This window comes from Molossus molossus, unplaced genomic scaffold, assembly GCF_014108415.1.
Source record: "Molossus molossus isolate mMolMol1 unplaced genomic scaffold, mMolMol1.p scaffold_m16_p_6, whole genome shotgun sequence".
NCBI lineage: Eukaryota > Metazoa > Chordata > Mammalia > Chiroptera > Molossidae > Molossus > Molossus molossus.
This window is the reverse complement of record NW_023425399.1, coordinates 27,579,243-27,867,600: the sequence shown is the minus strand read 5'-3', so window position 1 is coordinate 27,867,600 and position 288,358 is coordinate 27,579,243. Positions and strand designations below refer to the sequence as shown.

Genomic DNA, 288,358 nt, shown 5'->3' with positions numbered 1-288,358 from the left:
ACTTACTCTGGGGTTTTCTTTTTGTTTGCTTTCTAGTTCTTTAAGTTGTGAGGTTAGTCTATTAGAAATTTGTCCTGTTTCTTGAGGTAGGCCTGTAGTGCTATGAACTTCCCTCTCAGAACTGCTTTTGCTGCAGCCCATAGATTTTGTGTTGTTGTGTGTTCATTTTCATTGGTTTCCAGGAAGTTTTTAATTTCTTCCTTGACCTCCTTGGTAACCCATTCATTGTTTAATAACATGCTATTTAGCCACCATGTATTCAAATGTTTTTGCATGTTCTTGTTGCAGTTGATTTCTAGATGCATGCCATTGTGATCTGAGAAGATGCTTGATATGATTTAAATCTTCTTGTACTTGTAGAGATTTAGTTTGTGTCCTAACATGTGGTCTATCTTTGAGAATGTCCCATGTGCACTTGAGAAGAATGTGAATTCTGTAGTTTTGGGGTGTAGTTCTCTGTAGATATCTATTAAATCTATTTGGTCTAGTGCTTCATTTAGAGTTTCTGTTTCTTTGCTAATTATTTGTCTAGAAGATCTATCCAGTGATGTCAACGGGGTGTTGAAGTCCCCTGCTATAATTGTATTGCTGTTGATTTCTCCTCAGAAGTCCTCCAGAAGATTTTTAATATATTTTGGTGATACTATATTGGGTGCATATATGTTTGACAAGATTATATCTTCCTGTTGGATAGATCTTTTCAATGTTATGTAGTGGCCTTCTTTGTCTCTAGTCATGACCTTCATTTTGAAATCTATTTTATCATATATGAGTATTGCTACCTCAGCTGTTTTTTGCTTTCTGTTTGCTTGAAAGATTTTTTTCCATCCCTTTACTTTCAACCTATGTGAGTCTTTTGTTGTGAGGTGGGTCTCTTGTAAGCAACATATAGATGATTCATGCTATCTTATCCAATCAGCTACTCTGTGTCTTTTATGGGAGCATTCCATCCATTTACATTTAAGGTTATTATTGATATGTACTTATTTATTGCCATTTTTTTTTAGTGTGGTTGTATTTTTATTTCTATTTCTTCTACTAATTATAGCAGTCCTTTTAACATTTCTTGCAGTGCTGGTTTGGTCCTAATGTATTTCCTTAGCCTTTTTTTGTCTGGAAAGCTATTTATTTGACCTTCTATTTTGAATGACAGCCTTGCTGGGTAGAGTAGTCTTGGATTCAGATCCTTGTTTTTCATGACCTTGATTACTTCATGCCATTCCCTTCTGGCCTATAGCGTTTCTGTTGAGAAGTCAGCTGAGAGCCTTATGGGGGTTCCTTTGTAGGTAACCTGTTGTTTATCTCTTGTTGCTTTTAAGATTCTCTCTTTGTCTTTAATTTTTGGCATTTTAATTACTATGTGTTGTGGTGTGGTCCTGTCTGGGTTCTTTTTACTTGGGGCTCTCTGTGCTTCTTGATCTTGAATGCCTTCTTCCTTCACCAAATTATGGAAGTTTTCTGTCACTATTTCTTCATATATATTCTCTAACTCTTACTTATTTTCTTCTTCTTCGGGGACTCCTATAATGCGAATATTATTATATTTCCAGTTGTCCCACAGTTCTCTTAAGCTGTCTTTCTGTTTTTTTATTGTTTTTTCCTTTTGGTTTTCTGATTGGTTGATTTTTTCTACCCTGTCTTCTAATTCACTGATCTGGTCCTCAGCTTCCTCTATTCTGCTGTTTAGACCTTCCAATGTTTTCCTTATTTTTGATATATCATTTTTTATTTCTTCTTGGTGGTTTTTAATTTCCAATTCGTTGATTTTCAACATTTCTATGTCTTTACTCATAGTGTTGATGTCCTTACTCATGCTGTTGAGCTTTCTCAAGATCATGGCTTTGAATTCCATTTCTGTTAACTTGCTTAACTGCTCCTCATTTATCTCATCTTCAGTAGAGGTCTCTTGTTCTTTCATTTGAAATTTGTTTGTCTGTTTCACTATTTTCGCTATCACAGTGGGCTTTGGAGCCTGTGAAATTTTCCCTGTGGGTGTTGGAATTCTGCTATTTGTGGCTCCCTCTCCTGGGTTTGGATGAGTCAGGGAAGACCCACATTAAACACCACTGTCAAGTTTCTCTTGGGCTGAGTTGCAAGCCCAGGAAAGTTCAGTTATCCTCTTGATTTTTGCCTGAAGGCTATTAATCGGGGTTACTTGAGGAGTCTTGGCTTCTCAGTTGAATGAAAAACTCCCTCAGGTATTTAGAGTAAGGGGATTTCCCGAGGGTAGGGCAGATGCTAGTTGTTAATGAGCCTCAATTTGCATTTCAATGGCCCACACGGTGTGGTTGAATCTTCAAGGGAGGTACTGAAGCCTCTCCCCAGAGCCCTGGGATGGAGTAAGATGGCCACCGCCCTGAGTGGCTGCAACTCAACAAAAGCTATGAGTGCCCTCCAAATCCCGAGTGTCCCCACACATTTCCAGTCCAGTTGCCCTCCCTCTGTTGGAGCCCAAGGTGAGCGGTTTTGGCTATTTCAGTCTGTCCCAGCTCTGGGCTGTGGAGCCGCTTGGGACTTTAACCCTGAGGGTGCTGCTCACAGTTCAGACCTTGCTGTCCATGGGCTCCCAGCCCCCCTCTCGTGCCTCCGCAATCCTGCCATGGTCAAATCAGTGTCCCTGTTTATATGGTCCTCTCAAGCTGCTTTTCTGTTGCTTTTTCCCGATGATTTGTCTTTATTTTAGTTGTAATTCCAGTTTGGTCCTAGGAGATGGTCTGTGTAGCTTCCGTTCACTCTGCCGCCATTTTGGAATCTCTCTACATATATTCTTTCTGATTGGTGTTTCAAGCTTCTTAGGATTCTAGAAGTGGGATCACTGGGTCAAATGCCAATTTAATTTTTAATTTTTGAGGAAATACCATATTGTTTTCCATAGTGGCACAACCAGTCTGCATTCCCACCAACAGTGTACTAGAGTCTCCTTTTCTCCACACCATCACCAACATTTGTTGTCTGATAATTTGTTGATGGCAGCCATTCTGGCAGGTGTGAGGTGATACCTCCTAGTCATTTTAATTTACATCTCTCTGATGATTAGAGAAGCATTTTTTTTTCATATTTCTTGGCCACTTGTATGTCCTGTTTGGAGAGGTGTCTGTTTAGGTCCTCTGCCCGTTTTTTAATTGGATTGTTTGTCTTCCTTTTGTTGAGTTGTATTAGTACTCTATATATTTTGGAAATTAACCCCTTATCTGATTTATCATTGGCAATTATGTTCTCCCATATAGTGGGTTCTCTTTCCATTTTGATGGTTGTTTCTTTTGCTGTGCAGAAGCTTTTTAGTTTGATGTAGTTTCATGTATTAATTTTTTCCTTTGTTTCTCTTGTCTAAGCATTGTATCAGTGAAAATTCTGCTGCGTGTGATGTCTGAGATTTTGCTGCATACATTTTCTTCTAGGATTTTTATGGATTTATGAGTCACATTTAAGGCTTTTATCTATTTTCAGTTTATTTTTATGTATAGTGTAAGTTGGTGGTCTAGTTTCATTTTTTTGCATGTAGCTGTCCAGTTTTCCCAACACCATTTATTAAAGAGACTGTCTTTCTTCCATTATATGCTCCTGCCACCTTTGTCAAATATTAATTGAGCATAATGTCTTGGGTCAATTTCTGGGTTCTCTGTTCTGTTCCATTGATCTATATGCCTGTTCTTGTGCCAGTACCAGGCTGTTTTGATTACAGTGGTTTTGTAGTACAGCCTGATATCTGGTATTATGATCCCTCCTACTGTGTTCTTCTTTTTCAAGATTGCTGTGGCTTCGGGGTTGTGAAAATACTTTCAATAGCTGTATATTATTTCATTGTATGAATTTGCCATAATTTATTCTTCCTGTACTCTGTCACTGGACTTTTATATTTTGAGGAAAAAAAATTTTTTAATCCTCACCTGAGGACATTTTTTAGATATTTTGTTCAGATAGAGTGGGAGGGAGAGAGAGAGAGAGAGAGAAACATCGACATGAAAGGGACACATCGAATGGCTGCCACCCACATGACCCAACCAGGGCCAGGGACAAACTGCAACCGAGGCACGTGCCCTTAGCAGGAACCGAACCCGGGTCTCTCCAGATCACAGGCCAGCACTCTAACCGCTGAGCCAAACCAGCCAGGGCTATATTTTGAAATTTTTATATAATAAATAACACTGTGCTGTATACGTGAAACTAATATAAAATAATATTGAATATCAACTGATATTAAAATATTAACTATGGGGTGAGGCAAAACTTGGTTTATAGTTGTTCATATGGAAAATAATACAATAATTAATAAACAATAATAGAAGAATAAACTTTGTTTTGCATACTCACAAATATAAACATAATTTGCACCCTCAAATACATATATAACACTGTGATGAACATCTTTTTAGGTTTATCTTTCTATGTACTTCTGAATCCTTATCATAGATTCTAAATCATGAAGTTATTGGGGTGAAAGATACAAACATTTTAAGACTCTTAGCATTTATTGTCAGGTTGTTTCAGTAATAAAAGTTTTGACCATCTTACCTCTCAACTGCAGGGTTAGAGAGGGCCTCTTCCCCTGTCCCCACCATCAATGAAGTGTTCTAAATTCTCCCAATTTTAATGGAACAAAATAACATTGTTTCATTGTAACTTTGGTATAACAAAGAATATATCTGGTCTTTATCTTTGGTTTCTAGCACAGAGCTTCAAAAACCCTAGGGATTTTCTAAGTGACATTGGTGTCTTCGTTATGCTAATGAGGAAACTCAGGGTGGTATCTGGAAAGGGGCTGGTCACCAGAAAAACCAACCACATGATTAGAGGGTTGGAACTCTGAGTCTGCTGAACCTCAGGTAAGGTTGGGGATGGAGACTGAGTTTCATGAAATAGTCAATCATTTAATCAATTGAGCCTACATACTGAAAACCCAGAAAAAAAACTTACTGCAATATACCTAGTTGTAGGTGAAACATAACAAAAATTTTTCATAAATAAAAATGTTTTTTATGGTTACACTCAGTAGATAGTTATTGCACACATTGTATGTCCCAGGAAATGTACTAGATGCTGGTAGTTCCATTAGGAGCAAAATTGGAGCCAATCCTCACCTGTGTCTGGTGGTGGGTGGAGACATTAATCAAATAATTACCTGTCACGTAAAATTGTACAAAAGGGAGGTGTAGGTGTTATGAGATCATTCCATAGGAAGAGAAGTCAGGAAAGGCTTTCTTGAGGAAGTGATCTAACTGCCTTTGAAGAAAGAGAAAGACTTAACTAGGAGAAGAGAGGTGAGTGGGCATGTGAGGAGCACTGCAGGTGGAGACACCACTCCTGGTGGAGAGAGCAGCCTGTGCAAAGGCCAGAGTGCTGGGAGGAGGGAACATAGTGAGTGATAGACCTGCTGGGCTAGGAGTACAGGGCACAAGGGATGATTGAAAGTGATTAAGGGAAAGGTTCTGTCTATTTTAAGGAATTAATTAAAGGAGTTCTTTATATACATATTTTGCCATTCAGTAGATTGCCTTTTTGTTTTGTTGATGGTTTCCTTTGTAATGAAAAAGCTTTTTTCAATGTGATATAGTCCCATTTATTTATTTTTGCTTTTGTTGTCTTTGCCCTAGGAGACATATCTACACCCCCCCCCCAAAATTGCTAAAGATGAATGTCAAAAGGTTTTTCGTGTATGTTTTCTTCTAGAAGTCAACTGTAATTGAAAGATACATTTAAAGGAAAAGAAAAGAAAGGAGACAGTGGTGAGAGAAAAGGTTATAGACCATTCATAGGATATGAGGCACTGGGCCAGCTACTCAAAGAGATGGTGCATCTGACACCCCCAGATCCCAAAGCAAACAGTGCTACCAACAAAGAATAAAACCCCAGAGTTCAAAGACTGTCAAGGCTCCTGTTGGTGGTTAAAATTGTATCCTCTCTTCGATACTTCTTCCAGTTGGCTATTTACAAGATAAAGAGTGTGTGTGTTTAAAAACAAAACAATGACTACGATAAGCATGTGTAGCTGATCTCAAAGCCCATTCCTCACCTTTGGGGTACTGCTATGTCCAGTGCATCTGACAGCAGCTACCCAATGCGTATTTCCTCATGGGGAGTTAGTTTACTTTCACAGGGCTAGCCTACTCTTCTCTTTAGTCTTGGGAAATGTGTGTTGTGATAAGATGTTGGGATTGTAACAGTTGGTTTTCAGGAAGGTAGCTCCATTTCTCCCTCTACCATAAAAAATGCTGGATTTTATTAGAGACTTTTAAAAATTGGGAAGTTTTTTTTTATTAATTTAAAGAAAGTAAGGCTTATTAAACACTTTTAGGAAAGAATATTTGTTCTGATGTTTAAAATTAGAGAACTTGTACATTTGAGAAGCTTTTTTTTTTTTTTTTTTTAATTTAAAGGAAATCAGGTTCACCAAACATTCTTAGAAAGAAGATATTTGTTCTGATGTTTGAAATCCAAGAACCTCTGAAAAGGGAAAATAAGTTGCTTTGTCTGCATTCATAGGTACTCCCCACTGATATGAAAGAAAAAACAGCTGGTGGGGTCCATATTATTAGGATGACTCAAGAGAGCACCTAACACAGGACCTGTCAGGCATTGAGTAGGTACTCAGTGAATAAATACTAATACTGTAAGTCCTCACTTAACATTATTGATAGGTTCTTGGAACTTCAATGGAAAGACATATCCCAAAACCAATTTTACCAGAGGCTAATTGACATAAATAGGAATTAAGTTCCTATAGCATCTCATCAACGTTATAACACAAAACCATCTTGAAGGTAACTATGTTATTCAAGGACCTGCTGTAATTGACTGAGTGTGAAAATTAGTTCTTGTTCTACTGGGATTTCTCATCGAAGTTAGCATCCAATCAGGTCAGGGCTATGACATTTACAAAATTGATCCAGGAAATAAAAATTTTCATCAATATTTTGTAATATAAGATGAAGGTAAGATTAAGTTGAGGCGTTAAGAAAGGACGAAACTCCTGTGGTTTAAAGCAGAGATGGCAATGGCACTTCCCACCCATGGTACTTCCTGCCCAGATGGAAGCAGGCTCAGAATCTTTCTCAACACCAAGCTCTGGAACAACCATTATCCATTAGCTGAACAGGGTTGGCATGTCAGGTGAAGGTACTTGTAATCTCTTCCACACAGTATTTAGATCATCCAGTTAACATGGCAACAAACAAAGTGTCAATGAATAAATAATAATTGTTTTTGTAAGCAAATAAGGAATTCATCACTGCAGGCTCCTAAGTTACTGGATATCTACATTAATATGCAATCCTTAGAAATAGCTATAGTTTTTGTTTTTTGCTTTAAGGAGCTAAGTAATTGCATATGAGTAGAAATGAATGGAGACTCACTTAGTAGAGTCTGACTATGAGTGTTCTATCCTTTCTCTGAGTGGCATGGCGAGCTCAGACTCAGACACATGGTAACATCAAGATCAAGATTGGTAGAGATAATACAGTGAGGGCATGAGAGAGACAAAAAGGAGATCAGGGCCTGAAGTTATCCTAGAAGAGGCTACAGGGTCAGAAATGATGCCCACATGGTTACCTAAGACTTCAGAAAGCAGTCGGCCACAAGAGTTATTAGCATTAACAACTGTCATTTGTGAAGCAACCTGTCATGAGCCAGGATCTCACTTAACTGTCATCGCCATTGTGTAGGGTAGGTTTTATTCTCCTCCTTCTCCTGTAAACAAAGTGAGGCTCAGAGAACTGAGCAGCATGCCTAGGATTACACAGTCCATAAGTGAACTTGACCCAGTGACAGCGGCTCTAAAGAAACTTCTGCAAATAATCACACTAGACTGCTTAGATGTAGCAGGCATGTGGCCCTAAAGAGGTAAGGTGAGGATTAAATGAAGAGATAAACATTCTAAGAAAGGCCAGAGATTGGACCACTGAGGGGATGAGATGTTCAATAATCCTGCCACTTAAGTTTGGCTCTTTTATTTACCTAATACTATTTTTTAAAAGTATTTTTCTTCATTGATTTTTTTTTTTATTCTCACCCAAGGACAGTGTTGCATTTATCTTCAAATAGGGTGGAAGGGAGAGAGTGAGGAAGAGAGAGAGAGAAACATCAATGCGAGAGAGACACATTGAGTGGTTACCACGCACACGACCCCAACCAGGGCCGTGGACAAACTGCAACCAAGGTACATGCCCTTAATGGGAACCAAACCCGGGACTCTCTGGTCCATGGGCCAACACTCTAATCACTGAGCCAAACCTGGCCAGGGCTCTTTATTGATTTTTAGAGAGAGAGGAAGGGAGAAAGAGAGAGTTAGAAACATTGATGAGAGAGAACATGGATTGGCCGCCTCCTGCATGCCCCCCACTGGGGATTTAGCCCACAACCTGGGCATGTGCCCTGACCGGGAATTGAACCAGCGACCTCTCGGTGCGTGGGTCAACGCTCATCCAGTGAGCCATACTGTCCAGATTACCTAATACTATTAAAGTAACAGTATGCATTAGTTAATTGCTTTATTTAGAGCTGGCTAAACACAGAGATACAAGAACTAATGGTGTAAAATCTGAATATAGTGTGGCACCTACTCTTCTACCTTCCGCATGTCTCTGTGTGAGCCACAGCTTCACTGCTCAGAGTGTCTCAGGATGGCAGCACTGCTCCCCCTCCCGCACTCATCAGAAATGCAGAGGCTCAGGCCCAGCCCAGACCTGCTGGACCAGAATCTGCTCTCTGACAGGATCCTGAGATGATCCTCGAGAACATCAAGGTTGGAGATGCTGGGGGTACAAACCAGATCCAGCTATACTCAGAAGAGAAAAATGTGGGTGTTTTTTTTTCTTTCTCAGAACAAAAAATGGCAATTTAAAGTTTAGCTCAGGGATGTAATTTTTTTCCTGGTAAAATTATAAGCAGAATCTCATATTTTTGAAATAGGATAAAAAGGACTGAAGACCTATGAGAGTTGTTGGTGGGTACAAAATCGGAATGACCTGAATAGCAGTTCCCTCCCTTCGTTCATGAGCAAGGCTCAGTGGCTTCAGGGTCGTTTTCTTCCTTTGTGACAACCCAAGGAAATGCATGTTAAGGACAAAAACCATATGGTTTCACTCATATGTGGAATATAAAACAAAAAAGTAACAAATGAATCACCAAAACAAAAACAAACTCACAGATACAGACATCAGCGTGGTTACCAGATGGGAAGGGGGAGAGAATAGGGCAGCATGGGTCAAATACAGGGTGACTGAAGGAAACTAGACTTTGGGTGGTGAGCACACAATAGAGTATACAGATAATGAATTATAGTCCTGTACACATGAAATTTATATAATGATATTAACCAATCTTACCTCAATAAAACTAATTTTTAAAAAAAAACTTTGAAGTCTAAAAATAAATTATGAAATGATGTCTTGAGGATGGGGGTGGGAGAGTTGTAGGGATGGGGCGGAGGGGAGAGAGCACCTGGCCCGGGCCAGAGAACCGAGGGAAACGCCTAGAATGGGGAGCAGTTCAGGGAGCTGACTCTAGCTACAGACCTCGGGCGTTTCTGTTGTCACGGTGCCCAGTTACATTATATTTCAACAATCCATAAACACAACTCTCAGAGATAAAAATAAAGAATAATTTGGTTGGCCAGGAAGTCACCATCTATTTTTTTCAAGATGGAAATAGCCCTTGTTGTGTTCTTTCCTGATTATGAAAGTAATACTCATTGCAAAGAAATAAAGTGCAGAAAAAACGTGAAATAGGAAATGAAAATCACTTCAAACCCTAGACAGAGAGAACTACATTGATGTTACACATACACACACACGTGCACACACATGTGCATGCAGATACACACTATCACATGCATGTTCTTTTATGTACCTGGTATCACATAGAACACTTTCTCCAGTGCTGGGCTCGGAGAAAGTAGTGCTTTGTGCTCCTAAAACCCAGGGGATGGTTGAGATGGTCCTTTCTGGTTTGAGGTTGAGGTGAACTAAGCACAGGTAATTAATATTCATCTTTAAAACATTTTTAAAGACTTTTAATTAAAATTCTTGGTCCTGAAACATCAATATTCCTCCTGTGAAATGCATCTAGAGTAAGATAAACTTACACAGTTAAAAAAACAAAAAAACAAAAAAATCCCCAACAAACTGGCAAGTCTTGTTTAACTAGAATCTATAACCATATTTTATTTGCCCTAATCCTGCCAACTCTGAGAAAAGCAGGGATTGGGAGGGAGGGTCATGGGAGTGACCTTGCCAGCATGGCCTCAGGGAAACTTCTCTCAGGTTTGTGTCCCCCGTGGTCTCCTGTGGCCACAGCACTGAGCTGGGGAGCAGCAAAGGCTTTGGTTGGATGCTTCTGGTACATTCCAGGGTGACAGGCTAGTCCACTTAAGCTGACCCTCAGGGGACCTCTGGGGCCTCCTCAGAAGTCCCCTCCCCTCTTGCCTTTGGAACGTGGCTGGGCACCCTGCCTCACAGCCAGTGGACACACAGACTGAAGTAGAATGAATACCTGCTTTGAGCCCGACTTGGTGCCAAATGTGGACAAAGAGGCTATGGCATTGGTCAGGTACCCAGCTTCTCTTCCTGGTCTGGCCCTGAGGCCTTCCCCACTCAGAGCCCCTGCCTTGGGGTTTCTCTCTCTTCCTCTGAAGCTGAACCCAAGACTGGCTTGGCCTGGCCTGGTGCTTGCAGTTCCATCCTTCTTCAGGTCTGATGCTCATGCTTCTGACCCTGCTCTGGTGTTTGCTTTGTGCTTACACTGCTTTCTTTGCGTAAGGTTTGGCATCAGTGCCCTGGCCCCAGCCGTGCCAAGGTCAGGTGTCCAGTGGCTCTGAGAGCTTTCAGCACGAGGGTCCCTGACAGCCCCTCCTTCCTCTGCAGCCTCAGTTTTTCAGGTTAAGTTTCCTTGGGTCAAGGCTTTGGCACCCTCTCCCCCTTTTAAGTTGCAAAACCGACTCATCTGCATCGCACCTGGGAAGGTGGTCATTCAAGGGTTTGAGAGAACAGTGAGGTGTTCCTGACACCCAGAGGCTGTCAAATTCCTCCCTGTGGAACACATACAGCCCACCCTGCCATTATGAAAATGGATGAGGAGTTGGTATTTGCTCAGCAGAAGATAAAGTCAGTGGGGAACAAGCTACCTTGGGCGTCATTTCCCGTGCTGGGAGAATGAGACTTGAAGTACCCCTTTAGGAAAAAATTGTAAAGAGAGTTGTTGGTCACTTTCCCAGATTCTTTTTAAAAAACAAACAAAATCTAACCCAAAGGCGCATGTGCGTGTGTGTGCACGCGCGCGCACACACACACACCTACACATCTTAATTTGAGCGGATTCTAACCAACTCTGACACCTTGGGGCCTGAGTGAGAACATAGATTCCACCTGCCTCTTCTTCAGCAAACAATGATCAAACTGAATGTCACAGGTGAGGACTGGCAAGTGGTGGCCAACTTGCAGGGCCCACCGGCAGAAGAGAAACTGGCAAACCAAGAAGGGAAAAGACGATTGAGCTCTGGGTGTTCTAGGTGTCGGTACTGGCTTGCCATGGACTCCAAATAAGCAGTCGGTTGAAAATTCAAAGGAGCCACTTTGTGTTAAGTTGTCACAAGAAGCCCTGGGTATGAGTGGATATTTACCTCTTCTTTTGGCTGATTTGGTGATTCACACAGTCATCGCTTGTTCCTTCTGTGGAGATACAGCTCTGAAAGTCAACCTGAACTCATTCTCACCTTCTACTTGTGGCTTTGGCAATGCCTTGAACCTCGACTCGGCTTGCTCTTCAGAGTGGTCCTTTGAGGAATCCGATCGGAAAGATGGTGATGTGGGAGATGAGGTGAGGTTCCCAAAGTCACTAGGAGGGGGTGGAGGAGCTGAAACTGCCTCCAGGTTGTGCTCTTCCTACCAACACAGGCCTTGTTGGCCTTGCTGTACAGACATGCTGTGCCTCCATTGGTTGCCTCCCGGTAACAGCTGACGCATGAGTAACTGACTACGCATCCTGCCTGGAAGGCTGGGGTTGTGCTGTGCAGAGCAGCTTTGACTGTCGATGGATCATCTTCATTTCTTGTATCACATAGTTTTGTTCTTAGCATTCTGTGGTTAAGCTTAACTGCTGGAACTTGTGCTTTGGGTAAACTAACATTGATCATTCATTCAACAAACTTTTTTTTGTTACAGATGTTTCTCCTTTTATACCCCATTGACACCCTCCTCCCCATTCCCCCTCACCCCGTCCCTGACTTTGTTGTTCATGTCCATTGGTTATGCGTACATGCATATAAGTTCTGTGGTTTATCTCTTCCCACCCCCACCATCCCCTCTTCTGAGGGTTGTCAGTCTGTACCATACTTCCGTGTATCTGGGTATACCCTATTCCTCAGACTGTTATGTTCATTATATTCCATATATAAGTGAGATCATGTGCTATTTGTCTTTTTCTACTTGGCTTGTTTCACTTAGGATAATACTTTCCAGGTCCCTCCATGTCTTCTCAAAGGATAAGAGATCTTTCTTTCTTACAGCTGCATAGTACTCCATTGTGTATATGTACCACTGCTTTTTTATCCATTCGTCTACTGATGGACACTTGGGCTGGTTCCAGATCTTAGCTATTGTAAATAGTGCTGCTATGAACATGGGGGTACATATATTCTTTCTGATTGGTGTTTCAGGCTTCTTAGGGTATATTCCTAGAAGTGGGATCATTGGATCAAATAGAAGTTCAATTTTTAATTTTTTGAAAATACCATAGTGTTTTCCATAGTGGCTGCACCAGTCTGCATTCCCACCAGCAGTGTATTAGAGTCCCCTTTTCTTCACACCCTCACCAACACTTGTTGTTTGATGATTTGTTGATGGCGGCCATTCTGACAGGTGTGAGGTGATACCTCGTTGTTGTTTTAATTTGCATCTCTCTGATGATTAGTGATGTTGAGCATTTCTTCATATGCCTCTTGGCCATCTGTATGTCCTGTTTGGAGAGGTGTCTATTCAGCTCCTCTGCCCATTTTTTAATTGGGTTCTTTGTCTTCCTTTTGTTGAGTTGTATGAGTACTCTATATATTTTGGAAATTAACCCCTTATCTGATGTATCATTGGCCATAATGCTTTCCCATACAGTGGGTTGCCTTTCCACTTTGATGGTTGTTTTATTTTTTGCTGTGTAGAAGCTTTTTAGTTTGATGTAGTCCCTTGTGTTCATTTTTTCCTTTGTTTCTGTATCAGTAAAAATTCTGCTGCGTATGATGTCCAAAATTTTGTTGCCTACAGTTTTTTCTAGAATTTTTATGGATTCATGAGTCACATTTAAGTCTTTTATCCATTTTGAGTTGATTCTTGTGTATGGTGTAAGTTGATGGTCTAGTTTCATTTTTTTGCATGTAACTGTCCAATTCTCCCAACACCATTTATTAAAGAGGCTGTCTTTACTCCATTGTATGCTCTTGCTACCTTTGTCAAATATTAATTGAGCATAATGTCTTGGGTCCATTTATGGGTTCTCTGGTCTGTTCCACTGGTCTATATGTTTGTTCTTGTGCCAGTACCAGGCTGTTTTAATTACAGTTGCTTTGTAGTATAACCTGAAATCTGGTATTGTGATCCCACCTGCTTTGTGCTTCTTTTTCAAGATCGCTGTGGCTATTTGGGGTCTTTTTTGGTTCCATACGAACTTTTGAAGTATTTGGTCTAGTTCTGTGAAATATGTCATTGGTATTTTGATGGGGATTGCATTGAATCTATTGATTGCTTTGGGTAATATGGACATTTTAATGATGTTAATTCTTCCAATCCATGAACAAGGTACGTGCTTCCACTTTTTTATATCTTCCTCTATTTCTTTTTTTCAATGTCCTGTAGTTTTCTGCAAATAGGTCCTTTACTTCTTTAGTTAAGTTTATTCCTAGGTATCTTAATTTTTTTTGCTGTGATGGTAAATGGGATTGTTTTTTCAGTTTCTCTTTCTGTGAGTTCATCATTGGTGTATGAGAATGCCGTCGATTTCTTGTCATTAGTTTTGTATCCTGCTACTTTGCCAAATTCATTTAGTCTAGTAGATTTTTTATGGAGTCTTTAGGGTTTTCTATGTATAATATCATGTCATCTGCAAATTATGACAGTTTCACTTCCTCCTTTCCAATTTGGATCCCTTTTATTTTTTCTTCATGTCTGATTGCTGTGGCTAAGACTTTCACTACAATGTTAAATAAGAGTGGCGAAAGTGGACATCCCTGTCTTGTTCCTGTTCTTAAGGGAAATGTTTTTAGTTTCTGCCCATTGACTATGATGTTGGCTGTAGGTCTTTCATATATGGCATTTATTATGTCAAAATATGATCCCTCTATTCCCACATTGCTGAAAGTTTTTATCAGATGCTGGATTTTGTTGAATGCTTTTTCAGTGTCTATTGATATGATCATGTGATTTTTATTCTTCATTTTATTCATGTGGTGTATCACATTTATTGATTTGTAAATATTGTACCAGCTTTGCATCCGTGGGATGAATCCCACTTGGTCATGGTGAATAATTTTTTTGATGTATTGCTGGATTCGATTTGCTAGTTTTTGTTCAGGATTTTGATGTCTATGTTCATCAGGGATATTGGCCTGTAGTTTTCTTTCTTTGTAGTGTCTTTTTCTGGTTTTGGAATTAGAATTATGCTGGCCTCATAAAACGAGTTTGGAAGTCTTCCTTCTTCTTGAATTTTTTGAAATAGTTTTGGAGAATGGGTGTTAGTTCTTTTTTGAATGTTCGGTAAAACTCCCCCGTGAAGCCATGTGGGCCTGGGCTTTTGTTTGCTGGGAGAGTCTTGATTACCTCTTCAATTTCCTTAGTTGTTATTGGTCTGTTCCAGTTTTCTATCTCTTCCCAGTCCAGTTTTGGGAGACTGTGTGTTTCTAGAAATTTGTCCATTTCGCCTAGATTGTCGAATTTGTTGCCATATAATTGTTCATAGTAGGTGTTAACGATCTTTTGTATTTCTGTGGTGTCAGTTATTATTTCTCCTCTTTCATTTCTGATTTTGTGTATTTGGGTTCTCTCTCTTTGTTTCTTGGTGAGTCTAGCTAAGGGTCCATCAATCTTGTTTATCTTTTCAAAAAACCAGCTCTTTGTTTTACTGATCCTTTGAATTGTTTTTTTGTTTGTTTTTTTGTGGTTTTTTTTTTTTTTTTGGTCTCTATGTCATTTATTTCTGCTGTGATCTTTACTATTTCCTTCCTTCTACTTGCTCTGGGGTTTTCTTTTTGTTTGCTTTCTAATTCTTTAAGTTGTGAGGTTAGACAGTCAATTAGAAAATTTTCTTGTTTCTTGAGGTAGGCCTGTGGTGCTATGAACTTTCCTCTCAGAACTGCTTTTGCTGCAGCCCATAGATTTTGTGTTGTTGTGTGTTCATTTTCATTGGTTTCCAGGAAGTTTTTAACTTTTTCCTTGATCTCCTCGGCAACCCATTTATTGTTTAATAACATACTATTTAGCCTCCATGTGTTCAAATGTTTCTGCATGTTTTTTTGGCAATTGATTTCTAGTTTAATGCCATTGTGATCTGAGAAGATGCTTGATATGATTTCAATTTTCTTGTACTTATAGAGATTTAGTTTGTGTCCTATCATGTGGTCTATCTTTGAGAATGTCCCATGTGCACTTGAGAAGAATGTGAATTCTCTAGTTTTGGGGTGTAATTCTCTGTAGATATCTATTAAATCCATTTGGTCTAGTGCTTCATTTCGAGTCTCTGTTTCCTTGCTAATTTTTTGTCTAGAGGATCTATCCAGTGGTGTCAACGGGGTGTTGAAGTCCCCTGCTATGATTGTATGCTGGTGATTTCTTCTCTGAAGTCCTCCAGAAGATTTTTAATATATTTTGGTGCTCCTATATTGGGTACATATATGTTTATCAAGGTTATATCTTCCTGTTGGATAAATCCTTTCAATATTATGTAGTGCCCTTCTTTGTCTCTAGTTATGGCCTTCATTTTGAAATCTATTTTATGATATGAGTATTGCTACCCCAGCTGTTTTTTGCTTTCCGTTTGCTTGGAAAAAATTTTTTCCATCCCTTCACTTTCAACCTATGTGAGTCTTTTGTTGTGAGGTGGGTCTCTTGTAAATAACATAAATGATTCATGCTCTGTGTCTTTTTATCAGAGCATTCAGTCGATTTACATTTAAGATGATTATTGATATGTACTTATTTATTGCCATTTTGTTTAGTGTGGTTATATTTTTTTCTTATTTCTTCTACTAATTATAGCAGTCCTTTTAACATTTCTTGCAGTGCTGGTTTGGTGCTAATGTATTCCCTTAGCCCTTTTTTGTCTGGAAAGCTCTTTATTTGACTCTCTCTTTTGAATGACAGCCTTGCTGGGCAGAGTAGTCTTGGATTCAGATCCTTGTTTTTCATTACCTTGATGATTTGATGCCATTCTCTTCTGGCCTATAGTGTTTCTTGTGAGAAGTCAGCTGAGAGCCTTATGGGGTTTCCTTTGTAGGTAACCTGTTGCTTATCTCTCACTGCTTTTAGGATTCTCTCTTTGTCTTTAATTTTTGGCATTTTAATTACTACATGTCTTGGTGTGGGTCTGTTTGGGTTCTTCTTACTTGGGGCTCTCTGTGCTTCTTGAACTTGAATGCCTCCTTCCTTCACCAAATTAGGGAAGTTTTCTGTCACTATTTCTTTGAATATATTCTCTAACCCTTGCTTATTTTCTTCTTATTTAAGGACTCCTATAATGCGAATATTATTACATTTCCGATTGTCCCACAATTCTCTTAAGCTGTCTTCCTGTTTTTTAATTGTTTTTTCCTTTTGGTGTTCTGATTGGTTGATTTTTTCTACCCTGTCTTCTAATTCACTGATCCAGTCCTCAGCTTCCTCTACTCTGCTATTTAGACCTTCCAATGTGTTCTTTATTTCTGATATGTCACTCTTGATCTCTTCTTGGTGGTTTTTAATTTCCAGTTGGTTTATTTTCAGCATCTCTATGTCCTTACTTATGCTGTTGAGCTTCCTCAAGATCATGGCTTTGAATGCTAGCTCTGTTAACTTGCCTAACTGCTCCACATTGATATCATCTTCAGTGGAGGTTTCTTGTTCTTTCATTTGGCTTTTGTTTCTGTGTTTCACCATTTTGGCTATCACAGTGGGCTTTGGAGCCTGCCAAGTTTTCTTTGTGGGTATTGGTGTTCTACTGTTTGTGGCTCCCTCTTCTGGGTTTAGATGAGCGAGAGAGCACCCACTTTAAACACCACTGTGAAGTCTTACTTTCCTGGTTAGAGTTGCTAGCCTAGGAACTCTAGCTTTTTGCCTGGAGGCTAGCAGTCCAGATTACTTGAAGAGTTTTGGGTTGTTTGAAAAACTCCCTAAGGGGATTTCCCAAGGGTGGAGCAGATACTGGTTGTTAGTAATCCTCAATTAGCACTTCAATGGCCCACAGAGGGGGGTTGGATTTCTGAGGGAGGGGCTGCTGCCTCTCCCCAGAGCCCTGGGAAGGAGCAAGATGGCCACCATCTTGTGTGGCTGCAACTCAGCAAAAACTCTGAGCGCCCTCCAAATCGTGAGTGTCCCCACACAGTTCCAGCCCAGTCTGCCCTCCCTCTGCCGGAGCCCAAGGTGAGTGGCTGTGGCTATTTTAGCCTCTGTTCTGGCTCTGTGCTGTGGAGCCACTTGGGAGTTTAACCCGAGGGCACTGCTCCCAGCTAAGACCACTACCGAGCTGCCAACAATGGGCTCTCAGCCCCCGTCTCGCGCCTTCGCAATCCTACCAGGATTGAGTCAGTGTCCCTGGTTATAGGGTCCTCGCAGGCTGCTTTTCTGTTGCTTTTTCCCATAGATTTGTCTGTGTTTTAGTTGCAATTCCAGTTTGGTCCTGGGAGATGGTCTGTGTAGCTTCTGTTCACTCCAGCGCCATTTTGGAATCCCATTCAAAACATTTATGGGGAACTAGTAACATCAACTGAAAAACAGAGACTGTGCCAGGCACTGGGGATCTGAAAGTGTTCACAATCTCTTTCCCAGCTGCCACTGAGAGTCATTAGAAAAACTGACATGAAGTGAGACATCAGAGAAGTCTGGAATTATAAGCAGGTCTTATAAGATGGGCACTGTGGGGGGAAGAAAAGGGGTGCTATGAGGGCACGTGATAACACACTGGCATGGTCTACCCAGAGTCAGGAAGACTTCCCAGATGGCTGACATGTGAGCTGAGATCTCAAGGATGAGAAGGGGTTAAGCAGACAGGGTAGGGATGGCAGGACACACATCTGGGCAGAGCCCCTAGGGCACAGGCCAGCATGGCGGGTGGTAAAGGCTGGACTGGGTCACCCCTGAGATCTTTTCCAGTGTCATGACAAAGACAAGCCTCTGTTATATCAGGGGCTCAGCTGAGCTAGGAGAGAGCAAGCTGAGTGGCCAGGTCTCAGAGGAGTCTATCAAAGCACCAAGCTGAGAATGAATGGGCGACCATGTGGCGTAAGCAAGAGGAAGTGTCGACTCTCCTGTTTTATGTTCCCTCCTGGGATGGTGCGCTGGCTGAGTGGCAGGTGGATGAGCACACAGGTGGGGGTTCTTCTCACTGTTGAGGGAGCCCAGACAAAAGGCTCAGCAAAAGCCTCTTATGGACCCTGAGGTGGGAGGGGAGGGTGAAGGGGAAAAGCCAGGAGAAGAAAAGCACTGGGGACTGAGAGTGGGGAAAGTGTCTTCAAGGCTCCCTCCTCCTCCCCACAAGGAGGCTCAGCAGAGGCCTGAAGATGACTTCTCCCCAGGCCTCAGACAGAGACCTAGGAATGAAGGTGGCTGAAGTAGGGATGCAGATGTGTGAAAACAGGTGGCCAACCAGGGGTTCTTGAGACCTTGGCTGCAGCTCCTCCACCGGGCTGGGGTGGGGAGACCTGCCTGTTACGCCTTTGTAATGACCTGAGATCCGTTTGGGAAGATCACACATAGGTTTTTAACCAGGAGCCAGACTCCTCAAGTTATATGTCCCTTATTATCAGGAATTCTACCCTATTCTAGAAGAAAGATGTAAGCTTAGAGAAGGTGACAGCAAAAGAGAAGGCAAGCTTTCTAGTCCACTATGGGCTAAGTGTCTACTATGAGCTGTTACAGTGCTAAGTGTGGCTCAGAGCAGGGCTGAAAGCCAGGCATGTCCTGCCTGCAGAGTTTCCAGGCAAAGGAACACACACACACACACACAAACTCACACACACACACACACGCATTTAAAACTGGACGTGATTGCTATACTTTTAGAATATAGGGTGTTATGGGGAAAAAATAAGAGAGGAGCTTAATTTAGATTCAGGAGAATGGTGGTAGAGGGCGTTTTTTTCTTTCAGAGAAAATGAGTTTTTGGGTTAAGGACCTTCCGAGAAAATGATAGAGTAGGAATTAGCCCAGGAAGATTAGAAGGCGTGATGTTTCAGGCAGCAGGAACAGCAAGTACCGAGACCGGGTGAGGGGTTTATGTTTTATCCTAAGAGCAGGACTTGATCAAATGTGAAAGGTGTGAAGGGGAAGGAGAGGAAGAGAAGAGGAATAGGAAAAAGGGTAGTGAGAAAGGGAGAGGAGAAAGGCATGTGGCAGGAAGGAAATGAGAGAAAACACTTGAGAAGTTTTGAGAGCTGGGTGTCATCACTGAAGGCCTCGAATGACATTGAAGGGGACTGGGAGGTTTGGGGATGAGAGAGCAGCATCCTGCAAGGACAGCCCTGTGGGGGAGTCCCACATTCCCAGAGCTGGTTGGAGGCTGGGATTCTGGACAGGGATGGGGAGAGCCATGGACCAGCCCCTGAGAAACTTGCTCATCTCCTGAGCTGGAAGTCAGGACAACAATTTGGGCTCCATGCCCGGAGCTCCAGGCAGCTCAAAGTTCAGAGACAGTGAGAGAGGTCCCTGTGGCTCAGCCAAACAGAGACCTCATGCCCCTACCCTGAGGGAGTCTGAGACCGGATGCCTGCAGCACGCACCACTTCCCGCCAGGCCCTGGGTCTACACCAAACAAGAGCCCACTCTCTTAGGGTCGGAGCTCAGAGGCTGGCTAGTTCACTGTCATTTAGTGTAATTAGTACCAGAACTATAGATTTCTTTTTACAATTATTAGAATTCCCTATTTTACAAATAAGGACCAGAGTAACAGCTGTTATGAAAAATTAGCCAAAATTTGAAAATTAAACAAAGGAATGACTGCATGTCCTCTCAGAGTCACAGTGGAGACTTACCTAGCAGGCTCTCCCAAGGTCTGTTTAGGGGGCTGCACCTTTGCTGGACTTGTGTTGACTGTGGTGGTTGGCCGACTGAAGGACCACTGACGTTCTCTAAAGAATTTTTGTCCTTTTATATTAGGATGTGTTTCTGTTCCAATGCTTGATGTCAACGCTAATTATTGTTTGGACTACTTAGGTACAAGAGTCTGTTTCTTGCCCAAAAGGTAATTATGAGGATGAAATCAATCTCCAAAGACATATTTTTACTTGAATATCTTTATTAGGCCACCAGAGGGATGCAAGGAGAAGAACGATATCTCTTTTTGCAAGCAAAAGGAAAAGTGAAAAAACACAAGGAAACACGCCCTACCAACTTCACAGCTCTCCTCAGAGGATCTGTCCAAGCACATTCATCTGAAGCAGCCACAGAGAGAGGATAAGACAGGAAGAGTGCAATAATTTCCCTAGGCACAGGAGGGAATGGGAGGTGAAATTTAATTTGAGTGAGCTTTACTCTCATCAAATTGATTGATTTGGGGAATGAATTGAGCAAATTGGCCATTGGCTTGGGGGTTCTGGAGATAAACCTCATTTCTGACTATGCTTCCAAAACTTCTGGCGGCAAATCAATGCGGTGAATTCTGTCCAAAATCCAGCCAGCTAGCCTCCTGAATGTGTTGGTGGTATTGATGGGATTTGACTGCATCGTTGACTGAATGCAGAGAACCTTTTGGTGTCGAATACCAATGTTGCTCATTGAAAATGACAATGTTTAGCCCTCAGGAATTGAACTGACAAGATTTTGGGGTGTGAGATGGCCAAATCTACAGCCACGGTCATACCCTCTCTGGGTCTAGTTTCTTCACTGATAAACTGGGAATAAAAATATCCACCATGCTTCCCTCGCGTGGTATTGACAGATCACAGGAGAAAAGGATGGCACTTTACACGACACAACGATGTAACAAGAACTCATTAACTACTGTGAGAGCGCCTATTTGATGGAGGAGAAAGGGAACATTCAGTAGCTACCGGCCCACAGTGGGGTGGGACCCTTCCAAGCAGGCCTTGTGGAGGTGCTGGGACCTTCTTACCAGCTGCTTTTCCCCGAGGCCCCATCGGCAGTGGGCACTGGGAAGGATGCAGTTCTTGGGGAGACCATAACTTTCAGAGAACTTACCCCCCTCTTGCAAGTTTGAGGCTTCAGTGTAGCTTTATAGTCTCATCCTTTTAAGTCTGAGTTCATTGTTTCTCCAACAATTCCTTCGAGATGTGGTAGACGCCTCTGCAATTGCCTTCCAGTTGGTTCCATGTGCCAGAAATACCACCCTATAGTCTTTCCCAAACATATTCCTCAACTCTGCTTTCTTTCTTTGCTCCCAAACTTATATGTCTCTTTTTCTCAGTCTCGTAGGCCTATATAGAGACCAGCAGAAGCAATGGGTCTGAGTGGGTGACATTCTCAGTCTGACCTTTGCCACAGGTCTAATCTCCTTTGGTTTACTGGAAAGTTCCAATGAAATTGTGCTGTTCAAAGCTTTTTGAGGGGGGCTTATCTCTTATAATTTAGGGTCCAGAAGCAATAGATCTTTCTAATACCCTAAGGCCCTGAGTCTCTGAACTTTCTCTATTCCTTTCACTCTGTCTGTAAACCAGACAAACTGACTCGAGCTCATCTCTTTCTTGTACTACTGTAACACCTGCTAAACCCTGCAATGGCCCGTGCACACTGTCACCCTGGAGTATTGCCACAACTTCTTTAGAGCCACAGATTCAACAGGCATGTGGGCTTCCTTCTAGGTCTTTGCAGGTTTCATTTTCACAAGTGTCTTGCCACCACATAACTTGAGTCACCACCTTCCTCCACTGCCGGTGTTACCTCCCTACCGCTGCCTGATTCCATTGGTGCTGCACAATTTTAGTCTTGAACAAGGCAGTATTCCACTTTACGGGGCAGACTTTTGTGCTTGGTTGGTTAGGGCAGACTGCGGTAACAGACTCGAACATGTGATGGCTCTATGCCTGGACAGTAATTCTCACTCACAGAATAGTTCAGGGAGATCCCAGGTATCAGGGAGGTGGTATGTGTGTGGGTGTGTGTATATGTGTGTGTGAAAGAGACATGGTGACAGTAACTGCAGAAGAGGCTGGGACATGTAGTCTGGCTGTGTGCCCAAGAAGAAGCAGAATTTGCTTTTTGTAAATTGCGAGCAGTGTCTGCCACAGTCCCCCTTTCTGAGACACCTCACCTGGAACATGTGAAGGAGTGCAGACCTCACAGGTCTACAGCGAGCAGAAGGGGAGACAACGTGTGGGACAGACCTTGAAACATCTTGGGGGTAGCATAGTAAAACATCAGGTAAAATATACCTGAACAGAGAAACTGTATCCACGTGGACAACGTTAGTTATTTTCTTCCCTTGCTTGACCATTCCCTTATGGAACAGGGTGCCTCTCCATCATCGGAAAGGACCTCGGACATAGGTTTATATGCATCCATGCATTCCACATCTAGCATCTAATGTTCTGCTGTCTTCCATACATTGTCATTGAAGAAGAATGTGTAGCCATTTACACAAGAACTTTGACAATAATGTGATGTCTAAACCATTTCCAGATACTTTGTCTACAGTTAAAAAAAAAAAAAAATGAGCTGTCACTTTGGCTGCATGGTTGTGTATGCACAGCCCACATCTCTGCCAGCTTGGGCCATGTCTCTTAAAAACAGGTGTGGTGGTGAAATCCCTGCAGGGACAGGTTTTCAGAGTGGATATTGGGGAGCTTGTGCATTCCAGTGCCCTTTGATCCCAGGAAGGATCTAGGGGGATGCAGAGACAGGGAAGACTTTGGGTGGCTTTCCAGGATCAGAGAAGGAGGCAACTCATCTTTGGAAACACCTGAGGAGTTAGAAAAATGAGTGATGATGGAGAGGTTTTCTGGGAAGAAAACCTAAGTAGTTAAATGGCAGATGCGTAAGCATTTAATTAAAGCTCTGCACTCGAAAGATAAGAAGGAACTTTGTGACATGCAAGGTCATATGTAAAAGATAGATCTCATTTTATCCTTTTGATTACAAAACAGTGTTTTTCCTAAGAGCCCTCCCCATCTTCTTGGGCCATATTAATACAAGAACTGAAAGGCTTTAGTTACCTTCCGAGAACAAAATGAGGTGTGTGTGTGTGTGTGTGTGTGTGTGTGTGTGTGATTCTAAATCATCTGAGATTTTTGTTTTTCTTCAAAGTCATCCAGGAGTACAGACAAATTGTGACTTTTTCGATTCTTTATTTTTTAAGTAAAAGTATGTAACCTTAGTCTCACACTATGTTTCTTTGTCTTAATATGTGCATAGTGTCTATGTGTGTGAGAAGTAATTAACCTGCAATAAAAAATGTAAATAGATCAGATCAGTATTCAAAGGATCGTGATTGCTTGTGTTAGTACTAATGTTTTTGATAACAGTGTTAGTGTTATTATCACTATTAATTGCTGTAAGTATTAATGTTAGACAGTTGGAATAAACAACCTCCAGGAGTAGGCCAACCTAAGATGTATGATTTTGTATTATTCATATTGAATTACCCCATAGTATAACATATCACATCTCAAAGCACTTTGTTTACATTTATGCTCATTCATCCCCACTTTTACCCAGATTTAGAAGAGGTACTAGCATTTTAGGTGGAAGGGACAGCTCATGCAAAGGCCTGGAGGTAGATAATAGTCTGTGATGGACAGGGCACTCCTGTGGGCTTGGTTCTGCCAGTCATTTGCTCACCTGAGGTCCTTGGCTGAGACCAGGATTGGGAAGCAGTCCAACAGTGCCCTGTGTGGGCCTTTTTTGAGGCCCTCGTATGGAGATGGTTCAGTCAATGTAGGAATCTGTATGAGAAGGTGGAGTGTCGTTTGAGTCAAACCCATGGCTACATAGGGGCGTGCCCAGAGGTCTGCAGCCTTCTGGCACATGAACATTTTGCCTTCTTTATAAACATTCAGTAAGGCAGCTTTACCTTGGTGAACACAATTCATGCTGTCAGCGAATCTATGTAACACCTTTATCAAAACTCAGCCATTTCACGAGCAGCTCAGAATCTGGCTCCAAAAAGTGCTAGAAAACCAAATAGGAATTCCAGCTGCTGCCTTTTGGAGCTTAAAGTCTGGTTCTAAGTTTCTATACAATGTTCCAAACCTGTGTTTCTAGGTACAGAATTTCCTGGTTCTGTGCATGTGCACATTTCTCCACTATGATGAGGGTTCTCTGGTTTTCATAATATTCTCAAAGGGGCCATGGTCCTAGAACATTAAGGAACACTGGTTTGGTAGAGGTTGTGCATAAACAAACACTGGTTATGTCATGCTTGTCTCTCACCCTTCTGCTCCGTCCCTGCTCTCTTTGAAAGGGCCCAGACCTTGTCCTCCACGCTGGCTAAGACTGTAGCACACCCCTTCTTCCTTTTCTCCCTTCTTCTCCAAGCTCAAAAGTCCTCATGCCAGCTCTCTCCCTTGATTCACCAGCATGGCCAAAGTTTCAAAGCTACATTCACAGGGACCAAATCAACCCTTCCCAGTACATTAGTCTGCTTCCATCACTGTATCACTGAAACTATGTGCTCTGTCAATAAAATACTAGCATTTCATGCTCTCCTGGGATTCAGTAGATACCAAGCCTGGCTCATTTCCACATACCCTGCAGTGATAGCCCAGCAACACTTATACAAATATCTCCTTCCCCGTTACCATTAATAAACAGCATTTGTAATTATAACCATAATACCCTGTGCTATAAAATGCAGTTTTGTTTCTACAAATAATTCCAGATATTCTCTCTCCTTTGAGCCTTACAACATTGTTAGAAACAGGCAAGAATGTGCTCCCTATTTTTTTTTAGCGATGAAACAACAGAGCACAGCCCACAGAGTTAGGTGACTGGCCCACAGTCCTGGGTAAGTTAGAGCACAACCAAGAATAGAATAAAGATCTAAATTTCCCTTTCTGCTTCCTGCCACACTATACCTTTCTGTACATATTTTGATGAGGAATCAGATTTTATTTTGAGCCACTTCAAGGCCCTTGGCTAGCATCTTGTTCTAATTATGCCGCTTGCTCGCTGAATTTATTATGGTTGCCTTGGGGCAATTTGACTACTTAAGTAGCTCTGGAGGAAAACGCTGGAATGGACTTTTAATTGGATTGGCTAATGTTAAATCAAACATAACCACGTGTGACTGTTTGAAATGTTTCTATTAGGCAGTTAGAGCTGACTTTGACCCCTGCCCATTGTAATTACTCATCATCTCCTATTCCCGATACTTTTTTATATTCTTCCTTTTTCTTTTTGTTTGCCTCCTCCTCTGCTGGGAGGTCAGCGCTTCGTGAAGTAGAAACTTGGATTTTGGCACTGATCTTATTATGCAAAAATGCTGGATTCTCTTTCCTTAGCACACAGGAGCAGAGTCTCTGCATCCTCTCCACTTTCCTACCTCCTGCACGCGGAACCAAGCTGGGACAGAAGGCAGAGCTTTCATGGTCTGGAATGTGGATTTAGCGATGTGTGAGTGACACAGCACTGACCCGGAGGGAGGATAAGAAATAACTCCCATCACTGAATCCAAACTCTGAAATGTCCACGACTCTATGGAACACTTGGACTGATGGAGAGGACAAAGCCCCTTTCTCAATGCCGTCACTGTCAAACAACCCTTGCTATTGGATCACGTTCTGCTGGTTATAAGTCTCCCCAGGCTAAGGTCAAGCAGGAGCTAAAAAGAAAGTAGAGAATTGGTAATAGTGTAGACAGTCCTATGGATAATTAACACCAAATAACTATGGGCCAACAAGAGTTCGCAGTTGGCAAATTGGTGCTTTCACATGCGTGGGATGATGTCATTTGCTGTGCAGGAAAGTTGGTGGGGTGAGGAGTGAGATGAAGGATGTGGAATCCTGTTCACCCCAGAAACCGTTTCATTTTAAAAGATCCCCATTCCGGAGCAGATATGGCTTGGGGGGTAATACTGTAAAAAGAAGAGGGATTCCATTAAAGGGAACCAGCCCTGTGGGAAGAGAGTAGCAGAGGCTAGAACCCTGGTTTGGGCTGCTAGACCTGAGTCCTATGGATAGATAGGGCAGCTCAGAGCCAAGGGGACGCATCCTTAGCCCTGGAATTTGCCATAGGAATCACACTTGAATTAACCCAGGCTAAAATAGTCTGGGCATTGCTAATTGCAATATTTCCAGCCGGCTAAGTGTAGATTGGTCACACTTCTGCATCTCTGATGTCTCTATTAACAATGGCCCCATTGCCTCTGTGCAAACCAACCGGGCCATTACCTGTGACTGGGCCATTTATAGCCTTTCTGATGTAAGCAGGAAAACTTCCAAGAGTCACAGGTGATCTTTTGGTACTACTGGAAAGGAAAGCTCTAGGCAAGTATGAGTCAGGTTATTTCTTTATTATATGGGAGACCTACACAGGAATTTCTCAAAAACTCAAACAACAAGAAATATTCTGTCAAGCCAGGTTAGAAGCGCAAACGCATAGCTGATGCTGTTTCTTAGGGTATAATTTGCCTCCAGATCTTTAATGAGCAAATATGCTCTTCACTCTTTAAGTCAACTTGAGATATTTCTCAGCATCCTACTTCGTACAGAGCATGGCGTTCCTTCTGTGAAAAGAATTTCAACAAAATTCTGCAGTGGGAAGTGTAGGGGAGAGGCAGCCCAAACACGGCATTGGCATCTTTTCCTTTGTGGTTGTTCCTTCTAGCTTGTCAAATCAAGGAGAGGCTGGAATCTGACACTTAAAAATGAAGACATGTTGAAACCTACCATGACATTCTCTGCAGTCCCTGTCTCCTAAAATGCTGTAGCCTTGGTGGAACAAATTACACTCCAACTCAGCTTCTCTTGGTTCCTAAGATACTTCTTGACTATTAACCACATTTGGAAGATCCATTTATGTCTTTAGTAGCCCAAAAGATTGCATACTGGTGGAAATACTCAACAGGATTAAGCTTAGATAGTAGAAAAATTCAATATTGTGATGTTTTCCATTCAGCAAATGGACATTGAATAGACCAAAGATTTACTTTATGATAAAAAGAGAATTCATCTGCTAGGTAATTTCAGCAATATGGAAGCATATCCAGCATTTCTCAGTAGTGGCTGTCCCCTCACAAAATTATCAAGTTGATGAAGTTTGCCTTTAGGGACTTCAGCCCCGTCCTCTGCTCCACCCCTTACTTCCAGGAGCCCTGCTTTCGGGTCAACAGCACACTGCCCTTGGAGACCTGTCTGTCAAAAGCTGCTCTTGAATCTGATGTAAGTCTTCTGTGACACATTGTAGCCAGTTGCTCCTAGTACTTTTCTCCACTTTCCACTCCAAATCTAACCAGTGGCCGAATATTTTTGTTTTCTAGCTTAATTCCCCTGTGCTAAGAAGTTTAGAGAAAATGCTCTTGAAAATATTGGTGCTTTGAATTTTGTTGAAAATTCTTTATATCCCAGCAGATAGTCAACTTTGACAAGTGTCCCGTGGGCACTTGAAAAGAACTGCATTCTGCAGTTATTGAATGCAGTGCTAAAATCTCCTGTAATTACGGACTTGCCTAGGTCTCCCTTTAGTGCTCTCAATATTACTTTAGATATTTTGAAGCTATGTTATTGTGTACACAGAAATTTAGAATTGACCCTTTATCACTATGAAATATTTCTCTCTATTTCTAGTAATTCTATTGTCTTAAAAATCTACCTTGCAGGGCAACTATATACCCACATCCTCTAGCTTTTTTTTGTAAAGTAAACCCTTTATTTATTTTTTTTTCTTTATTGATTTTAGAGAGAGAGGAAGGAAGAGGGAGAGAGAGATAGAAATATCAATGAGAGAGAACATCGATTGGCCACATCCTGCATGCCCCCACTGGGGATTTAACCTCCAACCTGGGCATGTGCCCTGACCAGGAATCAAACTGGCCACCTCTTGGTGCATGGGTCAATGCTCAACCACTGAGCCACACTGGCTGGGCCCTCTAACTTTTATTTAAGTTATACATCATTATATTTAATATACTCTTACTTTCAGTCTTTCTGCATCTTGATATTTAAGGTGTGATTCTTTTTTTTTTTTTTTTTTTTTTATCCTCACCCGAGGACATTCCTCCATTTTTTGTTCAAGTAAAGTCGGGGGAGAGAGAGGAACAGAGAGAGAGAGAGAGAGAAACATCGACTTGAAAGGGACACATCGAGTGGCTGCCACCCACACAACCGACCAGGGCCGGGGACAAACTGCAACCGAGGTACATGCCCTTAGCGGGAACCGAACCCGGGTCTCTCAGGACCGCAGGCCGTCGCTCCAACCGCTGAGCCAAACAGCCAGGGCTAAGGTGTGATTCTTATAAGCAATAAATACCTTTGGTTTTTTAAATTTTAGCCTCATAGTCTTTGTCTTTTCATTGGAATGTTACCTACATATTTATATTTAACATTATAGTTGAGTTAAAATGTGCTATCCTACAATTTATTTTCTATTTAGCTCACCTCTATTTGTTCCTTTTTCTACCTTTCTTGCCATTCTCTGATTACACTGAAATATTAATATTATCATTATTTTATTATAATAGTATTTTTATTATTCCATTTTCTTCCTTTCCTTGTTACTTATGCCATCTTTGACTTTTTTAGTTGTTATCCTCAAAATCACACCATTTGTTCTTGACTTAGAATCTAATATACATCAGTGTTTTATCACTCTCTGGACAGTTCAAGGACCTTAGAACACTTTAATCCACTTACCCCTTCTGTATTCTGTTTTCTCTACTGGGTTTTCAAGATCATTTAAACTAATTTTTTAAATTTGTATTACTAATCTTTTTAGCACATCAAATTCTTTTATGTGCTTATACTTGCTTTATCTTTCTGTTATTTGGCATATAACTTAAAGTAATTTTTTCAAGAATTTCTGAATGGTATATTTTCTGAGCCTCTTCAATGTATAAAGTTGACTGTTTCTTGCCTTCCCACATAAACAATAAATTCTCTAAATATAAAATGTGGCATTTATTAATTTTAATCCTTAATAATAATATGATTTTGTTTTTAGTCATGAGACTTAAAAGAGTTTTTCCTAATTATAGTTTATATATTTGTCAATTTTTTATATAGGTGGGGGTTTCTTCTCTGTGTTTTTACCTGTTAGAATTCTTTATTTATTTGTTTGTGCCTTTTAAAAATATATTTTTTATTGATTTTTTTAGAGAGAGAGGAAGGGAAAAAAGAGATAGAAACATTGGTGAGAGAGAAATATTAATCGGCTGCCTCCTGGCCACTCCCCACTGGGGAGTGAGCCAGCAACCCAGGCATGGGCCCTGATGGAAAATCAAACCAGCGATCTCTCAGTCCATGGGACAATGCTCAATCCACTGAGCCACACTGGCTGGGTTGTTTATGCCTTCTAAGTGACAAGCTCTGTGCCAAGGATACAACAGTGGAAGATAAAATTACTGCTTTAAAGGAGTATTATACTTGGGGGATAGATAAATAAAATACTCATTGCAATTTAGTGGGTTAAGGAGCAGGGTATAGGGAAGATAGGGAAGTGTGAGGTCCCAGAAGATGGGGCGTCAGGTAATGTTTCCTGGAGGAAATATGAGACATTTTTCTAAACCATAATAATTTATGGACATTATCATTATTATTATTATTATTACTGATAAATCTAGCCTCTGTCTTTCTGACAGGAACCATGATCATAATTGTGACAAACACACCTTTGTGCCCATGGCTGGCACCCAACGAATTAACCTGAGAGAGCCTGTCTTCTCAATCATTAGCCCAGGTGGAGAATCTCCGGGTTTTACCTGCAGGAGGAGTTGTAATTTAATATGATTTGTGGCAGTTAGTGACTGGGAGATTATTTTATGGTCTCAGTACCTCCAGCTGACGGTAGTGTCAGGGCTTTGGAACAGTGGAGTACCACTTGCATGCTCCAAAGATTTGCTGAAACACATGTCTGTGGCTTGATCAAGCAAAGTATGATAAATGACTTGTATAACATCTTCAAATACTCTTGGAGCCATCCAAGCATGACTTCTTAGCTTGCACATTTCCCCCTCTTCTCCCCAGCACTTTTTGTTTACAAAGACTGATGAGGCTAAAACAAATCATAAAAATATTGTTTGTCTTAATCTGGGTTTTCCCAGAAGGATATAAGGTTTCAAGTGCAGATGGTGAATTCAGAAGGTATAAAGAACACCAGCAAGGGAATGGGGTAGTGAGACAGGGAAGGACAGCAGCCAATATAGGGGGCTTATTGGACAGCTACCTCAGTGGGCCCCTGGAGCTTCACCCCAAAGAAGAACTCTGATGGCAAGTGTGGGACACATGCCTGAGTTCTCTCACCACGGATCATGAGATCTGGGGTATGTATACAGTCATCAGTTGAAGGGTGCCTCTAAGAGGGGTTGCACTTGCAGCTGGCCTGCAATAGGGTATGCAGAGGAGCCCCAGGGGACCTGGAGAATACCCTCACACAGAGGGATACAGATACTGGCAGCTGGCAGTAGGCTGGGGTTCTCTGAAGTAGAGAGCCTGAGGTATATGGACCAGGTTAGTGTCACCTCTGGTTCTTTACACTCTTTTCCCAATATACACCAGTCTTCACAGAATAAATTTAAAAAATAAAAATAAAAAAACCACCCCACTTTGGGGATCCTTGAGTAAAAAACATGTTCGAATTGCTCAAGTTACGTCATCTCTGCCCTCTCCCTGAACCTAACAGAAACTCAGGAGTAATTCAAGATGGTCCCTGGGGCCATCTTTTCTTAGCCAGTCTGCTTCTGTCCCTGAGCTAACTAATTTTACTGCATTTGGCACGGCCCATTTCCAACCACACAGTCTAGGGGAAAAATTCATTCTTTTCATGGAGGAAAACAATTATTGAGCAGCTCCTCGATGCCAGACACTGAATATTGCTCCCAGCAGGGCAGTCAAACCCAGTACAGTTACATCGCTCTGTGTTCTTTCACCATTTACAAATGGCCTCCTCGTTCCTGCAGATTCCTGTTGCAACAAATCCATGGTCATGGGCACTCATGCCATTACTGTTATGCCTAACTGTGGGTTCTACCCCTGGAATTTCCCAGCAACAATTCCTCAGACTGTTATATTTGCCTTCATGAAATATGGCATTGTGGCGCAAATAATTAGAACAATAAAACGAGTAGAGTATTATATAACTTTATTTGTATTATAGTTATCATTTGTCTCATAAACTATATTGTATTTGCATTATAAAATGTGCTTTCTTCGGAATGACCACAGAGTTTTTTGAAAAGTTAAAAATCTAAAATATCCACAAGAAAATAACAAAAGTCGTAAGTCAGAAAGATGAGTATATGCAACCCATGTTCTCAAACAAAAGTATAACATAACTAGAAACTAATAACAAAAGATAAAATAAATTTTATGCATACTCTTTTGAATAATTTTTGGATAAGGAGAAAATCAAGGAAATGAAGACAGTCAATTGAAAAATAGTGAGAATCAGAATAATTCATATTAAAAATTATCAGATATTCATAAAGTTGTTCTCAAGTAATGTGTAGTAGTGAACATATTATATATTTAAAGTTAAAGCAAGAAAACACTTCTTTCAATTTAATAAAATAAAGAAAAGAAATAAGTAGCCAAAGAAGCATAAAGAAATAAGTTAAAATCATAAAAGCAAAAAATAAATCAACCAAAGCAAAAAAGTGATGGCATGACTAGATAATAAATCCCAGGAAAGTGTCTTTAAAAGGAATCAGTAAAATAGACCAGCTACTGGAAAATCTAATTTTAAAAATCTCATAATCAAACTAAAAAATAAAATAAAATAAATAAAATGTATATAGAAGTTTTAAATGTTGTAATATAATAAAATGCATATTTGATTTTTAATAAATGTGAAAACTATTAAAATAGAAATTTTATTAAGAATTCTAGATGGCCAGAATTAATTAACTCAATAAGAATTATCTGGTTAAATCACTTAAAAAAGAAATTAAGAAAGTTGTTAAAGAATTATCTCCTCCATCTCGTCAAAGTGGCAGAGTAGGTAAAAAATGTGCTAGCCTCCTCCCATGACCACATCAAAATTACAGTTTTTGTTATAGAACAATCAGCCCGGAGAATCATCTGAACACTAGCCGAACATAAGTCCTATAACTAAGGATATAAAGAAGTCACGTGGAGATATTTATCCTGGACTTCTGGTCAAGATGGCAGCGTAGGTAAACACGGTATCGCGTCCTCCCACAACCACATCAAAGTTACAACTAAACTACAGAAGAACCATCATTCAAAACCACCTGAAATCAAATCAAAGTCCTACAACTACAAAATTAAAGCAGCAGCCACATCAAGACTGGTAGGAGGGGCAGAGGCGGACGGGCTGGTCCCACACCCACATGTGGCGGATAAAAATCAGGAGGATCGGCTGGGAAGGTCCTCCCTGAGGACTGAGGGGTCCCCGTCCCACACCAGGTGCCCCTCCAGTGCCAGGAAGAGAAGTCCCCATGACTTCGGGCTGGAAAAACCAGCGGGGACTGAGGCTCAGGAAAGCTGATGCGGCTGGAGCCCCAGGCAGCTCCTTAAAGGGCCCGAGCACGAACTTATCGGACTCACTCCCTCTAAGCTTGGAGTGGAGGCAGCCCGAGGGGCACCAGAGACATACAGGGAAGAACTGAGCTGTTTGGCACTGGAGTGAGGGCTGGAGAGGGGGCTTTCTCTGGGACAAACGTGCTGTCAGAGGCCTTTGTTCCTTAGTGAGCCCTTCCCTGGGTCAGCAGACAGTGGCCATATCTGGGACTCTAGCAACCTGGCTCACACTGGTAGCCCCACCCTGGTTATTCCCTGAGGCCCTGCCCCACTCAATTTTCAGGCCCACCCAAGCTGTTGCCAGTTGCTTTACCATAGGATGGGCCTGTCTTGGATCCTGCTTCAGGTTTTCCTAAATTCTTTCAAACAAGCAGCATCTGGTCTTAGATAGCCCCATACCTCTCATTAAGTAATACACAGAAACAAACACAGAGAGGCAGCCAAAATGAGGAGACAAAGAAACAGGTCCCAAATGAAAGAAAAGAACAAAACTCCAGGAAAAGAACTAAGTGAAATGGAGATAAGCAACCTAACAGATGCTGAGTTCAAAACACTGCTTATAAGGATGCTCAATGAACTTAGTGAGGGCCTCAAGAGCACAAAAAAGAACCAGTCACAAATGATGGATGCACAGTCAGAAATGAAGGAGGTATTAACTAAAATAAAGAATAATTTACACAGATTCAATAGTAGAGTACGTAAATCCAAGAAGCAAACCATTGAACAGCAAAAAGAAAAAAGAATCCAAAAAAATGAGGATAGTGTAAGGAGCCTCTGGGACAACTTCAAGCGTGCCAACATTCGCATCTTGGGGGTGCCAGAAGGAGAAGAAAGAGAACAAGAAATTGAAAACCTGTTTGAAACAATAATGGCAGAAAACTTCCCTAACTTGGTAAAGGAAACAGACATACAAGTCCAGGAAGCACAGAGAGTCCCAAACAAGATGAACCCCAAGAGGCCCACACCAAGACACATCATCATCAAAATGCAAAAGGTTCAAGACAAAGAGAGAAACTTAAAAGCAGCAAGAGAAAAGCAGTTAGTTACCTACAAGGGAGTTCCTATAAGGTTGTCAGCTGATTTCTCAAAAGAAACTTTGCAGGCCAGAAGGGAGTGGCAAGAAATATTCAGAATGATGAAAAGCAAGAGCCTACGACAAAGATTACTCTATCCTGCAAAGCTGTCATTTAGAATCGATGGCCATATAAAGAGTTTCCCAGACAAGAAAAAGTTAAAGGAGTTCATCAGCACCAAACCATTATTATATGAAATGATGAAGGATCTTTTTGAAGAAAAGGATAAAATATATGAAGAAACAAAATGGCAATGAATACATATATATTGACAATGGAATCTACAAACAAAATGAACAGGCAGAACAGAAACAATCTCATAGATACAGAGAACATTTTGTTGGTTGCCAGATGGGAGGGGGGTTGCGGGAATGGGTGAAAAAGGTGAAGGGATTAAGAAGTACAAATTCACTGCTAGACTGACAAACCTCAAAGGGAAAGGGGTTGGGCGTGGGAAGAAATAAACCAAAGAACTTACATGCATATCCAAAGGACACAGACAATAGTGTGGGAAAAGGTGGGAGGGGAGCAGGAGTGGGGAGGAGTGGGTCAATGGGGGGAAAATGAGGAACATCTGTAATACATTTAACAATAAAGATTTAAAAATATAAAAAAAGAAGTCATGTGGAGATTGATAGGAGCTGCAGAGATGCAAAATGGGCTGGCCCCATACCCACTGTGGTGGTTGAGAATGGGGAAGAATATCTCAGGTGCAGAGGTGCCCCCTTAGAAGCGAAGGGTCCCAGTTCCACATCAGGCTCTGCAGTCCACAATCCGAGGAGTCCCCACAACATCGGGTTGTAAAAATCAGCAGACTTTCCATTTGACTGGGTAAGATGGAAGGCTGCTGGAAACATAAGCATCCCTTTAAAGGGCTCCTATACAGACTCATTTGCCTATAGGCAATTACCCTGGGCTCTGGTGGAGAGACAGCTGCTAAGGGTGGGGTTGAGACAGGGTGCCTGAGACATACAGGGAGAAACCGAGTTGTATGGGTTTGGGGCAAGAGCTGGAGGGACAGCTGCCATTGTCCCTGTGTTGAGCCCTCTTCCCACACAGCCAAATCTGAACCTGCATTAAGCTGGTAAACACCACTCACTCCACCCTGGTGACTACCTGAGACCTTGTCTCACCCAACTCACTTACCCTTGAGGCTCTTTCTGTGGCTGAGATTTACAGGCAATTGACAGTCAATAGCAGGCCTCAGGATGCCTTTTTGCTGAATGGTTCCAGGCCCATACTGGGAGCAGCTGGCCTCAATTTGCAGTATAGTCTCTCCAAAACACCTCCAGGCCCAGCCCAGGCAGCTACCAACCATGGATCACTTTGTAGGTCCTACAAGGTAGCACTAGGCTCATCACAGATAATGGTTGACCTTGGCCTCCACTAGAGACCCTTCCGAAAAGCCCCAGACCCAGCACACCTGGTGGATGGCTTCTGATCACAACAGAGCATCACCCAATTAACTCCACAAGTGATACACCCAAAGGGTTATCTTGGTAGCAATGGAGTCTGCTAAAGCAAATCCTGCTCCATGGGGTCAGCCCCAACATGGCACCTTGTATGCTGTGGTTGTAACCAGTAGTCAAAACCAGTCAGCCTGAGGAGTCAACCCCCCCCACTGATGTGCCAACAGTAATTAAGGAAGGCTCAATTACAATAGAAGGTCACACAAAACCCACACAAGGGACACTCAAGGAGCTCCAAGCTCAGGTGATCAGGGAGACTGTGCCACTGTGCCCCACCAGGACACCTACTACATAAAGCTACTTTGCCAAAATTGGGAGACATAACAGATCTACCTAATACATAGAAACAAGCAAACACAGAGAGGCAGCCAAAATGAGAAGACAAAGAAATATATTCCAAATGAAAGGATAGGTGAAAACTGCAAAAAAAAAAAAAAAAAAAGGAGGCAAGCAATCTACCAGATACAGAGTTCAAAACACTGGTTATAAGGATGCTCAAGGAACTTGGTGAGTATTTCAACAAAGAGATAATAAAAGCATTTAAAAAATGACATAGAAATCATAAAATACAACCAGTCAGAAATTAAGAATAGAGTAACTGAAAGGAAGAATACACTAGAAGAAATCAACAGCAGATTAGATAAAGCACAAAATCAAATCAATGATTGCACACAATCAACAGCAAAAAAGAAAAAAGAATTAAAAAATGAGGATAGTTTAAAGAACCTCTGGGACAACATCACACATAACACCATCCACATCATAGGGATACCAGAAGGAGAAAAGAGAGCAAGAGATCGAGAAAATATTTGAAGATAATGACTGAAAATTCCCTAACTTGGCAAGGTAAATAGACATACAAGTCCAGGAAGCACAGAGAGTCCCAAACAAGATAAACCCAAAAGGTTCACACCAAAACACATCATAATTAAAACAGCAAAAGTTAAACACAATGAGAAAATCTTAAAAGCATCAAGAGAAAAGCAGTTAGTTAGCTAAAGAGAGCTCCCATAAGACTGTCAGCTGACTTCTCAATAGAAACTTTACAAGTCAAAAGGGATTGTCATGAAATATTCAAAGCAATGAAAAGCAAGAACCTACAACCAAGACTGCTCTACTGAGCAAGGCTATCTTTTAAAATTGAAGGAGAGATAAAGAGCTTACCAAACAAGAAAAAGCTAGAGTTCATCACTAATAAGCCAGTATTACAAGAAATATGAAAGGGTTTTCTTTAAGAAGAAGGGGAGGAAAGGAACATAAATATGAATAATAAAATGGCAATAACTACCTACCTATCGATAATCACTTTAAATCTAAATGGATTTAATACTCTAACCAAAAGGCATAGGGTAGTTGAATGGATAAGAAAACAAGACCCTTATATACACTGTCTACAAGAGACCCACTTCATATTGAAAGACAAATATGGACTGAAAGTAAAAAGAAGAAAAATGTATTTCATGTAAATGAAAAAAATTTTAAAGCTGGAGTAGCAATACTTGTATAAGACAAAATAGACTTTAAAACAAAGGCTATAATAAGAGACAAAACAGGAGATTTCATAATGACCAAGGGATCAATCCACCAGGAGGATATAACTCTTGTAAACATGTATACAACCAACCTAGAATCACTTAAATATATTAAAGCAAATACTGACAGACATAAATGGAGAGATCAACAGTAATATAGTCATAGTAGAGGACTTTAACATCACATTGTCATTAATGTATAGATATTCCAGAAAGAAAATCAACAAGGAAATGGTGGCCTTAAATGACACATTAGACCAGGTAGATCAAATTGATAGTTTTAGAGCATTCCAAAGCAGCAGAATGTACATTCTTTTCAACTGCTCATAAAAACAGCATTATATAGCCAAGACATGGAAGCAACCTAAGTGACCATTCATGGACATTGGATAAAGAAGATATGACAATGGAATATTACTCAAGCCATAAAAAAGAATGAAATCTTACCATTTGGGACAACATGGATGAACCTAGAGGGTATTATGTCAAATGAAATAAGACAGAGAAAGAGAAATACCATATGATTTCAATGATATGTGAAACCTAAAGAACAAAACAAATGAAATGGAAACAGACTTATATATATTTTTTCTTTATTGATATTAGAGAGAGAGGAAGGGAGAGGGAGAGTGAGGTAGAAACATCGATGAGAGAAAACATCGATTGGCCACCTCCTGCATGCCCCCCACAACCAACCTGGGGATTGGGCCCACAACCTGGGCATGTGTCCTGACTGGGAATCAAACTGGCAACCTCTCGATGCATGGGTCAATGTTCAACCATGGAGCCACACCAGCCAGGCAAAATAGACTTACAGATACAGAGAACAAACTGATGGTTGCCATATGAGGGGTTGGGTGACTAGGTGCAAAAGTGAAGAGATTAAGAAGTACAAATTAGAAATGACAAAATATTAAGTATAGCATAGGGAAAATAGTCAATAATATTGTAATGACTATGTATAGTGCCAAGTGGTTGCTAGACTTATTGGGGGGAGCACTTCATAAATTATATAAAAGTCTAACCGCTATGAAACTAATATAAAATAATATTGAATGTCAACTGTAGTTGAAAAATATAAAATAAAAATTTAAGTTATCTCCTCAATCCCACATAAGCTCACTATATATTAAACCATTATAAAGCAAGAGTAATTAAAAACAATTTGATTCAGGGGAAGGAATATAATAAGGAATATAATAGTAATTAAAATGATTTGGTTCAGATTGTCCCAGCAAGAATGCTTTGCCAGCAAGTAGCAGGAACACTTGCTTTAAATCAACTAAAACATTAAGGAAATGTACTGCCTTATATAACCGAAAGTCCACAGGTGGTGGCTCCAAGCAGAGTATAACCATTGCCTCAAGTGTCAGCAAGAAGCCTGGTTCTTCCCAGGTCTCCCCTTGGCATCCTGGCTGTGATGGCTTTGCACTTAGCCTGGCCCTGGTGTGGTCACAAAGCAATGTCAGCAGGTTCAAGCATCCAGACATGACAAGATCTAGGGAAAAGAAGAGGCTATATCTTCCTTTGACCTCCTTTTAAGAGTGAGAAAGTTTTACCCATACCAACAGATATTGTCTCACATCGTAATGGCCAGCACTGGGGTCACATGTCCATCCCCAAAATCACCAGTATGAGAGTGCATTGACCATGATTAGACATCACAAACAGTGGGTAGTCAATTATTCAATCCAATAGATAGATTCTTAGAATAGAGAGTGCATGTCTATGCTGCATGTTCCATGAGCATTTTAAACATTTTTTTCATATGAGTTTTACCTATTTCTTGTTAAATTTATATTTAGATGTTTATATTTTGTTTCTACTACAAAATCATGTCTGTCATCATATTTTCTAATTCATTGCTGTTATATATGAAACCTATAAATTTCTACATATTTATTTTATTGCCATTTCATTACTGCAGTTTCTTTTTGTTCAGAGAGGTTTTAGCTGATTTTGATTTTCCAAGTTAAAGTCATACCATCTACAAAGAGCAATAATTTATCCTCCTCTATTCTAATGTTTCTACCTGAAGTATCTTTCTTTTGTCTGATAGAAGTGGCTAATACCTCCACTACAATATTAAATAAAAGTGGGCATCCTTACTGTGTTCCTAATTTTAATATTTATTAATTTTTTAAGTCTTTTAAATAAGTGAGTTAAATGCCTTTTTAGCATTAATATGTTAAAAATTTTCTCTTTAAATCTATTAATCTATTAAAATATTAAACCATCCTGGCATTTCTGGAATGAATCCTTTTTGGTTATGCTACTCTTCTCTTATTGAACTGCTTAGTTCTAATTGCTGTTGTTATATTTAAAACTTTAATATGTATATTTACAAGTGAGATTAATGTGTAGTTTTTCTTGTACAATATATTCTAGGTTTTGCTGTCAATGTTATATTCATTTTATAAGAAGAATTTGGGCCCTGGCCGGTTTGGCTCAGCGGTTAGAGCGTCGGCCTGCGGTCCTGAGAGACCCGGGTTCGGTTCCCGCTAAGGGCATGTACCTCGGTTGCAGTTTGTCCCCGGCCCTGGTCGGTTGTGCGGGTGGCAGCCACTCGATGTGTCCCTTTCACATCAATGTTTCTCTCTCTCTCTCTCTGTTCCTCTCTCTCCCTCCCACTCTACCTGAACAAAAAATGGAAAAATGTCCTCGGGTGAGGATAAAAAAAAAAGAAGAATTTGGAATTTCTTCCTATTCTTTTATGTCCTAGATAGGTTCAAAGAGCATTATAATGATCAATTCTTACAGGATTGGTAGAATTCTTTTTTTTTTTTTTTTTTATCCTTACCCCAGGACACCCTTCCATTTTTTGTTCAGATAGAGTGGGAGGGAGAGAGAGGAAGAAAGAGAGAGAGAGAAATATCGACGTGAAAGGTTCACATCGAGTGGCTGCCACCCACACGACCCAACCAGGGACAGAGACAAACTGCAACCGAGATATGCGCCCTTAGCGGGAACTGAACCTGGGTCTCTCTGGACCGCAGGCCAATGCTCTAAACACTGAGCCAAACTGGCCAGGCCTGGTAGAATTCTTATGTGAAACTATCTGGGCCAGTGTGTATGTTCTATAAGTTGATGGAGGCTTATTCTTTAAAATTTTTCTCTATTTCTTTAATAAAAATTGATTCATATGTTATGGTCTATATGGTCTGCGTTTTTTGAGATAGTTTTTAGTAAATTATCTCTCCCACAAAATTATTTATTTTATCCAGGTTTTAAAATTTCATTTGCATTTGCATATTTAAATCTACTTGCCTAGAATTGTGCAAATAGTCTGATTTTGAAAAAAAATGTTCTCTGTTGCTGAGGTTATTTCTCTTTTGTCCTTTCTTAGTTTGTGCTTGTGTTTCCTCCCTTTTTATCTGATTAAATTCTCTACTTGTCAATCTATTTTACTGAGTTTTCTTTTAAGAGAAATAGACTTTACTTCGTTAATTCTACTGTTTTTCTAACTTATTAATTTCTGCTTTTATCATTATGAAGTTTTCTCTCACTTTATTTTGTTTTCCCTTAATTTTTTGAGTTGAATATTTAGTGCACTGATATTTTTGTTTTCACTTCTTAATATAAACATTTAAGGCTAACATTTTTTTCTCTGTTCTGCCCTGTTTTTTACCCATAGTTCTAGTGTTTATTTTAATTATCACTATTTTCTGGAAATAATTAGTGTCTTAGCTCAAGCTGCTATAACAAAATATCATAAACTAAGTGGCTTATCAACAACAGAACTATATTTCTTACAGTTCTGGAGTCTGGAAATCTGGGGCCAGGGTACCAGCATGGCTGAGTTTGCAGATGGCTGACTTCTCCTTGTGTCCTCGCACGGCAGAAAGAGGGAGAGCTAGCTCTCTGGCTTCTTCTTTTAAGGGCACTGATCTCATTCATGAGAGATCTACCCTCATGACAAAACTACCTCTCAAAGGCCCCACCTTCAAATACCATAATATTGAGGTTTAGATTTTAACATCTGAATTTTGAAAGGATGCAAACATTCAGTCTGTTGCAATAGATAAACATGAAATCCCCTGGGTATTTTGTAAAAGGCAGACTCTGACTTACCAGGTCTGGTGCATCTGAGATTATACATTTCTAATGAGCCCATTGAGGTGCAGGTGCTTTTGTCTACAGACTACTGTTTGAATAGCAAGAGTTTAAAATAAGATGTTTTGCTTTTTAAAAAAATTTTCAGGCTTTTTCTGATGTTATTGATTTCTAGCTTTACTACAATGTGATTAGAAAATGCTACCTGTATTGTTTCTGCTTCTTGGAGTTTATTAAGTTTTTCTTATAAAATGGGGTCAATTATCATGAATGGTTTTGTGTATTTGTCAAGAACATGTACTCACTTTTATTAGGATACAGAGTTTCATCTATATCTACCTTATTGATTATTTTATGTTTTTACACCCTTAATTTTTTTCCATTTAATCTGTATTGAACCAAGAACATTAGATTAAAATCTTTTATTGTTTGTATGCTTCTCTTAATATATTATCACTATTTTGGGTTTAATATTATTGTATTTTCACATTGTTATATTTATACAAATATTAATCACAACTGAGCATTGCATATTACTACAATGATGCTTTTCTTCTTACATTTTTTTCTGAAGTTAATAATTGCTTTACTTTAATTTGCTTAGACTTTTCTTACCTTTTGCTAACTCTCCCCACATCTTGTAATAGCTTCTCAAAATGATTTTCCAAAAGATCAATCACATCAAGTAACCTATAGTTTCTATTATTTTCTTGGAGACACACCCTCTTAGAACTTCCATTCTCCTTTTCTTTGAGTTGGTAACACATTAGGCCTGATGAGCAGCTGTAATACTGAGACTTCTCATTATGATCATTTTGAAATTCCCTTTGCCTTTCTCCTGGGTTCAACTCTCTGTTTCTTAAATTCATCTCTTCCTCTGTTTTCATTTTATTCTCTCAGTTTGATGGAGCACAGGGTGGAGTCTTGATCAAGAGGACAAGTATAGAATCTGGCTTCTGGTGCTTGGGAACTTGGCCTGTGGGCTATGGACAAATAAAACAACATTGTTATACTGCAGTAATAAAGAGCTTATCTATAAGAGGAAGAGAGCATGATGTGTAAGGTTATTTGAATCAAGTTATTCAGAAAGGCAAAAATATCTGGGAGAATATATTGTCCTCATAGATAGCTTTCATTTAGGGCTTTTTCCCCCTCCAGAGTCAGCTCTGTCTATCAACTTTTGGTGTGTTTAGTCCAAGCACTAAGCACCTTACAGTCACAGTTGGACTGTTTGGGTTGTGTGTAGCTTGTCAGAGCCCTGAGCTATAGAGGCTTTTGCAGGACTCTGTGACTGTTTGATTAGTATCATACCTGAGTAGAGACAGCCTTGCTCTTCTGTTAAATTCCTTGTCTTTTGAGTGCTCCTGCAGGCAGGCAGACAGCCTTCTTCTCTTTGGAAACTTCCAAGAGGCATGGATGTTTTCATCAGTTGACACTGAAATTCCACACCCCCTTCCCAAGCAAAATTCCTGGCAATTATTTAGACATTTATTTGAGCTTCTGATATTGTCCCCAGATTTAAAAGAAGTTGAGTCATCATACTTAAAGAGTTGATTTATTCCTTAAATCCAAGTTGGACACACTGGGCCCCCAGAAAGAAAGTGTCAATGTGCATGAAATGAAGACAGGTCAGGATGGGACAAACACTGCACCAGTGTGAAACACAAGATGAAAATAACGAGAGCCTGAAACGTCCGTAAAATATCAAGGAGTTGCTTAACAGGCCAAAGTCAGAGACACTTTGCAATAAATACTGTTAAAATAAAGTGTGAGCTGCTCCTGCGCTCTGAAATGCCCATGGAATGCGGAGTGGCTTGACCCTGCTAAAAGAATTCACACACAGGCATTTGGAATGTAACCCACTGACTGTAGGATCAGGGGCTAAAGGGCATAGTTCCTCCCCTTCAAGAATTAACACACTAGAAGGAAAAACAGACAAGTTAGCACATGAGATTGAATGAAACCAGTGCTACAAGAAAGAAAAGAAATTCCTTTTGACTGGGAAATCAAGGAAGACTTCACAGCAGAGGTGGCATCTCAATTGAACCTTGAGGGAAGATGAAGAATTAGTGAGAAAATGGGGCAAGAGGCATTCACAGCTGAAGAAAACATTAGCCCAAGAACTGAAGTGTGAAAGGGCCTATCCCATTTGGTGAATTGCTAATGGCCTGATGTACCTGGAGTTAGGAAGGCAGGAAATGAGGCCATGGAAAAAAAATTGAGACAAGGTAAAGAGGCCAATCCTTCAAGAATCCTGAATTTCACTTTCAGGGCCTTTGATTTTAGTACACTGGAGTTTTTGATTGTTTATTGAGGGACTCATGGCATTATCAGATCTGTGCTTTGGAAAGAGCATGCTATAAAAAGTTTGAAGAAAGAAAAGAGTAAGTGGCAAGATGTCTACTTAGGAAGGCAAGGCCATGGAACATGTACATTCCCAACAAGCTCCTAAGAGATGTTGAGGCCTCGGGTCCTTAGACTGTACTTTGAGTAGCATCGAGCTGTAGGTTTTAATCACATGGTTGAGGATAACTGAAAAGATGACTAAGGAGAAAGGCAGAGGGGCAAGTAACTGTGAAATTGTAAACTAAGTAAAATGCCTCTCTCAAAGAAACATAAAAGGACAAAGGACAAGGCCAGGGGCTCTCAAACTTGGCTGAACAAATTTGGAGTCACCTGAGGTTCTCTAAATACTACTGGTGACTGGGCTTCATCCCAAGATATTCTGATGTAACTGGTCTTGGATGTCACCAGGGCATCAGGATGTGTGCAAGGTTTCCAAGTGATCCTAATGTACAGCTAGGGGTTGAGAACCATGAGTTACTTCTTATCGGGTATGAATTACTGATCGTTGTTCATTAAGTATTTTGAAATTATATTGAAATTATGTTTCCCCAATAATTCTCAGAGTTAAGCATATAAATTGGTACCATTTTATTCTCTCAACCATAGATAAGACCTTCATTTTCTTTTTCTTTCTTTGTTAATATAATCTGGGGTTTGGTATGTAAATTATAGTTACTACACTATTTTTAATATCAGGGCACTTTTGTTTCAAGAATATTTTTGTCATTTCATTCAATTCTAGAAACAGATGAACAGTTTTCAGGTTCTTATTTTTACTGATTTCTGTGTCACTAATATTCTTTTTACCACAGTTTTCTCAATTGTATATCTTGCATCTAGAAAATACCTTTAAGCCATTTGTTTTAAAGAAAGCTGACATATTTTGTAAATCTTTGTGTGATAGTTCTGTTTTTTTGCTTTTTTTTTTACAGATGTTCCTTATTTTCCCCCCATTGACCCCCACCTCCCCACTCCTGCCCCCCTCCTGCCTTTTCCCACTGTTGTCTGTGTCCATTGGTTATGCATATAAGTTCTTTAGTTTATTTCCTCCCACCCCCCAACCCCCTTCTCTTTGAGGTTTGTCAGTCTAGCAACAAATTTGTTCTCCTTAATCCCTTCACCTATTTCCCCCCAACCCCCTCCCATCTGGAAACCAACAAAATGTTCTCTGTATCTATGAGATTGTTTCTGTTCTGCCTGTTCATTTTGTTTGTAGATTCCATTGTCGATAGATATGTATTCATTGCCATTTTGTTTCTTCATATATTTTATCTTTTTATTCAAAAAGACCCTTCAACATTTCATATAATAATGGTTTGGTGCTGATGAACTCCTTTAACTTTTTCTTGTCTGGGAAACTCTTTATATGACCATTGATTCTAAATGACAGCATTGCAGGATAGAGTAATTTTGGTTGTAGTTCTTGCTTTTCATCATTCTGAATATTTCTTGCCACTCCCTTCTGGCCTGCAAAGTTTCTTTTGAGAAATCAGCTGACAGTCTTATGGGAATTCCCTTGTAGGTAATTATCTGCTTTTCTCTTGCTGCTTTTAAGATTCTCTCTTTGTCTTGAACCTTTTGCATTTTGATGATGATGTGTCTTGGTGTGGGCCTCTTGGGGTTCATTTTGTTTGGGACTCTCTGTGCTTCCTGGACTTGTATGTCTGTTTCCTTTACGAAGTTAGGGAAGTTTTCTGCCATTATTGTTTCAAACAGGTTTTCGATTTCTTGTTCTCTCTCTCTTCTCCTCTGGCACCCCCAAGATGCGAATGTTGGCACGCTTGAAGTTGTCCCAGAAGCTCCTTACACTATCCTTGTTTTTGGATTCTTTTCTCTTTTTGCTGTTCTGATTGGGTGTTTTTTGTTTCCTTATATTCCAAATCGATTGTTTGCTTCTTGGCTTTAACCTTCTCTACTATTGAATCTGTGTAAATTATTCTTTATTTCAGTTAGTGCCTCCTTCATTTCTGACTGTGCTTCCTTCATTTTTATGCTCTTGAGGTCCTCACTAAGTTCATTGAGCATCCTTATAAGCAGTATTTTGAACTCAGCATCTGTTAGGTTGCTTATCTCTATTTCACTTAGTTCTTTATTTGGGGTTTTGTTCTGTTCTTTCATTTGGGACCTGTTTCTTTGTCTCCTCATTTTGGCTGCCTCCCTGTGTTTGTTTCTATGTATTACTTAACGAGAAGTATGGGGCTAGCTGAGATCAGATGCTGCTTGTTTGAAAGAATTTAGGAAAACATGAAGCAGGATCCAGGCCAATCCTATGGTAAAGCAACTGGCAACAGCTTGGGTGGGGCTGAAAGTTGGGTAGGGCGGGGCCTCAGGGAGTCACCAGGGCGGGGCAACCAGTGTGAGCCAGGTTGCTGGAGTCCCAGATATGGCTGCTGTCTGCTGCCCCAGGGAAGGGCTCACCAAAGAAACAAAGGCCTCTGACAGCATGTTTGTCCAGGAGAAAGCACCCTCTTCAGCCCTTGCTCCAGTGCCAAACAGCTCAGTTCTTCCCTGTATGTCTCTGGCGCCCCTTGAGCTGCCTCCCCTCCAAGCTTAGAGGAAGTGAGTCTGATAAGCTATGCGCAGGCCCTTTCAGAGGAGCTGCCTGGGGCTCCAGCAGCATCAGCCTCCCTGAGCCTCAGTTCCCGCTGGTTTTTCCAGCCATAAGTGATGGGGATGTTCTTCCTGGCACTGGAACCCTGAGCTGGGCACCTGGTGTGGGATGGGGACCCCTCAGTCCTCAAAGAGGACCTTCCCAGCTGAGGTGTCCTCCTGATTTTTATGCGCCACACATGGGTGTGAGACCAGCCCTCTGCCTCCGCCCCTCCTACCAGTCTCGATGTGGCTGCTTCTTTAATTCCATAGTTGTAGGACTTCCATTCAGCTTGATTTCAGGTGGTTTTGAATGATAGTTGTTCTGTAGTTTAGCTGCTACTTTGATGTAGTTGTGGGAGGACGCAATACCGGGTTTACCTACGCCGCCATCTTGACCGGAAGTCTGTGTGATAGTTAATGTTATGTGTCAAGTTAACTAAGATGTGATGCCCAGTTGTTTGATCAAATAGTAGTATAGATGTTGCTATGAAGATATTTTCTAGATGTGATCAAGATTTACAATCAGCAGATGTTAAAGCAGATGACTCACCATCACATGAGTGGGCCTCATCCAATGAGCTGAAGGCCTTAAAAGCTAAAACTGAGGTTTCTCTAAGAAGCAGGAATTCTGCCTCAAGACTGTAACACAGAAATCCTACCAGAGTCCAGCTTGTCAGCCTGCCCTACAGATTTCCAGGGCCCATAATCTCATGCACATGTTCCTTAAAATAAACCCTAAGTGATATACCTTGCATTCCCCAGCAATGTCTTTTCATAGCTATTAAATATGAACAACTTGACTGAGTAAACAATACCTGGGCCACAACTTGGAGGGCAGTAGTTCTGCAGCCTGGCATGTGCTCTTTCGTGGGTAATCTGATAATTAGGTCTGGAGGCTTATAGAATATTTTTCTCTAAAAGATAAAAGTTTTTGGCAAGAAATTTTTAATTTTTGATATTTTCCATTCCTATTCCTTGTAAATCAATTGAGCCTTTTCAATCAGCAATTCTTGGATCTGTCTTTAGTTAAGGAACATTTTTCCCATTAACCTATTTCCTTGACTTTAAGACGATGTCAGTTGAAAAGATACATCACTGACTAGTTTGGGGTGGGGAGAATGGCAGGCAAATTATAAGATATAAAATGCATCTTGATTTCAGAAAGATTGAACATGGGGGAAACATTAGAACTAAGGAAATGTCAAGATTTGATTTTAGCTCCATTTGGTTTGGTCTTTCCTTTAGGATTTCCCTTGCTTGGTTTTTCCATTCTCCATCCTGTTTCTACTTTCTCTGTTTTGTTATTTTTACCTCATTGTCTTTTTCTGTTTTCTTAGATTTTTACATTGTATCACTTATTCATGTATATTATTAAGTAAGCTCTTTACTATCTTCAAACATAATTTTAAGTTCAGCATTTGTAGAATTAAATCCTTTTCAATCTTATAAATTTGTACTGTTCTCATCTGGGTGTCTTTGCATAATTGCCTGTAATCTCTCCATTAATTTGTCCCAATACTCAGAAGCCCTGTCTTTATGCATGCTTCAGAGAATACCTCACAGTTTCCAGAATTTTCTTCAGAATACTGCCAGTGATCATTTTCAGAATTAGGTTTGTCCTCTGCCTCTTCTGGGTATGCTGCTCCCTTTTCTCAGTTCCTCTGTATATTCTTCTCATAGGCCCTCTCCTTCCCATTTTTCTGACTGCTTGATCCCATCTTTGTCCACAAGCAGTCTGCATGTTTCTCAAACTATTTCTTTCTTTGCTAGTTCAGTCTCATCTCAGAGCCACAGCTGGGGAGAGGTTAGGATGCAGGCTCCTGGTCAAATGCTCCATTTCCAGTAGCCCCCCCCCCATGCCTCTCTCCCTCAGCTTCTCACCCTCCTACGTCCATTGTCTGGTCTCTGGACACCTGAGGCAATACCTGCAAGCAACCCACCTGCCTCAGAATGCGCTGCTCTCAGGGCGCTTCCTCATTTTGCCAGAAGGGCCCCTACCAGTGGACTCAAAGTGATTCCCCAGAAAGTAAAAATGGCCCCCAAAGCTGGCAGCCAGCAGTTAACAGCGAGGCTAAAGCAAAGTGTTCCCAAATGAACATAAACAACATTCACAGAATATAAACAAAAATCAGACAAGGCCACTCTGAGACCATGTCTGAAATAAGGCAGAGACAAGGCTATATACCACAATCACAAAAAGAAATGTTTTTCTCTTTCTTTTCTTGCTGATAGGAGTCCCTGCTGTTTCTTTACCAATGACAGCTTTCTAACATGATTTCAATCCTGCCACCTACTAGACAAAAATTACCAAGACACCCAGTCACCAAACTGCCAGCACTTTCTGATGGCACGGGCTCTGGGAGGGCTCTCTGCTTCCTGACACACCCCATCCAAACCTGACTCCCAGCTTCCTTCAACCTTCCTAAGAATCACTCAGTTCTAATCCCAGAACTATAATAAAGGCCTCTTAACAGGAGCTCCAGGGATCCATTGTGTGCTTTCTTCCTCGCTGCAACAGCTAAATAAAACTAACTTGGTTTGACCACAGGGATGTTCCTGAAGGTCTTTGACTGGTGAGCTTCAACATCCTGAAAGACAGTCACTTCTTCAGTTATTATAAGAAAACTGATGTGCAATTTTGAATATTTTGTGGTAATAAGAGTTAACCAGTAATCAACCTCCTAGTAATTGGGTGTGTTACAAGAGTATTCTGAAGATCCAAAGGTGGGGTTCTTCCTGAAATATGGCTCACACGTTGATAATTGCGGGGTTCTGCCTGTGTGTGCTGCGGAGCAGTCGTTGTTGTCTGTGCAGCATCAGTACTGGGAGTGACCAGAGCGAGGTGGCGCTACTTCAGTCCGCTGGGCTGCCTGTTGGCTGGGACGCCTCAACTCCCCTTCACCTCCCCCGTCCTCCTCTAGGCTACCAGGCTTGTTCTCACTTATTCTCTGTTCTATTGGCCAAAGCAGGTACACAACTAGCCCAGTATTCCAAATGGCTTGAGACTACAAACGTACAGAGCAAAGGCCACGAATACAGGGTGACCATTAATTAAAGCCATCAATGCTATTGTTTGACCTCGAAGTGTCTTGCCTGTAAAATAGAGAAAATAATACCTGTCTCAGGGTTTTGTCATAAGTTAATATATGTAAAAAATGAGTTCATATATACAAAATGTTGAGACTAGTGCTCAGTACCCAGAGGGCACTTTATAAATATTTGATTGTTATTGAGTTGGTTGCAGTTTCCTATTAAGGGACTTCTTGCTTTATAGTTATATTTTTTCCTTGGCTTTATTTAATTATCTATTTATTATTGTGATTGTTTGGTTACCCCTACAGTAGATAGTGATGTATATTTTCATCAATAATGTTTTAGCCGACTATTTTCCATACTCAGAGCTTAAGATATATATGCATTTGGACTCGTATAAAATCATCCATTTTCTTATTGCTAAAACAGTTGTATATGTAATTTCCCCTGACTATTCTTGCTCAGTGTCACTTTGTTAGATATGCTTCCCCTGAACTTGTATTATTTGAGTACCTTTCAACAAAATCTCAAGGTATATGTAATAAAAGTATTAGATTATTTCTAAGTGCCTAAAGCATAGTTTTTTGTTTTATTTTTTAGTGTGTTTTTATTGATTTTATAGAGAGAGGAAGAGAGAGGGAGAGAAACCTCTTGGTACAGGGGACGATGCTCAACCAAATGAGTCACACTGACCAGGCTAAAGTATAGTTTCATTGTTTTAATCGTCACCAAAGGATATTTTTCCATTGATTTTTAGAGGAAGTGGAAGGGCAGGGGAGAGAGAGAGAGAGAGAGAGAGAGAGAGAAACATTGTGTGATATAAGAGAGACACATTGATTGGTTGCCTCCTGCACGACCCTGACTGGGGCTGGAAATCAATCCCGCAACCCAGGTGCATGTCCTTGACCAGAATTAAACCTGAGACCCTTCCGTCCATGGGCTGGCATTCTAACCACTGAGCCAAACCTGCCAGGGCTAAAGCATAGTTTTGTAATGTAAAATCTGATATGAGTGTAAATGGCAACTATGGGTTTTTCTTTCCTCTCTAATGCTTGGTGGAGTTCTTCTCTTCACTGTTAAGTGGAATTGGGAGGAATCGATTGGTCAAGGGGTCTATGAAAGGCACCCCTTAAAACTGTACAGTGCAAAACCTGTATGACTATACCCAATAGCCCTGGGACTGTTAGTCAGTGTAAGTAAGCTTTGGTATAAAAAAAAAGCTAAAGCCACACATTAGAGCAACCTCGAATGTAATGAACACTGTGCCCTACTGCCGAGGAGTTCATTTTACTGATTGTTTTTCATAATGTGTGGGAAGTACTGCTAGCACAGGCTTTTCTTTGCAAGCCAGCAATCATAGAGACTCAAACACCTTTTAGATCGTTTGCCTCTCAGTGTGACTTGCTCGCATTTCACAGAGCTTGGTCAGCTCCAGCCAGCTTTCTTATACACACCTCCTGTGATGCTCACCAGGGCCGGCAGGCAGCGTCACCAATAGACACACCAGACTGGCCGGCACAGTCAAGGTCAGGCAGTTGGTACTGCAACTCACAGCCAGCCTCTAACTCCAGGCCTGCACAATGCCAACTCGCCACATTCTCTCTGTTTCAAAAACTGAGAAAAGGAAGAAGACAAAAGAAGACACCCACACAAAAAGCAGAGCACCAAGATCAACAGCAGGCTATTTCTAAAGATAAAACTGCTGTTTAGGGACTGATGGGAAGCAAATAGTAAACCTCTTAAAACAAGCCACTTAGAGTTACTGTTTGGGAAGATGAAAAACCTTTTAAATTGGTTTTCAAATAGAATGTTTTTCTTCGTCCTTATATAACTGCAAAAATGACTGGACTATACATTTTTTCAATCTTTCCCAAATGAAATCACCTTTGGTAGAGAACCAAGCATGGAAATTTTCAGTTCGAAAGAATGACTCTGTGAAATCAGGGAGCAATTTAGAAAAAGTGATGGGAAGAGAACGTGCGTGTAGCCAGACATGGCAGCGCCGGTTGGTCTGACATGGTTGGGAAATGCGCTGTTTTGAACAAATACATTTCCATATAATGAAGCATAATCTATTATTGTTTTGCATGGAAATTTATCAATGTTTTTGTTGTTAACTTTAAAACAATACAGTGCAAGTATTTTTTTTAGGAGACTTGTTCAATTAATTTGGGGAGCACAATTTTATGTTTAATATTTTTGTCATACAATGAAAAACAAATATGGGTGGTAGAATTCCAGAGATCTGGAATCTTTTAAAAAATATTTTCAATGTATGTGATAGAAATGTTCAGTTCTACTTGATACCTCCTAAAATAATTAGCTGCATTTTTAAAAACTGAGTTTCTTCTTTAAAACAATAATTAGAAAATATTGATAAAAGTCGAAAATAAAAACTGCATTCGGCTCACTACCAGAAATAACCAGTGTTACTATTTGTTTTTATCATTAGCATCTGTGTGTCTGTGTATATGTTCAAATGCAACTTTAGTTATTCTTACAATAATGGGATTATACTTTGCAAATTGTTTTATTACTTATTTTTCACTTAATAATATGTTGCCTGAAGTAAGACTATAACATTGGTTCCAAATAAACAGGTCCTAAAACTATGTACTTTTTACCCACAACTGTGAATGTCACCTTTTATGCTCTTTCATGAGCTCAATTGATCATTTTATTTTGCTACATTGATTTCTCCGTCTACCATTCCACCAGGAGTAAAATACTTAAATTACTACATGTTTATGTTATCTTAATTTTTAGAATAAATAAAATCTTCATAACACTGTTTCTTTTCTTGACTATTCTTTTCTGATATTCTTCTAATTGACTTTTAGATCATTTTATTGAGGTCTAAAGAAAAAAAATTTTTGATTGGAGACATATTAAATGTATAGGTTATTTGGGGGAGGACTGGCATCCTTACAACATTATCCTCTCATCCCCACAACATTACATAGTCCTTCATTTATTCAATTTTTTTTTATATCCCTTGGTAGTTTTCTAGATATATCTATATGTAGATGCTGACTATTTGGGCATATTTGCTCTGGATTATTTAGCATTTTGCTTCTTTTTGAAATAAAATTTTTTTATTATATTTTCTTTAATTTTTAAGTAACATGTGTGTATTTTAAGAAGAATATAAAAGAACTTATGCTCTGTCCCACACTCTCCAGGAGCAAAAACTTTAAGTTTATTTGAAGTTTAGGGGTGCTAAATTCCATAAATCAAAAAAATATGCTTTTTAATTTCTCGATTTACTAACTTTGAACTATGTTTATTAATCGACACTGCCATCTTTGTATCCTCACCTCTTTTATGCACTCAAGATTTGATAAATATATTACTTATAGTTTATGAATCATTTAAGTTTCATCTTCTATGAAATGCCTGTTATTTCTTCCCCCACCCCTCTCACCTTTCTTATTGACTGTAGAAATTCTTTATACATTCTAGATACAATTATCTTATCCTAGCTTTTGACTGTTTTTTCATTCTATAGTGTTTTTTAGTGGAAACAAGATCTTGATTTTAATACAAATAAATTAATCTATTTCTCAATTAGTGTTTATACTTAAAAAAAAATTTTTAAATTGATTTTAGAGAGAGAGGAAGGGTGAGGGAGAGAGAGATAAAAACATCAATGAGAGAGAACATCGATTGGCCGCCTCCTGCATGCCCCTCCCTGGGAATTTGGCCCACAACCTGGGCATGGGCCCTGACCAGGAATCAAACCAGCAACCTCTTGGTACGTGGGTGGATGCTCAACCACTGAGCCACACTGGCCTGGCACGCTTGTTTTTTGTGATATTTTTATTTAAGAACTTCTTGCTCTGGCCGGTTTGGCTCAGCAGTTAGAGTAGCAGCCTGTGGTCCAGAGAAACCCGGGTTCGGTTCCCGCTAAGGGCAGGTACCTTGCCCTGGTTGGGTCAGGGCCGTGCAGGAGGCAGCCACTCGATGTGTCCCTCTCACGTCGATGTTTCTCTCTCTGTCTCTTCCTCTCTCTCTCTCCCACTCTATCTGAACAAAAAATGGAAAAATGTCATTGGGTAAGGATTTAAAAAAAAATTTTCTTTTTAAAGAAATTCTTATCTACTCCCAGATCATAACATTTTTTCTATATTATTTATAAAAGTTGTATAGTTTAATCCTGGCTGGTTTGGCTCAGCAGTTAGAGCGTCAGCCCTCAGACCAAAGGGTCTCGGGTTTGATTCTCAGTCAAGGGCATGTACCTGGGTTGTAGATATGATCCCCAGCCCGGTCAGGGTTGTGTGGGAAGCAACCAATTGATGTGTCTCTCACACATCAATGTCTCTCTCTCTCTCTCTCTCTCTCTCTCTCTCTCTCTCTCCTTTCTACTCTATCTAAAAAAGTCAATGAAAAAAATATTCTCAGGTGAGGATTAATTTTTTTAAAAAGTTGTAGAGTTTACTTTTCATAACTACAGTTTTCTTCTACTTAGAAAAGATTTTTGTGTATAATGTGTGGGTAGAAATCCAATTTTATATTTTCCATATTTAAGAATTCAAACTTTTCCCTCTACTCCCCAGTGGTCACTGTGGGCTGAGCGAGATTCCATATTACTATGCATGTGCTTCTCAGTTCTCTAGTCTGATTTCTGGCTGACATCTCTATCCCCAAACCAACATCACCCTGCCTTTATTACTCTAGTCCTGGAATAAATCTTGATATCTAGTATAGCAATGCTCCCTATCTTGTTCTTCTTCAGGAAAATGTAGACTGTGTTTGGCCCTTTGTTTTTGCATATAAATTCTAGAATCACCAAATTCTATGAATTAAAATTGCATTAAATTTATAAAATAATTTGTGGAGAACTTTGTCTTCATGACATTAAGTCCTTCTATCTGTAAACATGACATACTCTCCATTTACTTAGGTTAATATAATATATTTCAGTAAAGTTTTATACTTCTTTCACGCTTTTGCATATTGTTTGTTAGATGTATTCTTAGATATCATTGCTTTCATAATTGGCATCATTAGTATTTTGATTATATATTCAGAACCTTTCCAAATACTCTTCTTATTTCTAATCATCTGTGATCTAAAGATACACTTGCTTTTCAACGTAGACAATTTTATTTTATTTATTTTTATTTTTTTAATGTTACAAATCAAAACACCCTTGAAAAGCTTCTGCTGTTTATTTATTTCTGAACAAACAAATAAGTGGGAAGAGCCAGCAATATAAACCTATTTGAATTTTAATCACTGTCCTTCAAATAGCCTAAGAGCCCGAGAACACAGACAAACTAAATTTAGATGCATTTGTAATAAATAGTTTAACAATTTATGTGTTTTATTAGGATCTTTTAATGGAATGTTTTGAAACCAGTCATAATTCACTGCAAAGATAAATCAGAAAAAGAAAACAAAATTTTGAATAGCATGTTATAATGACCTGGACAAAACTAATTATCAACTAGTTAAAATTAGCAAGTGCAACAGATTAAGAAATTAAATCCTCTGCTATATACTTTCAAATATTGTCAGACACCAGAAAATTCTAAATGTTTCTATCAGCTGTATTCATTTTCCTACATATTCAATTTTATTTGAAACAAGAAAACAGGTCTTTCTCTCCAGATTTTCATGTTTATTAGTACCAAGTAAAACAAAGCAATTCAGTAGAAATGGTTTATTACAATATTATTTTAGGAAGGTTTATTTCTCAAAATATACTTAAAAATGTCCAAATCGTGAGAATGGGCAACCTCAATGGCCTCCTCTCCATTCAACTTAGTTACTCCATGTCCCTCCTGTGATTCATCGAGAGAGGCCAGGACCTCATTCGTGTCTCTTGCAAAAGTCTCTCATCATGTATCATCATCTTGAAAATTTAGACTTTTAATAGCTTGTTTCATCTTTTCCCCCAACAGTTGTGTCCTCCTCTTCCTAGCAGCTTTTTAAAATGTTCATATTCCTTTTGATTTTCGATGTAGAAAATATCCTTAATTTCTTCCTCACTGACACTGGGAGTGTTTTTCAGGAGATTCAGGTACACTTGAACCTGTGTTCTTCTTTGACTAGCACTCTGGAGGTGAAAGCAGAATTCAATGAGATCTGCAAAATCATTGTATGGGATAAGCTGTGCTGCCTGGGAGCGGGCCCAGCCAGAGAAGTGCGCTTGCTGCCATTCATTATAAAAAGGCCGTTTCGTCCAACTTCGGCAGTTTCCATCAGAAGTTGCCTTTTTGTTCGCAATACTCACATTCAAGCTCTCAGATCTTTGGTTCCTGCAACCTGAAAGTAATTTCATCAGCCACCTTCTCCTGAGAGTCATCCTCTGTGATCTCATCGGGGCCTTCGTAGTTCATTTCTAGTCTGTTCCCTAGTCTGACTGTGCCAGGTCACTTCCGTTTGAGATGACCTTGCCCATTCTCCTCTTCTTTTGAGGCTTTCTTGCCACCTCCCATATGCTCATCTAGCTCTTTGTCTGGTTCTTTTGTTATGTTCTTGAGAAGCCCGCTTAAATTTCTGAGCAAGCAAGTAAGTGTCGGTTTCAGATCGTCTGCTTTTGTCAGTAGTGCCTTCCACCTGCAGGGCACCCGGTTCAGCGGCCACCGCAGCTGGATTCTGCTCCCGCAACACAGCACCCCACGTGCGGTTCACCTTCTTCCCTCCAGCGAAAGGCAGCTTCCGGCTGCTCTGGCCAAACTGAAAAGGCTCTGGTTTGGAAGAGGGGGTTAAACCATTTCTGTCGCTTGGATTTCCGAGGAGAGCTGTCGACATTGGAATCAGCAAAGCCATCTTCACTTGAGGACTAATATTCATATACTAAACTCTGATGGTTTTACACCGTTAACAGTCGGATAATGTGATACCGGGCACAGGCTGCCGCAGCGCCCTGGAGGGGCCTCACTGCGCTGTCCCCCCGCAGCGGCCTGTCGCTGGGTGCCCATCCTCCACGTCGCCTGCCTCCTGCCCCTCATTTCCGCGGTGTGGCGAGTCAGGTTAGACAATTTTAAATATTTTTAAATATAATGTTTTTTCCCATTCCCGTTGCTATAGTTTTATTTTATTTTATTTTATTTTAATCCTACTCGAGGACATTTTTGCATTTATCTTCAGATAGAGCAGGAGGGAGGGAGTAGGAGAGAGAGGGGACACACCAAGTCCAGTTGCTATACTTTTAGTTTATTTTTCTTGAGTTAATTCACTGGCCAAGACTTTCAGTACAATATTGAATACAAGAGACATGACGATCTTGTTTTGTCATTTTACACATGCTATTTTATCAGGTTAAGGAAATGCCTAGTTTGCTTAAAGCTTTTAATAATGAATAGATTTGTAATTTTATCAAGTGCCTTTGTTGCATCTATTGAACTGATCACATGATCTTTATCCTTTAATTTGTTAAGGGCTTTTCTAATGTTAAATCTTGTATTCTTGGGCTAAAACCAAGTTGATCATACCATTTCCTTGAATTTGGCTTAAGAAGTTTTTGTTTAAGATTTTGCAAATAAGTTCATGAGTGGGATTAGTCAATAATGTTCCTTTTTAACCACCTTTGCCTGGTTTTGATATCAGGGTTATACTCACATCATAAAATTAATTGGGAAGTGTTGTCTCTTTTCTTGTTATCTGAAAGAGTTTAGAATGAGATTGGAATGATCTATTACTTGAATGCTTGGTAAAACTTAACTTTAAAAGCATCAGGGTCTAGTATATTCTTGAAAGAAAATTTTAAATTGCTAATTCAGTGTTTTCAAAGGTTAGTGATAGAATATCAATGTTTTCTATTTCCTATCTGGTCCATTTTATTATTATTATTTTTTTTATCCTCACCCGAGGACATTTTTCCATTTTTTGTACAGATAGAGTGGGAGGGAGAGAGAGGAAGGGAGAGAGAGAGAGAAACATCGATGTGAAAGGGACACAAGTGGCTGCCACCCGCGCGACCAACCAGGGCCGGGGACAAACTGCAACCGAAGTACGTGCCCTTAGCGGGAACCGAACCCGGGTCTCTCCGGACCGCAGGCCGATGCTCTAACCGCTGAGCCAAACTGGCCAGGGCTGGTCCATTTTATTAAGTGGCATTTAAAAAGAAATGTATCTATTTCATATCTATTTTCTAATTTATTATTTTTAAAGTTACTCCTAATAAACTATTCCTATGTTTTTAATTTTTCCTACATCTGTAGTTTTCCCTTTTTTTCTATTATTTAATTTTGTTCTTTGCCTATTAATATTTTCAAAGAACTAACTCTTAATTTTGTTAATGCTCTCTATTATATATTTTCTAGATAACAAAATTCTGTTTTTATGCTAATTGTTTTCTCCCTTCTGCTTGTTTGGGTTTATTTTGCTGTTTTTTGCAATTCTTAAGTTGCATGCTAAGTTAATGAAGTTCTAGCCTTTCGCCTTTTCTAATATAAACATTTAAAATATTATCTTTCATTAAATGTATTTCTAGCTATCACTGCAAGTTTTAATATGTGATTTTTTTGTTTGTTTTTAGTGCCATGTTTTAAAAAATCTCTTCTAATTGCCATTATGATTTCTTCTTTGTTCTGTACATTGTTTAGCTATTTCATTTAGAAACATTTAAAAATATGCAAACACAGGAGAGAGTTCCAAACACTGAGCCAGTCTGCTTTGTCAGCACAACAGACCCAGGCTTGACACCGCCAGTGAGTGCCAACACCAATGGACATAGTGACACCGAGAGGGAGAAAAGACAAAAGCAGAAAATTGAGGTTTAAAATACGATGATTAAGTTTGATGCCAATTCTGCCAATGAATAGCTGTGCCCCATCCCCTTATTTGTCATCGTGTGATTATTACTGTGTAGTAAAAAATTTAACCCTGCTCAAAGAAAGGTTTAGACTTTGTTATAAACTAAAACAATGGTAGTTTTTTTCAACAAATGGTGCTGGAACAACTAGACATCTATATGCAGGAAAAAAAAACAGTAAATCTAGATACAGACCTTATACCCTTCACAAACTCAAAGTGATCACAGACCTAACTTCAAAATGCAAAATTATAAAACTCCTAAAAAATAACAAAGTAGAAAATCTAGATAATTTTGAGTTTGGCAATAGTGTTTTAGATGCAACACCACGGCACTATCCATGAAAGAACTGATAAGCTGGATTTCATTAAAATTAAAATTCTATGCTCTGCAAAATATATTGTGAAAAGAGTAAGAAGATAAGCCACAGGCCAAGAGGAAATATTTGCAAATGATATATCTGATAAAGTACTGTTACCCAAAATATGCAAAGAACTTTTAAAACTCAACAATTCAAAAACAAATTACACAATTAAAAAATGGGCAGACAGCCCTGGCTGGTTTGGTTCAGCAGGTGGAGTGTCAGCCTGTGGAGGGAGGGGTCACGGGTTCTATTCCCAGTCAATGGCACGTTGTACCTGGGTTGAAGGTTTGATCCCCAGCCCTGGTGGGCGTCATGTGGGAGGCAACCAATCAGTGTGTCTCTCTCACATCGATGTTTCTCTCTCTCTTTCCCTCCCCTTCTCTCTTCTACTCCGTCTAGAAAGCAATGGAAAAATATTCTCGGGTGAGAATTTAAAAAAAATTTTTTTAATGGGCAGACATTAATAGACACCTCACCAAAGAAGATATACAGGTGGCAAATGAACATATGAAAAGATGCTCCACATCATATGTCATCAGGAAAATGCAAATGATGGCAACGAGATATCACTGTGCACCTATGAGAATGACCAAAATCTAGAACACCGACACCAAATGCTGGAGAGGATGTGGAACAACAGGAACTCTCATTCACTGCTGGTGGGGATGCAAAATAGTGCAGCCACTTTGGAAGACAGTTTGGCTGTTTCTTACAAAATTAAATATTCTTCCCATATGATCCAGCAATCATGCTCCTTAGTGTTTACCCAAAGAAGGTGAAAACTTAAGTCCACACAAAAACCTGCACACAGATGTTTATAGCAGCTTTATTCATAATTGCCCAAACTTGGAAGCAACTAAGATGTCCTTCAGTAGGTGATGGATAAACTGTGGTCCATCCAGACAATGGAATAGTATTCAGTACTACAAGGAAATGAGCTGTCAAGCCATGAAAAGATACAGAAGAAACTTAAATGCATATTACTAAAACAAAAGCCTATCTGAAAAAAATTACATACTGTATGATTCCAACTCTACAATATTCTGGGAAAAACAGAACTATGAAGACAGTAAAAGGATCAGTGGTTTCCAGGGATTATAGGAGAGAGAGGGATGAACAAGCAGAGCACAGAGGATTTTTAAGACAGTAAAACAATTCTATGATACCATAATGTCATTATGCATTTGTCAAAACCATAGACTGTTCAACACCAAGAGTGGAACCTAATGTAAACTAAGGACTCTGAGTGACAATAATGTCAGTGTAAATTCTCATCAGTGTAGGTAATATGCGAGCAGTTATCTGGTATAGGACTTTGATGGTTGGGGAGGCTGCGAGTATGTGGGGCATGAGGAATATGGGAAATCCCCTTATATTCTACTCAATTGTGCTGTGAACCAAAAACTGCTCTAAAAAATAAAGTCTATTAAACACGCGCGCGCGCACACACACACACACACACACACACACAACAGACCTTCTAAGGTCTGCCTCTCAAAGGCCCATCCCTCCTGAGAACCTAAGCAAAGAAGTCAGGGTCTCTCTGGCTGGATCCACCCCACAAACAACACCACCAAAAATCCTTTCCTGGCCTCTTTTATGGATCTAAAAACTTTGCATGTGAGCATCTCGCATTCCACAGAACATCTGCTGAGATGCAAAGGCCCCAGGGAGGGAGCCTCAGGGTCACTACCCCTCTGTGTGCATGAGTTTGTCTCTTCTGAGAGCCTCTTCTGAAAGCAGGAAGCAGGGAGAGAGACAAAGACCCGAACAGGGGCTTCAGACCCAGGACACACAGCACCCAGCACGGTAAACCTTTGACTCACCAAGGCTAGTTCTCTAGGTCTCGGCTCACCACTGCTCCCAGATAAGGCACTGATCTCCAGGTCTCAGATCTGCACATTTACACTGGCTTTCTGTGGACGTGCTTCATTCTTATGGGGCAAAATTGTAGGCAGCTCGCCAGCCGGTGCAGGGTCAAGTTTGGAAAATGCAGTCTTTTTGTGATTTTAAAGCCACACTCCATAAGGGCTGTCTGCTCTGCTCATGTGTATCTGGTTCCAAACATGAATTCCCCGCCCAACTCCACTGCACTATGAGGCCACAGCTTGTCATTAGCAGTGAGAGGGCTGGGAAATGTTATTGAAGTCACTGGTGGGAAGAAGGGGTCATTGGTTAGGGAGAAAAAGAAAAATAAGAAAGAAAATGGGTCTTTCCTGTAAATCCCATTGGAAGGGATTTGAGGACCAAATCCAGAACCCCATAGAGCTCATTCCTTGTGCACTATGTTGGGACCAGCTGCCGCCCCCAGCTTTCCACTTGAGTTGGTCTGCAGACTTGTTTGTTCTGGCTCAGAACCTCTAGCCCATTTTGCCAGCCGCCCCCAAGTCTGAACTGGCAGAGCAGAGTGTGGGCACGAGTTCTATCTTTGGATGTTCTTCCTCTCTCTCACACCACTAAAAATAAACCATCCCAGCTGTCCAGTGTGGTTTGCAACAGACCCTCCCAGGGACCCCACTCCTACAACCAAGGAATGTAGAGTGTGACATGGCTCCCAGGCCACTGCCTAATTCTGTCCTCCCAAACCCCACTTTTCTCCATCCAATTCTTCTTGGAAACACTTGATATCAGAAAAAGGTTATGAGCTTATTAAGCCATGTGCCAAAGTGTGAAATTACAATGATGGCCCTAGAATTTGGGGTTCAGAAATATGAGTAACTAGGGAGGAATAAAAAGCCAGAATCAGTACAAAACACCACAACAGTCTTTTCTCTAATAACAAGAAACAAGGGCCATTATAACTGGGATGGAAAGAAAGGAAAACAATTTACTGTGACCTTGAATCATGTTCATGAGTGATGACTTCTTCCTGTAGTCAACTGTTCTAAGAACTACTTGAGTGGATGTGATTCATTTTTGCAAACTTGTCTAACCTGAGCTTTTAATTTTAGACCAGGGATCCAAGTTAAATATTTCATGTGAACAGACCAAAAATAGAAGATAAGAAAAAATGAAAGGAAGAAAGAAAACCCTTTATTAGATAAATTACAATGCATATTCAACCAACATTCATGAAGTGCCCATGATAAATCAGGCACTAAGCTCCAGAGAGTTCCACTTGCACTAATAAGCCTCCACCCACCATACTATTCAAACTCAGGCCAGCATGGGTTCCGTTTTCTCTGCAAGGAGACTACTGGTTCAGTTATGCTTACAAAGTTGTCCTGAATGGAGTTACCTTTCCTAAAAGGTCTTTTGGCCTTGTGATGCCTAATTCCAAAGGAAGAAATTTCTCAAGGTGATATAACCCCAGGGTGGGCTGGGTAGGAGCGATACTAAGGACAGCACCACCCTGGCCAGTTTGTCTCAGCAGTTAGAGCTTCAGCCTGCGGTCCCGAGAGACCTGGGTTTGGTTCCTGCTGGGGGCACGTACCTCAGTTGTAGTTTGTCCCTGGCCCTGGTTGGTTGTGTGGGTTGCGGCCACTCAATATGTCCCTTTCACGTTGATGTTTCTCTCTCTCTCCCTCCCACTCTATCTGAACAAAATATTGAAAAATGTCCTCGGGTGAGGTTAAAAAAAACAGGACAGCACCTACATGTGGCTATCTGTAAGAAGAGTTGAGTAGCCTATTTCAGCCCATCTCTCTGGGGGAGATTGTCCGTGATCTGATCTTCCATGATGTGACAGTGTTCTCCTCTCCTGTACTGCCTACTTTGGACAAGGCAGCAGTTGGGATCTCAGGCTCTGAACCATCTTCTTTCCTCTTCTTACTCCTGAGTTTAAGAACAGCCCAACCTGTGGTTTAGGAGGCTGTGGCACTTTCTGGGGTAGGGATGGACTCAACATTGCCTTTCTCCAAACCTCCTGTTTCCATGTCCACACTGGGAAATCCCTAAGTCTCTCCATAATGGGTAGAGAATGAGACCTGGAGTCTGGCCTCATTGCGTACCCTACCAGTTCCAGGGGTGCTGGTCCTAACAGCTAGGACTTGATGAACGAGCTTTATTTTCTTCTTGTAAGGTTTTCTAAAATTTTATATTATAACCTTAGAACTTTATGTTAAATCCAGCCCCATTTGATATTGGTGAGCTTGCAGTTTGAGGCACTGTGTTGGGCCATACCCTCAATGGAAGAACAACCCCTCAATTCTCCTTGCCTGCCCAGGGACTAGAAAGCCAAATACTAGGAGATGCCATTTCCACCCTGGTACCAGGTTACTTTCTGACCTGCAAAGGATCATTGAAATTAGCTGCTGCTCAGCCCCCAGAGCAAAATGCTGCAGCAAGGCTCCTGCAAACTGACTAATGTTACCTGGGCCGGACAGGTTTCTTAGTGACTATTCTTACCCATTCACTCACTTGGGGTTTTAGACAAATTCCAGGGTCAGGCTAATTCTCTTGCAGCCTCTGACTCACGGCTTATAAATCCCACTGAAATTCAGGTCCTCCATATAGTGTGAGCTCAATCCTGTGAATCGCAATTTATTAAACCCACATGAATCTCCCCACACATGAGTGAGGCCAGTGAACAGGAAATACAAAGGGCAGAAATAGTTTGTGTGGAAGTCACCAGCTGTCGATTCTTCTGGGTGGGCAGAGATGTGAACTGAGAACTTTTGGAAATCATCTAGGGTAAGATACAGGTGGCTGCTCAGGGCCCCATACACAAGTTGTGCCTGGGTATAGTAAGGAAAGGGCATGAGGGAAGAGAATTCTTTCATTTTACTCCTACTAAGTGTTAGGAACTATATTTATCTCTGAAAACAGCCCTATTTTATACCCATGAGAAAACTGAGCCTCAAAGAGTCAAGAATTTGCCCGTGGATCCAAGTGGTGGATCCCAGTTTAAAGATAGGTCAGACCCAACAATTGTGCTTGCTCTGTTCCCATGATGAAATGTCTAGGATGCCTGATTTTGTGGTGAAGGCTCAGCAAAGCTGCTGGTTTGCCCAGTTTTGTCTCCAGAGCCTTAAACCTCCCTTTTTACTATCTTGGACATTAACTAGCAGTTTAGGTCTTACAGCCTCGTGGTCATTCCATCATGTGAGATGAAACACATGGATGACATTTCAAACCATGACCAATGAGAGGAGTTAGAACCTCCATTATTTCTCTTCACACTTAGGAGTGCCCATCACTTCTCTGAGCATCTGGGAAGGCCTTTGATCATTCTGAGGCTAAACTACCCATCTCTGGGGCCTTCGGGGACACCTAGAACTAAACTGGCTTGTCCCTGAGTCAAGGCATTTGAGGCTCTTTCAATCATGCCTCTCATCTCTATTAAGCTTGATGTCCACAAAAGGGCAACTCTCTCCCTGCCCCAGACTGGGCTCTTTCATTCTCTCTTAACGTTTTTCTTCTCCTGAATCCCCTCAATAATTCCCCGTCCCATCCGTTCTTATTACCTCTCTAGAATATTCCTACCATTGTAAATAATATTATCCTATGTCCTAAACTACCTATAGGGATGCTACCCGAGGACCCCAATTCCTCCTCAGTCTTCAGTGGGGGCTTCTCTTTTCCCCACACCTACACACCACTGGATCATTCTCCTGACCCCCATTAGTCCTCTGACGTTGAGTAGAAATGCTCCTCTGATGCCTCTAGCCCCTAGGTCTACCACTTTCTGCTGCTCCTCTGCTTCATTTCATCCACCACCTCCTGGCTTTGCCCTCATTCTCTGACCACTCAGCTTCCAATCTATGATTCCTCCTCTCCATACAGTTTCCTAACGTTGTCTGGGAGATCCCAATGTTTAGGAAGGTGTCTTATCCTCATACTTTGTATTTATCTCTTAGTCCTTGCTCTCTCACTTCTACTTTGTCTCAGCCTTTCACTTCCAGCACCAAGCCCCGAATCTTTGCTCCACTCCAGTCTTAAATGCCAACACCCCACTGACTGGTGCTGATGAACTGTCCTCCACCTCTGGCTCCCACCACTTCTCTTCTTCCACCTCATAGAGGTCCCATCACTTAACATACCCTCCCTAATAAACCTATTTATCAGCTGAATCTTGGCCTGTTTTTTTTCCCCAGACTGAACACTTTGTTGACTTGCTATATAAGCAAACCCCTCATTTTCCTTTGCACACTCATTTTTCTGCCTCATCTGTCCTTCAAAATGTCCATCCAGGTCCATAACTCAAGTCTACTTTCTCCAAAGAGTGCTGAAGAAAACGAATCATTACAAATTTAAGTTCTCTACACTTAGCTTGGCATTAGTTTCCCTGAATTAAGCAATTCTGTTTCTTACCCTTGTCCCCCTGTTCTTAACAACTATTCCAACCTTCCTTGTCCTCAGCAAGTCCCCACTCAACTCTTTCCCCCACTCCTCTCTCTCAGCAAGTAACCCTGCCTTCCACATTATGGAGAAAAAGTAGGTCATCAGAATAACCCCAACTTTCTGCCTGCACCCTCATACACACTTATCTATATCCCCAGCCACCACCCCCCCGGGCGGGGCAACGTACAAGGCCAGACCCTCGATCCTGTCATCCCCTTTCCCTTACACTTTCTACTTGTTTTTCTCTACTGACTACTCTTCAGACTCTAAACAACCTGACATCCTAAACAATGTTTATTTCAAGTTGCTCTCTATCTGCTCACTAATGCCCCTCTTTTTTCACACATCCACCCAAAAGACTTGTTATTGTTTTACCCACAAAACAGAACCAAACTTGCCCCAATTATCTTCCCACAAACATCATGTTACCTCTATTCTATGTTCAGTCCTAATCTTGCTGAATTTCTTTGCATCTTTAGCACTCCCTTCTCCCTGAAAGGCTCTATTCTTTTCCCTTACATATCACTGAACTTCTCTGCCATCTTTCTGGCCCTGCCTTCTCTATTTTAGGGGCATCTCTTTTCCTGTCTGCCCCTTGAAGATCAATCTGTACCTATTGCTCTTGATCTCCTGCGATGACCTTATCCTTTTTCAGTTTTAACTGCCTCCCATTTGCTGATAATGTCCAGGTCCATCCCTTTACTCCTAACCCTCATCAACTCACAGCAGGCTCACAGTCACTGAACATTTCTACTTGGATGTCCTATGGGCACCTTGAATTCAACAGATTTTGAATGGTTCTCGTTCTTCTCACCCTCAACTTCTTGTTCTAGAGTGTCTACCTCAGTTGGTGGCTCCACCACATCCCATTCAACAAATAAGAAACTCAAGGTTCATCTCTGAGCCCTTTATTTTTACAGCCTGCAACATCTATTCTCTGACTCTACTTCACCGATATGACTTTTTCAAATTCATTCTACTAAGCAGTAAAATGAAGGTGTTTAAACATTTATGGGATTTTCAAATATAGCATAGTTACCTCCCTCGTAAACAGAACAAATCTCACATTCCCAAACAGAAAAAGTACAAAATAATGTTTTCAAGATGAAATTATATGGTTTCTTTCTAAATGTAAAGATAAAACCCACAAGAAGCAACATTCAAAGTTGTATCCTAGATACAAATAAAAAGGGTCACACATTTGAAGTTGATAAAACCACATGCAAAGTTATTCACAAAGATGTTGCTCATAAAGGGAGTAGAATGAGGTTGCACCAGGGTCACTTTGGGTATCACTTTGGGATATAGCGTGAAAGGTGAGTTTCTCTCACCTGTGTGTGTGCCAGCTGGCATTTTCTATTTCTGTTGGGATCAAACCAACAGGGGCACGCATGAAGCAAAATCTGCTCCTTAAAAGTACATTACATCTATATATGTGGGAGATGGCTTAAACAATGTTTCATTCCCTTTACCCCTGAAAACCCAGTCTATAAGAGAAAAGATTTTCCATATAGTAAACGAGTATTTTGCAAGCCATGATATCGACTAAAATTAGTTAAGTGTGTAGCAAGACAAGGCATGGCCACACAAAGAATGCCCTTGAATGGTTGACCTTGACTGAGTGGCGAGTTAAGTTCTCCTTTTCTGTATTTCCATGAGTTCCTTTATTAGATGGTGAGCTTTTGGAAGTTAGTTCATTGACTGGCACATAGTAGGTGCTCAAAAATAATTGCTGAATGAATAAACAAGAGCATCAGTCAATCAGGACCCAGGGAATTAAAATAGAAGTTTGCTTATTTCCTCAGAAGCTGAAAACTGGAGACATTTTTCACACTTCCCTGGGTATCATGTCTCATGTTATGTCCTTATCTCCCAAGAAGAATGTAAATCACAACATGTTGGGGAAAAGCTGATGATCAAAGTGAGCAGACTCTTGTCTGGACACAAATAATTCACAAGAAACAGAACTCTGGCAGGCAGCTCCCCTCCTGAATAAGGCAGCAGTGAAAAGGGTGGTGGATCCCTGGAGAAGTTTCTGTCTCTCAGCCACTGAACCTGCTTCTGAGCAGAGTTGTAGATCAAAAGAAGGAGGAATGCAGTCTGCGGTCAATGTCATTACCAGCATTACACCTGCACGTTCTACCCACACCTCAGGAGCCACCTCTATAGGAAGTAGTTCCCTTATCCCACTTCTCTCTCTTCCTTTCTGCTCCTTACTGTTACACTGTGCTGGCACCATGACAAGCATTCAATGATATAGATGTGGTATAATTGGGCCATAATATTTTTTCCACTTGCCACTGTCTAAGAAAATTTTTCTTTGTGTTTTTTAATATGTTTTTATTGATTTCAGAGCGAGTAAGGAAGAGGGAGGGAGAGATCGAAACATTAAATGAGAGAGAAACATTGACCAGCTGCTTCCTGCACACCCCCTACTAAGGATGGAGCCCACAACCTGGGCATGTGTCCTGACCTGGAACTGAACTGGGACCTCCTGGTACATGGGATGATGTTCAACCAACTGAGCCACACTGGCCAAGCAGAAATTTTTTTTTTTCTTTTTTATCTTTACTGTTGAATGTATTACAGATGTTCCTCATTTTTCCCCCATTGACCCCCTCCTCCCCACTCCCACCTTTTCCCACACTGTTGTCTGTGTCCATTGGTTATGCACATAAGTTCTTTGGTTTATTTCTTCCCACCCCCCAACCCCCCTTCTCTTTGAGGTTTGTCAGTCTAGCAACCAATTTGTTCTTCTTAATCCCTTCACCTTTTTCACCCATTCCCCCAAGCCCCCTCCCATCTGGCAACCAACAAAATGTTCTCTGTATCTATGAGAACGTTTCTGTTCTGCCTGTTCATTTTGTTTGTAGATTCCATTGTCGATAGATATGTATTCATTGCCATTTTGTTTGTTCATATATTTTATCTTTTTCTTCAAAAAGACCCTTCAACATTTCAAATAATAATGGTTTGGTACTGATGAACTCCTTTAACTTTTTCTTGTCTGGGAAACTCTTTATATGGCCATCAATTCCAAATAACAGCTTTGCAGGATAGAGTAATCTTGGTTGTAGGTTCTTGCTTTTCATCACTCTGAATATTTCTTGCCACTCCCTTCTGGCCTGCAAAGTTTCTTTTGAGAAATCAGCTGACAGTCTAATGGGAACTTCCTTGTAGGTAACTAACTGCTTTTTTTCTTGCTACTTTTAAGATTCTCTTCATGTCTTGAACCTTTTGTATTTTGATGATGATGTGTCTTGGTGTGGGTCTCTTGGGGTTCATCTTGTTTGGGACTCTCTGTGCTTCCTGGACTTGTATGTCTGTTTCCTTCAAGTTAGGGAAGTTTTCTGCCATTATTGTTTCAAATAGGTTTTCAATTTCTTGTTCTCCCTCTTCTCCTTCTGTCACCCCAAAGATGCAAATGTTGGCACACTTGAAGTTGTAGGCTCCTTACACTATCCTCATTTTTTTGGATTCTGTTTTCTTTTTGCTGTTCTGATTGGGTGTTTTTTGCTTCCTTAGATTCCAAATCGATGGCTTGCTTCTTGGTTTTATCTACTCTACTATTGAATCTGTGTAAATTATTCTTTATTTCAGTTATAGCCTCCTTCATTTCTGAATGTGCACCCTTCATTTCTGACTAGTCCCTTTTTATGCTCTTGAGGCCCTCACTAAGTTCGCTGAGGTTTTCACTAAGTTCATTGGGCATCCTTATAAGCAGCATTTTGAACTCAGCATCTGTTAGGTTGCTTATCTCTATTTCACTTAGTTCTTTACTTGGGGTTTTGTTCTGTTCTTTCATTTGGGACCTGTTTCTTTGTCTCCTCATTTTGACTGCCTCCCTGTGTTTGTTTCTATGTATTACTTAACGAGAAGTATGGGGCTAGCTGAGACCAGATGCTGCTTGTTTGAAAGAATTTAGGAAAACCTGAAGCAGGATGCCAGACAGACCAATCCTGTGGTAAAGCAACTGGCAACAGCTTGGGTGGGCCTGAAAGTTGGGTGGGGCGGGGCCTCAGGGAATCACCAGGGTGGGGCAACCAGTATGAGCCAGGTTGCTGGCGTCCCAGATAAGGGGGCTGTCTGCCGGCTTCGTGAAGGAAGGACTCACCAAAGGAACAAAGGCCTCTGACAGCACGTTTGTCCTGGAGAAAGCACCCTCTCCAGCCCTCGCTCCAATGCCAACAGCTCAGTTCTTCCCTGTATGTATCTGGTACCCCTCGAGTTGCCTCCCCTCCAAGCTTAGAGGGAGTGAGTCCAATAAGTCCATGTGCAGGCCCTTTAAGAGGAGCTGCCTGGGGCTCCAGCCGCCTCAGCCTTCCTGAGCCTCAGTTCCCGCTGGTTCTTCCAGCCAGAAGTGATGGGGATGCTCTTTCTGGCACTGGAACCCTGAGCTGGGTGCCTGGTGTGGGACAGGGACCCCTCTGTCCTCAGGGAGGACCTTCCCAGTTGAGGCGTCCTCCTGATTTTTATCTACCACACGTGGGTGTGGGACCAGCCTGTTTGCCTCCACCCCTCTTACCAATCTCAATGTGGCTTTTTCTTTAACTTCGTAGTTGTAGGACTTCCATTAGCTTGATTTCAGGCAGTTTTGAATGATGGTTGTTCTGTAGTTTAGTTGTAACTTTGATGTGGTTGTGGGAGGACGTGATACTGCATTTACCTACGCCGCCTTCTTGACCGGAAGTTCCAGAAATATTTTTCTTAATTGCTTTGTGTGGGTTCATCCCTCTAAAGACCGTCGCATTGAAGGAAGGGGTGTTCTTTTCCTCCGCATTGTGCCTTGCCTGAGGCAGGTATCCTGGGTTGGGTTCTCCAGAAGTGTTTCCCTGAGATGCGACACATAAGCAAGAACCTGATTAAGGAAGCAGTCCCAGTATGCCTTCTTCTGTGTTCTGCTGTGCCCAGCCCAGGGTGGCCACATAATTGGATAGGGTTATAGTCTCTCAAACCCACAGTCTCAGACTAGGGTTTGGGCCATTTGCTTCTAGATTTTGAGCATTTTGCCTGGGAATCATCATTTCCCATCATCATTGAATAGATACAGAACATTAAGAGCCAGAAAGAGTCCAGAAAATGACATAGTAGACCAGCCCCTCATTTTATGAGTAGTAGACATTCAGGGAAAGCCACTTCTTCACAGGGCATGATGCTATGGTTCAAAGAATAGACTATTACACTTTCGTCTTAAGAGAAACTTCTAATAACACAAACCACTACAGATACCCTCATGAAGGCCTGGGCACACCAAGGGGGCCGGGCTCAGGGAGGTCTGCAGTGACCTGAACAGAACCAAGTTTTACATGCTGATGGGACATTTTCCTTAAGAAGCTTTATGGTTTTAGCTTTTACATTCCAGGTCTATGATTTATCTGGAATTAATTTTTGTATAAAATATGAAGTAGAAGTTGATGTTTCTTTTTTTCTATATACATATCCAATTGTTCCAGGACTATTTATTGAAAAGAGTTTCCATTTCCCACTGGATTGCTTTCCTGTCTGTGCTGCAAATGAAATAACTGTCAGTGAGAGCCCATTTCTGAGCTCTTTCTTCTGTCCATAGATTACTTTGTCAATCCTTACATCAGTATCACCCAGTCTTGATTCTTATAGTTTCATAGTTAGTCTTGAAGTCAAGTAGTATAAGTTCTCCACTTTGTTCTTCTCCATCAAGATTGTTTTGATAGGCTAGGCCCTTTGAATTTCTGAAGAAATACTCAACATTACTAATAATCAAAGAGATGCAAATTAAAACAACAACGAGGTATCACCTCACACCTGTCAGAATGGCCACCATCAGCAAATCATCAAACAGCAAGTGTTGGTGAGGGTGTGGAGAAAAGGGGACTCTAGTACACTGCTGGTGGGAATGCAGACTGGTGCAGCCACTATGGAAAACAATATGGTGTTACCTCAAAAAATTAAAAATTGAATTGCCATTTGATCCAGTGATCCCATTTTTAGGAAGATACCCCAAGAAGCCTGAAACACCAATCAGAAAGAATATATGTACCCCCGTGTTTGTAGCAGCACTATTTACAATAGCTAAGATCTGGAAATAGCCCAAGTGTCCATCAGTAGACAAATGGATAAAAAAGCAGTGGTACATATACACAATGGACTACTATGCAGTTGTAAGAAGGAAAAATCTCTTATCCTTTGAGATGACATGGAGGAACCTGGAAAGTATTATCCTAAGTAAAACTAGCCAAGCATAAAGAGACAAATATCACATGATCTCACTTATTTGTAGAATATAATGAACAACAGTCTGAGGAATAGGGTAGACTCAGAGACGTGGAAGTAGGGTACAGACTGACAACCCTCAGAAGAGGGGGTGGTGGGGGAGGGAAGAGATAAACCACAGAACTTATATGCATGTACACATAACCAATGGACATGGACAACAAAGCCGGGTACGGGGTTGGGGGATGGGGAGGAGGGTGTCAATGGGGAAAAAAAGGAGAAACATCTGTAAAAATAATTAATTAATTAAAAATTGTTTTAAAAATCAACCTGTCAATTTCTGGAAGAAAAATAACCCTGCTAGGATTATAACTGAATAAAGCAGCATTTCTGTGAGCATGTCAAAGCTCCTGCCCCTAATTTTCAGCCATGAAACAGAGACCTAAAGGAAATCATGTGACCTACCTGGGGACACCAGTTATGTCTGGATAGCAGTGGTTCCAGATATCCCAACTCCCAGCCTGTTCACTTGATTCCTCCTAACACTTTGTCCAACAAATACTCAGCATTGTCTAACACGTGGACCAACACGCACAAGGATAAAAAGAAACTGTAGCTGATAAAAGCCTTAGTCAGATCCACCGTCTCTACCCACTGAATGGTTTCCCTATAGGGAAAAAAAATGCCATTACTTTTCAAAATGACAGTCTTATCTTGTCTCCATGGTAACCCATCTTCTTCAGGCATCCTGATTGGCCTCTTTCTTGAAATAGCTTTTCTTTCAAACTTTCCAGGACAAAAGCAGAGCCTGGCTGCTCATTCTGATGCCCACTGGAGGAGGTCAGCACATGAGAGAACAAAGGATTTGTCTTAAGATTTTACTTACAAGGGGATGTGTTTGGGAAAGGAGGGTGTCTAGGACACTCCAAGGAGGCTGTGAACAGCAAGGGTTAACCTCTTAGAATTTTTAGTGTAGGCGAAATGCTGATGTGCATTGGTTCAAACTCTTTAATTATTGCCCTCAAGGAATATCCGGTCTACTTAAATAATTAGGACAAAAATGAAACAAGCCAAATTGTCATCTGGAGACATGTCCCTTCCTGCAGGAAATCTCAGAGCCTTTATAAAGGCTCCCAAGAAGCAGCATGGTATGTAGAATTTCCCCAACTTAACTGACCATAGAACTGATCTAATAGCATGTCATTACTCATATTATTCTTTTTTCAGGAACATTGACATCCCTTGATGACAAATAGTCATCTCTTTTGATAAATTCCATAGGATGAACACTTGTTTATATTCATGAAATAATCTTTATTAATACTTCATATAGGAACAACTTATAATAACTCCACTCAGTGCTACCGCACAGGCCCACAATGACCCTTAATTGGTGATATTATCCTACAGGCTGTGTCCCTTAACATCAAACATTTACTTGAAGACATACATCAATAGTATATCAAACATGTCCTAGATGTTTAGACATATACCTTATGTCCTAGCTAGAAATAATCTAGGCTAGAGCAGAAATTAGATCATGAAGGATGAGAGAGGTGCTTGCTAAAGGACCCAGGGGCCAGTGTGTTGGGGGATCATGAGGGCATCTGTTGAGGAAGATCTAGGTTAGAGAAACTTCAAGACTAAGCCCAAGAAGACATTTTTATTTTACATGATCTAGAGGCTACAAGGAGAGACCTTTTCTTTTTTGATTTGAGTTTCATAAGTTTTTTATCAAGTTTGGATATTAATCCCTTATCAGATGTACCATTGGTGAATATGTTCTCCCATTCAGTCGATTGTCCTTTCATTTTGTTGATGGTTTCCTTTGCTGTGCAATAACTGTTTTGTTTGATGTAGTCCCATTTGTTTATTTTTTTTCTTTTGTTTCCCTCGCCCAAGGAGATACATCAGAAAAAATATTGCTACTAGAAATATCTGATATTTTACTGCCTATGTATTCTTCTAAAATCTTTATGGTTTCAAATCTAATATGTAAGTCTTTAATACATTTTTAGTTTATTATTGTGCATGGTGTGAGGTGGTCTAGTTTTATTTATTTATTTATCTTTGCACGTGTCTGTCCAATTTTCCCAACATCATTTATTGACAAAACTATCTTTGCCCCAGATTTCTTGCCTCCGTTGTCAAATATGAATTGACCATAAAGGTGTGGATCTATTTCTGGGCTCTCTATTCTGTTCCATGGATCTATGTGTCTGTTTTTATGCCAGTACCATGCTGTTTTGATTACTATGGCCTTATAGTATAGTTTGATATCAGGTAGCATGATTCCTAAAACTTCATTCTTCTTTCTCAAGATTGCTGTGGCTATTCAGGGTCTTTAGTGATTCTATATAAATTTTTGGAATATTTTTTTTTTGGTTCTGTGAAATACACCATTGGTATCTTGATAGGAACTGCATTTAAATCTATAGATTGCTTTGGGTAATATGGACATTTTAATGATATTTCTTTCTCTCCATGAACACAGTATATGCTTCCACTTATTTGTATCTTCTTCAATTTCTCTCTTCAGTGTTTTATAATTTTTTGAGTACAGGTGTTTTACATCCTTGGTTAAATTTATTTCTGGCTTAGAATTGTTTCCTTAGTTTCCCTTTCTGATAGGTCATTATTAGTATATAAAAATGTAACTAATTTCTGGATATTTATTTTGTATCCTGCTACTTTACTGAATTAATTTATCAGTAAATCTTTAGGGTTCTCTATAGACAGTATCATGTCACCTGCCCTTAAAGAAATTTGTTCTGCACCCTGCATGACCCTGCCATTGAACTTTTGTTGTTGTTAATCCTCACCCAAGGATATTTTTTCTATTGATTTTTAGAGACAGTGCAAAGGAGGGAGGGAGGGAGGGAGGGAGGAACAAACACTGATGTGAGAGAGACACATCCATTGGTTGTCTCCCACACACACCCCAACCAGGGCTGGGGATCAAACCTGAAGCCCAGGTACATACCCTTGACCAGAAATCGAACCTGTGACACTTTGGTGCACAGGCCGATGCTCTAACTACTGAGCCACACCAACCAGGTGCCAATGAACTTTTAAGAAAGTTCAACTGGGACCCAGTCAGGTAAGAGGTTAAAAAATCCTTATCTAGCAGGAATAACTGATCCTTGAATTTTATTTGAGGCCTAAAAGAAATAAAAATTAAACTCGTTGGTTAGAAATATCTTCAGAGGAAGCTGAACTCTCTGGAGTCCCCATCTGTTCCCCCAGCAGCCTTGTTTGAAACTGCCCACCACTCTGCTCTGCTGGCCCTGCCCTGGCCCCTCGGCCTTCCCTCTCATGCCAGAACATTCCCCATTTGTGTTAACTCTAGTGGGGAACAAGTTGAACCCAAAGTCTCTAACTCCCCTTGAAAACCCATTAGGATATTGAGGTCTTTATCTGGAAACTACTCCTGACCTAAAAAGGTGCCAAAATCTGTTAACTCTCCCTAGGACCAGAAAACCCAATGTGGGCTCTCTATCCTGGGAAAGAAGCTTGGGTTATACACTTGGCATTTGCATTGGAGCTACACATCCTAAATTCCCTCAGCTGACCTGATTTCCATCTGAAGAGGATCAGTTTTGAGTGTCTGAGCAGCTAACCCAGAGACAGAGAACTCCCTTTGTTGAGGGCACCTCTTCCAGAGAGCCCTCCCTGATTATCCCAGTCCTACAGTGTTCCCTTCTCAAAACCCTTGCAAAATGTACTGAGCCCAGTTGTGTCTTAGGCATTGACCTTTATCCCAACTCCTCCTTTTTATGGGACATAGGAGGAGGAAAATCAATTCAGTCTATAGTATGAGTGACATACATATGGCACTGTTACCTCCCACTTCCCACATTTTGCTTGTGACAGATAATAAATCAATCACTTGCTCTTTTCCACTGAGTTCAGATATGGCCTCCAAATCTTTCTGCACAGTCACTGATAGGAGCTGAAATCTAAAATAAAGTACATTTTTTATCCCTGTTCTAGAGATTAAAGTGTGCTATAAAAATATACCACCACAGAGATACAGGTTATATGGTAGTTTCAATGTGGGAGAGATTGTTTTAGTCATTTACTTAATTCATCAGATATTTATTGAGCATTTACTCTATGCCAGGCACTGTGCTCAACTGAGGAAGGTAGAAATATTCCAGGAGGGTAGAACAGGAGCCGTCAAATAAGATTGGGGGAAGGGGTCAGAGGAGGCTTCCTAGGGAGGAAGAAATCTTTCCAAGGAAGAAAAGAAATTAGATAAATTGGGAAGCAGGGTGGGGGAGAGCAGAGCAGGCAGAAGGAACAATTTATGTACAGACGCAGATGTACAACAGCTACCCAAGAGTTTTGATGACTAAAGAACATCAGATAAAAACAACAGGAAATGAGTTTTTATGTGTATTTCTCAGAACACTAATGTCAAAAATATAATGGGGAGTGTTTAGGAAGCTTCATGATACTGTGTCTGTGGAAGGGCTGTGTGGATAGGGGCATGCAATAAAACAGAGCGACTCTAAGTGTGGTCGGGGCATGTTGGAGACGCGCATTCTCAGCCCCTCGACCCACTGAATCGGAAACTGCGGAGCCTGCGGATCTGGGGTTTAGCATGCCTTGTAGGGCATCTGGTTCTGGAAGAACTGCTCCACTGTAACAATCAGTGAATGGCCCTCGGGGACCTTCACCGCCCCAAACTGCACCCAGATTTCCTGCACTGCTCCCAGCCTCAGCTCCTCCTGACTTAGCTGACTCCGCCCATGCCGGTGCCGCCCAGGACTGCAGACTCAGCGTTTGGTCCCCTCCCTCACACTGTCTGATACATCCCATCTGCCCTCGTGCCCTGGGAGTTTGTTAGTCTGACTGATAACCTGAGCCGCTAGGCAGGGATAAAAGGCCAAGAGACAAAGTGACAGTGGGCATAGTGCAAAAGGTCATGTCAACCTACTCAGTCAAATAGACTTTCCCCCCCTCAATCGCCCTCTGAGCAAGGTGGAGGGCCCAGGCTCTCAGCTGGCCTGCCTGGGTTCACATCCTGGCTTCTCCTCTTTCTTGCTGTGTGACTTGAAGTGAATGATTTAAGATCTCTGTGCCTCAGTTCCCTCAGCTATAAAACAGAGATGAAAATGCTATTTACTTCATAGGGTTGGTGTAGGGATGAATGAGTTAATATAGATAAAGCACTTCAAATAGGGTCTGGCTTATTATTATTATTATTATTATTATTACTACTACTATTATTATTATACTATTATTATCAGCATTACAGCAGTCACCTATTGCAACAGTCCCCTGCCCTGCAGTCTCTCTTCACTGCTCTTGGCCTTGCAACCTGGCCCACTGGATACTGTGAACGTGGAAGCCTTATGTTAAACACATTCCTCCTTCAAAAGTCTTCAGTGGTTCCTCTCCCTTATCATTATTATTGATTTTAACCCCACCCCCTTTTTTATGTAATGGAACACTCTGCTTTTAATAGACTTACAGATAATAGTGGATCTGTTTTGCTTGAAGTCAGCAGGTGGGAAAGCCCTTCTAGCACCTCCCTTGCCCCCAAGACACATCCCAAGGAACTCTGGGATCTAAAGAATTCAGCACAGAAACCTCTGGCCTGTGAAATCCAAACAGCCATCAAGTTGCCTGTTTGCTCCAAGATCATGGACTCCTCCCCTGGCAGACAAATCTCCGTGTACAATTACACCTCACATATTTGCTTGAGCTGTTCACCTGGTCCACCCATTGAGATGGCTTCAGTCTGAACTTCCCACCTAATTGTCAGGTCTCACTCTGCTGTGTGTCCTCCTGATCAGCCCAGCCCCGAGGGACCCTCCTTCCTCTTGACCTTGGTCTCCCTTGTACTTTGTCAGACACCCTCCCGCAGGCAGGGAACAACAGACCCTGGGGAACCCTGAGAACAGAGGAGCCCAGGAGGAATTATTTGCAACTCAGAATGTCCTGGCCAGCTGCCCAGGCTTTGTTCCGACTTCTGATGTTCTTTAGAATCTTCTCATTACATCACTAAGAGAAACACAACTAAGCACTAATCTCTCCCTCTCTTTTTAATGACTTTTACTGTGTTTTCTGATTATAAAAGTAATATTGGAAACAGTATGTAAAATACAAAATGTTATAAAAAAAGAAAATAAAGATACACTGTAATGTTTCCACACAGAGATAAACATTAATACTTTGGTATGTTTCCTTTGAGTATTCTTACTATTCTTACATTCTTACTATTGGGTTCATAATTACAAAACTATAGGTTATATGTCATTGAAAAGTCTTCAAAAACAAACTTTACAATAGCAAAATAATATTCCTTCAATTAGATATACATTTATTCAATAAACAATAATAACTAACATTGATTGAGTACTTAAGTACACAGGTCTTGTGTTTCGTGCTGATATACAGTAATGAACACACAAGGTTTTGCCTCCAAGGAACTAACAGTTCATAGTGGGAGGTGCATTTTTAACAAATGAACATGAAAATAAAATTACAAATTACCAATTACATCAGTTTTAATAAGGGAACATAATAGTATGATACGAGAAAGCTTAATACAGAGAAAAAGCATAACCAAGATTGGAAGTGCAGGTAAAGGCTCTCTGAGGAGTGACATTTCATTTGAGACCCAAAGATTAATAAAAGTTAACAAAAAGAGCGGGAAGGAGAATAATTTCTACTATGTCAGGTTTTGCTGCATTAATGCTGCATATCAATCATAATCAAAATCTTAGTGGCTTACAACATTCACTTTTCTCACTCACAAGTCTTGGATTTGGCTGGGGTCTGGGTGATCTTGGCTTGGCCCAGCTGGGCTTGGCTCCAGGCTGCAGGCTGGTTATGAATTGCTCCAAGGGCTTCACTTAGTGCCAAACAGCTATGGGGACATGCTCTTCTCATGGTGAATGAAAGAGGTAGATGAGGCCAGGCCAAACTTCTCAGCAATGTAAAGCATCTGCTAGCATCAAGGCTGTTCACATTTTATCAGTCAAAGCTCAAGGTATGAGGGCTGAAAAACATGCCTTCTCTCCTCCATGGAGAGGTTCTGCAAAGGACATGGTGGACAATTCATTACAGGGACAGAGTGAAGAGTTGAGAACAACAATACACTTCACCTCGTAGAACAAAAGAAAAGGCTTGGACAGAGACTCGGAGCCAGGAAAGAACTGGAGAAAGGCCACTGTGGCTGGAACACCCAGAGAGAGAAGAGGAGTCATAAATAATGATATTAGAGAAGCAGTGAAATGCTCGGGGGGCTATTTAAAAAGAAATTTAACTTTTATTATCACTGCATTAAAAAGTTCAGCTGAGAGGTTTTAAACAAGAGAGTGATGAGACAGGTGAAGTAGGTAGGCTCATGGAACACCATTTCTACTGAAATACTCAATTTCCAAGCCTCTCTTGCCAGTAGAAATAATCATGTGATACAACTCTGGTCAATGAGATAAAAACTTATATCTGATTAGAAGAGTTTCTGGGAAATCTTTGGATTTCCTAATAAAAAGGGAATTAAATTTTGGCAGATTTGGTACTTTTCCCTTTTCTAAATTCCATCCTGGAACACAAATATGATGGCTGGAGGCACAGCCGTCATACTGTGATCACGAGGACAAAAGGTAAATGTAAGAATAGCAGAACAGAAGTGTAGAAAGCAGCTGGGTCCTTCATAACACTGTTCCACTTCTGCATCAGCTATGAACTGCTTGTGAGAAAAAAATAAGTCTTTTTTCTTAAGCCACCATAAATTGGATTTTCTTTTTTTAAATTTAATTTAATTTTATTCTTTTGGATTTTCTTTTACTTACCCCTGAATAAATTTTACACTGACACAAATTATATGACTCAATTTATGCTCTAAAATAATCTGAGTATCATTTTGTAAGAATGAATTTATGAGGTCAGAAAGAGGAAAAGTAAGGAGATCAGTTAGAGAACTGTGGTAATAATTCAGGAGGAGATGAAATTATCTTGGCTGCAGTGGAGATAGAGATTAATGGATAAATTTAAGAAACATTTTTAAAGGAAGAATTGATGTGGTGATGAATTAGCAGCATGTCAGGGAGAGGAGTAATGGTGGACAGAATGATGAGACCAAGAAGATTCTACGTCCTAATACCTGGGACTGGGAATAAGATGAGATACCATGCCCATGACTATGGCCAAAAGATTTTGCAGATGTAATTGGGGTTCATATTACTTTCCTAGGGCTACCTTACAAAGAACCATAAACTGGCTTAAAACAATAGAAAAATCCAAAATCAAGGTATCCACAGGGCCTTGCTCTCTCTCCTAGCTTCTGCTGTGACCTGCAATCCTTGGCTTGCACCAGCATAACTTTAATCTCTGCCTCTGCAATCATATGATCATCTTTCCTCAGTGCATCTTTCTCCACATGGCATTCTCCTCTCTGCATCTCTTTGTCTCCGTGTCTCTTCTTATTAGGACACCAGTTATATTAGGTTAAGGAACCACCTTACTCCTCTGACATCATCTTGATTATATCTGCAAAGACCCTATTTCCAGATAAAATCACATTCATAGGTACCAGGGTTTAGGACTTCAACATATCATTTGGAGAGACACAATTTAACCCACAACAGGGTTCCTGGTGGGTTAATCTTAAAATAGGGAGATGATTCTGGATTATCTTGTTGGACCCACTGTAATTACATGGGCCCATATAAGCAGAGAACTTTCTCCTACTGAATTCAGAGACTCAACACCAGGGGAAGACAGAGACACTCCAAGCATGAGAAGGGTTCCACATGCTGTTGCTAATTCTGAGATGTAGGGAACCATGTGCAAGGAAGAAAGAGAGGCCTCTAGGAGCTAAGGATGGTGCCTGAATGACAGCCAGCTGGAAAACAGGAACCTTAGTCCTATGTTTAGCAAGAAAGTGGATTCTTCCAACAACTTGAATGGGTTTGGAAGTACATGCTTCCTCAGAGCCACCAGAAAGGGACTCAGTCCTGCCAGCACCTTTATTTTGGTCCTGTGAGACCTGGACAGAAGTATCAGCTCAGCCCTGCTGTGCCAGCTTATGACTCACAGAAACTGAGAGGTAATAAATGGGTGTTGTTTTAAACCACTAAATTTGAGGTAATTTTAAGCATCAATAAAATTGACCACAATGAGAATATAAAGAAAAGCTCCCAGGTTTTTGTCTTAAGCACCTGGGTAGCTAGAGTTGCCTTTACTTTGGTGGGGAAAACCTGGCAAGAAGCAGCTGAGGTTAAGGCTCAGCACTGAGGACATAGGCATTTGAGGGTCTTTGCCGAAGGCTTCCCGGTGATGGCACATTCAGAGCTGGGCTCACGAGCCTGGGATACAGAAGAGGTCGGGGGTAGAGTTATAAATGTGGGAGCCACAGCTTAGAGACCGCATTGCAGACATGGAACCACTGTGATCGCCTGGAGGAATGGAAGACAGAGAGCCCAGGACTGAGCTGGGGAAACTTCCCACCTAGCTAGAGGGAGGGAGCAGGGAGGTAAATGGACCAATAAAAAACTGGAAGAAATGGCCTCACAGAAAGAAGAGGTCGACGTCGTGCATGATCCTGAGAAGTCTAGTGAAATGAGGACTCAAAAAGATTCATTTCAGTTTTTTATAAGATAAACATATACCCACTATATGAACCAGCAACCCCATTTCTTGGTTTCCACCCAAATGAGAACCTATGTTCACACAAAAGCCTATATGCATATGTTTATAGCAACCTTATTTGTAATCACCCAAACCTGGAAACAACCCAAATGTCCTTCAACAGGTGAATAAATGCACTGTGGTTCATCCATACAATGAAATACTACTCAATCATGAAAAAGAACAGGCTATTGATACATTAACGATCTTGAGCAAAAGACTGTGTACTGAATGAATCCACTTATGTAATATTCTCAGAAAGACAAAACTACAGGTACAGAAAGCCGTTGCCAGAGGCCGAGAAAAAGAATGACTACCAAGGGGTACCATGAAGAATTATTGGGTGGTGGGTGGAAGGAGGGGTGGAACCATTTTTTATCTTGACTATTGTAGTGATGGTTGTGTGACTCCATGTGTCTGTCTAAACAGAACTGTATACTTAACAGAGTGAGTTAATTTAATTTTAATTTTGAAAATGAAGAGAAATATAAACTTAAAATGCCCAGTGAATCTAGTCATGTGGAAGTCAGTGGTGACTTTCAGAAGAGCATTTGGGGGGGGTGACTTTCAGAAGAGCATATTGGGGGGGAAACCAGCCTGAAAAGGCACATGAGTGAGTGGAGTGTGGAGAAGTGGAGACAGAGCACAGACACCTGCATGGGATAGAGAAGAGGAGGATGGGCAGGAGACAATGGAGTCAAGGAAACTGCACTTTTTGTTGTTGTTGTTAATCCTCACCTGAGGATAATATCCATTGATTTTTAGACAGAGTGGAAGGAAGAGAGGGAGAGAGTGTGAAACGTCAATGTGAGAGAGACACATCAATTGGCTGCCTCCTGCATGATCCCCACCAGGGTCAGGGATCAAACCAGCAACCCAGGTACATGCCCTTCACCAGGAATCGAACCCAAGACCCCTCGGTCTACAGGCCGATGCTCCAACTGCTGAGCCTAACCATCCAGGGCAGGAAGGGGCACTTCTAACCTGAGGAGGCGAGGGTTGAATTGACCAGTGGCCCACCTGGTTTGTGGCCCACTTTCATCATTAGTTTGTGCTAGACCCATCTTTTGGGTCATTGTCCTTTAGCCTCTCACTTCTCGGGCTCCTGTGCTAATGTTTTTGGTTCATGTCCTTGAATACATGCGTTTGCATCTTTGTAAAATATGAAATGTTAGTCTACTTGTGTTTGTGTTTTTCATTTACATAAATGGCATTGCGCAAATTGGCCTCGTTCTGGGTCTCTCTTCTTTCACTCAACACTTTTTTTGAAGATCTGTTCTCATGGTTATGCACTGCTTGCTCATTGCTCTGAGAGCTGTGTAGTATCTGTAGTGAGTGCTCATGCACCGTCCATTCTCCTAGTGATAGACTCGACGTTGCCTCCAGCTGCTCTGATGGACATCTCTGTGCATGTCCCCTGATAGCCCATGAGACAATTTCCTTGTAATGTCTCCAAAAGTGAGACTACTCAGTTGGAGTGTTCTAAACTTCAGTCATAACTACCAGACTCCTTCCTGGATGACTCTACCCCTGTACACTGTCACCAACAGTACAGGGGCACTAAGAGAGGGACCAGTTTTTCCACATAGAAGTTGGGAGCAGATGAAGTCATTTCTTCCTCCACTCCTCAAGTTCCCACAGAGAGAGGCAATTTCCACTCTTCTTTCCAGGAGAGAAATGGACTTCAGGACTGCTCTTCTCTCTGCCTTTCATTCCCAGAAGGGGTATGTGGGGTTGATAGGTTTGTGAACATAAACAGAGCATGTAAGTGTTCTCTCTTTGGGATCCCCACCCAGGTAATGGGTCTCTGGGACTCCTGCCCTCCACGTGGTCCTCTTACAAGAGCCAGCATTGCCCGAGGCAGCAGGAGACCGACAGCTCCGCTATAGCGGCGATGAAATATCAAGAAACCCAATTTGTCAAACCTTCATCCTCAAGTATAACTGCAATAATCAAGCTGATAGTTCAATTTCTCCTTGTCTGAATCCTGTGGTCATTTCCAATTGGTATCAAAGTCAGAGAGACATGGCAGGAAAGGGTGTGATTTCTTATTATTGCAAACCCCTAAAACATTGGTGCAAATGCCAGAAACCTGGAGAAATGGGGGCAAGTTCAAGCATTTGGGTTCAAAGTGATTGAGGCTTTGGGCTCACTGAAGACTAGGTCTCACAACTCTGGGCTTTGGCAGACACAGCAGCAGCCTGCACTGTGCTCAAGCTGCATCTCGGCTCTCAGGTGATTTAAGCCTTTAAAAGAGGGAATGATCTTTTTTTCATTTCTTCTGACATTAGGAAAATCGAGGCCCAAAGAAATGTAACGGAGGCAAGAAGACATGGTTTCAGGAATGACTTTCCCAGAGGGAGCCTAGATTCAAGGAAACATTGAGTTGAGGGGCCTCAACTTGTTAAAGCAGAAGGTAAAGAGTCTTCAATGAAGTAAGTGAGCAAGCAGCCTTTTCCAAGTGCTCACAGGTGGCACGCTCAGGTTTGAGAGGGCCCTGGCAAGAGCACGTGGAACCCGTGGCATAGCACTAGGGAGCCTCGGGGACGTCCCCTCTGGGATATGCCTGGAAAACTTTGGGAACCCACATTCAGGGCACAGGAGAGATGAGACATGCCAAGGGAAGCCAGGAGGAGAAATAATAGTAAAATGTTGGTCATATAACTGGGATTATCTGATTCATGGAGGGGAAGGTAAACAAGACTTGCTTGAACAATTGACGTTATATCTCCATGGTGGATTGTATCGGATCAACTTGGTTAAACCGGGAACTTTGTTTCCCAGGATCTCCTTCCTTATATGATTCTAGTTTATTTTTATTTTATTTTTTTATCCTCACCGAGGACATTTTCCAAGTTTTTGTTCAGATAGAGTAGGAGGGAGAGAAAGGAAGAGAGAGAGAGAGAGAGAGAGAGAGAGAGAGAGAGAGAAACATCGATGTGAAATGGACACATCAAGGGGCTGCCACCCACACAACCCAACCAGGGCCGGGGACAAACTGCAACCGAGGCACATGCCCTTAGGGGGAACTGAACCCGGGTCTCTCTAGACCGCAGGCTGATGCTCTGACCTGAGACAAACCGGCCAGGGCTATATGATTCTAGTTTAAACTCAGCCAGAGAAAACTGTGCATTCAATGAGATGGCAGGAGTTCAACAGTGGCCTTTGATCTCTGAAGGTTTTCATGATCACATGTAGAGACAACCAGACACAGATTGCCAGAAGGTTCCAGATTGTTCTTACATTTCCCACTCAACTTCCAGCTCTTCAACATGATTGCTGGTTCTGCTAACCAACAGCAGCTGTAGGATCACCCTCCAGATCTTGGCTGCAGACCCAGAGGTGGGGGCTTCCCAGAGGCACGGCTGCCCTTAGGCTGCCCATGGGCTTCCTCTTCACAGTCCCACTATGGCAGCTGGACATGCTCCGCTTCCCAAACTGACCAACCGGGGATTCTTTTTCTGGATCCTCAGCTCTCCTTCTGGATCTTTACTTCCCCAGCTCCTTCCACTATTATTTGAGATTTATTTCTTATTTAAAAAAAAAAAAAACACTTCTCATAACCATACCACTCATTAGTGACTCTGCTCCGCTCTCCCACTTTGGGGACTTTGGCAGACCGAATCAACAAGAATACGTAGGTAAATCTAAGTCTGAAAGAAACAGTGATTGGGGAGATATGAGGAAGAAGGCATCATGGCCATCAAACACTTCTGGCCCTAAATGTGGAGGGGGACAGGGATCCAGTTAAGAAGCAGGTTAAAATGCTAAAAGGCTGTCTCAGACTGTCTGATAAAAGGCAGAGGGAGGTGAACACGGAAGGTTCATGTGGACATTGCAGTGCTGTGGAGAGTCAAGTGGCAGAAGAAAGATTTGTCACGGCCATCCAAGTGGCATACATTCAAAACTGGGAAAAATAAGATGGCAGAGTGCTGGTCTTCACCAGGATCCTGGTACCTCAGGACTCCATGTATCGCTGATAGGTCCAGACATGGAATCTCAGAAGGAGCTTCTGCAGCTGAAGCAAATGTGGGGACCAGGGGACATCGGTCCCTCGAGCCAGGAGTCACAGGCTGCTCACAAGAGGTGCTGGAAGCTGCATCTCTAAACAAAGCCCTATTCAATTCATCTCTGGGTTCCAAAAGCATAACTTCACAGGGGATTTCAAAACAAAGAAGTTTTCTAAGGTGTTAAAGAGGAAAACCTCAGTCTGCCCTGGTGACTGGCTCCATCAATGCCATGCATTTTAAACTTCTGATGAAAAATTCAAGTATCTGAAAACCCACCCCATGATAGAGAAGAGAGTAGGCAGCAATGGACTTTTCCCTCAGGTGTGAGGTTTAAGGTTGGAGTTCCCGGAAGCAAAACCTGAGACAAGGGTTTTGAAGGCAGTGTATGTGGGAGATGACCCACGAAGCACTAGGAGAAGAGTGAGGAAAGAAGGAAGAAAATTGAACAAATGGGTGCTACTGTGGGCAACTGAGACTCAGTCTGGTTGGGGACCCTCTGAGGAACTGAATGTGTCCCACTCGAGCATCAAGGAAGATGGGTTGTTTATCCACCAGCTCCTCCTGTCCATCGATTTATTGAGGACACTATTCCTGGGGGCTTCAGCGCACCAGCACTTCTGAGCACACCCCACACCCAGAGAATGCCCTAAGCTGGAGTCTTTGGGTCCTGTAGGGGAGCCTTCAACATGATGGTTACGGTGAGTGCCCAGAGAACACAGAGAGCACCAACAGCATCTACTACATTCAGAAACAAAGTGCCTCCTGATGGGAAGTCTCTGCCAGTTGAGTGTAGTCCCCATGACACTGGACAACTGGTACAGCCCGAGGAGCTGAAAGCAAGATTCCCTACTTCTGCCCTCTCCCAGACACTGCTGAGTCATGGCTACATGTCAGCAATGTAATGTAAATAATGGATTCTGCTTGAGATAACTGCATTGGGGCTTTCCCCTTGTCTTTCTCAGTCTCACGGATGAGCTTAGACTCTCAGTGCTGTGACAGTCTCACGTGTCCTCTTAATTCTCTTCTCCTTAAAATGTGAGGCACTAGCCTTGGGGTTGGATGAATCAGCTTGGACATTCTGTAGGAACTGTACCCAATACAGTGAAAGACACCAAACTGTGGCTGCAGAAGGACTTAGACTGTAACCAGGCACATGAGTGAGAGCCCACAGTTGAGAGCATAAAGTTAACATTAACCAGGGTGATTTGGAATTTTAATTTTTGTGGCGTTCTTAATTTTTATCTTCAGTATCTTAGACTGCATACAAGCAGATGTTTGAGTATTTGATAAAGGAAGGTTGAACTGAATCCTATTATTTAAGTTTAGAATAGTTTCCAACCATCACCATTATAATATTAGAGTTTTTTTAATCTATTATTTGAACTCATTACAGGACCTCAGTTGAGCCAGTTTGTACAACGAGGCATCATCTGTGATGCGAACACAGAAAGGAATGAACTGTCAGTATAAGATATAGGTCTTAGAGTCGATTTAATGTGCAGTGCTGATGCATTTCAGAGTCTTCAGGGAAAGAGCTAAATTGCCCACCTTAGTGTTTTATAAGATTTAAAGATTCTTTTGATGTCAGGATACAACAATGACATTCGGAGAGATGAAAGGCAGAACTCTTGGTTACTTACAGCTCCAAATGAAAGGCTTCCAAGCAGGGCCACGATGAGTGCACCCCCGGCTGGGGTAATAGCAAGTTTGGGCTGTAGGGGGCAGCGTACATTTGAAAACCAGTGTGGGTTTAGCTCAGTTTCTTCAGGTCTCTGTAAACTGGCTCATTGGAATACATTCTTGGGCTCTGGGCATAGGGACTGTCCCTACTTGTCTGCAAGCTGGCCCTGGGGCAATTACTGGTACATAGTGGCCTGAAGTATGAGAGCCCTGTGAAATAAGTAATTGGGAGCGTGAACTTAACTGGCTGCTCAAAAAAGCACAATTGACCGACTTTCGTTGGGACTTCAACACTGGGTCAGGACAGTTAAACAAAGAAACAAAAACCTATATTACTTTTTGGTCTCAGGACAATGAAAAAAATAGTGGTTGATATTGGAATGTGGTCACAGGACTGTAGCACATCGACTGCTCATCTCCTCCCCTGAGGAGATGGTCATACCCCGGGTTGACCATAAACTTAGACCCAGTGAAAGTGGACAAAAATTGGGTATGTTAGAGGGTGCCATCTGCTCCCTGATTTCCTGTCTTCATCCCAAGATGGGTCCCCAAGCTTGTGAAGAGACCAGCAAGCACATTCTTGGGAAGAAGTCTGCTGCCTTCCTCTCTACCCCCTCATTTCTTCCCATGGCGAAAGGATGGACTGACAGACATGTGAGTCTGGAAGATGAATGGGATGCAGGTGGTTCATTCCTTTCCTCTGTCTTTAGTTTCTGCCCAGCTCTTTCCTCTCTCATTTGGTGAATTTTCCCAGGAACACTCTGTTCCTTGGCATAGGAAGACCTGCAACTATGCATGTAAACAAATAGATAAATCTAATTCAGGGCTAAAGTAAGAGGAAGCCCACTGTAGCTTAAACCAATTGAGCTTTGCCTCTAAAAAAAACTTATTCTGTACCTTGATCTCCATTTGTGTGACTCCTGCAATACTTCTTTGCTCAGAATTCTGATGGGCCGGTAAAGATAAGATTGATTATCATTTGTGTAGACATGCCCACCAACCACTTTTCCCTGTATGTCTCTGCTACCCCCACTCCCACCCCCACCCCCAGAGTATGAACTTGTCTTGTTACTTGCTTTGACATCAGGCAGAAGTGAAAATTTAGGATTTCTGAGCCCAACCCTGAAGATACCTTATAATTTCTGATTGTGCTCAGAGGGAAACACTATGTGCAGAGTCCATGTGATCCTGCTACAAAGAGGCCCAGTGGAGTGAGAGGTATTAGTGGGGGAGACACCGCATGGAAAGAATGGCCACATGGACGAGAACTAAGGCCCCAGGACATGAGAGAATCCATGGGAAGAGAGAGGCCCCAGCTGACTGGACATCCCCAGCTGAGGTGTCTGATATGGGAATGAGACCCTGCAGCCCCAGCTGAGTTGTGCCAGCTGATATGACACGGAGCGAACACAAGCCATCCTTCCTGAGCCCTGCCCACATTCCCGAGCAATAAAATGGCTGTTGTTTAAGCTATTAAATGATGGAGTGCATGCCATACAAGTAGATAACTAAAATTGCCTATACTCCCAACAATGAGATCCTGGAGTTGCCTGAATGCTGATAAGGAATGTTACATTAGAAAGGAGGATTGAAGACAGAACAGAAAGGACTTGGGGTCCAGGGCACATGAAGAGGAGGTGGCCTAGGGTGAAGAAGGAACAGAGACGGTGGTGAAGTAGGGGTGTATGTAGATTTGGTGATGTGAAGATTAGAAAGTTTTGTTCTCATGGTGTTGGTTTTTCTCAGTGATGTCTGAGATCATTGGTGGAATGGGAGTTGCAGATGTAGTTTGAGGTCTGAGGGGGAGTGATCATCTTGGGTGATGGGAAGACAGCTCACTAGGAAAACATGTTTGGTCTCTGAGCAGTACTGAACGTCCATTCATGGTAGTCAGTCATGAGATGGACATGAATCTAGTCTGTTAAACTGATGTTCATCTGCTGTGATGTAGGACTAAGATGATGGAGAGGGGCCAGGAAATGATAGTTCTTCACCCTGACTGAACACTGCGATCCCCTGGACAGCTCTTAAATACCCCCCAATGACTCCTTTAAAAACCAAAAACAAAACTGATGCTAGCATCTAATTCTTGCAATTCCTGATTTAATTAGTGTAGGATAAAGCCTGTGCATTAAATTGAGAGGTGTCTTCCAAACAGTCTTGTGGCCAGGTCTCACGTTTACAGCCATGCTGGCTACACACTGCATCATTTCAGAAACATCCATTCATATAATCTACACTGAAATAGTTCCCCCTAAATTTGTGCCATGCACAACCTTCAAAACTGTACATGGTGGGCTAGCACATCCAGCCTTGTTCTGTTGCACAGCCCTTCTTTGACTTTCTCAACACCACTTTACTCATTCCCCTTCTACCTCTCTGACTACTCCTTCTAATGTTTTCAATTTATACATTCTCCCTGAGGAAACTAATCAGTTCCCAATCTTCTCCATATCTCCTAATCTCCTACCATATTCATGACTCACAGCTCCAAAGCTCCTAAATTTTGCTGCCCACACATCCCTCAGGCATCTCAAACCCAAACTCATTGGTTCACTTCTTCCCATATTCTCTCTCCCTGTTCAGGGCACTGTTATCCATCCAGGTACTTAGATTAGAGGCGTCAATCTTCTTTGGCTCCATTCTCCCCCTCACTCTGCTGCTGCCTGCCTGCCCCTCAGAACCTCATTGTTTCTGGCTTGGACACTTACAATTGTCCCTAAACTGTTCACCCTGTGCTCTGCATATCCTCTATCTTACACTCAGAAACAAAATTTGGATACTTTTACTCTTACTCTTCAAATTAAAAACCTTCAGTGGCTCCAAATGTTTGCAGGATAAAGTGCAGCCTTTACCTTGGCATTTAAGGTCTTACAATACCAGATTCAATCCTATCCTCCTAGGACCACATGCTTCCCACTGCCTCCCCATCCGCCCTATGTCCTAACATACCGTCATGTCCACAGTCATGTTTTTATGTCTTTTCCTAAGTGCTGTGGACTGAATGTTTGTGTCCCTCTCAAATCCATTTGTTGAAATGATATTCCCCAATGTGGTCATACTCAGAGCCTTTGGGAGGTAATTAGGTCATGATGGTCCTCCTGATGGTAATAGTGTCCTTATAAGAAAAGACAGGGAAGATAGTCCTCTCTTTTCCTCTCTCTCCTCTTTTCTCCTTCTCCTTCTTCTTCTTCCCCTCCCCTCTCTTCCACCCTCTTCTTCTCCTTCTTCTCCTTCTTCTCCTTCTTCTCCTTCTTCTCCTTCTTCTCCTTCTTCTCCTTCTTCTCCTTCTTCTCCTTCTTCTCCTTCTTCTCCTTCTTCTCCTTCTTCTTCTTCTCCTTCTTCTTCTTCTTCTTCTTCTTCTTCTTCTTCTTCTTCTTCTTCTTCTTCTTCTTCTTCTTCTTCTTCTTCTTCTCTCTTCTCCTCTTCTTCTTCTCCCCATTCCCTCCCCCTGTGTAAAGGATTTAACAAGAAGATGACTATCTGCAAACCAAGAAGAGAGCACTCACTTGTCACTGAACCTGCCAGCACCTTGATCATGAATTTTCCAACCTCCAGGACTATAAGAAATAACTATTTGTTGTTTAAACTACTCAGTCTATGGTATTTTATATTTTAGCAACCTGAAGTGACTGAGACACCATTTTTATATGCTCTCTAAAGGCTAGCTAATATCCAGCCCTCTTCATGCCCCTTTCTTACAGCACTAAAAGTTATTTTCTGTCTGTGTTCTTACTCCTAATCACATTACACATTTCTATCCATCTCTATACCTCATAGATCTTCAAGGGGCGAATTCTCCTTGTATCTCCAGGGCCTAGCATAGTGCATGACCCCTATTAGGTGGTCAATAAATGAGGGAATGGGTACTGTGCCAGCAAGAAAAAGCAAAGGTGAACTTGACTCACAGGGGTTGGAATAGGTGCATTTACTTGGCATGCCCGATACAATGACAGGTCTTGGGTGATTTAAAGGCTGTTTTTGCAGGAGCCAATAAATCTTTGATGAAGGTCTTGTCATCCAGCATAATTGCCCAGCTTGTCTTTGGCTGTTTAAATGCACTGGAAAATACCACCTGAGACTCTGAGAATCCTACAGATTGCCCGCACAGCAGGGGACACTCAGGAATGAGGTAAGAGAAGACAAGGCCCTCTGTGGAGCCTTTGGAAAGGTTCCCATGGGAGAGGGGTCCACATGGATTGAGTCTGGCCTAGGGACTCAGGGGTCAGACAGAGAGGTTGAATGTGGCAGATTGCACTAATTGCCTCAATTCTTACCCCTCCTTGTATCCACGTCATTTGCCATGTGACTTGGGAGAGTACATTTTTCCACCTATAAGCTTTGAATGTGGTCACATGATTCTCCTTGGACAGTAGAAAGAGGAATAAGTGACCGGTAAGTCTAGTCCTCCAAAGGCCTTGCCTGTTTCTGTTTGTTCTCTGGTACCTTTGTTATCAGCAGGAGAATGAGATTCCTGGGCTTGGCCACTGCTCCCAGGAAGAGGGTAAGAAAGATGCATGAGCAGCAAGTATTTATTGTAGAATTCCATGAGGTTGTGTGATTTTTGTTATGCAGTGTATTGTGGCTCTGGCTTGCATGATGGGCCATTACCAAGATCAACCAGAAACACAGTGGGTACGAAGGGCAAAGGCAGAAATGTGTCGAGGAGAATTGACAAATGCTTTAATCAGAAAAGCTACGTGCATGTTCAGGCCGGTGGACTGGGAGTGGAGAAGCCAGATGAGAAGGTATGTATCCATGGAGCACTCTCCAGGGTAGGAGGCAGGGGCAGAAGTTGAAGGAATTGTCCCTTCATTGGCTCTGTGCTGTCCAGCTGTAGCTTGTCGGTGCCTGTGTGTAGAAGTCTGGGCCTCACTCCACCACACTCCCACCAGGTATCACATTCAAGGCTGGGGTGGCTGCTTGCTGGGGAGCAGGAGACCTGGGCCCTAGTTGCAGATTTTCTGCAAATTCTCTGGATGACTCAAGGGAGGTCACTGCTCTGCTCTAGGCCTCAGTTTCCTCATTAATAAAGTAGGCATTGCACAGATTTCTTTATCATTCAGGATGGGCTAGGTTATCCAGCAGTAACAACCCCCCTCCTCAAAAATCCAGTGGCTTGAAAAACAAACTATATAAGTGTGTTTAAGGTTCCTCGGTGTTGTCCTCACTAAGGACCTAGGGTGACAGAGTAGTCACTCTCTAAATTGTCACCAGTCACCAAGGCAGAGGAAGCAGAGAGGCGACAAGTCACGCACTGGCTCCTGCAGCTCCTGCCTGGAAGGGACATGCTCTCACTCCCTCTTCACCAGCCAAGGCATGTCTGCGACCAAATTCTACTCCAGACAGGCATGGAACTGCGATTTTACCCTGTTCCTGGAAGGGGAAAAATGGAATATTTGTAAACAGCCTCAATGACGACTATGCTCTGCATGCAGCCAGACGTTTTTAATATTTAAAAATATTAACTGTTTCCTTCTTTGAACTGCAACCATCAATACTGTCCCTTCGTCTCCTTGTCTTAAGATGCAGCTTCTCAACTCCGTGTACAGAACCCAGACATTGACTGAAGTCACCCTGTCTGAGACATCATCTCGCCTCCTGGGGAAAGTCTAGTGTTCTGCTACAAGCATTGTTCGCATCCTCCAGTCACCTCCAGGGCCACCTCCAGCAAGTCTTACCCTCACTTATCTGTCACTGTAATGGCTTTGTTCTCCTCCCTGCTCCATTCCGACAAGAAACCAGCCCTCCTCTCCTCGATGCCCTCTCACAAAACACCTGTGTGCAGAGCAGACTTTGCTGAAGGTGTAGACAGGGAGGAGACTCACATGACAGAAACACATACAACCTGAAGATAAGTATCAGATGTTCCTGTTCTCCTGAGTCTTTGGGTCACCCTGCCCCTGGGAACTTCTCTCCAGCTTTACTCTTGGGGGGAACTCCTTGCCATGGGGTATCTCCACTCTTGCCAGCTCCTACCCACTCTTTATTGGCCCCAGGCAAGTAGCTTCACAGACGGACATTCTGTGAAGCTACTTGCCTCACAGACGGACATTCAAAGTGTCTGCTAAACAAAGCACCATCCACTGTGGGTCTTGAGCTGCTCAGAAGACCTGGCAGAGGCTCTGAATTCCAGTTCCCACCCCCAGCCTGGACCCTTCTGTGAGTACAAAGGAGCAATGTCGAGATTTATGTGTCCACTAATAAAGGCGCGGCTGCCTTCCCCTTGCCCCAACCCTTAAAAGGGAGAAGCCGCTAACATCAGTTTGGTTTTAAATAACTTTCTCTCTCTTAAATACAGACACACTTGTTTTACGAGCACTCTTACATGAATGCCAGGCCCCGTACCCCACCACCAACACACGGGGACGGTACTGTTTATCTTAATTTTTCTGGTGAGGAAACTGACTGGTGAGGACGAGCCGTTTGCCCGGGGCTCCACACAGCTTAACGTGGGACACGAACCCAGGTCTGTAGAGCTAATCCCCCCATCTTCTCGGTCAAACTACACCTCGCTGACGGCGTGCCTTTTGCAGGAAAGGCCTTTTGCTTACAATAGTTTGAGAAAAGCTGTGAAAGATTACCTGAGGGGTGTTTACTGCTGTCATTGCCTTTTATTATGATTTTGAAATTCATCTTTAAGTCAACAAAGGGGATGGACCTCTCCCTGTGCCAAGCTCTGCGTCTGTGGGGAGGGGAGAAGAGGAGATGGGCGTGCTCTCGGATTGGAGTCCACTGAGTGTGCACTGTGCCAGGAGAAGCAGGCCTTCCTGCCGCCAGTGGGCCCCTGGGGGCGTACCTACCCAATCCCCTGGAGAGTATCAGGGGAGAGATGAGCAGGGGCCTAAGGTTGGATGTGGAGAGCGCTGTTCAAACTTGCTTAAAGGGCAGTTTGCCAAGTTTTATCTGTCCATATGGGGCAGTTAATAAATATTCCCTTATGTTTTTTTCTTGTTCCCCCCCAAATTCTGCTCCATACTACTGCAAAGCTTGATGGTTTCTCAGTCCTGGTGTGCTAAGGGCTATTCGCTGGCCTGATTGTGGAGAGATAATCCCTCTCATTGCACTTTCCATGCTTGCACTCCGACCTCATCCACTCTCAACAGCCTCCCTGTATGGGAGAATAGATATAAATATCTCCATTTTACAGATTGGGAAGCTGAGTCCCAGAGGAGTAAAGGGTGAAACTAGTTCCCAAATCACTTGCGATCCAGTTCTGGAATGCTTCTGGGTCCCACGGCTGCTTCATCGGGCCTGGGCCACCAGGATGGAGCAGCTGTCAGAAGCCCCATCGACTCCAGCAGGAGTCCCCATTCCTTCAGCAGGGTCTCATTAATGAGGGCAGGATTTTCTTTCCCTCCATGAGAACCTGGGATTGGCAACAGTTGTACCACAAATAATATTGTTCTCTATTTCCTGGAGAGAGAATAATGTTCATCATCGTAAAATACTGGTGTTTTGTTTCTGAGGATTTGCTTTGCAAGAGCAAGGAAATGGAGATTTATGATCACACAGGTTTAGGATTGGAGCCTCCGTTCCTGTGCAACACAGGGAACCGGGAAAGGCACCGTCTATCCATGAATGAGGACAGGAAGGCTCTGCCTGCCGATCCTTCTGAAGCCATGTGAGGAAACAGAAATAGTCACCAGTGAGCGACTGGGACATGACTTTGTGCCAAGCTTGGGCATAAGCCTGGATTCCCATGCCCCTGGCAGTACAGGGGAGGAAGAAAAACAAACACTTAATGTTTACACATTAAAAGACACAGTTCTAATGACTCACTGCTTAAAGAAAAAGTCAACAAAAAATCATAAATTTTTTAGGAGTGATGAATGTGAAAGTAGGCAAAACCTGGATGCAGTAGAAACAGCACCCGGAAGAGGATGCAGCACTTAGATGTGGGAACTCCTCAACGACTCTCTGTTACGTTGATCTGTTCTCTTTGTCAAAGAGCAAAAAGAGAGGTCTTTTTTCTCTCCATTGTGGAAATTTTCCTTAACAGTAACTTCCAGTTCATCTATTGATTTTTTGTATTTTGCCAATTACATATTTAATTTCTAAGTTCTTTCTTGTTCTCTGTTCCATTTTATAACAACTTACATTTACTTTATAGATGCTATGTCTTGTCAAATAGATGTGTTCATTGGAGGAGTGTTATATAGTCCATCTTGCTCACTGAATTATTTGTTTCCTTGGGAGTTTGCTATCAATGAAAATATATTTCTCAATGACCTACAATTTGCCAGGCATTGCTCCAAGCACTTTGGGGAATAGAACAGAGTTGCTGCCCCTATGGAGCTTACGTTCTAGTTGAAAGAGAAAGAAAATAAATCTATAAGCAAATAAATAAGATAATTTCAGGTATTGATAACAGCTACGAAGACTGAGAAATGAGTGTAAAAACTGGTTCAGAAGCTATAAACCCAATACAGCTTAGTTAACAGCAATGGGGAATAATCACCCAGGATTCACAGAGAGATAAACAGATGGAAATATGGCAAGAGAGGCTGGGCATAAATGTAATGGATTAAGAAGCTGCAACATGTGCTTAATAGAAATTTCAGAAAGATACTGGAAGGAATAAAGAAGAGTCAGATTTCAAAGGTAATAGTTAAAATGTTTAAAGAAATAAAATAAGATATTAAGCTCCAGATAGAAAAAAACATACAAAGTCCTAAGTGGTGGTGGGGGGTGGGGCGAAAAAATCTTATGTAATTATAATACAATTGGTTACATCATACATAATTCTAGTACAGTATCAAAATCAGAAAATTGCCCTGGCCGGTTTGGCTCAGCGGTTAGAGCATTGGCCTGCGGTCCAGAGAGACCCGGGTCCGGTGTCCACTAAGGACATGTCGTACTTCGGTTGCAGTTTGTCCCCGGCCTTGGTTGGGTTATGCGGAGGCAGCCATTCGATGTGTCCCTTTCGCATCGATATTTCTCTCTCTCTTCCTCCCACTCTATCTGAACAAAAAATAGAAAAATGTCCTCGGGTGAGGATAAAAATAAAAAAAAACAGAAAATTGACATATTGGTACATGTGTATGTATGGGTCTATGCCACTTTATCACATGTGAAGATTTGTTAACCATGACAGCATTCAGGATATAAAGCTATCCTATTGCCAGAAAGATATCTCTAAACTAAACCTGGACATTTCGTGATATAACTGAAGAACATCAAAAGAAAATATTAAGGGTTACTAGAAATGAATAAGGTAGACAACATACAAAGAAACTAACTTCTCACCATTAGCTACAGATGCCAGAAAAGAAAAGAATAATATATTCAAGGTGCAGAGAGAAAAGGATGCTATGACCAGCTAAGCCATCATTCAAGATCGAGCAAATCAAATATAGTTTCAGACCCACAAAGGTTAAAAAGAAAAAGAATTACTAAAAACATCCTTTATTAGAGACTTCTTGCAACAAAGGGGTTTTAAAAATTGATTAAAATATGTTCATAAATCTAAAAGGAAAATTGACCATATAATAGTAACTGTTTTTATGTTTAAAAGCAGAATGAAACCTAATTATGAGACAGAAATAACATACGGGATGGAGAGGGGCGAGGAGGAGCCTTAGTAAGGGCAAGAAGAGAGACTGATTTGGCTTTAGATTGTGTAAGGAAAGTATAGTCCCACTGGAGTGGCTCAGTGGTTGAGCATGGACCCATGCACCAAGAGGTTCCCAAGGCAGCAATTGGTGTTCCTCTCTCATCGATGTTTTTTTGTTTGTTTGTTATGTTTTGTTTTTTAATATTTTTTTTCTTTTATTGATTTTAGAGAGAGAGAAAGTAAGAAGGAGAGAGAGATAGAAACATCGATGAGAGAGAACATCGATTGGCCGACTCCTGCATGCCCCTCACTAGGGATCTGGCCCACAACCTGGGCATGTGCCCTTACTGGGAATTGAACTGGCGACCTCTTGGTGCATGGGTCGAAGCCCAACCACTGAGCCACCCTGGCCAGACTCTCATCGATGTTTTTATGTCTCTCTTCCTCTCCCTTTATCTCTCTAAAAATCAATAAAAACATATTTTTTAAAAGTATAAAGTAACTATAATTAATAAATAAGTAGTAAAATCCAATCACCAATAAGTTATCTATTACCCATATATTGCCACGTACTGATCCACTTGCTTTAAAGAATTATTTGTATCCAGTGTAAAATAATAAAATATATCATTTTTTTTCTGTTTTCAAATAATTAAAATATCTTTCCTTTAAGATGTGAGTGTAGGTGCCAATTGTCTTTTCTTGGGGAAAACTGTCTTTCATTCTGAGGTTAGATCCTTCCTAAGTTTTAGTTTATTTTCTTAAATGATGGTAACAGGAGATAATTAGCATTTTTATCACTTTATGTTAGTCTTCCAGATGTCTTTTAAGTTTTTACATGGAGGGTGGGCAACAAAAAGAGGATCTTTAAAGCCAAATGGCTGGTTCCAGTTCTGAATTTGAACCCGCTGACCTAGCTGCATTCTTTCCAACAAGCTCAGTTCACACCTTTTTGAATGGTGTGTGCACCCCTTGGCTTAATAGACAACCCAACATCCTTCAGAAGGAGCCCATGAAACACAAAGCTTCTCCCTCCTCCTGTGGCCAGTGATTTTCTATTCAGCTTGTGCGAGGTGGGGGAGAATCATCACAATTCTAGAAATTACCATTTGTTATGCTGGCTATGCATTGAGGCCCACTGGACACACTGGTGGGCGAGGCCAGGACAGCTGCTCTCAGAATCCTGCTCACAGGCCCTACCCCGCTGGGAAGGACGGGTCCAAGGAGCCTGGCACTGACCTGGCCAAGGAAGCGGTGGGAATGCGTTCCCACCTCTAGAAGGGTTTTATTTTTAAATCATGAGGTACACAAGACTCTGGTGTGTTCCCAGCATGCTTTTAAAACACTTAGGGAAAACTAAGTACTAATTAGTGGCTTTCCTCTCATTTATCAGAATATACAATGAGATTTTAAAAGCTAATTTCATTACTATTAAAAAAAATAGACTTCTTAAAAAAATAGAAAATAAAAAATAGACTTCTTGCCCTGGCCGGGTGGTTGGAGCATCATCCCATACACCAAAAGGTTGTGGGTTCCATCCCTGGTTGGGGCACATACGGGAGGCAACCAATCGATGCTTCTCTCTTTGATGTTTATCTCTCCCTCTCTTTCTTCCTTTGTCTCTCTCTAAAATAAATAAAAACATCCTCAGGTAAGAATTAAAAAAAAACAAAAACATGAAATGCAGAGTCATAGACTCCAGTGTCCCTGGGGTCTAGACAGACGGTAGGACTGTGTAGCAGAGCCAGGTGTAAGACAATGGCCCAGTCCTTAGGTACATGGCCAATAAGCTAAGGTCAGTTGTCACCTACAGCCAATACCTTGGAATTTGAGCATCTTGAGTCTAAAATAGCCTCCTTACCACCATGGTTACCACACACCTCAGTTTCTGGAATCCCTACCCTTTTCTCTATATCTGAACATTCTCTTCAAAAGCTTTTCCTTGAGGAGGGAAAAGCAGAAGCAAGGAGTGGAGGTAGATGGTGTGTTGAAAGAGTCTGAATGGTGCATTTTAACAGAGACAGAATGGCAACCACAATTTTGCCCTAATGGAGGGAGTTTAGGCACAGGGAGCAGATATTGTGGGAAGGAGAGGACTTCTGCTTGGGGGGGGGCTGCATATTTAGCTGCCCCTCTAAATTTTCTGCATAATCACTGGTTACCCACTCTGCTTAAGCTAGTTCCAAAGTGTGGTTGGGAGAAAATAGGTTTTATAGCGTTTCTCAAACATAAACATGCACAAAAATCACCTGCAGGGTTTATGAAAACAGATTCCTAGGCCTCACCTGCAGAGACTGTGAATGGACAGGACTGGGGTGGGGTCTGTGATTTGCATTTCTATCTGGTTCACTGATGATGTGGTCCAGGGACCACATTCTGAGGAGCCCTAGAATGGTGGGCTTAGGAAAATGTTTACAACTAAATAAGCTTGGGTCACCTGTTTAATGGACTCACCATGCTCTCTTTTCTCCTGCCCTCCTTTGACAAGAATCTCTCACACAGCAGGTCCTCGAGTAACAAAGTTTCATTCAATGTTGTTCTAATGTTGATGAGAGAGAAAAAAATTATTCCTGGTGGTGGTCACTGTCTGTGTGGAGTTGGCACGGTCTTCCCCAGGTCTATGTGGGGTTTTTCAGGGAACTTCAATTTCCTCTCCCATCCCAAAGGTGCCCCTTAGGTGAATTGGCCTGTCTACGTTGTCTCAGTCTGAATGAGTGTGAATGAGTGAGTGAGTGTGTGTGTGTGTGTGTGTGTGTCCCTATGATAGAAGGGCATCCTGTCCAGGGTGAGGCCCTGCCTTACACCCTGAGCTGTTGGGATAGGCTCTGGCCACCCATAACCCTGAACTGGAATAAGTGGATTGGAAAGTAATTCTCTTACTTATTTTCATTAATCTTTCTTAAATGTATGCATAGCTCACATTTATTTTAATGTTTAATACTAGAAGTGTTTGGGGGTGTTTATTTAGAAGTTTTGGTGATGTTTTTATGACCAGAAATATGCTGTAGTGATACTGTTGTAATTAACCCAGTTATTAATGGGAGCAAAGGGAAGGCCAAATAGCATAGACATGCTCTTTGTGCAGCTTTGCCAGGAAGCTGCAGTTTAGCACTCCTCAGGAAGCCATCAATCCATTCCCCGCAGATCATAGATCATTGATGGGAGAAGGGAATGAACAGAGGTGGGGGAAGGAGGGGGGGAATAGATGCATGCCCAGTAAAGTCTGGGTGAAATAGGGAAGGTACTAGCCTGTCAGTCACACCTGGGAACAGGTCATTGGCCAGAATAGGCATGGCCACTACAAGTATAGGAATATTTGAGATATTTAATCCCCTAAACAAAGGAATTCACTCTCTTGGCTCCTGGCTATCTTGGTTCTCTTGTTGCAGGGGGTGCACTCTCTTGGCTCCCCTGCGTTTGCTCACATGGCCCACAGCCATGTGGACCTCAAACAATGACCTAATAGGCTACAACTAGCCTGATGCTAAACTGGACCCAATTCCAACATGGAACGGAAGCTCTAGACACTGGTTCTGCTTTGGGCTCTACTGAATCCCCAGCTGCACTTCCTCCAGGACTGGATTAAGGGAAATGGGATTTTGGAAACCCAAGGATATAATTCTATGCAAATAAAATCATTCATCCTCCCATGAAAAGTCTCATAAAATTCTTTTTCTCAAGATATCATAAGGACCCGGCCCCTAGCACTCAGTGGGGAAAGAGATACCCCACTTCCACTGATAACAGTAGGAACTTAACTCAATTAGTCTAGGGTAAAATTGGCTTTGCTGTGTGAATAAAAAAGGGCTACATGGCAGATCTGACAAGTTCAATGACCGAGAGAAACCACACAGGATGATCTGATCATAGATTCCTAACTGGGTAGACCATGGTGGATAGTCAAGTCCCAGACCAATAGCTTCCTCAACAAAGGTCAGTCTTTACTTTAAGCAAGCTCTATCCATTATGCATCTAGGATAATTTATCTTTAAAATATCAGAGTAATTTTTGTTTCCTGACCCTTTGGAGGCATAATTTCTGGCACCAGAGCACATGAAACTCCTCGTTGTTATCTTGTTGCCCACATACCATCTCTACTCACTGAAAACGTTCATTATTAACTATCCTGTATCCACCAATGTAAAAGAAATATGTGTCTCTCCAGCTTACTTTTTATCCAATCCTAGATATTTTCCCTCTTTGCTTTCTCCCACCTCCTTAAATCTAACATCAATGGATTTCATGGAACTCTCCTTACATTTTCTTCTTTGATTTTAAATATATAAAAAGAATTGCCAAACTGCCATTTTCCTTGAGATTTCTGCTTCCAGGTCAGCCCTCAGATTTGACTCAAATAAATGCTTACAAAATTTTTCTAGAGGTTTGGACTTTCTTCCGTCAACAGTTATATGTTGTTTTATTTAAAGTCGAAGTTTCCAAGAACCTCTCGATGAGGTTAAGTGAAGACTTACAGTGTTTGATTCCAGGCAAGTGGAGAAGAGAATGGAGGGGGGAAGGGACCCCACCACATTCCACTCTGGAATGCTGCAGCTCATTAGCAACTTTCACTGCAGGGAGCAGAGGGCCCAGCTGAAGCCTATCTACAAAGCAAGTGAGGTCAGGGGTCATTTCTCTGTGGGAAGCTTGTTACCACCAGTGGCTTCATCCAGAAAGACTAGGCTCCTACTCAGAAATATTTTAAGCCTTTTTTTGGAAAACAAAAAATGTTGGCAAGCCAAAGAAAAGGCAGAATGTCTTCTTGTTTTTAAGAAGTTACCATGTTCTCATAGAGAGCTGGGAAAGAGGAAGCATCCTAACAAGAAACCCTTGCAAACCGCAAAGCTGCTAATTGAGTGAGGGGCTGTAATGTGGCAGGCCTGTGCTGTGGGGAGACTCAGTTCCTGCCCTGGAGAGTGGATGACCGCAAGGAGTACAGGACTTGAGCCTTAAGGAGGTACAGTGGTGTTGAGGTGTGTTAGCCAGACCCTTGGTTCAGGACCAAGGTCATCATTCCCTCAGCTGCCAAGAGTGTTGACTGACGTGAGAGGTCACAGCTGAGCCCCTCCCTGGGAACTGTACTCAGGTCCATGGGGGCTACCTCTTGGAAGGATACAACCCCCTCTGGGGACAGCCAAGTCCAAGGACTGGTCAATGAAGGCTTTCAAAGGCTGGATCCCTGTGAAGGTTAATTTTATGTGTCAGATTGGCTGGGCCAGGTGCCCAGATATTGGGTCAAACATTATTCTGAATGTTTCTGTGAAGGTGTCCTTTTTTTCTTTTCTTTTATGATGTTAATATTTAAGTTGGTCAATTCTGAGTAAAGCAGGTTGCTCTCCATAATTTGGGTGGGCCTCATCCAATTCGTTGAAGGCCTTAATAGAACAATGACTGACCTCCCTGGAGCAAGAAGGAATTCTGCCAGCAGACTGAATCTGGACTCAAACTGCAACAATTCCTTGAGTCTCCAACCTTCCAGCCTACCCTACCAGATTTTGGACTTGCCAGTCTCCATAACCATGTGCAGTCGCCCTAGAAGTAAGGACCTGACACAGAATAAGAATATATCAACCCTTGTGACCAGAGAGACTGGCTTGTTTGAGAGCAACAGGGTCATTATTTTGTTTTCTAATTAGCTGAAGAATTTAGGATTGATTAATCAACATATCCCAGAAGCTTTAGCCATTTGCTTTACGTCAAAGCTACAGGCATTTTAAGACTTCCAGTGAAACAGCATGGCCTTCAGTTTTCTTGGCTTACTGGGCTGCTGAAATGCCAACAGTGGTCCATCAGGTGATCAGAGGAAAATTGGAAAACAAAGGCTTCCTACCCTGAGCTCATCCTGGGACATTTCTTCATTCTAGACCAATGGGAAGCACTTTTATCACTACCTTTGTTTCCTCTGGTTTGAATTTCATTTTTTTCCACCTCTATTTTATTAAGAAAATTTACAATGTTATCAGGTAGATACCCAAAGAGCCAGAGCTCACCCATCCTATTGCACCATGAAGCCTGAGGAATCACAGATGGAGTTTGATCCCTGGAGAGCCACACATCTTCACCTCTGGCCACAACTTGCTCTTTCTGTGAACTCTGTTTAACTTCAAAGAATGAAGACAGGACTATGCAGGCAGCACTCTGTCTGGTCTCAGTCTGCATGATGGAGACCTAGATGGCAGGCATAGATAGCATCACCTATAGATGGCACCAAGCAGCGACAGCAGATTCATGCTCTGGTGACAAAATCAGGATCTGTAACAGAGGTATACAGGAAGGAATGGGAGCAGACTAGTGGGTGGGGTGAGGCATAACAACTGTTTCTTAGAACTTGCTGCCCCACCTGGACCATTCAGGCTTAGAGGGCAGGCCCCTAGCATAGGACTGTGTCCTGCCCACCTCCTCTTACCCTGACCATTTCAGTGCATGCCTACTGACCCCAGCTGCCAGCTTCTGAGGCTTTTTGGCCTGAGTGTTCTTTGGCCCACCAGGCCTGCTCTGCCCATGTGGGCATGCTTAGGGGTGGGGGCATCTACACCCCTCCCCCAGAAGGAGCACTCATCCAGTGCTGAAGAGGGAGCACGTACACACCAGCTCCCGCTCCCCCGCGAGTTACCTGTGAGACACAGTTCTATGTGGAGCCCAGAGTTCCCAGTGGGTCTGAGCTCCAGTTGCCCACAATGATAGCTGGTTGATAATCCATCTTCATTTGACTCCTTTACTCCTCTGTCTCACTTCCCAATCCTCTACCAGTACTTCCTGGGATCACCTCTCAGATAACTACTGAAGTCCTTCTCCTATTTATACATTTCTAGTGTCTCCCTATTGTCTTTACGATGAACTCCGAACCCCTCCAGCTGACGCACACGAAGAGCTCCTGCTGTTTTCCCGGTCTCACCCATCTCTCATCACTTGGCTTCTTGGTCTTTACCCTCCACTCATCCTAAACTTTTAAAATTTTGAGAGTGCCTGGCTCACTGAAACCTCTGGGTCTTCACAAGACTTGTTGGGTTGCCCCTGACCTTCCTCTTAGTCATGCAAATTTTCCATCTTCCACATTTCAGGAAGGGCTCCATCTCCTACTTGCTATATCTGACTTCCTCTGATCTCCCTTTTGAATACTGTAGTCAGTAAGAAACATTTCTGGTTTCAGAAGGGAAGAGGGTAGTTTTCCCCCACTTCTCTCATAGCTTTGGGATATTTGCCCTCATCCTCATTTGAGACCCATAGAAAGAAAAAGAAAAAGAAAAAAAAACTTCTAATCTCTTAGACTCTCCCTGCTGAGATACAGCTCTGTACAAAAGGTATCATTCCACTTTTGCTGTATAAGTCTCCCTGTCTTTCTAAGAAATAAAAAACTTAGTAACTTCAGACAACCACCATTTATTATTGCTCCTAACTCTATGGGCCATCTGGGCGGTTCTGCTGATCTGACATGCATCTGTCATCAGTTGTACACTGGGAATGGCTTTCCTGATTTTGTCTGGGTTCCCTCGCCCCTCTGGGGCCTAGTCCCCAGGCTCTGTTCTCCCATCCTCCATCAGGCCAGCCTGGGCGTGTCCAAAGGGTGGTGGCAGACTTCCAGTGGTGCGAGTGCAGGTGCACAAGGCTTCTGGAGGCTTAGGTTGGAACTGGCATGACATCACCTCCACTGCACTCTATTAGCCAAAGCAAGTCACAAATCCAGCCCACATTCAAGGGAAGAGGAAAGAGACTATTCCTTTTGATGTGATGAGATGCCAAGTCACATTACAAAGGGTGTGGTAGAGAAGTGGGGCCATTTCTGCAAACAACTGATGGAAGTTTAGGATGGTCAGGTGTTTAGAATGTTGTTGGAGACACATTTTGCTCAAATGCTGAGTCATTGTAACAAAAGGCTTCCTGGGCCTATCTCTCAGGGCCTTTCTTTTTCTAATTAGCTGGCAACAAGTCTGAGCCTGTCTAGGTGAGAGAGGTTGGGATTTTTTTCTGCACAGATAGGTCCCAAGGCCTAGATTTGGAGAGGGAAAAGGATTTACTTGCCTTCAAATCTCATTCAGTTTCTACAATCATCTGCTACCAGAAAGTGTGAATTTGGTGGACTGTGGGTATTCCCCAGTCACTGATAAGGCTTTAGTTTTCACTGGTATCATGACCCTCCATCATCAAACCCAGATGGGAAATGGGGTGATTCTTGGGCCACACCCCCAAATGTTATTAACTGTGTATCATTTGTCTTACTGCTTTCATAACATAGGGACCATATCTGACTTGGCTATCACTAGGCCCCCAGCATCTAGGACAGAGTGAGTGATTAATAAATCTGTTAACTAATGAACAAACACATTTGGCTAGAAATGCATCAACCAGTTTTGTTTTCCTTCTTAACAGTGACATGTTGACAAACACTGGAGGCAAAGTGTTCCAGCCTACTGGAAATAAACGCCATACCTTGCTACTGCCAGAAATTCTTTGGAAAGCTTTGCTTGCCAGAGAACCCTGTGTGGGAGTTTTCTACAAAGCAATAAATAATAATTTACACCCACCCTCTAAAAGCACATTTCATTTATTGGCTAAATATAAACAGGGAACAGCAGGCCTCTTCAGGGAGGCCCATGCTATAGCTCTTCATCTCCCCTGGAAGGGGTTGTGCCCCTAGTTCTCCTGCCTCCTCCCTTTCCAGGAACAACCCTAGTGGGACCAACCACGCAAGTCCTGGGATTGAAGCGGGACTGGTCCTGTTCATTGCCAACAGGCTGTTGCTTCACCTCATCCAGCAGATAACATCATTCCTTAACACAGAGAAGGGCTGTATCTCAGAGGATCCTTCAGAGATGGCTCAAATTCCAAGTCCCCAGAAATGAAGCAGAGCAGAAAATTAGCATTTCCCACTAGACAACATTGCTACACAGTGAAGGAAAAACTCCTAAGGCTTTGGTGGCTGCTCTTCTCCTGTCACCTCCTGCAAGCACCTCCTCTGTCTTTCCAGCTTCAGATTTATTTTCAGCAAAGTTCCCCATAACCACCCCTTCCCCCTTTGTACCCCTTGGCCCATGACCTTGACTAGTGACCCTTGAAACTGGTGGGAAGTGTGTATCTCCCCTACCACACTTTGAGAACATCGTGAGCAGAAACCATATTTTATTTACTTTGGATTCCCAGAGCCTAATACATAGCAGGCCCTCTATAAACATATTCTGAATGAGTGAATGAATAGATGAGTGAATTAATGAATAAATACTCTGTCTCATGTGCTGTATATCCATTATAATGTTTATTCATTAAAACAAGTCTATAAATATGAATGTTTATTCCACTGTATCCTGTGATATTATAATATTATGATTAATTGTGTGTGTGTGTGTGTGTGTGTGAAGTCTGACTTCAAAACCCATCCTTTCTCATCTCGCAAAAGATCTTCAAACCAATTAAAAGTTTTAGCCCTGGCCGGTTTGGCTCAGCGGTTAGAGCGTCCGCCTGCGGTCTGGAGAGATCCGAGTTCGGTTCCCGCTAAGGGCATGTACCTCGGTTGCAGTTTGTCCCCGGCCCTGGTTGGTCGTGCGGGTGGCAGCCACTCGATGTGTCCCTTTCACGTGGATGTTTCTCTCTCTCTCTCTTCCTCTCTCTCCCTCCCACTCTATCTGTACAAAAAATGGAAAAATGTCCTCGGGTGAGGATAAAATAAATAAATAAATAAATAAAATAAATAAATAAAAGTTTTATGGCCCCAAATCCTAGTCAATAGTCTGTTATCTTCTCAGAGTATTGCTTTTCTGGGGGATCATCTGAATATCTATTGGCAAAGCTCTAAGAAGATGGGAGAAATAAAGAAGACGGGAAGGGGTAATGAATGGTGAAAAGCAGGACTAAGTTCTCTCACTTCTTGTAAGGATGCTCTAAAAGGAAAATCTTGAGTGAAACTGAAAGGGGAGTTAATTATTGAAGCACATGCAGCCACTTGAACCAATTATTTGGTTCTATTCAGTGGTCAGGGAGGCAAGACTTCCAGAGAAATGAAAACATGCTGATAGAAAAATGTGAGAGTAAAACAGATCCAAAACACTTTCCCCAATCCAAAATACCACATCGAATAAGAAAAACAATTGAATATGAAACAAAGATCTAAAACCACTTAACTCGCACCCTCATTTCTTAGTCTACACCACTACCACTTCCATTTTAAAATATTGTTTTTAACCTGAAATACAGGATTTTTTTAAGAGCACATTTTACTTCTCTTTACTGATTAATCTTTTTAAACATAAATTAATACTTTGGGTATTTCATTGCATTATTTTCAAATTAAAGTCTCAAGAGCATGAGCCAGAATTTTGAGGAATGCAAGACCTAATGAAGACAAAGCAAGATCCTGACACTCTGCTGCCACTTCTCCCCGCCCCCCACACCCATGGTAGACATCTCTAACTGATCAGCATTGAACTTGGATGAGGCCTCAGGACCATTCTCAACACACTGCTTTAGGTAGACTCTACTAATCTGCCAGAATATCATACCAGACAAGTCATCCTACCATTCTTGGCTGTGAAATATGCATTGACTTAGGAATTAGGGTGCCTGTGTTCTAGTCCTAACTTTTCTGTCTAATGGTTGTATGATTAGAGACAAGTAATTTACCCTCTGACATCATTGTTTTCACGTATATAATATCTATATCAAAATTGGTTCAGGAAAATGAATGGCCCCAAACTGCAAGAATGATAGAAAAACACGCAGTGTTGAACGGATCTGTAACAACCTGAAAAATGAAACTGACATCACTTGATTTAAAATGTTGACTAGAACGTTGATGATAGTATCAAATCTATGAAGGATGAAAGGATTGGAAGCAACATCAACCAAAAACACAGGCAGAGAAAGAAACTACAGAAGTAGAAGTTTAAGGGAGCTCCAAGCCAAGAACTAATAGACACAAGGAGTGAGCGAGGGTTCTCAAGCATTTGCCAGTGTGATTATTTTGGAGAAGGGGGTGTATTAGCTCCCTGGGGCTACTTGGGTAGCTTAAACAACATAAATTGGATGACTTAAACAACACAAATTGTTTTGCCTCACAATCTGGAAGCTAAAAGTCCAAGATCAAGGTAACAGCAAGATTGGTTCCTTCTGAGACCTGTAAGGAAGAATCTGTTCTATGTCTCTCCCTCAGCTTCTGGTGGTTTGCCAGCCATCTTTGATGTTCACTGATTTGTAGAAACATCATCCCAATCTCCACCTTCATCTTCATGTGACATATCTATGTCCAAATTTTCCCTTTCTACAAGGACACCAGTCATATTGGATTAGGGCCCACCCTAATGACATCATCTTTAACTAATTACATCTGCACTGTCCCTATTTCCAAATGAGGTCACATTTGGAGGTTATCACTTCAATATTTGAATTCTGGGTAGACATAATTCAACCCATAACAGGGGGTTGTAATCAGAGTCACTCAGTAATTGGACCCTCCTTTCCCCCTGTCTGTCCTAAGTAGCAGGAACAGGTCACCTACCCCTGTGCCAAAGTAGGAAATTACACACAGCCAGAGGAAGCACAAAGTCCCAGGTGGATATTTCCCCCTCGGAGAGATGGGTATGCCCCACTCCCATGAAACAAACTTTTAGCAGATCCCACTCAGCAGTGAGTCTTATCTTCCCTTTGCCCACAATCACCAATGGAAACCTATTTATTAACCACAGAAATGATTTTAGAAAATCAAAACCAGCCATTTAATCATAACAATAATAATGGATTAAGACACACAGGGTTTATTCCAGGCATGTAAGGATGTTTCAACAATTGAAAATCTATTAATAACATAACATATGAAGGGTGAAAGATAGAGTTATACATATCTCAATAGGTGCATATAATCAATAGCATTCTTCTTCCCAGTTTTGTACCCTTCCCTTTTTTCCATGTGACTTTGAGTTCCTTTCTCCAGAGCAGAGTATACCTTCACCACATTCATTGTTGTTGAGCTTGGCCATGTGACTTACTTTAGCCAATGAGAATTGAGGAGAAGTGGAAGTGTTCCAAGCCTAGATTTTATGGGCTTTCATTTGTTTCTGCTTGTCCCCTCTTACACTTCTGCCATCACCATAGAAGAGCATGCCCTGGCCAGTTTGGCAGAGCCAACCAAAGAGTCCTGGGTTCAATTCCAGCCAAGGGCACGTGCCTCATTTGTGGTTCATTTCTGGCCCCAATTGGGGTCGTGTGGAAGGCAATCAATCAATGTGTCTCTCTCACATCGATGTTTCTCTCTCTCTTCCTCCCTTCCTCCTTTCCACTCTATCTGAAGATAAAAATGGAAAAATATCCCCAGGTGAGGATTAAAAATAATAATAAAATAAATAAAAATACCACAAGAAACCTGAAATAAGCATACTGAATGGTCAAACATTAGAAATAGTCACATAAAAGGAACAAGACAAAGACTATAAGCCTTCAGAGGTGTTTTGCAATAAAACAAGAAAAAAAAAGAGGTATCAATACATGAAATTCAAAAGATTTCTTCTCCATGAACAAAACCAAATAGAAAATTACAAAGTACAATGATTAAAAAAGAAAAAAAAAGACCCTGTTTATGATAGTAACCAAAAAGGGAAAAAGAAAAAACAGTAATCACCAGGGAATAAATCTAAGATGCTTTGAAGAAAAAGAACACACTGAGGCATGAGAAGACCTATAGAGATGAAGAGACATACGTGGACCCAGCCTGCAGCTGAGAGGCCAGTGCAGCCAGATTTCTGAGGGCCCCAAAGACGCATAAAGACTCAATATTGGTGGCAGTTCTTCCCCAAATTGATCTCTACATTCAGTCCACTCTCAACCAAGCCCCAAAGTGATCTTTATTTTTAGAGAACCTGACAAGCTATTTCTGAAATACATGTGAAAGAAAATAAATGTGTGTCAAATGACACACTAATGACTACATTAAAGAGGGGCCAAGGAGTCATATATATCCCAAGACATTTTTAAAAATTAATTATAATGCTATAGTAAAAAATAAAGGCAAAATAAGGATGTCCAGAGGAGATGAGTTGAGCATGCACCATCACAGACCCTCTTGAAAGAACTTCTTGCTGTAATACTTCTGAAATAAGGAACATGATCCCTGGAAGAAAGTCTGAGATGCAAGAAGGAATGGAGCACAAGGAGAATGAAATAAATATGTAAGAAAATCTGAGCAGAAGTTGATGTACAAAACAATAAGCATAGTAATGTCTGAGCTGTGTGTCAAATAAAAATACAGAACTAAAATTCTGGACAAAAATTACAAATAAGTTGGGATGCAGGTGTCAGAATTAAGTGCTCAAAGATTACTATATTTCTCAGAAGGAAGGTAAAATTCTTGATTAATTTGAGATTTCATTGACCTAAATATGCACGTAATATTTCTATAACAAGGATAAAAGAATAGAATGGAGTGTATAGTTTCAAAACTGAGAAGAAAAAAAAATGGAATAAGAAGAAGTAAAATTCTCCACCAACCCAAAAGTTAACAAGAAGGAGAAAAAAAATAGAAAAGAGGAATAAGTAAAATATCCAAAATAAAATGGTAGAAAACTGCAATTACACAAATAATAACAACATGTGAATATAAAGTAAAAATCTCTTATCAAAACCAAAACTGGATTCTTTTCTAATCTAACTACATATTATATACCATCAATCCATAAGGAAGAGAAATATTGGCAGGAAAAGGATAGAAAAAATACCCCAGGCTAACAGCAACTAAAGAAAGTTGGTGTTGCTCTAATAATACAAAACCCAATATAGTTCAAGGCAGATAATCTTACTGGACATAGATGGGCTTAGTGTGTGTTGATGCAAGGTTCATTTCAGCAGGAAGATGAAACTATTCTAAATCTGTGTGCCTCTATAACACATCTTCAAAGTGGGCATACCTGTGCCCACGTCACATCCTCTTGCCCACCTCTGGTCTCAGCCTCCACAGCTCTGTGCAAGCTCAGACTCACCCTGTCAGTGTCCTAACCTTGAGTCCACCCTCTCCACTTCTATGCCTTGGGACTTTGGCAGAGCCTCAGTGTCTTCTCATCATGTGAGCAAGTGCAATCCAGACATTGGGGAGAGTCAGGCCCCAGAAATAATCCCTGACCAGCAGTGATTAGGACATGAGGGATAACCGCTCCCACCTCCTGCCCTTTGGACTAACAGTTCTGGGAGATTTCTTAGTGTTTATTGGGTCCTAGTGGGATGAAGCCCCAATACCCATAAAAGCAACCTTCATAACACAACTTTATATGGTTTTTCCTCCTTCTTTAATGCACCTCCCATCTCCCCAAGTCTCCTTCCTGGGATTGCCTCCAAAATCCACCACCTGCACCCAAGGGTGCTCAGGCTATGCTTTCAGGGAACCCAGGCAGGCAGTCAGCATGGATGGGTGTTTTAGGAAGTGTTTCTGAGGAGGTGGGACACAGCCCAGGGAAGTTGGACGGGGCCTGGGAAGGGGAATGAAAGCGGTCAGAGCATACTTCAGAGCCTAGGCCCTGGGGAACAGGCCTCAAGCAGCTGGGGAAACAGTGGAAGTCAAAGGATATACGGGAAAAGAAAGGAAGGGGGCGGATGGGCCCCAGAATAGGAGAAGGGCCTCGAAGATGGCCCCAGCGTCCTCCTCGCCTGTCAACTCTGGTTTCCCTGAGGCCTAGGCCTTTGACAGAAATTCTCACCCACTCTCTTTCTGGCTCCCACCCCACTTCTCATTCCAACCAAAGCTCAAATCTGGTGCAAAAATGCAACCCTTGCTTTTGGGCACAGGTATCACAAAATCAGAGGTCTCCTCTAGAAACCTCAAGTCATGTTTTGATTTGTTGAAAAAGATAACTGGAGTCCCTTTGCAGCCAACATAAACTAACAGCAAGCTCTCCTGGGGGAAAATCAGGTCCGGCCCCACCCCACCCTCCTGTCTCTGCAGTTCTCAAGCAGCCTCCAAGCAAGAGGCCTCGGTTCCAGCCCCAGCTGAGGAGGCCCCCAGGCTTGGTGACCTCGGGATACTCACTGACCCTCTTGGCCACAGCCCCCAGCTGTGTAGTGGGAATAAGAGAATTCAGGCCCCTCCCTACCCCACATAGTCCTGGAGGTTGGAAGCAAAATGCTCTGTGGGGAACCTCAGTGTATATATAAACTGAGTGGGTGACTTCTCTAATTCAAAAAACATTGATTGGTGCCCACACCGTGTTTGTTGTGTGCTAGGCATTATGGGAAATTTAAACTGCCAAAGAGACCCAACCAAGAGTCCCTCAACTGGTCTCTTTTCACCTAAGCAATCACCTGGATTCTCACCAACCTCCATCCTCTCATCCTTTTCACAAACTTTAATCCGCATCCTTGCCTCCACCCTGCCCCTCCCCCAGGATCTCATTCTGCCTTTCTTCCCATCAGTGTTTCCTTCTGTGGGTCTAACCTCTTACCCTTCAATACTCTGTTTTTTTCATCCTGGAGAAAACTTCATTTTTATCTTGCGTTTGTCAAATCTCTCCCCAGCACTGTCGTCCAAGCCGTGCTTTCAGCTCTTGACTCAATCCAGAGCTGGAGATGACAAACTTTTTCTCTAAATGGTCAGAGTTAATATTTTATGCTCTTTAGGCCATGTGGTCTCTGTCACACTGCTCAGCTCTAGCATTGTAGAGCAGAGGCAGACATAGATAATTCATAAACACATGTGCATATCTGTGTTCCAATAAAACTTTATTTATAAACACAGGCTGTTGGCCTACTGGCTGTATAGCTTGCAGACTCCTGATCTAGGCAGTGCTTCTTAAATATTAATGTGCACACAAATTATCTGGGAACCTTGTTAAAATGTAGTCTCTGATTCAGTAAGTCTGGAGTAAGGCCCAGTAATCTGCATTTCTAACACTCTCCCAGGTAATGCTAATGCTTCTGGTCTCAGGAAGAAAGCTCTTGATGACTTCTATGACATGTGCAGCTGACTCAACCACCATTCCAAGTCTCTTCTCTTTTGCTGCCTTCCAATAGAGGCTAGAAAAGCCAAATAAGCCCTTTCTCCTCTTCCTTTGTGGCCAGGGTGGCCATGTAAATCAGTTCTAGCCAATACAATACAGCAAAGTGCTGGCAGGTTGAAAAGGCTCATGAATTACACCCTTCTCCCCTCCTGAGTTCTCTGCAATTTGAGAATTTAGACAAAAGAGTCTAAATTTAATCACCCTCCTTATTACTTATAAAGGCTAAGTACTAAAGAGTACAGTTTATTATGAAATGGGCTTGTTAGTGGAATTGTGGGAAAAGGCAGACTCGTCCACCCCACGTTGACTAGGACAGGTGTCCCCATCTGGGTGGAGAGATGCAGTTAAGACTTATGGTCCAAAGGAGCAGAGAACTGGTACCTGGAGGCAGACTCTCTTCCTAGAGGAAAACTGGTTACCGAACTGAGCAAGTCCAGTTTATTCTTCCTAAATTTAGCAACTAACCATATTATTGCTCCTGCCCTGGGATAGGGTGAATAAAAAGAAAGAGAGAAGCATCAAGTGTATCACAAGGAAGGAAACCATTTCGAGTGGGACAACCACATTACTCCTGCTTCCTTTTGGTTTTCTCAACATATTGGGCTTAACTATTAAAACTTCAGTCAAAAGAAGTGTGCAGTCTGATAGGAAAGTCTCACACCCTCCTTCATGAGACTGTAACAAGCATGTTTTTGCCTTTGGTAATCCTGGGAATATCAGTGGGCAATTTTTATTTCCCCCCCTGAGGGTCTGAAATGTGTCAGAAGAAGACATTAATTAAACCACAAGGATATTCTGGACACATGGCCAAAAATTCATCTCTTATTCTTTTTATTACCCAAGTTATATTCAGCCATATTGTTCACATAACTAATCAGAGTTTGTAAATTCATTCAGTAAATATTCAGGGAATATCTGCTTTGTTCCAGGCAGGTTCTAAGTGCTAAAGATGCAGCAGTGAACAAGGATGGACATTCCTGCCCTAATTAATGCAGTTCATATTCCAGTTGGGAGGATGGACCCGAAACAGTCATCATAATATATTATATTATATGTTTGAAGGTGGTGAGTATCATGAGAAAATGAAATAGAGCATGGAAATGGGGTTAGGAATGCTGCAGGGAAGGAGAAATATCCCGTTGTAAAGGTGGTCAGGGTAGATCTTTTCAGGAAGATTACATTGTGCAACTACTTGAAGCAAGGACTTAGCAATGTAGATAATTGGAGAAATGTATCTTGTACAAAGAGCACAATCATTGCAAAGGCCCTGGGGTACAAGTGGGTTTGGCCTGTTCAGTGAAGAGCAGATTGGCTGGAGTAGAGTAAACAAAAGGAAGGGGAGATCAAAGAGGTAATGCAGGGTCAGGGTCAGATCAGAAGGGGTCATTGTTGAGGAATAGTTTGATCTAATTTATGCTTTTTTTTTTTTTTTTAAGAATTACACTGGCTACTGTGTCAGGAACAAAAAGCAGGAAAACAAGGGTGAAAACAACCCTAATGAGGAGGCTCTTGCAGGTGAGAGAAGGTGGTGGCTTGGACCAGGATGATAGCAGTGGAGGGGGTGAAAAGAAATTGTATTCTGGATAAATTTTCAAGGTAGAACCAACAGAATTTCTTGGCAGGTAGGATATGAGAAAGAAAAGAACCAAGGATTCCATGGTTATATTTGCATTGTGATTAAGTGATAATATTAAGATACTTGATTTTAGGGACTTTCGAAATGAAGTGAGGAGCTTGGCAGATCTCTTCACAGAAAAACAATAATTTAAGTGGCAAAAGTTATTTTTTAAAAATAACTTACAGTCTCTAGAATTGTCCTAAGGGCATACAGTAAGTGGAGAAACATTTATTGAAGAAACTCTACCTCAGTAAGAACAAGAGTATGTGGTATTTGACCTATGATCTTCTCCCTCCTCCTCCCCTAGTTCTGTATTATGGAAACTATACTTCAGGTAAATATGGCCAAGAAGATAGAGCTCCCTTTTCCCTCAGTTCCCAGTCTAGGGCTACAATTTCAATCTCAGAAGGACAAGACTCCAGTGTTTCTTATGTCCCCCACCCCCCGTGCCTTGTGGCAGAACCTCTTCTCTAGGTGGGTGTGGATGAAAGGACTGGGGCTCCCTTCCCCCTACCAGACCTTGTTTGTATGGTGGAAGCTCTACTCTAGCTGTGAAAAGCTGAATATACTAAGGTTCCAATTATTCCTGCTTCAGCTCATTCTTCAGGTGAAAGTTCCATGCTGATATGGAAAGCTTAGAAGACAAGAAGCTACCACCCTTCCTGATACCTGCTTGCAGAGCAGGAGTGTCACTCCAACAGAAATGGGACCTTGTTTACACTTCAGGTCCTATGCAGTGGTGCAAAGATTCTTCCCAAGGGAAGAGACAGGCCATAAGGATGAAGAGCTTCACAGCACTGCTTGAGAGGACTCACTTTATTTGGAAGAGATTGTGGAAAATTCCATACCTAAAGGTATTGTTAAAATAAGGAGACCTTGGTAAAGGGTCATTGAGAGGGTGCTTGGTAGGTCCATGATACTGGAAGCACAAGTAAAGTGGAAGAATGACTAGAAATTTAACAGAAAGAAAAAAAACAGAGTAAAATACAGCCAAGAAGAACACTGCTGGGGTCACAGTTAGCCCTGGAGGAGGGAGAGTCAGGAAGGCTATGCCCTTGTGGTAGTCTTCGTGCACTTGGGAGCAATCAAAGCTGAACATGGGTCAGACTAGTAAGCATTCCCCAAGATACACACAGATTAATCAATAAAGAGCAGAAGCTCACAGGCACAAGGAGTTTAAGCACCACCTCTGATGAAGCAACAAGCTAAATACACTACTCTGACCCAGGGCAAGTCCTAGGAAGCCAGGATTTAAAATAATACCACATACATCCCTAAAATCTTAACAGATGCATGCAAGACAAGAATGTGCCTTCTCAGGAGTAATAAAAAAAGGAATTTTAAGCTAGCCTCTGGCTGAATGTAGGGCCAAAACATAAATTCTATGGTAATCTCCAAGCTACATACATATACAAGAAGAAGGAGAGGAGAAGGGGAAGGGGAAGGAGAAGGAGAAGAAGAAGAAAAAAAATCTAACTAACTAAAGGAGCCTAAGCACAACCTTTTACCAATAAATAGTTTTTGTAGATTCAAGAATGACCCCTAAATAACCAGAAAAACAAATCTGAGCAGGGGCATCAGAGACAAGGAAAACAGACTTCACAGAACTAGTTCAGCCAAACCACTAAATAAATAATCAAACAACAATAGTAATATTAGCCACAGAAGAGGGAAGTCAGTATTCAGAGTTGCTACAATATATTACTTAAAATATAAACTTTTCAAAAAAAATGTATTAGACATGCAAAGAAGCAGGAAAGCATGGCCTACATAAGTGGAAAAGCAACTGAAAATAGAAATTACCTTTGAAAGACCCCAGCAGACAGACTCCGAAGCAGCTATTATTAATATGTTCAAAGAACTGACAGAATCCATGTCTAAAGAACTAAAGAGAGGTATGATTTTTTTTAAATGCTTCATAAAATATAGAACATCAATAAAGAAATAGAAGTTACTAAAGAGGATCAAATGGAAACTATGAAGGTGAAAAGTACAATGACCAAAATTTTAAATTCACTAGAGGGGCTCAACAATATATTTGAGCTGGAAAAATAAAGAATCCAGTAACTTGAAGACAGATAAATAGACACTATGCAATCTGAAGAACAGAGAGGGGGAAAAAAGAGAAAAGAAAACTAACAGAGCTTCAGAGAAATGCAGAACACCAATAAGTACATCTACGTACATTTAATGGGAGTACCAGAAAGAGAGAAAGGCAGAGGAAACATTCAAAGAAATAGTGGCTAAGTTTTTACAAAATTTAATGAAATATATTAATCTACACATCCAAGAAACTCAATGAACTTCTGTAAAACAAATTCAAAGAGATCTATACCCAGATACATCATAATCAAATTGTTGAAAGCCAAATAAAAAAAGAAAATATTGAAAATTGTAATAAAAACTGACTCATTATGTGTCAATAAGAGTAACAGTTGACTTCTCATCAAAACAATGGAGGCCAGAAGGCAGTAAGATGACATATTCAAAGTACTGAAAGTTAAAAGCTGTCAACCAAGGATCTTATATCCAGTACAATTGTCTTGCAAAAAATAAAAGGCAAAAGAAACGCATCCCCAGATAAACAAAAGTTTAGAGAATTTATTGACAGCAGACCTACCTCATAAGAAATACTAAAGGAAGTTTTTCAGGGTGAAACTAGTGACATTAGACTGTAATTTAAATCCATATTAAAAAACAAAGAGGACCATAAAGATAATTGTGTAGCCCTGGCCGGTTTTGCTCAGCGGTTAGAGCATCAGCCTGCAGTCCGGAGAGACCCGGGTTCGGTTCCCGCTAAGGGCACGTACCTCAGTTGCAGTTTGTCACTGGCCCTGGTTGGGTTGTGTGGGTGGCAACCACTCGATGTGTCCTTTTCACGTCGATGTTTCTCTCTTTCTCCCTCCCTCCCACTCTATCTGAACAAAATATTGAAAAATGTCCTCGGGTGAGGATAAAAAAAAAAAAAGATAACTGTGTAATGAATTATAAAAGACTATATAATGGCATATTTCTTGTCCTATCTTTCTTGAACTGATATAAAGAGTGATTGCATAAAACAATATGTATATAATTGAATTATTGGACCTGTGAATAGAGAAATGTAATGTATTTCACAATAACAGAAAAATAAGGCATTGAAAACAGATACTTTGGAATAAAGAAATTAGTTAAACCAAATGGTAATTGTAATTCATAAGGTTAAATGAAAACCAGAAATAGAAAATAAGAAAGTTAACATAACAAACTTTATAGATATATATTTGGTTTTCTTTCTTCTCTTAACTTCTACAAACGACATGCAATTATATAAATAAATAATTATAGCAATGTATTTCTGGGTTTGTAACAATATAGATGCAATATTTATAACATTAACATAATAACAGGAGGAAGGATTTGGAGCTATACAGCAGAAAAGTTTCTGAATTCATTGGAATTATGCTAGTAAAATCTGAAGTAACTTTAAGCTAAGTGGGCTGTATATTGTAAGCCCTTGAGCAACCAATATCTCCCCATCTCCTCCACTCCCCCTAGCCCCCAGTAACCACCATTCTACTTTCTGTTTCTATGAATTTAACTTTTTTTTTTCAGATTTCATATATAAGTGACATCATACAGTATTTGTCTTTCTCCATCAGGCTAATTTCACAGTAGGAAAAGAATAGTCCCTTCAACAAATGGTATTGAGATCATTAGAATCCACATGCAAAGGAGTATATTGGACCCCTACCTCACATCATACACAAAAATTAACATGAAATCGATCATAGACCTAAATATAAGCTAAAATATAAGAGCTAAATATAAGAGCTGCAAAGAAATATGTCACCAACAAAGTGAAAAGACAATCCACAGAACTAGAAAAAATTAGCAACTCATATATCTGATAAGGAACTTATATTCAGAATATATAGAGAACACCACGACAATTACAAGACAACAAATATTTTAATGGTCAAATGATTTGAAAAGATATTTCTCCAAAGAAGCTATATAATTGGCCAATAAGCACATAAAAAATTGCTCAAAACATTAGTCATTAGAGAAATACAAATGAAAACTACAAGATATACCACTTTATACCCACCAGGATGGCTATAATAAAAAAGATAGCCAATAGCAAATATTTGCAAAGATGGGGAGAATCTCAAACTCTTGCACACTATTGATGGGGATCAGAAATGGTGCAGCAACTTTGGAAACAGTTTAACTGTTCCTTCGAATGTTAAACAGAGTTACCATATCCCTCAGCAATTCCACCCCAAGTAGACAATAAAATTAAATTTCAAAAAAATCCATACAAAAACATGTACATGAATGGTCACAGCACCATTATTCATAACAGTCAAAAATGGAAATAACTTAAATGTCCATCAACTGACTAATGGACAAACAAAATATGATATATCCAAACAATGAAATATTATTCAGCAATAAAAAGGAATTAAGTGTGATACATGCTACAACATGGGTGAACCTTGAAAACATGTTAAGTGAAAGAAGCCAGTCATAAAATACCATATATTGTATGACTGTATTTATATGAAATGTCCAGAATAGGCAAATCTATAGAGACGGAAAGTAAATTGATGGTTGCCTTGGACTTGGGGGAGGTTGTGGGGAAATGGGGAATGATTGCTAATGGGAGTGAAATTTCTTTCAGAGATGATGAATACATCTAAACTTACATTGTGTTGAAGGTTGCACAACCTTGTAAATAAACTTAAAATTGCTGAACTGTACACTTTACAGATGTTTCTCGTTTTCCCCATTGACACCCTCCTCCCCATCCCCTCACCCCATAACCAGCTTTGTTGCCCATGTCCATTGGTTATGCATACATGCATATAAGTTTTGTGGATTATCTCTTCCCTCCCCCCACCACCCTGTCTTCTGAAGGTTATCAGACTGCACCCTACTTCCACATCTCTGGGTCTACCCTATTTCTCAGACTGTTATGTTCATTATATTCCACAAATAAGTGAGATCATGTGGTATTTGTCTTTTTCTGCTTGGCTTGTTTCGCTTAGGATAATACTTTCCAGGTCCCTCTATGTCGTCTCAAAGGATAAGAGATCTTTTCTTCTTACAGCTGCATATTACTCCATTGTGTATATGTACCACCGCTTTTTTATCCATTCATCTACTGATGGACACTTGGGCTGTTTCCAGATATTAGCTATTGTAAATAGTGCTGCTGTGAACATAGAAGTACATATATTCTTTCTGATTGGTGTTTCCGGCTTCTTATGAAATATTCCCAGAAGTGGGATCACTGAGTCAAATGGCAATTCAATTTTTAATTTTTTTTTTTTTAATCCTCACCCGAGGACATTTTTCCATTCTTTGTTCAGGTAGAGTGGGAGAGAGAGAGAAGAACAGAGAGAGAGAGAAAGAAACATCGATGTGAAAGGAACACATCGAGTGGTTGCCACCCGCACGACCAACCAGGGCCGGGGACAAACTGCAACCGAGGTACATGCCCTTAGCGGGAACCGAATCCGGGTCTCTAACAGGCCGACGCTCTAACTGCTGAGCCAAACCGGCCAGGGCCAATTTTTAATTTTTTGAGGTAACACCATATTGTTTCCACAGTGGCTGCACCAGTCTACATTCCCACCAGTAGTGTACTAGAGTCCCCTTTTCTCCACACCCTCGCCAAGACTTGTTGTTTGATGATTTGTTGATGGCGGCCATTCTGACAGGTGTAAGGTGATACCTCATTGTTGTCTTAATTTGCATCTCTCTGATGATTAGTGATGATGAGCATTTCTTCATGTCTTTTGACCATGTGTATGTCCTGTTTGGAGAGGTGTCTATTTAGCTCCTCTGCTCATTTTTTAATTGAGTTCTTTGTCTTCCTTTTGTTGAGTTGTATGAGTACTCTATATATTTTGGAAATTAGCCCCTTGTCTGATGTATCATTGGCAATGATGCTCTCCCATACAGTGGGTTGCCCTTCCATTTTGATGGTTGTTTCTTTTGCTGTGCAGAAGCTTTTTAGTTTGATGTAGTCCCATGTGTTTATTTTTTTCTTTGTTTCGTTCCCTTAGGTGATTTATCAGTGAAAATTCTGCGGCCTATGATGCCCGAAATTTAGTTGCCTACATTTTCTTCTAGGGTTTTTATGGATTCATGGGTCATATTTAAGTCTTTTATTTATTTTGAGCTTATTCTTGTGTATGGTGTAAGTTGATGGTCTAGTTTCATTTTTTTGCATGTAGCTGTCCAGTTTCCCAACACCATTTATTAAAGAGGCTGACTTTACTCCATTGTATGCTCTTGCTTCCTTTGTCAAATATTAACTGAGCATAATGTCTTGGGTCCATTTCTGGGTTCTCTGTCCTGTTCCACTATTCTATATGCCTGTTCTTGTGCCAGTACCAGGCTGTTTTGATTGCATTAGCTTTGTAGGATAACCTGATATCTGGTATTGTGGTCCCACCTACTTTGTCCTTCTTTTTCAAGATTGCTGTGACCATTTGGGGTCTTTTTTGGTTCTATATAAACTTGTGAAGTATTTGTTCTAGTTCTGTGAAATATGTCATTGATATTTTGATGAGATTGCATTGAATCTATAGATTGCTTTGAGTAATATGGACATTGTGATGATGTTAATTCTTCCAATCTATGAACAAGTATGTGCTTCCACTTTTTTATATCTTCCTCTATTTCTTTTTTCAATGTCCTGTAGTTTTCTGCAAATAGGTCCTTTACTTCTTTGGTTAAGTTTATTCCTAGGTATCTTAAATTTTTTTGCCATGATGGTAAATGGGACTGTTTCTTCAGTTTCTCTTTCTGTGAGTTCATCATTGGTGTATAAAAATGCCGTCGATTTCTTGATGTTAATTTTGTATCCTGCTATTATGCCAAATTCATTTATTAAGTCTAATAGATTTTTGATGAAGTCTTTAGGGTTTTCTATGTATAATATCATGTCATCTGCAAATAATGACAGTTTCACTTCCTCCTTTCCAATTTGGATCCCTTATATTTTTACTTCATGTCTGATTGCTGTGGCTAAGACTTCCAGTACTATGTTAAATTAAGAGTGGCGAAAGTGGGCATCCCTGTCTTGTATCTGTTATTAAGGGAAATGCTTTTAGTTTCTGCCCATTGAGTATGATGTTGGCTGTAGGTCTCTCATATTTGGCCTTTATTATGTCGAGATATGATCCCTCTATTCCCAAATTTCTGAGCGTTTTTATCAGAAATGGGTGCTGGATTTTGTCGAATGCTTTTTCAGCATCTATTGATATGATCATGTGGTTTTTATTCTTCATTCTATTTATGTGGCATATCCCATTTATTGATTTGCGAATATTGTACCATCCTTGCATCCCTGGGATGAATCCCACTTGGTCATGGTGAATAATTTTTTTAATGTATTGCTGGATCCAATTTGCTAGTATTTTGTTCAGGATTTTGGTGTCTATGTTCATCAGGGATATTAGCCTGTAGTTTTCTTTCTTTGTAATGTCTTTTTCTGGTTTTGGAATTAGAATTATGCTGGCCTCATAAAACAAGTCTGGAAGTTTTCCTTCTTGAATTTTTTGAAATAGTTTGAGGAGAATGGGTGTTAGTTCTTTTTTGAATGTTTGGTAAAACTCCCCCGTGAAGCCATCTGGGACTGGGCTTTTGTTTGCTGGGAGAGTCTTGATTACCTCTTCAATTTCCTTAGTTGTTATTGGTCTGTTTCAGTTTTCTATCTCTTCCTGGTCCAGGTTTGGGAGACTATGTGTTTCTAGAAATTTGTCCATTTTGCATAGAATTTGTTGCCATATAATTTGTCATAGTAGTTGTCAATGATCTTTTGTATTTCCGTGGTGTCAGTTCTTACTTCTCTTTCATTTCTGATTTTGTGTATTTGGGTTCTCTCTGTTTCTTGGTGAGTCTAGCTAGGGGTCCATCAGTCTTGTTTATCTTTTTGAAAAACCAGCTCTTTGTTTCCTTGATCTTTTGAATTGGTTTTTTTTTTTTGGTCTCTATGTCATTTATTTCTGCTCTGATCTTTACTATTTCCTTCCTTCTACTTGCTCTGGGGCTTTCTCTTTGTTTGTTTTCTAGTTCATTAAGTTGTGAAGTTAGATAGTCTATTAGAAATTTTTCTTGTTTCTTGAGGTAGGCCTGTAGTGCTGTGAACTTCCCTCTCAAAACTGCTTTTGCTGAATCTCATAGATTTTGTGTTGTTGTGTGTTCATTTTCATTGGTTTCCAGGAAGTTTTTAATTTCTTCCTTGATTCCCCAGTAACCCATTCATTATTTAATAACATGCTATTTAGCCTCCATGTGTTCAAATGTCTTTGCATGTTCTTGTTGCAATTGATTTCTAGTTGCATGCCATTGTGATCTGAGAAGATGTTTAATAAGATTTCTATTTTCTTGAACTTGTAGAGACTTAGTTTGTGTCCTAACATGCAGTCTATTTTTGAGAATATTCCATGTGCACTTGAGAAGAATGTGAATTCTGTAGTTTTGAGGTGTAAGTCTCTGTAGATATTTATTAAATCCGTTTGGTCTAATGCTTCATTTAGAGTCTCTTTTTCCTTGCTAATTTTTTGTCTAGACGATCTATGCAGTGGTGTCAGTGGGGTGTTGAAGTGCCCTGCTATGATTGTATTGCTGTCGATTTCTCCTTTGAAGTCCTCTAAAAAAGATTTTTAATATATTTTGGTGCTCCTATTTTGGGTGCATATATGTGTATCAAGGTTACTTCTTCCTGTTGAATAGATCCTTTCAATATTATGTAGTGCCCTTCTTTGTCTCTAGTTATGGCCTTCATTTTGAAATCTATTTTATCAGATATGAGTATTGCTACCCCAACTTTTTTTCCCTTTCCATTTGCTTGGAAGATTTTTTTCCATCCCTTCACTTTCAACTTATGTGAGTCTTTTGTTGTGTGGTGGGTCTCTTGTAAACAACATATATATGAGTCATGTTTTCTTATCCAATCAGCTACTCTGTCTTCTTATTGGAGCATTCAATCCATTCGCATTTAAGGTGATTATTGATACATACTTATTTATTGCCATTTTTTGTTTAGTGTGGTTATATTTTTCTCTCTATTTCTTCTACTAATTACCGCAGTTCTTTTAACATTTCTTGCAGTGCTGGTTTGGTGCTAATGTATTCCCTTAGCTTTTTTTTTGTCTGGGAAGCTCATTATTTGACCTTCTATTCTGAGTGATAGTCTTGCTGGGTAGAATAATCTTGGATTCAGATCCTTGTTTTTCATGACCTTGATGACTTCATGCCATTCCCTTCTGGCCTGTAGTGTTTCTTTTGAGAAGTCAGCTGAGAGCCTTATGGGAATTCCTTTGTAGGTAACCTGTTGCTTATCTCTTGTTGCTTTTAGGATTCTCTTTGTCTTTAATTTTTGGCATTTTAATTACTATGTGTCTTGGGGTGGGACTCTTTGACTTCTTCTTACTTGGGGCTCTCTGTGCTTCTTAAACTTGAATGCCTTCTTCCTTCACCAAATTAGGGAAGTTTTCTGTCACTATTTATTCAAATTTGTTCTCTAACCCTTGCTCGTTTTCTTCTTCTTCGGGGACTCCTATGATGCGAATATTATTATGTTTCCAGTTGTCCCACAGTTCTCTTAAGCTGCTTCCTGTTTTTTAATTGTTTTTTCCTTTGGGTTTTCTGATTGGTTGATTTTTTCTACCCTGTCTTCTAATTCGCTGATCCAATCCTCAGCTTCCTCTATTCTGCTGTTTAGAACTTCCGATGCGTTCTTTGTTTCTGATATGTCATTCTTGATCTCTTCTTGGTGGTTTTTAATTTCCAATTGGTTGATTTTAAACATTTCTATGTCTTTACTCATGGCGTTGAGCTTCCTCAAGATCATGGCTCTGAATTCTAGCTCTGTTACCTTGTTTAACTGCACCTCATTTATCTAATCTTTGGTAGAGGTCTCTTATTCTTTCATTTGGCATTTGTTTCTTTGTTTCACCATTTTGGCTATCTCAGTGGGCTTTGCCATTTTGTAATCGTCCTTGAACTGTACACTTCAAATGTGTGAAATTTATGGTACATATATATATATTTATAATGTATATTATGTTATTTAATATAATAATGTATTATATTAAAGATGTTTTTAAATATTCATATTTAGATGCTCCATTAATTAAATATATAGACATTCCAGTAGTAAAATGCTAATGTATACTTATGTGCCAAATTTAAAAATCAGTTTGTCCATTAGTCAGTTAACTGTTCCTCCAAATATTAATTCTATACAGCCCTTGCCCCTATCTGAATTCCAGCCCACATTTCCTACTGCCTATAGGGCTCCCCTGACCTATTCCTCGGGATAGTTTATTGGCTCCACAGGATATTTTCCCCAAAGGAACGACCTTTATCTGCCCCTGGCGATTTCCTTCATAAATACTTTATTTTTAAAACAATCTACTCTTACCTTTGAATGTCCAAATTCCTGATCAGACTCCTCCAAGGAGCTTCTCCCAAGCTGGTGGCAGTATTCCCTTCTGATCGGCTGCCTCCTGAATGCCTACAACTGGAGATCGAGCCCACAACCTGGGCATGTGCCCTGACCTGGAATCGAATAGGGACCTCTCAGTCCATGAGATGATGCTCAATCCACTGAGCTACACTAGCCAGGCTAAACTCTTTTCACACTGTCATACACCAGTCATGCCATAGATATTGTCCACCATATAGAACTTCCTGTGTGTATTATGCATGTTATTGCTACCTCTAATCTCATTCTTCACTGCATCTCCTCTCTTTCTCCAATATTGCATCTAGTCTTTGCTATAGGATTCGTAAGGGTATAATCTGTGCTTGACATGTAATTCTCAGAGCCTCTAGCACAGTGTCAGGCACTTAGTAGTTACTCAATACATGTTCATGGAAACAAAGGAGAGAGGGAAAACAAAAGGCATGCTTTCTAGCTTTAAGGAACTTATGATCTCAAGTGGAAGCTGGACAGAGATCATTCTGATACAAGACAGGATGAGGAAAGTAGAACAATAAACATGTGCCCAAGTGCTATGAAACACAAAGGTGACATTTAACACAACTGAGAGGAACTAGAAGAGGCTACTGACTGGGGTGGTATTTTAATAGATGAATTTGTGATGAAGAGCATTCCAGGTTGAGGGAATAGCATCAACAAATACCCAAGTAGAAAATGTCAAACACATTTGCAAGAGGTGAACTGTGGGATATGATTGATGAGTAGGGTGCATGCTTGGATGAAAGGGGGAAGGGTTCTGTATTTGGAGATTAGCCTTGAAAACTATGTTGGAGTCAGATCATAGAGAGTGTTGGATTCCAAGCTAGAGAGTTCAGGCTTTATTTTGTAAGCAGTGAACTGCCCTGAAGATATTTAGTTGAGAAATAAAAGAGATCAGGAGTTAAAGGTGGCTAAAAGGCAACTTCCTATAAAGTAAAAAAAATTGTTTCAATGAATAATCAGCTGCTGATTTACCTGATTTGTAAATAAGGGTATTTGGCCTTGAGTACTTGAGAAATGCAGAATGATTAATTTTTAAAGGGACATCAGAGAGTTCAGCTCACTCTTTAAAACATGAAAACCTCTATTTTCTTAAAGTACACGTAAGTTAACTAAAGACTCCAGGGTAAGTTTCTGTTTGGATAATGTTTATTTTGGTACCTTGAAAGCTTGGCAGTTATTTAGAAATTCAATTACAATTGCCTTTAAACAAAACCACCCTTGGGAATGGTGGGTTTGAGCTGATCTCAATATATTAACTTGACATTATGAAGCAGTTATGCTGCAGGTTCAAAGGATTGATTAAATCTTAAAATGAGCACAGAACAGGCACCGAAAGCACACACTTTGTTTAATTGGTTCCTTCAATAGAAGAGACAATGGGGGGAACAAACAGCAATGTAAGTGGAGGGCTATTTTTATTATTGTTTAAAAGGAGGACTCTTCTGTGTCAGATGGAAAAATCTAACCTGAGCTCCCGTGGCTTTTCTTCAAGACTGTGGATACACAGAGAAAAGCACAAATCAACAGTCAGGGCTAGAAGTAAACTGAGGCTCGAAGCCACATATAAGGCAGCTGGGAGGAAGAAAGGCGTAATGTTAAATACTAATAAAGTGTTCCAGCAGACTCTCAGCTTGCTGCATCAATGAATCATTGTATATGCAGACACGTACACAAATTTTTAAACTGAATTTAACAATTTTAACCCATATGGCAGAGATATTTTGTGTTCATTGATAATAATTAATCTCCACATTTCCCAGCTCCCTGTTAGTTAGGTGGAGGCCATATGACTAGTTCTGGCCAAGTAGCTGAGAGCAGAAATGATGCGTATCTGTGGGCTGAGGCGTTTAGGAACCAGAGTCCTCCCTCCGCACTCTCTCTTTTCTTGTTACAGCTGTCTTGGAAGCCCTGGGTTCTAGGTCAGTCAGGTAAGAGATGGTAGGGTATCTATAAACCTAGGTTTCTGAGTGGGAAATAAACTTTACTTATGTTAAGCTACTGAAAGATTAAGATTTATTAGTACCACGGCATAGCCTAGTTTATTCTAACTAATCCATCCCCAGTATCCACCCTTTCTTCCATTGTGTTAGATCTCCTAACTTTTTGGTGGACACATGGTTACCCAAAATGAAAACTATATTTCTCAACCTTCCCAGTGGCTAGAAGAAGCAATTTGTTTAAAATCCAGCCAATGGAGCATAAGTGGAAGTATTGTTAGAAACAGCAGTAATACATCTTTTGCTCTTCTTTGTCCTCTTTATCCTGTGACCTGGCATGTAGATGCTGCCATCTTGGACAAGAGGTCAAGGCCACAGTACAGCAGTAACAGTAGAAGAAGCCAAAGTCTCTGATGGCATGGAGCACCATACCAACTGTGGACAGCCTGCCCTAATGTTTATGTGAACAAGAAATAAATGTCTAACTTGTTTTAGCCACTGCTGTTCCCAGAATCTTTTATATATTCAGATGTTTGACCATGTCAACCAAATATATATCTGGTGGATTATCTGGCTTCTTCACTTCTGCAACTGTCTTGGAAATGAGGGGCAAAGAAGGCCAGAGTCAGCACCAGGACGGCTTACAGAGTGGATAGTTTAGCCAGATCACTCAGGTTGCCTAGGAGAGCCTGACAAACTTTGAAGCCAAAAGATACTGGAAGAAGCAGAGGATATTTGAGGGTGTGTGCATGCTTACCTAGGATGAAGAGGCCAAAAAATAAGAGTCAATTCCTCTGCCTCTTCTTAATCCTTAGGTCAACTTCTGGAACGAGAAAAGCCACTTTTTTTGCCCTGATTTAACTTTATTTTTATATTTTAGGTTTCCTATTTAGCAGATGGAATTCTTCCCCCATTCTGAATAAAACTCATTGTTATTTATTTATCGGGATTTTTTTTTTTTTTATCCTCACTCGAGGACATTTTTCCATTTTTTGTTCAGATAGAACGGGAGGGAGAGAGAGAGAGAGAAACATCGACGTGAAGGGACACATCGAGTGGCTGCCACCCACATGACCAACCAGGGCCGGGGACAAACTGCAACCGAGGTACGTGCCCCTAGCGGGAACCGAACCCGGGTCTCTCTGGACCGCAGGCCGACGCTCCAACCGCTGAGCCAAACCGGCCAGGGCTATTTCTCAGGATTTTATCCATTCCTTACTTTTGCCCTTCATGGTAAATGGTCCCTTCCACATAGTAAAGTCTGAAGTCATTTTTTGTGTCTATTTTATTCCCATAATCCATGATTTGATACTGAGAACCCTGCTGTGCTATGGAAGGGAATGACCCCTACATCTAGAGAATGACTCCTACAAGGAAAGCTCCATGGAGGCAGGCATTTTTATTCGTCTACCTCTAGTACCTAGAAAAGTACCTTGCATTTAATAGGAATTCTAATATTTGCTGGATTTAATATCTAGTAGCCTTCTCTATTTAATCTCACCACTATTTACCTCCGAGCTGCCTCAGCTTATGTGTGTTTAATGTACAGAATTATGCTGAGCAGCCAACTGCCAGAGTCTCCAAAAAATAAATAAATGTTGGACTTAAATAAACTAATGTCATCTTTTTTAGAGTAAACTTTATATACATAATTATAAGCAATGGATAAATTAAAACATGAGTTTAATGGAAACCATAAAAGCCTTGAAACTATGATATTTCTAGGTATATTATTCAATTCTCTCTAGAATCATGTTTCAATAAGAACCATCTCCCAAATGCAGTGCCATATAGTTATAAGCATTGATTCTCATGCTCACACATCTGCAACTCAGCTGAACTAAGTCAGGCCCAGCTGGCATGGTTCCAAGCTACAAGCCAGACACAGATCTGCTCTATTGTCTCCACATCTTCCCTGTCCAGTGGTAAGCCAGGGAATGTTCTTCTCATGGCCAAAGGCAGGAGCACAGACTGCAACTCCAATGGTGCAGGCACATTTCAAACCTCTGCTTGTGTTCTGTCTGCTGACATCCCATTGACCAAAGCAAGTCACATGATATGCTCAAAGTCAAGGGGTTAGGGAGCACACTTTATCCACCATGGAGCCCTAGCATGGAGGTGAATGTATAAAATAGGAAACAGAGACCAGTGATTTGCTCTATCACACTAGGTTTAAAAAAATATCAAATGTAAAATCAGGCCATTTTCTGATTTCAGTTCAACTCTTTTAAACATTGCAAATTGTCACAAGAAAGGAAGGTGGGGCATATGGAATCAGTTTATTCCCTTTTATCCAAGTCTTAAGAGTTCCTATGTCTAGAAAGCATCCTCTGTTTAGAAATGGACAACACGTGTTGGGTAAGGTGATGGAACGTGCCTTGGGTTCACACTTCCCCCTAGCCTGCCATGCTCCAGATCTCACTAATAACTCCATCCTTGCCCAAGCTTTCAACTCTTCCCTTTGGGAAATCCTCCCAGTTCTGCAGGTCAATAATATAGTAGTAAATTGCAGGAAGAGAAGTTAACTCAAGAAATGTTATTTACTATCCAATTAAAAAGCAAGTGCCTTGAATGCCAGACGGAAGGATTAGAGTTAAGGAGGGTGCGAAATATCAAAAACTCTTTGACATCTGACCCAGCAAGCGGACCTCAGCCTTGGTGGCTGCTGAATTCCTACTGTGTTCACTCTAGGGAACCTTAACCTGGGGTCCTCAGACTAAATGTGGATAGAACTTAGAGGGTACTTACACTTGGGTGGGAAAAAGTTAACTAATGTTTAACTAACTAATATTTGGTTAACTAACATTTAGCACTCCTTCAATTATGAATGTGAGTAAGAAACCACAGTAGTATTAGCAATGCCTGTGATGTCACCAATAGAAATCACACATTTTTTTCTTATCCCATGATGGGTGTAGATGTCTTCAGAGATATCACTTGTGTTCAGCAATACTTGGAAATGCAATGGTCATTAGATCCACCGCTAGATCTGGTTCTTTGGTGTGTCATACTACATCACAAATTTGTTTTTCTTCTAATATTCTGATAACTGTATTTGTAATCTAAGTATTTGTCTTATGCATGTAAAAACATTATACTCACTAAGCCCTTAGGCTTCATCAGACTACCAACTGCGTCCCGTGAACAAAAAAAATTAAGAACTCCCTTTTTGAAAAGCGGTGATGGAATAGGTGGAAGCAACACAGACCTCCTCCCAGCGCCGAACCGGAGCTACAGCTAAAATTTAGAGCAATTTACCTGAATTAGCAACAGAAAGTCACCTGAACTGACGTATTATATCCAAAAAAAGAAACTACGTAGAGACTGGTAAGAAGGGCAGGGTTGCGCAAAGGGCTGGTCGCAGCACATGGGCAGCAAGCAGCTGTGAAGTCGAAGAAGTATTGAGGCTATAAAAGCCCCCTGGAGGAAAGTGGGGTCTCAGTCCCATGCCAGGACCCCCAACCCAGAATACCAGGGCCTGGAAGAAGAGCCTGCATAACATTTGGCAGCAAAAATAAGCGGGGATTTTGTCCACCGGGAAGAGAAGGGGGTCTGCTTAAATCCCGTGCTATCTCCTTAAAGGCTAGCACACAGGGACTTACTCTCGGGCATTCACCTGGGGCTCCGGTGGAGGGAAGAAGAGTCAGGGCGCATGGAAGCCATAAGGAGAAGATCTGCGTGGCATGATGCTGGAGATCAGGAAGGTAGGCTTCTAAGGTCCCAGTCCTGAGCCAACATCTCACACCACCTTCGGAAGCCATCTCCCGGGGTCAGCACTTCTATTCTTACAGCACCAGCTGGAGAAAATGCATTAACCCTGTCTTCCAAATACTGGTGACTCCATCCTGCAAAGCTCAAATCGGGCATAAAGCACTTTTGGCTGTACCCAAAAGGAACTTGAGGAGTGCATTTTTTCTGGAGAAACTATAGACAACCTCAGACGAACATTGAACTAAGCGGCTTGGAAACAGGAGTCAATCTTCCTCCTTCCCCACAGGTTAGGCAAGCACCTTCCCCAGTGGAAGGCGCCCTGGTGGGAGCCGCAGGCAGCAGGCAGCCACGCGACTAGGGAGAGGCATGCACTTGCAAACCTCTCTTCAAGATCCCTCGCAGGACACTGCCCTGAACTAGAAAGCTAGCAGCTAACAGTCTGGCTGAGAACCCACACCACCCCTAATAAAAGGCTGCTTAGATTTGCATTGCTCAAATCTGTCAGCACAAAGCCCCACCTGCACAGTCTGGCAGGTGCAACTCCACAGGATAAAGGGGTCACAATTCAGAACAAGGAACTCTAACATGTACCCCTTGGAGCCTCCCTTCAGGAGCTCTGGCGTAAAATTAGGAGAGCAGCTTCACCCCTCTCCAGAGCTGAGGACCCGCGCCACCTCAATCAAACAGCAGATTGAATTTACATCTCCAGATCCTACTGGCCCTACCCTGCTAAACTCATATCTGCTGGGGGAAGGGGGTACAAATCAGAGGTTGGACATTGGCAGTGCACTGCAGAGATGGAAGGAGGTGAACAGCTCTCCCCTCACAAGGGCCAGCGCCACCCCAAGCAGAGGGGGCAACCTTGTTCTCTTCCTCCAAGCCCACCAGCACATCCCTGCTGGTGAAGCCTCAAAGGAGAAAGGGGACACAACTCAGAACTGGGGTATCTGGTACAAGCCCCTTGGAGCCTCCCCTCAGGGTCTCTGATGGGGCAATGCTGAGCTAGAAGGCAAGCAGCTAACTTCCTTCTTGAGGGCCAAGAGCTCATGTCACCCCAATCAAAGGGCAGATTGGCTTTGCATTCCCAGATCTTGCTGACCCTATCCTGCTAACCTTATATCTGCTGGGGAAGGGGGAGTGCAATTTAGAGCTTGGACTTTGGATATGACTTCCTTGGAGCACCCCACCAGGGCCTCTGGCAGTGCACTGCAGAGATAAAAGTAAGAGAACAGTTCTCTCTCCCAACCTCCCTCCTCCCCCTCCCGCCAAGGGCCATTGCCACCCCAAACAGAGGGAGCAGCCTTGTTCATTTCCTCCAAGCCCTGTCAGCCCACCCCTGCTGATTCAGCCTCACAAGTGAAAGGGGATACAACTCAGCTGGAGTATCTGGTGCTAGCCTCTCAAAGCCTCCCCTCAGGGTCTCTGGCAAGGCACCACTGAACGAAGAGGCAAGTAGCTAGCTCTCCTCTCCAGGGCCGAAGGCCCCTGTCATCCCAATCAAAGGGCCATTTGGATTTGCTTTCCCAAATCCTGCTGGCCCCATCCTACTAAACTCATTTCCACAGGGTGAAAGTCAACCCCACCCACAAATGGGCCAACAACAATTAGCTCCCAATTACAACAGGAGGGTCCACATAACCCACACAAGGGACATTCCTAGAGCATTCAGCTCAGGAGATCAAGGAGACTTCACCACTGTGTCCCATGGGACACTTACTACATAAGGCCACCCCACAAAGATTGGGAGTCATAGTACTATTTAACACATAGAAACAAACACAAAGATGCCCTGGCCAGTTTGGCTCAGCGGTTAGAGCGTCGGCCTGCGGTCCGGAGAGACCCGGGTTCAGTTCCCGCTAAGGGCACATGCCTCGGTTGCAGTTTGTCCCCGGCCCTGGTTGGTCGTGCGGGTGGCAGCCACTCGATGTGTCCCTTCACGTCGATGTTTCTCTCTCTCTCTCCCTTCCTCTCTCTCCCTCCCACTCTATCTGTACAAAAAATGGAAAAATATCCTTAGGTGAGGATTAAAAAAAAAAGAAACAAACACAAAGAGACAGCTAAAATGGAGTAACAAAGAAACCCCCAAATGAAAGAAAAGGAAAAATCTCCAGAAAAAGAACTAAATGAAGTAGAAGCAAACAATTTATCAGACACAGAGTTCAAAATAATGGTTATAAAAATGTTCAAACAATTTAGTGAGAATTGTAAGGAACTTAATGAAAACTAAATCAACATGACAAAAAAAAAATAGAAACTCTGAACAAGAGCCAGTTGGAAATGAAAAACAGCTTATCGGACATCAAGAATACATTGGAAGGAATTAAAAGTAGGCTAGACGAAGTGGAGGATAGAATCAGTGATTTGGAAGACAAGGTAAAATAAATAAATAAATAAATAAGTAAATAAATAAATAAATAAATAAATAAATATCACCCATACAGAGCAACAACAACAACAAAAAAGAATTAAAAAGAATAAGGATAGTTTAAGGAAACTCTGAGACAACATGAAACATAAAAACATTCATATCATAGTTGTACCAGAAAGAAAAGAAAGTGAGCAAGGGATAGAGAACCTGTTTGAAGAAATAATCACAGAAAACATTCCTAATCTGGTGAAAGAAAAAGTTCAGGAAGCACAGAAAGTCCCAATTAAGATGAACCCAAAGAGACTCATGCCAAGACACATAATTAAAATGGTCAAGGCTACAGACAAAAAAAAGAATCTTAAAGACAGCAAGAGAAAGACAGTTACCTACAAGGGAGCCCCCATAAGGTTGTCAAAAGATTTCTCAATAGAAACACTTCAGGCCAGAAGGAATTGGCATGAAGAATTCAAAGTAATAAAAAGCAAGAATCTACAACCAAGATTGATCTAACCAGCAAGGTTCTCATTTAAAATTGAAGGCAAAATAATGAGCTTCTCAGACAAAAGAAAGCTAAAATAATTCAGTACCACCAAACTAGCACTGCAAGAAATGCTATAGGACTGCTTTAAGAAGAAGAAATATAGAGAGACAGGAACATAAGCATAAAGAAGAAAAATGGCATTAAATAAGTACATATCAATAATAACCTTAAATGTAAATGGATTAAATGCTCCAATCAAAAGACATAGGGTAACTGAATAGATAAGAAAACACGACCCATATATATGCTGTCTACAAGACACCCACCTCAGAACAAAAGATTCACACAGGATGAAAGTGGAGGGATAGAAAAAAAAATATTCCATGCAAATAGAAATGAAAAAAAGCAGGGGTAGCAATACTCATATCTGATAAAATAGACTTCAAAATTAAGTCCATAACAAGAGACAAAGAGCCCCAACAATATTAAAAGGATCTATCCAACAAGAGGATATAACCCTGGTAAACATATGTGCACTCAATATAGGAGCACCAAAATATATCTTAAAACTTCTGGAGCACTTTAAGGAAAGATTGATAGCAATACAATCATAGTAGGGAATTTTAACACCCCACTGGCATCACTGGATAGATATTCTAGACAAAAAATTAACAAGGAAACAGAAACCTAAATGACTAACTAGATCAGATGGATTCAATAGATATTTACAGAACATTTCACCCCAAAGCTGCAGAATATACAATCTTTTCAAGTGCACATGGACATTCTCAAAGGTAAACCACATGTTAGGATACAAACTAAGTCTCTACAAGTTCAAGAAGACTGAAATCATATCAAGCATCCTCTCAGATCACAATGGCATAAAACTAGAAATCAATTACAATAAAAACACTCAAAAGCATTCAAACACATGGAGGCTAAATAGCATGTTATTAAACAATGAATGGGTTACCAATGAGTTCAAGGAAGAAATCAAAAACTTCCTGGGAACTAATAAAAGTGAACACACAACAACACAAAATCTATGGGATGCAGTGGAAGCAGTCCTGAGAGGGAAGTTCATAGCACTACAGGCCTACCTCAAAGAACAAGAAAAATCTCTAATAAACTATCTAACCCTAAACTCAAAGAATTAGAAAGAGACAAAAAAAAAAAAGAAAGAAAGAAATGACATAGAGACTGAAAAAACAAACCAAAGATCAATGAAACCAAGAGTTGGTTCTTTGTAAAGATAAAAAATATAGATGAATCTTTAGCTAGACTCACCAAGAAACAAAAAGGACTCAAATTAATAAAATCAGAAACAAAAGAGGTGAAGTAATAGCTGACACCACAGAAATACAAAAGATTTTAAGAAAATACTATAAAGAATTATATGCCAACAAATTGGACAACCTAGGTGAAATGGAAAAAATCCTGGAAGCATACAGTTTTTCAAAACTCGACCAGGGCCCTGGCCGGTTTGGCTCAGTGGTTAGAGCGTCGGCCTGCGGTCCAGAGAGACCCGGGTTCGGTTCCCGCTAAGGGCATGTACCTCGGTTGCAGTTTGTCCCCGGCCCTGGTTGGTCGTGCAAGTGGCAGCCACTCAATGTGTTCCTTTCACGTCGATGTTTCTCTCTCTCTCTGTTCCTCTCTCTCCCTCCCACTCTACCTAAACAAAAAATGGAAAAATGTCCTTGGGTGAGGATTAAAAAAAAAAAAAAACTCGACCAGGAATAGTCAGAAAACCTGAATAGAACAATAATAGCAAAGGAAATTGAAACAGTAATTAATAAACTTCCAGCTAACAAAAGCCCTGGTCCAGATGGCTTCACATGGGAGTTTTACCAAATATTCTAAGAACTAACACCTAATTTCCTCACTATTCCAAATAATTCAATAGGAAAGAAGACTTACAAGTTCTTTTTATGAGGCCAGCATAATCCTAATTCCAACCCAGGTAAAGACACTACAAGAAAGAAAACCACAGGCCAATATCCCCAATGAATGTAGATGCCGAAATCCTCAACAAAATAGTAGCAAATAGAATCCAACAATATATTTAAAAATTTATTCACCACGACCAAGTGGGATTTATCCCAGGGATGTAAGGCTAATATAATATTTGCAACTCAATAAATGTGATACACCACATAAACAAAATGAAAGATAAAAATCATATGATCATATCAATAAATGCTGAGAAAACATTTGACAAAATCCAGCACCCAGTTTTGATAAAAACTCTCAGCAAAGTGGGAATAGAGGGATCATACCTCAACATAAAGGCCATATATGACAAACCTACAGCCAACATCATCCTCAATGGGCAAAAACTAAAAGCATTTCCCTTAAGAACAGGAAAAAGACAAGAATGTCTGCTTTCACCACTCTTATTCAATATAGTACTGAAAGTCTTAGCCACCGTAATCACAAAAGAAGAAACAAATAAAAGGCATCCAAACTGGAAAGGAGGAAGTGAAACTGTCGTTATTCTCAGATGACATAATATTATACATAGAAAACCCTACAGACTACACCAAAAAACTACTAGATTTAATACATAAATTTGGCAATGTAGCAGGATACAAAATTAATGTTCAGAAATTGATGGCATTTTTATACACCAATAATGAATACTCAGAAAGAGAAACTAGAAAAAACAATCCCATTTACCATTGCAACAACAACAAAAAATTAAGATTTCTAGGAATAAACTTAACCAAGGAGATAAAAGACCTGTTCTCAGAAAACTACAGGACATTGAAAAAAGGAATAGAGGAAGATATTAAAAAGTGAAAGCATATACCATGTTTATGGTCTGGAAGAATCAACATCATTAAAATGTCCATATTACCCAAAGCAATCCATAGATTCAGTGCAATTCCTGTTAAAATACCAAGGGCATATTTCACAGATCTAGAATACTCCAAAAGTTTATATGAAACCAAAAAAGACCCCAAATGGCCACAGCAATCTTTAAAAAGAAGAATGGAGTTGGAGGAATTACAATACCAGATATCAGGTTATACTACCGAGCCACTGTAATCAAAATAGCTTGGTACTGGCACAAGAACAGGCATATAGACCAGTGGAACAGAACAGAGAACCCAGAAATGGACCCAAAACATTATGCTCAATTAATATTTGACAAAGGAGGCAAGAGCATACAATGGAGTAAAGACAGCCTCTTTAATAAATGGTGTTGGGAAAATTGGACAGCTACATACAAAAAAAAAAAATGAACCTAGACCACCACCTTACACCATACATAAGAATAAACTCAAAATGGATAAAAGTTTTAAATATAAGTCATGAAGCCATAAAAATCCTAGAAGAAAATGTAGGTAGCAAAATCTCAGACATCACACGTAGCAGAGTTCTAACCAATACATCACCAAGGACAAGAGAAAAAAAGGAAAAAGTTAATAAATGGACATCAAGCTAAAAAGTATCTGCACAGCAAAAGAAACCAGCATCAAAATAAAAAGGGAGAACATATTTTCCAATGATACATTGGATAAGGGGTTAATTTACAAAATATATATACAACTCAACAAAAAGAAGACAAACAATCCAATTAAAAAATAAGCAGAGGGCCCTGGCTGGTTTGGCTCTGCTGTTAGGGCATTGGCCTGTGGACCAAGTCATGTGTTTGATTCCCAGTCAAGGGCATGTACCTGGGTTGCAGGCTCAATCCCTGGCCCCAGTCGGGGTTGTTTGGGAAGCAGCCAATTGATGTGTCTCTCTCACATCGATGTTTCTCTCTCTAGCTCTCTCCTCTCTCCTTCCATTCTCTCTAAAAATCAATAGAAAAATATCCTCAGGTGAGGATTAACAACAACAACAAAAAATGGGCAGAGTACCTGAATAGACACTTTTCCAAAAAGGACATTCAAATAGCCAAGAGACATATGAAAAAATGCTCAATGTCACTAATCATCAGAAAGATGCAAATTAAAATGACTCTGAGGTATCATCTCACACCTGCCAGAATGGATACCATCAACAAATTATCAAACAACAAGTGTTGGTAAGGATGTGGAGAAAAGGGGACTCTAGTACACTGCTGATGGGAATGTAGACTTGTGTAGCCACTGTGGAAAATAATATGGTGTTTCCTTTACAAACTAAAAATTGAACTGCCATTTGACCCAGTGATCCCACTTCTAGGAATATATCCTAAGAAGCCTGAAATACCAATCAGAAAGAATATATGCACCCCTATGTTCATAGCAATGCTATTTACAATAGCTAATATCTGGAAACAGCCCAAGTGCCCATCAGTGGATAAAAAAACTGTGATACAATTACACAATGGAATACTATGCAACTGTAAAAAAAGATATCTTACCCTTTGAGATGACATGGAGGGACCTGAAAAGTATTATTCTAAGTGAAATAAGCCAGTCGGAGAAAGACAAGTATCACATGATCTCACTTATATGTGGAATCTCATGAACAAATTAAACTGATGATCAAAATAGATTCAGAGACTTGGAAGTAGGGAATAGACTGACAAACTTCAGAGGGGAGGAGGGTTGGGGGTGCGAAGAGATAAACCAAAGAACTGATATGCATACATGCATAACAAATGGACACTGACAACAGTGCTGTGAAGGCAGTGGGGGCAAGAAGGGAGAGGAGGGGGTAAATGGGGGAAAAAGAGGGGACATTTAAAGATAAGTTTAAAAAAAAAAAAAAGACAATGACACAATAAGTAATTCCAGACTCTGAAGCCCATGCTTATTTCCCAATAATCAGCTTCCAAAATTTTAAATACAGTGATACCTCGGTTCTCGAACGCCTCGGTTTTCGACCAAATCGGTATTCGACCAGGAGATTCGAGAAACTTTTGTCTCGGAATCCGAACAAATATTTGGAACTCCAACTTCCGAGATGAGCCGAGTTGAGCCGAATGGCGTTCATTCGGCCCAGCGCGCCTTGCTTGCGTCATCAGTGTGAGTGCAGAGAGAGAGTCACGCTTTGTGGAGTCACGCTTTCCTATTGGTTTCATTGCTTCGGTTCTCGAACAATTCGGTTCTCGACCGTCCTCCTGGAATGAATTATGTTCGAGAACCGAGGTATCACTGTATATAAATTAAGCATACTTATTAATATTGTCTTCTAAGTAAATGATCTACAAAAGACAGTAAATACATAAAATTGTGTATTTTCTCAATAAACACACTTTCTTCTAACATGAAATGGCAGCAATATCAATGAGCCTTCCTAAGAGGTTTTATAATGTTCTGTCATAATGAATGGCAAACTACATTAGTGGAGCCAATCAATTACATTTCATTTCATTTTGGCTCTCATACTTTTGCAACACATTCTTTACATTTGAGTAGTATACTTGCAGGGATAACAAACTGCGACTAATTGCAGAGTGATCATTGATTTCTGGTAATTTATCTAATAAAGTTTAACAGAAACCTAATTCTGGCATTTAAGAAAAAGTCATATCTAAACAGATTAGAAGAAATCAAACAATATTGGTAGGAAAGAATATTAAACCTAGGAAGGAAGTGTTTTTTAAAATGCCATTTAATTTTTTTTTTTAAGTATGGATCCCAACCTTTACATTTCTTTTTTTTTTTAATTAATTAATTTAGTTTTGTTACAGATGTTTCTCCTCTTTCCCCCACTGATTCCCACCTCCTACTCCCTCCCTGCCCTGTCCCCAGCTTTGTTGTCCACATCCATTGTTTATGCATACATGCATATAAGTTCTGTGGTTTATCTCTCCCCCACTACCCCTTCTTCTGGGGATTGTCAGTCTGTACCCCACTTCCACGTCTCTGGAACTACCCCATTCCTCAGATTGTTATGTTCATTATATTCCACAAATAAGTGAGATCATATGATACTTGTCTTTCTCTGTTTGGCTTGTTTTGCTTAGGGTAATACTTTCCAGGTCCCTCCGTGTAGTCTCAAAGGATAAGAGATCTTTCTTTCTTACAGCTGCATAGTACTCCATTGTGTATATGTACCACCACTTTTTTATCCATTCATCTACTGATGGACATTTGGGCTGTTTCCAGATCTTAGCTATTGTAAATAGTGCTGCTACGAACATGGAGGTACATATGTTCTTTCTGATTGGTGTTTTGAACACACCCCAAACTATATATTCAGAATGTTACATATATATTATATGCATATATGCATATACATAAAACCCTAAAATATAAATTACAAGAAATTATAACAGACATACTACATTCCATCTACTCAAATCTCACCATTTGAGGCCCAGATTTTCTATACATTCTTCCTTGATTTTCTTACTACAAAGTAATGCTTTCTTAGAACTCCCACAGCATTTCATCTACAATCCTACTGTGACACATTGTTTTTTGTGATATAATAATGTACATAATATTCTCTGCCCATTAAATTATAAGCTTATTTCAAAAAAAGAACTGCTCCCTAGGGTCTCCTTTCATAGGTGATTTATTTAGATCCTCAGGAGATGCGTTGTGGGATCACCATGTGCTTATATACAACAGCAGGTGCTGTGCCCCAAAATATCTTGGACATATGGGATCAGTCCATTCCCTTTTATCTATATATCAAACCCTTCCTCTTTTAAAAAATTTTTTTTTCTTTATTGATTTTAGAGACAGAAGAAGGGAGAGGGAGCGAGAGATAGAAACATCGATGAGAGAGAACATCGATTGGCCGCCTCCTGCATGCCCCTCACTGGGCTCACAACCTGGGCATGTGCCCTGACCAGGAATCAAACTGGTGACCTCTTGATGCATGGGTCAACACTCAACCACTGAGCCACACTGGCTGGCAAACCCTTCCCCTTTTGATCACTGTAACTGTTTTCTTCAGAAACTCTCCCAATTCCACTCCAGTCTCTTTTTCTATAACTTCCAGAAACATCTGGAAAAAAAAAAATCTTCTTATCATTCTTTATCACATAATAGTCTCCAACTACAAGGTAAATTTAACCTAGAAATGTCTCCCTATTTAATTTTTTAGATTTCCCCCTAATTATGTTACCTCTCTTAAGCCATCTTCAGGGAAGAGAAGTTCAGCCCACTCCCTTGTCTAGCAATTCTTCCTGATACTGGTATGAAAGCTTTCCTCCACTAAGGTTGGTTCTGCCTTCCTTCCAGATCCATTTTAAGACAGTTTCCATGCCTTACCCCCAGAGTCTTTTCTCCTCTGTACCAATCAGCCATTGACTCCTCTGCTATGGCAAAGACCTGCCTGGTCTCAAAGTTTGCTTCATCCTCATTCCTTCTCCAGGTCACTCTCAGTGACCTGGGAGAGTGATGCATCAAGCATCTGCCACATGCCACCCAAGTCAAGACTGCTCATTTCACTGTGAATCCATCATGTCTGTCTGGGCAAAGGTGAGTTAGTTTTACAGGTGCTTCATTGAGGACCAGCAAGGATATTCTAGACAACTAACCATTTATTGATTCACTTCACATTTAGGGTCTTGCACAGAATGACCATATCCAGCCATATTTTTCATCACTATCTGCTATAATCTGATGGTTTGTGTCCCCCCACCAAAATTCATATGTTAAAATCCTAATTCCAAGGTGAAGATATTAGAGGTTGGGCCTTTGGAAGGTGATCAAGTCCTGAAAATAGAGCCCTCATGAATGACATTATTAGCTCCCTTATAAAAGAGGCCCAGAAAGATCTCTCACCCGCTTCTACCAGGTGAGGACACAGTGAGAAGTTAGCAGTCTACAACCCATAAAAGGGCCTTCACCAGAACCCTATCATGCTGGCGCCCTGATCTTGGACTTCCAGCTTCTAGAACTGTAATAAATACAGTTCTGTTGTTTATAGGCTTGCCAGAGTAGGGTATTTTGTTACAGCAGCCCAAATGGACTAAGATACTACCTGTAATAGACACAACGATGTAACACAAGGTTTTCCATCAGAACTTATTGTCCCAACTGATTGCCATGAGCTGTCATGTCTCCCTGGAAACTACCCTTGGCTACCTTCCCAAGAAAACAGTCCACATTCAATGACTGGTCATTGGGAGAATATAAAGGCTCAGAACACTTCCTGCAACATGAGACAACTGTGAAGGGCCATCCAGCTTCAGAGCTCCGCGTAGGGTCAGCTGAGGCCTTTGTTGAGACTGCCTAGCAACACGGCTCCTCCCAGTGCCTGGCCTGCTTCCTTCCCTTGCTCAGAGTTTGATCCGCAGATCTCCAATAGATCGATATGCTAAACATCATCTCAGAGTCAACTTCCAGAAGACCCCAACCTGCAACCCATTCCAAGGCCCTAACCCCAACAGATCTTAAATAAACCACTCTCTGATCTCCTGTTGACTGCCATGTCGCCAGTATCCTCTACAGGGCTTGGCACCCAGCCCAAAGCATTGTTCTTATTCTGCACAGAGGGACTTCTCCTTCGGGCTGATCCTTAACCTTTTTCTTTATCATTAAATCTAGTTTGTAATTATGTTATTTTGAGCTATCTAAAGTTGCTATTGGCTCTTTCATCTACTCGACCTGAGAGTATTTATCTTGGCTTCATTTTTAATCATAAATGTTTATTATTGTATTTAATTTGTCCTAAAATTTTCCTTTTTATACATTAATTTATACTTTTTTTATCATTTTACCACTTTACCCTTTTTGTTCTTTTTATTTTAGCTCAATTTGCCATGTTGTTGGTTAGCATATCCTTTTAAGCTGGCTTTAGGTCATAAGGTCATGTACTGTCACACCACAATCAAAGAGCCCAGATGCCCCACAGTCCTCCCTACAACCATTGAGGACTGCTGGGAATGTGGCATTGTGGTCTCTCCTTTAGGAAAGGATTGTGTCTTCCTCCTGTCTACCTGTGTCAAGTGCTGCAATTAAGAAAAGATAAAATACAGGGGTGGGCAAAAGTAGGTTTACAGTTGTGAGTATGTGAAACAAAAAGTGTATTCTTATACTATTATTTATTAATTTTTATTTTTCCATTCAAATAACTGTAAACCTACTTTTGCCCACCCCAATCCACATGCTTGAAGCTAGGGCTCACACTCTAAGACCGTGGTTCTCAACCTTAGCTACCCATTAGAACTTTTAAAAATATCAATGTCCAGCCATTCTCCATTACATGAGAATCTTGGAGTGGGGACCAAGTATTAATATTCCTAAGTTCCCCAAGTAATTCCAATAGCAGTAACTTTGAGAACCACTGGTTTGTGACTTTACTATTCAAAATGTGGCCCATGGACCAGCAGCACCAGCAGCACCTGGAAGTTTGTTACAGACGCAGAATCTCAGGTCCAACTGCAGTCTTGCTGAATTAGAATGTACAGTTAGCAAGACCACCCCCCCTCCTGGAGTCTGAGGGAGATCTGTGTGCACACCAAACTTTGAAACACACTGGTTTAAAACACACTTTAATGGTTTTTGCATATATTTTTTAAATCTTTGATCTGAAAATTTGAGGATTCTGTGTCACAAATATTTTCAGGTTTAACCATTTCTTTTCTCTTTTTGATCCACCCCATCAATACAAGATGGTATTTTGACTAATCCATGATGAAATGTCTCTTTCCCAGATTGGCTAAATTGTTTCTAATTATGGAGATGGGGAAAGGTGAATCTATCAGCAGTCCTCTTGGGGAGAGCATTATGTGTGTTTGCCTGCAGAAGCCTGCTGGGGCAGGACTGTCATCAGGTGCCAAACTTGAGTGGAGGAGGAAAAACACTCTACTAAAACAAGGAAGGAGTTGGCTCCTGAGGGAAAGGAGAGAAGGGGAGGAGAGGGGAGAGGAAGGGAGGGGAGGGGAGGAGAGGAGGAGAGGAAGAGAGGAAGAGAGGAGGAGAGAAGGAGAGGAGAGGAGGGGAAGAGGGGAGGGGAGGGGAGGGGAGGGGAGGGGAGGGGAGGGGAGGGGAGGGGAGGGGAGGGGAAGGGAAGGGAAGGGAAGGGAAGGGAAGGGAAGGGAAGGGAAGGGAAGGGAAGGGAAGGGAAGGGAAGGGAAGGGAAGAGAAGAGAAGAGAAGAGAAGAGAAGAGAAGAGAAGAGAAGAGAAGAGAAGAGAAGAGAAGAGAAGAGAAGAGAAGAGAAGAGAAGAGAAGAGAAGAGAAGAGAAGAGAGAGGCAGGGGCAGAGAGGATAGCTTTCAAGATCAACTGAAGATGTTCCATGACCCCTCAGACCTTCTATAAGACTAATAAACTTATGGGTGTGACAGTGTTTGGGGGAAAAAAATCATGAAAGGTCTGAGTGAGTCCAGGTTGTAACATGGGGACAGAGTAGAGACTTGAGTTTGGATGCAGAAACTAGGGCCAACGGGACCATGAAGAAGGTGGTCCTCTATAATCCACAGAAATCACCCAGGAAATGCTTTGGGCCATTAGAGGCCATGACACTGGGAGTTGAGTTCAGTTTCTTTCATCTGTAGGGGCGGAAAGGCCTTAGCTGAGGAATGGGTTCACTGTGTTGCTTCCCCCTACATTGCTGGAGAGAGGATACGTCCCCACACTGACAAAGGCTGCCTGGAAACTGCAGACTTCACTTGGGCTTGTTTCAGACAAGCAGGCGATTCCTCCCCTCCTCCCCCAAAACTCCTACCCCCAGATGATGTTTCCAAACACACCTCTAATTCCCAGAGGTTTCTGAGGACAGTGAGAGCTCTGCCACATCTAACCCCAGGACCCCTAAATGTAGGTGCCATGTTCGTTCTTACAGCCTTGGGGGAGGGGGGCCAGGGAGGGCCTCCTGCTATGGACAGAATGCTGTTGGGGAGGGTTGCACCCTTTCCTCCAACTGGGAGGACCAAGGTTGGGGCTTGTTTCCTCTCACTAGGAGAAAGTTGGACCATCTCTACATTTGCACCTCCTCCAAGCTTTCTCATTCAACCGAACTGACCGTTCCTTTGCTGCAGGATTTGGTGGGAAGCAAGGAAGCTTTTCCCTCCTCCCCCCCTCAGCAGGACTCAGGACAAGCGTGGCCTTCATACCCAGCATGCTTCTCTGTAGACTGCTTGTGTTTCGGCCAAAATATGTCAGCAGCAAGCTCACTCTTCTGGTGCCAGAGAGGGTGTTTATAGAAATTGTCCAGATGCTTATTTCTGTCTTTCAGAAACTGCCTTCTGTCTGGTCCAGGTTACAAATTTGTGCCAGAACCCTGGGTTTTGAAAAACTGTAAAGAATATTTATCAACATCACCCAGGAGTTTCTCCCTTTAACCATCCACTCTCCAAACCCCCAACAATTATGCTATTCTAGATTGTTGAGGGGTTGTCAATACATAGATCTTCTCTTTCTTTCTTTTCTTTTTTACTTTTGTGCATTTCTTAATTATGGTAAAAATATACATGCATAAAATATAACATTTTAAGTATACAGTTCAGTGGCATTAACGTTCTAGGTTTTGACTGGGAATCAAAGTGTAGTTGTTGGCTAACTTCTAATAACTATCTGCTTTATTGTAGCCCTCTTATTTCCAATCTCATTTTTGCTTATGTGACAATGACCAGAATGGGTCTTTCTAATAAAAGTTGTTTTTATCTGGCTTAGACTCCCTATTATCTTTTTGGTGTGTCCAGCCAGGCAAGGCTGACTGCAGGCCCCCCCACCCCAGAAACCCTGTGCAGCTCAGAGAGGTGCTCATTTGTCTTATGTTCTCTCTCTCTCTCTCTCTCTCTCTCTCTCTCTCTCAGCTAAGTGCCCAGCACAGGCTTATGTGATTTCTGATTCCATGTCTATAGGTCTCTGAAGGGTATAATATTATTTAAGTAGGAAAGGAAGGAAAAGTATCCTGGGCAGGGAATAGCTCATGGCAGGACAGAGGCAGCTAACCACAGATTTCATTTCAGTGGGACATAAAAGAGCTCTGGAACATGAACCTGAGAGGAGAAGTGGGGTTAAAATGAAGGTGTCAGAATAAGAGAAGTGTGTGTTGTCCTGAAAAAAATGGGGAGCCATGGCAGGTGTAAGAGTGGTTGAAATTCATCTCAGGAGGTAAGAGCTTGTTCATGAAGAACACTTGCTGTGGTCTGAGTTTCAGACCTCCTTGGTAGGCTCTGCCACAGAAGAGGAGGAACTCAGGGAGCTGGCGGGTGAAACCCAGCAAAAAGCCGACCCAAAGAAGGTGGTTGGTGACTGGGAGTGGAGGAGGAGGAGGGTCTCTAAGGAGAGGAAAATTCAGACATAGAGAAAGAGACAGTGGGAGAGCAAGTCACAGAAAGGGACATCCAGCTAAAGAACTAGCTTGGGTGCAATGGAACAGATATTTCTCAGCACCCACACACCTCTCCACACTGAAGGCTGCTCCCTAGGAACACTCGCCATTCACTATGGGCTTTTCTGACTGGGAGCCCACTCAGTCCACATAGAGAACAAGCCAGAAGTGCTTGAAAGTGAATTACTCCAACAGCAGCCCTCTGCCATCATGGACAGGAGTGGTGGATAAACACCCAGCTCACTCACCACGCAGGCGAGAAAACGCTGAAGTGCATGTTCTATTCTGTCTCCCAGGGTTCTCTGCGTGGGGACTGACTCAGCGGCATGTTCTTCATCGGCTGTCCTCCTTTCCCTGTCTGTTGGAGACTCCTTCACCTCCCAACTCAATTCTTCACACTCTAATCCTTATCTCTGGCCTCTCTGCAAGGAGCCGGGCCCATAGCCCATAGCCTAACCATTACTATGAGGACATAGTCATCCTGAAACACCCCTTCCCCAGCCAACCCCCCAACAAGCTTCCAGAGCTTTCCAGCTTCCCCCTTGGTGGGTAACCAGAGCCATTAGACGTGTACTTGAGATGTTCAAGACTGGGCCCTGGAGTCTCCTCTTTCCCCAGTTCTTCACGGTGCTCGTCCTGGCCTGGTTAACTGAGCCAGGGGAGGAGGTGGGCACAGGGCTCCCCCAGAGGCAGGGCACCATGACACGTGCCCTACCTCCACGACCATGGCCATGGGAGAACTCAAAGCTGAGAGAGGGCGTGGGCACATGGAGCCCCTTCCCACCCTGCTCCAGGGAAGATGACTTGGATTTGGACAGTGAGGGTCTCCCCCTGCCTGGAGCAGCTGGAGTCCTCTCACTAACAATCGTGATGCCAGGATTGTTTAGTTTCTCTTCATCAGACTGGAGTCTTTGAGAGCTTTGAGGGTGGTCTGTCCATGACAGCAGCACTTCCCTCCTTCCCAACCCTAAGGTAGAAAGGAAGGAATTTATTATTTTAATCTGAGAGGAAAACCAGCGCAATAGTGATGCTGCTCATGAAAGCACCGTGGTCTCCCACCCTCAGTTGGCCTCAAGGAGATCAATGGCCAGCGTCTGCTCATTAACTTAATTTGTTGCTTAGAAAGGGGAGGGGGGGGCTATTAGGCTGCTCTCAGAGCATGGGGAATTCGTGCTGACTCCAGGGGCTTATGGGAAATTAGTATGGTGAGGGGAGACCAGTCTGGATGCAAATGAGATGCCAGACCAATGAGTGAGACGCAGCTGCTAAGCCCAATCTCAGTCCCTCCCAGAATGAGCAGGGCCCTGCAATTGGGTCTGAGCAGCTCTCTTAGCTATCACTGGGGCTGCAGACCCTTGGAGGAGGCCCGACTATTCATTCAACCCAGCTCCTGACACTGGGCAGCCCATTCTTCAGCTCTGTCAGGGATGATGTCAGAGAGTCCCCTTGCCTGCCATCACAGTGGCCCCTGGCTGGTATGCTGCCTCTCAGTCCCTTCCCGGTGGCTCTCTAGGGGCTCCAGGCATGTTCCTGGATCTCCTCCAAGACTCACAGGGCCCAGAAGAGGCTGGTCAGGGATGGGCAGGGAAATCTCAGGGCCGCTCAGTGTAACCGAAACTCACCGCTGTTTCTACTCCATCAGGCCTCTCCCTGGTGGTGCAAGACTCTCCGAGGAAGGCCCTGCATGCTCTCCAGGCAGGCAGCAGGGTCTCCCCTCTGCCTGGAGTTTGCAAGCCTGTCTGATCAGCCACACATCCCCCATTCCCTGGATTCTGACCTAGAAGGAGGCCAGGGAGCGGGTCTCAACTCTCCAGTTCTTATTCCCCCACCCATAGCTCCTTCCCCTGAGCCCAGAAAGGGTTCCCGTTCCCTTCCCCCACCCCCCCCCCACCACCACCATGTGGCATATAACCTACATGGCCCCATGCCTTCGCATTGAACAGGACAGCACTGAGCTTTCCCAATATTTAAAGAGAAGCTTTAGGGAATGTAGAAAGCCCTTTTGTGTCCCAACAAAGCCCAGCTCTGGCAAGCACAAATCCTTGCCTTCCACAATTCTCATTCCGAAAAGGTTTCCTTGAGAGCTTGTACTGAATATCAAAAACTAAGTGCTGGCTCCTTGTCTTCCTCTGGGTTCTGCCTTCACCCGTGAATCATAATGAGTGGAGGCTCGGATACAACAAGAACTATCAGCACAAGAATTGCATCCGTGTGTCTAAACAGTTAACATCAGATCTGGGCTGACATGGGCCTCCCTGGGAATGGCCTCGGCCTCCCTCTTTTCACTGCCTGTTTCCGGGGAACTACACAGTAAACATGAAGCACTGCAAGTAGGCTTGCAGGCCCTGGGCCTACCTGACTCACACAGTATACAAAGCTGATGGGAAGCAAAAGCTGTGGTCTCTGTGTCAAGGTGACCCGAAAGCACCTTGGCTCCCCACGGAGGCAGCCAATACACACCCCATGTGGAGACGTTGAGGAGACCAAAGGAGGTACGCTTTGGGGAGCTGGTGACTCTGGATAAGGAGAAGTTGGGTATCTTGAATCTCCTTTCCTCTATCGAGAGGGAGGAGGGAGGGGTGGGGTTTAAGAAATTGATTAGCTCCTGCGATTGTGGAGAAATGGTGAGTCCAAGGTCAGACGTGGGAGGCCAGCAGGCTGGAGACTCGGGAATAGCTGCAGTTTGACCCCAGAGGCAGTCTGCTGGCAGAGTTTCTTCTTTCTCAGGGGAGGTCAGTCTTTGTTCTGTTGAGGCCTTTATTGGTGAGGCCCACCCACATGGAGAGCAATGTACTTTACTCAGAGTCCACTGATTTAAATATTAATCTCATCCAAAAAAACACCTTCACCAAAATACTCAGAATAGTGTGCAATCAAATATCTGGGCACCATGGCCCAGCCAAATTGACATATAAAGTAACCATTATACTAAGTAACTACAGTCAACATAAGACAATTGCATCTCCTGAATTCGACTGCTCATAACTATAATCTTAACCCACAACCACCACTGTCTAAGCACAATCACTACTGGTTCTCTATGTGCTGAGCTGTTGCAAGGGTCTGTGGGAGGCACAGTAGCCCAAGTGGAGGCCATTTCTCTCCCACCCGCCCACTGGCATCTACAGCCCTGTCTGCAACTACGCAGGAAGTGTTTTCTACGCTTCTCCTGGAAGGAGGCTCCCAGGAGAAAGTCCGGCGGTTCTTGTTTGCCTTGTAGACCACACACAGCCAAGCCCGGGGATGAGCACCCAGCATCTTGCTGACTGCCCAAGAGATGCTCCTGGCTGGCCTGGCCCTGTGAAGAGCCCGGGGAAAAGGTACAACTGCTACTTGCTGAGAAGACAGCAAGTCTTCTATGTGGTCTTAAAAATGAACATCCCCTCTCACAATGCTCAGCACTTTACTGCTTCCAAAGCACTTTCACATCCACTATCAGTCTGATCTTTCCCAAAGAAGCTGAGGAAAACCTTGCCACAGGCAGCCAGAGCAGAGCGTTCCCCCTTGCCGGCTGGTCCGGAGGCTGCCCCTAGGCACTGTGCTTGCTTAAGCTGGCACAGACACACGGGAAATCACGGTGAGGTCACGACCATGGAAGCTCCTTCCAGACTCCAACCCCGAAGAAGTCTCAGGCTGCCACCCTGCTCTCGAGAGCACAGAGGCGAGCCACGCCCCAGTGTTCACTGAACTGCCACGGTCCTCAAAAGTCCGGGATGTCTGATATGGCTTACAGCCCTGAGAAGCTGACATAGTTCACGTGATCCAGAAAGGCAGCAAATGGACCCTGGAAATTACAGCAGTAGTTCAGCCTCTCTGGTGGCAAGACAGCATCTGGGAACCCTGGGGTTTCCATCTGCTGAGTCCCATCAGAGCCAGATGGAGGTAACGCAGACACAACTGCGGTAGTGCGTGTGTGTGTTATGCAGCTGTGCACACAAATGGGCGTGTGAATTTGTGAGTGTGAGTGAGCATGAGTGTGTGTGTATAAATACGTGTGTGGGTAAGTATATATGAGGTGTGTGCATGTGTGTTTGGGCCCCAGAAAGCCAACGTCAAGTATACCTGGGATTTGAAAGCCCAGCTAGAATTACCGATGAATGAAGTAGTGGGCCAAGCCCTTAGCAAGGCCCTTGGGTCATGCCAAGGTGAACCTTGTGGTCTCTGCCCTCAGGGAACATCTATCCTGTGGAGGATGTGGACACACCAAACAACTCAGATCCTGGGATACTTGGGGACAGTTTTAGTTCAGAACCAGAGGCAGGGAGATCAAAGAATTCCCACAGGCTGTGCCTGTGACCCCAGGCCTGTTCCAGAGCTAGAGGGGTGTGAGAGAAGTTGTCCTACAACTGCTGGGTGAACCCCTGAGAGAGCAAACAGAACAGCGATCAGGAGCACCAAAGGGTCTCAGCCAAGTGCACGAGAGAGGGAGTGGGGCTCATGAGAGCTGGGAAAACTGGGACATGGGTGGCTGAAAGGGCTGGGCAGCAGCTGTCCACAAGGGGAGGACGCCAGGATGTGGGATGGAGCCCAGGTTCTCAGCCTCCACCTCTACGCTCGCCATCAGTCACAGTCTAGCAGGAATCACCATAAGCCCAGAGGCAGGTCTGTCCCTAACATCTGAAGACAAGAGTACAGAGGAAGGCCCCCACTTGCAGCCCACCCACTTCTCACACCACCCATGGCTTCACCCTGCACCAAAGGGATTTTGCATGAACACGTGTGGACAATAGAGCCTGCAAGTCCAAGCCTGTCATGACCACCACCACCCTTCTTTGGGGATGCTCACCTATGTCATGTTCTAACCTTGGGAGGACAGACCCAGAGCAGATGCCCACCCAGGGCACAGACATGGGCTGAGGCCATTAAAGAGAGAATTCCAGAGTCCTGATCCCCTGAGTATGGCCTGGGGGTAAGGGAGGTACCAGAGTGGGCACTCCTGGTGGCACAGTGCAGGTGAGAGATGGGAAGTTCTTCTAAAGCAAAACTGCTCAAAACGTGGTCCACAAAGCAGTCAGCCCAAGAGCCCTCTGTCGTGGGCCCATGACAAGACATGCATAGAAACAGTAAGCATTTAGGAGCTTGACAGCAATTTGACCACCTAATTTTATGTCTTCTAAATCTAACAAAAAACACTTCTCCTTTATATTTTGTGAGGTTTTTGTTTTGGCATTTTTTTTTTTTTTACATTTTATTTTTCCAGTTACTTATTTGCATTGTATTTTACAAAAGCGTTGGTCCACAACAGGTTGGAAAATTGTAAGTTCATCCTTCAGCATGAATAGTTTGAGAAGCTCTGCTCCAAAACACGGGAACAGGTCGGGAGCCCGGCCTGCCCAGATCAAAGGGCAGCGCTTCCCAGAGGCATGTCTGGGGAACAACCCCTCCTGGATGCTCAGAGGGCTGCCCGGATCAGCTAGTTCTTCAGAGCGAGGGCAACAGGCACGTGCCTAACCCGTGCCTGGGACCCGGAGGGGACAGGAACAACTGCTGAGATGGCAGCTATACTTTACACGTTGGCCCCCGTTCTTGAGTCTCTGCTGAGCCACTTGCCAGCTAGGTGACCTTGACCCAAGCGCCTGCCCCCTCTGAGCCCCAGTTTCCTCATCTGTGAAATGGTATGAGGATTACACAGCATAATGCCTGTGAAGCATTCGGCCCTACATTATGAGGTTTCATGAGCTGTGAACTCAGAAACAACCTTCCCCCTCTGTGCTCATACCCAGGATGTCAGGATAGACCCCAGAGGGGGAGCAGACATCAACAGACCAGACCCCACGCCACATGCCTTCCACCTGCAAACCTGATCTCTGGTGGCCTTAGATCCCAAAAGCCATAAGTCCCGCTCAGCAACTCTGCAGGGAACACTCCCACACAACGGGGCCTGAGTCACTGCCCAGGAACCTGTGAGGCAGAAATGATTAGCGAGTACCTATGATCCTGCTAACAGTATGAACATTTAATGTTTCCCATGTGGTGAGCTTGGGAGCCACAAATACTAGAAATATTACTCAGCCCCCACAAAGCCCCATACCTAGAAATGGAGAAGGGGTGTGGGGTTGAACTGGCAAGAGCAATAAACTTAGGGATCAGGGGTCTAGTTCTGACTATATGGTTTCACAAACCGTGTGACTTCAGGCCCTTGCGATGTAGCATCTATGTTGGGTCAGGTTTCTCAGATGCAGAGGCTGAGACAGAGATTCAGATATACGTGGGTTACCGGGGGGTGGGGGGTTTGAGGTGAAAGGGAGTGAGGGATGCAGGGCAGGGGAAGGACTTGGGCAAGAATGTGTTTTTAGCTGGAATCTAGCCCCAGCCTGAGCTCACGTGGCGCTCTGCGGCCTGACTGGCATGGCAAAGCTGTCCCTCTGAGCGGCAAGGAGGCTGAGCTGTCACATCCCCAGCACGTCATCGGCTGAATAATGGCCAGGTGTGCTCATACTCTCCCAGGCTTCTTCCACAGGCAGCCCCCGCCAGCCGGTCGGTCTCCCAGAGAAGGTCCCAGGGGTGAGCTGTTAGTAGCCAGTGCCTGCAGCTCCTAGGGATGGGCCCCACAGTCTGGGCCCCAATAGCATTCACTACGGGGTTGTAGCAGAAACCCCCTTTCCTCCCTCATCCCCACGGGACTCCAAGAGAATGTGTGACTTGCATCACAGCCCAAGCACCCACCCTCCATGGTCCATCTAGGAAGGGTCAAAGGAGCTTGGTATCTGGTGGGTGTGAGTGTGGGAACAGTTTATAGAAATTTATGAAAAGCAAACACAAGCTTCTCCCCTGGGAAAGTAACAGGGAAACACTCAGCTCCAGTTGAAAGCAACGTTTTTGAAACAGGAAAGTTTATTTAGAGAATAACCAAGCCCCTGATTCAACAAACCGTGGCCTTATCTCTGAGTGTGTGGGTCACTCTGACTGTCTCTGCTCTGCTGACCACTCTCGGCCAGGCTGGCCCTTAGGGCAGAGGCGTCAGGCCCAAGGTGGCTGGAGAACAGGGCCCGGGGGACTGGGCTCGGGTCCTGCCGTGTGCTGAGCCAAGGGTGGAAACTACGAGGTGCCAGAAGCGAGACACTGTAGGCTGCCCCGCTGGCTTTTATTTTTAAAACTCCTTATCATTTCTCTGGAGATTATTTAAAAAACAAAAATCTGCCTGGGTCTGAGTGCTGAAGGAGGCCCGGGCTGTGGGTCACTGTCGACTTTCGGTGTCCCCTGGGCCCTCACCCACGTGTCATTGCTCTGTGGGGACAGAGACCGTGTACCCTGCGCTAGTTTTCAGGAGGTTTGGGGCCTGGCAGGAGTGCAGGTGGGGCTCCTTGTAAGTTACAGGGACTCAAACAGTAAATTCAAGGCAATTATTCCATTTTCTGAAGGGCTTGTTGCTTGACAAGGGACCCGATATTCATCCTCTTTCATGATCATATTTGACATTAGAGACTTACTAAACTACTCTACTTTTTGGAGCCTACCTTGGGGTCTAAAGCAAGGATCTCCGTTGGCAGCAGCATGGAGGGATAATACCTGCAAGGAACCTGGGGGCCACATGTGGCCCATCCCCAGGGACAAATGCAGTGAACTCTGGCCAGGACCCTCTGTCGAGAACTCCCTCACCAATCTGCTCTCCGGACCCCGCTCTCAGGCCCGTAGCCGTTCCTTGGACTCACCTCCTACTGATGGAAGAATCCCTCTATCTTAATTGGAATTCCCCAAAGACAAAAACTCTAGAGCAAACAATTTATATTTAAAAAGTGATTCTGGTAAATACAGTAGAGGGGAGGGTTGTGGGAGTGAGATAAAGAAGGGAAGAGAAAACAGTCGATATTACTTATTTATATTAAAATATAAATATTACATCCTTGTGGTGAAATGAATCCATCAGATGAGAACCAGTTGATCGTTCAGTATTTAGCAAACAGACCTATCAGCCAGGGATCAGTTGCAGAAAGTGGAAACTACTTAACGATATTAAGCAAAATTAAAAGCAGATGTAGTACAAGCAACTGGGCACCGAGAAAACTTGGGGGAAGGTTGGAGGAGCCATAACAGCCAAATCAGCACAGCAGAATGAGCTCGGCAAGGGGCTGCTCCCATGCCACACGCAGGGGACACATCACCTCACTGGTGCCAGGGGTCACAGGTCCCCTGTGCAACCACTTGTTCTAAAGCAAGGCCACTCTGTCTAGACCTCCACCAGCAAAACAAGGAGCTCTGAGCTCTGCCTCTCAACACCCATGAAATTAGTGACCAGCCACTGGAATGCACAGCGTCTCAATGGCCAAAGGCTGCTCACCAGAACCAGTGGAAGCAGCAGAATGTTGGCCTCTGTCTCAATCCTGTTCATAGCCCTAGCATTGGGAGTCTGGAAGTGTGGGTTTTGCTTTCCCAGCCCCTCCTAACAGGGCACAAGAAGGAAGTTGACACAGATGATGAATCCAGGGCAGTGTGTCCATCCCAGGGGCTTTGTGCCAGGCACTGTGCACTGTGCAGAACACCAGAGATGCTAAAATGTCCTGGACATACCCCTGTCCCCAAGGAGCGTAAAGTCTATCTGTGTAGCCTAGAAGTGAAATACACTGGTGCTGTTACCATCAAAAGTCAATACTGAATGATGGAGGGCAAGATGGGCAGGAAAGAGCCCAAAGCAGGGATATAGGCAGTTGTCTCAAGGGTGACAAGAAGTTCCAAGAGAAAAAGTAGCTTGGATCACTCTTGAAAGGTCAATTAGGGAGAGAGGCAATCTCAGGGGAAGGAATAGCAGGAACAAGGGCATAGATGGATGAGAAGTAATTTGAGAAACATGGCTGGGTGATCTGCAGAGCCAAGGCGGGGGGTAAGGGGGGGGGGCTGCTGCAGAGATGGGGAGAGGTAGATCAAGCAGGGTCTTTCAAGTCATGCAGAAGACCTAAGAAGGTCCGTGGGACACCAGTGAAAGATTTTAAGCAGGAAAGAACTGTAGACATGGTCAGACTGCTGTCAGGAGCCCTGTAAAGGGAATCCAGAATCCCAAAAGACAAGACCAGGAGATTCCAGAGAGAGAGAGACTCAGAGAAGAGGAACAAGAATGAGGAGTGAGCCGAACCGTAAGGAACTGAGGCCATGCAGGATACTTCTTGTGGAAACGTGGAGATTCTCCAAGCACAGCTGCTCTTGGTGGCTCATGTAGCTGGATTGGGGTGAGAGGCCACAGGTCAGAAGTCAGTGCCCAACAGCATCCACAGCAGGGGAAATATGCATTTTGTCAAGCTCGCTGCACTGGACCCTGTTCCCTTTACCATGCCTCTGTCTTCCAGGAGATTCCTTATAAAAGCCAAAGGAACCCTGACTTTAACATGAACAAGTGAAGAGCAGAAGTGGGCCACAGACCTCTTTCACATGACCCTGGGTATTCCATGAATCTAAGCAGGTCTTCTAGGACACAGCTTCTCCCAGCCTCCACCTTGTCTCTAGGTCCAGACCCCAGGAACCTGTACCCCGTGGCAGCTGCTCTACAGTCAAGTTCAGTGAACTTGCTCTGTGGTCACACTGGCACTCAGCTAAGCTGCCCCGAGGACTGGGGTGATGTCCCCCCCACCCCCAAGCTGAGAGAGCCCTTTCAGAGAGCTTTGCATGAGCAGGGTTCTTCTGGCTAAGCTGCACAGTAAGCACCTGAGCTGCTTCTCAACTCAGGATATATTGAGTACCTCCTTTCACATTGCCTGAATTACTCATTCAGGTGCCATTTGTAGAAGATCTCTCTTCTCTTCCAAACAGGCTCCTTCTTGCAAATTTTCTAAGAACCTTAGAGTGTGAATCAGTTTGAAGAGGGCTCATTCTTGTGTCCAAATGCCAACCGGACAGAGAATTGAAGTCCCACCAATTTCTGGTGCTATGACTTCTTGGTTTTTGCCAGTGTCCAAGACTGGGCCTGTGCATCCTTGTCCACAGCTGAACTTCCCTGGCCCAGATGTATTAATGTTCCCATTTAGGATCTGAGGCTGCAGCTCACTTGGTTTACAGCCCAGGCTCACTCATCATATCACAGAGCTGACCACTGTGGCCCGCATACACTGGGCCAGCAAGTTCTACCTCACAGACCCCTTGGTCTTCATGCTGAGCACCATCCTCAGACTAGTTAATTCTATTTCTGGAATTTCTTTGCTCTTCCAAGGCCCTGGGTTTAGTCCACACCAACTGATTTCCCTAACTTTGAATCTCCAAGAACAGAAGTTGAAATCTTTGTCCTTTTTCTCACAAAAGTTCCTGGGACCCTTTTGCAAATAAGTTGTTCCATCACCCAGAGCTCTGCATATTAAGAGGGTGCTTTCCCTCAGCCTTGCAAAACAAGACTAGTGTCAGACACTCTGTGGTCAGCTCCTATGCTGTTCAATAAATGTTCTGGTTCTCTTTCTGGAACAAAATAGAATCGCACTTCTCTGTCCTCTTGTGGTAGGAGTGGGGCCATGTGATCAGACCAGCCAATGAGGTATAGTGCAAGGGACACTCCTCCCTGGGTCTGGTTTCATAATTGACAGGGCCCACTGCATCATGAAAATGCGGTGGGGCAGGAGGGGGGTCCCTTGTTTAAAATGTATTAGTAATTTCAAAATGGAAACAGCAGAAGTTAAACCAAGCATAGAGCCCTTTTGAGCTTGGGGCCTTGTACAACTGCACAGATTACATGCCCATGAAGCTGGCTCTGCATGTCACTTCTGGGTGGGAGCATTTAATTACCTATGTGACACACTCCAAAGATCTGCCTTTTCTCCCAACAAAAAGATCAGCAGCATTTGATATTGTGACTGTTCCATCAACCTAGGTCCCTGAGAGCTACATTGAGCAGAGCCCCTCCCCATCCTACCTATGTTAGACATGCATAGCAAGAAATAAGCCTTTGTTGTTGGGTTTGTTTGTTATTGCAACATAAAGTAACTCATTCTGATTGAAGCATACCCTAAACCAAGACAGTAGGTTCCTACTTGTCACATATTTACCCCAATTACACAGCCATTTTTTTACCCTTCCTAGGACCAAAAAGATAACTGTCTGTCCCATCCTGTCAATGTAATGAACAGCTAGCTTCTTCTCTGGATAAAAATCTGTGCTTGGTATTGAACCACTTGCATAACTAGTGCTCAGCACAGTGTCTGACCCAGGGTAAGTTCTCAGTAACTAATTCTAAACATTCTAAATATTTGGAAGTTTTCCATTAAAAATTCTTAGACTCTTGTTGCATTCTACATTAGAATCCCAACACAGTGGATCCTAAACAAAAAGGAAATGTGTTAACTTACACAACTGGAAGGACAGAGGTAGGGCAAGCTCTGGCTCCATCTCTTGGAGATTCCTTCAGCTCTGTCCTCCTCTCTCAGGGCTTTGTTCTCAGGTGACAAAGTGGCAGCCAGCAGCAAATGGGGGACGTAGCGTCTTGGTTCAAAGTCTGGAGAGCAAAAAGAACCTTGCATTTGACCATGCAAGTTCCCCTCTTTAGCCACATTGAACTGAGGTAGGGCATGTCTCCTATTCTGGACCAATAACAACCACTAGGGGAATGCCAAGTGCTAATTGTTTGATGCATAGACATTTATTGAGCATTTATTGAGTGTGAGGCATTATAAATTCTGTGGTTGCAGAAGCTTAAATCGAGCTTCTGCGAACATGTATTGAGAGAGGTAGAATGGGCTTGCCCTAAGTGCCTTAGACTAGTCAGAACCACCCTTCTGCCTTCCCATCCCCACCTGGGGCTGGGGCATGCTTTCTTTACTTGCATGGATTGAGTAGGGGCTGGGGGGTGACCAGCACCATGTTGGAGTTCTGCCAGGAAATGGAAAGAAGAGCAGATATTGGATGGAAAGCCAACAGTGCCTATTCCACTCCTTTTACTAAAGAGATTTATTTAGAAGCATGTAAAGGTCTAAACTGTTTGGTCTTTTGTGCTTTTTTTTTTTCAAAATTTGCTTACCAGCTATTTTAGATCAAAGCCAAACTCCCCTCCTTAACAAGTAGTGACCCTTCACCATTCTGTCACCCTCACTCCCACCAGCCAAGCCCTTGAGACCCCTGTGCCCCTCCTCCCTTTCTTTCTGCCTTGTCCCTGAACAGCCTCCTCAGATCTCCTACTTCCTTCAAGGTTTGGCCATGACACCAGCCTCAAGGTCCAGGGCCCCTTGCACTTCATTTCCGAAGGGGCTACTTACTGATCTTAATAATGATTTCTTCTTTTTTATTTTTTTTATTTTTATTAATTAACTTATTTTTGTTACAGATGTTTCTCCTTTTTCCCCCCCAAACACCCTCCTTCCTATTCGCCCTCCCCCCCCAAGCATTGTTGTCTATGTCCATTGGTTACGCATACATGCATGTCAGTTCCCTGGTCTACCTCATCCCTCCTCCGCCCCCGCCCCCGCCCCCACCCCCGCCCCCCTCCTCTGAGGTTTGTCAGTCTGAACCGTACTCCTTTCTATGTCTCTAGGTCTATTTTGTTCATCAGCTTTTTTGTTCATTATATTCCACAAATAAGTGAGATCATGTGGTATTTGTCTTTCTCTGATTGGCTTATTTTGCTTAGCATAATACTCTCCAGGTCTTAATAATGATTTCAAATGCAAAATTAATACCCACTCAATATAGAAAATTTAAAAAGACACAACAGTTGAATGAATAAAATTAATAATCCACAGTCAATAAATCTTTTTGTCTATATCCTTCTAGTCTTATTTCTATAATATTTTACATAGTTGAGATCATGGGGTATATATAATTTTATGTCTTGATTTTTACGCTTAATGTAATATTTATGCAATATAGAATTTCCCATATTTTTACAAAAAAATGTATAATACTTTATAGCTTAATGATAATCTAACCTCAGTCTGTAGTTCATTCCATCTTTCCCTTTCTGTTGGACATTTCATGTGTTTCCAGTCTGTTGCTGTATTGATGCTGATAAACATTTTCATGCAAGAGCCATTTATATTACCAAATTGCCTCTTTGAAATAGATCCCCGGATACAGAATCACTGAATCACTGGATATAAAATGTTTATAGCTTTTCCTACATATTGTGAAAATGTTGCAAAATAGGTTGCACGACTGAAACTCCCGTTGCAATTTATGAGAAAGGCTGTTTGCTGCATGCATTAGTTTCCTATTGCTGCTGTGACAAATTACCATAAATTTGGGGGCTTAAAGCAACACACATTTATTCTCTTATGGTTCTACAGGCCAGATGACCAAAATCAGTTTCACTGGGATATAGTCAAATTGTCAGCAGGGTTGGTTTCTTCTGGAAGCTCTAGGGGAAAGTTCAGTTCTTTGCCTTTTCCAGCTTTTGGAGGCCACTTAACATTCTTTGACTTGTGACCCTTCCCTCAAATCACTCCAGTCTCTTCATATCTATACTCTTCTGCAGACATCTCTCTCTCTCTCTTTCTTCCACTTGCAAGGACACTTGTGATTACCTTTAAGGCCCACCTAGATAATCCAGAATAATCTCAAAATCCTTAATTTAATCCCATGTGCACAATCCCTTTTGCCCTATAAGGTAACATTCAAAGGTTCAGGGATTAGCATGTGGACATCTGTAGAGGCCATTATTCAGACTATACTACTACCTTTCCAACATCAAGTGTTCCTAGTTTTCCTTTATTTTGGACTAACTGATGGGTAGGACATTAAAATATCAATGACAAGTAGATTTTTATTTTGCCATTTAAATGTTCTCTTTTATGCCCTGGCCAGTTTGGCTCAGCTATTGGAGCGTTGGCCCATGGACAGAAGGGTCTAGGGTTCGATTCAGGTCAAGAGCACATACTTGGGTTGCAGGTTTGATCCCCAGCCCAGGTCAGGGTCATGCAGGAGGCAACCAAACTTGATACGTCTCTGTCACATACATATCTCTCTCCCTCCCTCCTTCCCTCTTTTCCATTCTTTCTAAAAAATAAAAAATAAAAAAATCAATGGAAAACATCCTCGGGTGAGGATTAACAACAACAAAAAAATGGAAAAAATGCTCTCTTTTATGACTTGTCTGCTCACCCATGTATCTATTGAGATATTGATATTACGCTTACCAAATTTAAAATGCTTTTTATATAGTAAGAACATCAAACTTTAATTTGTGGAGTGCACTGTAAGTATTTTTCTCCCAGTTGATTGTAGGCATTTTAATGTTTGTGTGTTTTTAGCAGCTATTTTTTTCCTCTCATATCTCTTTTGCAATCTATTTTTTAATGTACATAGAGTAAGATTTGCTTTGTTGGAGGTACAGTTCTATGAGTTTCAACAAATGTGGAGTTAATAAAGCTGTCCTGCCTCTTGACTGTGGTGATGTTTACACTCTTCTGTAACTATTTTGATGTTTCTTTAATTATGGTGGGATGGAAACAGGATGGACTACAGACAGAAACTTTAAATGTTATCTAATAACATTTGTAACTTTTATGATTTCTTCCAACTCTTTTAACCTTATTAAGTAGTCCCAATCTAGAGATTATTTCATGCTTTATAGTCTTTTTAATATTATATTTGATTCTTTAATCCACTAAAATTTATTTTGGTGTAAGTAAGATGAGACTCTAAATTGATTTTTTTGTCGTTGTTCAAGTTGCTAAACTATTATTTCCAGAACCATTTAATGAATAATCCATTTTTTCTTTATTGTTTTGTGAGTCCACCCAAGGGAGACATTTAAAGGTACATTTTCAGGAGGCTAAATAAACTCTTACAGTTTTTTTTTGTAAAGAAAGACTGTATTTTCTTGCCCTAAAATGCAAAAGAAATCTTTGCTAAGTTAAAGTGTCTTTATTATTAATTGTTAATAATAAATCCTGGATTTCCATGCCAAAAATAAATTAGAAGTATTTGGTTTACTGAAGTCATCTTTTATTTTCCAGCTCTAGAGTAAAGCTAAGAAAAAGTGACAAGTTTAGCCAACCAACTAGTGGTTATCCATGGAATCTCAATGTCTGTGTAAAATTTTTAATTGGTGATGGATGGTGTGTGTATACACGTGTGTGTGTGTGTGTGTGTGTGTGTGTGTGTGTGTTTTGCTTAAACCCTTGTTCCTCAAAGTGTGGTGCCCTAGCCATGACAAGCTGCTTCCATATCAAGGACACAAGAGTGAGCTTTCCAGATGGCTGGGGAGGGCAGAAGTTGCTCCCACAGTCCAACTTCCAAGGGTTCATCTCAGGCCTGACCTCTGTTCTTTCCAAGCCAGCATTCAGGAGTCATTTTGGCCAAATAGGACACAATGATTAGTGACCATTTACTGAGCATCTGCCAAGCTGAGAAAGAGAAGGGAGGAGATCCAGTCCACACCTTTGGAAAACTAACCATCTGCTAAGAAGATAAAACCAACCCACCGTAGAGAGAAAAGCAATTACAATCATGAGCTTTTACTTAAGTGCAATAAGAGAGGAGAGACCATGCAGCCTAGTCAGTGTTTAGCTTAACATTACAATGCTCACAAGTAAACTGGCAAAGTCCAATCCACCAGCTAGCTTATTTGTTTTGAACATTCATTTATTCATTCAGCAAACATGTGTTGAGTACTCAATGTTATTTAATCCTCATGATAATGAACAGCAGATACTATATTCCCATTTTACAGATGAGGGAACTTGAACCTGAAGAGGAAAGATGACTTGCCCAAGGCCACATGGCTCACAAGTGATAGGGCTGGGGTTCAGACTCAGGAGTGCTGGCTGGCTCCCGAGCTCCCGCCCTCAGCCATTGTGCCATTGACTCCTTACCCAAGGCTGAGACTCAAGATAGCAGAAAAGGAGGGCTCTCCTGGAAGGCAGTGGGGTAAGAAAGCTTGCTGTTGGAAAAAGAGGAGATATTTTCTTCAGGTAGGAGCGAGAGCTAAATGAAGGACTTTATTGCCTCCTGTACAGGAACCTAAGAGGTGAAGTACATTAGGATACTGTGGGGGTCTTGAAGGCCAAGCAAAACTGGGGAAGGTGCACATAAGCTCCTTCAGGCCTTGTGGTGGGCAGAGGGGGAAAGGAGGTCCAGCCGGCACAGGTGAGCATTGGCAAGGGGATGGGGGAAGGGGTTCTCCCATACTATGCTGAGTCCAGCCCCTGAGCTATCCTGTAACACACCTCAGCCCAGCACCAGTAGGGTAAGTGACAATAAGAACAAGACAAAAACAGAAGAGCCAGAGGGTAATGGGAAGACCCAGAATCCTCATCTTCCTGGGTATTACAAAGGTACATCAGCCCCTTGCCCATACAACTCAGTCCATCTACAGAAGAAGGGGGAGGGGAGCAGAGAAGAGAAATAATTTTATTCCAAAGATCTCAGACATGAGTTAAAGGGGACTGTTTAAAATATTGCATTATGCCCTGGCCGGTTTTGCTCAGCGGTTAGAGCGTCGGCCTGCGGTCCAGAGAGACCCGGGTTCGGTTCCCGCTAAGGGCACGTACCTCGGTTGCAGTTTGTCCCCGGCCCCGGTCGGTCGTGCAGGTGGCAGCCACTCGATGTGTCCCTTTCATGTCGATGTTTCTCTCTGTCTTCCTCTCTTTCCCTCCCACTCTATCTGAACAAAAAAATGGAAAAATGTCCTCGGGTGAGGGTAAAAATAAAATAAAATATTGCGTTATGATAAATTCTAAAATGGCAGGGGAGGGGGTGGATCAGCTTTCTTCCACTCTTACTGAGGGGGTTTATATAAGAAAACAGCAGCCCTGGCCAATTTGGCTCAGCGGTTAGAGCATCGGCCTTCAGATCAATGAAGTCACAGGTTCAATTCCAGTCAAGTACACATACCCCGGTTCATTCCCAGCCCTAGTCAGGGTCATGCAGGAGGCAGCCAGTTGGTGTGTCTCACATTGATGTTTCTCTCCCTCTCTCCCTCTTTCTCTCTCTCACTCCCTCCCGCCCACTCTATCTGAAGATAAATAGAAAAATACTCTTCGGTGAGGATTTAAGAAAAAAAAAAAAAAAAAACAGAATGTTTACAAACAAACCATATTTTCTCTGATAAACGAGTATTTTGTAAATCTGCCACACACATGCACGAGCACACATATCATGGAGTCATGTTTAATTCAGAGGAGGTTGGGCTCTAAAAGTGAAATCACATCCTGGTTTTGTGGGTGTTTTTTAATATTCTTAAAAATCCCTTCAAAAGTCACCACACTGGAGACCAGCTTAGTCAAACTCTGAAAAAGAAAGCTGATTGTAAAATTGAGCACCGGAATGAAAAATTCACATCTTTAAACCCTGCACTCATGCTCAAGCAGCTGGATCTGCGAGACGCATGAGGATCTGAAAGTCACTGAGGACCAGCAGAACATCTGCTTCATTTTGACAGTGAATATTGTGGAAGAAGAAGGAACTGACACCTCGGTCATGAGCTTTTGTCCTCCTACAAGATAAGTCCAGAGCTTCTGTAATTTACACAGTAGCCACAAGCTGGGAAGAAAGCAGCCTTTAAAGAAAGTTTCTGGAGTTTCTGCTCCTACAGATATTTATAAATAAGTTCAAAAGCCATCTGCCTTGGCATCTTTGACCAACCTGCTACCTGGTCAAGAAGGTGTGAAACAAAAAGTCCAGCCCACGCTCCTCTCAGCTCATACACAGAGGTTCATTTCCACCCCCCTCCCCCACAGGCCAATGTGTCCGCAGCCCTGCAGCATTGACCCCAGCTGCTGTCATTGCTGGCTTTTAATCCTCTGGAACTAAGGTTACAGAGCCCCGTATTGGACACTGAAAGGAAAGGAAAGCCAAACCATGACTACCATCTTCCACCAACGTAAGAGGCATGGCCTTCTCCCTTCATCTGAGTTTCTCTCTCACAAACACTGAAAGCCTTGCTTCAGGAAGAAACAACTGTTGAGGGCATCAGGAAACAGGACTCTGCTACTGACTAGTCAGATTCCTCAATCTTCTCTGTAGCGATTCTGAAACAGGACAGACTTCATTGGACAGAGTAAAGCTCTGGGCTCGGGCATAATTCAACCCAAAGAAAGATGCTGGATTACCATTAGTCTGTATAGGTCAGGGCTAAGGATTAATTTAAATACTAAAGAGAGCTCTAGCCAGTTTTGCTCAGTGGTTAGAGCATCAGCCGGCAAACCAAGGGTCTCAGGTTCGATTTCAGTCAAGGGCATGTACCTGGGTTGCAGGTTGGATCCCCAGCCCTGGTTGGGATCATGCGGGAGGCAACCAATTAATGTGTCTCTCCCTCATTGATGTTTCTCTCTTCCTCTCTTCCTCCCTTCCTCCCTTCCACTGTCTCTAAAAAAAAAAAAAAAAAAAATCAATGGAAAAATATCCTCAGGTGAGGATTAACAAAAATAAATAAATAAATATTAAAAAGACATGGCCTCATTTGTGCCCCCAGGTCAAGCAATGAGTTTTCACATTATCACTATTATAATATTATTGTCATCTTTGTAGTTCAAGGCTCAGGAGCAGCCCTGAGAGCCCCACACTTACTCAAGATTAAAATAAATTCACTCATTAATTTATTCAAAAAACATTTTATATGTTTGGCACTAAGGTTATAATATTGAATAACAACAACAACAAAAAAAGTCCTTGATCTCAAAAAGTTTATATGCTGATAGGGAGAGGAAAACAATAAACTAATTTTCTATATTAGTTTATTGTATATATATATACAATATATATATACTATATATATACTATATATATATGTGTATATATATACGTAATATATCAAATGAATGGATAAAAAGGAGTAAGGCACTACGAGAGTGCCAGTGGGGTAGGGAGATGCTATTTTACATGAATGGCCAAGAAAGGTCTCTCTGAGTAGGGATCCAAGAGAAGGATGAATCATGCTGAAATATAAGGAAAAGCATTCCAGGCAGTGGAACAACAACTGTGAAGGCCCTTAGGTGTGAGCTTCCTTGACAAGTTCAAAAAACAACAACAGGGGCCCTGGCCAGTTTGGCTCAGCAGTTAGAGCGTCGGCCTGCGGTCTGGAGAGACCTGGGTTCAGTTCCCGCTAAGGGCACGTTACTTCGGTTGCAGTTTGTCCCCGGCCCTGGTTGGTCGTGCAGGTGGCAGCCACTCAATGTGTCCCTTCACGTCGATGTTTCTCTCTCTCTCCCTTCCTCTCTCTCCCCCCCCACTCTATCTGTACAAAAAATGGAAAAATATCCTCGGGTGAGGATTAAAAAAAAAACAAAAACAACAAGAGGGGAGAGTGGATGGATCAGAGTGAGCAAAGAGAAGAACAGTAGAAGCTAAGGTCAAAGTGGTGATGGGGGCCAACCACGGCCTTGAATGTCACGGGAGGGCTCTGTATTTCACTCTGAATGAGAAAAGGAACTTCTGGACGGTTTTTAACAAAGAAGGGTTTATATACAGACATGATCAACAACTTGAGAACGATCAATCTGCCTCCTGTGTGGAAAACAAGGTTGGTAATCCTGAGACCTGCAGGAGACCATTGACAAATCAACACACGAGATGACAGTGGCTCAAGCCAGGGTGGTGGCAGTGGAGAAGGTGCTGAGGTTTGGGATGTACCATGAGGTAGAACCAATACGTTTTGCCGCCATACTGTATTTGAAGGGTCAGGGAAAGAGGAAGGGTCAAAGACAATTCAAGGTCAAGCTAGACTTTCCATTTTTAAGAAGGAGAAATTTTTATTTTCTCCACTTTCCAAAGAGCCCTGGAGAAGACTGGCCAGTGAGGCAGGCTTTCCACCAGGAAGGACACGATCAGGACAAATCTGAACCAGCAGCTTGGGGTCAGCACACAATGAGAAGGGCCTATGGAAGGAAATGGAGCTGGAGGAGGTAAGGCTTCCGCAGTAGGGGAGATGGCTGTGAGGTGAGTGATGGGATTACTTCCATAGCTTTCCAAACCTTCCCTAAACTTGCCAAACTTTCAAAATCCTGTGTGTGATCAGATGTCTGTGGCTGCAGGCTTTGTGCCCAATCTGTTGTTGGGAGTTTGAAGAGATTGGTAAGAAGTATCTGGACTCTTCAGAAGCCATATAATTGGGGGTTTCAACCACATTCAGACAGATACTCCCAAAGCAGGAGGGCCCTGCCTGCAATTTAGACTTCTAAGATATACATATGCAAATGTTTTATCTGGGAATCTTATCTCCTCACCAAACTGGTAAGTCTCTTGGAGACAGAGGTAGCTTTACACCCTTTTAAATTCTCAGGGTCTTATATACGCAGAGCCCTCAAACTGAACCTGATTGAACTAGATGAATGTTGGATTCCATGTGTTTGTGGAAATTTCAGCTTATAGTCCCATTCCTTAATTATTTTAGTTTGGAGTTTCCCAAAAGCAGAACCTGAGGCAAAAATTGACATGCAGGTGGTTATTTTGCCATGTGATCTCAGGAAGCACTAAGAGGAGAGAGAGAAAATTAGACAGGGCAGGGAAGGCACCCAATACAGAGGGCATTAGTAAACAGGCTACCACAGTAGTGAACAGCTGGGAGCTCAGTTCTGCTGGGGAACTCCTAGGGACTGTGTAGAACACACCTCAGAGTTGTCCCGTACAAGGGAGAGGAAGCTAGAGTATTTATGCACCAGCTCCCATTCTGTCATTAGTTTAGGGCTATTCCCAGGACGCCTAGGTCCCTGGCATTCCAGCCTGCCCTACAAATGGCCAAGCAGATTCCAAAGACCAGAGAACACCCTTAAATAGAGTCTCAAGTGCTTGTGGCAGAAAGCCTTAGGTGGGGATGGGAACAGTGCATGCCAAGAGGATGATAAGAGCAACTGCTCAACTAATTTTTTTCCTTTTGTTTTTAAGTGATGGAGAAAATGCTGGCTCACAGAATAACTGAAAGGAATAACTACATCAATTAATTTTCTCTCTCCCTCTCTCCCTCCCTCCTTTCTCTCTCTCTTCCCCAACCCTCCCTCTCTCTCTCCTCTGCTTTCTCCTTAATGTTGGCTTCACTCCTGAGCAGATCTTCATGTTTTCATGGGTCAATGGCAATAAGATTACTAGTGCAACTTCAGCCTTACATCATCTTACATCATCCTCACACTTAAAAATCCAGAAGAAAAGCTTTGCCTTCCCAAAAGCTTCAACAAATATCTCAGACCAGCCTGAGTTCTTTGCCCATGCCTGATAGGGGTCATGGAGACAAAATAAGCTGGTTTGAAAGCCCAGATTGTGTGTCCACCACAGTCTTGGAAGTTGGAGTTAACTCCACAATAACAGAGCCAAGGTAAGAAATCAAAGGTCTGTAAAGGGAGAGAAATGTGCTCAAACTCACACAGCTCCTGTGTACAATCAATAAGAAAACAACAGACAACCCAACAGGAGAATGGGCAAAAGTTTTGAACAAGCACTTCACTAAATAGGACATCTAAATGGTCAATAAACATATGAAAAGGTACCCAACTTCATTAGTCATAAGGAAATTAGCAAATTAACACCACAATGGGGAAAGGGGAAAAGAATTAAGAGGTACAGCCCTGGCCAGTTTGGCCTTCGGACCAGAGTCCCTGTTCGGTTCCCACTAAGGGCATGTACCTTGGTTGCAGTTTGTTGGGGTCGTGTGGGTGGCAACCACTCGATGTCTCTCTCTCACATTGATGTTTCTCTCACATTGATGTTTCTCTCTCTCTTCCCCGCTTCTCCCGAGCTCTATCTGGAAATAAATGCAGGAATGTCCTCGAGTGAGGATAAAAAAAAATAAAAAAAAATTAAGAGGTACAAACTTCCAGTTTTATGTATTTATTTATTTATTTATTTTATTCCTCATCAGAAGATATTTTTCTATTTATCATTAGATAGAGTGGGAGGGAAGGAGAAAGAGCAACAGAGAGAAACATCAATGTGATAGAGCCACACCGACTGGTTGCTTCCCACATGACCTGACCAGGGCTGGGGAAAAACCTCAACTGAGGTACATGTCCTTGACTGAAATTGAACCCAAGACTCATTGGTCTGAGGGCCAAAACTCTAACTGCTGAGCCAAACACGCCAGGGCCAAACTCCAGTTTTCAAATAAGTCACAGGGCCCTGGCTGGTTTGGCTCAGCGGTAGAGTGTCGGTCCTCGGACCAATGAGTCACAGGTTCGATTCCAGCCAGTTGTGGTTCGTCCCTGGCCCTGGTCAGGGTCGTGCAGGAGGCAGCCAGTCAATGTGTCCTTCTCACATTGATGTCTCTCTCTCTCCCTCCCTCTCCCTCCCTCCTCCCTCCCACTCTATCGGAAGATAAATGGAAAAATATCCTTAGGTGAGAATTAAAAATAATTATAATAAAATAAAATAAGTCACAGGGATATAATGCACATAGGGAATAGAGACAATAATATTGTAATAATGATCTACAGTGACAGATGGTTACTAACCTATTGTGGTGACCACTTTGTAAAGTACATAAATGTTGAATCACTATGTTATACACTTAAAACTAATACACTATTGCATGTCAACTATAATTAAAATAAATTTTTAAAAACACAATGTAATATTACTACACAACCATCAGGATGGCTAAAATGAAAAAGACAAAAAGTACCAAATATTGGGAAGAATGAGGAACAATTAGAAATCTCACACATTACTGGTGAGAGAGAGGTCGATGGAAACATTTTAGAAAACTACTTTGTAGTATCTACAAATTCTAAAAAGATGCCTACCCTGTAGTCCAGCAAGCCCACTCCTTGGTATATGAGCAACAGAAATGCAAACATACCCATCGAGATATGCACAAGAACATCAGAGGAGCTTTATTTATAATAGCCAAAGATTAGAAACAGTTCACATGCCCAACAAAAGCAGAGTGAATAGCCCGGCCAGTGCGGCTCAGTGGACTGAGTGTCATCCCACAAACCGAGGGGTCCTGGTTCGATTCCCGGTCAGGGCACATGCCCGGGTTGGGGGCTTGATCCCCAGTGGGGGGCATGAAGAAGGTGGCCAATCAATGTTTCTCTCTCACATCGATGTTTCTATCTCTCTGTCTCTCTTTCTTCCTCTCTCTCTAAAAAATCAATAAAAACACATTTTAAAAGAAAAGCAGAATGAATAAATAAAGCATGGTATGGTCATAAAGTGGAATACTATACGGCAATGAAAATTACCTGTTGCTACATACAACATGGAAAGATCTTACACATGATATTGAAGGAAAGCTGTCCAACATAAAAGAATATGCACTGAATGGTTCCATTTACATGAATTTTAAGAATAGACAAAATTTACATGAAGTTCAAGAACAGTCAGGATAGTGGTTACCCTTGTGAATACACAGTATCTGGGAAGAGGGCACAAGGTAGGGGGCTTTTGAAGTGTTAGTCATATTCTGTTTAACTAGGTGCTGATTACATGGGTGAGTCAGTTTGTGAAAATTCATCAAGTACATTTTTGTCAATTTTTTGGAATGTGTAATATAGTTCAATTTTTAAAATTTTAATGTAAGACAAAAAAAGTATTCATCCCATTAATGAAAAAACTGGAATTAATAAAACCAAGGCCTTGCCCTGGCCAGTTTGGTTCAGTGGTAGAGCATCAGCCCATGGACCAATGAGTCCCGGGTTTGATCCCAACCAAGGGCACGTACCTCGATTGTGGTTCGTCCCCGGTCCTAGTCGAGGTCACGCAGGAGGCAAACCAGTCTATGTGTTCCTCTCACGTCTATGTTTCTCTCTCTCTCTCTCCCTTTCTCTCCCTCTCTCTCTACCTGAAGATAAATAAAAAATATCCTCGGGTGAGGGTAAAAAAAAAAAATCCAAGGCCTTTATCTCCCCATCAGAAGGTTTGCCACCTAACAAATTGCTCAGCACACTTTCAGGGTCCCCTTTAACCAGCCCCAACCAAAGCTAATTGCTCCTATGTTGTAGTATAGTGGAAAAAATGGAGTCGCCGCCCCCCCTCCCCCAACTAGTTTGCAAAGGCAGCTTCCCATCCCGACCTGGATCATTCCTGTAAACCCATTCTACCCTCCCTGCTCTAAGTGGGAGGCAGATGCCAGGATCCAGCCACCCTTTTCACCACTCTTTCTCTCCTGGAATTTCCTTGGGCTAAATGTTCTTTGAGTCTTTGGCTGGTCTTGCTGAACTCTTTCCAACTCCTGTAGCTCCCTCTCCCTTAGATGGGGACCACCCAGAGTCATGTGCTCTACACTGCCCCCAGGGTTCCCTGGTGGGACAAAGCCCCAGCCGCCCCAGAGGTTACCTGGATTGGAAACACTCCTATATGGGCTGACTTTCCTTCCCTGTCTCACTTCCCACTCCCCATCCACTGTTTACTGGGATCACTTCCCAAGTAAAGTAGTTGCACTCACATCCTCACCTGAGTGCCTTCTTCTTGGGAACATAACAGCTATTGCTCAAGTGCTTTGTGCAAGTCAGGAATCTGTTCATCTCATTTGAGCTGGGTGAGCTGGGTAGGATTTATCATCTCAATTCACAGATGAAGATATCAATGTTCTGAGAATTTTAGAAACTAACTCAAGGTTACAAAGAAAGTGATGGAGCTGGGATTTAAACCCCATTTGCCCCTAAACTTTTCTCACACTCCTATTGCAAAACTATCTTTCTAAATAAAAAAGCATCATCTTTATATCCAATGGCGGTTGTATACTGAATTTGGAGGAAATTTCCTTCTCCTACTTTCCTGCCTTGGAAACTCCTTCAACATTCAGTTCAGGTTTCACTTGATCATAAAAGCATTCTCTGCCCCGCTCCCCAACCCAAGGCTGGCCTAAAATGCTCAGGACCCACACATGTGCCCCAAACCCGGCTGTGATTCTCCATTTACTAAGCTGACCAACCCTCACCTTCCCACCTTACTCGAAATCCTAAGCCAGGCGCAGAGCTTGCCTGAAACACAGGACATAGGTTCTCTCCTTCAGAAAGACTTCAGAAAGGTTTCTAACCACATGTGCCAAAGGCCTGGAACCCCTCAGGATACCATATAGCAAGAGGAATAATAATAATAATAATATATCAATAAACCAAACTAACACTCAGGAGGGCACAATGTCTCTCTGCACATCTCAGTCAGGGGGAAAAAAAGAAAGTACCATTTAGTCAGCATGCCCCTTAACTTTTCTGGGCCTCTGTCTCCTCATCTGATCTCAGTGACCTCCACGGCCTTACACTTCTGACAAGGGATGACTTTAGGGACATCCCAGTGCCTATAGGGCATCTCAGGAAGACAAGGGAATGTAAGATCCCTTCTAGGGACTTACATTGAAAGCAGGAAGACAAGGCTCTCAGAATGGCCCAAACAACAGTATGCCCAATTGGTGCCCAGTTGGTTCAGACCGGAAGAAGTCAGAAGGAAGAAAATGAATCAGAGCCATCGCCTAACTTCCCGTGAGAAGAGAATTTTAATGAATGTAGTTTTTAGCCAAGTTCCTGGGTAGCAGTTAGGGGGACTGGTAGAAGGTGAGAAAGTGGGAGTAAGAAAAGGAGAGGGCCAGGCAACAGTGTGATATCAACCAAAGTGTCAGGAGAGTAATTTTGGATTAATACTTCAGAAGGCCCCTGCCCAGAGTCATCCTGATCTGGGACAGGACAGCTGGGGTATTGGTACCCTCACACCTGTCAGTCTTTAGTTAAGAGCAGCCCCCAGGGTATAAGTTCCCAAGTTACTCTCTGTACATAAAGTGGATTTGTGCACAAGGAAGCCTGAGAAATGTAGTTCTCTATGACCTAGAACGGATTAGGGAGAAGGGCATGAAATGGGTCTGCAAGCAAACCAATGACAGGCATGCCTGGTGACTTAGGAGAATCAGTCTTAGAGTCATAATGTTTAAAGTCTGGTTCCCAATTTCTATGTCATGTTTTTAAAAATAGCTCAGACTTACCCAATGAGTTCTCAGAATTTCCTAAAATTAGGACCTAATTGCATATGATTATGAAATTCCAAAGTAGATGCCACCCTCTGCAACAGGACAGCTGGCTCAGCCAGGTGGTATGCTCCCGGGAACTTCTGGCCCTGGATTTTCAGTTCTCTGAAGTCCCCAAGGCCTGGCTTTTTGCCACTGGAAAGGAGATGAGGACAAGGTGTTTCATATGGAGATACAGTTAGGGAACATGGCCGATTATGAAGAAAAACCAAGACTGCCTCTATGCTTGCAGAAAAGTGGATCTTGCTCAGCTGGTGCGGTTCCGTGGATTGAGCATTGTCCCATGGACTGAGAGGTCCCAGTTTGATTCCTGGTCAGGGCACATGCCCAGATTGCAGGCTCAATCCCCAGTAGGGGGCGTGCAGGAGGCAGCCAATTGATGTTTCTCTCTCACATCAATGTTTCTCTCTCTCTCTCTCCCTCCTTCTCTCTTTAAAAAAATCAATAAAAACATTTTCTTAAAAGATGTTTAGAAAAGTGGGTCTTGAAAAAGCTTTTCTAAAATTTGTTAAAACCAAAGAAATGTCTGAGTTCCTTCTGAGTTTTTTGAAACATCAATCTCCAAAGCATCCTGATGTCTCCACACTGACAGCATTCTGGAGAAAGAAGAACTGGGGGTGATACATGGGGAGCCAGAGAGCCCGGGCAACCCAGGACTGCACAGAGTCCCTACAGCAGATTGGGAATGAGGGGCCTTGCTCACCTGCCATGCTTGCTGCTCCTGGGAGGCCATGTCTGCCATGAATCACATCATGGGATTAGGTCCCACCTTTCGAAGAGTTAATGTGGAGAGTGGCAACAGGGCACAGGTGAGAGACAGGGACTCCAGCATGTCCACAGGGTCTCTGATCTTTCCCCCTGCAGGGTCCCCCAACTGACATCTTCAAGTAAACTAGGACTCTTTCTGTCCACTTTGAAACCTTACTCAACCCAAGGCTTTCCCCCACCTCCCATCACCTGCAGACCCCATCCTTAGTCCTCAGAGGTCCCAGAGCTGCCAACCCTTTTGCCAAATATCCTCACCCAATCCTGCTCGCTGAGAATGGGCCCAGACTCTAAGCGGGTCTTCCCTCCTCCCCACCCTTAAAACACAGTGACCCAGGACATCATGAGCTATAACTTCTGTTACACTGAAATGTTTGAACATATAAACAATGTCTTTATATGTTCCTCCTTCCATCCTTGCCTGAAGATGCAAGACTAAAGCCAAGGAAGTGGTGTGTTAATTACAAGAGTTTGAGCATGTGACAGGCCAATAAGAGAGATAGTTTGGGGTGAGGAAACCCATCGGGAGTTATCAGTCACAAGAGCTAGTGGTTCTAGAGCTGGAAGGGTGTAAGAAGTACAGCTGCCCCTTAATCTTCCACAAGCTCTCTGGACACAGAGTAGATGCTCCCTTGGGACCCAGGCCCATCAAGCTGTGGATACTGAATCATAGGACTTTGCAATAGGGAAGGCAGAATGGGGACCAGATGTCAGATTTCGGTGCCAACTGATCAACTAGTAATTAGTGTGAAAATTCTCTTTCCCCAGTTGTCACTTTTTATTCAGATTAAAATCAAGTGAAGTCCAGTTGCAAAAAAATTTATTATCCCAGAACAGGCAAGTCCTTCTAAGTGAATAGCCAGAAAAGAATTATTACTTTCATGGTCTGCTTTTAAGCCAAATGAATGTCTGGATTCTGAATGCTTCTTTGTTCAAGAAGAAAAAGGCACAGATAAGCCTTTTGAATCATAAGCTGTGACTGTGAGAGGTCACCTGAACTCAAGCAGTGAGGCTCCTGGACCAGTCTGAAATGGCTGATATTACTGTCCAATCTATTACCATCAGAGGTACCCAGGTGGAGTACCTTCCTCAGTCCCATCATCTCCAACCTGATGGAGTCTCCCTGTGTATCATTATCACCTTGGTGAGTTTCATCATCTTCTTCCCCTTCATAATGGCCAACATCCTCATCAATGACATCAATCATCTCCCCCATTCCACTCAGCATTGAAGTTCAGCTCAGCATCCTCTCCTCTGGGCAACTTTTCCAGCCTATCTTTTCAGGCACAGATGGTTGCTCCCTCCTCAGTGCCTCAAAATGTCACAGCCCTATGGGGTTTATCTGTGGGTCTATGTTCCCAAAAGACTGAGGTTCTCAAGCACTGGAATGATTTTCAATCTTTGTCTTCCTAGTAGCCAGCAAGTGCCCAGAAGGCAGCAGGTTTACACAAAGAAAGACTAAGACAATGTTTTACAAACATGGAGCTTATTTCTACCTTCAACTTCCACTTGCCCTGTCTACATAGCTCTAAGGGAATGCATCCCTTTTTCCCAACACCCCCCACCCCACTGCATCTGCGGTCCTCAGACCAATGATAGTTCTTATGTCATCTCTTCTGTACCATCCCACCCTCCACCCCCAACAAGTGGCCAGTTCAACATATGGTCTGTCTGGTTATTAGAAAAGAAAGGGCAGCTATAGAAAGTATTTGAGAGCATTATTTATGCCTGGTTTTCTCTAATGCTGAGATGGCATCCCCAGGCCATAACCTCCTCTCTGAAGATTGTAGGGTTGCTATTAATCACATGGCATCTTATGAGCTGCACATCAGTGATGCTTATTTATCTATGGCCTGTTATTACAACCAAGACATGGGAGTACCTCTTTATGCCGCATTCTTTGAAGACCAAGCTGAGGTGAAGAGGGAACATGCAAAGCAATTCCTAAGATATCTAAGAAAATGGGAGAGTAAAATCTGCCTTCCAGTGATAAAGAGGCCTGAAATAGATAATGGGGGAGCTGGAATACAAGCTCTAGAGTCTGCTCTGGAGTTGGAGAACAAGTTAATCAACCTCCTGCAAAACCTGAAGACCATGGCTTCTGCCAGCGAGGAAACCGATCTCTTACACTTCATGGGAAAGTGCCTGGATAAACAGAAGAGGAACACGAACTACCTGGAACAACAGCTTGCATATCATAAGGGATTAGGAAAGCAGGCCCAGGAGGAAGACCCTTTTAAAAAGCCTGCTCAAGTGTCAGGTAAAGAGACAGACGTCTGAAGGCAACAAAGCAAGTCTTCCCCATTGTAGTAGGTCCTCAAATCAGCTACTTAAGAATCTTAATTGTCTCCATTTGACAGAAGACAGCTTTCCTTCATTAGTGTGTGTACAAATAAACCTGTTTTTGCATTATAAAAAAAAAAAAGAAAGAAAGAAAGTATTTGAGAATAAACACCAACAAGGCTTGATAGCAGACTGGAAATAAAAAAGGGAGCTGAGGGGAAACCTAGGTGACCACAAGACACTGACAGGACAGTCCAAGGACAAGATGGGAAAAGGAGTGAGTTCACTTTAGGACAAGGTGACCTTAGGAGGTCAGCCATGTTCAGGGAGAGATTACCAACAGGCCAGTAGAATATAAGGCATGAATCCAAGAGAAGTGGTTTGCCCAGAACTGGGCATGTAAAATTTGGAGTCACCCACATTGAGATAAAAATTGAAAGCATACAATATTATCCATTTGAGTTCCAAGGACAAGAGAGTGGACCAAGGAGAGCAACCGGCCCGAGACTGGGTTTTGAAGCACCATTGTACACTGGGGACAGGGCAGAGGTTGAAGACCCCAGGAATAAGTCGACATAAGCATGCCATATTAGAGCCTGAAGCAAAAGGAAAAATCAGTAATACTGATCCTGTGTTTATTTTACATTTTTTATATTTTATTCATCACTTTTTAAATATTTCATTAAACTGTTACTTATCTTGAGAGACAGGCTAGAATATAACAGTCCAGAAACATCCTTCAAAGGAAAGCTGAGGCAGCTGAGCCTTTTGGACTGAGCCCAAGCGCTGCATCCCAAGGTCCTGGATTCAAATTCTGCCTCTGACATCTCTTAGGCACATGATCTCAAGCTAGAGATCATGACACCCCTAAACTTGTCATCATCTGAAAAATAACTCCTTCCTGGCACAGTCATCACAGTGCCTGTCCTACATAGGTGATTCCTAAAGATTGGTCCCCACCTCCCAGCACTTCGGGTGTTGAGGAGGTAAACAAAGACGCTGGACAAAGAGAGGATGATGGAGGGAGCCAGATGTCTGGGGGGGGGGGGGGTACAGCCAGGAAACCAGGCCCCAACCGATCTCTCTACATATGACAGATGGACAGAGATAGACAAAACTGGCACCTCCCATCTACTGTTCATGTTTTATATATTGCATTACACTCTATTTTTTAACATCTGTAACTTCCTTCCATTTGTGGGATTGGCGGGGGAGGGGGGAAGGGAGTGGAGAATCAAAACCTCCCCTCCCACAAGGCCAGGTGCTCAGAGGGCTGGAGTCTGGCCGCTGTCTGACCCAGTCCACTCTCCCACCCCTGTCCTCCGGAAGCAGCAGAAGCAGCATCACTGTCCCTTTGATCAGCGACCTCGTGGTGACATCCCACAGCCGCTCCTTAGCGTGGCTCCCAGAAGACTACGGAGAGCTGGTGGGGGAGGGGAACGCTGCCATCATTTCCTTCCCAACTAGCTCTTTTCAGACTGGTGCTCCCCAGCAGTTTTTCCCTGGTGGAAAATGTCCATGTTTGGTGTCTGCCCAAAGGAGAATCTCTATGGAAAGTTTGAGAAAGATTCTCTCTGGTTGGGGATGTGAAAAAAGCCGTTGCCTTTCCCATTTGGAAAAAAAGGAAAGAACATACTTGAGACGGGGTTATTTTTGTCTCGGATTCAGAAGGCGCTGACTTGAACAGAGCTCACTCGGCCTGCATTCCCATCGCCCTGCTGGTAAAAGCGGATGGAACCGACCACACAGAGGTGACGCCAAAGTGCTCCTGTCTCTTCTCGGGAATTTGTCTCTTTTTCTTTTGCTGCATTTCTATAATCTCATGTATACAGCTTGATGGACTTTTACAGAGGCATATAAACTTACAACTACCACCCAGATCAAGATATAAAACATTTCCAATACTCCAGAAGGCTCCCTCGTGCCCCTTCCCAGTCAATACTCACCCCCTGAAGCTAACCAATTAGTTTGGCCTGTTCTTAAAATTCCATATAAATGGAATCATACAGTATGTGTGCTTGACATCTTGTTTCATTCGCTCAGCATAACATCTGTGAGATTCATTCATGTAGTCACATGTTGTATTAGTTTGCTAGGGCTGCCATAGTGAAATTCCACAGGCTGGGGGGCTCAGACAACAGAAACCTATTTTCTCACAGTTCTAGAGGCTGGAAGTCTAATTAGAGGAAGGTGTCAGCAGGGTTGGTTTCTTCTGAGGCCTGTCTCCTTGGTTTGTAGATGGCCATCTTCTCCCCATGTCTTCACATGGTCTCCCCTCTGTGTGTGTCTTGTCTCCTAATATTTTCTTCTTATAAGAACAACAGTCATATTGGGTTAGGGGCACCCAAATGTCCACATTTGAACTTAATTGCCTCTTTAAAGATCCGATCTCCAAATACAGTCACATGAAGTACTGGGGGTTAGGACTTAAACATATGAATTTGGGGAGGGGGGAGACAATTCAGCCCATAACACGTATACTGATTTGTTCTTTGTTTTTTATTAAATGTATTGGGATGACATTGGTTAATAAAATTACAAAGGTTTCAAGTGTATAATTCTATCATACGTCATCTTTATATTACATAGTGTGTTTATCACCCAAAGTCAAATCTCCTTCCATTAACCCCTTTACCCTTTACTGCCTCACCCCACCGCCTCTTTCCCTCTGGTAACCACCATACTACTGAGTCTAGGAGTTTTTGTTTGTTGTGTTTGTTCATTTGTTGCTTTCAGTTTTATATCCCACATATGAGCGAAATCATACGGTTCTTGACTTTTTCCATCTGAGTTATTTTCTCTTAGTACGATATTCTCAAGATTCATCCACGTTGTCACAAATGGCAGTACTTCATCTTTTCTTAGGCTGAGTGTTTTCCATTGCATATATGTACCACATCTTCTTTATCCAGTCTTCTATCAAAGAATGCTTCGGTTGTTTCCTTTTCTTGGCTACCATGAATAATACCACACTGGGGTTTGTTTGTTTGTTTGTTTGTTTGTTTTTTATTGCTGAATTGTATTCCACTGTATGACTCTACCACAATGTATGTATTCATTCTCTTATCAATAGACACTTTAATTATTTCCAGTTTGGGACTAGTACAAACTTTGCTGCTTTCAACATCTCTGGGACATGTGCTCATTTCCAGTGTGTATGTACCCAGGAGTAAAACTGCTTCGTCATAAGGCGTGAGTATGCATAGCTTTAGTAGATACTGCCAAACAGACCCTCCTCTCCTCAGTTTCCTCCCCCATCCACCCACCCTCCAACGTGGAGATTCCCACACAGCATCATTCCCCTGGGTTACAACACTGTCTTTCCTGGTGCCTTCAAACCTCCAAAGACCGTCTAGCTCTGAGGGGAACAGGAAGATAATCATGACTTATCCAGATCCCCAAATGCAAGTCTGGCTCCTCAGACTCAGCTGCACAGGGGCCTATTTGGAGAAAACATAAAGAAAATCCTTATCTTTTTCCTTAGACCAAAATAAAATCCAGTTGAAGCACATTTTTAAGTGTAAAAAGAAACCATGGAAGTATTAGAAGGAAAAACTTGATAAATGTGTTTATAATCCCGGTGTGCAAAGTCCTGTCTAAACAAGATTCAAACCTGGAAGCCATAAGAGAAATGATTGATATACACAACAATCTAAAAATTAAAACAGCTTGAGGGATGAAAAATACCTGCACAGCAAAAGAAACCATCAACAAAATGAAAAAGGAACCCACTGTATAGGAGAATATATTTGCCAATGATATATTTGATAAGGAGTTAATTTTCAAAATATATAAAGAAATCATACAACTCAACATCAAGAAGACAAACAATCCAATTAAAAATGGACAATGGACCTGAATAGACACTTTTCCAAATAGGGCATACAGATAGCAAATAGACATATGAAAAGAAAATGCTCAATGTCACTAATAACCAGAGAGATGCAAATTAAAACCACAGTGAGATATCCACCTCACACCTGCCAGAATAGCTACCATCAATAAATCAACAAACAACAAGTGCTGGTGAGGATGTGGAGAAAAGGGAAGCCTAGTGTACTGTTGGTGGAAATGCAGATTGGTGCAGCCACTGTGGAAAACAGTTTCCTCAAAAAATTAAAAGTGGCATTGCCGGTGTGGCTCAGTGGATTGAGTGTTGTCCCATGGACTGAGAGGTCCTGGTTCGATTCCTGGTCAGGGCCCATGCCCAGGTTGTGGGCTCGATCCCCAGTAGGATGGATGTAAGAGGCAGCAGATGGATATTTCTCACATGGATGTTTCTAGCTCTCCCTTCCTTGCTCTCTAAAAAATCAATAAAAACATATTTTTAAAAATATTAAAAATGGAACTGCCTTTTGACCCAGAAATCCCACTTTTGGGAATATACCCTAAAAATTCTGAGATACCAATCAGAAAGAATATATGCATCCCTATGTTCATAGCAGCGTTGTTTACAATAGCCAAGGTCTGGAATCAGCCCAAGTGCCCATCAGTAGATGAGTGGATAAAAAAGCTGTGGTACACTTACACAAGGGAATACTATGCAGCTGTATAAAAGAAAGAACTCTTACCTTGTGTGACAGTATGGATGGACCTGGAGATTATTGTGCTAAGTGAAATAAGACAGTCAGAGACAGACAAATACCATATGATCTCACTTATATGTGGAATCTAATGAACAAAATAAACTGATGAACAAAATAGAACTTGAGGCATGGATACATGGAACAGACTGGCAGCTGTCAGAGGGGACAGGGGTTGGAAGAAATGGATGGAAAAAGGTGCAGAGATTAGCCAAAGAACACATATGCATAACCCATAGGCACAAACAACAGTGTGGGGATGGCCAGAGGGAAGGCAGAGCGGGGGCTGGGTGGAGGTGGGCAAAGGTAGGGGAAATGGGGACACCTGTAATAATGCCAACAATGAAAATAAAGTTCCAAAAAAAAAAGATAAAAAGCAAACTTGAGGTAAAATTTGCAACATATTTGTCAGAGAGCTGACTTTCCAAATTCATGAAAAAATAAAAATAAAAACAACTTAAAAAGGGCCTAACCACCCCATAGGAAAGTGGAGGGAAGTGTAAAAATGGGAGGTTACAAAAGAAGAAATGCAGGTGTCCAGTATACACAAGAAAAAAATGCTTTACCTTAATCATAAGTAAATGCAAATTAAAATAAGATATCTTTTTTAAAATGATTGTACTGCCAGGAATGCAAACATTTAATGGGAGCCATCTGATGAGAGGATGGAAACAGGCACATGTGTGCACTGGGGCTGGCTGTGTGTATTGATGGAGCCCTACTGGAGGACAATTTGGCGGCACTACCGAATGTTACAACTCATATAGCATTTGACCCAGCAGTTTCACTGTTAACAAATTAACCTTCAGATCAGATATACTGACAAAAGTGGCCAATACATATGTTTAAGATGTTCATTATAACCCTGGCCGGTTTGGCTCAGTAGTTGGAGCGTCTGCCTGTGGACTAGAGAGTCCCAGGTTCAGTTCCTGCTAGGGGCACGTACCAAAAAATAAAAAAAGATGTTCATTATAACTCTGCTCTGTAGAAGCAAAAACTGGAAGCAAGCTAAATTTCAACCAATAGGGAAATGAGCAATAAACTGTAGTATGTCTATTGTAATGGAGCACACCATGACTGTGACAAGAAAAAAATTAGGCAGACTTGTATGTGATGATAAAAATAAGTCTCCAAGATATATTAAGAATGCAACTCTTATGAATGAATAATAAGTGAGCCTTTGTATAAATTAAAAACTCGAGAGTATAACAGGAATGTTTTTAACTACAAATACTCAGAAAACGGTAACAGTGGAGACATTTAATTATCTAATATAACAGGAAACCTGGAAGTGGGAGTCCAGGGTTAGTAACAAAGCCACCAAAGACCTATCTTTCTGCTCCTCCGTCCCCAGGCTGTTCGATCTCTTATCACTTTCTGTTGACTACTCTGCTTTAGGCATCATATCCACATTAAAAGCAAGAAAAGGGTTAAAGATTTAGTGTCAGCATATGGTCTTCTCATACCTGTCTCATGTAATCATTGGCCAGAACTCTATCAGTTGCAAGGGTTTCTGGGAAAGTGAGTATCTAGCCAAAAAAAGAAACAGATTACCATGATTGACTTAGCCAACCATAATTTGTCTTCAGAGGCTGGGCACATTGTCACTCTAAACAAACTCCTCAACAAGGATTATCTGGGTGATAATCTATATTTTATTAGAATAATAATCACTTATTTTAAGCCTAATTGTAAAAATGTTTAAAATGAATAGATGAATAAACCATCAAATAGGCTAGAGGTATGGCCATCTGGTTGGCTTTATTGAGAGCCAAGGATAGATGATAACCCATATGTAGGTGACTCCAGGTGGGGACAATTTAGAGGATCTGTCATAAGAGAAGATCAAACAGCAAATCTCAGAAGAGCCCAGGGTCTGCTTTAAGCTCTCAGACCACTCCCACAGGGTTACTGATGCGACCCAAACTTTAACAATAGCCTTATCTTTTTTGAGGACATAAGTTGGACACATGTCTCCTTCAGGGGGCTGGGGACTCCCCCCAGGGCCCAGGTAAATTGCTTTAAGATGCTGACTCAGTTGAGTTCTACTTATTCCAAACTACTGACTAATGCCCCCTGCTGGAGAAAGGCATGATCTCACAAAATACCCTGAATCAGAGTAGGACCTGGGGTCTTGCAAAACTCTCACACTTTATAACAAGTCTCTTACCCCTCAATGGTACTCAGTTCTCTCATTTGTTAAATGGGGCAAAGTGGATCTATAATATCAAAGGCCCCTTCCAGGTCTGAAGGCAGCAGTTCTACACAAATGTTCTCCCTCTACCAGAGCCTCTGTGAAATTCACTCTCAGAGATTCTGCGGGTCCAACATACCTGGATTCAAATCCCAGCTTCCCCCTTACAGGCTCTATGACCATGAGCAGGTTACTTAACCCTTCTGAATTCATTTACTCTTCTAATTAACAGAAAAAGTAATAGTTTGCAGGTGAGGAGGCTCACCTGGTTTCTACTCCAGCTCAGCCTACACTGTCTGGGGTCCCAAGTGGTCTCCCTGCTACCAAACCCAGTGGGCATTCCTTTGTTCTTATCTTACCTCTTTGCAACCTGACACTGTCCCTTACATCTTCATCCCCCCTTGAAATTCTTCCTTCCCCTTCTTTGACCCAACCTCTCCTGGTTTTCTCCTCCATCCCAAATCACTGTTTCCCATTCTCTCTTATGACATTTTTTTCTATCACCCTTTAAATGTCAATGATTTTAAGCACATAAAAAGATATTCAACTCCACCCACAATAAAAGGAATGCAAATTAAAACAACGAGAGATCATTTTTCACCCATCAGATTAACAAAACATGAAGAGTTTGGCAACAGTTTGTGGGCAATGAGGAAGGGAAACGGGCAGTCTAGGGCACTGTAGAAATGTAATGGGTAAAACCCCTTTGGAAGACAGTTTGGCACAATCAAAATGTTAAATGTATAAAAAAGATTTAATCCAGTCATTTCATTTATAAGAATCTGTACTAGAGATAAAACTACTAGACACATATCCAATGCCCATTCCCTCCTTCTTTACAATAGAACCTGAACAATGAGCCAAACTAAAAGACATTTCCCAGCCTTCCTTGAGCTGGGGATGGTTGCTTGGCAAAGGTCTGGCCAATGAGATGTAAGAAAAAAAAACTGAAGGCTTACAGAAAATCCCCTTAAAAGAATAACAGACTCAGCTGATTATACACCCTTCTTCCCGTTGTTGCCTTCCCTCCTGCCGCCTGCCTGGGATGTGGCTATGGTGGCTGGAATTGGATCAGTCGTCTTGTAACCATAGGAAAAAGGGCATGGAGACTTTGCCATGATATCACTAAACCACCAAACTACTGCCAGTGTTCGCCTACCCCAGACTTCTCAGGACATGAGAAGAAATAAATCTCTATATTGTTTGCATCTCTGTTGTTTGAGCTTATAGCCAAAATTAATCCCTAAATGATGTTTGTATATACGAAGGTATTTTTGTAGTATTGTTTATATAGCAAAAGCCTGGAAACTTACTGAATTCCCATTTGTAAGGAACTGGTTAATTGAATTATGGGACATGTATATGATGGAATACCATGAAGCTGTATAAAAGAATAAAAGAGATTTTCAGTACTGAAAGAAATAATCACCAAAATATTTAGTTACGTGTTAAAAGAAATATGTAGAAAGAAAGATGTGAAAAGATAAATATGCTAATATTTCTATAAATTGCTTTCTTTACAGACTTAGCCATTTCCAGAAACTGGTATGCCTCTGACGGATCAGGAGTGAGGAAAGACTCGCCCTTCACCCCATACCCCCTTGTACTGTTTGAATGTTCACCATGTGCCTATTTTATCTTCTCAAAAAGTCATTTAGTTTTGTGCTGCTTTATCAAAAAGAGAGAGGGAAAGCCAATGATTTCTATGACATTCTTTTCAATTCGTTCTTTTCACTTTATGACCCCATCCCATGGCCTCAACTGCCACATGTATGTTAATGGGTCCAAACCTGAATATTCAGTCATGAGCCCTGAGCCAACGAAAGCCACACTCGTCTAGCTGACATCACCACGTGGAGTCCCACAGGTGCCCACATCCAGTGTGTTCTGTGCTGCGGTCCAGCTCCTCACCTGTGGCCTCAGCCAGAGATGCCCACCCAGCGGTCCTGCCATCTGACAGGAGTCGCTCTAAGTCCTGTTTTCTGCCCCCAGTCTCAGACCTCCCTCTCCTTCCATCTGCTTTCCGTGGTCTCCCTGGAGACCCTGCACTTGGCAGAACTGTCCGAGAGCGTAGCCAAATGCCCAAATCCCTACTGGGCCCCTTCCTTGCCCCTCTGGAGCATGCACCACTCCCATCACTTCTTGTTCACTGTCTTCCCTCCTAGACTGGAATTCCCATGGGAAGGGGGAGCACTTCTTTCTCTGCTAAATTCCTTGTATTGATAGCAGGGTCTGAAAGCAGGGGTCACAAGCAAAAAGATGCGGCCACCATCTCACCCTCCACATCCAGTCCTGTCCCATCCATTCAACTTCCCCACTAGCCCCATCCCCCCAACCATGGGGCTCCTGGGAACCCGTGCCACCTCCCTGGTGAATTACCACCTGGCATCTCATTGATATCAACACAGTTCTCCACAAGAGACTGGCAGGAGGTGTTCCACAGATGGGGAAACTGAGGCACAGGGGGACCAAGTCACTAATTCATTTCTCTTCATCTCTGAAGCCACTGTCCTAACCCAGGCCTTGTCATTTCTCCCCCAAATTGTAGCCACTGTCCTCAACAGGACTTCCTAAGTCTAACTTGGCCCCTCTGACACTGATGACAGAATTAATATGTAAAATGTAATCTGTCATGTCATCCACCAAATAAATAAAATAATAAGTAAGTACTGTTAAGGCTCATTGTTGTGTTCAGACCTATGACAGCCCCTAGGCCAAAAGGCTGTCCCACCTCTGCCTCACACCTCTGAGCCTGTCCCAAAGCCTTGGCCTCAGTCACATGAAACCATTTATACTTCCTCGAAAGGTCAATGCTTCAGATTTCTGTGTCTTCACACACATCCCTTCTCTACGTGGAACACTGCCACCCTTTCCCGACATCATCTTTTTTTTTTTTAGAGTGGGAGGGAGGGAGAGAGAGGGAGAAACATCAGTGTGAGAGAGACACATCGACTGTCTCCCGCATAACCCTGACCAGGGTTGGGATTGAACCCGCAACCGAGGTACGTGCCCTTGGCTGGGAATCGAACCCATGCCTATTTGGTCCGTGGGTCGACACTCTAACCACTGAGCAAAACCAGCCAGGGTTCAACACCAACCTTATGTTTCCTTTTAGTCACATCCTTGAAACTTAGCTCAAAGACTGCCTCTTCCAGGAAGCCACCAGACATCCAGCCTGAGAGGGTTAGTGTCTCCCCCTTGGGAGCTCTTGTGAGGAGGGGTCATGTCTCATTGGACTTATATCCCTGGTGTCTAGAAAAGTGCCTAATAGACCGAAGGCCCTCAGTAAGTGTTTGCTGAATGACCAAATGAATGAATGAGCTCTTGCTAGAATAAAATGAGGTATGTGTGAATTACCTGCTACCGTGCCAGGTACATGGTATCTACCCAGCAAATTACCCAACAAGTTAACTTTCATTCCTTCCTTCCACTCTCCTGGGACTCAATTTCCCCTGTCTTTCCAGCCCTCGGGTACAAGTGGGTCCCCTTGACAGGAGGGATGCCTGTGCTGCAGGTGCTCGGGCCCATCTGCTTCTGAAGGGCACCTCACTCCCCTGGCTTGCTCAGTGATTCTGAAAGTCCCCAGAGGGTCTTGCCCCTCGGCTACCTTCAGCACATCACATCTGCCCTGTCTTTTGCCCCAGCCCCAGCACCAGAAGCCATAGAGTCAGCGTCCGGGCTCACAGGACAGCACAGTTGACTCTGCCTACAGTGCTGTCTCGGTGCTCCTCAGCTGGTGCTCACGAGTCCCTCCCTCCACCAGGCTCAGCCCTTGAGGGGTACCCCAGACCATACTGCGCTCCCCATCCTGTCTCCCCTGCTCCCCTGAGCAGGCCCCTTCTCTCACCCCCACTGTAGGGGCCCTCCCCCTCCCCAGCAGGGACAGTCCATGGGCTCCAAGCACCCTCTTTCCCTCCTTCCTCTCCGAGACTTGGGGCTCACCCAGACCTCTCTGTGTCCACTTCTGCCCTTGAGGCCCTGGCTGCACAGCTGGGAGCTGGAGCCCTACAGCCGCCAAGAGGCCAGAATGCACATAGTTGATTCCCATCGCTGCTTCCCTCCAAATCTGAACTTGTGACCAAGGGAAAAAAAGAAAAAGAAAAACAGGAGAAAGAGAGAGAGACGAAAACCATAGGAACAGGACGTCCTTTTCTGTTGCCTCTCCAATTCTGTCAGGGGCTTCGTCCAAAAGAGGCTTTAATTGGTCAAACTATGTGTTTTTCACTGAAAGAAAATGCCATAAATGAAAGATGATTCACATTTGGCCCAGCGGGCAGGGAGAGGGACCTTGCCTTTGTAAGGTCCTTCAAAAGAAAATTGGGGTGGGGTGGGGAGGGCCGAGAACCCCCATGATCCCTAGGGGGACAAGGACACATCCCAGGGGCACCCTAGAGTCTGTGCCCTGTGTCAGGCCACAGTGGCCAGTACCATCCGCCCTCACTTCCTGGCCAGCCACCCAGGGCTGACCTCACACTGGCTGCCTGCAGTGTGTGTGTGTGGGGGGGGGGGGGGGATTGCAGCCTGGAAGCTTGGGGGCCATAAGCAGAGGAGGCCAGGAGGAAACGTCCATCCCCCAAGCAGAGGAAGCACCCAGAGGCCAGTGCAGGCTGCAGGGATACGGGCAGCAACCTCTGTTCTGCCCACACCCATTCCCTTCTCCACCTCACTCAGCACTCGACAGCACCCCATGTAGATCATGTGTGAAGTCCCTCCAAACAGGGAAGAGGCTCCCTGTACTGGGAGACAAGAGTTAGAGACTAGGGGAGTCAAAAGGATAAAAGTAGTCCATTCAGGGCATGTCACCGCCTCAGAAGCAATTTCTCCGGTATATTTCAGGAGCTCTCTGATAAACGCACCACCTCACTTAAACCTGCCCCAGCCGAGGCCTGGAGCTTCGCCATGAGAGCTCCATTTTGCTGACTCGAGGTCTGAAAAACCTGGGGGAGGGGGCATATCAGTTCTCTAGAAGCTTTAGACGGGAAGAGCAGGGATTGATAAGGAGGACACTGGAAACCCACTGTGTGTGTGATAACAGCAGCAGGAGGAGGGGCGAAGGAGGTGAGAAGGTGGGTGGACAAACGGTGGAGGAAGGAAAACTCCAAAGAAGTAAAAAAGAAACAACTATGAAGTATCACCTCACACCTGTCAGAATGGCCACCATCAACAAATCATCAAACAAGTGCTGGCAAGGGTGTGGAGAAAAGGGGACTCTAGTACACTGCTGGCGGGAATGCAGACTGGTGCAGCCACTGTGGAAGACTATAACACTATAGTGTTATCTCAAAAAGTAAAAAATTGAACTGCCATTTGACCCAGTGATCCCACTTCTAGGAATATACCCTAAGAAGCCTGAAACACCAATCAGAAAGAATATATGTACCCCTATGTCCATAGCAGCACTCTTTACAATAGATAAGATCTGGAAACAGCCCAAGTGTCCATCAGTAGATGAGTGGATTAAAAAGGTATGGTACATATACACAATGGAGTACTATGCAGCTGTAAGAAAGATCTCTTATCCTTTGAGACAGCATGGAAGGACCTGGAGAGTATTATGCTAAGTGAAACAAGCCAAGCAGAGAAAGACAAATACCACATGATCTCACTTATTTGTGGAATATAATGAACTAAACAAACTGCTGAACAAAATTAACCCAGAGACATAGAGGTGAGGTACAGACTGACAAGCCTCAGAGGAGGGGATTGGAGGGGGAAGAGATAAACCACAGAACTTACATGCATGTATGCATAACCAATGGACATGGACAACAGAACTGGGGATGGGGTGGGGGGGAGGGGAGGAGGGTGTCAATGGGGGAAAAATGAGAAACATCTGTAACAAAAACAAATTAATAAATAAAAATTAATTAATTAATTAATTAATTAAATTTTAAAAAAAGAAAGAAGTAGAAAAGAGAAGCTGGGGCCACCGCCCGATCAGCCCAGCCTCCCACAGCCCACAGAAGTGCAGGGTCAGGGTGAACCAGAACAGTCAAGAAAGCCACCCTGGAGGACACAGAGTTTGAAGGGTCCTCCGAGGAAAGGTCAGCGGAGAGCAAACATCTCAGGTTGACAGCTTGGGCCAAGGCAAGAGGGAGCTTCACCCCAAGAAGTCTCCAGTAACAATGAATGCATTTCACCTGAGAAGAGGCGGAGGGAGGTGTTCTCTCTGGCAGGCAGTTGGTCACACCTGTGAGCAAAGAGCTGGAGCCCAGGGAGGAGGGGGTGGGGCAGGGAGTTCCCCTAGGGTACCGGAGGATGGAAGTAGTGGGCCAAGGGGAGGGGCAGGCCAGCAAGATGAAGCCAAGGCAAGTAAGCTGGGGGGCAAGGAGGAGCAAAATGTGCCCAGCCTTGGCCGGTTTCGCTCAGCAGTTAGAGCGTCAGCCGGAGGACCAGAGAGTTCCGGGTTTGGTTCCCGCTAAGGGCTTGTACCTGGATTGCAGTTTGGCCCCGGCCCCGGTGGGGTGGTGTGGGTGGCAGCCAGTCGATGTGTCTCTCTTACATCGATGTTTCTCTCTCTTTCTCTCTTCCACCCACTTCCCACTCTATCTGAAGATAAACGCAAAAATGTCCTCAGGTGAGGATAAAAAAAAAAAATGTGCCCAGAGGCCAATGGGAACTGTTAGAAAGGTTGGCATGGCAGGAGGGACCCTGAAGACCAAGTGTGCCCACCTCACAGCTGGGCTTGGCACAAGCCCTAAGAGATGAGCAGGTGAAGTGCCCTGCAGGCTTTTTAGTGTTCCTGGTGTCTTTGGACCCCTGCAAAATCCTGGACTGCCTCTACTCTCATCAGGATCTCAATCTCAGGCTGTCATCCAATGCCCTGATGTTTGCTTTTCTCTTCAGAAACTGCTATCCCAAACTCTGACTGGCCCTACCCAAGCAAATGTTCTGAAGGGTTTCTAACCCAGCCTCTTGTCATGTAGGCCCCACCAGGCAGCTATCTATCTATCTACCTACCTATCTATCTATCTATCTATCTATCTATCTATCTATCTATCTATCCATCCATCCATCCATCCATCTATCTATCTATCTCTGTCTCTCTCAATCCTATTCCCCAAAGTGGAAAGAGCCCCAGACAAAGAATCCAGGTCTGGCCCCGGCCGGTTTGGCTCAGCGGTTAGAGTGTCAGCCTTCGGTCCAGAGAGACCTGGGTTCGGTTCCCACTAAGGACACGTACCTTGGTTGCAGTTTGTCCTCGGCCCTGGTTGGGTTGTGTGGGTGGCAGCCACTCGATGTGTCCCTTTCACATTGATGTTTCTCTCTCTCTCCCTCCCACTCTACCTGAACAAAAAATGGAAAAACGTCCTCGGGTGAGGATAAAAAAAAAAGAATCCAGGTCTGTTCAGGGCTAGGGACGAGCGGATACTCATCTCTGGGCCTCTGTGTCCTCCACGCGGAAAATGGGAGCCATAGCCCCAGCCCTGCCCACGTCACTTGGCGCTTCAGGATAGAACGAGGTGAATGCACAAAAAGCTCTTTGGAAACTTTCAAATGTTGTGAAGGTTTATTATGATTATTATTCATGTCTGATTTTGCCGCCTCTATGGAGCCCAGCTCAAGTTTGTGCCTACGCGATGCCAAAACAACCAGTCAAATCCATCAAAAAGTCACTCAATTGAGTGGGAAAAATGCAGGCAGCTCTGTTGCACGCTATCAAAAAATAAAGCCACCAGCATATCACTGGTGCTTTTGAGAACACGCAGTGGGTTGTTCTAGGCACTGTTTTTGAGGGCTTTCACCTCCTATGAACCAAAAAATAAAATGACGATGGAAAAAATCAAGCCCCTCAATTGTCTCCCAGGAGTGACTGTGGCCTCAAGCTGCCAGGCCGTATGGGGAGGAAGGGGACACAGAAATTCCTGCAGGGGAGAACCATCTTGTATCACTCTTGATCCCCTCACTCACAGCAGGTCTTAGGCCAGTGGGTTGTCTTCCGTTTGCGAAGTCACCTTCTCCAGCTGAAGAGCAACTTTAGAAGTTCCCTACATGGGCCTGGCCAGTGTGGCTCAGTGGCTAAGTGTCGACTATGCACCAAGAGGTTGCAGGTTCGATTCCTGGTCAGGCCACATGCCCAGGTTGTGGGCCCAATCCCCAGTGGGGGGCATGCAGGAGGCGGCCAATCGGTGTTCTCTCTCATTGATGGTTCTAACTCTCTCTCCCTCTCCCTTCCCCTCTCTCTCTAAAATCAATAAAAATAAATTAATTAAAAAAGAAGTTCCCTACGTGGGTTAGGGAGAAAGAGGAAGAGATACCTGGACAGTCAGCCAGACCAGCAAAGGCTAAAGGAGCCATGGCCCCGACCACAGGGGCTAGCATCCAAGAGATAGAAATGAGGGGTCGGAAGTCTTGGCATCTGAAGGAAGAGAAGACTCTGAGATAAGAACATGTTTTTAAAACACAAATGTCCCAAGAGTGTTGCTTTAGAGTGGCAAGTAACTCAAGCCAATTTGTTTTGCTCTGTGTGAGCACTTCCACTAAACATTTTGCTAGGGAAAAAGATGAAATCTAATTTTTAAGAAGAGGCTTGGCTATCATCCATGAGTTGTAGTTATGCAGGCCTCTCCAGCGCACCATTCTCATCAGGAGGTATCTGCCTCTAAAATGAAGTTTCTGGATGGAAACGAAAATAAATATAAGTGAAAAACCAAGTTGCGCCCTAAATGTAATTCTATCGGTTAACAATTTCTTCCTGAGCTCCCCTGCGTTCCCAATCCCTGGCTAGAGGTGGTGGGAGGTGAGGGAGATGCAGGGATGGGAGAGTGAAGGAGGAGCACTTTATGAGAAGGGCTGGACGAGGCCCATGCCATAGGGTGGTAGGAGCTGAGAGCCAAGTGTGGGCTGGAGCTGTCCCCACGGACAAAGTAGATCTTGAGATAATATTTAGCAAGACGTTTGGGGACACAGCAAAGTGTCTCTATACAAATATATGTCTTGATGGTTATTAGCACACTGTTTGAAATGGGACCCGGAAGAGGAGAAATGGAGTCGATGCTGTCAGTGCTCCGCCTGTATACCCTGAAGACCACCTGTTTCATCACTCCCACCTGCCAGGACCTGCGACTCTTTCCTAAGGGTTCCCCCGCCGCTGGAGCGCTCCCTGCATGACTGGGGATCAGGTTACAGTAACAAGGAATTGACAGCCACCCCCGCAGCCATACCAATGACTGATGGAAATGGGAGTACAGATACCCCGGCCCCTCACCCCACTGTGGGATAACTCTGGGGTTCCTGTTCTTCCAGTCTCCAGAGCTTCCAGGGGATCAAGCCCCAGTTGCCCACAGTAGTAACTGCTTTGAGAACTCACCTTCCCTTCTCTGTCACTTCCCCACTCCTTCGCTGGTGTTTCCTGGGATCGCCTCCCAAATAAACTACTTGTATTTGAATCCTTATCTCAGAGTCTACTTCTTGGGGTACACTAACTGAAATTACACATATATTCTTATCATCCTTTCTAGTTTAATTCCATATTTTTTATCCTTTTGAGTCTTCCAGCAGCCTAAGGACATAGGAATTGTTTTCATTTTCCAGATGATTGGAACAGAAACCCTGAAAGTTAAGGTAACCAGCTGCAGATCACATCACGAGTAACTGACATACCCTGGGTTGTGTTTAACATCCTATTTTCAGACTCTTGGTCTTGTACTCTCTCCACCACACACCACTGCCTCTGGTCATCCCACTTCTAAGGAAACCCTGCACAGTAACGTGGCCCTAAAGTTCGCAGTGTCCTTGCAGGAGGGGCAGATGGGATAATACGTCTCCTAAGACACTGCACATCTAGTATAAATAATATAATCCTGTTACCTTCACATATGAACAACAATTTAATGAAGCCAAGAATTCTTTATTTTATTTCTTATTACTTTTTCTTCTTTTTTTTTCTTTTTGCAATTTTTGATAATTAATTTTTGTTACAGATGCTTCTCCTTTTTCCTCCATTGAAATCCTCCTCCCAATCCTGCCCCTCTCCCCACCACAAGCATTGCTGTCCATTGGTTATGCATACATGCATATAAGTTCTGTGGTTTATCTCTTCCCTCCCCACCATCTCCCTCCTCTGAAGTTTGTCAGTCTGTACCCCACTTCCATGTCTCTATGTCTATTTTGTTCATCAGCTTGTATTGTTCATTATATTTCACAAATAAGTGAGATCATGTGATATTTGTCTTTCTCTGATTGGTTTATTTTGCTTAGAATAATACTCTCCAGGACCCTCCATGTCATCTCAAAGAATAAGAGATCTTTATTTCTTACAGCTGCATAGTAGTCCATTGTGTATATGTACCACAGCTTTTTTATCCACTCATCTACTGATGACACTTGGACTGTTTCCAGATTGTAAATAGTGCTGCTATGAACATAGGGGTACATATATTCTTTCTCATTGGTGTTTCAGGCTTCTTAGGATGTATTGCTAGAAGTGGGATCACTGGGTCAAATGGCAGTTCCATTTTTAATTTTTTGAGGAAACACCACATTGTTTTCCATAGTGGCTACACCAGTCTGCATTCCCACCAGCAGTGTACTAAAGTCCCCTTTTTTCCACATCCTCACCAACACTCCTTGTTTGATGATTTGTTGATGACAGCCATTCTGGCAGGTGTGAGGTGATACCTCACAGTTGTTTTAATTTGCATCTCTCTGATGATTAGTGACATTGAACATTTTTTTTTCATTTGTCTTTTGGCCATTTGTATGTCCTGTTTGGAGAGGTGTCTATTTAGGTCTTCTGCCCATTTTTAATTGGATTCTTTGTCTTCCTTTTGTTGAGTTGTATGAGTACTCTATATATTTTAGAAATTAACCCATTATCTGATATATCATTGGCAATTATGCTTTCCCATATAGTGGGTTCCCTTTCCATTTTGATGCTTGTTTCTTTTGCTGTGCTGAAGCTTTTTAGTTTGATGTAGTCCCATTTATTGATCTTTTTCCTTTGTTTCTCTTGTCTTAGGCATTTTTATCAGTGAAAATTTTGTTGCATGTGATGTCTGAAATTGTGTTGCCTATATTTTTTTCTAGGATTTTTATGGATTCACGAGTCACATTTAAGTCTTTTATCCATTTTTAGTTTATTCTTGTGTGTGGTGTAAGTTGGTGGTCTACCTTCATTTTTTGGCATGTAACTATCCAATTTTCCCAACACCATTTATTAAAGAGGCTATCTTTACTCCATTGTGTGCTTTTGCCACCTATGTCAAATATTAGTTGAGCATAATGTCTTGGGTCAATTTCTGGATTCTCTGTTCTGTTTTATTGATCTATATGCCTGTTCTTTTGCCAATACCAGGCTGTTTTGATTACAGTGGCTTTGTAGTATAACTTGATATTTGGTATTATGATCCCTCCTACTTTGTTCTTCTTTTTCAAGATTGCTGTGGCTATTCTAGGTCTTTTTTGGTTCCATATACACTTTTGGAGTATTTGGTCTAGTTCCATGAAATATGTCATTGGTATATTAATGGGGTTTGCACTGAATCTATGGATTGCTTTGGGTAGTATGGACATTTTAATGATGTTAATTCTTCCAATCCATGAACAGGGTATGTGCTTCCGCTTTGTTATATCTTCCTCTATATCTTTTTTCAATGTCCTATAGTTTTCTGCAAATAGGTCCTTATTTCTTTGGTTAAGTTTATTCCTAGGTATCTTAATTTTTTGCCACAAGCATAAATAGGATTGTTTTTTTTAGTTTCTCTTTCTGTGAGTTTATTATTGGTGTGTAAGAATGCTGTCGATTTCTTGCTGTTAAGTTTATATCCTACTACTTTGCCAAATTTATTTATTAGCTCTAGTAGATTTTTTATAGAGTCTTTAGGATTTTCTATGTACAATATCATGTCATATGCAAATAGTGACAGTTTCACTTCCTCCTTTCCAATTTGGATCCCTTTTATTTTTCCTTCTTGCCTAATTTCTGTGGCTAAGATTTCCAGTACTATGTTAAATAAGAGTGGAAGCCAAGAATTCTTGAGTCACAATCCTAGAATTCTACTGCTAAGTAAGTCCCAAAGTAGTGGGAATTATCTATGCATATTAATAGAGACATAATACTTATCATTGGGAAATATGAGTAAGCAAAGATAAACAATATATTTTTTACTAAAGTAATCAGCTTCGTAAATTTCAAAAGGAAGTATATATTTTGAAGCATGTATCTGTCTTTCAGAGCATATCCATCAAAGTCTCCCAAGAGAATGATAGACACGACATCTGCTTTAGAAATGATGCAGTAGCATTTACCCACCTTTCTTTATCAGGGAGAAATCAGTCCAGACTGAATTACTTTTCTCAGTTTACCCAAAATACAAAAATCTTCACCAGACTACTTTGAAATATCAGGTTCTCATGCAGACTGGGACGATGCAGACACACCAATTCACCTGAAGTGCACATCTTTGGGATAGGGAGGAAACTGGAGCTCACGGAGAAACCCAGGAAGACATGCAGAGATTGTGCATACTCCACACAGACAGTGGAACCAGCCGGGAATCATTTTTTTCTCAATGGTATTACAATCTATAATGCTTAAATTTGCTAAACAGCTCACCTTAAAACAAGAAGTGTATCCTTTGTTAAGCAACAAATATTTATTCCTCACAGTTCTGGAGGCGGAAAGTCCAACATCAAGGTGCTGGCAGAACCAGGATCCGGTGAGGGCCCAGTTCCAGCTTGTAGACAGCGGCCTTCTTGTTGAATCCTCACAAGGTTGGGACAGAGGGAAGAGACAAGCTCTTTCACGTCTCTTCTTATATGGGCACTATCCCACCCTGAGGGCTCTCCTCATGAACTAAATCTTGCCTGAAGGGCCCGTCTCCAAATAATATCACACTGGGGATTAGGGTTTTAACATATAAATTTGAGGGTAACCAGACATTTAGTCTTTAGCAGAAGGTAAGCCAAAAACTAATTTTTTAAATGGTTAACAATAAAGGAAAGAGAGAACTTGGAAGCTGGAATGTAATTTTGGAATCATGTGTTTCATATTATTTTTTTAAATCAGTTAATGCAAAAAGGAATAAAAGTATCCCTAAAAGTTAAAAAATAGTAATAATAAACTGAGCCCTGGCCAGTGTGGAGCAGTTGGCTGGAGCATCATTCCATGCACCGGAAGGTGGCGGGTTCGATACGGGGTCAGGGCACATACCTAGGTGGCGTGTTTGATCCCCTGTTGGGGTGAAGACAGGCAACCAATCAATGTATAGCTCTCACATTGATGTTTCTCTGTTCCTCTCTCTCTCTCTCTCTTCCTCCCTCCTCTCTAAAATCAATTTTTTTTAAAAGGAAATTATTTTTTAAAGTAATAATAGCGGAAATAAATGAGCCAATTATATGTAAAGTTGGTGGAATAACCATATAAAGGATAATTATTTCAAATGACTCAGAAACAGTATTTTGACCTCACATCCCTAGTGAGTTATATTCTAAGGACAAAATGAACCACAAAGAAATCTTAAACTGTACACAGTAGTCTTGTTGGCAACACTGTTAGTCTACTTGTTTTCTGTTGCTGCTGTAACAAATAACCATAAATTTGGTGGTTTAATACAACACAAATTTATAATTTTATACTTCTGCAGGTCTCACTGGGTTAAATCAAGGCACCGGCAGGGCTGTGTTCACTGCTAAAGACTCTAGGAAAAAGTCTGTTTTCTCGCCTTCTCCGCCTTCTAGAGGCTGCCTGTATCCCTTGGCCTGTGGTCCCCTTCCATCTTCAAAACCAGCAATGGCTGCTCTAATCTTTCTGTCATCATCCTGGTTCTAACTCTTCTGCCTTCCTTGTCCCCATTTAAGGACCCTTGTGATTACATTGGACCCACTTGGGCACTGGTGCTTACTCTCCTTGTCCAGGACTAGGCAATTGAGAAGGTCCAGATGCCCACTGGGAGTCGCCAATGAGACAGGAGTGGGGTGATTCTATTCCTTAATCTAGATGATGATTACACAGGTGAAAATTCAGGAAGCTATTTGCCTATGATCTGTGCACTTTTCTCTGTACATGTTATACTTTAATAAAAGATTTACATGAAAATATTCCATTGTATAAAATATTTGCAATTAAACACAGACCTTCCTGCATCTATCTGTGGGCCCAGCTCCCTCTCTACCTGCAACTCATGCCCTCAATCCTCATTCTCCATGCTCTAAGCTCACGAGTCTTCATTTGGTGCCAGGAATGCCAAGATTTTCTTGGCCTGAGACTTATCTACATGCTTTTCTTCTGCCTGAGTGAGTTTGTCTGCTCCTCACGAACCTGGAATTTCTGAAACCCCAGTCTCAGTTGAAATGGCCCCCTCTCGAAGAGGCTGGCCCTCAGCACTCCACCTAAGTCGCCCCATCCCCTCATGATCCTGTCACAGTGCCCCATGTGTGTTCTTCATTACACTAGATTCATTGCACTTTTGTTTTTATCTGTCTCCCGTGATGGACTATAAGATCCATGAAAGTCAAGACCATATCTTACTCAACAGTTTATCCCCAGTGACCATTAAAGTGATTGATAAATAATAAACATGTGGAATACATATTCGTGGGGTAAAGAAATGAAAGGCAATGCTCAGCCCAAGAGTGGAGCGCTGTGGCCAGACAGTAAGTCAGGTTTTGTTGGCAGAATCTTGTGGTCCCCATGCAATCACCCTAGATAAGTAATAACTGGAGACTTTGAATTACAGTTACTCCTACAGCCAGTCTTTTAAGCAGAAGGAAATGCATTCAAAGCACAATGGAAGGAACAATTCCCCTATCATTCCCACCATCTCCTCACCCCTACCAGCCTGGGAGAGCTGTGGCATGACAGCATCTTGATTCCTAAGACAATGGCACAGGGGTAGTTCTGGCTTGTCTGAGGATGTGACTGTCAAAGCATCGCTGTGTGCAGGTGTGATAACGCTTTTCTCACACAGCAGGGAGAGACTGCAGGCTGTAATTTCTCCCTAGCCCCCTATTATCAAAGCCATGTCACTTTTTCCCAACCTTAGAGTATACCTAAAAGTACTCTCCCAAAGGTGCCAGGTATAGCTGCGGAAGCTCTATGAATGCCAAAGAAGATGTTAAGAAAGTAGGAAGAGATGAATCAGCCCTCCATTGGTACCCTACCCACAGAAAGAAGCCTCTGGCCAAACCCCTTTCTCCCTTGTATGAACCTCTCGCCCAACCCTGCACTCTCCACCTGAGGACACTCCACCACAGTCTGGCCCTTACCCTGCCCACAACTTGACCCTCACTCTACCCTCTGCCTGGCCCCAGGTGGACCTCCTAATCCCAGGCATAAACAGTCTTGTCCTTTAATGTACATCTTATTCCTTTACCCATATTGTGAACTTTCCGGGGCAAGACACTGAAATCCTCAGAGACTGAATATACAAACATATAATGGCCTGGCCATAATCGACAACAGAACTATGTCCCACAATCTGTAGCCACCAGCCCAGGAAGCCAAACACCTACAGCAATCAGCCCGGAATGGTCAGGAATTAGTCAATGACTTCCATTTTCTTTATTTTTTTACCTGTTTCCAACTCAGGGCCAACCAGAGAAAGGCAAACATGCTCCCTAGTCCCCCCCCCCCCCCACCCTGCCTTATCCCCCTTATCCTTCCAACTGCTCCCCCTCCGTACCCCCGCTGACTCTGCCCTCCTCTTCCCTTGCCCAGCCCCTACTCTTTCCCAACAACTCCTAAAATCCTTAAATGCCAGTTGCCTCTAAAGATACATCCCTTCCATGAACCAGATATGCAGAGCACTGTAGAATTTAAAGCTTGGGCCAGAGCTGAATTAGTAACTAAATTAAAGATTTCCCTAAACCCAGATAAGACCAGAAACTATTCACAGAAGAATTTAGAATTTGAGTACATATGATCCAGGGTTACCTGACCTATATTGATTTTACCTGTGCTGCTCAGAACCTCAGATGCTAAATCCTCGAGGACAAAAGCCAATTGAACTGACCTAGTTCCTCTTTCCACAATAAACCTGAAGGTCAAAAACAAGCCCAAAAGTAGGGCAAGACTTCCTAAAAGCTATACCCAAACATTTCTAATAAAAATCTACTGGACCATAATTCAGTCCTGCAAAAGAAGAAAAACTAGGCTATGGTGCCCATTGTTTAGTCAAACACTAGTCTAGACAAGGCTGTGAAAGTATTTTGTAGATTTGACTAATTTTGTAGATGTGACAACGAAAGAGATTATCCTCAATAATGTGGGTGGGCTTTATCTAATCAATTGAAGGCCTTAGGAGCACAAACTGAGGTTTCCCAAACAAGAAGAAATTCTGCTTCAAGACTGTAATATAAAAATCCTGCCTGAGTTTCCAGCCTGCTGGCCTGCCCCAAAGATTTCAGACTCAAGACTTCGACTTCGATTTTTACCTGCATTCCCAGCCTATTCTACAGATTTTGGACTTGCCAGCCCCCATAATTGAGTTAGCCAATTTTTTAAAATTTAAATTTAAATAAAATACACACACACACACACACACACACACACACACACACACACATCTCCTATTGGTTTTGTTTTTCTGGGAAACGTGTTACAGTCCTGCAAATCAAATAGCTAGAAGGCCCACTTCCCAACTGACTACCTTTATTAACGAGGACAAGTATAGATATTATAAACAGAAAGCACACTGGTAAAAAAGAAAAAAATCCCATTTTACAAAAGAAAAACTAAGACAAAGAAAAGCCCCTCAATTTAGGGAAACGAGGGTGCTTCAAGGAAAGAAAAGGCACTCAGTACCCTGCCTAAATATCCAAGGTGAATTAACTATAAACAGAGATGGTCACCCTCATCTATTTCTGGTAGATATAGGTGCTACTGTTTCTCCAATAAACCTGGCTTTGTTCAACTTCTTCCTCAGAGTAAACATGCAACACAGGTGGCAGATAATTCAAATCGCTCACAGAATTTCCCTATCTCCCAGCTCATAACTGTAACCCTGGGGCCTTTGACTGAATGTTTTTCCTTCCTAATCTGTGATATCCCCCATGCAAATTTAATACAAAAAGACTTACTTTGCAAACGCAGTCCTCCCTTATCCAAGGTTTCAGTTACCCAGGGTCAACCGTGGTTCAAAAAAATTAAATGGAAAGATCCAGAAATAAACAATTCATAAGTGTTAAATTGTGCACCGTTCTGAAAAGCAAGATGAAATTTCTCGAGTCCCACACTGTCAAGCCCAGGTGGTGAATCATCCCTTTGTCCAGTGTCTCCACGCTATACACGCTCAAGTGCCTTGTAAGTCACTTAGTTGCCGGCTGGGTTCACAGGGCTTGTGTTCCAGTAACCTTTGTTTTACTTAACAATGGCCCCAAAGTACGAGAGTCATGATGCTGGCAATTCAGATACAACAAAGAGAAGCTGTAAAGTGCCTCCTTTAAGTGAAAAGGTGAAAGTTCTCAAATTAAGTAAAAGAATCGTACGCTGAGGTTGTTAAGATCTACATAAGGTAAGAATAAATCTTCTATCCATGCAACTGTGAAGAGGAAACAAGAAAAGCATGCCAGTTTTGCTGTTGCACCTCAAACTGTAAAAGTTACAGCCACTGCATGGTAAGTGCTGAGTTAAGATGCGAAGGCATGCCCTGGCCAGTTTGGCTCAGCGGTTAGAGCGTTGGCCTGCGGTCCAGAGAGACTTGGGACTGGTTTCCGCTAGGGGCACGTACCTCAGTTGCAGTTTGTCCCCAGCCCTGGTTGGGTCGTACAGGAGGCAGCCACTCGATCCACTCGATGTGTTCCTTTCACATCGATTCTTCTCTCTCTCTCTCTCTCTCTCTCTCTCTCTCTCTCTCTCTCTCCCCTCCCACTCTATCTGAACAAAAAAAATGAAAAAAATGTCCTCAGGTGAGGATTTAAAAAAAAAAACATGCAAAGGCATTACATCTGTGGGTGGAGGACATGAACAGAAAATTTGTTCCCACTGACAGCAACATGACAGAAAGCACTGAGGCTGAATGAAGACTTCAGCAAGAGATCCCCTGAAATGAGGGACACCGAGCCGTTTCCTGAAAGTAAGGGATGGGTACACAGACTCAGGAATAGGTTTATACATTTTTTCCTTCGTTGATTTTTTTCTTTTTCTTTTTTAAGAGAGCGAGGAAGGGAGAGGGAGAGAGAGATGGAAACATCAATGAGACAAAACATCAACTGGCCGCCTCCTGCACGCCCCCCACTGGGGATCTGGCCCACAACCTGGGCATGTGTCCTGACCAGGAATCAAACCAGCAACCTCCTGGTGCATGGGTTGATGCTCAACCACTGAGCCACACTGGCCGGGTAAGGAATAGGTTTAGACTGAAAAATATTAAAATTACTGGAGGGGCTGCACCCGCCGATAGAGAAGCTACTGGCGCATTTCCAGCAGAGCTACAGAAGTTGTTTAGGGTTCGGTACTACCCACGGTTTTAGGCATCCACTGGGGGTTTGGGACACGTCCTCTGCAGATAAAGAGAGGGGGGACTATTGTGATTCCAATATACACCAGAGGGACTATTTCTTGTGGTTCCAAAGGTCTTTTCTATCACAATCAAGTTGTGTCTGCTGTGATGTCCCTTTACTTTCTCCATTATATTTGATGCATAGGCAGGAAATGGTCCTGACACCGTTGGCGACACTCTACAGGAAATGCTTTGGCAGATCATTGGCCAACTACGCAATCTCAAGCAAGGAATATTTATTTCCTGTTGGTGCCGTAACAAATTAACACAAACTAGTGGCTTAAAACAACAGAAATGTATTCTCTCACGGTTCTGAGGCCAGAAGTCCAAAATTCGAGGTGTCAGCAGGGCCACGCACCCTCCAAAGGCTCTCGGGAGAATCCCTTCCTTGCCTCTTCCAGCTTCTGGCGGCTGCCGGCATTCCTTGGCTTTCTTAAGCTTGTCCTCATATCACTTCAGTCTCTGCCTCTGTCTTCACGTCGCTTTGGCCTCTGTGTGTCTGCGTCTCCTCTCTACACACCCCGCCCCCCACTCTTATAAGGATCCTGGTCAATGAATTCAGGGTCCACCCGGATAATCCGGGATGATCTCCTCATCTCTAATCCTCAACTTAATTACATCTGCAGAAACTCTTTTTATAAAATACCAACATTTAGCCCCTGGTTTTGAAAATAGAAAATGAAAAAAACCTGGTTGTGACCTTTATTCACATAATCTCTGTCACTCTCAAGGTGGCCAGGTGGTGGAACCAGATGATTTCCAAGGGTATTAGCTGAGTGAGTCATAATGCTACTATGGATGTACAGACCCGGAGCAGCCTTCTTCACAGATCAGAGCATGTACGAGGTCCTGCAGTATCCATGACCACCATCCTTCAAAGGCCTGAGACCCCAGATAGCAACCCAAGCCAAGAACTATAGGCACACATTAGGCACATTCTGACACTGGGGTTCTCCTATTTCCTCTTTGGGAGCAGGGGCAGGCAGCACTCTACTCCAGCTCCCTGGGGGTGCCTCTCAGAAGTACTCCTCCAAGGAGAAAGGTGCCCACTCATGCCCTAGACAGACGAAGTTCCCTAGAGTGTGTGAAAGTCATCCCCAGTCATCTCTTGCAAAAGGCTAACACTTGGGACAGAGACATATACTCTAACCCTCAGTGACACTCAGAGGTCCACAATCCTTCATACTTTCACTTATTCATTCATTCCTTCATTTGTTGATTCATACTTTCATCCACTGACTCAACAAACATACACTGAGCAACTTCAAGAGGCCAGCACTGCACTAGCCACTGAGCACAAAAAGGCAAAATGCCACAGTCACTGAAAAGCCAAAAAAAAGTCACTGTCTCCGAGTACCATAGGTAAACAGGGAATTACAAAATATTACTCTACAGAGGAATAAATCACAGATCAGGGGACCCAGGCTAGGAGGCAAATGGGATTTCTGCAGATACTTAATGACCGTGTAGGACAGAGTTATCACCATTTTACAAATAGAGGTGTAGAGGGATTAAGCAATGAACTCACAGGAGAGAGGGAGGGCGAACTGGTAGGATCTCAAGTACAAGGCATGGAGAACACTAACGTGGGGAGGTCAGTCTCACCTCCTAATATTTTTCCTGGGACTCTTGGGATTTTTTGCTTCCTCCATCTTTCCATTCCTCCGGGGAATCATTCAAAGGAAATCCTCCTTTCTTCACTGTCTTCTCCAGAGATTGAATCTTGGCCCAGGAGAAAGGAAATGGAAAATGGCTCTGGGCCATCTCATTTGTGAGCTGGAAGGCGGACATCCCAGCAGGAGCTGTCTCAGCCTCCCTAATTGGGATTGGAGTCATGCAACCCTGCCTGGCCTCTCAAGCTGATTATAGGCCACTTCCTCTGAGTTGACTGACTTATTTTAATTCTGTGTTAGGAAATCTCCCTTATTTGAATTTGCGGCTCCATTTGGGGGTCAGAGAATTTGTCAGGTTAGCAAAGTTTATGCCTGGAACGTTCTCAGCTTTCTTTTCATTACTACAGAATACCCCTATGGAACATCTTCCCCACCAATCCCCATTCCCCATCCCACAAGAATCAGATCTCAGGGGCTGGAGGAGATAGCAGCCTTGTATGTCACCTCTTCTGGGAGGTAAACGAATCTGTGATATAATGAAAAACATTGGTCCTTGGAGTTAAAAGACCCAGATTATAAGAGTGGAGAGATTCCCCCTGGCACTGGGTGGATTCTACTAGAGAGGGATTGCTTATTCTCCATGAAGGTTTAAAGCAACGCTGGCTGAGTCTCCACTGCCAACCTTAATTCTCTTTTTGCATTCCCAGAGCTGAGTGAGTTGAATTGTTATTGTCACCAACTCATTCCCAAATAGCACCCCTACTCTAACACTTTCATAATAAGCCCGGCTGGAAATATGCATGCTGGGCCTGGTCTGGAAGAAAGGCCCACGTGAGCAGTGTCACTGGGCCTGGGTAGAGTGCTAGCTGGAAGTTCAGAGCAGCCAGTCTAGCTGCTCTTTTCACAATCCATCCATCAGGCACTGCCTAACTAATGTCCACGTCAAGTCTTCCTGGGACTCCTGCTGTCCTGCAGCATGGACAGGCTGGATGGCCATCAAATCTATTCCCTTTTCCCCTGGGCACTTGCCTGAACCATGTTTGCCCCTGGCATCTACGTGGAGGCACGGGCTTGGACACAGGTGCTGTGTGTGCTTCCTAAAACGTCTCTGTAATCCTCCACAGTCCCCCTTTGCTCCGTGGGCCTTTGAATGGAGGCAACGTAGAGGAGGACTCCGGGTCCCTGGAGAATTCCCAGGCTCTAGGAAACAGTGAAGGCTCATGTTAGAAGGAGCTTGGATCCCTGAGTTGCCCTTGCCCCATGAGAGCTGCTCAACCAGGTACATTCACACTGGATGTTGAGTAAATGAGAAATAAATTTTTAACTTACCGTAACTAATCTCTGCCCCACTCAGAGTTTTCCACCCCAGTGGATCTTCCAAATTTATCCAATATCCTGCTTCCCAACTTATTTCCTCGCTTGACGGGAAAACAAACAAACAAACAAACAAAAGAATATATCTTAGGAGTAGAAGCAAACACAGTTGCAAAAGCCACCCCAAGGGTCCCCTGAGCAGTGGGCTGCTTGCCAGCTCTGAGTAGGAATATCATTCCATTGGCACCCATCCCCAGCCTCTACTGTTTCTACTATGATGGGAAATAGAGTCACTAACTTCTAATTCTATTCATTTTAGGCAAAAATTAGCATAACCAATCAAATCATAAACCGGCCTCAAGTCCCCTGCAGCCTCTTTGACATAGGGAAGGGGTTGGAGGAAGGACTGTAAAGTATCTCCTTCCTGCAGAAACAATGTCCTTTCCCCACATACTCCCGAACCCATGGCCACTAAGAGGTGGCCAACCCTGAGCACCACTTTGCTGTCCTGATAGTGACAGAGGGTAGCACTGAGCCCTCACCCCTTCTCCCAGCATCCCTTCTAACCACAGTGTGTATCTGGGGTAAATGACACAATTGGGGGGATCAGGAAGGCTTAGGGTGTGGGTCAGGTTGTAACCAGGGGTAGGGTCAGACCCTAGTAAGCTTAAAGGTCAGACTAGGGCTACGGATCCCTTTGCAACTGAAAAATAGAATGAAAGTCCATGTTCTTCGTGGGGACAGATCCCAAGAAGTGACAGCACGTTTGCCTGTGACATGCATGATTTTGTACCTCCTCCTCTGCTATTCAGAGGCGAGAAGGTACTGGAAGAGTCTGGATTTGCATTTTCTTTTAGGATGGAACTGAAGATCATCTCCAGGACCCAGCTATCAAACCCGAAGAGCTCTTTTGTCCACAGCAATGGAAAGGCTTTCCTCCTGACTCTCCCAGGTGGCACTCCCTGCCATTTGAATGTGAGCCTCGGATGGCAAGGACTCGGCTTTGTTCAACATCATGTCCCCAGTGCCAGGAACAGTTCCTGGCATAAGCTGGGGCTTAGTTAACATGTGTTAAATGAATAATAAAGGTTGCCCAGTCTTGGTAGGGTGGAAGGGGACTGGGGGTGACCGACTCGTTCCCACAAACAGGATATCTGTCAGGACCGCCTTCATCAGCGAGCGTTTTCATGCAGCGTTCTGACTCTGAAATTGACAACCAGCTTCACCAGAGAGGAGCAGGTCCAGATCTCAAGCCCTTCATGACCTCTTGTAGCTCTCCTTCAAGCCTCCTCTTCAGGGGCTGGAGTTCAGTTTTATCAGCCGAGGAGTTAACTCAGTTGTAGGGTGAACCTTTCCTTTTCGTTTACTCTCACTCTAAAGGGGTCTCAGGAGGGAGAGGAGATAAACACAAGTGTTTAGTTTTCCATTTTAAATAGAAGCCATGCCACTGGGTCACAAAGAACCCAAAGGCCAGAGGGGTTTCCAGGCTTACCTTGCTTTTATTTCATCTCTGGTAAATTATCAAAGACCCAAGTAAAGATGGACGATGTAACAGGGAAACGTGGGAAGGGCCTTGGAAGAGCTATTTCTAAACTATGACTATAACAGCTTTGGCTTCTTGGGCTAGGAAAGAGGGTGTGGGGGTCAGGGGGTTACCCGTCTCTGCTTTTTCTCCAAAGCACCATCTCATCTAGGACTCGCAGACATCCTGCCCATGTCATCCACAGCCAGTGGGCACCAAGGCCGTGAGTCCTCCACCTCCTCCCAGACACCTCTCCAACAGGTTCTCATCTCCCTGGCCTGGCACAAGCCTTCCGCATCCTGCATGTACACAGTAATGCTACCCTCCCTGCAATTCCCCCCTTCCGTTCCACCTAGAGTGTCCAGCGTGGTGCCCACTCCGTGACAGCAGTTTGGTTAGTATTTTTATTTTGATCAAATGAATCATCGTTTTTTGTCTCTCCCTCCCCAGTCCTACCTAGTCAGCAAGAGGCTCCTCACACCCTCCCCTCCACCTTTGTCCACTGTTTCATACCAGCTCCACACTCCTTCTGCCCTCTGTGCTTTCTGTTCAAATCTTGCCCTACCAAGCCCCATTCAACTAACAAATGCAGGTAGCTCTCTGAGCCTTAACACATTAACTCATTTCACCTTAACGCCATTAAGTAGACACTACTCTTACCCTCATTTTACAGATGAGAAACTGAGGTACAAAGTCAAACAGCTAAAATGAGGTGGAGCCTAGATTTGGAGCCACACAGTCTGCACCCCCAACCCCCTCCTTTAACCATCCCTCCAAGTGCCCTTTCCCACCCTCCAGCACTTAAACCCTCCCTCCTCAGAAGGAGGCCACTTATTTACTGTGGCAAGGAAGTTTTATTCTGACATCTGATATGGAATAAAGTAACAGTGCAGAAGTTAGTATATGCAAACCAATGTGTCATGCGTGGTCAGGCTCCAAGGTCTGTCGCCATATAGTCTCTTGTTTCTTCGCCCATCCCAAGCCAGGACTGGCGTTTGACCCCTTCGGGGACTCTCTCCTCGCCACCGCACTGGACAGAGGTGTTCAAGACCCTCCCCTGTCCAGTGGCTGAGAGAAGGAAGGAGGTGCGACAGATCCATCCAGGCAGTCCCAGGAGGTGACTCGCCACGCCACTGCGCGGTTCAGTCTGCAGTCCGCGGATCCCGGACGCTTGCTGCTCTCTGGTGGCCAGAGCCGGGAGCCCGGGCACCCGGGAATCGCGCCTTCTACACTCCGCACACCCGAGAGCACCAGCAAGTGACCGAGAGGCTGGGGAAAGGGCGGGAGGAAGGGGGACGCAGCTGAGGGGAAAGGGAGCGGGACCGGGGAGGGACGCCGGAGGGATTGCGGAGCGGACCACGAGGAGAGAGGGTGGCCGTGGGTACCCGCGGCGAGGCCGGGGTGGCTGCCGCGAGCTAGAGTGAGCGGCAGTGCCCCACATTCTCCGGACCCCAGAACGCCCGCTTGCCAGGAGCTCACAGCCCGTAACCCCGGCGAGTGTGGTGTCCCCTCCTTCCGGCGTCGGCCGCCCCCTCTCCTTCCCCGCGCCGCCCCTCCTCCGTCCCGCCCCCCGCGCCCAGTTGCGAGCGCCGCAGTGGCCGCCGCCTGCACCGCCCGGGCCGGGAGCCGCGGCTGTACCCGCTCGCCTAGGCGCTCAGAGCGGCGCGCGCTGGCGGCCCGGCTCTCCTGTCCGACCCACGCCGGCCCCGGCGCGGCCCCTGCCGCCCCTCTCCGTTGGCGGCCAGCTGCGCTCCGCGACACGGGAACTTGAGCAGGACTCCGACGGTACCGGCGCGCGGGGCTGGACCGGAGCCCTGCGGCTATGCCCGGTATCCTCCTCCCTGACAGTCACTTGTCCTGCGCCCGGGCCCGGCCCCGGCCCCCGACGGCCGCGCGTTGAGATGACTTTCCGCGATCTGCTGAGCGTCAGTTTCGAGGGACCCCGCCCGGACAGCAGCGCCGCAGGCTCCAGCGCGGGCGGCGGAGGGGGCGGTGCGGGTGGCGCAGCCGCCTCGGAGGGCCCGGCGGTGGGCGGCGTGCCGGGGGCCGCGGGCGGCGGCGGCGGCGGCGGCGGCGTGGTGGGTGCGGGCAGTGGCGAGGACAACCGGAGCTCCGCGGGGGAGCCGGGGGCCGCGGGGGCCGGCGGCGAGGTGAACGGCACGGCGGCCGTCGGGGGTCTGGTGGTGAGCGCGCAGGGTGTGGGCGTGGGCGTCTTCCTGGCCGCCTTCATCCTCCTGGCCGTGGCGGGCAACCTGCTTGTCATCCTCTCGGTGGCCTGCAACCGCCACCTTCAGACGGTCACCAACTATTTCATTGTGAACCTGGCCGTGGCCGACCTGCTGCTGAGTACCACGGTGCTGCCTTTCTCGGCCACCATGGAGGTTCTGGGCTTCTGGGCCTTCGGCCGGGTATTCTGCGACGTGTGGGCCGCGGTGGACGTGCTGTGCTGCACGGCCTCCATTCTCAGCCTCTGCACCATCTCGGTGGACCGGTACGTGGGCGTGCGCCACTCACTCAAGTACCCCACCATCATGACCGAGCGCAAGGCGGCCGCCATCCTGGCGATGCTCTGGGCGGTAGCCCTTGTGGTGTCCGTGGGGCCTCTGCTGGGCTGGAAGGAGCCGGTGCCCCCTGATGAGCGCTTTTGCAGCATCACTGAGGAGGTGGGCTACGCCATCTTTTCCTCCGTGTGCTCCTTCTACCTGCCCATGGCCGTCATCATAATCATGTACTGCCGCGTGTACGTTGTAGCGCGCAGCACCACGCGCAGCCTCGAGGCAGGCGTCAAGCGGGAGCGGGGCAAGGCCTCCGAGGTGGTGCTGCGCATCCACTGTCGCGGCAACGCCTCGGGTACAGACGGAGCGCACCGAGGGATGCGCAGCGCCAAGGGCCACACCTTCCGCAGCTCGCTTTCGGTGCGCCTGCTCAAGTTCTCCCGCGAGAAGAAGGCGGCCAAGACGCTGGCCATCGTCGTGGGGGTCTTCGTGCTCTGCTGGTTCCCCTTCTTCTTCGTCCTGCCACTTGGTGAGTGACCCCTCTCCCACCAGCCCCTTCCCTTCCTTCCTGAGCCTGTAGCTGTGCCTTCCTGGCACTCAGGCCTGGGTGGTCCTCCCAGATCTCCACCTGAACATGGAAGGTGGACTTCGCTACCTCCCTGGTTTCTTAGATGCGTGGCTCAGCTTTGTGAGGGACAAACAAGAGGCTCTGCGAGCTTGTAGGATGTGTTTCTCAGGCTTCTCACTTTTCTGTCCACCAACCCCCCTCCATTGCCTGCGCTTGTGTTACACTCTGGGCCCCCCTAAATATAAAAGGTCTATGGAAATCTGTATAGGCATCTGCCCATAGTATGTAATCAGTAGTGTATGTGCTCGCCTACATATTAACACACACACACACACACACACACACAGATATACATGGCAACTCCCAGTGGTGGGCACACAGGGTGGGCCTACATTGATTCATGGGCAGCAAGCCCGGGCCAGTCAACAAGTACAGCAACAGGCACCAGAAGCCACCTGCTTCCTCCCAGCCCTCATTCAGCTTGAAGCCGGCCCCACTGGAGACCCTCCCCAGCGAGTATCTGTGGAGGCCCTGGGCTCTAACTTCTGCGATCTCCTCTTGGGATTGGGGGAGGGGCTGTGTGTGGATAAGAAGGAAAGGGAAAGAGGCAGATTATCAAAAGGAAAGTTAATGTTGTTCATCGTCTTGCTTGAATTCACTGAGTCCTTCAGCACTTCCAGAAAACTCTCCTATTTCTTCCACAAGGGTCCCTGCAGTCCTGAAGGTGGGCAGCTGTTCTCAGGGGCTTCCTCCCCCACCTGAGGGCCCTCCTGGGAGCCTTGGGGCTGGGTCAGCACAGGGAGGAGAAGGAGAATAGCATTTCTGGGGACAAATTTACCCTGAGTCATTTCGCCTATGGCTGCAGCCTCAGCAGGCCCAAGCCTTCCCAGGCCTGCTCCTTCCACACTCTGCATCTGAGTCAGGAAAGGGGTAATGGCCTTCCTCCTGCTCCCCTGCAGGCTCTCTTCACACAGCGGCCAGAACAGTCTTTATACCTTATAAATTAGAGTATCACTCTCCACGAAAATCCCTCGATGCTTTCTCACTGCCTTGGGAACAAAATCCAAACTCTCCACTGTGGCCTATGAGAAGGTGACCTTCAAATTTATTACTATCCAAACCAAAATGAGACACTAGGAATATTTATGCTTGAACCACAGGCATGAACCAGAACACTGGGGACAAACCCAGACGTGGGGTCCCCCTCCTGTAAGGAGGGCCCCATGTGATGGGCTGCCTCCTCTCTGGACTCATGGCTTGGTGCTTTGGCCCCTCTGATCTTCTTTGGGTTCCTTGCCCACATCCCTCTGCCCTTGCATTTGCTCTTGCCTCTGTCTGGCCTGCCCTCCCCCATCCCCTCCTGGCTAACTCCCCATCCTTTAGGTCTCTGCATACATGTCCCCTCTTCAGAGAAGCCTTCCCAGCTGCCTCGGTCTCAGCGTGTCTGCATGTTCTCCCTCGAGGCACAGGCTCTCTTCCTTTACTAGCTGCTCAGCTGTAATCACATCTGTGTGTAATCACATTAGTTTAGTGTCTGATTCCCCCACTGCCCCAGAAGCTCTGCAAGGGCAGGGCGGTGCTAGTTGTGTCGCCACCGAAATCCACAGCACCCAGCACAGTGCCTGGCATATGAAGAGCAATAGAGCACAGCAGCAAGCACCACAGGCTCTGGCACCAGATAGCCTGGGTTCGAACCCCAGCTCTGCTTCTTACTTTGTAACTTCTGGCAAATCCAAGAACCTCTCTGTGCCTCTTTTCTCATGTACAAAATAGGAATGGTGGTGATGGTTATAATGACAACCTATAGGGGTGTTTTAAGACTTCAGTGAGATATTGTGTGACTGTAACATGGTTAGTGCCATGTGAGCTGTTGCTTTTGTAGAAGATGCTCAATACAAGATAAGAAATGAATAAATCACAGACTTGCAAACCACTCAGCTAGAGACCATTGTGGGCTAGGGGGAGGGATGAAGGGGCAGGGGGAGGCAAATAGGCAGGCAAGAGAAAGTCTGTGTGCCTCTCTTTAGAAACCCACCCACCTACCCAGTATTTAGAACCACCCCCCCTCAGCCCACCACCCAGGCTCCTTGCCCTGCCAACCAACACCTGCTCCGGCCTTACCCAACTATGCCCTGTCATCCCAGGTGACCTCATTCTCCCCCTGCCCCTTGGTTCACACCAGACCCCTGTAGGAAATGATCAACCTGTGTGTAGAATGCTACCTCCCTTTGGTCTTTCAACTTCTTTTCAAATTTCTAGTTGCAGAATAATGCAAAAATTAGAAGAAAATAATACAGCAAGTGCCCATGTACCCGTAATCACCTATATGGAATAGATGTTCACATTTTGCCATATTTGCCTCAGATCCCTTTTTTCAAAGAAATAGAACACAGCCGCGACTAAGTTTCCTTCCCCTGGCCTTTTTTTCTCTCTCCTGCCCCAAAGGTAAATCTGTTATTTATCACTCCCACACATGTTTATATTCTTCCCACAAATATCTGTATCCATAATAACATAGAGTATTGTTTTGTGTCTTCAGGGTTTATGTAAATTGCACCATGCCTTGTGTACCAATCTTCAGTTTGCCTTTTTCACCCACTGTTGTGTCGTTGAAATGTATCCATATCCACATGGTTCATTTTAGCAGCAGTATGGGGCTCTGTGTTGATGCAGTCTCCTGCTAAGTGTTCCCTGTTTCTAATTTCTCGCTGTTACAATTAACACTGCAAAAAAGCTACTGTTTTCTGAGGCCTCTCTTCCAGGAAGTCATCCCTAAATTTCCATGGCCTTTACCCCTGGCTGGTACACACCGCTCTTTCTCAATCTCTCCATCTCTGCTGTTCCTCACTCCTGGCGTGGGGGCCGGTGTCCTTGTCTCCTCCTTTCTACTCCACCGCGCTGTGCCCAGCCTCCCAGGGCACGTCACTGAGCCCCAGAGCAGAGCCACGGCCGCTGATGAGTTGAACTGGGTGGAATCTGGCAATAGTGAACAAGCACGACAGAGGCCAAGCAGGGACACAGAATATTCCAATCGGCATGATGTGGCTCGGAGGGTGGATCAACAGACAGAACAGGAGGATAGAGCCGGAGGTGGAGGAAAGAGTGGCCTGAGGGCTATGCAGGAGGGGGGGCCAGGAGGTCCTGACAGCCCAGCCCTGGGGCCAGGCCTGGGAGGAGGAAGGCACCTTGGAAGGAACAGGGAACATTCTGAGCAGCAACTTTGGGGAGTGGGGAATGTGGCATCCGGGGGGGTGGCATATCTAGGTGGGAGGTACCAGTATATGGTGGGGCGTGGAGAGCATTGGCAACTTAGATAAGGGGGCCAAGGATGAGAGTAGTTGCAGAAGTAGGAGTGTGGGGTACGGTCTCCCAGAAAGAGGGTGCAGGGGCAAAAAAAAGAGAGGGGCTGGGGACAGCCTGAGGGAGGTCCCACTGTGAGGAAATCAGGAGGAGGCAGAGAAGGGAGAAGCCAGGAGGAGCAACACCTTTGAGCTCCCAGGCCCTGGTCCCCACACCAAGTGCAAGGAGCAGCAGAGATGGAGGGGTTGAAAAAGAGCAGTGGGGCCCCGGCCGGTTTGGCTCAGCGGTTAGAGCGTCGGCCTGCGGTCCGGAGAGACCCTGGTTCGGTTCCCGCTAAGGGCACGTACTTCGGTTGCAGTTTGTCCCCGGCCCTGGTTGGTCGTGTGGGTGGCAGCCACTCGATGTGTCCCTTCACGTCGATGTTTCTCTCTCTCTCTCCCTTCCTCTCTCTCCCTCCCACTCTATCTGTACAAAAGATGGAAGAGTATCCTCGGGTGAGGATTAAAAAAAAAAAAGAAAGAAAAAAAGAAAAAGAGCAGTGGGTGCCAGCAAGGGCCATAGGCCATGGAAATGAAGGCACCCAGTAGGGCCACAACCTAGGGGTTGTCAAACAGACCGAGGATGCTCCTTGCCCACACCTCCGAGCACAAAGCCAAGTGGAAGCTACAGCCACAGCCACAGCAGTGACATAGCCAGTGAGTGGCCCAACAGCCTGAGGACACTGAGAGCCTTAAGAAGGGAACCTGGGGTCCCAGAGGGACCTTGGCACAGGGGGAGGTTGACTGCCATTTATAAACCTGAAATGCTGTGGGTCAGGCCAGAGCAGCTGCAGAGAGAGATACCAGTGGGGTGTCCTGTGAACCATGGGGACTCTGGGGGCCTAGGTCAATGGCTAGGAGAGATTAGGACACGGAGACCAAGCACTTAAAATCCTGAGGGGCCTGCAGAGGTGATCGGGGTCATCCCCCACACCTCCAGCTGCCCCGTGTCCCCATGAGGAACAACTGCAGGGCATGTGGCAGGCAGCCAGGGGGCCAGCTCAATGAATTTGAGACATCACATGTCCGACCCTGCGATTTGGGGCAGCAAGCCCAGGGAGGGCAGCACCTGCCTTTCCAGGACACCTGGGAAGCTGTGTAAGGACACGAGAAGCACCACTCACACTAATAAGAGGGTACCCACCTGCCGGGTGGTTCATGCTGATGCCAGCTGTCTGCTCCATGCAGAGTGACCACGCATCCGGTTTGCCCAGGACATCCCTGGTTATGCCTGTTGACCCACAAGATTACTAGCAGTGCCCTCTTAATTCTCAGAGACATTCCAGTCTGGACAATAGAGTATATGGTCACCAGTCCTGGGAGGAAGGGCTCGTGGCAGCCCTGCCCATGACATATATGTGCCTCGTGCCCTCACTCCAGTCGAGTGTTGCAGAACTGAGTGCCTGAGAAAATCACAAGACGTTATGTAAAGGTCCCTTTTTACAAGGATTATGTAGCCTGGTGTCTAGAGGAGCCTAAACTTGCAGAGTGCACATGGGGAGGGGCATCCGTAGGGCCTGCTACCTGCAGACATCCATGGAGGACCCACAAAAAGGGGGGCTTGGCAGGGATGGAGCCGGCTGGACGTGCACCTGGTGAGAGCCTCTGCCCTGGACACTTAGTGCAAGGGTCCCCTCACCCGCAGCCTTTGGGTGTAGAAATGCCAACCACGCTCCCTGTGGACAACAGGGAACAGAGACTGGAGGAACACCGCCCCAGGCAGGCAAGCACCCATCTGTAGAGAGCTGCTCCCGCTCCCAGGCGCCTCCAGAGGTCACATCTCTCCTGATGTTCTCATGGCAGCAGCGCCTCACTGAGTCTAGCTTTGGTCTGCCTGGCAAGTATCCCCCAGCCATGCCCAGAGGGGACCTGTCCACTGGGACCTACACACACACACACAGTCCCGCCCCCTGTCCTTCCTAGTGCCCACAGGCAGATGCCCAGCTTGCACTCTCAGCTCTCAGTTGTTGGCAGGTCATCAAGCCTCACGGCCTCTGAATGTGCAGAATGTGTCAGTCACACAAAGCAGCCCCAGAGGCTCAGAGCCCACGGGCCCCTCCCAGATATACCTCCAGGTGTATAGTGGAAGTCCCAGGACATGCTGGGACTCTGATAGTGGAAGTCCCAGGACACACTGGGACTCCAGCCATGTGTGAGCCAGACCTGGGGCTCCCTCCCATACTGTCAGCCTGGGTTCCGTGATATCGCTGCCTCCCTGACCACTGCCGGATTTAGTTAGGAGCTCCCCCATGCTCCAGGCACTCTGCACATACCTTTGCCACAGTGCACCGTCAGTGTTCTTACACATACCATCAGTGTGAGGGCAGAGGGGACTGTGCATGTGCAGGTGTAGAGCAGTGGAGGTATTTGTGGGTCGTCCTGTGGTTTGGGAGACCTGGAATGTAGAATCTATGAAAAGACAGGTCACGAGACGAGGCAGGATATCATCAACTGCAGAGATAAATAAATCGTGGTGTATTCATTGACTGGACTACTATACAGCTAGGAAAATAACAAACCTGATGACCACAGCAACATAGATGAGGTCACGCAGGCGTCTCGTGTAGGGGTCTACAGACACCGGGAGAGGCATGGGGTGCTTCAGGTCCTTGGTAATGACTATTCTTTTCTGTCCTCTGTCCTAAAAGTTTGAAGACAGGGCTGGCACCTATCTGTGCTTTTGTGGCCCCTGGCACACAGTAAGTGCTCAGTCAGTGTGAATGAGGGAGGAAGTAACGGAACCCACGGCCTCTTCACATCCTGCCACGCCAAGGGTCTGGTTGGCAAAGCACAACCTATTTTATTTTATTTTATTTTATTTTATTTTATTTTATTTTATTTTATTTTATTGTGGTAAGAACACAACATGAGATCTACCCTCTTAACACATTTTTAAATGTACAATACAGTGTTGTTAACTAGGCACAGTGTTGTGCAGTGGCTGTCCGGAACACGTTTGTTTAAGTGAAGTGTTATACCTGTCGATTAGCAACTCCCCTCTACCCCCTCCCCAACACACAGCGCCTCTTGGATTCTGTGGATTTGACTGCAGGCACACCTCCTTTTATTGTACTTCCCTTTATTTGTACTTCACAGATGTTGCTTTTTTTTTTTTTTTTACCAATTGAAGGCAAAACCCTCCACCAGCAAAAAGGCCACAACTCACTTTATTGTGGTGTTCTGGAACCAAACCTGCAATATCTCCTAGGTATGCCTGTGTTTTAGATAATCAGTACAAGTGGAAGCAGCCAGTGACTGGCTGATTCATTTAGGGTAACCATCCTTACGAGTGATGCACTGGGAATAGCCCCCATTTATTTTATCTAAATTTTTAAAAAAAAAAAAACATAGCAGCTAACATTCTGAGTGATTATTATGAATAGGAAATGATCTAGGGTTAGGGTTTTTCCCATTTTTTTTTTTTTTTTTTATCATGGATAGTTTCAAACATATACTAAGTAGACAGAGCAGTATGATGATACCCAAGAACCTGTGACCTGGCTACAATTGTCAATCCAAGGCCAGTCTTGGTTCATCTCAACCTTGATCCACTTTCCCACCACTGAGGATTATTATTGTTTTTTTTTATCCTCACCCGAGGACATTTTTCCATTTTTTTGTTCAAATAGAGTAGGAGCAAGAAAGAGGAAGAGAGAGAGAGAGAGAGAAACATCGATGTGAAAGAGACATCAAGTGGCTGCCACCCACACAACCCAACCAGGGCTGGGGACAAACTGCAACCAAGGTACGTGCCCTTAGCGGGAACCAAACCCGGGTCTCTCTGGACCACAGGTCAATGCTCTAGCCGCTGAGTCAAACCGGCCAGGGCAAGAATTATTTTTAAGAAAATCCAGACATTATCTCAGCTCATCTGTAAGTTCTTCAGTATGTATTTCAGAAAATCAGAACTTTTTAAAAAATAACCATAATCCATTATAACACAAAAATAAGTGCTTAATATCATCAATTATCTTACCTAGTCTTTAAATGTTGCTTATTGCCCCAGATTTTTAGTTTATTTAAATCAGGATCCAAAAAAGGTGCATACATTGCATGTGGTTGATTTGCATCCTCGGTCTCTTTAGTTGGTAAGAGTCTCCTTCCCCTACCTTTTTCCTTTCACTTTTCTTTTTTTTTTATCCTCACCCGAGGACATTTTTCCATTTTCTGCCCAGGTAGAGTGGGAGGGAGAGAGAGGAACAGAGAGAGAGAGAGAGAAACATCGATGTGAAAGGGACATATCGAGTGGCTGCCACCCGCACAACCGACCAGGGCCGGGGACAAACTGCAACCGAGGTACGCGCCCTTAGCGGGAACCGAACCCGGGTCTCTCAGGACTGCAGGCCGACGCTCTAACCGCTGAGCCAAACCGGCCAGGGCCCTTTTTCCTTTCAACCTATTTGGTGAAGAAACCAGATTGTTTGCCCCAAGGAGTAGCCCACAGTCTGGAGTTTGCCTCCCCATAGTGCCATTTAATGTGACCCTCTGTTTCCTGCACTTCCTGTAAACTGGCTTCATCAGATTCAGGTTCAGTGTTTTGGGCAAGAATTCTTCTTTTTTGTAATGTTAAGATAAAGGGTTTGGGTGCCATCAGTCTGATCCATCCATTATAAAGTCCTGTCAGCCTCTCGCCTGCTGGTGTTAGCAGCCATTAACCATGGCCTGGACTCATTACATCAATGGAACTTAAAGTGTTGATATCAGAATTCTGTTATCTCTTCTACATTTATTCATTAAAATTCTAAAAAAGAATTTGCCATTACCTGTTTGGTTACTTTAAATAGAGTCTGTATAGGGAAAGGTGATTGACCCCAACCTTGACCAAACCTTCAATTCCCTGTCCTTTGTCCTCTGGTTAGGTAGGCCTCCCTTCCCAGCTACTGCCATGATCCATTACTTCTCCTTCTCTTGCCATCTTAAACTCCCTCACCCCCACCCACTTCTGTGAGCCCTGAAACTTGAATCTGGCCATTATTTCATGTGGAACACATTAGTATGGTAATAAATATTTAACAATGGGCTCTGGAGTGGGGCTAATTTGTAGCACCTGCCCATTTCCATGGTGTAAATATTCCCACTGTGATCAATTTCAAGCTACCAAAGAGATATCAGCAGGCTTGCAAAGTTCCTGAAAATTTAACAATCACCTCTTATAAGCCAGTACAAACCAGTGTCTAGCTGAACACTTGTTAAAGAGAAATCATACTAGCCCAGCCGGTGTGGCTCAGTGGTTGAACGTCAACCCATGCACCAAGAAGTCGCCCTTTTGACTCCTGGTCAGAGCACATGCCCAGGTTGTGGGCCCAATCCCCAGTTGGGGGCATGCAGGAGGCAGCCAATCGATGTTCTCTCTCATCAGTGTTTCTATCTATCTCTCCCTCTCCCTTCCTCTCTCTGTAAAAATCAATAAAGAAAAAAAAATGTTTAAGACTACAGTAAAAAGATTACAGTAAAAAAAAATAGATCAAATCTTTTAAAAAGAAGGATAAAAAAGAAAAATCACACTTTCCACAGGTAGTCTTCCTCCTCTGGGCAACTTCAAGGTGTCTCCGGAAGTCCTGCATGTTTCCTGTTGGCTCTGAATCTTTCTCAGCCCCTTTCTGCCCTGAGGTCTCTCTGTCACTGCTCAGCCATCCCGGTCTTCCACCTCTCCTCTGCCCACACATGCTGCATGCAAATGTGCCCTGAGCTCCTTGTAAAAATGATTTGCCCTCAACCCTGTGGCCCCCTCCCCCTCATGCCCTCCCCATCTTGTCACTATAATCTTTCCTCCTTTTTACCTACCTACAAGAATATCCTGAGCTACTTACTTCTTTTAAAAATATTTTTATATAGCCCTGGCCGGTTTGGCTCAGTGTTAGAGCATCGGCCTGCGGTCCAGAGAGACCCGGGTTCGGTTCCCGCTAAGGGCATTTACCTCTGTTGCAGTTTGTTCCCAGCCCTGGTTGGTTGTGCGGGTGGCGACCACTCGATGTGTCCCTTTCACATCGATGTTTCTCTCTCTCTCTGTTCCTCTCTCTCCCTCCCACTCTACCTGAACAAAAAATGGAAAGATGTCCTCGGGTGAGGATGATAAAAAATATATATATATATTTTTTTATATTAATCTTAATCCTAAGTGTTAGAGATGGGACTGGAACCCAAGCACTGACTCCAGAGTCCTTGTTACTTCCTGCCAGGGTCAGAAGTCAGACTGGGGCCAGGGTTCAGGTCAGTTGGGAGCCATGGTTTAAGCTTTAAATCTCACTGAATCCCTCAGCCCCTAGACTCATCCCCCAGGCTCAGTTCCATGCTCCCTAATGCCCCAGATCCTGGCCACGATGGGGTCCTGAGTATTGCCACGGGACAAGACCATTTCTGGTGTGACACGATCCTCTCACAGGCCCCAGAATGCCCCCAAAACCCTTGAGCTCACCCCTCAAGGGAAAGTCTCTGAGTGCCTAAGCCCATCTCTGGCCCCACCTGAGCCCTTCCTTATCTGCTTCATGAGCTCTGTGTCCACCAAAAAGGTCTCCTGTGAATGCTGGAGGATTTGTCTGCGCTCGCTTTGCAGGTGGTGACCCAGCCCAACAGGGTCCTGGGCCCCTGACAGCTGGTATCAGGTGCCTCATGGGCAATGCCTGGCAGCTCAGTGCGGGGACTCCAGGACAGAGTGACCACTGTCTGGGGACCTTCTCTCCTGGCATAAGCACTGATCTGCTCAGACCCATGAGCCATTTGTCAGCCCAGCCCAGAGCTGAGAGGCTCTGTGATCAGGGTCCAGTTCAGCTGAGCACAAGCGCCATTTGGCAGGGACTTCAGCCTTGGGCACTCGGAGCTCAGGGTATGGCCACTCTGAGGCCACAGATCAGGAAATAATGGGTTAAGAAGTGACAACAAAGAGTAGCAAGAAGAGGGAGATGGAGGGAAGGTGGAAAGGGGGAGAAGGGGAGGGAAAAGAGTTGAAAGGAAATGGGTAGGGCCCAGGGTAGGACTTAGGACAGGTCCGTGACTCATCTTCCTCCCTTGGACCCAAGCAGGCAGCCTCCACGGCTCTATAGCTGCCCTCGCGCTCCTGGTGATGGAGTAGGGAAGGGAGGAGGCTGGTGCAGCCTGATATTTCATAGTTGGCTGCGAGTTGTGAGCAAGGCTGGCTGTGAATTCTGACACTCTGCCAAGAAAGAACGAGTTCCCTCCGGTGAGGCCAAAACAGTGCTGTCCCTCACACAGCCGCCCCTGGGCTTCAGAGCTGTCACTCCTCAAGGAGGCTTGGCCACGCTGGTCGCCACCAGCCCTCACTGGCTCTAAGCATCAACTCCTGGGCCTAGCCATTCCTGTTCCTTAGGAGAGGGAACTAGCCTGTGATGCTCCAGGCTGAAAATTCCATCCCCCCCCCAAACATCACAGGCTGCTGCCTTAGTTTCCCCAAAAATGTGTAGGCCAGACTGGCCCAGCCAACATGCCAGAGAGTGAGCTCACCTGCTGATACAGGAGAGGCCCTGCCGCTTCTGACCAGCGATGTCTGCTCGCCCTGTGCGTAGGTTAGACTTCTGACAGAGGCACCCCAATATAGGGAGTGGGGGACGGCAGGAGGGAGCAAGCTGATGAAGGCTGACATGGGAGAACAAGGTCAAGGAGCAGAGTGAAGCAACAAGAGCTGTGTGTGCGGCCATCTCCTCCCTGCGTCCTTACTGCCTCTCCTCTTGGGCAGGTAAACCCGGTCACTGCCCGGCTCCAAAGTGTCTGTTGAATAGGGAGAGGTGAACACAGGTGTGCATATCTGTGCCCTGCCTTTCCCAGCAGTGGGCAGAAGAATTGGTACAGTGATGAAGGCATAACCCCACCATTGTAGCTTGGGAAGCAAGCACAATGGTTTGAAGACATGCCCTTGGGTGTCTTGGGTCCAGTCCCTAGATGCAGAATCTGAGATGGGTTCTTATGCAAATGATGGACTGAGGGAGGCTCTCAGGAGGCACCTGAGAGGAAGGGAGGGAAGCGGGCTAAGGCAGGAAAGAGCTAACCCAGGATATGGTCTCAAAGTCTGGCCTCAGCCTGGCCCTGCCCAAGCCTAGAGCAAGATCAGCAGCACTTGGAGGCAGGGGGCTGGCCTCTTCTATCCCACATCGGTTTGTCCCTGCCTGTGAGCTGCCCCTGGTGGGGAGGTGTCATCTCCCGGTTGAAGCAGCTCCCGTTGGCCAAAGGCAGTACTCCAGAGAGGGGGCTGCTATGAGCCTTAGCAGTCAACACTCACAGCAGCCGGAAGCTGGGGGCACCTGGGCAGGGCACCGACAGCATCTACTTCAAACCTTAGAGGTGACTTTTCAGCAAAGACTTGAAGGAGGGGAAGGAGGTGGCCAAGCAGCCCTGTGGCTCCTCCTAGGGGCTGGGGGTCTGTTTACTGCTCTCTCCTGAGGAGCAGCTCCCACAAGCAGGCAACAGCCCAGCCCCCGTGAATGTTCTGGATGGATATGCAAGTGCAGTAGCTGAACCCCACGTGGCAGGCCCCACAGGGCACCCGTGAGGCCACACAGAAGGCCAACACAAGCCACCTAGCCTGCTGGTGGCAGAATTAAGAGGTGTTCAAGGAATACACAGTCCAGAAACCACTACAACTCCCCAGGTGCCCAGGGCAGTGCGGTTAATCACAGAAACACTCCCGGAGAAGGGGGTTCTAGGCCCGAGTCTGAAGAAGGGAGACACCGGCTGTGGAGGGAGGAGGGCCAGATGTGAAAGCCCAGAGGCGGGGATGCGGCAGCTACCAGAGGAATAAAGCAAGTGTTTGTGGCTCCTGACCACCAGGATCCCTGGAAGACGAGGGGAAGTTCTGTTTCTGTTTTTATATGATGCTACAGGAAGACCAAGTGCTTTAGGGCTAGACTGACTCAAGTTCAAAGCTTGACCCTGCCCCTTGCCCTCTGGAGATAACTGGAACCTTCCTGCAAAGTGGACGCCAGTGCCCAGAGAATTACATGAGAAGTAGCTACAGGGCCCAGCATGGAGCCTAATAGGTTTGAACACTCAGAAACCATTAGCTCTCATTTCCTTCCTCCTCACGTTAGAGGCCACACGTTAGAGGCCACCTACCTAAACACCACTTATTCATTCATTCAACAAATACGTTACAGCCCCTGCTCTGGGTCAGGCACTTGTATTAGAGACCAGGATGGAAAGAACAATTAATCCCATACCTGCCTTCAAGAAAGCTGAAGTCTAGTAGAATAGAGAGAGCGATCATGCCTTTTGTTAAAGTGGAGGCATTTGTGAAAGGGACCTTACCCCAGGCTTGTTGGAGGAGGATGCCGGGAGGCTGGAGGGGTGGGTGGGAGGAAGCAGAAGGCACTGAGGGAGCAGTAGGGATCAAGCAGGAAGGCCGAAGGGGCCCAGCCCCGTGGGAAGACCTGCTTATGGCCTCCTGTGGCCGAATTTGGAGGGAGTTCGATGAAGACAGCACGGGGTCCTAAAGAGCCTTGGATGCGACATGGGAAAGTTTGGGCTTACTCCTCAGAGCCACTGGAAGCCACTCACAGTTTTCAGAGGGGAAAAGAGAGAAACCATTTGTTTAGAAAAAGTCTCCAGCCCTGGCCGGTTTGGCTCAGCAGTTAGAGCATCAGCCCGTGGACCAAAGAGTCTCAGGTTTGACTCTGGCCGAGGGCACGTACCTCGGTTGCAGTTCATCCCCCGGCCCTGGTTAGGATCGTGCAGGAGGCAGCCAATCCACGTGTCTCTCTCACATCAGTGTCTCTCTCTCTCTCTCTCTCTCTCTCTCTCCCCTCTCTCTCCCTTTCTCCCTCTCTCCCTCTCTTCACCCCTCCCCCTCACTCTATCTGAAGATATTTGAAAAAATATCCTTGTGTGAGGATTTTAAAAAACAAAGAAAAAGTCTCCAGTGTCTGTGCGCAAAGTGGAGAGGGTGGGGTTCACTGAGGGTTATCATGTACCTGCAAACAAAATGGGATGCCAGACTCAGCAAAGCCTTCAGGACCAATGTGAAGGGAGGGCCCTACCGGAGAGAAAGTTGAACGCACTGGACGGGGTGACTCATTGGCCATGTCTGGGGAAGAAAAGGGACTCACTCAGCAAACTCAGCAAGTATTGAGCACCTACTGAATACTCAGTGTACTCGTGAGGTCCTCTGGGTGATGGGAGGGCAGTACTAAGAAAACAGACACACGCCCTGGCCCATGGGCTGTGGAGAGGAGCTGATGGACCCAGTGAAAACTAACTCGAATAGTTCAGGAGAAGCTAATGAGCACCATGACAAACAGAAGTGCTGGTTGGGGGTGGGGAGAGCGGGGTGGTGGGAGGTGGGGGGAACATTGTAATTTTAAATGGGAAGTCAGAGACCTGACTGCCTTTACAAGACTCTTGTTATGGGGGCACTCCTGCGTTTGGCAGTGGGGACACAGGACGAGTGGCGCCCTGAAAGCCACAGTGAGTGAGAAGTGTCCAGGTTGTACAAGGAAGTGTCTTTGGGTTGGGGCCTGTGTGGGTTGGGGCGGTGGGGCCCGGTGGCCCAGTGAACAGCAGGGAGGAAGAGGAGACAGCAGGTGTGGGGGGAAAGGGTGGAGAGAAGCAGAGCAGCTGTGACAGGAAGCTCACGGTGTCTGATGGCCGGGGAGCGCCACAACACAAGTAGGGCATGAGCCTTGGGTGGGGCGAAAGCTTCCTTTCTTACCAAGGAGGAAGAGAGGGGAGGAAGGTCTGAGCGAGTTCCCAACTTCTTTAGCTTCTACTTTCTCTGTGAAACAGGAAGTGAGGTCAAGTGCTCTGGAGAAGGTGAAGGGGAAGCGCAAGGCTTGTAGAGAGGGATCGAGGCTCAGAGGAGCTGGTGCAGGAATGGGGAGAGCTGGCGAGATCGCGGAGTCACAGGACCTTACACTGAGGTCCAAGACCCTAAGTGTGTTTAGGGAGTGGGTGAATCGCTCCAGAGTTAGGCTCTGGCTGGGGAAGCACAACCTAAATCCAGAAAGACACGGATGTGGGAGCCTTGGGAGCCAGCGAGAGTCTCAGCTAAGCCGAGAAGGAAGCAAACAGAAAGAGCAAGGGGCTGGCAGGTCAAAGTACAGATGAGAAAGAGAGAACTGCAGTCAGCAGTGCAAATGGTTCTAAGTGGAGAAATAAAATGCTCAGATTTATGTTTTAAAAGGATCCCCCAGCTCCTGGGTGGAGAACAGGGTTCCAGGGCACAGAGGCAGGAGCAGGAAACCACTTGAAAGGGCACTGCACATGGTAGCTGGGACCGGGGTGATAACGGGATGGTGCACAATGGGGGGATTCTGGGACCAATAGGAGTTGGCAATGATGGGATGTAGGGTGCAACAGAGAGCTCAGAATGTGCCAAGCGTGGTGTGGGGAGCTTACCATTTAAGGTTAAGATGAACAGGAAACTAATAGTTACCTGCCACTTAGAAGTGGGGGGGGGGGTACACCCAACTCTGCTGGCTTGGGAGGGAGTGGTGTGAGGAAGGCTTCCAGGAGGAGGTGCCACTGGAGCTGGCACTACCAGATGGAAGAAAGAGGAAGGGCATCTAGGATGATCATGTGTAAAAGCCCAAAGGCCAGCCTGAGGAGCCCGCTGCGGCCAGAGGGCAGGGAGGAGTCAGTTGGCCACTTACCTAATGCACTTAAAGACAAAAGTAAGACTGCAGAGAGAAGCAGGAACTACAATAGAGAGGAGAGCCAGAGGGTGGTGCTGGGCTTCTGGGTGGAGAGGTGGGAAAGTGAGGGAGGGCGTCCCATGAGAGCCTCTAGTTCCAATGACAGCTGCCAAGATGAGTTAGCACAGCTGGGCTTCATGCTTGCAAGAAAGGCTGTGGGCAAAGTAGGGGAGGGGGCCAGTTTGGAGCAGAAAAGGGGGCTGCGAGGCACTCAGCGAGAGTGGCCTCGTCTCAGAGTCCCCAGCAGCCCATCGAGGCTTTCCTGTGTCTGAGCTACAGGTCCTGGCAAAGGTGTGTGCCGGGCAGCTGGAGAGGGATGGGAAGGCAAGGCAGGCGAGGCAGCTGGTCGACCTGAGCAGCCATAACTCAGAGTGGCTGGGGGAGGAGAAAGCCGGGGGTGGCTGAGAAGCAGCTTGCCCACTGATATCCCCACAGCAGGGCAGCATTGCAGGGACAGTGCCCATGAGCCAGATGCCATCCTCAGGGGTCTCAGGGCAGTTTCCCATCTCATCCATAACATACAAAGGGGAGGGAAGAGGCTGGGGGGGGGGTGACAGGGAGAGTGAGGCAGAGTGCAGTGAGACACAGGGAGACTACAGCACTCTGGGCAGAGGTAGGTGTGAGACTCAGAACTGCCATCTATGAAGAGAACAGGAAATGTCTCTTGGGAGCTACTGCTTGTGGAAGCTGGAGCCCAAGACCCAGATGCCTGTATTTTCCAGGCCAGCTGTCTGCACACAGTGGGCAGAGCAAATAAAGTTGTGGCAGATGCCGCAGACGGTGTCTTGCCATCTCCCCTAGACCTTCAGTGTACTAGTGGGCTAACTTCCACCAGAGCACCTGCCTTTGTCTCTCTGCCGGGGGGCTTTTTCTGCCCACCCAAATCCTCCTTGTCCCCCCAGTGACTTATGAGAGTGAGTGTAGAGATACTCCACCTCCCTTTCCCCATTGTGGGGATAACTCTGAGGGTCCTCTTCTCCACTGTCTCCCAGAGCCCCCAGAAACTCCAGAACACACCTTTTATTGGCTTTCTTCTCTTTCCTAGCACTTCTTTCTACTCCACTACTGGTGTTTCACTTACCTCTCAAATTAACCACCTGCATTTGAATGCTTGTCTGGGGGTCTGCTTCTGAGGGAGCGCAAAGTAAGACAGACATCAGCAGGACACAGTAGGAAAATCGAGAGGCTGAAAGGCTGTTTGAATCCCAGCTCCTTTTGTGTAAGGAATACCCCGCTGGCAGCGGGCTTCTGCTCAGGTTGGTTGAAAATAAAGCAGAATATTAATGTTTACAACAAGGCCCAGGCCATACAACGTGCCGCGTCGCCCACCAATCTGAATCAAAACCACACTGATAACAATGCCCTTTGGCCAGCTTCAGGCTCGTTGCTGAAAGCATAGTCCACCGATTTGTCATCAGGGCTAAATATAAAAAATTGTGGCCTGAGTCAGAAGTTATTTTCAGCACTGTCTTACTTTGCAGCCATTGAGGGATGCTGTTCGGAGGGCTGCTTTCCTGGAGGCTGAGGTCAACCCTGGTGGACCCCACATTCCAGGGACAACTACCCAGCTCTCCCAGGGGATATCATCGCCTCAACACACCCTGACTGATGTCGCAGCCTCCCCTAAACCTATCGGGTCTAGACCTTTGTTCCTGGCCACTCTCCAGAGCAGGGAAGAGGGTCCCTTCCAGGTCTGAGGTCTCCTCTCTCAAAAGCCACCGAAACAGGGAGAGATGGAGTGAATAACAGAAGTATTTATTAGGAACTTGTGAAGTGCTAGAACCTGAAATTTATGAATCTTCACAAAATCCCTGCCAGAGGAACATTATTGTCTGTATTTCACAGAAAAGGAAAGTGAGACTTTGAGACTTGCTAGCCAGGTGACTTGCTCAGGGCTCCGTGACCAAGGTTTGAAGGGCCTGTGCCACACAATACTGCTTGACTTCCCCTTCCTCACGCTGTCTCTTAGCACCAGGAATTCTTTATACAGTGGGAAGTAGGTGATATGCAAGCATCCCAGGTTCAAGAGGGGGCATGGTGCCTCTGTCCCCCCAGTAGGGAACCCTGCTCAGTAGGGGAATAGAGAGCAGGTCCCATGATTTGTCAAGGACCCCTACCCCTCAGCCTCTTGGTCACCTAAAGTTCCTGCCCAGAATGGGACTCTCCTGCCACCTACCCTCTGCCCCTGCTGCTACTGAGGATGAGTGAGGCCGAAAGTGGCCTTCATTTCCTGGGTCAAGCCTTTTCATTTGGTCTGGTGCTTTTCGGAGACATGACTCCTTCAGGTCCATGATGGAGAAGGTCTTCCTGGCACAGCTCAGACCCCAGTGCCCCCCCTCCCCCCCCGTTTGGCCTGGCACTGCTCCCTGAAAGCCGTCCCAGAAGCCTTCCCTGACCACTCCCACTGGGACAGCCCACTCTCCTGCATTCTGACAGCCATGGGCCTTGTTTGTTGAGGTTTAATTCTAGGCTGTCTCTCACCTGCTTAAAAATATCTATGGCTCCTAACTGCCCATAAAATAAAAGCCGAACTTACCAGAATTTAAGATCCTCTGTCCCAGTGAAGTTTTCTGAGTGTGATCTATGTGACACTCTCAGGCCCCAGACTTGTTATCCTCTTGCCCATCTATCCTTTCCACGCCTATACCCTCTGCCCTTTCTATCCTGGTTGGCTCCTGCTCATTTTCTGAGACCCCTGAAAGGCCCCCACCACACATGCTAAGCACCAGTTACCCCCAGCCCCTCCCTGTGATGTTTGATCCACATTACTAACAAGGGAGCAGGGCCATGTTTGATGGGAACCCAGTGCAGTGCCTGGCATGGGGCAAGCCTTGCTCAACACTGATCAGGGTTCTTACCCTTTTTGTGCTAGGGACTTTTCAGAGTGCTTTCAAATGCACTAAATAAAATACAAAGGACCGCAAGTGAAACCGATTTTATTGAACTCCTTGTGAACATTTTTTTAAGTGAAATGTGTGATGTAGTAATAAATGTGCTTCTACATTAAGGCATGAAATAAGATCTAGAGGTGCATTCCAGTGACCATCCTCTCCAAAGAGTGAGGAGCATGGACAATATCTCCAAACCTCTGCAACAAATGAATGTGATAGAGAAATATCTACAGGACCTGCCAATATTAGGTTGAGCCTTAGGAAACTGCCAATGTTGCTCTAGGTTTGAGCTACAAAAACTAATTTCATATGGTTTTGCCTAATTCTACTCTGGTTTGTTGCCTGCCCTCATCATTACGGGAGATGTTCAATTTTAGATAGTTGTGAGTAAAACCGAAGATGACTCTTTCCCCATCCAAGTTCACGGACCCCCTGGACCCCCTTGGGGAGAGAGAGCCCGAGAGCTCCTAGTTGATGACTCAGCAAGGGCCCCTGCAGGTTGGGAGGGTCGCCCCTTAGCGTCCAGGGGCCTCCGCCCTCCCGGAGCATCTATCTAACCCACGTGGGTCTCTGCTCCCCACAGGTTCCCTGTTCCCGCAGCTGAAGCCCTCGGAGGGCGTCTTCAAGGTAATCTTCTGGCTCGGCTACTTCAACAGCTGCGTAAACCCGCTCATCTACCCCTGCTCCAGCCGCGAGTTCAAGCGCGCCTTCCTCCGCCTGCTGCGCTGCCAGTGCCGGCGGCGCCGGCGCCGGCGCCCCCTCTGGCGTGTCTACGGCCACCACTGGCGGGCGTCGACCGGCGGGCCGCGCCCCGACTGCGCCCCCGGCCCGGGGGCCGCGCTCCCCGGGGTCCCTCTGGCCCTCACCGAGCTCCCGGCCCCAGGCTCCCCGGGCACGCCCGAGGTGCAGGCAACCGTCGCCGGCCGCGGAAAGTCGCCCTGCGCTTTCCGCGAGTGGAGGCTGCCCGGGCCGTTCCGGAGACCCACCACCCAGCTGCGCGCCAAGGTCTCCAGCCTGTCGCACAAGATCCGCGCTGGGAGCGCACATCGCACAGAGGCCGCGTGCGCCCTGCGCTCGGAGGTGGAGGCTGTGTCCCTGGGTGTCCCCCACGATGTTGTGGAGGGCGCCACCTGTCAGGCCGACGACCTCGCGGACTGCAGCAACCTCCGGGAGACTGATATTTAAGGACCTTCCGAGATAGACGTGGTGGGGGGCGGTGCGGCTTTGTGCTAGGGGAGGTGAATGCGGTGGGGTGAGAGCGAGGACATGGGGAAGAGGCTGGTTTTGTCCAAGAGGCCCGGGCTGATCAGGGCAGGTGCTGCCTAGCACCCCGGAGGAACTTAGGCGGGGCGGTGCCCTGGAAGCGTGGAAGGTTATAGGCCCCCACCTGGATACAGATGCCTTGAGCTCCTCCTTTCTCGGGAGGAGTTGCGGACTCCTTGGGGCCGTTTGCCCCCAATCCCTGTTTGAGAAACACTGCCCTAGCCATGCCTTGAACCCTGGGTAATCAGCCCCAAGTATGGCCAAGCAGGCCTGCCCCTCCTTTTGGGGAGAAAGGGACACAAAGGCCCTGCGTGGCTGCCCCACTGCCTCCCTAGGAAGAAGTTATCAGGGCCAGGGCTTCTTAATGAACACAATTTCTCCTTACTGCCGACTGGAGGAAACGTAAGGACCTGTCACCACCACCCACAAGCTTGGTGGCAGATTGGATGACCGTTTTACAAGCCTGTTGTGTTTACCCGTGGGCCCCCTCTCCCCCACCGGTCCCCCTCCCTGCACACCGCATCACCTGGCCCCGCCCCTCATTCCATGCCCTGAGGGCCTTACTGTTTACACTCTGTACATAGCTCCTTGTGCCTGTGCCCATTACCTCTCGCTGGGATCCGGAGCTGCCAAATGGGGAGAGCTTTATTTGTCATTTTGAGACATATTTATTGGTGAGAGTACTTCTATTTTGTCCAAATTCTGCAAACTGTCCCTCTCTAGCTTATAACCTATAAAGGACTACTTTTTTTTTTTTTTTAAATCCTTCAAGTCCTAAAGGCCCACAACAGGATAGATTGGGTATTCATTCACCTTTCCGGTTTCAATTTAACTGTCTCTTTAACTGACGGCTGCTGTCCTTTGGGACTTGTAGCATGACCGAAGGACTCTGGAGGGGGAGATTGTTGGCTTTTAAATTCACATGATTAGTCTTGGGAACCATACAGTAATCATAAACACAAATGTTCGCCTTGTCAGTCTCCCTAGATATACCTGTGACGTTCCGAGTGCCTCAGTGGGGACGGCAGCATCAGTTAAATGGGTGAAACATTACAAGAACGAATATATAACCCCAAGTAGACAAGTGTACATAATGAGTGAGAGAAGCCCTACATAGGAACCATACCCCAAATGGGCCCCACACTGCAGCACATTAGCTACCCTAAAGCTGGGGACACTGGGGGGACAGCCCCTGAGGTCTCACAGTGCTGAGGGCTGCGATGGAGCAGAGCATCAGAGGATTGAACATTGGGCTCCTGGGCAGGGGTCAATGGCAGCGGAGGGTCCCTGAGCAGGGTGAACATTGGTTCTCACATGCTAGGGCACTTAAGCCCACAGGAGGTCAACAGTGGGGGCAAGGGAGCAAGGGGGGAGGGAGTCTTCATCAGGAGGACTTTTAGGTGAGGGAAGGGTCCTCCATGCCCCTGTAACAGTGGACAAGGAGGTATGTGGTGCAGGCAGCTTGGCCAGTATTTTCTGTGGGCAGGATGACCAATCAGCAAAACATGTCCGATGTTCAAGCCTCAGCCCCTGTCTCCTGGGCACAGCAGCCCTCTGCACAACTGCCTCCTCCTGTACCCGCCACACCAGGTACCGAGCCTTCAGGAGATGGGGGACTGCTTGCAGAGGCCCCAGAGAGGCCGTGCCACAGCAGGGGCATCCAGGGACCCAGTTCTAATCATCATCAAAGCACTGAGCTGCTGACCTCGGTCTCAGGACATGCCAAAACGTTGCAGTAGCCAAGAGGAATGGAGGGAGTAGCAACAGCCCTTCTGAAGAAGGGAGTTCTCTGCCAGTAATTTGGGGGCATTTGGAAGAAGTGCATTCACTGCACCATTTCCTGGGTCCTCAGGTGCCCCAGATCCCCAGCCTTGCCCACGCACTCATTAGAAACTGTCACTGAAGTGCATATAAAAAATGGGGCCATTGTCTCCAGGAAACCCCTATGAAATATCAAGGCGATTGAGGGAATAGGGAAAACCCAGTACCCATCAAAATGGGAATAAGAGTTCCTTTGCATAGTCCTCAAGAAATGAGGGAGTTGTTAGTGAGAAGGGCATGGTCCTGTGAGATGTGACGGGAAAAAGCAGGTCTCCAAAGACACTGGTATTTGCCCAGTTGCCCCCCACCACCACCACCACCATTGAGAAAGCCTTGTTCCTGCTTCCCACCCGAAACCTCTAGCTCCAGCCCATCCTCCCTCTCAAGCTGGGCTCTTGCCACCCATCTTGTCTTGCTTCCCACACTGTTCGGGGCCTCTGTCCCCAGCATTCCACAGGACCACGTTTGCAAGTCACCTGGGACCTTTCATTTCCCTAATCTCCTCCCATCATCTGTCTCTGCTGCAGTCCACACTAGTGGCCACTCCTGCTTCCTGAAATGTTCCCCGGCTGCTGAGCCACACCCCTGGGATCTCCTCTGGTCCCCTGACCACACTCTCTCCAACTCCTGCGCAGGCGCCTCTCTCTGTCCTTAAATGTCCCCCAGGGCTTTCTTCTTCCTTTTCTCAACTCTCCACATAATCTCATCCACTGCAAATCACCTTCATCATATACATAAATGTTTCCCAAGGGTCTGTCTCTAGCCCCAGATGTTTGTATTCATTCTTACCCGGATGACCCCCCCGACTCCCCAAATGCAAACTCACCTTCTGCAAGGCCATCTCATCTGCTCCATGCGGTGTGACAAGGCCACTGGTGCTGAGGCTTCGGGCTCCCCAAATCCCTAAGCCTGCCTGTCCTCTCCACTCTTCATCATCATCTCAAGACCTCCCTCCCAGATCCCCTGCCCAGAACTAATTCCTCAGTGTCCCTCAGTCTTCCTGGTAGCTTGCACCAAGATCACCCTGGCTTAGAGTCCACTGATAGAATCCACATCTGTGTGCCTCAGGCAGAAGGCTTTCTGTCCCCAGGGCTGCTCAGGACTGGGTGTGAGTGTTCATTAAATATTGGATCTATGGGTCCCCTGGGACACTGCACCATTGTCCACCTGGTAGCTGGCTCAACATCACCAATTTTTTGAGACCCTCATCTTATCTGGTCTCATCAATCCTCAAGGAACTAGGGCCTGAGTCCTTCCCCAGAGAGCCTGCTGCAACCCTAGACCTCTGCTGGAACACCTGCTCTACGTGCCCTCCAGCCCACCCGGCCCTCCCACCCGGAGCTCCACTCCCCACAGGCCCTGCTCACCACCACTGCTCCAGGTACTGACAGGCACTGAGGAAAGGTTGGGACCTTGATGGCCCTCCCCTCAGTGACCTGTCAGAGTTCTGACTCTTCAGTGCCCTCCTGACCCTGTTTCTATTCTCATCCTATTACACCCCCAGGGGGTTACATGTTCACCATCCACTTGGAAAGAATTTCTTTTTTTTTCTTCCTGTGGCTTCAGTGGAGCACAAAACCAGATGCTTGTAAAGACTAAACCGGTCCCTCAGGCTCTCTGCTCAGAATAGCTCTCTGGGGAGCCTGCTGGGCCCAGGTGGTACCGGGAGTGGGACCTTTGGCAAGGGGGCACTGCACTCACTCTCCTGCTGGGCTGGGCTGGCATTTGTTCTCTTTCCCAGTCCCCCTCCCCCTTGGCAGCAGCAGGAAACAAAGGGAATAGGACCCAGCCCACATTCTCAAATTGCTCTGGTCTGGGTGAGAATGAAGTAGAAATTGCAGGCAGAATTTGGAATCAAGACGAAATCCAGAAACTGGGGCCCTGACCAGCTGAGCTCTCACGGCCAAGAGCCAGGATGAGGGATGCATCAGAGGCAACTCCAGGGACCTCGCACTGACATTTGTGAAAGTCCTGTTACTGGCAGAGTTACACGTTAGACTTCGGTCCTTGAGGTCAGCTAAGAAAGAATTCAGAGCCAATAACTCAAATACAAGCAAACGTTTATTTAGAACGTCACAGAGATAGAAGAAATGAGCCAGCTGGGCTGCATGGACTTAGGAAACAAGTTACAAAAGGCAAAAGAAGGGCCCTTGGAGCTTGGGAGAAGGAGTGCAATGATAACATGCCTGAGAGAAGAGGGGAAAGGTGCGGTCCTGCTCAAGAGAGGGGGTGGAGCACATAAGGGGAGGATCTCAATAGAATATTTATCAGCTTTCTAGGTGTATCCGTTCAGTGTCTTGGTCTCTACTGATTGGTCAGCACTCATGTAGGGTCACGAGTTGACCTCAGTCTAACTAATTGCGTCTGGTCCTGGTGTCCACCATGATGTTGCTTCATCTGGTTTTGCTGCTTTTCTGGGCCTGGAGCTGAAAAAGAACTGAGGCCTCAATGTCATCTAGTTTGACCAAAACTCTCTCTGTGGTCAACGGACCGAGGCTTTGTTCCAAAGATTACTTGATGCTGATCAGAACATCGTTGTCCTGAGGGCTTAATGCTTAGAGGGGTGGTTGTGCAAGGGCTTGTATGGGAGTCATGTGAGGCTATTCTCTGGTCCCCTTGTTCCTCCTCTAAGGGAACCTAAACCGCATGACTAGCAATATGAAAGTCCCGGGGTCTAAACCTTATGACCTGCAAATTGAAAGGTCAGGGGGTCTAAACCATATGACTAGCGATATGAAAGGTCAAGGGGTATAAACAACATGCTAGGGGAGAAAGGTCACCCTGGGGGTAAGGTCCTACCCTATAATACCTATTTTCCCAGTTTTGCCCATTGTTGGCACCCAGGGCTTTCTGTCCTGGAGACATTTTGTGCCTGTCCTATCATATCATTCCTCCTCTGCTCGTGCCTGTCTTAACACCTCAGGAATTTTTTTTTTTTCCTGCCCTCTTTCACCTCCCCCTAAATGTAAGCATTTCCTAAAGTTCTGCTCAGTTTCTTTTCTTTGCTCCAGTGCCATCCATAGGGGCATCCATACCCCAAATCCACATTTCCAGCCCCATCACTGTCTTCACTACCTCGTATTTACTTTGGTAAAACATAGGGTTGACTCTGTCCATACACACATTTTCTCCTGACTCAGTACTGAGGCTCATGCACACTGCTGGGTGGGAAAGATTTGTTTTAAATTATAGATGCTTCTACCTTACGGTGGCATCCTATCAAGCCATTTATAAGACCTTTCCCCTTAAAACACTAACAAAGATCTACAAAGAGGACAGAGGCTCAAAACAGATCAGCAAAGTAAGGATATCAGTCAACCATTTGCACAGAGTGGGAACTCCAGAGCTGAGGAAGCTGTATTGATGCTGATCGATACAGACTCGCTGTACACACTCACCCTGGCCGGTTTGGCTCAGCTGTTGGAGCATCGGCCTGCGGTCCAGAGAGACCCGGGGTTCGGTTCCCAAGAGGGGCACGTACCTCGGTTGCAGTTTGTCCCCAGCCCTGGTTGGATCGTGTGGGTGGCAACCACTCGATGTGTCCCTTTCACATCGATGTTTCTCTCTCTCTCTCTCCCCTTCCTACTCTATCTGAACAAAAAATGGAAAAATGTCCTCGGGTGAGGATTAAAAAAAAAAAAAAGACAGACTCACGCCAGAGTTTTGCCTCTGCATTAAAGGCTCTACCCTTTCCACTGTGTATCCCCCAATCCCCACCTGTAACTCCAAGAAGAGCCCCCACTCCCCACCCCTAACTCCACGAAGAGCCTGCCCAATTATCTAATTTCCAGCCACTGTCTTATTGCCCGACAACTGTTTTCTGAGTAGCTGAGGACACAGTACTCAGTTCCCTGCAGGAACTCTCTGCCTGCTCACGGGACTGTCCAGGCTTGTATGTCTGAGGTCAGAAGGGACCTGGAGAGCAGAGCGGAACAGCATTTTTTCTCAGGTGCTCTATTTGTTGGAAAAGGGATAGTCAGCAGCTCTGAATTATTAGAACAAAATTTTTCCTCATTAGCTGAGAACTGGGCAGTGGGGAGTAAAAGATTTCCCTCGGCCTGGTAGAACAGAACTAAAAGAATGTCCACTGGCTTCTGTCTCCTCCAGCTCCTTAAGCCAGAGTCAATCCATGAAATGCATCTTCCAGGATCCTAAATCCCTTGGTCCATTCCTACAAGGCCCCTTTGCTGGGATTAAGCCACCTTTGTATTCTGGGTGGCTCCCTTGTCTATGGGTCCATTGCTCACTCTATCACTAGTGCTTAGAAATATCCCTTTCAGGCTGATGACTCTCCTAAGCAGAGGTGTATCAGTCAGCTATTGCTATGATGATGCTGTAAAACAAGCCACCCCAAAATTCACAGGTTTCAAGAACAAGCATTTGTTCTCTTGCTTATGAGTGTGTCTGAAGGTCCTAGGTTTGGTTCTAGGCTTCTATGGGCTCAGTCAGATCTATTCTCCTTTTCTCCATATTCTCCCTGAAATACCAGCTATCAGGGGCATGTTATTCTCATGACCAATGGTGAGTACACAAGATGCCAAACTGTGCAAACATATTTAAAGCTTCTACTCATATTGCATTATGACATTCCATTGGCCAAAACAAGTGAGATGGCCAAGCCCAAAGTCAGTGAGGCAGGAAAATATCTTCTGCTCCAGAGGGATAGGAAAGTGATTGAATATTTGCTGAATAATCATCCAGTCTAGCTCAGAAAGCTGGGTTAGGACTTCAACATATGAACTGGGGGGCAGGGTGCATAACAACCTCTTTAGTGGGAGGAGATGCAAGGTCACATGGCAAAGCCTGTGATCACAGGGAGGAGGGAAGAACTGAGGTCTCTTTGCCTCACGTACCATAAGTGGTAACACCACTCTAGCTCTTGCCCTGAGCTAGAACAAGCACTGGTCCAGACAGGTCTGCCAACTCCTGTGGCCTGGAACAAGGACCCCACCCTGCCAAGCCCTAGGTTTCCTCGCTGTGTCACTAGGGCCTGGCTCACACTTTTTTTGTTTTTTGTAAGAATCAAATGAGACCCTGCTGTAAATGTTTTTTGAAGAGTAGAGGGAGCTCTAAGAAAAAACTGAAGTTCTCTAAGCTAAGTAGGGTGTCATTTATACATAAAGAGGAAAAAGACAGACCTTCCCAAACACGCATGACTTCTTTGAAAAAGGACACTCTGACAAAGCCTGGTCAATGAAATACAATGAAAAACAACAAATCTGAAACAAAAGGGGGATATAACTAAAGTCACAAGAGAGAATACATACTTGAACAATTTTAGACCAGTAAATGCTTAAACCAACAAGAAAAGGCCAACTATCTAATAAATAGCAATTGCCTAAATTGCATCTTACCCCTAAAAGTAGGAAATTTTAACAGTACATTAACCATAAAAGAAATTAAAACAATAGTCAGAGATCTACTTCCAAAAATACGCACTTAAGTCCAGCCAGTTTTGCAAGTAAGTTCTTCAAATCTCCAGGAAACAGATAATTAACATTTTATACATACTTTTCCAATGTATATAGTAAAAAGATGTAAAACTACCCAAATTGTTTTAAAAGCCCAAGTGGGAGAGGCAAAAACCCCAGACAGCCCAAGAAAAAAATATCATTGTGTCACTTATGAACATAGATGCAAAAACCTCAATAAATATATGCAAATGAAATTTAGCAACTCATTAAAATAAGATTATATCTTGAGCAGTGTAGTAGATTATATTATTGACAAAACATTTGATGTCCGATCTGCTGGGTACTCTCTGCAAGAGAATTATATGCCTATTCACTGACATCAAGCTCAGGCACTGACTTGATTTGGCCATTGAAATGTGGATAGAAGTAACTCATGCTACTTCTGATCAGAAGCATTAAGATGTTTCATTATCTCTCCTTTCCATCTACCCTAAGATGTTCCATTGACATGGATCCTAGAAATAATAGAAAGTAAAATCAATCCCCTGGGCTCATGATGAACAAGAAATAAACTTCTGTTGTAATTCACTAAGATTTAAGGGTTGTTTGTTACCAGAGCAGAACTTAGCCTAACCTGACTGACACAACAAGGCAAAGACTATCCCAAAAATACAAGAAAAACATTAGAAATTTTTTCAATGTGATTAACACATGAACAGATAATAAGAGAAAAACCCGATGATCATCTTAATAGATGCAGAAAACACATTTGATAACATTCAATATTCATTCATAATAAAATATTTACAAACTAACATAGAAGGGAATTTCTTTAATCTGATAAAAGGTATCCAGAACCCTGGCCTGTTGGGCTCAAAAGTTAGAGTGTCGGCCCGCGGACCAGAGAGACCCGGGTTCAGTACCGGCTAAGGGCACATACCTGGGTTGCAGTTTGTCCTGGCCCCGGTTAGGGTTGTGTGGGTGGCAGCCAGTCAATGTGTCTCTCTCACTTTGATGTTTCTCTCTCTCTCTTTCTCCCTCTCTCCCTCCTGCTCTATCTGAAGATAAATGCAAAAATGTCCTCGGGTGAGGATTAAAAAAAAAGTATCCAGAAACAGAGCAAACAGCATACTTATTAGAAACATTATCAACATTCCCATTAAATCAGCAATAAGGCTACAATCTCCATATCACTCTTCTACTCAACATCGTACCAGTATTTATACTTAATGCAATAAGAAAAAGGAAAAAAAGCAAGAGGCAAATTGACAGTAAAGAAACTTGACTATCAAATTTTGCAGGTAATGTGATCTACGTAGAAAACCCAAGAAAAGTGCCTGATAAATAATCCAAACTAATAAGAGTTTGCAATTTGGCCAAATCTAAATCAATGTTCAAAAACTAAATTATTCCTGTTCCAATTATAACTAGATGCCATTTTAAATCTGTAGGGAAAGGGTGGATCGTCCAACAAGGAACATTGGGATGACCAGCCAACAATGAAGACTAAGCCTAAATCTGGACCCCTGCCTTCTACTACAAGTCCACTAAAGATCCAAATATATAAAATAGAATTTTAAGAATTATTTTTAAACATAGAATACCATCTTTATTACTTGGGATATAAAACAAGAAGAGTCTGAGAAAATGTCACAACCAAGAGGTAACTAAATGCAACATGGAATCCTGGATGGAATTCTGAAACAGAAGGGACATTAAGTAAAAACTAAGGAAATCTGGCCCTGGCCAGTTTGGCTCAGTGGTTGGACCATCAACCTGCAGACCAAAGGGTCTCAGGTTCAATTCCCAGTAAAGTGCACGTACCTGAGTTGCAAGTTTGATGCAGGAGACAACAAATCGATGTGTCTCTCTCACATCGATGTTTCTCTCCTTCCCTCTCCCCCTCCCTCCCTTCCACGCTATCTAAAAATTAATGGAAAAATATCCTCAGGTGAAGATTAACCAACAACCTCAGGAAATCTGAATAAACTATGGACTTTAGTTACTAATGATGTTCCAATATTCATTCATTAGTTGTAACAAATATACCATATTAATGTAAGATGTTAATAATAGGGAAAACGAAGGGACTCTAAATACTTACTTTTTCTGTAAGTCTAAAACTGTTATAAAAAATTCTATTGATACAAAAAAAAGTGAGAGAATTGAAGGATAAATAACAAAAACACAACTATAGTTGGGCACTTCAACACTATTCTCTCAGCAGTTGATACAACTAGACAGAAAATCAGCATCCATATAGAAGAAATTAACATCAACCAACAGGATATAATCAACATCTATAGAACACTCCACCCAACTATAGTAGAATATGCACCCTTTGCAAGCACCATAGATCATATGCCAAAATAGACCATACCTGGGCCATAAAACAAACATCAATAAATTTAAAAGAATTAAAACCATACAGTCCAGCTTCACTTGGGAAACAAAATAAGCTCACATGTCATAGGTATTTATTTAGTGAACTTATTTACTGAAGCATAATTAAACTTTATTAGCACCAAGGCTGGCATACAAATGGAAATCACTAAAAGTCTAGTGAATGAGACTTCCAGTCAAGATGGCAGCATAGGTAAACGTGGTATCGCCTCCTCCCACAACCACATCAACTAAACTACAGCACAACCATAATTCAGAACCACCTGAAATCGAGCTGAAAATCCTACAACTACGAAATTAAAGAAGAAGCCATGTTGAGACTGGTAGGAGGGGCGGAGGCACAGACGGGCTGGTCCCAAACCCATGTGTGAAAGATACAAATCAGGAGGGACACCTTGGCTGGGAAGGTCCTCCCTGAGAAGTAAGGGGTCCCTGTCCCACACCAGGTGCCCTGCTCAGGGATTTAGTGCCAGGAAGAGAAGTCCCCATAACTTCTGGCTGTAAAAACCAGCAGGAACTGAGGCTGAGGGAAGCTGAGGCTGTTGGAGCCCCAGGCAGTTCCTCTTAAAGGATTTTGGACTTGCTCCCTCTAAGCTTGGAAGGCAGGGACCTTGAACAACACCAGACATACAGGGAAGTACTGAGCTGTTTGGAGGAAGGCTGGAGAGACAGCTTTCTCTCAGCCTTTGTTCCTTCAGTGCGCCCTTCCCCAGGGCCTCAGATGGGAGAGATATCTGGGACTCCAGCAACCTGGCTCACACTGGTTGCCCGGCCCTAGTGTTTCCCTGAGGCCCTGCCCCACCCAGCTTTCAGGCCCACCCAAGCTGTTTCCAGTGGCTTTACCATAGGATTGGCTCCTGCTTCAGAGTTTCCTAAAATCTCTTAAACAAGCAGCATCTGGTCTCAGCAAGCCCCAAACCTCTTGTTAAGTGGCCCCAGGCCTGGCACTAGAAGCAGCCAACCTGGATTCACAACTTGGCTTTTCCTGGGCACCTCCAAGCCCAGCACAAGTAGCAGCCATCGGCAGATCACTTTGTAGCTTATGCTGGGTGGCCCTGGATAGAACCAGGCAGTGGCTGACCTTGCCCCAGAGCCAGCACACCCAATGGACAGCTTCAGACCACACTGAAACATCACCACCCAACTACCTGCACAAGTGACACACTCAATGAGTGGAATCATTGGGTACTAGAGCCCTGCTGAAGTAGGTCTTGCTCTGTGTGGTGGGCCCCTACACAGCTGATCCTCCAAGGTAGTCAGAGGCCAGTGGTCAGTGGGCACAGCCAGTTTTTGCAGCTCATAAGCCTGAGTAAATTGTCCCCATTGGCGTGCCAACAGCAATCAAGATTCAATTACAACAGAAGGGTGTACAGTCCACACTAGGAGTGCACCCCGAGGGCCCAGCTGGGGTGATCAGGGAGGCTGTGTCACTGAATCCTACAGGACACCTACTATAACAGGCCACCCTAGGAAGCCCAGGAGACATAGCAACTCTACCTAATACATAGAAATAAACACAGGGAAGCAGCCAAAATGAGGAGACAAAGAAACATGTCCCAAATGAAAGAAAAAAACAAAACTCCAGGAAAAGAACTAAACAAAATGGAGATAAGCAATCAATCAGATGCAGAGTTCAAAACACTGGTTATAAGGTTGCTCAAGGAACTTAATAAGACATTCAAGGAACTTAGTGAAACTTTCAAGGAACTTAAGGAGAATTCCAAGGAACTAAGTGAGAACATCAACAACATTAAAAAAAAAAAAGAGAGAGACCAGTCAGATATGATGTATGCACTAACTGAAAGAATAATTTACAGGGAATCAATAGAGTAGATAAAGCCAAAAAGCAAATCATCGATTTGGAATATAAGAAAGCAAAAAACACCCAACCAAAACAGCAAAAAGAAAAAAGAATCCAATAAAAGGAAGATAGTGTAAGGACCCTCTGGGATACCTTCAAGTGTGCCAACATTCACATCATAGGAGTGCCAGAAGGAGAGAGAGAGCAAGAAATTGAAAACCTATTTGAAAAAATAATGACAGAAAACTTCCCTAACTTGCTGAAGGAAACAGACATACAAGTCTAGGAAGCACAGAGAGTCCCAAATAAGATGAACCCAAAGAAGTCCACACCAAAACACATCATCATCAAAATGCCAAAGGTTCGAGACAAAGAGAGAATCTTAAAAACGACCTGAGAGCCCTGGCCAGTTTGGCTCAGCAGTTAGAGCATCGGCCTGCGGTCCAGAGAGACCCGGGTTCGGTTCCCGCTAAGGGCACTACCTCGGTTGCAGTTTGTGCCCCGGCCCTGGTTGGGTTGTGCGGGTGGCAACCACTCGATGTGTCCCTTTCACGTCGATGTTTTTCTCTCTGTCTCTTCCTCTCTCTCCCTCCCACTCTATCTGAACAAAATGGAAAAATGTCCTCAGGTGAGGATTTAAAAAAAAAAAAAAAACAGCCTGAGAAAAGCAGTTAGTTACGTACAAAGGAGCTCCCATAAGACTGTCAGCTGATTTCTCAAAAGAAACTTTGCAGGCCAGAAAGGAGTGGCAAGAGGTATTCAAGGTAATGAAAAGCAACAACCTACAACCAAGATTATTCTATCCTTCAAAGCTGTCATTTAGAATTGATGGCCATATCAATAGTTTCCCAGACAAGAAAAAGCTAAAGGAGTTTATCACCACCAAACCACTATTATATGAAATGTTGAAGGGTCTTCTTGAAGGAGAAAAACAAAAATATGAACAATAAAGTGGCAATTAATACATATCTATCAACAACAGAATCTAAAGACAAAATGAGCAAGCAGAACAGAAAAAGACTCATAGACACAGAGAATGTTTTATTGCTTGTCAGGTGGGTGGGGGCTGGAGGGATGGGCCACACCGGCCGGGCTGCATTCATACTTTAATTTTTTGTTTGTTCGTTTGTTTTTAAAAGATGAAGGGAATTAGAAGTACAAATTGGCCCTGGCCGGTTTGGCTCAGTGGTTAGAGTGTCAACCCATGGTCCAGAGAGACCCAGGTTTGGTTCCGCTAAGGGCACGTAACTCGGTTGCAGTGTGTCCCCGACCCCAAGGCCCTGGTTGGGGTTGTACGGGAGGCAGCCACTGGATGTGTCCCTTTCACGTGGAGGTTTCTCTCTCCCACTATCTCAACAAAAACAGGAAAATGTCCTTGGGTGAGGATAAAAAAAAAAAAGAGTACAGATTGGTTGTTAGACTGAAGAATCTCAAAGGGAAGGGGGCCACACTAGCCATGTTTTGTTTTGGTTTGTTGGTTTGTTTGTTTTTTAATTCCGAAAAGCTCACAAAGAATCCAGAAAACGTTCTCTCTGCAGCGAGAGCTGTAGTCCAATATGGCCAGCAGATGGCGCCAGAGGATGTGGTTCAGCCCATGAGGTTGTTCCCGCTTCTAGAGACCCTGGAATCTGGGGGCAGACAGCTCCTCCCCACCTCTCCTAGCCACGGTGAGAAGGGAAGCCAGCCCAGCCCTTCCTGTGTCTCCCTCAGCAACCTGCGACTCCCCACCAACAATACTGAGGATACAGAAAGTGAGGATGCAGAGGGAGCACTTGTAGAAAATGCTAGTGTGAAGCTTGGCTATGAAGGGGAAGCAAGAGGCGGGGGTGATGGGAATGACATGAACACATTGAAATGTGGATGGGAAGGATGTCCTAGAGAGAAGGGGGAGAGGGACGGATGAGACAAGTCCCTGAGTTTGGGACATGGGATGCACAAATGGAGGGTCACACACTTCCTTTGTCGGGGGAGGGGGAAGGACATCTAAAAGGACTGGTGTGAAGGCTGGCTATTTGTAGATTTGGTAAGGAAGTCGCCACCCACCGCCTCTCCATTGGCTTCTATTTTGTCTGACACAGGAGACCATGTTGCCTGTTGACAGTGAGGAGGAAGGAGAGTCAGAGGCTGACAAGGGAAATCCAGGCAAGTTGCCAACCAGCACCAAGGGGGTGTCCAGAAGTGGGCACCATTCATTTTTACTTCTTTCTTCACTTGTTCATTCATTCTTCGAATATTTGATAACCTACTATTACACCAGGTACTATTTTGGACACTGAAACTCACATGGGGGGCAGACAAATAAACATAAACAAACAAAAAATGACAGAAGGGAAAGAGAAGGGCTATGAAGAAACAGGTAAGGGGAAGGAACAGAGCATCAAAAGTGCTTAAAATATCTTCAAAAACGGGGTGCTTAGAGAAGTCTTCCCAGAGAAGTGACAGCTGGGTAGATATCTGAACACAGGGAGGGAAAGAGACTTGCAAATATGTGGGGGCAAGCATTCCCGATAAAGTGCACACAACCAGGGCCAAGGGAGGGGGCAGGACGTGGGAGCCAGGGGACAGATCGTATAAGGTGTTGGAAATCACCTTCTATGCTCAGTGTGGTGGGAGTCATTGGAAACCAGGGAAGTGCGTGACTGGATTCATATTTTTATTTTTTTAAGATATATTTTTTCTTCCTTTTTTTAAATATTGATTTTAGAGAGAGAGGGAGAAATATAGACATTGATGTGAGAGAGATACATTGATCGGCTGCTTCCTGACCACCCCCACAGGGGATCGAGCCCACAACCCAGGCACGTGCCCTGACTGGGAATCGAACCAGCAACCTCTCAGTCTATGGGACAGTGCTCAATCCACTGAGCCACACCGGCTGGGCTGCATTCATAATTTAATTTTTTTTTTTCATTTTTTGTTCAGATAAAGTGGGAGGGAGAGAGAGGAAGAGAGAGAGAGAAACATCGACATGAAAGGGACACATCTAGTGGCTGCCACCCACATGACCAACCAGGGCCGGGGACAAACTACAACCGAGGCACACATTCTTAGCGGGACCCGAACCCGGGTCTCTCCGGACCGCAGGCAGACGCTCTAACTGCTGAGCCAAACCGGCCAGGGCCACCTCCATACTTTAAAAGGATCACACTGGCCCTGGCCGGTTTGGCTCAGCGGTTAGAGCGTCGGCCTGCGGTCTGGAGAGACCCAGGTTCGGTTCCCGCTAAGGGCACATACCTCGGTTGCAGTTTGTCCCCGGCCCTGGTTGGTCGTGTGGGTGGCAGCCACTCGATGTGTCCCTTTCACATCGATGTTTCTCTATCTCTCTGTTCCTCTCTCTCCCTCCCACTCTATCTGAACAAAAAATGGAAAAATGTCCTCGGGTGAGGATAAAAAAAAAAAGGATCACACTGGCTGCTGTGGGGCAAAGAGGCCAAAGGGCACGTGTGGAAGAAGGAACAGGAGGCTACTGCAGACATTGATGGCAGAAATGCGAAGGACGGGGGAGAAAGCTTCGAGTGATCAGATTCAGGATGCGTCTTGTAGGCAAAGCCAACATTTGCTGATGGCAGATCTCAAGAGCAGATGTGGAGTGGAAAGAAAAAGAGGAGTCAGTGACTCAGGTGTTTGCCTTGAGCCAAAAAGTGGGACCCCTTACTCAAACCAAGCAGAGTAGATTTGGCAAGGAGCAGACCAAGAGTTCTGCACTGGACACGTTAAGTCCACAGAAAGCTCCTATAGGCGGTGTTGTGTCGTTTGCTTTGCTGTGTTTTTAGCCAACAGGTGTGGCTTTGTGTTTTTCTCCAGCTGTACCTATTGGTGACTCAGACACAACTGTGAAGAAAGTAGACAGTGGATCTGAGACTGGGCTTTAACAGAACAAATGGCAAGAGAGTTGAGGATATTGGAAAGAGATCTAGTGAAATGATAGATAATTGAAAACCCCACTCCTGGAACCAGTTTTAATTAGGACTAATTAAATTAACACTAGTTATAAAAGCCTAACTCAAGTGAATTAAGCAAAAGGGGAACCAATGGCTCATGTAGCTGGAAAGGGCAGTGAAGTTGCTCAGAAATGGGAAGAGATAAGACATCCAGTCTTGATCAAGGTCTTGAGCTGGGCATGGACAGATGACTGTGTGACCCTATGCACCCCACATATGAGAGGGGGAAGGTGACAGATCCCAGACAAAACGTAACAATGGGTTCTAGTGACATGGGAGGACACCCAATCCAACAGATCAAATACTGAGCTCACTGAAATAAACTACGCCTGACATGATCCCCTAACAGAGATCCAGGTTTTTGTTTGTTTGTTTGTTTGTTTGTTTTTGTTTTTTGTTTTTATCCTCACCCGAGGACATTTTTCCATTTTTTGTTCAGATAGAGAGGGAGGGAGAGAGAGGAAGAGAGAGAGAGAGAAACATCGACGTGAAAGGGACATATCGAGTGGCTGCCACCCGCACGACCAACCAGGCCCGGGGACAAACTGCAACCAAGGTACGTGCCCTTAGCGGGAACCGAACCCGGGTCAGAGATCCAGGTTTTGAACACGCCTGCAAAATCGGTGTCCGCCAACCACCGCTAGAGATGGGAGGTGAGAATGGCTTTTGTATTCATCATCTCCAGTTACACAGGATGAAGCAGGGCTGTGACCCATTCTTTCTTATATGAAATACCCAACATGAGCTTAGATGTCCTGGATGCCACCTTGGTAGGGTCACACACCCCTCAGTTTGTTGACATGTGATTATCCTACACAAATCACAAGTGGCCTCCACAAACAGCCAGCCAGTAGCTGTGAGCAAGCCCGGCCTCACGGAAACACTGCCATTATGTTTGTCAGGCCATTCATTAGACAAGCAGCTCTCTAGAATGGAACCAGCAGCCCACCTCACCCTGCACCTTGGGCTCACCCTTGGGCTCTCCCGACAGGCCTAAGTGCATGCAGGGCGACTCAAACCAGAGACGCTTCACTCCTACGTTTGTGGGCAGGGTGGACATTCCAAGTGGAGGCTGACATACTGTTCACCTGTCCAGTAGCAGCAAAGGTGGGAAGAGACAGTACCTGCCAAGTGCCCCAGGTTGCTTGAGGCAACATTTCTGAACCTTCTACAAAACAACAACTGAACACCTCGCCCGTGAATTTACTGACACTGGCGGTGCAAGAAACAATGCAAACAATTCTACATAGAATCCAGTGCCAGGAAAGAACTTTCCTCTCAAGTGACCTTCCACAGGTGACAGGAATTAGATAGCAGGTGTTGGCATCGGTACTGGCCTGAGCACGTCACGTTTTCCACCCCTGATCCAGTCCTTTCGATTTCAATCAATGCCAAAGCTGCGTCGGAAACAGTCCCAGCAAGGAACTCAGGCTGTGTTGTTCCTGGTACATCTCGTCTCTCCTCGCTTCTCAATGACTCTGGCTTTTCTTTGTTTATCTACTTTGAATCTGATTTTGAAGCTGCAATGCATACGTGCTACCATTACACAATTATTTGCTATGAAGACAGTCCATTGGAAGGCTGATGGCTTTGGCAAACTTTCCAGGGCCACCCCTCCTGCACCAGCACCCAGTTGGTGATGCTCCCCCTACCTCCTTCTCAGGGTTGTCCCCTTCCCCTTGAGATGGCACAGCCCCACACAAGTCCTTCTGGGAATCTGAATTTCTTCTGCTGGGAAACAGACTCTGCCTCCCTCATGGAGCTGCAGATGCGCAGATGAGAGGACGGAGGCAAGGGGTCTGGTAAACGGTGACATCCTGTGTAAACGCAGGCCAGTCCTTATCATCGGAGTGCCAGCAGGGCATAAGTAGGTCCCTCCTCCCTTTATCTGCTCTCACAATGCATCATGTCTGTTGCAAGGAAGAAATTCTCTGGGCTAACACAATCCTATGTTGTGGGATGGGAGGGTCAGGGGAAGGGCATCCTCAGATTCTTTCTTAAACTTTTTAAATTGAGTTTTATCATACATACAGAAAAGTACATAAATCTTCAGTATATAACCCAATGCATTTATACCAATGCACATATCCACCCAACCACCACTGGGATCAAGATTTCTCTAACCCAGAAAGTACCCCCATACTCCCAGGCACTACCCATCCCCTCATTTCTAACATCACAGGCTCATTTTGCATGTTCCTGAACTTCATATAAAAGAAAATATATGGTATATACAAGCACACCTCCTAGATGTTGCAGTCTGGTCCCAGGTCACCGCAATAAAGCAAGTATCTCAATAAGGTGAGTCAGAATCTTTTTCCTGGTGGAGGGCTTTGCCTTCAATTTGCCTTGGATTTGTAAAAACTTAACATCTGTACAGCGCATTAAAGTGAATGAAGCACACTAAAACAAGGTACGCCTGTAGCTTTGTGTCTGGCTTCTTTCACTCAACATAATATTTTTTAGATTAACAGACCTCAAAAATATCAACTCATTCTATTCCATTGGTGTGTTAGTGTTCCATGGGACTGATGTACTGCAGTTGGCCCATTCTATGACTGGGCACCTGAGCTGTTTCCAGCTTTTAACTATTACAAACTGCTGCTATGAACACTCTACTGAATTTTTTGGTGGACACATGCACTCATTTCTTTGGGGTGTGTACATCCAGGAATGGAAATGCTGCTGGGCATGTGACCAGCTTTAGTAGGATCTGCCACACCATCAGTGTGGCTGGACCCATTTCCACTCTCTCCAGCAATGACCTAAAGCCTGTTCTTTTCTTTGTGCAACAGAATGAGCCTGCACTGTGGAGTCAGATAGACCGTGGTTCAAGTTCAGCATCACCACCTACCTGAGTGACATTGGGTATATTTACTTAACTCTCAAAGGCTTTGTTTCCCCATGGGGCTGAATTGCCCTCCCCAGCCCGAGCTGTCATCCACTTTCAATCAGGAAACCACGTGCCCAGCATCTACAGCTGATATCTTGCCTGGCAGGTGGTCAGCACAGAGCAAATATTCTCTCCCTCCTCATGCCCACACCTGAAGCTCCCCACATGCAGTCACCAAATAAACGTTGCAGGCCTTTGCATCTTCAAAGTGTCCTTTAAAATTCCTATGCCTGTGATCCTGAGACTCTACTTATGCTTTTCCTCCCCATTCTTTATGTGATGGGCTGCTCCTGTCCATCATCACAGTTACTGGAGGAAATCCAGGATGTGGGGAGGGTCCGAGATGGATCAGTGCCTCCCGAGGGGAAATTAATAGAGGGTGCTTCCCACAAAGTAACCTGGGGCCAGGAAGGAGACAGACACTCTTTGATCAACGATCCAAATTTACATTGTCTGTTTAAGCACTAATTATGGAAAGAGCTCCAAGATACATTATCCTAACTAAAATGAGCAAAATGCTGACAGGATGAGTAGTTTGTCACTTTTGTATAAGAAGGAGAGGAGGATGTGTATTTCTACCGACATATCTGGAAATGGATAGAGGACTCCCCACTTGGGGCTGTGAGGAGCGGCAGCGGTACTGTGGACAGGTCTCGGGGGGAGATGTTTCAGTGTAGCCTTTTAGGACTTTTGAGCTTGAAAAACCACATCAACAGATCCTCTATTCAAAATATTTTTAATGTATATACTTATATATTTTTCGGTTATGCATCAGGTGAATATAAATCCCTGACTTCAACTCCATGAAGAGGTCTGGTGGATCAACCCTGCAAAGATGCCTGTTAGACATGTGCACACAGGTGAGTGTACGCAGGTGGGTGCGGGCAGGCATGTGTACAGGTGTGTCTACATGTTGGACAGTTCCATCATAACCTGAGCTGAGGGGGAGAGAAGGTAGAGTCATATCAAGGGCAGTGCCCTAAACTTCCTAGAGGGAAACCCAATGTAAGTTCATACAGAGTCAGACCAGGGGGCCCTCCTGGCTTTTCACAACTTCCTCCACCACACAACCCCTCAACTCTATAGAATTCCAACTCTATCATTAGAAATCTGGAGTAAAAATATGACTGCCTGGCTGGTATGGCTCAGTGGTTGAGCATCGACCCATGTAGCAAAAGGTCGCTGGTTCAGTTCCTGGTCAGGGCACATGCCCAGGTTGCCAGCTCAATCCCCAGTAGGGGGCGTGCAGGAGGCAGCCAATCAATGTTTCTCTCTCACGTCAATGTTTCTATCTCTCACTCTCTCTCTCTCTCTAAAATCAATTTTAAACAAATTTTTAATGACTAAATGTTCTTTCAGGTTCAATGCTGAGATGCACCTGTGTGTAGGTGGAAGGGTGTGAGATGATGTATCTGTGTGGAAGTGTATGTGTGTGTGTATGTGGGTAAGTATATGTAAGGGATGTGTTTGTGTGTTTTTACTCAGCAAAAGAAGCAGAAAAGGTCACCCCACCCCCTTGGAACACAACACTTAGTGATATCCCCTTGCCCAAAAAATGGCCAGACCATCCACCTTCCCAGAAGTCAACAGCAGCCACCCAAGGGCCTAACCCAGGGCCACAGGGCCAGGTGATACTGATTAATAATTAACACAGCTGAGCTTGGCAGGGAGCCACAACAGGTGTCCCCTCCTATGGAACTCACCTTCATCAATGTGGCCATGTCACCCAATTAGGACCTGAGAAGTCCAGCAAAGAGCCAAAAGGCAGTACCAGGCCTATCCTGAAGGAGCTGGGACTGGACAGTGAGGGGCCCTTACCCCTGAGGGGTCTCTCCAGCAGGAAGGCAAACCACCACAAACACAATGGAGTGAGGAAATATCCCTTCCAGTAAAGGCAGGCACCTTTCTTTCTGTTGGGCACAACCAGGCCATGGATCCCCCCAACATCCCCTCAAAGGAAGCGTAATACACACGCACACGCGCACACACACACACACACACACACACACACACACACACGAGACTGAGGAAGAAAAAAAACTGACGAGAGAAGCTGAGGATCACGGGAAGGACAAGCCTCTTTTATTATCCCAAAATGCAAAGTATTGAAGGCACTTACAATAACAAGGGATTGGGGGGCGGGGGATATGGGGAGGTTGGAGGTCAGAGCACAGAGGTAAATCAACAGGCCCCACCCTAGTCACCACCCGGCATGAAGAAAAGGAAATGCTACAGGGCCAGGTCTGAAGCCAGTCAGGGTGTCTAGCTCTACAAAAGATACAAATTGATTCTAAGGAGGATTAGGAAAGTAGGAGACATGGCATCAAGGGGCAGGGCTGCCAGTCACGAGTTAGTGGTTCTTTAAGGAACACACTCAGCAGTAACAAGGGACCTCAGGTCCCCTGCTGGAAGAGGTCTCTGTACATCTCAATGAGACGAGCAGCTTCACGCTGTCCAGAGAGCAGAGCACCATGAGTGGTAGAGTAGTACTTGCGGTGAGTGGCCTCACCCGAGAACAGCACCTGCATGGGCTGGGTGGGAGATGGGGAAGTGAGGGTGGAGGAGCAAGAGGGGCCAAGAGGCTACCTATTTGCCCCAGAAATCCCCATCCATACTACAAGTCAGAGGAATGAGCAAGTATCTGAGGCAGGTATTGCTGCTTCCACAGGATGAGGAGTTGCCCACCCCACCTGGCCACCTTCCCATGCTTCTGCCCCAAACACCAGGCCTCACTTCTGTCTGCTCTGAGGCTTTTTTGAGTCCTGGCGCTGCAGTCTCAGAGGCTCATTGTACCTCTTTACCAGTGAACTCGGGGAAAGCAGTTTAACCTCCCTAAGTCTTGGTGTTCTCATCTGCAAAATGGCTTTTATACCACCTGCTTCTGAGCGTGGTTGGAAGGATTAAGTGAAATCATGTATCTAAAGCACTTAGAACCTGGAAGAACATAAGCACTCAATAAAGTTAGGTGGTAATTTAACAAACCTTTATGGAGCCCCTGTTAGGATCCAGGGACTGTTCTGGGCACTTGGAAGATAAAAGGTGACCAGGCTGCTGCTTTGAGGAGCTTCCTTGCTGGTGGGGAAGCCAGACACGAAACCCAATTATTAATGGTGTCATATGTGACGTGATGGGTGTTTGGGTGAGGCGCTGAGAGCCCAGAAAAGAGGCTCATGGTCAGGGAGACACACAAAGCTTCCCAGAGGACAGGACCTTTGGGCTGCTTCTTGGAAGACGTTGGGTAGATAAGTAGGAAAAGGACGTCTCAGGAAGAAGGAAAGTGGGGGCAAAAATGCACCAAAGCAAGCTTTGTTCAGGGGACAGTGACAATTTTGATACAGCCAAGTCTCAACCTTCAGAAAGCAGGCTGTCTAGCTGGGGGTCCAGGCAAAGCACAAGTGCTCACATTTTAAGCTGGAGTTTGGACCTTCCCAGGGCATCGTAAATGGAATGTGCAAAGGCACCAACTGAGGACCCAAGGAAAGTGAAGTGTTTAACTCAGCAGGTCTGGGGTGGACTGAGAGTCTGCATTTCTAACACGCTCCCACCTAACGCTGGGGCTGCTGGTCCATGGACCACCCACTTTGAGTAGTGAGGCTTTAACCCACCAACAAGGAGCACACAGCGGTGGTAAAACTGAAAGGGGGAACTCCTATTATGGCAGAGGGCAAGCTGCCTACTCCCACATCCATTCTCCTTTCTCTGCAGTAACAAAGCCCTGATTTTTAACTGGGTCCACTGCCATCCAGAATAAAAATGATGTATCCTAGCCTCTCTTGCAGCTGGTATAGTCACGTGACTACGTTCTGGCCAATCAGCTTCAAGTGCACTGTTGCTTAGAGACACCGATTCAGCCCCAAGGGTCCTCCCCCTCCTTCCAGCCTAAAATGCAGATGTGAGAGCAGCAGCCTCTGCAGCCCTCTTGTGTGACAGAAGTAAACTTCTGTCTTGTTTAAGCCACCACTATCTTTGTTTTGCTTTGCTTTTTAGGAGGATGGCTGTACAGCAGTCAGGGCCTTTGCCTCTCCCTGAGCGCGGCCAGGGCAGGCACAGCGCGCCTTGCTGCTTCGTTGACTCCACACTGGTGGATGAAGAGGTCGGTGGAAGCTCCAATTCCACCAAGAAGTTGTTTTAAATGCAATTTTGTTGGGGTTTTAACATTTATTGTATGTGCATACTTGCAGGGAGGGACTCAAACACACTTTATGGGAACAAAAATATATATCATTATTTCTCTCATATTTATTATTTTTGTCTATATAGTATTTATATGGAGTTGATATAATTTGGAGAGGATAAGTATTCTCAATTTTATATCCTAAAACATATTGGTGGGAGGCGAAAACGTACTGGGGAAATTTCCTTTCACTGAATCAATCCTGCCCAGTAGAACTTTCCATGATGATAGAAACGTTCTATAGCTACATAATCTAATGTGGTAGCCACCGGCCACATGTGGCTACTGAACCTGAAATGTGGCTAGTGCAACTGAGGACCTAAAATTTTATTAATTTAAATTTTAATTAATTCACTTAAATGAAATATAACTAACGGCTACCATATTGAACAGCACAGCATTAAATGGTTGTTTTTATAACATCAAGAAAGCGTTTAACATCTCAATTTGATTCCATCTTTTCTTCCAGATGTTAAGTGCACAGTTTCTTGTTTTTCCGTTTCATTATAGGAGGCCCTCCATCCCTGTCTCACTTTGGTACCCCTCGGGGAATACAACATTTCCCCCTGCTCTCCCTGGACAAACACATGCAGAACACACACACCCAGCCCTCCCGGACCCCTCCAGGCCCTAACCGCCCCCCATACTGAGCACACCCACACTCACCGCTGTCTTGGAGCTCTCTGTATATGGCAGGGGCTTGGCCAGCTTCTCCACGTCTGCCCCACTCGAGCCCACCTGCGTGTATGAGTAGGAGCCTCGGAAGTAAGGGTTGCTGCCCCAGGCTGAGCGCATGATTCGCCGAGGTTTGGGAATGTTGGAGTTCCCTGTTGGGGAGTCAGAAGAGCCAAGAGGAAGGAGGATAAGAAATGGCCACGCACAGAAGATGCCCTGAGCAGAACAGTCCCATCCACCTCCAGGTCTCCAAGAGGGCCAGGCTGCTGTGGGGAGGCTCGGGGATGGAGGAGGAGGGCGGCTGAGGTTCAAGCGGTGTACCCCTGGTCTCCTTGTGACCCCAGCAAAACACCTTATCTCCCTGAGCCTTAATTTTCCTATCCGAAAAACATGCTAGATAATCATGTTTCCTTCCAACTTCGGGGGTTCTTGTGGGGCTCTCCGGGATAGCGGATGAAAGATGTTCAACTAAAAGAACCCGACAGTAAAGCGTATCCATCTCTTAGCAAGACAATGAGTAGGATATGGGCAATCTGAGGTTTTGCGGTGACATCTCTGTTTTTACCATGGCCCTTAGAGAGAAGAAACACAGAGCCTATGGTTTTGAGTGTCTCAAGCTCCCGACCAGGGTGAGAGCCCTCAATTTAGGCGCCCGCGGCTGAGACGTGGCAGCCGGTGGCAGCTCTCCCAGTGGCCGCGCCACCTCGGTGTCACAAGCTGTGGCGAGGGGAGCTGCCCCCCGGGGGCTGGGATTCAGAGGGTCTGGCAGAGGGTGGCGGCTGCCTGCAGAGCGGGTGGAAGCAGGCCGCGGAGGCGCAGGGCCGCACCTGTGAACTGCCGCAGCATCTCGGTGCAGATCTCGGCCACCGCCTCGTCGTCGCACTTCTCCATGACGAGGGCCTCCTCGCCGCAGATCCAGCCGCTCAGCACGTGGCCGTAGCGCTCCGGAGGGTAGAGGACGTCAAAGCCGCAGATCTTGCGGTACCAGAGCTCGGGTGGGTAGGTGAGGGTGCAACTCTCTGCCTCGTCCTCCCACACAAACTGTAGGCTATTGCACTCGGGGCCCCAGAAGGGCTCCTCGAATTCCAGAAAGATCTTGTCGGTGGTGCCGATGCCCAGGCGGTGGATGGCAGCCACCTTCTCGGTGGGCAGGCCGGGCCGGAAGAAGCTGGTGTGCTGCTTCTTGAGCACGCCCAGCGACACCGTCACGATCACGTGGTCCGCCGGGATCACCTCGCAGTCCTCGCACTCCACCAGCACCGGCCACTTCTCATCCTCATCCCACCCATCCCCCCGGGGCTCACCTCCACCCTGGCCACCCTCCCCAGCGTTGTGATTGTGGTCACCCTCGCCCCGGGGCTCAATCTCAGGACCCCGGGGGCGGCCCGAGGCCTGGTCCCAGTGCACACAACGGACGGCTTTTCCCAGCTGGATGACGTGAGCCGGGATGCCCTCGGCCAGCAGCTCCACAACCCGCATGAAGCCTGACGGGATGATGTGGTGGGCGCCGGGGATCTCCGTCCACTCCCCAAAGGCGCTTAGGGATACCTCATCCATGCTGTGCGAGCTACTCTCACAGCTCTCCACCTGTGGGGAGAGCCAGAGAGAAGCCAGGTGACTGACAGGGCTGGGCAGGGGTCAGAGCATGACCTCAGAGCAGCATGCCCTCCTCAAACCCAGATTCTCCAGAATGGTCCTCCTCACTCTGGTACCTGTACTCAACTAAGCTCCCCCGTGGGCAAAGATACCTTCAGGTACTGCTGGATCATGGCGAGCTTCAGGCGCTTGGTGGCCTCCGTGTCGTCAGGGTCATCCCTGATGCGGTTTCGCACCTCCTCCCGGGTGAACACCCCCACGCTGTTCTGACTCTCAGCATTGACTGGTTTACCATGCCGGAAGAATTCCTGGGTCAAGTTATAGACCTGCCAGAGAGACCCGAGGAGGCTGAAAACACACTGCCTCATCTCACCTCCATCTCAGACCAAAGAGCCCAACACTTCTCAGATGTCTCCAGATACCAAGCCCACGACCCCTCTTCCTTTGGCGCATCGATGTGGTGCTCAATGTGGCACTGAGACTCAACAAGGATGGCAAGCTCCCTTGGGCACCCAGCCTCCTCCAGACGCCACCCTCTGAGGCCACCTGGGCCTGTGAGGGTGGTGGGATGGGCCCTGGAGGCTCTGTTGCTGGGCCCTTTCTTCGAAAAGTGAAATGTTTGGTGCCTGTACAGTTTGTGGGAAAGGAACCGCCCCTCATGGGTTCTACATGGCCAAGCAGACAACCCATTTTAGAACCCAGATTTGCACACGTTTCCCTTTTCCAAGAACCAAATACACAAACCCCTTCCCTTCCACTCCTGCCCAAGCATGTCAGCTTTGCTCTCTCCCAAGAGGGCAGTCTTAAGCAGTGGCCTGGCCAGTGTTTTGAGAGAGAGGGAGCAGAAGGAGCCCTGAATTGCGATCTCCCAGAAGATGCTGCCTGGCCCTGCTCAGATCAGGGTGCTCCCTTTACTATAGGACTCAGACTCAGTAAAGGGAGGTGGCCATGTTGGGCAGGGCATGTGGAGGGCAGGGAGGTCTCACCACTGTGCCAAGGAATGGAAATGCATTTCACGGGCATATTTTGTCAAGAACTTCAACCCACATCTCATCAACAGAGAGAAGTGAATGAGCCATGGGGTCGGCCATACTGCCTTCCTGCCTGCCTGGTATATATCATCCCCATCAAACACTGGGCAGGTCTCCCTGAGGAAGGAAGCCAGTCCTGGGTCAGGCATGCGATTCCCCAAAAGACAAAGCCTACGTCCCAACATTCACCAACAAACATTTACTGGACTCTGCCAGACAAAGGTTGTAAAAGTGAACCAGAAGGACATTGTCCTGAACCCCTGACCTCACTCAAGTTGGGGAGACATCATAAAATGTGCTGTGACAGGAAAGAGCACACGCGTTGTGAGATCAACCCAGACAACCTTGGACAGTCAAGAGATAGTCAGATCGGCAGTGGGAGGGAGAGGAAAAGTATTTCAGGCAAAAGGAACAGCATACTCAAAGATGAAAGCGAGGGCGGGGGGAGAGAGAATGTAAGATGCATTGTGTTCAGAGTGGTTCAGTATTGCTGAAGTAAGCAGCAAGGAAAGCCAGAGTTGTAAGAGACGACTTTGAAAAGGCAGGCAGGGGCTGAGGCATGAAGGACTAAGGGTCTTGTCAAGAACTCTGGACTTGATCCAAGACCCTGGCATCAATGAAGGGTTGTGAGCATGAGCATACGCCCACTCTCCCTCCCAGAACACTGGAAATGCAGGCTCCTTGGCCAAACTTCTGTGGGTGCCTATTAATGTGTTTCCCTTCTTAAAGTGAGTTTGAATTTAGTCAAGCACACATTCATGGGAACGATGTCTGCCCTTTAACCCAGCCCTGGCATAAATAAACCCTCGGGCTGCAAAGTGGAGGAAGGAAGGTGGCATTGCCCACCCCAAACCATTCCACGCAAGGGAAAGGCCCCTACATGAGATGTAAACATGAATCAAATGTCTCTGAAGTATAAAATATAAAGAAGTAAATGGGTTACTTTGTTTACTTTTCCTCCCTTCAGTCACAAGATGCTGGGTGTTTGGCCTTAATTGGAGTCCTCAGCAAATTCCTCACCCGGTACCACTGCCAAGGAGTCAGGCTTTCAACTTGCTTGGGTGATAATCAACATGGTAGCTAGTCCTTACTTTATGTTGACTAGAAGCCGAAATGCCCAGCTGAGGAGTAACAAATTTAGTCCATCTTCGTGATTCTTTATGTCAGTCATCAACTAGAACTGCCTTAACTGAATATGGTCTTTCATATGGATAGTTTCCTGATCTGAGTTAAATGACATCTTTCCAATGTGACCCAAGGGAAACGAGACAAGCTTAAACAGCTAATACTCACCCATATTCTCATTAAGCACTTTTCATCAGGATCTCATTTAATCCTCGTGACACTGTGAAGTAGATATAACTATGTCCATTTTATAGATGAGGAAAGTAAGGCTCAGAGAGGCTCAATAACTTGCTGGAGATTATACAGCCAATAAAGGGTAGAACTGGTATTTGAATCAAGGCAGTCTCCCTCCAGAAAGTGAGCTCTAAGATACTATTGCAAATCATTTATGTGTTAACCAATGGAGTCAAATGAGAAGCCCTTCAGAGTCATCACCTTTGGAGGGAGGCTGTATATCTGTTATGAAACCACCCTCAGGCAGGGCTTCACAAGCTTAGACACACCTCTTTAGAATAGCCTCCAGCATTGGTTAACAGCCACGGTGGACCTCATGGTTAATATCTTTTCCTTCTGACCCAAAGCATCACCACCCAGACTGATAACCCACCTTATCCATCTTACTTTCTACAACTCACACTTGGTTTTCAAAATTCAAACCCACAAGCAGAAGTTGATGATAATCTACTTTTAAGGACATTTAAAAGAACAAGTAAGTCATGGACCCTAAGGTCATTCTCAAGAGGCATCCAGGCTTGAAATACTCACAATCATAGCATGACTGATTCCCAGTCAACCAAGAAGGGTCATTTTGAAGAATACTAGTTCTTATCTACTCATTAATAACTCAGTCTCTTTGCACATGTGTGAAAACACACAATACCATGGGATTACACATAACACACCTTGTGGGTACACACACACTGAGCCAGCCCCACTGAGCAGGGACTACCCCAAAACAAGTGTCATCTCTCTTTTCCCATACTCAAGAGACATAGAAAATGTACAATAGGTGTTTGTTGGCCAATTTATGGACCTAGAGTGAAGGGTCATTATCCTATAAATAACAAGGTATCAGAAGGCAGGGCCTAAATGTTAACTTGCTTGTCCAGTGCAGTTCACGGCACCACTGAAAGATACTAAAAATATTAACATATTTTTAAAATCCTGAATAAAACAAGTGTGCCACTTCTATCCAACACTATACTAGAGATCCTGGTCAGTACAATAAGACAAGAAAAAGAAAGGAATAGTCTTAGGCTATGCCACTAGACACTTGTAGCAATTTAAAATTAAATTAAATATTTACTTACTCAGTTTTACTAGCTAACATCAAGACCTCAAGAGCCACATGTGGCTAGCGACTATAATACTGGCTAGTACAAGTATGATACATCTCCATCATCGTGGAAAGTCCTATTAGACATGCTGGTCTAAGGATTAGAAAGGAAAAAACAAATTCTCTCTCTTTTTTTTTTGTATAGAATTATATACATAAAATTCTAAAACATTATTAAAATATAAATTAATACAACATATTAACAGATATAGTATTAGAACTAAAATAATAATTTATCAAGGTAGCTAAAATCAATATATAAAAATCCATTATAGCCCTGGCCAGTTTTGCTCAGTGGTTAGAGCGTCGGCCTGCAGTCCAGAGAGACCCGGGTTCGGTTCCCACTAAGGGCATATACTTCGGTTACAATTTGTCCCCAGCCCTGACTGGGTCATGCGGGTGGCAGCCACTCGATGTGTCCCTTTCATACCGATGTTTCTCTCTCTCTCTTCCTCCCACTCTATCTGAACAAAAAATGAAAAAATGTCCTCGGGTGAGGATTAAAACAAAAAAAAACCCATTATAGTTGTATATATCAGGAACAACTAGAAAATAATTTTTTTTTAAATTACCATTTACAAAAGTATCCAAAGCAATAATAATAATTACCACCTAAGTACCTAGTAATAAATCTAATAAAAGATGTTTAAGGCCTTTCTGGAGAACTACTTAATCAGGTGTACCAATAATTTCTTATCTAACTTCTCCGCTCATTGTCTTCATTGTACTCACAAATTGTCCTGATATTCCAAATGCAGGGCTCAGAGAGTGTGCAAGGATATGGCAAGGATCTTAGAAGACTTCCTAAACACTGCCAGAGTGCTCCCTGCCCCCATACTTTCTGCCTCGCTGCCCTACTAACACCTCACCTCGTTGTATAAATCGCTGAATTCCTCAACCACGTCCTTGGGGATCCTGCGGCCACGGTTGGTAAGGTAGCAGGCCACGCCATTCTTGGAGTAGTGGCTAATGCGGCCCACGCTGCGCTCCCCATCAGTTGTCTCTTCCAGAAGGCCATTGGCTTCTGCTAGATGATAGATGGGATTCCCCTGGGAGCCATGGATCCAGGTGGCTCCCAGCTCAAAGGTGGCGTGTCCTGATGGTGACAACAATAGGCCATTAGAGGGGTGGGGACTCTTCAGAGAGGGCTAGAACACTGCCTCACCCTCCTTCCTCAAGGAGGACCACTCCACCCCACAGAAGGACAGGTTGGGGATTAGGGGCACCCTCTGGCAACCAACAAAAATTTTTATTGAAAAGTTCCCAGTGAAACCACAAGTAGCACAAAAGGGATTCCACTTTCTAGCTGAGATAGCTGCTACCTGATGACTCATGATTTGCCCCACCAGAGTCACCACACTGGACTAACTGGAGGTAGGCAGACCAGAGAGCACCAAAAGCTGAAAACCCAGTGCCCTGCCTCTAGTGGGTTCCTGGTGGGCATGGGGGCATTTATTACTAATCTTCCTTTAGAGCCTCAGGCTTGGGGCTCCCCAAGTATCTTGCCTGGTTTTAGCTCCCAACAGGAACAGAATGGGGCCAGCAGCCTGGAAACCCTAGTAAACCTGGGGACCCTGCCCAGAGCAGAGCAGGGAGCTCCACATCATACAAACACTGAGAAGTGATGTCCCGGCATGTGGCAACCTTCCTGGCTCCAGACACACAGCAAAAGCAGGAACAAGGAGAGCAGCTTGAGGTCAGCTGCAAGGTCAGTGCCCCACCCCTATCCACCAGGCTCTGCCAGGGGGTGGGGTGCCCAGAGCAGGCCCCAGAATGAGGATATTTCCTGCCCTCTCCCACATGCTCCCCTGCCTTTGTCATCCTTGCTATACCCCAGCATCCAAAGGGTACCAGTTACGATCTCTAAGTCTACACCCATCCTCCAACAGTGTCCCTGGGGCTTCTCACCCTTGACCCCTGCTCTTTTCACTGAGACTCACAGTGACCATCTCACACTGCAGCCTGGGCACACAACACATGTACACATGTCATTGCCAAGACAAGCTCTCCCCTCTCCTAGCAGGTCTGCCTTGGTATTCCTCATATACATCATTCCATGAGTACTGCCTCATCCTTCTCACCACAGCCGAACTCGCTCCCCCAGGGAAGACTTCCTACTGGACTGTGCATACTCTCAGCCTCCTGAAGCCCCATCTCTTCCTCCTCGCTGTCTGCACCAACATTTCACTGCACAGCACATCTCGGCTGTCAGCTACCACTGAGGCTGAGCTACTGTCCTCCCATCGTCTGCTTCCACGTCAGGCCCTGAGTGTCTTATCAAGACTCAAGAATCACAAATGCAGCAGCCCCTTCTCTAGGACCCCAGGCCAGCCAATCAGGTGTCAAGCAAAGAGTCCCACCCTTCCCTGCTGGCTGTTTCCACATTGACAAGTGCCCTGGATGGCATTTCCATCCTTGCTGCTGACACACTCTCCTGTGTGTGCCAGGGAATGACACCGACTTCATGTAACTGCTATAGGGGAAGACTCCTAATGTGATCACATTCTCTGAGAGAAGAAAATCCCCACGTGTCCTCAACCTCTGCTTATTCCACGCCTGACAACCTACTTTTCTTGCCCCATCCACCAAAATATGGGCCCACAGAATCTGCTTGGCCTTGCTGCCTGTAAGGGAACAGTCACAGACACAAAATCCTACGGTCAGTGCAGCCCGCAATGCATGGTCCCTACCTGCTCAGCCTCTCAATGGTCAGACCCCCTGGCTGGGAAGTCCTGGCCTCCAGCTGCATTTCAGACACTTCCCCATCTTCTAGGACGCCCAGCATAATCTTCCCACCCCTGGGATAAGTCTCACTTGGCGGCTTTCTCCAGAATCCTCACTATTCTGCAACCTGGACAGACCTCTTTCCCAGACTACCCTAAGACCTGCCCATCACCCACAATCCCTTTCCCCCTCCACTGCCCTATGTTTCTATTGTCCCAGCTAACTCTTGGTCATGATACACTAATTCACACTCAAACGTTAATGACTAATAGAAGCTCACAGAATTCCCCTTCTTGTGAAATAGAAACTGGTCTGTCCACTACCAAGAGAGTTTGGTTCTGGTTCTGGGTATCCTTCCCCTCCTGAACACTGTGACTCCTAGGTCATATTCCAAAGAATGGAGCCCAGAGCCCTGTCCTGCCTACCTCAGAGGGCTACTGAGAGGAGCAAGGTACGCTTTAGGAAAACATCCAGGCAGCATGCATGATGGAATACTTACCCAAAGAAGTAGCTAAAGTTTGAGATTTCAGGCAGGGCCAAGGCACTGGGGGACAAGAGGTGACTCTGGGAGGCAGCTGGGCTAAGGTGGCACTCACCGAGTTTCACGCTCTCCACACGACCTCCGATGCGGCTAGAAGCCTCAAGCACAGTGACATCCGTGAAGCCCTGCTCCAGAAGTGCTTTGGCTGCAGCCAGGCCAGCCAAACCGGCACCAATCACCACCACACGAGGTTGTCCCCTTCTCCGTAGGCCACGACTGAGAGGGTCATCCGCACTGTCGCCACTGGATTCACAACTTTGCATACCGTCCGCACTCGCCTCCTAGGAACCTGCAGAGGGCAGGGATGTCACAGCTCACCTACCACACCTTCACTTCTCACCTGCCCCAAGGGGTGGCTCGTGGGCTCTGACCTCAAGGGGAGACCTGGAGCCCTCCCTGTCCTCCTCAAGGGCCTGGAAATAAGAGCCATCTTCAGAGAGTGTGAGGAGGGAAGAAGAGACAAGGAGGGAGGGAGGGAGGAAGGGACGCATTGTGGGCCTCCACCAGCAAGCAGGAGAGCTGGGGACCCACTTTGAGCACCTGAAAGCCATCAATCCTATCCAAAACCTGTTAGGCACTACCTCTTCCCCTAGGCTGAGAGACAAGAGCCAGCCAGGAACAGGATGACCAAGAAGGCCAAAATGAAGAGAAAATGACTGGTACTGCTGACCCTCGACCAGCTGGGCCCAGCATAGCTGCTGTGGTTCAGCTCACACCAACCCGAGGATTCCCACACTGACCCCAGGATGCTTGCATGGACCTCAGGATGCTCACACCAACCCCAGATACTTGTACACACAGCACTGGACCCTCTACTCTCCCTCCCTTGCCTAGCTCTTCCCTGACACTCTCTCTCTTCCTTGCCCCTTCTCTCCTCCTCTGGATTTCTGTTGGTCTTTCACAACCTCAATGAGGTAGCAATTTGGTGGGCAGGACATAGTCCCGCCCTCCCTCCAAAAATGCCACGAGGCCGGTATTGGATGAGCCTCTGCTATTCCGGGTAGACCTCTGGTTGTTTTCCCCAGCCATCCAGCCCCTCAGTCACCGCAAAGCAGCAAGGAGCCCAGGAAACTGAACCGTGAGGACCCGTGGCACCAGAGGCCAGACATCAAATTGACAGTTACACTAAGCCAGCTTGCTCAGAGACGCCAGGCTAGGGAGCTGATGGTAGGAGGCCAAGGGGGGTCCCTGAATCTGGCTCAAGGCTGGGAGAGGCTACCTCTTCATTCCCAGAGTGAGCACAAAGGTCTGACGGTGTCCATGGGTTATCCCAGGAGGCCGCTCAGCTTTGATTCTGTCCCTGTTCCTTCCCTGACGCAAGCAACTTACATTCCAATTGCCTTTGCTGAGATTTCAGTGGCAGAAGTTGCAGACTCTAAAAGCATCCAGGACCTAACAACAGGGAGCAAATATGGGTGGAAGGTGTCTACTGGGCAGCGGTTAGGGGCATCTGAAAAGCTGTCACTCATACCTAAGATGGCATATTCCACCAAATAAATATGCTAAAGAATGTTCATAGCAGCTTTATTCATAATAGTCAAAGCCCAGAAACAACCCAAAGATCCATCCATAGGACAGTGGATAAATATATTGTGCTGTGTACAGCTATCCATGCAAGGGAATAGTTCTCAGCAATAATCTCAACAACATTACATTGAGCAAAAGCAGCCAGAGATAAAAGAGCTCATACTGTATGACCCTATTCACATAAAGTTCACAAACAGGTCAAATCAGTCTGTGATGACAGAAGAGAGATGGGGGGAGGAAGACTGAAAAGGGTCAGGAGGGAACCCCCTGGGGTGCAGGAATGTGTATCTTGATCTGGATGGTGTACATATGAGGATCCACAGAGCTGGACACTTAGGATTTGTGCCATTAACTGTGGTGTGTGTATTCCTCAGAAACCATCCACGTACCCATTCCTGGCTCCCTATAAAAAAATGAAAGCTGACACACCGACTTCCTTCTCCACACACCCCAATGTCTAGCAAAGGGGTCTTTTTCTCAATATGCTCAGGCTGAGAAGCTGCTCCCCTCATCCACGCCATCTGCCCATGTCACACCTGGGCATGGACTGCCCCCAAATGCTGTCCAAACCCCAGGCCCAGGCCAACTTAGTGCAGAAAAGATTCTGCAGAGAGCTGGAAGGTGGTACCCATGGCCCAGAGCTCCTCAGAGGGGCCCCCCAACTCGGACTGGTACCCCACCCCTTCCAGGACAGCCTATAACCCAGCTTTCCTATTCTTCCTCCCTCCTCTTTCTGTCCCTCCACCTCCCACCCCTTCCTGATGTTCTGTCCAGCCGCAAGTGGGGGGCAGGGCTGGCTGGAGTCCTTTCCTCCTCTGTCCCTCCCCTCTCCCAGGTTCTCCTAACAGGAAAGGAAATTTCGAGGTGCGGGTGTGGCTGCCTGTACCCCCTGCCAGGGCGGCCAGCAGGCAGGAAGGGTCAGAGATGCAACGCAGACAAGGAGCCTGTTCTGTAGCAGGTCTGTAAACACACGGGATGCCCAGAGCTGCCAGCTGTCGCCGTCACCATGGCTGGGCAACCAATGAGGTGATGCGATGTGGCTCTACAGCCCTCCCTGCCAGTTCCCTGGGGCCGGGGTGGGGGTGGCTCTGCCTGCATGCTTGTTTCTGGGCCTCCATTCCTACCCCCAGCCCAAAGCCACTTCCCCTCCCCCCAAAACACACCTCTTTTATACAATAAAGGGGTAGGATCAATGCAGTAGTTCTCAAACCTTATTGGTAGAACCCCTTCTCAAAAAGCTCCTATGGGACCCAGTGTGTGGCTGGGAGGAAACTGGGGGGCCCACCCCCTCTGAAGTCTCATCACAGCACCCCCCAGGCCCCCAGGGGCACCACATCTAAACACTCAGGTCCAGACAAGCTGCCGCCTCGGGAAGCAGGTCTAGGGAAGGAAAGCCTGGGGCACAGCGCCTTCCTGCCGGCTCTGAACTTCCTTCTCTCCGACGCGGCCAGCTTGTCCTCACAACATGGTTGTGACAGTCAAGTAAGTCCCTCTGTGAATGCCCCAGGATTGTCATCATTCTCAAAAGCCTCGTGTGTGAACATCATTTATAAAGTTCTGCAGCTAAATTGTGAGCAGACTGTCTTTGGGACCAAGTTCAGAAATGGATTGTGGGAAGCGCAGGCGGGCAGCTTGCCTTTGAGACAACACAGAAAGAGCCTGAGGTCCTAAGTGTCAGAGACCTTGAACTCAGACATCACACATGGGGTGCCGCCGTGGAAGCAGGTAAATGGCGTCATATAGGTCGCCTGCACCCCTGTGCCCTCACAGCTAGTTCCAGATGCCCTGTCAACCCCTGGGACCCCAAAGAAGCCGGAGAGGCCACTCACACAGCCCACAGAGGGCAGACAGATAAGGAGTTGCCGCCCCATGTCTCCCCCATCGGCCCTTGGAGCCAACATACCGTGAGGTCCAAACTGAAAGGGAGAGAGAAAACCATGTGCGACACCTACTGTGGGCCCTCGGCTACACACTGAACCGGCCCTTTGGGTGCTCTGTTATCTGACTGGGAGGGGAAAGCAATGTGTTTTCCATTGGTTTGTGGCATCTTTCCTTTTCCATTTTTTTTATTTTAAATTTTATGAGAAAATGTCTTTTTGAGGAAGAAATGCTCCTCGGTGCCTGCCTGCCCTTCTCTAGACTTGAGGAAATAAATACATAAATACATAAACAAATAAACAAACAAATAAACAAGCGTCCGCTCCTTGATCTGCATGCACAGGAGAAACAGGACACCCTGTACTTTTCGAGCAGATAAAGGAGAGAAGAAAAAAGTGCTGGCTCAGCCAGGCAGGGAGGAGGGGTGGGAAGGAGACAGGCAGGAGCACGGAGCAACGGCACTTTTCTTCTAGTTCCTGCTCCCACGGCAAAATGGGGGGTGGGAGCTTGGGCCCCTCTGTCCCCAATCAGGTCAAGCCTCGTAGCTTCAAGAAATCAGGCCAGACACGGCTTGAGCGTCTCGACACCATTCAAGATGCCCGCTGCCCCCCCATCCTCCTTCCCGTTCTGGCCCGCAGGCCACCACCTCCCCCTGCTGCCCGGAGCCAACACTGCCCTGGCTGACCTGCCACGAAACCAGACTGCAAAGAAAAGGCAGCAGGGGGGGAACGAGGACACAGGGAAGAAAACCTGTCCCATGGCAGGGTCACCAAACAAGGATGGATGAAGACCAGGAGACCACCCAACAGGAACGGGCACTAGCAGCCAGGCATGTGTCCCTTTCCCCACCCACCTCCTCTCAAAATCCTCACCAGTTTCATTTGTCACGCTGTGATTTACCCTCCAAGAACTGCCTCCTCATCGTCAAATACAAGAGACATGTTTAGTCCTGGCCTCCCACATCTGACCCTGCCCAGCCCCTCCTGGAAATGCCCAGAACTGACTTCCCATCTCCTTACACGTTCCCCATGACAGTTAAAACTGCTGGAGTGCCGAGCACTCCCAGGCTCAAAACTGAAGGCATCCTTCATGGGAGACCCATCCTTATCCATCAGGTCAAGTCATGTCAACCCCACAGCCCAAATAACTGTTCTCTACCCTCAGCTTCCCCAGGCGGGGCCTGCCTCCTCCCCCTGAGCTGCACGCCTACAGAACTGCTCAGCCACCCCTCAAAGACAAGCATGGCCAGGCCTCTCTCTGGCCAGGAATAAAATCCGGCCATGCACTGAGCATCTACGATGTACCAGGCATGAGGACGGCCTTAGCCCTTGACCCTCTGGACCAGGCTGAGCTTTCCAGCTTCAGTTTTCACTGACACCCCCTCAAACATACACACAGGCCGACTTCACCAAGGCGGTGAGCAGCCCAGCGCAGCCCAACTGAAGGCCTGTGGGAAACATCCCTCCCGCACACGTCAGAGGAGCGGGCTCTCGGTTCTCTCACATGCGCACCCTGTGCAGAGCGCTGTGGCTGTGGCTGTGTGGCTGTGGCTGTGTGGCTGTGTGGCCGCACGGTTTTCTGTTGCTTGAACTACCAGCAAGGCCTGTCTGCTCTACTGATGGTCCTGAAGTAACAGATACCCTGGAAATGGAGTTTCTTATGCCGGTTCCTCTCTGCCAGCACCACCACTCCCTACCCATTCCCAAAGCATGGGCACCTCACCCCACGACAGCCTGTTGCCTATTATTCCGGAGGGAGGCCACAGCCCCACAATCACTGAGCCATGGCCCCTGGCTAGACTGGTGACCTTCCCCAAGCCTGGGAGCGACCTGCAAGGAGGGTCAGTGGTCCAGCTCAGCACAGGGGGCCCTTCTTCCACAGTGTTGGAGGCCACTTCCCTCCCCAACAGTGGCCACTATAACAAAAATGATGCCACAAAGGGCCAGCTTCCCTTCCAAAATCCCCTCACTAAAAAAAAAAAAAAAGTCTACCCTTCCTTGGCTGCCCTCTGACACAGGCTACCCCCAAACGCGTCTACCTCTTGTCCTTCACTCAGTGTCACCCAAGTGCAAGACCATTTCCCAGAGGAGAAGAGCGTGGCCGGCAGTTAGCCCACCTGGCTCCTCTCCTCACCCTCAGGGCCAGGCCCCAGCTGGAGCACTCCAAAACAGGCCCACCCCTCCGCCTGACAGGCTCCTCCCCTCCTTCAGCCCCAAGATCGCTCATGTGAGCCCTCCCAGGGTGCTGGGGGCCACCTGTACCCTCCCCAACCAACCCTGGGGAATTCTAAGTCTCTCCTCCCAACGATACTCCTAGTGCTCAAGGGCAGCAGCCCTACCTCAGTTTCCCTGGAGGGACCCCTCTGCCTCAGGCTTCCAACAGGAGGGGAGGGGGGCTTTCAAGGGAATCTCTCTGGACTGCCTGGCAGGTCTGGGGAGGGATTTGGATTCTCGAGGGGCCCCCCAGACAATGCAATTATTCTTCAGATGTAAAAACACCCAGAAATCCCAGACCAGCTGCTTTGCACAGCCGCCCAGACAAAGGGGCTCTGTGTCTGCCTGCAAGGCTCCTCCCACCCCTCAACCCCAGGAAGGGGCTGGGCCTGAACTCCTCCCGCCAGACCCTCCCCAGTCCTCCTTACCAGCCAGCCAGCCAGGAAGTGAAAGAGGCAGGAGAGCTGAGCCAGACTTGACCAGTGACTGATGGGGGGGCAGACACAGGACAAGGACAGCCTGTGAGCCCAGGAGACACAAGGGAAAGGAGAGAACACTGGTGGGAGCCCAGAGACTCAGGCCCCGATCGTCTCTCCCTTGACACCTTCTCTGGGCCCCATCTGGCCAACACATCTGAACTCACCCCAAAGACATAGCATCTACACCCCGCCTCCTGGACACACTGTCTAAATCCCATCAGATGCTCAATGGCCTCCTTTAGTCTTCAAGCTTTCTCATCTGTAAAATGAGGACAGGGCCCTGGCCAGTTTGGATCAGCGGTTAGAGCATAGACCCGCGGACCAGAGAGTCTCGGGTTCGGTTCCCGCTAAGGGCACGTACCTCAGTTCTGTTCCCAGCCCCGGTGGGGTCATGTGGGTGGCAGCCACTCGATGTGTCTCTCTCACATCAATGTTTCTCTCTCTCTTCATCCCTCTCTCCCTCCCACTCTACCTGAAGATAAATGCAAAAATGTCCTCAGGTGAGGATAAAAATAATAATAATAATAAAAGAAAATGGGGACAGATACAGCTACCTGGTGGGACTTACTGCAAGGGCCTCCTCAGAAAGGGAAGGAAAGGGAAGAAGTTCCAAAGAGACTAGTACAGAGGCAGGAGCCACCTCTCCCGCCTGAGGCAGGTCTCAGAGCTCCATTTCAGTTGAAGAACCCTAGCCTTCACCTGAACTCAAACCCCTGCCTCAGCCTTGGCCCCAACTCCAATACCAGACTGGACCTTGACCCTGACATCAATCAGACTGCCCTCAATACTGTCTCAATCTAACCAGTTCTGGGGGTAGGGTTGGCATCAGAGATGGGGGCCATTAGCCAACCCCCAAGCTCGTAAAAGAGACCAGGCGGGGGTGCCTCATTCCACAGAGCCTCCCCTCAACAGACCCCCTCAGGCCATGGTGAGGAAGGAGGTCTGGGGAGGGCCCGTCGCCCGTCCTGGCACTTAGACTTCTCTCCAAGCATGGGGTCTGTGCTAGCCACATCTCTTCCCCATAGCCAGATGTGTAAAGTCCCTAAAAGCACAACTTTAAAAGTCTTTGTAAGCCTTTTCTGAAGCGGGGAGCCTGCATTACATGGAGAGAGGCAGCCCTCGACTGGGTGTTTGGGGGCAGAGCCAACAGCATGGCCCACACAAGCCCTGGTGGCAGGAGGGGTGTCATTCTTGGAGAGGTGAGCACTCTGGGTCAGCCTCTATTTCCCACGATGCTCTGCAAGGCCAGAGAGATTGTTCCAGGACCCCAGATTATAGTTGCCTGCAGGGGGAGATCCTGAAGGCCACCTGCCTCTGACTAGAAGCCACTTGGAGACAGAAGAAGGGAAGAAAGGAAAGAAGCCAGGGAAGGGTAGGGTCTTTCTGATGGCTGTGCAGTGAGAGAGAGAAACAGGTGGAGGTGGGCCAGGACAGAGCCTAGGACTGAGTTCCTGCTCCCATACCACTCCCAAAGAGCTTTACCCAGAACTCCACCCTAGAGGTCCCACCTTCAGCAAAAACAGGTGGCTGGATCATGCTCTGACAATAGATCCGATCAAGTGCTGTTCTTGATGGCTTCTAAACGTCTCCTATGAACCTTTCAAAATCTGGGCCAGCCCCAACAGCTCAGCTCCCATCTCCAGCCCCAGCTCTTCATACCTTATGTCCTGGATTCCTGTCTTTGTGTGTATCTACCCGCCGACATCCTGTGTGGCAGTGTAGGCAAGTCACCTCTCTGCCAGTAGGGCCCACATTCTTCCCCTCAGGTCCCAGATCTTGCAGAGGCAGGCAAACCCCATTCCCCCTCAGCCCAGAGACAGGTCAGGGCCTTATATGATGACTATGCCGCCCCTGGACATGCCTGGAAGAGATGAAACTGCCCAGATGGTAATTTCTGCCTCTAACCACTGTGGCCTTGGGAGAGTCCATTGGCTTGAGCCTCGATTTCCCCATCTGTAAAATGAGAGTAATCATTCCTACCCTGAACCAGGCTGGCCCTGACCCCAGACCCTATTAGCCAGCCTCCTGAATCCCAGAGAAAAGTCCTAAAGGCACAGGTTTCACTGTGGCTCCCTTTAGTAAATCTTAGGATGAGACCCCATGGCCTGGATTCCTTCCCTCTAAGCAGAACCTGACACCCCACCTCGGGAATCCCCTCCAGGAAGTAAGCAACCACAGAACTTCAAGAGACCACAATGTTGGTCACTATTTTGGTCGACTATGTTGGTGTGAGACTGCCCTTGGGGACAGCACACCAGGCTCTGGGCAGAAGAGCGCTGATGGGAGATGGTATTCACAGTCACTCACTTCTTCCCTGGGAGTAAGTTCTCCTAAAGGGGCTGAACCTGGAGAGAAAACCAGCCTCAGAACCAAGGTACCAGCCCTGTTCTGAAGCACCCAAGTTACCATGGCCCTGAGGAATCTCAGACACACACAAACTTACTTTGTTTTGTTTCACTTCATGATGCTACTTAATAAATAGCCCCCTCCTTTGCAGACGCCTTATAGCACCATGGTTGTCACAGGCTCTGGGGTCAAATCACTTGTTTTTGAATACCAGTGGTCTGAATCCCTACCACTTACTAGACAAATGACCTGAGCTTCGGTTTCCTAATGAGTAGAATCGGGATAAAGAGTATCTGCCTCGCAGAGTGGCGACAATGCAGAGTGCCTAGCCCACAACCAGGCATGTGACAGCAATGGTTCTTATAGTTATATTCCTGCAGGCCCAAGTCTGCACACTCGTGGGTAGACCACAGGGAGGGCTCGGCCAGGACACCAGATGGGCTGGAGGCAAGGGGAAGTCCAGCCAATAGAGAGGTCATAGACCCTACTGCATGATGATTCCGACCTCCAGACCTCAGAGAAATCACCTCACCCTGCAGTGGGGATGCTTGGCCCTCCCAGGCAAGGTCTGTGAGGCTGCAAGTGTAATTATAGGACAATAAATGCAGTCACCAGCCTCCAAGATGAATCTCAATGATCCTTGCCTCCTAGTACTTGGGCCCTAATATAGTCCCCTCCCAAACTGACCTATGTAGCCAACAATAGGAATGATGGAGTATGACTTCTGAAACTAGATCGTAAAACACACTGTGCAAGTACCGTATGATTTCACTCATATGTGGAATCTAATGAACAAAATAAGCAAACAAAATAGAAACACAGATAGAGAACAGACTGGCAGCTGTGGGGGGGGGGGGCGCTCAGTGAAAAAGGTGAAGGGATTAAGCAAACAAAACAAAACCTCACAGACACAGACAATAGTATGGTGATTACCAGAGGGAGAAAAGAGAGGGTCAGGGGGGATAAATGGTAATAGAAGGAGACTTGATTTGGGGTGATGAGCACACAATACAATATACAGATGATGTTTTATAGAATTGTACACCTGGCCCTGGCCGGTTTGGCTCAGCGGTTAGAGCGTCTGCCTGCGGTCCAGAGAGACCCGGGTTCGGTTCCCGCTAAGGGCATGTACCTCGGTTGCAGTTTGTCCCCGGCCCTGGTTGGGTTGTGTGGGTGGCGGCCACTCGATGTGTCCCTTTCACATCGATGTTTCTCTCTCTCTCTCTCCCTCCCACTCTATCTGAACAAAATATCAAAAAAAAAAAGAATTGTACACCTGAAACCTATATAATTTTATTAACCAATATCACCCCCAATACATTCAATAAATAAAAATAAAAAAACATTGTGGCCCAGCCAGTGTGGCTCAGTTGGTTGAGCATGACCCAGGCACCAAGAGGTCACTGTCAGAGCACGTGCCCGGGGTTGCGGGCTCGATCCCCAGTGAGGGGCGTGCAGGAGGCAGCCAATCAATGATACTCTCTCATCAATGTTTCTATGTCTCTCTCCCTCTCCCTTCCTTTCTCTATAAAAATCAATAAAAATTTAAAAATCACAAAGTAGGAAAAAAACGCATTGTGGCTTCCATCTTGCTCTCTTGGAGTGCTGGACTGCTTCCTCAAGGGGAAGCCAGTCACCATGTCACAAGGCCACTAACGCAACCCTAGGGAGAGGCCCATGAGGCAAAGCACTGAGACCAACAGCCAAACCACCTTGCCAAGCATGTGAGCGAACCACCCTAGAGGCAAACCCTCCAGCCTCAGTCAAGCATTCGGATGACTACAGCCCCAGCCACCATCCTGACTGTAACCTCCTGAGAGGCCTTGAGCCAGAAACACCCGACAAAATCACTCCCACGTTTCTGACTCACCAAAACTGTGAGGATAATAAATATTTATTGCTGTTTTAAGCTACTAAGTTTGGGGGTGGTTTGTTACACAGCAATAGGTGACTAATATAGTCATCCATCCTCTCTCCCTGGGGAACCGTACCAGGGTGGGAACCCTAGGCAAACTCCCCTTTTTGCCCAAGGCCCCAGCTCCCTTTCTTACATTCAGGACTGGGGTGGAGTGAGCAGAGAGCCTGCCCAGGCCCTACCACTTACAAGGCCCAGGAGACCGGAATTCCTTCCCAGCCAGTACTTTAGACTCACCTAGAGATTTTTATAAAAGACTGATTCCCAGCCCCCACACTGGGCCATCTAAATCAGACTGTCTGGGGTTGTGGTCCAGGCATAGGTATTTTTTTAAGGGTCCTCCATGATGCTACTGTATAGTCAAGGCTGAGAATCGCTGCTCTATAAGATCCAAAAGCAGGCTCCAGGCCCGCCCAGAGACAGGGTGTCTGCCTGTGCGGGACAGGAGGAGGCAGAGAGAACAGCAAGCCAGGCAGTGCCCAAGTTCCACTCCCTACCCCCAGCTTAAACTGGGTCTCCCTCTCTGCCCTTCCCCTGCAGCTGCCCAGCTCCCTAAGCCCTGTGCATTCCAAGTCACTAATACACCTCAGCCAGACAGGGCTGACTTCGGCCCTTGGAGATTGCTCCCTTTGAGAGGACCAGGGTGCTGGATGGGGTCTAGTTCTGAGTGATCTTGGGGAAGACTGTTTCTTCACCAGAAAAATGGGAATTGCCATCACACCTACTCTTCTCTCAAGGGGTCCTAGGCTCCCACTCAGACATCTTCAGAAAGGGTTATATGTTTTATCTCCCCCCATGGCACAGCCCTGGGGAGAACACGGCAGTGGATTAAACATACAGGTACACAGCCAGTTAACTCACAGGTACAACATGAAGTGATAAGGATTTGATGGAATGAAGTGAAGAATGTGGGAAAGGATGAGGAGGGGTGCCTACTGGGGGCAGAGAGCGGTCGGAGATTTCTAGGAGAGACATGAGAAATGAACTCCAGGCAGGGGAACTACATGTGCAGAGGCTCCGAGGCACTGCTAATAAGGTCAATTCTCAACACCGCTTTTCCCTGCCTCCATGAATCGCCCTGCAAACCCCAGGCCACGTGGCCACTCACCTGGCCTTCCTCCGAAGCTGCAGCAGCGCCATCCAAGCCACAGCGCAGGCATGGAGAGCTTGCCCTGACCTTCCCAAGACAGGCAGCCACAATGTAAGCACACCCACATGGGAATGCCCGAGAGAAAGGGCAGAATGGCCCCAGCCCCCCAGATAGCACAAGACCCCACAGGCCATGAAGTGTGGAGAGTGGCCATTCTCCCAGCCTCACTTTATCCAGCATCACCTGCAGTCCCGACCACCCTGAGAAAGTAGGAGGAGATGGGCAGGATGATCACGCAGCAAAGGTACAGGCACTGCTGCGGACGGTGCGCTGAGAAGTCTGGGCGGGCACAGGACAACCTGGGGGGCCCCCCGCTCAGCTACAATTTCGCTTTCTCAGGTTTCAGTTACCCGTGGTCAACTGTGATCCAAAATATTAAATTAAAAATTCCAGAAATAAACAATTCATAAGTTTTCAATTGTGTGCTGTTCTGAGTAGCATGATGAAACCTCAGTGTTCCACTCCGTCCCGCCTGGGATGGGGAGCATCCCTCTGTCCAGCGTACCCACACTGTACCTACATACAATACGATTTTTGACAGGAAGAAAGGCCATATTCACATAACTTTTATTACAGTATATTGTTCTAATTATTGTTTTATTAGAAGTTATTGTTGTTAATCTTACTGTGTCTAATTTATAAATTAATCTTTATCATATGTATATAAAAATTATAGTATATATAAGGTTTGGTTCTGTCCACAGTTTCAGGCAAACATTGGGAGGGGGTCTTAGAACATATCCCCTGTGAATATGGAGGTACTACTGTACACTTAAAAATGGTTAAAATGGCCCTGGTCAGTTTGGCTCAGTGGTTAGAGCAGAGAGACTGCTCTAGTGGTCCAGAGAGACTCGGGTTCGGTTCCCGCTAGGGGCGTGTACCTCAGTTTCAGTTTGTCTCTAGCCCTGGTTGGTTGTGCGGGTGGCAGCCACTTGATGTGTCCCTTTCATGTCGGTGTTTCTCTCTCTCTTTCTCTCCCTCCCACTCTACCTGAACAAAAAATGGAAGAATGTCCTTGAGTGAGGATAAAAAAAAAAAAAAAAATGGTTAAAATGGCCCAGCCAGTGTGGCCCAGTGGTTGAGCATCAACCTATGCATCAAGAGGTCACCAGTTTGATTCCCAGTCAGGGCACATGCCCAGGTTGTGGGCCCGATCCCCAGTGGGGGGTATACAGGAGGCAGCCTATCTGTGTTCTCCCTCATCGATGTTTCTATCTCTCTCTCCCTCTCCCTTTCTCTCTCTCTAAATTCAATAAAGAAAAAAAAAATTTATGGTTAAAATGGTAAATTTTATGTTATGTGTATTTTACCACAATAAAAACAAGAAGAACAAAAAGTTTAGTGAGCACTACTGAGCGCCAGGCACTCAGGTACAGCAACAAGCAGAAGCTCCCACATATCGGGGATGACAGGTGCCACAAGAAAAGCAGGTGAGGGGAGGCAGCTGCTCTGTGTGGGGAGGTCAGGGAAGCCTCTCTGATGAGGTGACAAAGGACCCAAGGAAGTGACAGACAGGAGGCAATCAGAGGGTCAAAGTGCTATGATGACCTCCTGGGAACTTGCTGAATGACAAGATATGGGGATGAGGGCAAGGGTGGGGTCTGGATGACTTGGGTGACCAGTCATGACACTGCAGAGACAACGCTTGATGAGTTCTGTGTCAACTGGTTATCCCCTCTCCCTCGACAACGAGACTATGGGGTAAGAAAGATGAGAAACTGAGGCCAAATAAGTTGGTGCAGGACCTGCAGGTGGGAGGAGAGCCCAGATGGTCTAATTCCAGAACCCAGTTCTCTCCTCCAGGCTATCACCAGCGATGGGAACGCTTCTCCAGGCCACCTCCCTTGGCAGGGCCCAGCACGTCCCCACACACACTGCCCCAGGCCCCTCTGCCAGCCCCACTTCATCAGGCATCACCTGCAGGCACTGCCCTGACCAGCCCTGACCTGGGTTAGTGTCCCCACACAGAGACCCACCCATCCTGCACCTGGAGCCCTGGAAGCTGGGGAGGTGTGAGCTGGCGGATGAAGAAGTGGCTCCCCTGCCAGGTTTCTCCCCTCTCCCTGCCAGGAGCCGCAGCCCCACAGTTCTGGGGTGAAGGAGAACTGCCCAGTCAGCACTTTCCACTGACTTGCAAAACCACTGACAAGAACTGAAGCTTGTGAGACAAGCTCAAGCCCGGGCACAGTTCCCCCTTGCTGGCCCCTCGTGACTCTGCACAAAGCCTGTCTGTGCTTCAGCTCCAGCCCCCAAAAGAAGGGGAGGGGGGTCTCCTGCAAGCCCATCCTCTCTCCAGAGCTACAGGGTCCCCTCTCTGCCCAGCCCGGGACCTGTGCTCTGTTCCCCCAATGAGACACCGCAGTGCCGATGGCAGAGCTGAGTGTCCAAGGCTAGCTGGGTCCAGACAGCATTTGTAGGGAGGGGGTCCCCCCTCACTATGAACTCTTTCCCCACAAAGCTCCCTCTCCTATGGACTTCACTCAGCACAGTTCATCCCAGAGTGAAGCATAATCACAAAAGGAAAAAAGGAAAACATCCCCCAAAAATCCAGCCACCAGATGAACCACACAGCAAACCCTTATTTATTGAGTCTTTCAGGTGCCAGGCCCCACGCTGGGCACTCTCCATTCCTGGCATCATTTAATACTTCCAAACACCCAGGTGCCCATTTTACAGACGACGAAACAGGCTCAGAGAGGCTCACAGAGGTGATGGAGGCCATCCAGATAAAGTGAGGACAGAGCAGGGCTCCTGAGACCGCAGGCCTGAGGACAGCCCTCCGCCTGGCACGCCCGCCTCACTCCTCCCCACAAACTGACACTGCACACATCGCGCCAGGCACTCGGAGCTGCCCAGCAGGAGGCGTCCCCGAGCCTAGTGGCTCAACCCGGCCGCACTACCAAAACCTAGGGCTGCCACAGGGAGGCCACCTGCCTCCTGCCCAGGGCGATGGTGGGATGGGCATCGGGCTACCCAAGTCCCCCCGCCCCATGGGGGCTGGCTCAAAGCTTGGCAGGCCCTACGTTATGCCAGGCACAGCCCTTTTGTCCTTGGTTTCATCCTCTAAAAACAGGGACAGGGACGCTGGTCTAATTCGCTGCCTATATACGCACAGTGAAAAAATTCTAAGAGCAACTAACTCATATTTCCATCTACACAGTCACCTCCTCTTTCAATGGCTCAAGATTTTCCCCACCTGGTAACTTCAGGGTGGTGTAACTGTGCTCTTCTGGTAAGTCTAACACAGGGTATCATAAAAGGATCACCCAGGAAAGGGCCCTTCGTAAAGTTCGACACTGAAGCAAGGCCCCCGTGAGAGCTGGAGCCAGGTCTGAAAAGCCAGTGGTGTTCATTTTAAAATGCACACATGGGCCCTGAGCCTATGATTCAACCCATAAAACACCTACAGAGTGAAGACACTGAGCTTGGACAATAAACATATTCTTCAAGTCCTTTTGTTGAGTTCAAAGAGAGACTGAACAACTCACCGGATTTTGAAATGAAGAAATGCTTGTTCTTATGATTCTATCATCACCGTTATCACTGTTTTTCACTGAGCACACCTGAGGTACAGAGCGCAGAGCTAAGCATTTCGTGTGGAATGTATCAGTGAATCCTCAAGTCAATACCCCCATTCTACAGAGGCAGAAACTGAGAGGTCCAGAGAGGCCTCACACCTGCCATCTAACATAAGGAACTCCAAAATCCACTTAGTCCTAAGGCTCAGGCTTTGCTCTTTGTTATAACCAAGGAATGAGTCAAGTTCATTGTTTTAAGTTACTTTTTCAGATTAAGTTAAAAGTTTTCCATTAATTGTGTATTTTTTAAATTATTTTTGTTTCAAAGAGAGTAAAAGAGATCTGTATGTTTATGTTGTTCTTTTGTGTTTGTTTGTTTGTTTGTTTGTTTGTTTGTTTGTTTGTTTAATCTTCACCCGAGGATATTTTCTCATTGATTTTCAGATAGTTTCAGAGGGAGGGAAGGACAGAGAGAGAGAGAGAAACATCTCTGTGAAAGAGACACATTGATTGATTGCCTCCCAAACGACCCCATCTGGGGCCAGGGATCAAACCTGCAACTGAGGTACATGCCCTTGATCAGGAATTGAACCCACAACTCTTCGGTCTGAGGCCCAATGTTCTAACCACTGCACAACCTGCCAGGGCAGGGAGCTGTATGTTTAACATTTAAAGACCTCACTGAAAATCTTTCTCAACATCTTCTCTCTCTCTCCCATTTTTTGGGGAGGCAACCAAATTTTTGGTGGTCTTGTTTCGACAAAGCTGAATAAAAAATTAAAAAAAAACTTTCTCAACAATGTTTGTCCATTGGTGGTCCTGAGTGTCTCTGTTTGAGTCATCCTAAAATCTAGCTGACTCAAGGTCTAGTTTTTCGCAGTTCCAAAAGCACTCATCAGCCCCTCCTCCTCCCTGGCGTTAGGAGTTCAGGGAGCTGGGTTGGCTGGCTTGGGGGATGGGAAGTCTAGTTGTGGTGGGAAAGCATGGTTGAAAGTTTGGGGACAGGCTCTGAGGGGTCTGTGAGGTGAAGAATGGGCATCGGACCAGATGTCCAAGAAGCTGGGCTGCAGACCCAAGCATAGCATTTGCCAATACTGTCAGTGTCTCCCTCTGTCTGTGAAATGGGCTAATAGCTCAGGCTTTGTGGTGCCCTGAGGTGAGGACAGGCACTCTGGGCCTGCCAGGGCCTAGTACAAAGTTGGCAGAGGGTGGCTAGGTTCTTTGTTCTGTTTTCTAATAAATCACAACTCCTTTCCAAGTGCCTCTTTTCCTGGGCTTCAATCACACCTTCCTTTACATCCTCCTCCAAGAAGTAGCTAGAGAACAAAGGAATCTGGACTGGGGTGTCAGGGATGCTGCACTCTCCCAGCCAAGCCACCCTGCTCTGGCTGAACCCGAATGCTTTTCTTCCTCCTCCTCCTCCCAGCATGTTTAGAGAGAGCAGGAAAAGCCCCAGGCTCTGCTTGTTTGGAAAAAAAAAAAAGAGAGAGAGAGAGAAGGGCAAAGCAGGACAGGAGAGGAGCTGGGCTGGGAATGCAGGCTCACTGAGCATCCTCTGCCAGGGCCCTCCCGTCTGCTAAAGTGACTTCTCTTGGGTCACTGTTTGAAAGGCCACACCCCATTACCCCCACCCAAGCTGCTGAACAAAGAGTCCTCACACTTCAGAAGAAATGAGGTGTGGCAAGGAGCAACACAGGGTGGCCTCCCGGACCATCCCCACCAGCCACAGGGGAGGAGTAGGAGAAGGGAGCAACAGCCCCAGGATTGCCCCGACCCCCACCCCCACACTTGCAACACACCTTCCAGGAAGGCAACAGGATGAAATTCCCAACCTTTGGGGGAAAATGACTCAGAGCTCTGAGAATCCGAGGATAAGGGTCATATAAGCAACCTGACCTCTCCCCATGCATTGAGTTGTGAAGGGACATAGCTATTCTGTGTGGAAGCCCAATGTTGGGGGTGGGGCTATCCTGTACCTTCAACCCTGCCACATTTCTCACTAAAACATTGATCTGATCAAACCACTGCCCTCCTCAAAAACCTTCGATGGACCCTGGATAGTCTTCTCAGTGGTTAGACCATTGGACCAAAGGGTCACAGGTTCGATTCCGAGTCATGGACACATACCTGGGTTGCAAGTTCAATCCCGAGCCCCAGTTGCAGTCATGCGGGAGGCAGCCAATTGATGTGTCCCTCTCACATCGATGTTTCTCTCCGTCTTTCTCTCTCTCCTTCCCTCCTTTCCACTCTATCTAAAAAATCAATGGAAAAATATCCTCAGGTGAGGATTAACCAAAACAAAACCCTTCTATGGCAGGCCATGGCAGGTGGCTCAGTTGGTTAGAGCATTGTCTCATACAACAAAAAGGTTGTGGGTTCGATTCCAGTCAGGGCACACATTTAGGTTGCAGCTTTGATCCCCAGTCAGGGCACAGGAAGCCACCGGTTGGGAGGCAACCGGTCGCTGTTTCTCTCTCACATTAGTATTTCTCTCTCTCTTTACCCCCCCCTTTTTTAAATATGTTTTTTATTGATTTTAGATAGAAGGAAGGAGAGAGAGATAGAAACATCAATGAGAGAGAAACATCAACACCAATCAGCTGCCCCCTGCTGGGGATCGAGCCTGCAACCCTGGCATGTGCCCTGACCAGGAATCAAACCAGCAACCACTTGGTGCATAGGGAGATGTTCAATCACTGAGCCACATCTTCCTCTCTCTCTAAAATTATTTTCTTTTAAAATATCCTCAGGTGAGGATTAAAAAAAAAACACCTTGATGGCTCCCCATGGCCTAATGAATAAAAGCATTTCCCTGACACCTCCTCCCTGACCTCAGCTACCCTGCATCCTATACCCATCCACCAGATCCTCTGACTCCCACACCCAGACTAGTTCCACAGGGCCCAAAGTGGTCCACAAAATCTCATTCTGCCCAAATCTTACTCGGCCGGCCACTCCTCCAGGAAGTCGGTCCTGACTACCTTCGTTCACCCTCACTCCTTCTTCTCCTCCACAGAAGATCACTCCTCTGGTCCAATCAGGACCCCACCTCAAGTCTCACCGTGCTCTCTGCTGGTCTTTGTCCCCTTCCCTGGGTCCCTCCAGGGAACACTACCTGTAGCTATGTTAGTCAATAAGAGAACCCAACAGGTATTCAACTATCACAACAACCCTACAAAGGAAATAATGTTATTCCCGCAGTATAAATGTACAACCTGAGGCACCAAGAGGTTTAGTTTCTTGCCCAGAGGTCACAACCCCACTCTCTGAGATGAACAGCTGGGAGAGAAATTCTAGAGGGAGGAATTAGTAGGGGCAGTGGAGTGGGAGGCACTCCCAGAATCCCAAAGACCCAGGCCTGGTAATCGTTAGGTCCTAGGCACCAGAAAGATCCTCCCAGGTCTATTCCTCACCCACCCAGGGAAGCAGAGCTGTTGCCCTGAGAATCCAGAGCTGGCTCTGAGCCCCAGTGCCCGCCAGGGAGAGATGTCTCCCTCTGCAGTGCCCTTTTCTTCCACTGACTGTCTAAATGGTTCCCGTCCCACCAAATCCACCTCCCCCAGGAAGCTGTCCATCCATCCTTCCTTCCCTCCCCAGCATTTCTGAACTTGAGCACTACCTGTTTGTAGTCTTTCATGGAGCAACATATTTCCATGTCAGCTCTTCCCACCAGGTGCTTCCTGGTCGGTGGGATACTATTAGGAAGTCTTGATAGAGATAGAGATAGAGATAGAGACAGAGATAGATAGAGACAGAGATAGAGAGATATAGAGAGATATAGAGATATATAGATGATATAGATATAGATGATATAGATATAGATATAGATATAGAGATATATAATTTCCATAATCAAGTCATTTTGAGAAACACCAAGTGGCTTCTTTTCTGCAGGACTTGTCAGAGCCTTTAATTCTCTTAAAAAGCATTCTGGATCTCTCACATGGTGGTGAAGTGAATTTGCCAGTTTCTACCCTTATTTGTCCCCTGAACACTTGATGTTTCTCAGAACAGTCTTTGGGAAATGCCACTCCCTCCCACCCCCTCAGGGCAGCCTGGCACAGCAGGGGACACACAGGCAGACACTGGGCCCTGCAGTCCTTTTAGGTGTATAGGACATTTGGGGAATTCAGCCTGAGAGCCCCTCTTGGCATTGCCCAGGGCTGCAGAACCGTCCCACCTTAATTTGGGTGAAGTGATTGACTACCCTCCTGCCAGGGTCTAAAGAGACCTCATCTGACCAGTGCCTTAAGACCATACCCCAGGCCATGCTGAGCCTGGAGAGCAAAGGGCCTTAGGAGACCCCCAAAGCACAATGGTCAGTTCTTCCATACAAATTGCTCATTCTACTCCATTATTAGCATGCAAATTTTAATATTAAACCAAAATTAAAATGTATTCAGCTGCCATTCTAGGAAGAAGCAGTACCCTACCCAACAAACCCAGTGACCCTCTCCCCTGCTCCCCAGGGAGAGGATGAAATCTCTCAATTTACAGGAAACTGAGGTCTCAGAGGGGAGCAAACACTTGCCTGTAGTGGCCCAGCCAGGGGCAGAGCAGAGAGAAGCATCCGGGCCTCCCCACTTCCAGGTGCACTGAGGAGGGGGTCCCGTGGGAGAAGACCCCAACAGCAACAGTTCACGTAACCATTGGCGGTGGCTACGAGAACTCACAGGATGCTGCACCTGCTGGGGGATGGCTCGGCAGCTGGGGAGACTCTAGGGGCTTCCAGGAGATGTTATGTCTGAGGCTGAATCAGCTGTTTCCCCAATCTCCTTGGGCCAACCCTGGATGGAGGAAGAATGCTCACCCCAGATTGGCTACCCATAGGACTGGGCTCAGCTGTGGAAAAAGATAAGATGCCTGCATGTCACCCTGCCCTGGGGCAGTCACCTAAGACACCCTCCTATGGTCTTGGGAGCTCATCACTACCAGACACCCTGAAAATCAGGCCTGGTTCCTGGCCAGAGACCAAAGCCCCCAGAGACCCCTCACTTAGCCCCACTTCCCAGGACCCTACCTCCTCCACATTCTCCCCTATACCCTGCCTCCACCTCAGCCCCCACAGAGGCAGTCCCCACATCTCCGCCAGCATAGTCCTCAGGAGTCTGGACAGTCCCCTTTACCTTTTCCAGGTCCCAACTGACCTGCACCCATCCCTGCACGTGCCTGGCCTGAGTCCACAATCTAACCCTTGCTACACAAACATGGCCCATGGACCAGGCTGTATCACACCACCCAGAAGCTTGCTAGAAATGCAGAATCTCAGGTCCCACCCTAGACCTGCTGAATTAGAACCTGCATTTTAACAAACTTCCCAGGTGATCCACTGTACGTTGGAGTTTGATATGCACTTTTATAGACCACTGTTCTAATCAAGTCACTGTACCCAGGACCTATAACCTTCCATGGCTCCCCGGGGCTTAGTGAATCACGTCTAGACTCAGCAGCTTGACAGTCAAGGCTTTCTCCAACCGGCTTTCAACCCACTTTCCAGGCTTGGGCTCCCCCTCCACCTTGGGAATGCCATCCCCTCCTCTGTTGGCCAAAGCTGCTCAGGACTTCAGGACCATGTAAAAGCACTACCTCCTCCAGGAAGCTGGTCTGAACTGCACCTCATTACATCACACCCGGCGTGGCTCACTCCTTTCCTAGAGAGTGGGAATCCTGCCCTGTGTTCCCAGTGGTTGTAAACACTGGGCTAGGGCATAGGAGATGTCAAATGACACCTGAAGGGAACAAGGCCCCGTATTCAGTTGTTAAGAAGTCCACCCTCAGCTCCTGCCTGCCAGCCTCGGGCTCTGCCACAGCTTTCACCTCAACCCAGCAGACAAGGACTCGGGCAGCATGGATGAGCCTCCTGCTCACTCCCCGCCAGAGAAGGGCATTGCCCAGAATCAGGGGCCTGGTGAGCTTCCGGCAGCAGTGTGCTTGCTCTGTGCCTCAGTTTCCCAAAATACAGGCGAGAATGCCACCAAGTCTGCCTCCCTCTTTTCCTAGCTGGCTGGCAGAATCTGCCAAGATAGATGAGCACATCCCTGAAACTCTGAGGCTCAAAACTTGGAGAAAAGAGACTTCACCCCTGTGTGGTCAGCAAACCCCTGCCAGGCCCCTGGGAGGCCAAGTCACTTTCCCAGAGGCATCTTCTCATGACCAAACAGGAAAGCCTTGCAGGACAGGGCTGCCACACCCTCCTCCTGGCTCCCTCCTTCCTGGCCCAGTTCCTCAGGGCTGGTGTCCTATGGGAAGTCTTCCTTCATACTGGGTCTGCGAGAAGACACTCAAACATGTAACCTTAAGGAGTTCCCGGCTTCCACAACCTCTGGGGAGCAAAGGAATAAAGCCTCTCTAATCCCATTTTACAGATAGACAAAAAGAGGTAAGGACAGGCCCAATCATGAAGTGAATTAAGCTCTTTTCAGTTCCCATTTCTCAGGTCCCCCAGCTCCGCTCTCATGTTTGATCCAACCCTGCTCTGACCCCTGTTCAGGTTTCCCAAGGCCAAGTCTGAAGCTCTACCTCACAACATTCTAGATGGAATCCAAAACAGAGTCCATTCTGCAGAGCCCCTACCTGACCTCCCTGGGCTCCCCAGAGGCAGATGAAGAGGGCAGAGGGGTGATATTCTAATGGTGGCATCTCAAGCAGGCAGCTGTTTTAGTACCAAAAGAAGATGACTTCCCAGTACCCTAAAATCACAGAGTGTTTGATGCCCAGCGACTCAGCCTGAGCCCGAGTCCCTCCTGGAAGAAAAGGTAGGACATGACGTAGAGAAATTCACTGAGGGAGGATCCTTCTACCTTAGAGGTTAGGGCTTCTTTCCTACCTCCTCAGTCCCCAAGATATGCAGCCTGCATGTCACCCTGAGTCTGGAAGTGTAGAAAAACCATTTGTTTGTTAAGAAGGCTTCAGCTGGTGCCCCTCTGAGAGAGGTGGTAGACTGGGGTGGCTTACACCATGGATTCTGAAGCCAGTTACCTGGGTTCAAATCCCTATTCTGTCATTATTCCATTGTATGTCTGTGCCTCAGTCTTCCCATCTGTTAAACACAATAAGACCTACTTTTTGGAGCTATTAAGAGGACTAGAGCAGCAAAGTCCTTAGAATATTGCCTGGCACCCACTGAGTATAGCAGGGCCCTGGCCCAGCCTCTCAGCCTTTACCTGATTTCCCACCCAGGATGCCCTCCTTGCTCCCACCTACATTAGGCATGCCAGCTCAACTCTAGATCTGGATCCCTAAGCCCTATTTCCAGTACCCACCTCACAGTGTTACCTTGGTCCATCACCAGTCTGCCTGTTTAGGACCCAGCTCCCTTCCCTCCCAGATCTGAGGTCCCCTGGCTCTTGGCCCTCCATTGAGGGAGCACCAGCCACACAATTCCATTATCAGCTGAATCCTCTACGCAAAGAAGAAAGCTGTGGCCCTGGCCGGTTTGGCTCGGCGGTTAGAGCATCGGCCTGCGGTCCGGAGAGACCCGGGTTCGGTTCCCGCTAAGGGCATGTACTTCGGTTGCAGTTTGTCCCCGGCCCTGGTTGGTCGTGCGGCGGCAGCCACTCGATGTGTCCCTTCATGTCGATATTTCTCTCTCTCTGTCTCTTCCTCTCTCTCCCTCCCACTCTATCTGTACAAAAAATGCAAAAATGTCCTCGGGTGAGGATAAAAAAAAAAAAAAAGAAGAGAGCTGTGGGTGGAAAGACAAGGGTCTCACAGAGAAACCCCCCAGCCCCAGTTTGTTCCACCCCTTCAACTCCCTGCCCTCCAGGGATGGGCACCCACCAGTCACCCAGGGAGTAGCCTGAAATAAATCCCCAGCTGCCCAAACTGCTCCCATCTCCTGAGTTAGAGAACACCCTCCCCACACACACACCCATTAACCTAGCCTGGATTCCCACCAAAGAGAGCAAAGGAAGTCATTTATCTTCAACCCACACTGATTCTACACCCCCCAGACCCCCCAGTCTCCCCCTAGGCATACAGGCCTGCCTTCAAGACACTTCGTCTTTTCCATTTCCCTGTTTCACACCCCACTGGTCCCACAAATGCTTTTATGGAAAGAAAATAAAAACCTTCAGGGTCACTTGAGGTTGAAAGGCAGCTCCTGTGCTAACTGCAATGCCCACCTCTTTCTGCGTGGCCCAGCCCTGACCTTCCCACCTGGCTCCAGATTTCCTGAGCAACAGCTGTGTGCCAGGCACTGTGTAGATGCTCCAGATACAGCAGTGGGCCATTCAGTCGAGGTTCCAGCCAGATCGAGTAAAAAGATAATTGTAACAAATGTTTACGAACTGTGATAAATATAATAAAGAAAGTAAAACAGGAACTATGATGAATTATGGGGTAGGGAGAGGCCCTCTACCAAGACTGGGAAGGCACTTGAGAAAGGCAGACTTAAGCTGAGACCTGAAAAATAAGAAGCCAAGTCAGCCCAGTAGAAAACCCTGGAAGAACACTCCAGGCAGAGAAAACAGCATAAGCAAAGGCACAAGAACAGAAAAAAGCTTGGGGTGTTCAAGAGCAAAGTGATTCAGGTATGGCTGTTGGGAAGATTCAAAGGGACAAGATAAGGTAGGGGGGTCAGAGATGGCCAGATCATGAAGGGTCTCACAGGCCAGGGGAAAGCTTTGAAATGTTATTCCAAGTGCAATAGGGAGCTAAGGAGGGTTTTAGAGAATGAGATTATCTAATCAATATTTTTCTAAATACTTTTCTGTTCAAATCAATTAGAGGAGAGCAAGTGAGGACTTATGGAAACAGGTAATGACTATTACAGCATTCAGGCAAGACTTAAAAGGTGGCGTGGCCTAGCGTGGCGTAATGGAGTCAGAGCTTGAAGAACATGCCTCAGATTGATTTTGCAAAAAATAACCAAAAGGATTTGCTGTTGGACTGGTTGTGGGGATGGGGGCAAAGGGAGAAATTGATGCCACCTGGTTTCCTGTCTTTAAATCTGGGTGGGTTTACTGAGATGGGAAGGCCTGTGGAGGAACATGTTTGGGGAGTACAGTCAGGGTTCTGTGTTATCCATATGAAGTTTCATACTTATGACACATCCAGGACAACATAAATCATCACATGGGTGGTTGAATAGAGAGTCTAGAGGTAAAATTTGCTACTTAAAAGCATGAGAATGAAAATGATGTACATTTAAGATCTGTGTGTTTGTAAATTAATGCTTGATTTTCAAAGTCTTAAAAAAGAACGAGAGCTTGGAGTGGGGGGTATGTAAAAAGAAGGGAGTCGAGGGAGAGGACGGGACTAAGGACAGAGCCATGAGATCCTCCAACATTCAGAGTCGAGTGAAGTTGTCCCCAAAGATGACTAAGGAAGGGCTAGCCAGGCAGAGAAAGAGAAGAAAACCAAGAAAAGCCAAGAGAGATGATTGGTTCTAGAAGGAGAAAATTATCAACAAGACCAAGAGAGGTCAAGGAAAACCTGGACATGGGGGTGAGGAAATCACTGGAGACACTGACTGGCACAGAGAGGTGGGCAGGGCAGTGTCAGTGAAGTGGTGGGACAGAGCCAGGTCAAGTGGGCTGAGGAACTAAAGGGATGGGCTCCAGAGGGACAGGGACAGGCAGCTCTCGGAGAAGCTTTGCTGTGAGAAGTGGGTCTGTTGCTGAGGGAGAATGAGGGACGGAGGCAAAAGGGGGACTGTGAAATGTAGGGTGCAATGGAGGAGGGTGCCAAAGCATGTTCTTGCACTGTGTGAATAATCCAGGGGAAAGAAGCCACTTCTACCACTGGAGAGAGGGGAAGTGATTGAAGAATGGGGGACAGGGAGCAAAGCACCTTAGAACCCAAGTGGGGCCATTGGCCTGTGGCAGGAATTGGGATGTTTCATGCCCCCAACAAGACAGAAGGGGAGGGGAAGAGAGGAAAGGCAGCAGAATACAGATGTGGGGCCTTCACTGAACACACTTTCAGATGCACACCTATCCACACCTACCCTACTCTCCATTCGTGCCCACTTCAATGATCCCCGGGGCACCTGGCTTGTTTCGCTGCTTGGACAAGTGGCCCTCCCGCGGACTGGCACGGACTGGCAGGTTCTGCAAACAACCTGTGAACATATCTCACCATATGTGTCAGCCACAGGGCTTATCTCATCAGGTAGTACCCTTTCCTGGTGCTAATTGGGGGGGGGGGGAGTCCGTGGGTCCCTCACGGCTCCACCAAAGCCCCAGCCCCCACCGCAAAGCAGAGGCTTCCCTCAGTCTGTCTCCCAAAGTGAACCCTCCAACACACTACCCCTTTCTGAGCGTGGCTCTCGCCAAGCCCGGCACAACCGGTGAGCCCCTAGTTGGACCATCAGAGAGAGCTGCCCCCCACCCTGTCCGGCGCCCCCACCCCCCACCCCCAGAAGACCACCCGGACTCCCGCGGGGAGGGCGGCCCAGCCTCTCTCCCGGTCCCGGCGGTCGCCCCGGGCCCTTCTCTTCTCTCCCAGCGGCCACCCTCTGGGCGGCCCCAGTCGTCGCGGGGCGTCGGCGCCCGGCTTTGTCTGCGCCCACAAAGCGCGCCCGCCAGGCGCCCCAGGCGCTCCCCAGCAGCACGCAGCCCGCGGGGTCCGGCCTGCCCTCCATCCCGGCCCGCTCGCCCGGCCCGCGCAGCCCACTCTCCAGATCACCGACCCCCGGGCCCGACCACCGCCTCCCCCGACGCGGGCGAAGGGGGCGCGGCGCCCACCGCTCTCCGGGAGCCCGGGGAACGCCGCGCGCCCAGCCCTCCCGCCCGAGCGCCGCGCTGGCCGCGGGAGCCCGGGACCCGCCGAGCCTCAGGGGCTGCCCCGGGCCCCTAACCCTCCCGCGGCGGCCGCAGTCCCCGAGCGAAGACCGGGCGCCGGGGGCCGGGACGGGAGAGCGGGCGCACCGTACCTTTCCCTGCTGAGCCGGGGAAGTGAGTCTGCGGCGAACGGCGCTCCAGCCTCGTCCTCCTCTCTCTCCCCTCCTCCTCCGCCGCCTGGCTTCCTCCTCCAGCCGCCACCGGGACCGTAGGGGCCCGAGCCAGCCGCCGCGGCCTGTGTGGGGCCCCGCTCCGCCTCACGTCCCCGGCCCACCCCGCCCGGTCGGCTCCGGCCCGGCCCCCGCTCCGCCTCCAGGCGGGGCCGCGCCCAGCTCCTCCCCGGCCCCGCCCCGCCGGGGACAGGGAAACGGGCGATCTCGGGGGCTGAGGAGCGCGGTACCCCTGCCTCCAGTTCCGTGCTCCGCGCTCCCCACCTGGGCCCTACGCCCCTTCCCCTGGTCAAGCTGTGCGCCAAAGTCCCCACCCACCCCCGAAAGAAAAGTAGCCGGACTAGCCTGGCACGTCCTGTACTGGGCGGAACGTAGGGCCCAGGCTGCCTGCCAGGTTACCAGCAGAGCCGGGACTCGGGCCTCAGTTTACCCGCGGAGTTCGGCACCGCCCTTTCTTAAAGAAAAGGCACACTTCTCTCCTCCTGGAGTTGCCTTCACTTCCGCAGACCCTCCACTAGTCAGAGGGCTCGTCCCAAGGGCCACCCCCAACCTCATTTTCTCTCCAACACTGCTGCTGCACCCTCCACCCCACCCCCCAGCCTCCGAGAATCAGTCTCAAACCCGCAACAGCAATGGGTGGTGAGGCACTCAAATCTCCACAGCCAGTTTCTTTCAGCCCACGACCGTGAGTGGAAGTGGCCTCTTCAAGAAAATATCCTTGATTGGTACCCACTGCCTCATCCTTGATTTAACGAAAACCGAAGCTAATACAAGTTTGAGGGTAACTTTTATTTTTCTTTCTTTTTTTTTCTTGTAATCAGAATTATTTAGAAATTACTTATTTGTTTTTGTTTGAGATTCTACAAGCACTGCTCTGGTTCCTTGTACAGTTTTTCATTTGCTATAGTTTTGGGGGGGGGGGGATGCTTGGTCTCTGTAAACATCTTCAGGGCCTCCTGGGACTGGTAGAGATCCAGTCCAAGGGGTGCAAGCCTTCACTGGAGTCCAGACTACTGCCCTGGACTGTCTTTCAGACTGAGGAGGTGCCTCACCTAACCCAGACCTCACAGTTAACCCACCAGGCCCTAATGCAGAACATAGGCCCTCAGAGGACAGAGGTTTCCCTGCAGTACGGGGTTTTGATGCTCCTCTGTAGGAGGTTTTACCAGAAAGGGGACCTGGCCCTGAAGATCTGCCTAGGGCCAGCCAGTAGTGTGTGGGTTGTTAATTTCATGCAGGTAAAGTTTCACAACACAAGTCCAGGTGAATTTTAGAGGATATTCATTAAAGCTGGGAACAGTGAAACAAGAAAGGGCTGGGGAAATGAGCCTAGGCTGGTCTGCTTTGTCTCACGAAGTCAGAGAAAAGGGGGCCTTGGGGCTTGCCTGGGATGAGCTGCCACTGCCCATTGCTGCCCTGGTTGCAAGGCTCATGGGGACCATTAGAGTTTAGGAGATGCATACCTATGAGGGAAGAAATGGGGGGGGGGGGCGTAGGTGTGCTCCTGGGAAGGAGAGGGTTCCCTAGAACATTTGTTTGGAGGGCTTAAAGGCTGGGTGTTTAAGGGAGGTCTTAGGGAAGGATTTCAATAAAATACTCATCAGCTTTATGCTGGTGTACCAAAATGAGATTTATTCTCTTAACTTCATCTGTCCTTGAGTGTGATTGGCAAATGGCACTAATTGGGTTTTTGCTATCTGTCTCCCTGAGTAGGGTGATTTAAGCTATTTACCCTCTAGCTAGGGAGAAGTGCAAACCGTTTACTCTCAAGTGTCTCTGGTTTAGATAAGATAGGATTTACTAGATGGCTGCAAACTGCTGTTTAACTGTCTCAGTTTCCCTATTCTTCTTGTCCTGGCTTACTGGCCTGTCTCAGAGGGATTCGATTGGGTACCGGTGTTGGGAAAATTTCTCAGGCAAGAGGGGAATTTACATACAAGGCTCATCTCCAGGGATGGATATCTTCCTGCCACATGGAAGGCCCTAAAGAATTATATACAATTCAGCAGGAAGCTTATGGGTACTGATTCGTGACTCACTCCAGATTGTGGGCAAATGCCTTGCATGCTTGCTAGGGCAAGAACCTGTTCCATGAATCAGCATAATCTAAGGTACTGGGAAAGAGTGGATTAAACAGTCTGAAGGGATTTAGGGGAAGCAATCCCTATTCTGGCCAGGATCTAGCTGGTGGGTCTGGTAGCAGTCACACCATGGAACAGTCTGTCCTCCACAACAGGCAGTAGGACGTGTACATAGTGAATTTCAGATGAAGTTTCTTCTTAGCAGAAAAGGCCTTGTCGTTGTCCAAATGATTCCCTTCACCTAGAAGCCTTTCTCCCTGCTCCTGACAAACTCCTATGTCCCCTTGGAGATAAATGTTAAGTTAATGTCACACACTCCTCTGTGAATCTTCCCCATCACCAAGGAGGACAGAATGTTTATGAGTAGGCTCTCAGGATTAGATTTTCTGACTTTGAATTCTGCCTCCATGTGGCCTCTCTGTGCATCAGTTTAATTATCTGTAAAATGGGGTTAATAATACCTATTCCAAGGAGTGTTGTGACTATTAGAGAAAACCATTAATAGTCCGGCTGCTGTGGCTCAGTGGTTGAGAGTCCACCCATGCATCAAGAAGTCACCGGTTCGATTCCCGGTCAGGACACATGCCCGGGTTGTGGGCCTGATCCCCAGCGAGGGGCATGTAGGAGGCAGCCAGTTGATGTTCTCTCTCATCAATGTTTCTATCTCTCTCTCCCTCTTCCTTTCTCTCTCTCTAAAATCAATAAAAGGAATAAATAAATAAATAAATAAATAAATAAATAAAATTAATATATATGTGGACTTGACAGATTACAAATAATGGGAATCTACTCAAATTGGTTTGGTGTAAGCAAATAGGACATTTATATGCTCACATAACAGAAGACTCCAATAGTATAACTTACTTGGGTACCAAAAGGCTCAAAAAATATCATTAAGACTTTGTCTTTCTCTCCTCATCTCTCATCTCTTGATCCTTAGGGCAGCAAGATGACAGCCAGCAGCTCTACGCTGCACCTCACAGCCCAAGTCCTCACTTCTTTCAGCTGTCCCAGCAAAAAAATCAAGGTTACACCAAGTCGTCTCTGATTGGGTCACATATCATTGTTTGGGCCTGAATCACATGTCCAGCCCTGGCATTAATCCCGTCCAAACCACAGGGATGGAGAGTGAGGAAGGGCGATGTCAAAGTACTGTTCACAATTAGAAGGTGAATGGGCCCAGAGCTGTGTGCCAAGAGCACAGTAAGTATCACACACACAAGAAAAATTATTCATATACATATGCCATTGTTGAAGGCCTTCATCATGTTATATATATTGGCCAGAAACACTCTTTCCCAGTCTCCTTTGCAACTGAGGTGCTGGCATCATCCAGGCCTGAAGCCTGAGGCACTACTGAAGACTTTTTTTTATCCTCATCAGAGGACATTTTTGCATTTATCCTCAGATAAAGCGAGAGGGAGAGAGGGGGAAGAGAGAGAGAGAAACATCAATGTGAGAGAGACACATCAACTGGTTGCCACCTGCACGACCCTAATTGGGCCGGGGACAAACTGCAACCGAGGTACATGCCCTTAGCGGGAACCGAACCCAGGACTCTCTGGTCCGCAGGCTGACACTCTAACCACTGAGCCAAACCAGCCAGCACTCCACTGAAGATTTTCATGTGGAAGTAAGCAATGTGAGGAGATGGAAGTCACCCAGAATCCGTTCAGGAGGATGGTAGCGAGGACGGCACTGGAGGCATCTGGCTTTAGGGTCAACAGTGGTAGAGGTGCTGGAATACTTGCCAAAACACATTTCAGTTGTCTATGGCTACCCAAAACTTGGTGTCTTAAAACAACAATAATTTTGTATTTCTCACAACTCTTTGTGTTGACTGGGCTCAGCTTGACAGTTCTTCTGCCACATGTGACGTTAATTTACTAGGGACCTCAGCGGGAAGCTTGGCTGGGCCTAGAACAATGTAAATGACTTCTCCCTCCAGGTGACCTCTCCAGCAAGACAGCCCAGACTTCCTTACAACAGGGCAGCCTGGCTTCTCTGAGGGTAAAAATGGAAGCTGCCGAGAATCTTAAGCTCGAGGCCCAGAGCTGCCAATTCATGATTTTACCACATTCTGCTGGCTACAAAAAGTCATAAAGCCAGCCCAGATTCAAGGAGGGGGTAAATTGACTCCACCTCTTGCTAGGAAGAGTAGAGTATTGTATTAATGTGCTAAGGCTGCTACAACAAAGCCCCACACACTGGTTGGCTTAGTCAGCAGAAATTTACTCTCATAGTTCTGGAGGCTGGAAGTCCAACGTCAAGCTGTCGGCCGGGGTGGTTCCTTCCATGAGGGAGAATCTGTTCCATTTTTCTCTCCTGGCTCTGGTGGTCTGCTCACAATCTTTTGTGTTCACTGGCTTGTACATGCAGCACCTTGATTTCTGCCTTTATGCCTTCATCTTCACACGAGTTCCCCCTGTGTGCATATCCCTATCTCTGTGTCCAAATTTCCTTTTTATAGGGACATCAGTGATTAGGGTCCACCCTAATAACTTCCTTTTAACTTGATTACCCTTGTAAAGACCCAATCTTCAGATAAGGTCATAGTCTGAGGTACAGAACATCAGGACTCCAATATATCTCCAACGTATTCAATCTATCTGTGGGGGTTAGACATGATTCAACCCATAAAAAATGTACATGCAGCCCTGGCCGGTTTGGCTCAGCAGTTGGAGTGTTGGCCCACGGACCAGAGAGTCCCAGGTTCAGTTCCCACTAAGGGCACATACAGTTTGTCCCCGGCCCCGGTTGGGGTTGTGTGGGTGGCAGCCAGTCAGTGTGTCTCTCTCACATTGATGTTTCTCTCTCTCTCTCTCTTCCTCCCTCTCTCCTTCACACTCTATCTGAAGATAAATGCAAAAATGTCCTCAAGTGAGGATAAAAAAGAAATGCACATATAGGAATGAAAGGACTCTTTGGTAGGCATCTTTGCAAGTGATCTACCACAAAGTAGAAACCCCAAATTAATTCCTTTCTCTCTCTATTGTTTTTTAATCCTCACGCGAGAATATTTTTTCATTTATTTTTAGACAGAGTGGAAGGGAGGGGGAGAAAGAGAGAGAGAGAAATATCAATGCAAAAGAGACAAATTGACTGCTTCCCGCACAACCCTGACCAGGGCCAGAACTGAACCACGACCAAGGTACATGCCATGCCCTTGACCAGGATCAAACCGTGACTCTTTGGTCCACAGGCCAACGCTTTAATCACTGAGCCAAACCAGCCAGGGCTACCGTCTCTTATTTTTAAGAACAGATTCCTGGGGTAGGCAGGTTCAACTAGGGATGGAAGTTAAACACTTACAAGTCACCAGCATCAACAACCTTAGGTGTAACCTGTTTTTCTATCCTTTCAAGGTGGTCTTTGAATAGCCTAATTGGTGCAGAATGGATGAGAGTTAAACACTTTTTCATTGTTTTTTCCCAGAACAAGGGGGGATAAGTCAGGCTCAGGCACCTGACCAGCTGTGAGGCCTTGAGCAAGTTCACCATGTTCCCTCTTGTCATCCTTAAAATGGGTGTAAAGATAAAAGTCTGTCTCTCAGGATTGTGGTAAGTATTATAAGGAATAAAGGGTGTGAAAAGTGATGTCCAAGCCATCAGCCCCACCTCTAGATGTCAGTAATTGTTAGCATTAGTCTCTGCTACATTGATTCTGCTGACTTAGAGCCTGTTTTTTGTTGAAACGTTAGTAAAGCACTGATCACAGTCAGACTTCTCCTATGTAGAGCACTTCACAGTTTACAAAGCACTTCCACACACCCCATCACAGGGAGCAGGCTGCCCTGTGCTATGAGGGCAGAGTAACAAAGAAGTGCTTTAAGAAGTGTTAGTTACAGTAACGCTGGCTGCTATAACAAAGAGACCCAAGAATACAGTGGTTCAAACATAATAAAAGTTCATGTCTTACTCACACAATAAAGAGATGTTTCCTGTCCAGCTGGTGTGGCTCAGTGGTTGAGCATCGACCCATGCACCAAGAGGTCGCCGG

At 44.9% G+C, this 288,358-nt stretch overlaps 3 protein-coding genes and 1 pseudogene across 18 annotated transcripts; 2 read left to right on the top strand and 2 right to left on the bottom strand.

The window, feature by feature from the left end:
* Positions 1-54,263: 54,263 nt before the first annotated feature.
* On the bottom strand, positions 54,264-171,890 carry LOC118618507 (annotated as a pseudogene).
* Positions 171,891-172,432: 542 nt separating this feature from the next.
* Positions 172,433-172,963, top strand: LOC118618506 (ferritin, heavy subunit-like). The gene has a single exon (XM_036244775.1). The coding sequence runs from the start codon at positions 172,433-172,435 to the stop codon at positions 172,961-172,963; it is 531 nt and encodes a 176-aa protein (XP_036100668.1).
* A 31,512-nt stretch (positions 172,964-204,475) lies between these two features.
* On the top strand, positions 204,476-224,745 carry ADRA1D (adrenoceptor alpha 1D). Its single transcript, XM_036245638.1, has 2 exons — positions 204,476-205,656; positions 224,144-224,745. The coding sequence occupies exons 1-2, from the start codon at positions 204,534-204,536 to the stop codon at positions 224,743-224,745; spliced, it is 1,725 nt and encodes a 574-aa protein (XP_036101531.1). The 5' UTR covers positions 204,476-204,533.
* Positions 224,746-228,738: 3,993 nt separating this feature from the next.
* Positions 228,739-282,344, bottom strand: SMOX (spermine oxidase). 16 transcript variants are annotated; one of them, XM_036245537.1, is made up of 9 exons: positions 282,201-282,337; positions 281,274-281,387; positions 256,354-256,587; positions 253,903-254,129; positions 249,694-249,867; positions 248,773-249,532; positions 247,937-248,097; positions 246,079-246,168; positions 245,158-245,627 (listed from the first exon to the last, which is right to left on the bottom strand). In XM_036245537.1, the coding sequence occupies exons 3-9, from the start codon at positions 256,559-256,561 to the stop codon at positions 245,490-245,492; spliced, it is 1,758 nt and encodes a 585-aa protein (XP_036101430.1). In that variant the 5' UTR covers positions 256,562-256,587; positions 281,274-281,387; positions 282,201-282,337; the 3' UTR covers positions 245,158-245,489. The 16 variants fall into 16 exon arrangements, with proteins under 16 accessions (XP_036101438.1, XP_036101439.1, XP_036101437.1 ...); XM_036245538.1 differs by lacking the exon at positions 281,274-281,387 and adding an exon at positions 267,975-268,166; XM_036245535.1 differs by lacking the exon at positions 281,274-281,387 and adding an exon at positions 267,990-268,166.
* Between the last annotated feature and the right edge of the window lie 6,014 nt (positions 282,345-288,358).

Excerpts from the sequence above, each read along its gene's own strand:
- LOC118618506 (XM_036244775.1), top strand. The coding sequence starts at position 172,433 with ATGGCATCCCCAGGCCATAACCTCCTCTCTGAAGATTGTAGGGTTGCT.
- ADRA1D (XM_036245638.1), top strand. The coding sequence starts at position 204,534 with ATGACTTTCCGCGATCTGCTGAGCGTCAGTTTCGAGGGACCCCGCCCG. Across the intron at positions 205,657-224,143 it reads CTTCTTCGTCCTGCCACTTG|GTTCCCTGTTCCCGCAGCTG; the intron begins GTGAGTGACCCC and ends TGCTCCCCACAG.
- SMOX (XM_036245534.1), bottom strand. The coding sequence starts at position 256,561 with ATGCAAAGTTGTGAATCCAGTGGCGACAGTGCGGATGACCCTCTCAGT. Across the intron at positions 249,868-253,902 it reads TCAGCGATTTATACAACGAG|GTCTATAACTTGACCCAGGA; the intron begins GTGAGGTGTTAG and ends TCTCTCTGGCAG. Across the intron at positions 248,098-248,772 it reads GATGCTGCGGCAGTTCACAG|GGAACTCCAACATTCCCAAA; the intron begins GTGCGGCCCTGC and ends ACTCCCCAACAG.